The 284,447-nt window shown below is 52.8% G+C and overlaps 1 protein-coding gene and 1 long non-coding RNA gene across 3 annotated transcripts; both read left to right on the top strand.

The window, feature by feature from the left end:
- Positions 1-16,704: 16,704 nt before the first annotated feature.
- On the top strand, positions 16,705-18,354 carry LOC122898698. Of its 2 annotated transcripts, none has more exons than XR_006383028.1 (3): positions 16,705-16,928; positions 17,394-17,571; positions 18,335-18,354. It is a non-coding gene; the product is annotated as an uncharacterized LOC122898698 (long non-coding RNA). The 2 variants fall into 2 exon arrangements; XR_006383027.1 differs by lacking the exon at positions 18,335-18,354 and adding an exon at positions 18,105-18,255.
- A 55,501-nt stretch (positions 18,355-73,855) lies between these two features.
- TRABD2B (TraB domain containing 2B) lies at positions 73,856-277,406 on the top strand. Its single transcript, XM_044238186.1, has 7 exons — positions 73,856-73,957; positions 75,979-76,539; positions 239,313-239,459; positions 245,709-245,883; positions 260,160-260,250; positions 263,321-263,590; positions 271,924-277,406. The coding sequence occupies exons 1-7, from the start codon at positions 73,856-73,858 to the stop codon at positions 272,141-272,143; spliced, it is 1,566 nt and encodes a 521-aa protein (XP_044094121.1). The 3' UTR covers positions 272,144-277,406.
- Positions 277,407-284,447: the final 7,041 nt, after the last annotated feature.

The following is a 284,447-nucleotide window of genomic DNA, read 5'->3' as shown; positions in this document are numbered from 1 at the left end:
GGCTCCCACCGAGCAGAGAGCCCGATGCAGGGCTCGATCCCAGGACCCTGAGACCATGACCCGAGCCGAAGCAGAGGCTTTAACTCACTGAGCCACCCAGGCACCCCAGCTCCTCCTTTTCTTAAGCTTGCCTTTTCCTTGCTTCTCTACTTCTCACTTCTCTTCTACTTTCTGAAGCTGACTAGCACATAGCGAACCACAAAGAACCCCAGCTGGGGACTCAGAAGGCCTGGCCTAGGGGCCAGCTCCAGCTTCGTCCAGAACTTCTGGCCAGTCCTGGGCAAGTCTCTTCTCCTCCCTCAGCCCAACGGCTTCTCAACAGCAAAAACATCAAGCTGCATGCAGTTCTGAACTCCTTTTGTTCTATTCAACCGTGTGTCTCCGTGGCAACATCTTCTTCTATGAAAAATGCTTTGTACCCACAGGGATCGTACAGAGAACTTGGTTTTCTTCATCATCAGGCAACATTTACTGAGCACAGAGACACAGGTAACATGTCGGTCATTATAGCAGGTGCTGTGGATCATGAGTGACCAAACCAGAGGAAGTCCTTGCCTGCAAAGGGCTCACATTATAATGGGTCTAGAGAAAGATCCGATAGTAAACTCACTACCTCCCAATTGTGGACCATGGAAGAAAGGAGAGAATTCCTGTGTGCTGGACACTTCCTACTTGGGTTCAGGTCATTTTAGTTGGTCCTCACAATCACTTTGTGAACTAGGTATTATCATTCCCCCTTTAAAGGAAAGGGACACAAGACTAAGAGACATTCAGTAGCTTTTGGTCAACGTCTCCCAACGACAAACACCACCTTGCTGAGTGTCCTCTCCACACGAGCACATCCCTCGGTCGGTCCTGCTCCTGAGCTCTGAGGCCGGTGCACACCAGGAGAGTGAACCCCAGGGTCCCACTGCCTAGGACTGGTGCCCGAGAAGGTCGTCTAGCCTGGCTTGGGCTTCTTGGGGCATCCAGGCTTCGGACCCCAGCCACTCACTCTCTGGTCTACTCCCTCAGCTGGGAGAGCAGGGAGATTTGCAGCCATGTCCTGCCCTCCTGGCTCATAAGCCTATAAAGTAGCAGGCAGCCTCAAAGGTAGAAAAAAACAGGGACAGAACTCAAAAGTAAACACTGATGAAGATTAAAAATGACCAGTGAGTCTTGGGGATTTATGTCTCATAAAGTGAGATGGCCAAGGAGGCCAGACAGGGAGCAGACAGCCCTGACGCCTCTGCCTTGCGGATAATTTATTCCAGAAAGTAGAGGCCTCTTGTGCGACTCACACAGGCCAGGGTGGTTCTCTGGGTCCTCCCAGTCCACTGTCTGCGGGGCCCGCCTGTCAGGCTGAGTCAGTTTTGTTTTTACAGACCGAACCCACACGTTTGATACTTTTTCATTCCTTTTCACGTCTATGATGTTGTCTGAGGTTCATCTTACACTCCCGGTGAGGCTGACAGGACGGGGACCTTTATCCCCATCGGTCAGATGAGCAAATTGAAGCTGACAGAGGATGACTCATCCAGGGTCTTCCAGGGGCTCAGGACTCCGAACCGAGTCATTGTTGGTTGACGTGGCGGCCCCCATTGGATACACATTTCCTTTCCTTCTCATCCTCCTTCCCCAACGCCTCATCCACTCTCACGTAAACTGGCTCAGCCAACAAATTAATTGAAAGAACCTCTGTTGAGTAATAATCTGTGGCAAACACAGGGATGAGCAAGCTAAAAAGAGACACTAAAAACAACTTAGAACTTTTAAAATATGTGGTGTTAGTGGTAATAAAGGTCATGTTAATGAGTTATGACTCCAAAGTCATAGTCAGAAAACAAAAATAAATAATAAAATTAATAAATAAGCAAAACAAAAGCTTTGGAGAGAAGTCGGGAAGAAGGACTCGATGTCGGGTGAAGCACGAGAGAGCCTATCTGCCAGCATCTTCCAAGGCAATTGCCGGGGCATCAGAGAGCCTTTTGTCCTGGATGACTTCCCATCAGATGAGTTTGTGGGTACGAATGTGTTTCAAGATAAAAAGTAGCTGACAGTGACCCTGGACTTGATGCGAATGGCCTCGCTCACATTCTTGCCATCCCGATGATGGGCTAGCAAGCATTGTGCCGGCCCCCATCTGCTTCAGAGGCAAAGACTCAGCTTTCGTGGTACAGTGAAAAGAAGAACTCAGGTCTGGGGATCTGATCAACCCGGTTTTCAATCCTAACTAGCTGTAGAGTTTCTCAGCCTCTCTGAACCTGTTTTCTCCACCACTATATGGAGATAGCAATATCTACCTCAAAGTTTTGTTTAAAAAAAAAAAGTGGAAAGAGAATCTTAAAATTTAACCACGTTAGTTCGGCCTTCATGTGAGGCCCCAAGATAATGGATAACACATCCCCAAGTGAAACGCAAGACCACTGAGCGAGGGCTGCCAAAGGTGGTGTTGAAAACTGCTTTTGTGGTTCTTTGCTGACCACCCACCTCTAGCACATTAAAAGAAAAAAAAAAAAAAAAAAAGAGGTGGGAGAGTTCAAGAATGGAACCAGGGATTAGATAGGAGATTTCTGGAAAGAGCTGTAAGTACCTTGAGCAAGTTTGTCTACTCTTTCCCTTAACTTCGGCCTGGGAAAAGTGGTTTCCATGGGGGTAGTTCGAGAGTTTGTGTTTTCCTATCATCAGGGGAGACAGTGGATTGGACTCGGACTCCCACTGCTAAGTGTAAAGAGCAAAGGCTGGCTGACCAACTATTCTAACAGCAGAAGTCACGGGAGCTGGCTCTCCTGGGGCCATCCGCCTTCTCAGAGTGCATCAAACAGAGGATACAAAGCTGTTTCTCTGAACCCGATCTGGACCACATGAGAGGGAAAAAGTCCAGATCATTCTAGACCTTGTCAGAGGGCCCTGTAGAGAGAGTAGACACCTAAGCAGAAAGAGGCTGATGGTGTTGGCAGAGGCCGAGGGGCTGGCAAGGAGTCATAATCAGCCAGCTGGAACAGAAATGCATTTACCCACATCAAGGCATCGACTGTATGGGGGAGGGGGATGGATTTCCTCCAAAGAACCCACAAAAATGCCTCATGAGAAAACAAGCAAGGTTAAATGCCTGCCAGGCCCAGAGAGTATTGACCCTGATTTTTCAAGTCTGTAGTAGTCGAGTAAGAGCTTTCCTGTGCCCCTTCCCTTCTCTCCCTCCCTCTATCCCTGACAACGGACAGGTCAAATATCTGCAATGGTTACCAAGATGAAGAAGAAGTGATGTTCCAGGTAGAACAAGAAAAAAGAAACTGACCTCATTCTCACTGCTGGAGATTGGCCAGCCGCAGTTCCAGGTCCAAATGGGTGGTGAGAAAATCACTTCCTTTCAATGAAATTTGAAGTCAATTACTGAGCAGAAATGATGTTTTGTGAGTTAAAATAAATGGGAAATTTCTTATTACCCAAGAGAAAACAGGAGAGTAATGGATCTCATTCAAGTTTTCATCAAAAGGGGTGGATGAGAGTTAGCCCTGCAGGAGGGCTAGTGAAAGTCATTTCTTCGGTATACCCCATGAGTCTCACCTGTTCAAGGTCATACCTACAGGACATGACATATTGCATCCCTTGCACACAGCTAGACTTGAGTACACCTGGATTTGCTTCCACCATTTCTTTAGGCCTGGTTGATCAGCACAATGGGCAATGTTAATCAGCGAAGGTATCTTTAGCCAGCTACTGTGTATCTGACCTGTGTTTCCTATCTGACCCAGAAGCAGGAATAGGAAGAGAAGGTCCAGTCTTAAACCTTAGAGTTATCCCTTAAACCCCTTAGGGATATCCAGATGGGATGACAGAGACCCAGAGAGGGGCATTGGCTTTCCAAATCCATTGTAAAACTAGATGTGGAACCTGGTTCTGTTTCTTTCTTCTTTTATACCTGTACCATTCAGGCAGCCTCCTCCTAGAAATCTAAGACAAAGTGGAGTAAAGTGCTAGATTGGATAATTTGATGGTTTCTACCATTTATTGAGTACCTACTATGTATCAGATCCCTTATGAATGTTAATCCTGATTCTGACAATAACCCACCAAGGTAGGGCATCAGTAGCCTTTACACAGATGAGAAAACTGAGGTCCATGAGGTTAAGTGACTTGTCCATAGTCACATGATCATTAAGGAGTGGAACTGGAATTCAAATAAGTCAGTCTGACTTCAAAGTTAGTGGTTTTATTATACAACCTTACTGCCTCTCTTGAAGGCTGCCGGAATCAGAAAAGAGAAGGATCATCAGATCTATGGTCAGACTGGGTCCTCAGAGCCCCAAACAGGGCCCAAGCCATCCCACAGTGCCATCTTTATGGAAAAGAACCAGTCCAGACTGACCCAGAAACTCATCAACCATCCCAAAACCAAGACCATTGGCATAGGTTTACACTTTACCAGTTCTTTCCAAGAAACAAAAAGTAATGCAAATTTTTAAAAATTCATTAAGCAGGGGCCCTGGATGGCAAAGTTGGTTGGACACCTGACTCTTGGTTTTGGCTCGGGTCTGGTCTCAGGGTTGCGGGATTGAGCCCTGCAGTGGGCTCCATACTTGGCGTGCAGAGTCTGTTTGGGCTTCTTTCTCCCTCTCTGCTCCTCCCTCTCATGCTGTCTCTCTCTCTCCCCCGCCCCTTTCAAATAAATAAATAATTAATTTTTTTAAAAAAATCATAAAGCGGTGTGAATAATTTTTTAATTAGTTGGCAAATCATGTGCCTGAGGGTGCTTCATCCTCTGAAGTGGATATTAACTTTATTAACATTTATTTCTCTTGAAAGTTAAGTTGGTTCTTTGTGAAGGTGGGTGCGTGAGAGTGTGGTAAGTTTCATTTCATTTGCCAGGAATCTTGGCTGAGGTTTACAGAGAAAGTTACTTTCAGATTTTTCTTCTGACGGTGAACTTGGCCTCCCTCACTCCCTGGTGAAACCCAACTCTTTGGAGGCGGAAACAGGGAATAAAAAATAAAAAAATAAAAAAAATTAAAGAAATAAATTAGAGGGGGAAACAACTGCAGAATAAATAATCCTCTTAAAAGAGTCACTGGCAGACACAATGGAGAGGGTCCCAGACAGGGGTAGTGTGGTTCTGGTTGGGTGAGTCACGTACTTGTTGGCTTTCTGACCTTGCACAGATGGCCTACCCTCTCCCAGTCTCTTGTCTCCCTGGCTGTGACAAGGCGAGATAATCCCTGCTCTGAGGCCCCACTCGGGTTCGGGTGGGATATCATCTGATAAAGTGATTTGACTTTTCAAAGCACAGTCCACACTGAAAGCTATGGAGATCCCTGACACCTGGACTAAGGTCCTGGGGATCTATCCCTGGAGCCAACCTGACATCAGCAAGGGAAGCTTCAGGGTGGAAAAGGGTCTCTCTGAGCTGAATTCCAGAAAGGGCCCCTGAAGGAGAGCTATGGCGTGGGAATGTGGGTGGGAGTGAATGTGCTGTGTGTGTCTAACACAGGTCAACCTGCACCGGCGCCCCTCAGTGTGTACCTCTGATGGCTTGTATATACACGGGCGAATGTGAATTCCTGAAACAGTATTGGGGCAGATGGGAATATCTATTCATTCCGTAGGTGAGTTTTGAGGATTCAATAGGTGCTCTGTTCTAAGTACTGGGGATCCAAGTGAGAAACAAGATACACTAATTTCTGCATGGGGCCAAGAATGTGTATTAGCAAGTTTGAGTCCTTATGTATATGAGGGAGTATTCATGAGTATGTGAGGATGTGTGTGTGAACACACACATCCGTGTATATGAGGAAGTGTGCATTTGTGTGAGTCTGCTTATGAGTGGGAGTCTGTGTTTGTATGTGTGTGTGTGTGTGTGTGGTGGGAAAGAGAGAAAGAATTCTTGGCCACCCTAGAGGGTATCAAATTTTGTTAAAACACCAGAAGGCTTGAAAGGCCCTGTGATATCATCTCATCCATTCCTTGACGTCTAAGATAGAGAATCTGAGGCCCAGAGAAAGGAAGCAGTGTGTAGAAGGTCAGCCAGCAGCAAAACAAGTACCAGAATACACATCTGCTAACTCTGAGCGCAAGGGTCTTCCCCACTGAAGATGTGTGAAAATGCAAATGTAATTTAATCGAGGGGCTGTAGGGAAGAACCTGGGGGACTGAGCAGAAACATAGACCAGGCAGAGTATGGAGGGGAGGGATGGGTAAGGAGGCAGGTGTACCTGTCCATGTGAGGGGGATGAGGCCTGCTTTAGGGAGAGGCGAAGAAAGGAGAGAACAGACAGGAGGCTTGTGGCCTGGAATCAGTGGCCTTTGCACCCGTTAGGATGTGGAGGGTAGGTTTTCATTCTTTGGATGGTTTTCATCATGAGACACTTTCCCTTGAACCTGGAAACTGGCAGGAACCTGGGAGTTCATACAAGCATCTCATTAAAACCTCCCAACAGCCCCATGAAGTGGGCTTTTTTTTGTCCATGCTGACAATGACACAACTATGGCTCAGAATGGGGAGGTCACCGAAGAGTGAAATAGAGAACTCGCCTTGTTTTCCTAAGCCTGGTGTCCGATTTATCTGTCATAAGACTCTCTGGCTCTGTCACTCTTTCTAGATATTTCCTTCCCTTACCTCTATTCCCATTTCCTCAAATTGCTGACTGAAGTCAGGACACCAGAATCTGACTTCCACACTGCCAAACTTTCCTGAGATTCCCACTGCCAGCCCCTGTGGAGGCCCTGGGTGAAGATCAGAGCAGCCAGAACCTGAACACCCCACCCCCTCCTGAACTGGGAGTTCCCAAACTGGTCACTCTGATGGCTTGGGGCTATGCCAACTCCAACACTATCTTTGCCTTCCTCACCAGGTTGGTTGCCAAGACCCCAACGTGCCTTTGCTCAAGCTGATCCAATTTACTACACTGGAGCTGATTTCTCCTGACTTTCTGTTCTGAGTCTAACCTCACTCCACCCTAATCCCTGAAACTAATCCCTGGCCCCACTTGAGAGTGAAAATAGCCTTCTCCCCCAAGTGCACGGACATCGAGACACCACAGGTACTTCCTTCCTGACCAGAAATGCCGTCAGAGAACCCAGTAAGGGCCTGGTCTGCTGCTCTCATCAAGGTCCCCCCAGCATCCCCTCCAAAAACATAGCTGGAGAAAACACACCCAAGAAAGTTGTCCGGAAGTAACCAGTCGTCCAAATTATTTACTGTGCCCTGGAACATAGCCAGCTAGAGGCTGGTCATGCAGACACTGGGAAAATATTTATGTGGGTCCTGATGGATGCTTGGCCAGTGAAGACTGCCCACTGTCGTCTTTCTTTCTGCTGATAAGGCAAAGCTACACATGTCAGACAGCTCTTAGCAGGGCCTGGCGGCAGGGGTCTGGCATTGGATCCAAGTGAGGTTAATGCCTATACCCTAAGGACTTGCTTTCAGTCCTTTCTCTGCCACCAACTAGTTCATACCCTCCCTGGGCCTCAGCTTCTCCATCTGTAACATCATGGAGTAAACCAGATGACTCTAATGTCTCTGGGATCCCACAAGATTGCGACTCAGGAAGAATCAGATCTATTTTCCAGATCTGCCATCACGATGCCATTGGCTCATCACAGAGCTATTTTTCTTGGCATCCTGGAAACGTTCCTGAAATTCCAACATCCAAGAATTTCTCTTTCCACTGATCCAGTTTCTGCAACCATGTGGGAGAACTCCATCTGGAGGAGGAAGATCTGAGCTTAAAATAAAAGAGTAAAATGGAAGAGGGGAAATTGAGTTCAAGCGGTGTTTATCATGCATCCAATATTTGCAAAGCTTGATGAGGACAGAGATGTGCCCCCAGGTCCTGTTCTTTAAGTGAAGAGCTCACTATAAGGCAGTGGGGAGGGTGGTTCACAGACTCTTCTTTTCCGCAAATGGACCCTCATGTTTCTTCCTTCCCATAAACTTCAGTAGCTCTGTCTGCAACCCTCCCTCGCTGTGCAAATCTGTCATTGTCCGTGTTCATCATGGGCTCATTGCTTCGAGAAGTTTCAACCTCCTCAGCTCCCCTCTACCTTGTGGACAACCTGACCTCATGGGTCCTTCTCTATTTCAGAGTCTACAGCTACTCCCTTCAAAGATCTACTTGAGGTGATAAGATCATGGATATAGATGCAGGACAAAGGTTCAAGAGCCCCCAGGGTTTTTTAAACGCTGTCTCAACTCAGGGATTCCTGTGACTTCTCTGAGACGCTTGATTACATCTTAAGGCCTCCTGCGTACGTCAGTTTCCCTGGATGGGAAACTCAAGAGTAAAGGAGTGAAGAGCTCAGATGTGCCAAGCCAAGGGGGTGTCGAAGGTCAGTTTTCTGTGTGTGGGAGTCAGTTGGTGGGTGGAGAGAAGCAGGACAGGAAGCTAAGGAGGGGACAGTTGTACCACTTGAAGAGCCTCAGGTGCAAGGAAAGGAGGTCCTGACTTTGTATTTCAGGCCCCAGGGATATAACAGTTTTCAAGCAGAGAAGCAAACTGTTGTCATTGAAGATGACTCTGGGGACAAAGAATCCATCCCAGGTACAGGAGCTCCTAACGTCATCAACAATGATAATGGCCGCTTACATGTGATTATCATCTCTATAAATCTCAAAACAAAACTTCCAAGCAAACTGATTTATTCCTAACATCAGTCCTGTGAGTTAGCTGGCCTCATTCCACTTTCACAGAAGAGGAAAGCAAGGCCCAGTGTCACACAGACCTGTCCCCTCTGGGTCCAGGGCTGTTCATCACAACGCACATCTCCGGACACTCTGTCAGTGGTGAGCGTCTACACCGACCTTGGTTTTCTGCCCCAGGTGGGGGGTCTGGACTAGCTGCTCTCCGTGTTACCCAGCCTTGAGACTAGAAAATGCTGTGACCCAGAGGCAGGCCGGCTGCCTCGTGGGGCTGCCGAGCTGAGCCGTGGGTGGTCAGGAATGTTTCAGGACTTCCTGGGACCAGTGTTCCAGGTCGGAGTGTCTGGATTAATGATCCGTCTCCAGGCAGAGCCAGCCGAGGCTCCGACGCCAGGCACAAGGCATCGATTTAGACTTTGCACTTGGAGCTTGCTTTCATCTGGGGCTCTCCGGGTGGGCTGGGCCTAATAATTAACATTCTCTGAGCCCCACAACATGACTGTGCGGGAGAGAAAGGGTCTCTGAGCAGGTCCCCATCCGTGGTGGGAGTGGAGCATAGAGCACCTCCCCCCACTCCCCCCAACACGCCTAGGCGTGGCTGCTTGGCAGGGGACCATGTCTTCTAGCTAACACTTCAATACTACCTGAAGTTTGTACAGTAAGTGGCTTTGGTCTCATCTTTGGGCTTCACTACATACCTATGGCAAGTCACCACGTAGGGAAGTAGGACTAGGACCATGCACATAGGGAAACTGAGGCTCAGAGAAGGACACGGGATGGCCCAAGGGCAGAGGGATCAGGTTGAAAATTCAACCCTTTCGCCAGCAGTGGTTGGTACATACAGATGTTCAGATGCACTGGCATCTTCCCAGTGCAGGAGCCTGTCTCTTGCAGGGCTGTTTAGAGTTTCCTGGTACTTTGAGGTGACGGAAGGTAAGGGTGTGATAGGATTTTCTATTTTATAGGAGGAATCATTACAAAGGTGCTCTGTCATTCACTCATGCGTTGGTTTCGCCAGGACTTATTATATCCCTAAGATGTTTCAGCCTCTGTGTCAGGTGCTAAGGATAGCAGAAAATAGTCCGACACTTATAGCCTAGGAAAGGCGGGGTGGTGGAGAGTGTGGCAGGGGAGCTTATAGCCTAGGGTAAGGGCGCGGTGGAGAGTGTGGCATGGAGAGGTAGATATGCAAACTCTAAGTCCAGTGAGCTGCCATGGTGCTTTACTAGTAAATCTATTGGAGAGTATAGAGCATTTTGGCCCCCAGTTCCCAGGGAGGGCACGATTGGGTCTTTCCCAAACAGTGAAGCATCCGCAATAGTGGGATGTGATCAAAAAAGGCTTCAGAAGGAAAAAAAAAAACCCCAAAATGGAAACTTAAAAGAGGCTAGATGTTCATCAGGCAAATGGTGGGGGGTAGAAAGAGGGCATTGGATGGGATCATCCCAAGGAAAAGGAAAGAACTGACCCAGGCAAAGAGAGACAGAGAGGCATGGAGTCCCTTAGTCACTGAGAGCAATGGAGTTGGCCAAAGAATAGGCTTTGAGGAAGAGATCGTGGGAGGTGAGGTTGGAGAGATACATGAGGAATCCATCAGAAAGGCCTCCTGAGCCAACGAGAGGGCCTGAACTTTATCCTGAACGATTCAAGTAAGGAGGCAGTGTGGTCAGAACTGCATTTTTGAAGGCTCCTCCTGCTGCAGTGTTGAAGCTTTGCTGAAGGGAAGAGAGATTAAAGCAGACACATCTGGGAGGCAGAAGAGATGGTGGCCTGCTTTTATTGTTTCGTGGCCACTGAGGACACCAGAGACCTTTGTATGGTCTGGAAAAGCCTACGTCCAGAGAATTTTCCTACACACACACACAAAAAGGACTCCCCTTGGTTGTCAGCTTATACCCAAGTTCATAACTGTGGACCCATTCCAGGCTCCTCTGGTCTGAGAAGAAACCACAGCATTCTTCCCTCACTTCCTATAGGGTTCCCCGTACCACTTTACCCATTCTGCAGGTACACGTCTTCCCACAGCGGGTTCCCCACAGCCTCACCACGGCCACCAGCACACAGTGGCAAGGCTCCAAAGCTTCACATCCTCCGTTTCAAGCCTTAGATGATTCTGCCTTCTCTGGCCATTCCCATTCATTCAACATAAGGTCTGGGTTAATTGAGCATCTGTATGTACCAGGCGCTACTAGGCTCCATGGAGGGGGTCTCTGTTCTTCCTTACACGGGGTCCCTATGGTTAAATCCAGACTCCTTAGCCCAGCATTTTAGGGCCTTCTTAGGCTGACTCCGGCCAGCTTTCATGGCCTCATGTTTCCCCTCACTCCTCCCACACCCTGCATTTGCCACACTGACCGCCACTTGATGTTCCTTAAGTACCCGCTATTATTTTTTTCCAAATACGCATATATTTGGAATAGAAATATCTTCTTATTAAAATGCTGATCTCCACTCAGTCTAACTGAAATAACACCAAAGATGGAAAGTAGAAAGTAGAAATATGTCCCCTACCCTGAAAATCCCATTCTCCAGAGATGAACACTATTAATATTTGGGTAAATATTCCCCCAGATTCTTTAAAAAACTTACACGTCCTAGCATACCACCTTTTGCACTCTCTCCTGCCCTGTTCCCTTGTCTGAGAAGTTCTCTATGGTCCCACAGGAGAAGTAGGGGCCCAAGGCTTACAACAAACACAGCACTTGCCATCCTATATTGAAATCATCTGTTCGCATGGTGTCCCTCCATCAGACTATAATCCGAGACGACATCTATGAGCACGGAGTTGTGACTGTCTTGTTCTCTGCTGTATTCACAATTCCTTGCGCGTAGTAGGCCCTCACTAAGAATCTGTAGACTGCATGGTGGATGGATGGATGGATGGGCAGGTGGATAGTTGGAAGGACAGGTGAATTAACGACAGGTGGGAACCCCTATGACATGCTCTGCAGAATTAGGGGGAAGGATTGGCACTGAATAGTGAAAAGGACCCCAGCTGGGGGTTAAGAACTTGGATTCTGGCTCTAGCCCCGCCTTCTCCCGCTATGTAGCTTTACAGAAGTTCCTGCCTTCTCTTAAGCTTCAATTTCCCTACCTGGACCTGAATAGCGGAGCTGGGTAGCTCCCCAGAACCCTTCCCAACGGATGCTCCAGAATGCTCAGCTGGCCCTGGCCCAGCACTATTTCACACCTCTGTAATTACCCACCTGCATGCCTTTATTATAGAAATTGGAGGGGGGCGGGGCTCATTAAATAAAGGGCAAAAGGAAATTGCTGGCTTGCCGAAATGACATTGTTGGCGTTAACTAGATTAACTTCTGAAATGAAAAGCCCACAAAAGCAAAACCAAAACAGAGAAGGAGCCATGGCTTCCGCTGGGGGCTCCATGGTTCCCTGCTTCAGGCTGCCTGCCCCCCAGCCCAGGTCTCGCGATCCAGCCTTCCTGGTGAGGTCACGGGAGCCCCTTTCCTTGGTTCACACAGACTCCATCTCAGGGATGTCAGGAAAATGGCGCCAGCCACTGAGCCCCAGGGCGGGACTTTGGGTAACTCCTCTCAGGAGTTCTGTCTGTAGGAGTCAGGAGGGCAACTAGACCCTCGGCAGAGCATGAAAGCCAGTACAGGGAAGCCACTGGCAGAGGGGTCTGTAGTCAAAGGATCAGAGAAGCAATACGGGAGCTGAGGGGTACCCCAGGGAGAAAACACCAAGACAAGAAAAAGGAGGGCATCTTCAGTCAATCAAGGGCAGCCCCGCATGGCTGGAGCAGTGAGGGAGGGGATGACCCTGTTCCATTTAGCGATCTCCTCTGGTCACAATGAGACTTCTCATGATGTTGGGGGAGGAGGCCCTAGAGGCTGGGCAGGTGACGGATGTACAAAGCGCCCGTACCCAGTCAGGGATGCCAACATTCGAGAGCACCCGGTAGGCAGCACTGTGGGAAGCTGCTGCTGACCCCCGCACTGGTTCCAATGGGCTCTAAGACGAAAACAGAAAAAGAAAACAGGGACAAGAGGGTCCGATGGACCGGGACCGAAGCACTTTCTCGGCTCACAAAATTTACAGTCTCAGGAGAGGCAGGCAGACCCAGGGAGAGGAGGCAGGTGACCCCAGCCCTGCCTGCAGGGGAAGGAAAAGAAGAGCCCCGATGCCTGGTCTCAGAGGGAGACAGCCAGTTCTTGTAAACATCCCAGAGCACCCAAGAAAAGTCCTCTCCTCGGATAAGCCTGGAGTCCTCTCTACCTCCTTGCAGAGGGCAGCTGAAGCGAGTCCCAGCAGGGAGAAAGTGGGGCAGCAACACTACCTGGTGTGTGCTTCCTCCAAATCAAGTACTTTCCATGCGCTCCCTCTTTCATCCTCTAAGGAGCCTAGAGAGAGGAGTTTCTCTCTCTACTCATTCGACAAAGAAACTGAGGCCCACCCCAGCTCTCACAACTAGTGACTATCAGTGACTAGTGCACTGAGGTCGCTCCAAATCTCGGAGCTCTCTCCCCATGTGTCTCTGTTCTTCAGACCCTATCTTTGCCCCTAAGAAGCTTATTGCCCGGTTTTGCTGGGAATCCGGTGACATCCCACTCGTTTTCCCCTCTGGCTGCTGGGCATCAGGATAGTCAAATCAACAGTCCAATGATTATTTGAAACATGATTTGTTTTCCTAGCCGCCACCCCCAACGGGGGAGGGCATTTGTGCCATCCTATTTCCAAGGAGTGACATCTAATGACAGAATTCCAGGCACAGGACACAAGAGAGTCTTCCAGGCAGGAAGCCATCCCAGCACCTTTTGAACCTCATCCAGCTGCACAGCAGCCCACTTCTGGACCTGGAGGCTACCAGCACTCTCCTGGTCAGTCCTGGTCAGGATCACCTGAGGCCAGACTAGGTCACCGGGTATTAATCATTGCCAAAAGGGAAGTTAAACTGCAAGCCAGTTCATTAAAGATTAAGCTTCATCTCCGTAGCCCTGAGGGAAAGGGGGTTTGGGCGGAGAGTGAGGTCCTATTGTAGGAGGTCACCTCCCATGAAAGCCTTCCGAGTGAGCCTGTGGTGAGGAGCTGGGAAGCCTGGGTTCTAGTTTAGTTCTGCCCTCTGCTTGCTGCGGGACCTTGGGCACAGCACTTCCCCATTCTGAGCTCCCATTTCCTCCTTCAATACACAAGGAAAATTCTGTAGGTTTCCTTGTGATGCTGTAGCCTTAAGAATCGTTTATCCAGAGGGCACGGCTTGCATGGAGCACTGGGTGTGGTGAAAAAAATAATGAATACTGTTTTTCTGAAAATAAATAAATTGGGAAAAAAAAAAAAAGAATCGTTTATCCATGCTTGCTTTTTCTCAGTCTATGTTTGCTCTGTACCCCCAGGTTGTCCAGTGCAAGTTCACTTACTGTTCACAATATCTGTGGCCATGGAAAGCTGGCAGTAAATCACAACTCCACCAAGACCCAGAGTGCAGGGACTCCCATCTCTCTTCCTTGCTCCCACACTAGCCAGATTGCCTCTCTGGCCCCGGAAGATGCCCCCTTTGCTCTCTGGGAACTGGCCCAAGTTGTATCTGAAGGAAGCTCCTCTGAGCCTACTGCTCTACAAGAACAGAAATTCTCCATTTGGCTGATTTCTGGCACTTTCCTTTGGATCATCCCATCTCAATTGGATCACACAGGTCCTTCACAGACCTTGACCTAATACCAAAGCAATTCTACAATATAAAATGAGCAGTCAGAGAACAGAGACCTAATCATTTTGTACTCTCTGCAAAGCACAGTGCCGGTCAAGGGGCTCCAGCACTGACCGCGAAAGGAAATGGCACCGTACGTGTCCTGCTGTGAAGCCAGAGGTTTCTACGAAGGTGGGACATCTGAAAACTACTGTGGTAAATAAAGACAGGCTCTAAAATAGGAGGGTAATAAGATGAGGAAGGCTGTTGGGATGGGCCCCTATTTCTCTCCTCTGCTGGTTCACCAAGTTCCTTTTAAAACGAGACCGAGCACTTTTCTGCCTGTAGATGGCAGCACTGGTCCCCTTCACTCCACAAGGGGAACGGGGATTTCACTAGAGAACAAGTGCTTCTAAATTCAGAGTAGTGCAAAACAAGGACAAAACAAGAGGAAACAGCTTCAGAACAAATATCCTTGCACACTGAGAAGTGAGCACCTCTGGTGAATTCTCAGAATTTCCAAAACCTCACTTAAATTGTAAAATAGCCCCTTCATGATCTAACTGGACACCACAGATCACCAATAACTTTCTAGGGCACTTTTGCAGAGGGCATGAAACTGGGGGAAGGTTCCCCAGAAGTCCACGAGGGTCCATAGAACCCTGGGTGGGAGGACAGCGGCCGGCCAGCAGAGGGCCACAAATTGCCCCCTCTGCCAGTTGCCCGTGGGCCTGGAGTGGCTCAACTCTGGGGCTGCTTTCCCCGGACATTGCCCCAAACTCCTACGTGTCCAGGACTCATTACCTGCAGGGCAGGGCACTGCCAGTTACTGCTGCAGTAGGAACTCCTACCACCCTACTTTGCAGAGGGGAGACGGCGGATCCAAGGGGTTGCCTGCCCAGAATATTCAACCTCCACCCCCTTGTACAGACTGAAGGGAGTCGAAGATCGGTGTTTGGTGTCACGTGGCAGATGGCAGACAGGCAGGTGAGGACACGAGGCGCACCTTGGAGCGAGCTGCTTACAGAAGCTGTGTGACGATCGGGCCACTGACGAGTGTACCCCACCCTCTGAGAAGTCCTGGAGAGGGAGTCGGGATGGCCCCTTGAATCTGATGCCAGTTCTGCTCTCAGCGAGCTATGTGGCCTCAGGTCAGTCCTTTCACTTTTCAGAGCATCTGTACCCTTCCTCAAGCAGATGGCAAGGATCCAATGAGATAGTGGCAAGAAAAAAAAAAAGGCTTTTAAAAATATAAAAGCCCTCTTGGAGGTATTATTATTAATTATTATTATCATCCTCCTCCTCATCCTTCATGGTTATTAATGACCTGTTACCTGCTAGGGATCTGTCATCCAGGAATGTGGGTAAGCCCTCCTTGAATCTGTTTATATTCCCAGTCAGCAGCACCTCTTTGGCTCTTCACCCCCAGCCCCCAGCCCAGGGAGCTGCAGGCAGACTGCTCTGCCAGGGGGGCCTGGATTTGAATGGCCTGTCTCTGTCTCTTTTGTGGGGTCCCTGGCAGCCGATGGAATTCAGCGCAACAGAGCCTGGCTTCCTCCCCTGAACGCCATCTGCTCGCTCAGGTCTGTCAGGAATCTCAGGAGGAAGCAGAGGAAGGTATAGGTCTTGCCTTCCCAACCATCCTCCTCAAGCCCAGAAGCCCTGAGCAGGACCCTTCTTAAGTGCCTTGCTAGGGCTGAGAAAACAGGATCCAGACCCCAAAGCCCAGAGACCATCCAAGGACCAGGGTGCCACTTGCCCTCAAAGCCCATTTTCCTATGCACACCAGAGGCAAACTGTGGGACTCCTTTCTCAAAGACAATGCACAACCCAAAAACCTAAAGCAACCCCAGCCAACTTTGGTGCCTCTTCTGGAATGAGCTCTGCAGATTCCAAGCTGAATCAGACGTGGTGCACAGTCTGATAGTGAGGCTGAGGCATAAAACATCATCTCACAAGGCAGGTTTGCTGAAGCCTTGACTAGAGGATTCTAGAACAGCAAAAGTCAAGGGGCAGGCCTAGCTAGCTTTGCCTGGGACAATCAGGATAGGCTTAAAAAAAACAAGGGTCTTTGAGTTAGGTGCTAAGGGGTGGATAGGAATTTGCCTGATAGAGAAGGCAGTGAGCAAAAGGGGAGAATTTCTAGAGCAGGGAAAGCACGAACATGGGAACGGAAATGAGCTGGTCGGGGGACAGAGGAGTCCCCCTGGGTGAGAACTGTGCAGGTCTGCATGTCACCAAGCCTGACAGATGCCCTTATTTCCTGATCTTGAGGGAAAAAAGTCCTGCTGACAATTCAAGTTTGGGACCCATAGGAAAACAAACTCCCTGACTCCCCTTAAGGAAGGCCTCTGGATTTCTCAGTTTGTGAAGAACCCGGAAGAGCCTGGGCACCAATATATTCCCAGGCACAGGCCAGCATTGACTCTGTACTAACTGGGTCTTAGAACGTCTCAGCCGAGAAGGGCTTTCCAGACATGTGCTCCCTCCTTCCCTTAATACCCCTTTGCTGCTGGTAGGGAAACTGGGGAAAGAAGCCCCTTCCTCAAGAGTCAGGGGCGGGATGCGAGAGGAACCCAGGCCTCCTGCCCCTCCTCTCCTCTCTGCTCCCATAATGGGGTAGAGCTCACCCAATCCAGCTGGAGGAAAGCTCCAGACAAATTCAAGGTGATTGTAACAGTAGCATTTGCAGGCAAATTATACTCCATGAGCTAATTAGGAAGGGATTGGGGCCCTTAGCCTTAATTAATATCTAGTCCCTAACAACTTAATCCTGGGTGAGATCATAGTAGGGATTGCCCCTGAATGCCGAAATTCTTTCCTTCAACAAATCACCTATATAAATACATATATTTTAATAGCAGCAATTATAAAGTTCTCTGCCAACTTATGGGGCTGTTTAACATTCCTGGATCGAGGCCACCGTTTTTTTTTCTCCCGGTCTCCTCCCTCCCCACAACCAAAGCCTAATGAATAGTAACGCTTTTGTGGCTCGGGCTTTCCGTTTCACCAGTATCTCCTACCCAGTGGGTCTTCGCAGGGAGTTAATAAGCAGTCTGGGAGGACTGCCTGAGGAGGTCCCGAACCTAATGGTTAACTGCAAAGCCTAATCAGCATCTGCTTCCCACCCAGAGGCCCCCACAGCTACACGGTCCTGGTCCCTCCAGTAATGGATGGAAAATCAGCGATTTCCTGACAGTTAGCAACCAATTTTCCACCAATTAGAAGAGAGATGGTGGTCTCTGGAGGCAGCTGGATGGCGGCGTTGCACGGAACTGGAAGGAAGAGAGATGATCCTCAGAAGCACCAGGTAACCCAACCCTGGAACCAGAGCCCTCAGCCTCCCAGGTCAGCTGTGGCTCGTGTCCCGTGGGAGGCAGCTGCGGGGGGGGGGGGGGTGGCAGAGCCAGGGAGCTCTTCTCACTCCGTGCGCGATCCTCCTGCGCCCCTCCTGGACCAGCCGACGTGGGCTTCTCCGGCTGGGTCTCCCCTCCGTGCCCAGGACGGTGGAGAAGTTCCTCCAAGGCAATGGGTGTGGAGGCTTAATGACAGCAAACCCTCTGGAGTTGGACACTTGGGCCTCCAAATCCTACATCTGTCCCTTTTCAGTTGGGTGTGACCTTGGACAAAACTTCTAAATTCTCGGGGCCCCCATTTCCTCCTTTGTAAGATGGGGCTGGTCTGAGCACCTACCTGATAGGATCTGAGGACTAAAGAAAAAAATAAAATACTTTACCTCGCACACCAGGGTGCTCAGCACATGGCTGCTAGTATTAGTCTTATCACGATTTTCCTAACGAACGATGCTATTACTAATCTACGGGAATAACAAATGTGTGCCAGGCATGGAGCTCGGCCCCGTGAGGACCACCACGCTACATCTTTGGATGGGAGTTCGCTGGCCCTCCCCCTCCTCACCCCAGCCCCCGAGGGAAGCGCTGCAGTCCTCTCCTCTCCAGGCTGGTCTCTCATCCCTCCACCACCACCAACCTCCCCCCCCAATACCCAGAGCTAATGTGGTCTTTCCAAAGGATGGGTTTGACAGCGTCCATGTCACTGGCCACATTTTACAGCTCCGGTTCCCTCCCAGGCCTCACCTTTTCCTCCCTCAGCACTCCGGCCCCCGCTCCTTAGGGTCCTAAAACATAACGGCTCCACAAGGGCCCAGGCCTTCAGCATCCACCACTGCCCGAGTGCAGGCGAGGACTCCATGGCAGGAACAGCAAGCTCTTGTACACGGTAGGCGCACAGGACACGCGGCTCTCCTCTGCTCCCGGGCCACAGCTCAGGGACAAAAGGAGGTGAGTAAAGACCTTGCTGACAAGCTTTTGAGTCATGAAAGAGAGACAGTCACCCTCCATCATTTCAGCACTTATTAGACGGGATTGTACTCTCAATTCTTGGATAACTGGCCATTCTCCTCTGGGAATTGTAGCCGAATCAGAAATCAGCCATAGTCCCCCTCAAGGAGCTCAGTGCTGGGGCAGGGGAGAGGCAGTGACTGTTTTGTGAGCACCCCTGGGCTCTGGGCTCTGCTAGGAAGCTCTTGTGGACTGTCTTGCCTAGCACCTGGCGTCGGGCACGCATGTACCGTATCATACAGACTGAGACGCTTCTGGAAGTGAAAGGGGGCACCCTCGCCAGCAGCCGAGGTTGATGGGCACAATTTAAGGCCGTCACAGGCTCGCTGGCACAGAGGGATGGTCTGTCTCAAAGGCACGTGTCCTTAATTCAGGAATGAGGCAAGGAGGCTTCAAGAGGTTAAGGACTGGGCCCACATTTACATCGCTCTCAAGAGCAGGGATTCGAACCAGGCCCTCAGCTCCTATCACATGCATTGTGATATCCTCCTATCTCATTATCACAGATAATGAGATTCAAGGTGAAACAGAGTGTTTCCTAAGTGAGGAAGGGAGACATGGGTCTAGGCTTTAGCTGAACAGGGAAGAGGGGCTTCGGCAGGGGAAGGGCTGCCGGCCAAGAGAGGACTAGAGCTGGAGGCGGGTGGGCATTCCGAAGCAGATGGGGAAAGACGCGCGGGAGGGAACGTGGGATGAGGGAACAGGTGCAGGCAGAGAGGGAGGGAGGTGTTTGGAAAGGAGTAAGGAGCTGGAGTTGAGGCTGGGGTGGGGAAGCGGGAGCTACGTTAGGGTTGTGCCCACAGACCCTGGTGAGGATGATCACGGAGGAGGGAGAATGTCAGGAAGGAAGAAATAATGGGGAAGGAGGAATGGCGGCTTGGCCTCAGCCCCTGCCTCCTTCACACACCAGCTGCCCCCTCCTCGCTCATGGGACATGTTTGCCCCGAAGCCCACTATGTGCTTCAGATACCCGTCCTTTTCCAAACAAACCTTCCACCCACCTGCCTCTTCCAAAGCAGGCTTGAAAGCCCCGTACCTCAAGTCCTCATCAAGGGAGGAAAGTGGCTGCAGAGTTTCTTGCTGTCATGCCTTGGACTCCTGTCCTCTAAGTTCTCCAGATTTGGGCAAGATGGGGGTGGTGACCAGGTCATGGTCACTGGGCAGCGCTGGAGGTCAAACAGCATCCTCTTCTCTCAGGCTTTGCTTTTCTCAGATTCTCAGAGTCCATTCCTGCTTTCTACCACTGCCAGTCTTGCCCAGCTGAGCCTCTGGCTCTCCTTCCATAGAACCCAGCCACCCTGAGGCTGCTTTCCAGAAGTTCCTATGGGAGGAGGCAGGTGTTATAGTCCAGAGCTGCTGATTTGGCAACTCAAAGGGTCCCTGGATGTCGAACTCTGGAATTGAGAGGGAGCTTTCTCATCTCCATACTGGGAGTGACTCCAGATGCTGCTTCTGACCCACGGACTCAGGTCTGGGCAGGTAAGGGTCTTGCCTGTGGAGAAGAAGGCCCACACCCAAAAGGGCCAGGCTTGGAGAGCACCCAGGGGTGTCTCTGCCTCTGGCACCTCCTTCAGCCGCCCAGCCCACTCAGCCCGGTGTCCAGCTCTCCTCAAGCCTCCCAGACCCCTGCCCCATGGTCTGCCCAGCCCCATCCACTCAGCTCCTAGCTCAAAGCTTGCCGCAGGGTGGTGACCCTGCCCCAGTCTCATGCCTCAGAGCCCCAATCACTTTGTCATAGGGGTCATTCTACCAAATCTGATCCTGTCCCTCCGTAGCTTTCCATCACCAACAAGAGAAAATTCTGAGCATCTTCACAGAGAGCCCGCAGGGGCCCTCCAGATCCAGGCCCCACCTGCCACCCTCCAGTCCCCCACTGTCACCCATGAACCTTCATCCCACCCCTTATTCATTCATCAAATATGTGTCCAAGGCCTTCTTCATGCTAAGCCCTGGGCTGGCAGCTAAATCACCCCTCAAACGAGTCATACACCCAACTCCAACCTGTGTGTGTTGGGAGTGAGGGCTCCAGGGGAGTTCCCCAGAGCCCCAAACAATTCTCCAAAGCTGGCAGGGGGGGGGGAAGGGCTACAGCTCAACTTAATTTGACCCAATGGCCCCGGAAGCAGCATCCAATTCCACAGTTGAAGGGCTCAATCCCACAAGACTGCCTCCATTTCAGAGGCCGGTCCCAAGTTCAGATTGTTTCTGTCCTTCTGACTGACCCGCCAATGATCAGAGGCTCCCAGCACTCCATCCTTGGGTTGAACTGATGCGCTAGAGCGGCTCACGACACTCAGGAAGCCCATTTACTCACCAGATTACTGGTTTATTACAAAGGATATTAAATATTAAAGGCTACGAACCAACAGCCAGATGATGGCATATGTAGGGCGAGGTCTAGAACAGAGGAGCCCCTGTCCTCACGGACTTTGGGGCATAGCACGGTGGCACGTGGAAAAGCTCTGCTTCCCCAGCCTGGAAGCTCTCGGGAACCTACATTTTGGGTTTTTTTATGGAGGATTCATTTCACAGGAAGGATCGATTAATGATTCGCTGTTGGCAGTTGATTCAATCCGCCCCCCTCCTCCCCCTGGAAATCAAGGGGTGGGACTGAAAGGTCTAACCCTCTCTTCTCTGTTGGTGCGGGGGGGGGGGGGGAGCAGCCCCCCACCTTAGTGCAGTCCAAAAGTCAGCTCCTTAACATGAAGTGGGGTGTGGTAGGAAGGGGCTTGTTACGAATAACAAGACACCCATTCATTCTGATGGCTCTGAAGGGATTTCAGGAACTAAGGACAGGAGACCAAATGTTATGATAAAAGATGTTCACGGTGCTCTTATCATCCAGGAAATTCCAAGGGTTTTGAGAGCTGTGGATGAAGACCAAAATTGCAAGAGGAGTATCTTTTGGCCATCTGAAGGACCGGATACAGACTTCCTACATATCACAATATCGCGTTCACCGTTCCTCAACACTACACATTGCTGAGGCCTCCCCTCCCAGTCTCTCCTATCTGCCGTGCCCTGATCCTCCAGCACCCGGACCTGGAGGCCCCATCCTGTCCTCCTCGGGGCTCCTGCGAGGGCTTATCACTGTCTGTTGGGATGGTTCCTGAATTCAGCTGGAGCTCCCCAAGGAGAGGGGTCAATTTTGAGTCAGTCCTGTGCCTCTCACGGCGAAAGAAACTTGTCTCCCTTCCCAGTTCCTATTTTCTAGGGCCTATATTTTTTATGATTTCTTCTCCTACGCCACCGCCCCCTTGCCTGCTGCTAGGCCTTATGATGCCTGTGCGTGCCTTGGAAAAAAATGCTGCTTCTTCTAGCGAGACGCAGCTGCACACCAGGGTGCCTGTCTTGTGAGCGGAGGACCAGCTGGATCTTGGCCCCAGCTTGCCCCTTGGCCAGGCACCATGGTCCACAGCACACCCATAATGTCCTGTGCATTGTTCCCAACCCCCACCAAGATGCGGGTGGGTGTGTTCGGGAGAAATACCTTCAGCTCAGTCACACTAGCATCAAAAGCTCACGGGCGGGCTCTCCGCCAGCGGACTGCTTCCCCTAAAAAGAAATGAGAGTGGGAAAACTGACACAGTCATGGGAATTGGGGCTGGTCTGCAGGTGGAAGGCACATGAGTCAGGGACTTTCCAGTCCTAGCGGTCACTTCAGTGATGCTGGTCATGGACAGGCTAGGCTGGTCTCCCTTCCCAACCTCTGCACATCTGCACACAGAAGGGTACATGCACACACCTGTGCTCACTGCAGTAATCATTCATGGAAATGGGTTCCAGGAGATGAGCCTCAGAGAAGCTTGCCTGCCAGAGAGAGCGTGGTCTTCGACCAATACTCAAGGGTGACAGAAGTCCCACTGGACCCTACCGTGGTCAGAGGCACCAGGGGTTCCCTCTGGGACTTTCGTTGCTCAGACCAAGGCAGCGTATCCATGCCATGATGGAAAGCCTGGGTCTGGGAGAAAGCAGCACGGAGAAGAGCAGGTGCTGGGTAGACCTGGATGTCCCCAGCTTGCCCAAGCTCTCCGGGCTCTCATGGGATGAGGGAGCAGATACACTCTGGGGGCCCAGAGAGAACTAGGACCACCTGGGGCCAGACCTGTATTCAGCATGAACTTCCCTGGGCACCTGGGAGCCTCAGTTGGTTAAGAGTTGACCTCGACTCAGGTCATGATCTGAGGGTCCTGGGATCGAGTCCAGCATTGGGCTCCCTGCTCAGTGGGGCGTCTGCTTCTCCCTCTCCCCGCCGCTCATGCTCTCTCCCTCTCTCTCACTCGCTTTCTCTCTCAAATAAATACATAAAATCTTAAACAACAACAACAACAACTTCCCAGGAGCCAAATTTCAGAGGTAGAGACCCACCCTCATGGGGGTATGGGAGCAAAGTCTAGACAGCCAGTTGTGGGCTGACCTTTAAGACCTTAAGATGTGAGTATTATCTTGTTTCATAGTTCAGAATGCTGTGAATCAGACTCTACATTGCTAATTAGTATGATTCCAGTACTACCTTAAGGCATTTTTCCCCAGTCACCTGAGTGACTTTTTATTATGAGTGAGATTTTATTATTCCCTAAGTCTAGAACCTGAGAAACTTAGCTTTGTAAGATTACCTATGAGACAGCCATCTGTGTGGATTTTTCTTAAGGGTGTGTTAAGCACATGCGTTGTACTTAGACACTAGGTATAGTATCTTATTTAAGTCTCACAATGTTCCTACAAATTCTGTGCTATTATTATCCTATATTTTAGACCAGGAAACTGAGGCACAAGAGGTTAAGGGACCTTCCCAGCCTCACACACGTAGTCTATAGTGGTTCTACCATTGAAACTGAGAGTCCCTATTCTTAGCCACTGTCCCAGGCTGCCTTTTGTAAGGCATTCCTTTTGTAAAAAGAATATACGCAGGAGGACAGAAGTGCCTGGGCCGGCCGAGCCGAGTTACGGGTCCTTCTGAGATTGCTGCTCAGCCTGACTCCAGTGGCCCATCTGAGTCCCAGCCCTGGGGCTAGGGGAGCTGCGGCTCTCCTCCCCTCCCCACCTTTCCAAGGAGTGTTCCCTCCATGATCTCAGGTCTTGAATTCCCCAGGCAAAGCCAGCCACATTCTTCGGGCTGGGGTCCAAGTTTATTTAAGAAGAGGAAAATGTTATTATGGAAATTACAACAGCTTTACAAAACAGAGCGTCCCTGTATCAATCCAGGACCACAAGAATGCTCATCAACTTAATAGCTTCCTGTTGGGAGTCTTTCAAGCTCCGCCTGAAGCTGGCAGGCAGTGGGGCCCAGGAGGGAGTCCGTCCAAGCGTCCAAGCCGCTGGGGTGACGCTGCCCGCAGGATGAGTGGCAGAGCCCACGGAGGGAACCACACGGGACGCCTCCCTGTCTCCCTGTCTCCTCGCGCAACCCCCCGAGCAAGACATCAGCTTTAGTTTGCCCCTTCTCAGAACTGGAGCCGTGGTGTTGGTGTTGGTGGTGTGGTGGTGATGGTGTGTGCATGTGAGCGTGGACGTGTGTGTGTGCATGCGTGTGTGTGTGGTACCTGTATGTGTGTCTGCTGGCGAGGAGCAGAGAGAAGGCTGGGGCTCCTCCTCCCACCCACCCCATTCCATAACCTCAGCCTAACTCAAGTAGGAACACGGTTGCAGATCCAGTCCTCAGACCTTCTCCCCAGGCGCAGTGTGATGGTCTGGATCTCGGCTCCTGGTAAGGGGAGGGCTTTAAGAAAGGGACTGCTTTCTTTACCTCCTAAGGGTAAGGAAGGAGAAAGCTGGGCCTTAACTCTTTTTTTTAATGTGTGTGTGTGTGTGTGTGTGTGTGTTTTAAGGAAGAAAAGAAAACCATTAAAGTCAAATTCCTGGGGCTGGGAGCAGCCAGGAGTCTGGCGCGTGTCTCCTCCTGGATAATTATCTGGCATTTAGCACCCCTCTTCCCAGCACTTGTAATTAGCAGGGAAATTAAGGTGCTGTCATCCTACCTCCCAGTTTCTCTCTGTTATGCCCAGAGGCCTGGGCAGAGGCCCTGAGCAGGGAGGAGAGCATCAGTGTGGCAAGAACAACTGCAATTAGACAGCGGGAAGGACTCTCAGCTGAGAAGGGCCACTACGCAGGACAGCAGTGTGTCGGGGGGGGGGGTCCCCTGGGAAGCACTTGACCTCCAGCCACAGACATCTCTCCTGTCTCCAAATTCCTGGACCACGTGCACGCTGGAGCACGCCTCTCTCCGTGGGAGATGTCCTGGCTTGGATGAGCAGACTGTGCTCCAGTGGGGGCTCATTCACCAAAATCCTCACGGAGAGAGGCTTCTTCGGGGCCCTCCTCTGTGCTGAACTCTGAGCATAGAGCCAGACCCCCCCAGAACTGGAAGTGCTCCCCAGGGAAGAGGCAAGGCATCTGGCGAGTACAACCATAGCACAGGGTTGAAAGTGACAAGAGCTGAGGGAGAAGGGACCAGCTACATACTTTGGAAGGACCTAGTGAAAAATGAAAATTATTGGGTCATCTGGGTGGCTCAGTCGGTTAAGCACCTGCCATCAGCTCAGGTCATGATCCCGGGGCCAGGGAGGGATTAAGTCTGCTTCTCCCTCCGCTTCTCTCCTTCCCTCTACTCGTGCATGTGTGCTCTCTCTGACAAATAAAATCTTTTTAAAAATGAAAATCTTTGAAATTATAATTTAAAACCAGCACCAGCAGAGAATTAAACCAAGTATGTGGGGGGGGGGGCGCTAGGTGCTGCACCGGCTGGGTGCCCAGGGAGCTGGAGGGAGGGCAGTGGAGGTCTTGCCAACTGAAGAAAAACTCTCCGAGGAAGCAGTCTTTGAATTGGTCTGGTTCAAGGTCAGTATTGCTTAATATAATCAGTTTTGCTTATCTGGCCAGTTTTCTCATCCTCTAGGACCCCACTCTGCCCCCTCCTCCAGGAAGCCTTTCCTACTAACCCCAGGGTGTGTTAAGACCCTCTGAGACTTCCCCACCCCATCCAAGCCTCCGCTTCTCCAGACCACCTAGTTCATTCCATTACAGATGACCTGTTCATGAATCTGCCTCTCCCACCAGCACGGATTCCCTAAGGACAAGGTCTGCACCTTATTCCCATCTGCCTCCTCAGTGTGCTGTGGGAGGCCTGGACACGCACGACAGGTGCCCAAAGGTGATTGACTGAACAAAGGACTGAATGAATGAGCACACCCAGAGGGAGCAGCTTGGGCAAAGGCCTCCTTTGACTGCACTGCGGGAACATGAGGGTGAATCCTTACTGGTCAGGCTGAAGAGTTAAATTGGGATTCAATCAGGAAGGCCCTACGTGACGTCAAGGTCAGGGTGCTCTCTAGGAAGCTCCGAGCTCTTACAGAGTGGTCTGGCTGCTTTGCTTTGGATGATGTGGGGTAGGAGTGCGGAGGAGCAAGAAACTTGGCAGGCAGCGCCGTCAGAAAGCTGTAACCATGATCCATGCAAAAGGTTAGGGTGGCCGGGACCCGACAACAGCCAGGGAAATGGAGAGAGAGTGGAAGAGCTGGTGGGGAGCTTTGAAGCCCCAGCCACTCTGGTGGCAGCAACATCGGGTCACCAGGCAGCAATTCCAATTATTCGTGAAATCAGTCTCCGTCCATAGAGGCTCAGATAATACTCGTGCCCAGTAATGGATGGGGAGCTTAGAGAGAGGAGATAAGAGGGGCCCACAGCACGCGGTGAGCAGGTGGGGCTTTGCAGGCAGGGGAGGAGTCATTGGAGGTTATCAAAACATCCCTCAAATAGCAAAGGCTCCAAGGCTGTCTGCCCAGTGGTGAGCGTGGAGGGGCACAGCGGCTCACCCCGTGCTTGGGAGACCCAGGCCTAGTGGCCCTTGGATGTTTCCCCAGCAGCAGGGGTCAACAGAATAGTCCTGCTGACCTGAGATTCATACTGGAGGTCCGGTGCCTTCTGTTGAGAGGTGGGGAGCAAGGGGGAAGGGTGTGGAGCAGGTGGAGTCCCCTCTGAGGCCCTTTGTTCCCTGATTTTGGGCGATCCCAAGTCTATGAGTCACCACAGGGGCATTTCGTCTGTAGGATGAAGAAATGGATGGTCTGTTCTCCAGCACTGGACAGGTGGGTGGGGGACAGAGGGGCATTACCAACTTGTTCTGAGTTAGGCCAGGAAGGCTGTGTGCACGGCTGCCTCAAATCCCTCCACACACGCCGGGAAGGGACCCAGTGAGCATCCCCCCCTCTGAGACAGGAGTGGGAATGCAAGGGAGCCCGAGCTTTGCCCTGGGAAGAGAAAGAGAGAAAGAGACAGTGGGGCTTCCCAGAGCAGGGAGGGACGAGGAGGGAGAAGCTGTGACAACCAGATGAGCCATCAGAGGGGGAATGCAAGAGAACTGTAAAAATCAATAGCTTGGGGGCGCCTAGGTGGCTCAGTCATGAAGCGGCTGCCTTTGGCTCAGGTCATGATCTCAGGGTCCTGGGATCGAGCCCCGCATTGGGCTCCCTGCTCAGCGGGAGGCCCATTTCTCCCTCTCCCCCTCCCCCTACTTGTGCTGTCTGGTTTTTTTTCTCTCTCTCTCTCAAATAAATATTCTTAAAATCTTAAAAAAAAACAATCAATAACTGGTACTTACACGGCACTGGCCACTGTGCCAGGCACTTTCTTAGGAACTTCCTCAGAACTGACCTGTGCCGTCCTCACAACCGTCATTTTATAGAAGAGGAAACCAAGACTCCGAGCAGAAGTAAACTTTCCCAAAGTCGCAGAAGCTGGAGCAGGGCATGTGAACCCAGGAAGCCCGGCTCTAGTTTATCACTACCTTGAAATGGTGGCCCACTTAAAAAGGGCTTGCTACGTACCAGACTCCAACTTCCCTTGGCCCCTAGGAGAGGTTAGCACCCCCGTCCTACAGATGAAAAAGCTGAGGCTCCAAGAGGTGATCGTTTACGCTCCCATTTTGGGAAAGTGGCTGAGTGGGGACCTGAATCCATACATGTCTCAGGTTTTATCGGTCAGGGGTTGTGCGGGTGGACTCTTAGAAAGCAAGGGATGGGGCATCTCCAGGGAGGGCAGGATGACCCAAGGGGCCCAACCCTCCCACCTTCCCCAGACAGTGGGGTGGAGGCAGTGGGAGGTTGGCCTGAGAGGCCCCATCTGCCGACACTCAGGGCTGGGAGGAGATAGCACCTTTTATCTCTGCAGAGAGTTCAAGAGTTTACTCCCACCCCAGGCAGTGGGGAGTCTGATGCCCATTCTTGGAGGGCGTCCAATGACAGGACAGATGGGGAACACTTCCTTCCCTCTCCTCTAACACTCAATGCCCTCTACGCCCCACCAACATCAGAGGCCAGCACTCAGAAAGATGCTGGGTCTAGTGGAAAGTCTCCAGCTCTGAGCACGGGGTTGGGGACGGGGCAGTGGCCAGTGACAAGAACACAGGTCTGGAGCAGGGCACATTGGTGGTGTGGGGGTAGCCCTGGTTCCACCACCTTCTGACCGTGCGACATCAGTCATGATGCCCCCCCCCCAACTCCGAGGCTCAGTTTCCTCCTCTGAAAAGCTGAATGATCATTCCTATGTTGAGGGCTTGATTCAGGGTAAAACAGAACGATCATGAATTTTGGTCCCCTGGCTCACAGCCTGGCCCAGAGCTGGGGCTCTAGAATGACCTCTTTCTAGTATTACCACATGAATTTGACTTCGCCCAGTAAAATAAAGTCCGGTCCAGTGTCCCAAAGACAGAGAGAATGATCTCACCCCCCCCCTCAGGATTCTTCTGAGCTCCCCATCCCCTACAGGGGTGGGTACACCCTCAGCCTTGCATTCAGGGCTCCCTGGATCTGCTGGCAACCTGTCTCCAGGCTTCCTTTGCCACCTCCAGCCCTCTCCAGGTGACTCATTCTTTCTGAACAAAGCAGGCCCTATCTTTGTCTCCCAGCACATCCTTCAAGGCCCAGATCACCTGGTGTCTCCTCTCTGAAGCCGCCCCCAGATCCCTGCAGGAGGATGAATCACAACTCTGCTGTGCTCCCACAGTTCTGAGCTCATTCCACTCTGTGTCGTGTGTATCTGGCCCGCATCTGCCCCTCCCTACCCCCCAGCCGACTCTGAGCTCCTGTAGGGCAACAGAGGGGATCCCTGTCTTCTTGAAAAATGCCTGACACAGAGTTTGTTCTCAGTAAATGCTGTTTAGTTGAGTCATTAACTAATCAAATAGAATATTCTAGATTCAGAGATCTCCAAGCTAGCAGAGACTTAAAGGTCACCCAGTCCGGATGACTCATGTTCTAGATAAAGAGGCAGGGGCAGGGGGGAGGGGTTGCATGTGGGCTGTGGAAGGACAGGCCTGAGGTCGCACTGCAAGAGAAGGGAGGAGGCTTGAGAATGTGGTTCTCTACAGCACAATGAAGGCAAGTGTTAGTTTGTTCACAGCTGGAAAGACAAAGACCTATCAGTGGCTCCTGTTGCCCTCTGGATAACGTTCAGATACGTTTTTCTTACTCCCTAAGTCATTTCTAATGTGGTCCCAGCCAAGCTCTCTACCCTTACTTCCAGATGCTTCACACTCAGTGTATACTGTGCTACTCCAGGACCTGGGGCAGGTCCTTCTCTTGCTTCTGGTCTTGCTTTGTTCTTCTCTGTGCCTGGAACACACGCTCCTTTGCATGGGACACTCTTTGCTCCTTTGCCTGCAAATTCCTATATCCTCTCTACATCCCAATCCTCTCTACACTTACACCAAAATCCTTCTGGCGTAAGTGTAGAGAGCACCTCCTCTGAAAAGTCCCCTTTGTCCCCTCTACTTTCACCCCCTGTGATCCCCTCTGCGTCATAAGCCTGCAACTCTCTGTCTACATGTCTCTCTCCAGAGACTGACAGTCTTGTTCCCCCAGTGGCCAGCCCAAAGGAATAATGTATGAATGAGTGAGTGAATGAATGAATGAAGCACAAGGAGTTGAATGCTGGACCTCAGGCAGATGCGATTGATGTCAAATTAACTTCAGGACCTGTGGCAGGGGAAAGACACTGAGCTGAGAGAGGGGAGAAGGAAGGGTGGGCTTTAGGATAACCAGCAGAGGTGGGGCTGGGAGAATGTTCGCAGCTGAGGGGGTGGAGTTCCCCAGAACCCAGGGAAACAATGTCCACTTTATTGACCTGTGCCTTCTTTCTTTTTCTTTGGTCCAGTGACCTTTATTATTCATGGCAAACCTCTGAATCACTGAGGAAGCATCTGCGACAAAGCAAGTCCTGGAAACAACCAGTCAGCCCTGCAGCCCTAATGAGCCTTCACTGCCCTGTGTTCCCATCCTCCGGCTCTGTTCGCTGGACTAGAAGGGCACCTGGGCTTCGTGAAGGGGGAGGACAGCTGTGGTGGAAGGCACAGAATATGGAAAGGCCTGGAGGCCAGAGGGAGTGTAACTCCTTCGGGTGACACTAGAGACTTTGGGGAGACTTTGCTCCAAATGAGGAGCAGGAGCTGTGGTCGAAGACCTGGATTGCTGGGCTAAGGACCTCAGGCATTTAGCAGGAGTTCAGTCCCTCCACCCCACATGCTCGGCACTCTCCCTAACCAGTTCCCACCCAGACAGCTTACAGTCTGCAGGGTGTCGGGGTGGGGGACACTCGAGTTCAGTGTGAACAAAGGTCTGACAGCAGGGACCACAGCAGGGGCTCTAACCCCACACATCAGTCTGGAAAGACTTTCCTGGCAGTGGGTACTGAGCTGGAATTTGGACAGCAGATAGAACCCCCTTTTCTTCCTTTCTCTCTTTCTCTTTCCATTCCCTTCTTCCATCCTGTCTTTTTTTCCTCCCTCTCTCCCTCCTTCCTTCCTTTCTTCTTCCTTTCCTCTCTTCCTCCCTCCCTCCCTTCCTTCCTTCTTCCCTTCCTTCCCCAACCCATTCCCTTTCTTTCTTTATCCCAGTTTCCAAAGGCTTTATTGGCAAATAGATTATAGAAAAGAAAAGTTGATCCTACAGCTTCCGAGCCCATGGAATGAAGAGCTGTGTCAGGGGACACACCAAGTGGTGCCAGAGGGGACTGCTGCTCTGTCCCTCCGTTATTCATAGGATCTTGTGAAAAGCACAAGGCTTGGAGTCACGAGTTCTTTGGGCGTAAGTTGTAGGCTCATTTTTTATCTGCACTTTTTCCTGAATCACCTCTAAGAATGATGTTCTTCCAAAACAAATGCAGAAGTCCCCGTGAACGGCATCCAGCTTAGATGCCCCTGGGTTGGTGTCCCAGGCATCTGTCTGAGCACAGGCAGCCCTTCCCAGATCACAGCCACAACTGGCCCTACATTCATGTATTTCTCTAGCCCCAGACACAGTGGGCGGTCTTTCAGGGCTGCTTCAGGTGTTTTCGGAGGCCTAACGAACTTCGGGGCCACAGGGCAGAATCCTTCTGTTCCAAGTGCTTGATGACCTCACCCAGCAGGCTGTACTGCAGGCCCTCTGGCTTGGTGGCAATGGACATATTCTTGAAATTGGCCATGGCCCTAGAGGCTTGCTGGGGAGGGTGGTGTGTGCACCACCAGGCCAGAGCCAAAGGCTATTTCTTCCTTGTTCTCTGCTATGCCTCAGGGCCCAACACAAAGCCTGACATGTGGTAGTTGCCCGTGATATGTTTACTAATAAGTAAAGAGATCTTGGGAGACCTTAGATGGCAAAATTTGGAGACTATTTGGGCCAATCTCAATGAGAGTCAGAGAGAGCCATACTTTCCCAAATCTTCCCATGGAATCTGCTCAGCAAGAGGAAGACAGACAGAAGTGGGCTCCGTACCCTAATCCCATCCCCAGAGCAGAGATTTCCTCCGTGACACCAGGCAGCACAAAGACACAGACAGATGCTCCCCGTTCTTCCCCCTCCCCCAATATAGGGGTCCAGCGGCCTGCGCTCTGCCATCCTGGCTCTTCCCAGGCTGGGGAGGCCAGGCCCTGCCTGGCTGGGCCACGACAGCAGGATCTGAAAGCCAGCTCCACTTTCTCAACAAGGCAGAGGAGGGTCTGGGGTGCTCCTTCCCCCTCTGCTGCAGCCAGACGGAGCCCCAACTGGGCCTAGAGCCAGAGAGATAAGAAGATCCAGTCATTCTCAACTTGCCACAAACTTGACACTCAGTTCCAATTGCAGAAAAAACAAATCACCTTCCACTCTTGAGACACCAGAAAACCACAGTGGCTCAGAGCAATCAGGACCCTAAAAGAGCACTCAGTCTGACCTCCCTGCCCTGGGCTCTGCACCCATTATGCAAGTGGGGAAACTGAGGCACAGAGACAGGCAGGGAACTGACTGGTCTCACACTTAAAGTCAGTAAGAGAACTGAGGCTGAAAACTCAGGTCTCCTGCTTACTGGTTTCATACCCTTTCCAACCCCTACATTGAATAAATACCTAAGAATTCATATCCGTACCCGCAAGGAGCTTTTGGGATCTCACTCTGCTAGCATACCTCCTATGACATGGAGCTCAGCATCTCTGAGCAATTTAGATAGCACTCAGTGTTAGAAAGGACTTCTGTACCCATAGTCTGAACCTGACTCACTATCCTCTCGGACCTTGTCTGAGAACTCACAGGGCCTAGAGAGATTAACATGAAAGGAAAAAAAATAGAAAATGCTTTATTATTTGGAATTCTCTGAGAGAGAAGAAAGCAGACTAGCAACGCTCTTCCTGCAAGAAAAGCCTTGGCTTCTGGCAAGAAGGTGTTGGGCGTGGGGGGTACCTTTTAGACCCTGTTTTCCAGAAGACTGGAGAGGGGCACAGGTCAGGAGCTCAGAGTTTGGATGGTGGGGATTTAGTTCTATGGGGCAACTTGTAAAAGTGAGCAAACCTGGTAATCCTCCCCTGGGACACCCCCAAATCATTGCTAAGGTGACAAAATGTTGCAAAATTCCCAAGGCAATTACATTTTTCTAGAAAAGGGAGAAGGCAAAGTTTTGTGTGGGGGACTGATGTTTAGACATGGTGTGGAGGAGTTCGCCCTCTCATGAGGAGGGACAGAGAAGCCTGACAAACAACTGTGAGACAGCTGAACCGGCCGAGGTTAGATGAAGCTCTCTCCAATCTTTTAGAAGCATGGGAATCCCAAGGAGCAGATGGATAACGTACAAGGATTATCTGTGTCACTCATTCATCTCTTTATTCCTCCATTTGAAGGGTATTTAATGACTGCTCCCAATATGCCTTAGGCCCCAGAGAGGCTATTATGAACAGACCCAGACCTGGTACCTTGGATGCTCTGCCCTATATTTGTGGTTAATATCTCTTGTATGGGGGTCCCGCCTCCCCACAGAGTTTGCTGGAGCCTTTATCTGCCTCGTCTCCATCACATACCCTTCGCACTAAGCCCGTAGTGATCTATTAGAGGCTCGGTGGGGGAACAGGGTTTTATCAGCTACATTTGCTGCTTAGTCACTGAATCGGGTAAACACAGCAGTGGCTCAGTTCTCACGTGCTTCCCAGTCCCTGGTGCTGACTTAGGCAGACCTGGAGGCGCTGATAAACTTGAGGTCATCAACTCTCTCCCTCAGCCTCCAGACCAGGCTAAAACCTGGGCACGGTCAATGCGCGGGGGTAGGAAAGAGGAAGAACAGATGTCTGGGGGGCAGGAGACCTGGGTTGGAGCTGGATTCTGCCACTAGCCCGCTGTATGGTTAGCAACCGTTGGAAGTCCCATGGATAGCAATTGGAAAGCCCTCTTTCTCCTTGATCCTCTCAACAACCCATGAGTTAGGCATGGGGGAGTCTACTATCCCCATTTTACAGAGGAGGACACTGAGGCTCTGAGAAGTCAAGTGGCTTGCCCGAGGTCACGGAGCTGGTGAGTGGTGGCTCCAGAGTGTGAGGCCAGATCCTCTGGTCCCGGAGGCCTCCTTCTCTCCACTGCAGCAGCCTCTGTGTCGTGTCCCACTGACAGGAGCACCAGAGCTGAGCAGACTCATGAACTGGTGGCCCGAGCCTCCCAGCTCCCTCTGCCCCCCCTGCCGGCTCTTCTGTCCCCAGCACCACCGGCCCATGGCCAAGGGGAGAGCAAGGAGAGGGACTGAAGCTGGAAGGGTGAGTACTGGGGCCAGTCCTCCCTAATCCCCCATACCAGAGTCTCAGCTGCTGTCTGGTCTGCCTGAGAAACAGGCTCCCACCCAAAGTCGGCCCCCTGACAATCTGTCCATCATTCCCCTGGGTGAGCCCCTTCCCAGGCTCCCGTGGCCTCCAGGCCTGCTGGGACCCAAGCAAATGGGCCACGTGTAGCTGGGCTCTGACAGGGAAGAGAGGCAGCCCCTTGGAGGCCAACAACAGATGGATCCATGTCTGAGGAACTGGCCAGATCTGCTTCCTGCATTTTGGACAGATTCTCTGAGGCCTTTGTCCCAACCCCAAATTCTTCAAGCCCCTTTCCAAAGCTTTCTGGGTTTCACTGGGTTTAGGAGCTGTGACGTCTTGTCAGGCGAGTCTCCCTCCCCCAGCCTTCATCCTCACCTCAGCATGAATCAGGAGCTCATGGCCTCACCTCCGGGGCTGGGCTCCTTGGCTGGACATAGGAGGCCACCACACATCGTGCCTGTCACATCCTGTTGGCCCCCAAGCACCTGAAACCAGGAAGAGAGGAGGAAGGGAGTGAGACCCAGGCTGACAGGGTCAGGTCAGGCTGACGAGGCAAATCCATTGAGGAGGGTGGCTTTCCAAGCATAGGCTGCCCAGTTGAGCAGGGAGACCGTGGTGCTGGGCTTCTGAATAACAAGACATTCCCTCATGCTGCTTCTGTGGCAGACCTGTGCTGGGGCCTGGTCACACATAGGGATCGGATATGGTCCCGCTACCGAAGGGTTTTTCTAGACCGGTGGAGACAATGGTTCAGTAAACAAATAATAAAGAACTGGTGATAATGGCTTTGAGAGGGGCTGAGGGGAACCCAGCGTAGACAGAAGGTCTAAGGAGAGATAAGTTCTTTTTTTGGAAAGAGCTTGGACCCTGACCTCGGAGCTGAATTCCGGTGGCATCCCGCCATTGTTCACGGACTTCTCAAAGTCCCACTGCCCCATCTGTAACCGGGGTGACGTTATTACCCATCCTACAGCATTGTCCCAAGGACTGGGCAGTAAAGTGCTTCATAGGATGATGGCTTCTGGGGGGCCCGAATGGCCTTCTGAAAGAGGCAGTGCTTGGAGGACAAATGGAAGCTGTCCGACTAGTTGGTCAGGAAGCAGGAGGGTGTCCGACCACTAAGGAACATCAGCTGAGGACACTTGAGAGCAGGTACAGGCAATACATCCCCAGAAGCCTGGGCCCACTCTCTTCGTGGCGTTGTCCTTGTCTGTCCGCACCTGCTCTGAGGCTGTGAGTTGTTGGAGGGCCCGGGCCCACTTCACTTACTCCGGCATCCACAGCATTTGCTGCTAATGGCACTCAGAATACATACCAGAATAATCCATGAGTGGCTTTGCAAAGCAAAAAAAAAAAAAAAAAAAAAAAAAAAAAAAAAACAACAAGAGAAAAGTGACAGCAGGAGAAGAGCTGGAAGGGAACCGACAAGTTTAGGGCCCCCCTCCGCCTTCATGTGTCAGGCACTAGGCTGGTTACTCACGTGTACGGGCAGGTTAGTACCCCCCAAGACTGCCATGTATATTATTTCTTCATTGACAGATAAGGAGATGGAGGCTCACAAAGGCCCTGAGACTTGCTAGAGATAAGTCAGCTGAAAAGCCGCCCCACAAAACTCAAGGTCCCATTCATGGATCTGCCAGGCCCTTTTCAGCATGCTGGGCTCCTTCCAGTTGGCATAAGGAAATTTGGTCAGAGCCTCAAGACCCAGAGAGCAGCCTCTCCCCACCCATGCTCTACCCTCACCCCAGCTGTGCAAACAGACTCCAGCTGGGACATTCTAAGAAGGGTAAGGAGGAGGGTCTGGCAGGTCTGACAGGTCAGGGTGAGCTGGGCTTTCCTGAGAAGAGCTCCCAACCCAAGGTGGCCTAGAATACATGCTTCTGCAGGCTTGCTCAGGATGGGGGCTGAGAGCCTGGCCGGCTGCCTCCAGATGCTGTGATCTCAGCTGGCAGGACGACTCTAAAAATCACTCCAGGGCAATAGGATGCCTCCCTGGTCAGCCCTGCATGGCCTGGACTCGGTGCAAATTCACAGGTCTTGAAGCAAGCCCCAGGTGTTTGTGACATCAGCGGTCACGTGCCTCCCACTACTACCACCATCCCCCACCACTGGGAGCCATGCAAGGGACAGAAGGCACAGAAACCCCGCTGGCTTGCTCCCCCTGCCTGCTTAGCCCTTTCTCTTTATCCTCTTTGCTCCAGAGTCTTACCTTCCAAGCGCTCATTTCATTCACCCCTTCTCTCCCTCCAAGGCCCACGCAAGGCTAGAGGTTGTTATCCTAAGGGTCCTTCACCAGTTCTGTAGAAATCCTTGGCAGAGAGTGGGGGCTAAAAGGAAAGACCTCCCTGAAAAGAACACAGCACAGGATGCTCCCTGTCTGGCACCAAGGTCAGGGTCAGAGCTTTCCCACCTGCCATTGCAGAGGACAAGTTCCTGAGGTTGAGTGATTTTTTTTCTGAAGGACCAGATAATCCACTTGCAGGAGGACTTGGGGATGAAGATTGATTCATTCACACTAAGACAGACACAGGTGGCACCGACGCCCTCCGGTGACAGGCACATGGGCTTCCCACGCGCACTTGGCTCTCGGGCCCACACAGTCTCGTGCGAGCCACCCAGAGAGCTGGGGATGCACCCTGCCCCAGGGCTGACACCGGCAGAAAGGCAAGCAGAACCTGATCCCCAGATCCCTGCCACACCTCCCCAGAAGCTGCCTGCAAGCTCTTCCTTTTCAGATCAGGCTAGGAGTCTGGAAAGCAGTGTCTGCAGGAGGGAACCTCCCAGCCCAAAAAAGCCACACCCCATCCCTCCCCCGGGGTGAGGTGCCGGGAGGCAACCAAGCCACAGGGGACGCTGGAACCATGAAGATTTTATCAAACTTCCACAGACATTTGATGTTCACCTACGGTGTGCGAGAACCTCGGGATGGGAGATGGGGTGGCAGAGGGACCCCAGAGTCCGGTGTCAGAAAACATGGGCCTTGCCATTTCTTACTCCCATCATGCTAAATTTCAAGTGCGAACATCATTCGCTCACCAAGAGTGTGTCGGCCGTGTTCACAGGAGTTGTTTGATCTCATCCACTTCTCTATGTGAGAGATGTGAGAACGGGGATCCAGCAAACACACCGTCGGTCCGTGGTGCACACGGCGGCCCCCACTGGCTCACATGTAGAGCAGATTCAGAGCAGCACCCATCTCACAGGGTTGTTGGGAGGATGAATTGACCCATGGAAAATTCTTAGAATCATCCCCGGCACCAAGTAAGCAGTCAGTAGGTCCTTGTCATAAATTCTGTTCAATGGAACAGCAGAATCTAAATTCACATAACTCAAATCTCACCCCCCACACACTGCCATTCTGCTCTTGTTTCTCATTTTGTTGGTTTATACACACCTCCAACAACCAGCCCCTGGGTGTCAGCTGAACAGCAGGGGCACTGGGGAGTATGAGCAGCTTGAGGCGTGCTCTTCAAAGCCCCCCAAAACTGGCCCAATCTCCCTTCCTAGCCTCATGGTCTGCTCCTCTGCCCTCATGCTGAACAATAACTACTTCCCTGAGCTGACCCCAGGTTCTACTCCTTCTAGGCCTTTGTTCAGACTTCAGACCTTCCATCTCTGTTTCTACGGGGTCTGGAGTTCCAAGAGTGGTTGGTATCCAGGGATCCTTCTGCTGACGTAAATCTCAAGATCCATGTGAGATAAGAGAGATCCACTGACTTTCAAGTCAGAGCTATGACACCAAATCCCAGCTCTGCCACTTTGTCTGTGTGGCCTTGAATGAGTTACTTACCCTCCCTGAACCCAAGTGTTCTTACATGAGTAGTGTGTGGAACAATCCTCTCATGCATTGTATTACATAAAAGACTATAGAGAGCACGCTTTCCCTTCAAGTTTTCAATTCATACACACACAAACTACATAAAGAGATACAGTTTTCTCAATTTTTAATTTTTTCCATAGCTTTTCATGAACCTGTATGAACACTATCTTAACCATACTGAAATCCAATGTAAGGAGGCATGAATTTAACACCAACCAAGATACTTGATCATTTTGAATTTGGTCTCAAGGTGTCTCATGACATGCTCAGAGCATCTCAGACCCCAAAGGAGTGACGCCTGAACCGCATTGAGAATTTTGCTCGATCTTGTCTTTGGCATGTAGCCACAACCCCACCCCCCAATCTTTCAATGCCCATTCCCAAGTTGAATGACCACTGTGATGTCACAGCCTGCGTATTGTGAGCTCCTTGGCGAGGAGGCTGGGTCACTCCACAGGGTCCAAGGAATCATTCAATAAATCCTTGGATGGACCATTGTCCATTCCTGCCATCCATCCTTCCAGCCATGCAATCATCCACTCGTCAAGTGGGTCTTTTAGGACTTGGTCTTATGTAGGGAACTCCCCCTTCAAAGGTGAGAGCCTCCGCCTTCTGTGTCCTCTTGCATTCTTCCCTCTCTTGCGATCCTTCCAGCCAGGTCTGTCGCTCTCATGGGATCCGCTGCCTTCCGGATTTCGATCTCCAGTATAACTTCTTTCATTCCCACCCAAGCAGGGCCTCACACCTTCATGCAGGTGGAAGCTGGGGCTGGCACCTGGGAAGGAATAATGCCCGGCAGTCCACAGCTGGAGGCCTTTAAGGACATCTGGATGGACCATCAGTTGCTCTCTCAGCCTTTCAAGCCCCAGGGGGGCCAAATCTGAGCCTAGGCTGATAAGGAAGCTAGATTGTCATGTGCACATTTGGTGTGTGTGTTGCAGGGTGGGGGGAAGGTCGGGGGAGGCCAGATCTCACTTAGCCCAGAAAGCCCTTCTTATCTACAAGTCCTTTGAAGTGGGGGAGGTCCCAGGGACTGGAGGCCAGAGAGGAGCCTATTCTCCACACCCAAGTCCCCATCATTCCTCCACTGCAGAAGCTGGGCCTTGTCCTGGAGTAATTCTGGGACCTCAGAAGCTCACAAGTCCTTCACTCACTCAGCAAGCACTTCTGAGCTAGTGAGTGCCAGGCCCTGTGCTCACTGCTGAGGAGACTAAGAAGAATCAGACCCATATGCTTATTTGCAGCTACAAATGCTCTCAAATTGCTCCTCACCCAAGAAGGGATGCAGACATGGAAATAGAGACAGGGCCTGGGTTTGCTTATAATCTTCGGTCCTGCTTGGAATTTGGTGCCTCATTTGATGCCCCCACACCCCCTAAAATGTCCAAACAAGCAACAGGGCTTCAAGATACTGCTCACACACCCCTCGAGATGATGGAAACCATTCTCCCTTCCTTCTTCCCTTCCCGCACCCCAGCAGCCTGCTAGAACACGGGACCCTCTGGTCAGCGGATTATCTCTGAGAGCCTCCCTTGGAGCTGAAACAACGTACCCCAGGTGTTCTGCCCTCTTCCTAACTCTGCCGCCTGGAACTGCCAGAGCCCCTCAGGCTGCACCTGCCCCCAGGGCAACCCTGAAAAGAACTGGGGGCAATGACTGGTTTCCACAAAGCTTTCCTGAAGGCCTTTCCTGAAAGGCCACTCTAGCAGCTGTGAGCAGGAAGCATGTGCCCAGGACCCCGGGACCTCAGGAAAACCAGGTGAGACATGACTCACCTGAGTCAGGCAGCAGCCAGCTTGGGACCAACCAGAAGGCCACTGGACAGAGACTCACTGGGGAGTCCTGCGGAGCTTGGGAGAGAAGCGACTGCCTTAGAGAGTTGGCTCAATGGCACATCCTGGCTAATGAGGGAGTCTTAATCCCTCTCTTCTGGCTAGCATGGGAGATAAGACCAGCAAAACTGAGAAAACAGAGAACAGGAGCAGCTTTGAGCTCCCAGCCCCCAGCCCCATCCCCGCCCTGGCCAGATGTGCACCCCTTCCTTGTCTCTCCCTCCCTTGTATTCTCCCTTGTCTCTCCCTCCCTTGTATTCTCAAGTTGCTAGGGTCCCTGCCTTGGTAGCTGGAGGACAAGGGTGGCACCTGGGTCATCTCTGTTCCATCCCAGCCCCGCCCCTCCCCAGGCCTAGCTGAGGACCTGCACATGGCAAAGTCCCAGGAAACGTACACTGAGTAAAATGGACCCTGATTTATGTTGGTTGTAACTGGTGCAGACAGAAACTGTGTGTCTGAGGAATAAGGGTCAGCCAACTTTAGGGTCAGGAGACCCAAGCCTAAGCCCTGGCTCTGCCATTGACTTACTTTGCTCGAGAGTAACCTTGAGCAGGTCTTTTGTTTTTCCATGGGACTCACTTTCTCTCATCTAGGAGAACCACACATGACAATTCTGAGGGTTCCTAAGCCATAAAACGCCCCACAATGGTCCAGGCCCCCCCACCCTGCTCCATATTTATTTGGCACATGTTATGTCGGGGACATCTGAGAAGACCACCCTCTCCTTTCTCCCAGTTCACTTCCATGCCCCTCACCCCCAACAAGCTATTTCCTGGGAACCAAAGGAGGAATGTGTCCAACTGTAAGCTTGGCCAAATCAAGCCAAGTCACCTTTGCTATTTAAAACCTCTCTCTCTGCAGAAACAGTCTGTTGAAGCTGGGAGGAGAAGCAAATCCCTCCTCATTTAGGAGTCCACTTTGCGGTGGCTCTAAATTCCCGGGGATTAAGAGACCTCCAGCACCAGCTTCCCACTGCCCTTTTCTCTAAATTCTCCCCTGAGGCCATTAGGTCGATTGGAATGTTCAGCCCACCCCCTCAGTGGCCAGGCAGGATAAGCTCTCTCTCTGGGGACACTCTGCTGGCTGTCGTGTTTCCCAGAACTAATCCACGTTGACAATCTCTGGCCCAGGCATTTCTAAGAGGCCTGAGTGGTGCAGTACAGAAGTCCCGGGTCCTCCAGGGATCAGGAGTAGCCGGGAATGAAGGGGGTCAATGCTAGAGCCAACAGGATGGACGGTGGAGTCTGGTGCTGTGAGCTCTTGTGTCCCCAGCATAGTCAAGCCACAGCAGACCCTCAGGAGAATGTGTCCTGTACCCGCATTGTACAGACAAAAAACCGAGGCCCCCAGAAGGCATGGCACTTACCCAAAGTCACACCAACTGTTCCTGGGGTGTGGGGGAGGGGGGACACAAATCCAGGTCTCAGTTCTTCATTTATCCTTCAACCTTCTGTTTTGTTTTGTTTTTAAACTATCTCCCAAGCTCCAAGGCTCCCACTTGGGATGCTGAGATAAATGTGTATTCATTTAACAAACATGTATAGAAAACTGGCTACAGGCCAGCCATGGTTCCAAGCACTTTATCAATATGATCTCATTGAATCCTCCCTGGAAGTAGCTTTTATTATCTCCCATTTACAAAGAGGAAGGCTGGAAGTCCAGGAGATGAAGGAACTGTTTCCACGGTCACACAGCTAATGGGACAAATCTAGGTTTGAACCCAGTTCTGTCCTGTACTCCTTCCTCCACTTTGGGTTGCTATTTTGGAAGCAAGAGAAGCTTAATCTGGATACACGATGGTGTTGTCTGACTGGGATGCGGGCCACAGGCCAGAGGTCAGACAGGCAAGCTCTGAGGGCATCAGGGAGGCAGCCCAACACCAGGCCTGCCCCAGCCGCCTCCCCCCTGCCCAGTGTGGCCCTGACACCCACCTCCAGGGAACTCTGGCTGCTTTGTCTTCAACCTGAATTGTGCACCCTGCCCCCCAGCCCCCAGGTCATGGTTCGTGGCAGCAGCCCAGCCATCACCTGCACGGGCCCCTGCCAGTCAGGTGTGTGCCTCAGCCGTTCAGTCCAGGCTGCTGCTGTCGGGGTAGGGACTCCTGAGGATGGAAGAATGGAAGGCCTTGCCAGCCCCAGAGGTAACACGCACCAGCTGCTGCTGCAGCCCCCCGCCGCTTCTGCAAGATCACGCCAAGGGCAGCCTGCAGGTCATACGTCTAGACAGTCAGACTGAGAACGGGGCTCGGCATCTTGGTAGAAGTTTCCTGAATTCCTTCCACCTTCGGGAGTGGAAACTGAGCTAACCAGGAATTGGTTCTAATTATAGGGAAATAAGGAGAATTGAACAAGAACTCCTCAAGGTTGAAGTCTTCTGGAGAGTTTCTCCAGCAGTCTCCCTTTGTTCATCTGTCCAGCGAGAAACCCCAGAGCATGGCGTCTGGGCCAGCTCCTGGCTGGAATTGGGCACAGACAGGGTTAGCCTGGGGCCCTGCCCAGCAGGAGTGCCCATCTAGTGCAGCAGTAGCCAAGGAGCCAAGGAGCCCAGCCCACGACGGCATGGGTGCCATCAACAAGGAGGCTGGGGGGTGGAGGACGGCTGAGGGGCACAGGTGCACAGCCTGGAGGTCAGCACATGCTCCCGAGCAGAGTGGAGGTGGAGGTCCTCTTCCCCCGCCTTCTTCCCACACTGCAGGGCCCAGCTGAAACTCTACCTCTTCCTCCTGACTTCTTCAGACACGCTGATGGTCACTCACCGCTTATTCCTTCAACGGACATTGACCAAGAAGAGACCAATGAGCGTACTCGTGGAGTTAACGACTGCGTCCTTCTGCCACGAATCTTGGCACACATGTCCCCCAGCACACCATCTTAAGGGGCCTGTGCGTGTGTGGGTTTTCTTGCTCTGAAGCATTTCTTAAGTCTCTTCGAGCAGTAGTCAAGTATGATTGGGAACCTAGTCTCTGGAATCCAGCATTCACATTTGAATCTGGAATCTGTCCCTGTGTAATCTTAAGCAAGCTGCTTAGCCTCTTAGAGTGTCAGTTCCATTTGTCAAATTGGTACAACGATAGTTACTTGAGAAGGCTGTGTGGGTTAAATAAAGCAATCCATGTTAATTGCTTAGCCTAGCGCCTGGCTTGTTCGTGTTGTTATGAACAAGGACAGTCTCTACTGCTAATCCCAATGGCCCACGGCGTGTCAGACGGTCCCTGCATGGAGTATTTTATAAATGTCTGGTACTTGATTACCCTTTGGCAGGAAATGGGGGATAGATATGTGTGGTCTTTTTAAAAAAACATTTTCCTGTGGTGGTAAGATATACATAACCCGAAATTCGCGATCTTAACCATTTTTAAGGGCACAATTCCGTAGCATTAAGCACATTCGTGCTGTTGCATAACCATCTCCAGAACAGAAACTCTGCACCCGCTAAACAGTACCTCCTCTCTTTCCTTTCCCCCCAGCATGTGGTGACCGCCGTTCTAGTTTAGGTCTAAATTCGCCTGGTCTAGAGACCTCAGAGAGGTGCAATCACACTCAATTTGTCCTTTTGTGTCTGACTTACTCCACTTAGTGTTTTCAGGGTTCATCGTGTGGTAGGACATGTCAGAATCACGTTCCTTTTTAGGGCTGAATAACATCCCATTGTCTAGACAGATCACATTTCCTTTATCCATCCCGCCATTGATGGCTGCGTTGTTGTCTCTACTATGGCCATGGAAGGCGATAGCGCATCTAAGAGTTGCTCAGTGTATGTTTATTTTGGGGCTCCTGTGAGTAATGATACTCACAGTAATGATGCAGTAATAATACTGCATGAGCATTGGAGTCATTGAGCGTTTGAGTCCCTGCTTTCAGTTCTTTTGAGGGTATTCTGACAGGTGGACCCGATGGATCACAGAGAAGTTCTAATTTGGTTTTCTTGAGGAACCGCCATGCTGTTTTCCCCAGCGACAGCACCATTTTACATTCCCACCAGCCAGGTCGTACGGCCTTAAAGTAGGAGTTGAGAGGGTGTGATGGACTCCCAGGATGGCTGACACCCTCTGGGGAGACTTGTCCCAATGCAAGAGAAACTGAGTAGTGACAAAAGGGGGTGAGCCCAGAGGGAGTGCTGAGGGCCAGAAGAGGACTAAAGAACACCAAGAAGAAAGGGTGTAAGAGCCCAGAGCTTGGGGCCCCCCGAGCTGGGGAGGCTGCTGTGTGTGTTCACCATGCAGCCTGGGGGCAGAGTGGGTAGCCCCAGAGTCAGCGTGAAGTCGACTTGGGGAGACTAGATCCATCTCGAAGTCAGGAAGACTTCTGGGCTTTCAGAAAGCTTCTGAGCTTTCCAGCAATGTGAGTGGGGAACTCTGTGTCATGGGAGGTGTGCAAGGAGCCACTGGTGTCATTTTGAACGGAATGCTAAAGGGCTTTGGAGCTTGGACTGAATAGCCACAGTGATCCAGAAGAGCGGTGTGTTTTGAAAACTCTGTCATTCAAGGATGCTGCGTTCTTTGAATCCAGTGGCTAGATTCCATGGAGCCCATTTGCAGGCAATGACTCTATAACTTGCTATTCTCACACATCCGGGCGATTTCTGCCAGCTTCTCTGAGAACCTCTATTGGCACAAACGTCGCTCTGCCCCAGCAGGGGTGAACTTCATTTCCATTTGCCATGATATCAGGTGACACCGGACGTTCCTGTGGCTCCTGTCTACCTTTCGGATTGCAAGTTATACTGTGTGCGTGCACAAGAAGGCTACAGGGATTGGAATGGGAAATAGTGCAAAGGCGAGTGAGGAAAAGGGGTCTCTCGTCTGGCCTGTGAGGGCCTCCAGAGTCAGCTCCTCTCCCCTGCTCTAGGCATTCTCTCTCTTGCATGCTTCTCTCTTTCCAACCACTCAACTTATGCTTCTGGCCAGGCCTACCTCCTGGGATGCCAACTCTCTTTCTCTCCACCTACACAAACCCTACCATCTTTTTATGGCTTATCCAGGTTTCCCTTCCCATAAGGAGTTCGCAAAGATCTCCGTCTCCCATAGGCTTTGCAGTCGTTCATAGATGTCGTTTAAGGCAGTCGTTCATAGATGTTTATTACTGAAATCCCACTCGAAGCCTGAACTGTTCTCTACACTGGGGACATGTCCGTAAAAAGAAGTGACATCTTTGCTATCATTGAGCTTATACTGCAGCCGGAGACATGGAAACAAATACATAAAATCATTTGATACAGTCATGTTTGCTGCAGACACAATGAAACTGGGAGTCTTCTTTAGATAGAACAGTCAGGGAAGACCTCTCCAAGAAGAGATATTTGAGCCACAACCTGAATTTTGAGGATCTGGTGGGGTGGGGAGCCCCCTGGGACACACAAAGGCAGCAATCCCTGAATAAGCTTGGTCCTTTCAAGGAAAAAGAAAAAAGCCACTGTGGCTGGAACATGAAGAATGAGGCAGAATGGATAATGTGACAATAGAGAAAGAGGCAGGGGAGATGTTATAAGCCATGGTAAGTTTTGCAATGAGAAGCCATCTGAGGGTTTTAAGCACAGAAGTGATCTGATCTGATTTATGACATACAGAAGAACATCACCCTGGCTGCTGCATACAGAACGCTTCAAAGGAGGAAGAGATCAGAAGCAGGGAAACCAATTAGAAGCCTGCTAGAGCAAACCAGGCAAGAGATGGCTCGGACCAGTGCAATAGCAGTGCAGATGGTGAGGAGTCAGCTTGGAGATCTATTTTGAAGGTATACATTCCTGGGGATTGGGAGAAGGAAGACCCGGCAGAGAAGGTGACACTTCCCTGGGTTGTTGGGTTGTAGAGAAGGATGAGGAGTCTTCCAGAGAAGAGAAAAGAACATTCCAGAAAGGCTTTTTTGTTTTTTGTTTTGTTTTGTTTTAAGATTCAGAGGCAAAAAAGTGGATGATGCTTTCGGCACAATGGCCATGATTGGCATGGACTGATGAGTTTGCAGACGTAACAAGTGAGAAGTAGGTCAGAGAGCACAGAGGAGCATTATGGGAAGGACTTTGTCTCTATTATGGCAACACGGAGACCCTGAAGGTGCTAGCACATCTAAGAGTTGCTCAGTGTATGTTTATGGAAGGACCACCCATAGGAGCCCCAGGATTATCAAAGTGTGGAAAATACTTTTATGGGTATTTTATGGGACCCTGTATGGACCCTGTATGGGTATTTTATGGGACCCTGTAGAAACAGCCTGATGTGTAACAACTGGAGATTCTCCTCTCCCCATGCCATAGGAAACTTGCTGCCCAGGTTGAACTCTGATCTGGAACGCAGTTGGCATATGAACTCTTTGGGCATCCAGCTCCCTGGGGGACCGCATCTGGCCAGGGATCCCAACCAGACTTCACTGTCCTTATATAGCTCACCAGGCCATGCCCAGCCTTATTCACAGATAGAACAAACTTGGTCCCGTGTACCTGTTGTATTTCTACCAGCCAACACAAATAGAAGCTTCTGGACACTATTCTTCATGGCCATTTATCACTCACTCTTGCAAGATTTTTGAGAGGTACTGATATGTTTACTCTTGCCATGGCTCAGTCTCTAAGAAGCTGTTTGACTCTAAGCAAACATTTTGCTCTGGGCCTTAGTTTCCCCATTTGGAAAGTGAGAAGATTAGACTTAGTGACCAAAGGTGTTTGCCAGCTCTAGAACCCTCTGACTAGTTTACTTGGTTCCTTTTCCGCTCAGAACCCATCTGTGTGTCTGCTCGTCATGCAAGGGAACAGTGTTTGGACGGAGCCAGGCTCATGACCATTCTTGGACCCCAGGGCCAAGAGGCCCAGCTGGATTCCGCTGAAGGGTAAAGCAGAATCCTGTGAGGGTCTGGTGTGCCCTATGCTTTCAGGAAAGTGCTTGCAAGCCTGAATTCCAGCCCATATGCTGGAGCAAGCCATCCTCCCTTTGAAACCTAAAAAAGGCCGCAGGCGTGACTATTCACCTGTCACATGGTTTTCATAATTTCCCTGGCACCTTGGCTAGTCATTGAAGCAGGTTTCGGGGGGTGGCGAGGCAAGCCCCAGGTCTGACAAGGACGTGCGGACTGCAACTCATTTGGAGGAAGAAAATTGGAACCGAGATCTTACAGAGCACGCCCCTGGGAGAGTCTGGCCACAGGTGTGCGCTCATGAATATTTGGGGTCCCGCTGAAGTCTAGCTAGCTGGGTCGCAGCGTAGCGCGGGTTAAACAGATGACACCTGGGAGAATCGAGTCAGCCAGGACCTGTGAGTCCGGCCCAGGGTAGCATGAGGAAGGGCGAGGAAGAGAGGAGTTGGAAGGTGCAGAGCTCAGGACCGGTGGGGGGATGCCATGCTCGCGACATGTCTGTACAATCTCAAAAATTGTATGTCACCCCTTCTCTCGACAGAGATTATTACTATGTGTGCTGTGCTGGCTGCTAAGGGCCGAGTGTGGGACTCGGAACCAGTCCTTTCCTTCCAGGAAACACGGGTGCCCGCAAGAGGAGTGTTGTAATTCCCACTGAGGACGCTCAAGGGGAGGTAAGCGTGGTCTCGGGAGATGACCAGGGGAGGCTCTCTGGAGGTGGGGACGAGCCACACTAGGAAATCCACCAAGAGAAATCCACGGCTCTGTGGCACCAGTGGAGAGAGCTTGGACTTCGGACCAGATGGGCTTGGTTTCAAGCTGACTCTCTGAGCTTCTGTGTTCTTATGAGTGAAATGAGAAATAAAATTCTAGCTTTAAGGATCTTACAGAGTTGAAGTGAGTTGGTTAAATGAAATGAGCCTGGTTCGAAATAGGGTCTCTGGACATGGTTGATCGTGGGGCCGCCGGCAGGGGTGATGAAGAGTTTGGGGGCAGAATATCTGCTGGGCTGCTTCCTCCTCAGCCTGGACTGGGCTTGTCCCTGCCCACCCCTGAGGCCAGGGTTGCGTAGGTGGGGTGTGGCCCAGCACCCTAGGTCCTGGGGGCCGGTTTGACCTGAGCTTCCTGAGGGCCTTGCTAGAGCAGGCTTCTGTGAGCCCGGTGAATTTCCACAAGCCAGGAGGGCCCCCACTCTGAGGCTCATACCTCGGGAACTTGAGATGTTGGCCAAGTTCAAGCCGTGGGAGGGGAAGGCAAGTGCTGCGTCGGCTAGATTTGGTGGGGAAATGGGCCTCCAGGGTGGAAAAGGAAAATAAAGGAGTCCTGCTGTAGCTTGCTTGCAGAGAGGTAGTTCTCAAAGCCTCCCCCACAACCTTCTCCCTTGCCCCAGGCCTTTGCTGGAGAACACGTTTCAGAATCTAGCAAAGACCCTCTTCCTCCAGGAAGCCTGCTTGGATGGTCTGGTCACTTATGACCTCTCATGCCTCCAACCCTGTGTGTTTGAGTGTGGCTTTACGCTCATATGCAGCACACTCAGATTGTAAGCTTGCAACAGGAAAACCAATAGGGACAGAAGAAAATACACATTTACTGAGCCCCTACTGTGTACCTCACTTGGGCTGGAGTGCCTCTCCTATATCACCTCACTTAAGCCTTTTAAGAGTACCCAGAGGAAGGACCACTTTCTCTATTTTCACAGAGGAAGAGATAAAGGTTCCAAGGGGTATGAGCTCCAGAATTGAAGCCCAGGTCTGCTGGAATCTGAAGCTCAGCCAGCTCCTTTGTATAGAAGCCAGATCCTCTTTGGAAAAAGTATACATTCTGTGGTGAAATTAGTTTGGGAAATGATGCTTGTTAAGCATCCCTCCTGAATCTCCACAGCAGCATATTCAAGGCTCTGAGAAGTTCTGCAGAAAACTTACTTTGTTTAGCTCAGCACTCCCTGAATCACATTATAACTGCTAACAGCCTCCACAGCCCCTGGGCACACACTCTGGGGTACCCTATCTATAAGGCAAAGATGGCTAAAGTGGGAGTGCTCAGAAACAAGCTCTCTGAGGAACTTTAGGGGGGCTGTGAAGGCTGAAGAGGACATGAATGAGAGGAGGTTAGAGGAAGGGCGCAGGAAGTTGGAGGGAGCCCCAGGAGGGGTCTGGACAGGGTGGCAAACCGCCCCAGCTGAGACCCAGCATCCTAAGGACCTGAACTGTACTTTGACCCCAGAAGTCTGTCTATAAAGCCACCAAGCACAGTGACTCGAGTCACACTACGAGGCACTGCAGGCAGGAGGCTGTAGCTGAAGGAGTCTGTCTCAGTTGCCTGAGGAAATGCAAAACACAGCATGACATTAAAGTCATTAGACTTCAGTTGGAAGACTCTTTAGAAGATTCTGACCAGTTCCCCACAAGCCACAGGCATATTCCAGTGCCATGCTTTGCTCAGGTTCCCTCGTTCCCTCACTGAAGTGTCCTCCCCTCTGCACGGCTCCATCTCAACATCCACCACATAGCGCATCCGTCAGGACTTGGAGGACTCCACACTGTCTGCTCTTTCTGGAAGTGGGGAGTCCCGCTCCATTTCCCCTCCCGAAGGAACCCACCTGGAGGGCGATACGCTGTCAGGCCACCGCACTGTGACAAACGCTGTTGTGTCCCAGCGTTGACAGCCCAGATGGGAGACTTCTGGAAACTGTCAGATGAGGCAGGTGAAGGAAAGGGGTGATAGCACATTTATAGCCGGGAGTGGAATCAAAATCTTCGAGTAACATCTCACACTTGTTGTCTAAAGCGATGTCACTTGAAATGGGTCCCTGAACCAACAGCAACACTGCCACCTGGGAATGAGTTTTCTTGTAGGCAAGAAACCTCCCAGAACAACTGAGTCAGTATCCTGGGGCGGAGCGCCCCCCCCCCCCCAGAGAGTGTTAATAGGGCCTCCCGGTGATTCTGAAGCATGCTCAAGTTCAAAAACCACTGCCCTGCAATCATTCCCGTGCCAGTAACTGCTCCTTAGGAGGAACAATGTTCTCCTCCCCATTGCAGAAGGTGGCCCAGAGAGGACACTTGCTCCGTCCTAAGACACACAAGCGATGGGCTGCAGAGCTGGGGCCATCCGAGTTTCCCCGCAGTGGGGCGGAGAGTTGTGTGCCCACCGTCCTGAGCGAGCTGTTCATTCGCCTCGGCCCCAGAGAAAGCCTTAATTGGCTCATTAATAGCTGTGATTAGAGAGAATGGGGAAGGCTTTATCTTTGAAGTCCCCGGGCTCCGCCAGAAGCCCTTGTGCGAAGCTTGCTGTGGCTAATTAAAGCTGAGCTGTGTTTCCTGTCAAGGGCCCAGAGTGTTAATGGCTTCAAGCGAGAAAAATTAAGCTTCCATTTCCATTCAGGGGTAATGGATAGAAGCAGCCGAATGGAGATGAGAAGAGGCCTTTTAGAAGGGTAGGGCCCCCGGGCTGGAGGCAAAGCTCTAGATCTCTTCTGCAATAGGAGACCAAAGAGGTCCGGCTGGCTTTGGGGGGCTTTGGAGGGGTGGTCTCAGATTCCCACAGAGGCAAGCCTCAGCCTGGCATCAATCATTCTTAGTGTTTTCTGATGTTTGACCATTTCAGCTTCTTGGCCTCTGATTGCACCTGCTCAGGTGTGGGGATTGAAAGAGGTGAGGTGACAGTCCTTGTTGGTCTCAGGATTCTCATGGGTGGCGAAGGTTCTGGTCCCCTAAGTCATCTTCACTGCAGGTTCCTAGTGCTCTCACTACTACTACTAATTTCTTGGTCCCCTGCCCTCCGAGCCCTCACTCCAGGACAAGTAAGTGGTTTTACATGGGGTGGTGCAGAATGCTCTCAATGGTTTAACAGAAAATGCTCGAGGCATGGGGTACGTTAGTTTTGACCTGCGCAAGGGAACCTGTGTCTGAGCAAAGGATCAGACCCGGCTGCAACCAAATCAAAACCCCTTGTTTTTCACCATGGATATAACCAAACCTTCCTGACCCTTGAACTTCCTTTCTCAGCCAGGTCATTTCAAGCCAAAAGTGCTGTACCACCCTGACCTTCCACTTGGTGAGGGGACCTAGGAACTTAGATCTTTCCTTATCCTTCTCTTTGCCGCCGTCCTGCCACTATATTTCAGGGGAGGTGACTGAGGCCACGTCTTTCCTGAGGGCACACTATGGTGGGATTAGAGGGTCAAGGTAGACCCCAGCTGTGTGGGTGTCAGCGCAGAGATGATATCTCTGAACCAGACATCAAAACACGTGGTCTGAAAAAGGACCTGTTCACATTTGATTCGTCTCTGTCTCTGAAAAGTTTGATCAGAGCAATCAAACCATGGAAAGTTTGTGAGTACATGTAGCCTTGAGTGAGAAGACTATTATATAAACATGATCACAGGGGCGCCTGGGTGGCTCAGTTGGTTAAGCAGCTGTCTTCGGCTCAAGTCGTGATCCCAGCGTCCTGGGATCGAGTCCCACATCGGGCTCCTTGCTTGGCGGGGAGCCTGTTTCTCCCTCTGTCTCTGCTGCCACTCTGCCTGCCTGTGCGCTCTCTCTCTCAAATAAATAAATAAGATCTTAAAAAAAAAAAAACATGATCACAAAGGTCAGCCCCAAACTGGTCATTTCAGTTCAGATAAGACCCAGATTCTTGAAATAAGGGCTCTCTCAGGACCTGGGAGGTAAACTTGGTTCCACAGGAGCCCAGATTTATATTTGCAAGCAGTCAAAGGCTTTCCCTTCTTCAGGGCCTAAGTGAATGTCCCCTCTTCCTGGGAACAGCCCCCACTTTACCCTGCTCTCCCACCCCCTCGACTCCCTGCCACTCTCTCCGTAACAGTCAATTTCAAAGCTGAACGTGTGCCCATGCTCACCCCTCTCCAGTTTGAAGGGTCTCGAGAGCAGTCTGGGACGTCCCTGCTTGCCCAGGGCCCAGGCTGAGTTAACAGTCAATGAATGAATGAATGGCCATTCTGAGGGATGGGGAATGTTCTATTTCTTTGGCTAGAATTCATCTCTTGCTTCTGGCATCTCCCCAGGGCTTGTACCTTTCTCAAGCCGTTCAGCACAACATTGATTACTGTCGCCATTCTGTTCCTCCTCCTGGAGGTGGTAAGCAGGTCCAGGGCAGGGACAAGATCTGACTTGCCTCTTTATCCCCCACTCTGCACCCAGGAAACAGCGCCCAAGAGACCTAAGGAAGGTTTACCGAAAGAAGAAGGATCAAGAGAACGAAAACTTGAGTCCAGCAGAATTGCCTCAGAAATGGTCCTTGTCTTTCTAACCCAGGCTCCCTTCCCAGGCTGAGCTAACTGGACTGAGCCTAGAAAATGGGGCTGGGGCTGGCCAACGTGGAAGCCCTGGCAGGATGGAGGGGGTAGGACCATGGGACCACTGTCACCTACAACTCCTTCACACAGAAAGAGGGGGAGTGTCCCCAGCTTCCTGACCTGCTCAGCAGCTCCCCACTCACCTAGGTATGCTAGGTTCCTCAAGGTCTGTATGCCCTTGGCCTGGCCCTGGAGGTCGGCAGGGTAGAGAGGAAAAAAACACAGAAAAACCCTGGCTCCTTCGAGGACAATCGTGCCCACCTCCACGTGTCCCCCTGGCCCCTCCACTGTGTGAAACAAGGCGGTAATAACGATGCCACTTCCAGAGCGCAGTTGAGATCTGGAACACATTGGCCAATGAGATGGGCAGCACAAATGGTGAGGAGACGCCTTTTGGTGGCCCTTGCCCACAGTGGCTCCCAGAAAGCCTGAAAGTGTTTCTGTGGGTAGGGAGGAAAACAGACCAAATCGTGCTCTCCTCCTTCCTCACCTGGCTTTCTTCCTCTTCTTGCAGCCAATGGAAGCACTCAGTGCTCCAAAGAGAGAGGGCTCTACCCCTGGGCAGGGTGCGGCCAGACTTCCTCCGTGAGCCGGCCTCCCCCACACCATGCCCCCGGCTGGTGGACCCAGGACCACGTAGCAGGTGAGCCATCTCCACAGCCAACATTCAGAGGAGGGATCAACCCTGTGGAAAGGTGGGGACATAGAGACCAGGGAGATGCAAAAAAGCCATGTGCCCCCAGTTGGTCTCAGATGTCAAGGCTGCTCCAGATTTGAAACTCAGGACTTTCTGAGTCTGCATTTTGCCTTCCCCAAACCACAGACCTCCCTTTCCCCTCCCTCTCTGCACTTGCTCCGCTTCCTACCCTACCCACCCCCCAGGTGCTATTCAGTGACAGTCTGCTCAGTCACATGCCCACCTCCTCCACACATCCTTAAGCTGGGACAGCTAATTCTGTGATAGCTGGAATCAGGATGCTAGCATGAATTACAGTCTGCCACCTGTTGGAAAGAAGCGCATGAGGGGGGTCTCCCCCTCTAGACTGAGACCCTTGGGGCAACCAAACCTATATTCTATTTATCTCCATGCTCCTCTATACTACCCAGCCACACGGCCTTGTTCCAAGTGCTGTGCCAAAGAGGAGCACAGAGAAGATGATCCTACTCAAGGTCCTTTCTCTGGGCCCGTTTCTTCACAAGATGGTGGGACTAAATCAAAGGTTTAAAAAGGCCAGGGGATAAGCCCTACACAACCTGCCTGTCCCGACTGCCTCTCTGACCTCACCTCCTATATTTCAGCAGCACTGGCCTTATTTTCCCCTCAAGACGTCAGTCAGCTCTGCCACAGGACCTTTGCACATGCTGTTTTTACTTCTGGGAATGGTCTTCCCCCAGGCTTCCCCAGGGCTCTCTCCTCCACTCCCTCAGTTCTTCCATTCCCTGACCATGCTGTTGCAAACTGTGCCATCCCCCTCCCTCAGAATTCTGTCTCCCAATTCTGCTCTATTTTTCTCTGACACATGTATTGGCATCTTACATTTTCGAGCAATCTTAGGCTGTTAGCTAGCTACTTCAGAATTACTTAGGAAGCTGATTTAAAAGATTCCTGGCCCCCACCATGCCAGCTAAATCAGGATCGCAGGGGTAGGGACTGGTTATTTGTATCTTATGAAAGCTCTCGGGTGTCTCTGAGGCACAGTCAGGATTTAGGAACTGCTGTAAAATATCACTGGAACAAACTTAGGTCCCCCCTGAAGATGGGTCATCCTAGAAGTCCAAGCCTGAGCCTCACTAGACCCTTTTCCCCACCCCTCACTCCTTATCCTCCCCTCTAACCACACAGAACCAGCTGTTCTGTTCTCTGAGCAGAGCGCCCCTTTCATCTCTCTGTTCGGCTTTTATTCCCCCTTCCCTCTCCTCTGCTGTCCTCTCCTGTACTTTCAACTCACTCTCCAAGACACTGCTGATGCCATCTCCTCTGGGAACCCCGTCTGCCTCCTGGACCGCCTCCCACCACATCAAAGAGTCCGTAACTTCTGCGTCTGTACCCAGAAGACCTTGCACAAATCTTTGGTAGAGGATTGATGTCAATTTTTCAGATGCTTGTCCTTCTCCATAGATCATGACTCTGGATAAGGCGATGATTCCATGTGGTTCATCGATACTCCCAGGCCCCACATGGTACTTGGCACGTGGCTAGAGCTTCATCAGTGCCGAGGGTGGAATGAACATCATGAGGCACGCATGGGCGGGTATGTGTGTGCGTGCGTGCTTGGCAAGATCAGAGGTTTTAAGTTTGTAATTTGTTTTCAAACTGACCCAATATTTTCTGGTCACCTCAGTCCAGCTGACCATTGTTTGCAGCTCAAGTTTGCTTTTAGGACAGACCCTGGCAGGCAACCCCTTCCCTGCCTTGCTGCAAGTGACCCAGCTTCTCCGGGAAACTGCCCCTGCTAGAGTGCCTTGCTCTGTGGCTGGGACCATCCAAGCCTTCTGCTGTCAAGGTTCCAGACAGCAAAGCAGCCCCTGGGAGATCTTTTGTTCATGGGGAGGACCTTCTCTTGCCCCCCAAAGTCAGATGACAGATGCCCCATAGGCTATAATGGGATTTATCCCTGATGGTGCTCCAAGCAGAGAGGAAAAACAGCATCCCCCCCAACCCAAAGCACCAGGACCTCTCTATGATTGGTATGAACTCTCAGAGATCTTTGGGGACAGCCCCTTAGCCCCGTGGATGGGTGGTTGGATGAGAGGGTCTGCATGATCCAGACACTTGCTAGGGTCCCAGGGCCACCACGGGATTCAACCCCTTTCCGTGAGAGGTTCTTCCCCTGCCATCCACCTCTCACCCCTTCCCTGCTGGAGAATGGCTGGACTTCCTCTTAATGAGAGCCATGATTTATGTTGGCTGGGCCCAATTAACGCCAAGCTCTCTCGGGCCGCCAAGTGCCCCGCCGGCCAGCAGCTGAGGCCTGTCTGGCAGGACATATTTGGATGATGAAGCCATGCTGCGTGCTAAACTCGGCGCAGGAAAGAGCAGTTCAACTTGGATGCCCACCAAAGGCTGCCAGGCTTGGCTCCTGTCCATGCGTTGGGCAACAAGGCTGTCTGGCAGGGGATAAGGGCAGTGCTTCCCTGGCGGGAGGGGTGAGCTGGCCTGGGAGAGCACTGCTCCCAGGCAACATGCCTTCCCTGGGGCTTGGCGGAGCCCAGCAAGTAGAGGCCAGGGGCGGGGGACCCTGAGATGGGAGCCAGGGAATCTGTACTCAGACCCAGCCTCTCTAGTAACTCCTTCTTGGTGACCCTGGGCTCACTGTTTATCTTCCTCTCTGTGCCTCAACCTCTCCCCAGTACGGTGGGAAGGAATTCCTTGCCTGTCTCAGGAAGCACGTGAGGGACACAGAGAGATAGCAAAGCTAGTGCCCAACCCTTCCTGCCATGGTTTCCTCATCCATAAAATGGGACAAGCCTTGCACCTGCCTCACAGAACTTGCCGGTGGGAGGATTTGAACTCAGCGCCAGGGAACGAGGGTCCCATTGGTCATGATCTACCTCTCCTGTAATTACTATTGTCCCTACACTGTCGCCATTTCATCTACGATTCTCACTTTTCTAACATGTGTTCTTCACCTGGGTTAGTGTGAAAATCAAATTTGGAAGTGGAGGTCCTAAAGTCGCTTGTGTAAGTCTGTACAACTAAGAGCAGGTAAACTGGGGTTCAGAATTTAGGTCTGTCCGACCTCAAGTTCATGTTCCAGCTACAGTGCCGGGATCCACTCACCAACCATTGGCTTTCAGACCCTGCGATTAGTGGGGGGTGGGTGTGGGGCTTAGAGCTCGGCTGGAGTGATCAGGTAGGTGTGCCCACAGACAGACCACCCCCTGCCCCAGACCAGTCCTGCTGTGTGGATGGCAGCCCAAGCTGGAGGAGAGAAGACTAAGACAGAAAGCGAGGACCAGCGTGAGCTCCCAGGGACAGATGTGCAGGCCCGCGGAGACAGCCCCAGCCCCTGGCCTGGTCCTGGCTGCCTGTGTGCTGCCCAGGGCCACTTATCCCCCTTCTAAGACTGCCCTAAGTCATCCCTGCTGTACAGAGTCGAAGCTCAGACTGGGATTAAACCAAAAATCCGTTCTGTCACTGACTCTCTACAATACTTTGGGCAAGTGCTTTTAATGGGAGGGCCTCAGTGTCCCCTCTGGGAAATGGAAAGGCCTTGCAAACTGATTGGTGTGAGTTCCCATCTCACAAAAGGATTTTCTGTGCCTCTAAACCTGTGGGCAGTGGAGGAGCTGGCTCTTCTTAATTCTGTGCTTCATTCTGTTTCTTCAACATATCTTTAAAAAAACAAAGCAAACAGTCTCCCTTTCAACAATTCATGTCTCTGGGACACGGACCTGGAGATAAAGAACTCAAGTGCATGGCCAAGGAGCCCAGATACATCTGTAGCAATTCATGTCGGCTTGGAGGAGGGCAGCCCAAGACTCCAGCCAAGTGCAGGGAGCACGAGCGCCTGCAGCTCCCAGAGAAATCCTTTCGCTCCAGAAAGGGCAGCCAGCGGATGTCGCAGAGCTCAGAGGGACTTGAGAGACGTGTGGATCTTTAGGAAGAATAGTAATCCATCGGCAGGGGAAGTTATGGGTTGCTGGGTCCCAATCTGGCCTAGATAAATAAAAAGTTGCCCATGAAATGCCTTAAGGGTCTGTCCCAAGCCTGTCACCATCCGCACTATCCTCTTTCCTTCTGAGGCGCTAGGACCCAGGTCTCTTGGTTTACTCCAGTTTCACCACGCTCTCCCCCCACCCATAAGATGTCCCGTAGATGCTCCATCCGTGATGCTCGGGCCTTGCGGTCAGGGCCCCAAGCAGACTCTGTAAAGTCAGGGTTCTCCAGAGCCACTGCTGTTCTGAGTCGGTGGCAGGTGTCCACTTTGGCTAAACTCACGTCCTCTGCAGCCCACGGATTCCAGGAAGGATGGTCAGCTCAGATGGGATTCATCCCAGCCACACAGCCTCTGGGTGTGAGATTGTGGTGGAATGCACAAACATTCAGAACGGGGACATCAAGAGACACGCTCATCCAATCAACTTATAAATGAATACATGTCTGTTTATTAACCAGCAGATGGTGTCTTTCCAATCTCCCAACTGCTGGGCGTGGGGCGCCCAGAGGAGCTGAGACAGAAGGAGGAGGTATGCAAGAATGGAATGAACACTAGTTTACGAAAAAGCTAGTCATTGGATGGGGAGAAAAGGTCAGAGAAAGAAAACAAATTTAACCCTTGGTATTATCATAAAGAATTAAAACATGAAGATTTCCTAATTCCATAAAAATTTCCTACTTTCCTAAGCCAAATTTCACATTAACCACAGCCTCATCAGATAAGACTTATTATGCTCACTTTATAAATGGGGAAACTGAGGCAATGTGCAATAGAGTGACTTGCTCCAGTATCTTGTTAACAAAATCCTTAAAAGACAATATGCTTTTGAGATCACAGAAGGTCATCAATTTGACATTTTTTTCCAGTTTTATTCCAGAGGGAAGATGATGTAGAAATAATTCTAAAAGATTGATTTTGAATCATTAAACTTCCACTCAAAGTGTCTTCAAAGGAGATTAAAAACCTTTGTCATTTAAAACTAAACCTATGTCATCAAGATCAAAGTCTTTTGCACAGCAAAGGAAACAGTTAACAAAATCAAAAGACAACTGACAGAATGGGAGAAGATATTTGCAAACGACATATCAGATAAAGGACTAGTGTCCAAAATCTATAAAGAACTTAGCAAACTCAACACCCAAAGAAGAAATAATCCAATCAAGAAATGGGCAGAGGACATGAACAGACATTTCTGCAAAGAAGACATCCAGATGGCCAACAGATACATGAAAAAGTGCTCCACATCACTCGGCATCAGGGAAATACAAATCAAAACCACAATGAGATACCACCTCACACCAGTCAGAATGGCTAAAATCAACAAGTCAGGAAATGACAGATGCTGGCGAGGATGCGGAGAAAGGGGAACCCTCCTACACTGTTGGTGGGAATGCAAGCTGGTGCAACCACTCTGGAAAACAGCATGGAGGTTCCTCAAAATGTTGAAAATAGAACTGCCCTATGACCCAGCAATCACACTACTGGGTATTTACCCTAAAGATACAAACGTAGTGATCCGAAGGGGCATGTGCACCCTAATGTTTATAGCAGCAATGTCCACGATAGCCAAACTATGGAAAGAACCTAGATGTCCATCAACAGATGAATGGATAAAGAAGAGGTGGTATATATACACAATGGAATACTATGCAGCCATCAAAAGAAATGAAATCTTGCCATTTGCAACAACATGGATGGAACTAGAGCGTATCATGCTTAGTGAAATAAGTCAAGCGGAGAAAGACAACTATCATACGATCTCCCTGATATGAGGAAGTGGTGATGCAACATGGGGGCTTAAGTGAGTAGGAGAAGAATAAATGAAACAAGATGGGATTGGGAGGGAGACAAACCATAAGTGACTCTTAATCTCACAAAACAAACTGAGGGATGCTGGGGGGAGGGGGGTTGGGGGAAGGGGGGTGGGGTTATGGACATTGGGGAGGGTATGTGCTTTGGTGAGTGCTGTGAAGTGTGTAAACCTGGTGATTCACAGACCTGTACCCCTGGGGATAAAAATATATGTTTATAAAAAATAAAAAATTTAAAAAAAAATCTTAAAAAAAAAAAAAACCAAACCTATGGCCATTTTCCTCTGAAAATTGTCCTCTCTCTAATTTACTTTAAATGGCTCAGACCCCAGGTTCTATTCTTAGTCCTCCTCTTTTGTTATTTTATGCACTCTTTCTAAGTTGTCTCATTCACATGGCAGCTTGAAGTATATCTCTCAATTGTCCATTGCTACCATAGAGTCTTCTCTCAAGATTCATACCTGAACGTTCTGTGGGCATTTGGCCTGACTATTGTGACATCTTAAAACCAGACATGGCAGTTTCCCTTCCCCAGGGAGTACTGTGCTTTCTTTCACACTCCATCAGGGAAGGAAGGAAGGAAAGGAAGGAAGGAGAGAGGGAGGGAGAAGAGAAGGAACAAAGGAAAATGGATGGTGCTAGAAGAGTCCTGAAAGTTTGTCTAGTTCAGCCCTTTGTTCTAAAGATGAGCAAACTGGTTAGATAGAATCAGATCCGGGACTGGAAATCCTGGTTTCTTGACATCTGGTCAGGATCTCTGTAAGAGCAGAGACGCAGAGCACTGCGGAATGACGTAGGGAAGGCAAAGGGCCAGGGTGGAAGGCTGGGCCTTTGCTTTAGCAAATCTCTCTGCTTTAGCAACTCTTCACAATGTGTGGTCTTATTGATCTATTTACATGTGTCATGTCTGTCTTTGCAGTGTCAGCTCCATGAGACCAGAGCCTGTGTCATGACCACTACTACATCCTACATCCCTAGCACCCCACACAGGGCCTGCAGACAGAAGGCACTCATTAAATATGGGCACCATTCATAGTAACAACAACATAGAAAGTATCTAGGAATTACAACAAAAATACTATGGAGAAAGAGCATATAAAAGACTACTATATAAAAAGAATATAATACTAATATAAAACATAGAAGATGGGGGTGCCTGGGTGGCTCAGTGGGTTAAAGCCTCTGCCTTCGGCTCGGGTCATGATCTCAGGGTTCTGGGATCGAGCCCCGCCTTGCACTCTCTGCTCAGCAGGGAGCCTGCTTCCTTCTTTCTCTCTGCCTGCCTCTCTGCCTACTTGTGATCTCTGTCTGTCAAATAAATAAATAAAATCCTTAAAAAAAAAACATAGAAGATAATCTGAATTCATTGAGAGACATTCATGTTCACGGATAGGCTGACTTAATATTAAAAATGTGTCCCGGGGGTGCCTGGGTGGCTAGAGTGTTAAGCAACCCGACTGTTGATACCAGTTCAGGTCGTGATCTCAGAGTCGTGGGATCAAGCCCTGCGCTGGGCTTCATGCTCACCAGGGAGTCTGCTTGGGAGTCTTTCCTTCTGCCCCCTTCCCCTGCTCATGCTCAGTCTCTCTCTCTCTCTCTCTCACAAATAAATAGAAACCTTTAAAAAGATAAAATAATAAAATAATAAATAAGAAGGATTTCTTATCAATAAATGGCACCATGGAGAAGATAAATCAATAACAGGATAGAAGATATTCACAATGTTTAAAACTGACAAAAGATTAACATTTAGGGACACCAGAGTGGCTCATTTGGTTAAGTGGCTGCCCTCAAATCAGGTCATAATCTTATGGGTCTTGGGCTTGAGCCTTGAGTCAGGCTCCCAGCTCAGTGGAGAGTCTGTTTCTCCTTCTGCCTCTCCCCCTTCACACACTCTCTATCTCTCTCTTTCAAATAAATAAAATATTTTTTAAAAGATTAACATTTAGAAGATACAGGAAATTCCTGCAAATGAGCAAGAAAAGGAGAAAACTCAAAGGATATATATGAAATATTCAGAAATGGAACCTCCCCCCAAAACAAAAAAATATAGGGAGAGCTGCTTATAAGCATTAGTAATCAGAGAGATTTAAGCTAAACTATAATGACATATCATTTTCTATTATTTACACCAATAAAAAGAATAGAAGGCTGGATGGTGGCAGATTCACAGATACAGGATTCCCTAAGTCCCTTAGGCGGGCAGGATATGAAGTGGTAGAGCCATTCTGGAGGACATTCCCTATCATATAGTCAAATTAACTGTATGCACATTTTATAATTCAGCTATTGAGCTCCTGAGTATGCATCCCCCCAAACTTCATGCAGGTTTACAAGAGAATATGTATAAAGATGTTCATGGCGACATTATCTGTGGAGTCAGGGAGTTGGAGGCAACTTGGAAGACCATCAGTCAGAGTGAACAGGTATGATGTATGGGGTAGCACCATTGTGTATTACGTAGCAGTCAGAAGAAATAGAAATTGGTTGTAGAGTGTACTCTTTGGGGCCCAAAAGCAAAAAAGGAATCAGATTAATAACACAGTACCATTTATATGCATTAAAAATACATACATACAAAACAGCAACGTTTATTTTTAAGAACATATACAAATGAAAAATACACATTAAATTACCAATAACAAGAATGAAGAGGGAATATCATTACAGATCCATATGGTCATCTCACTAGATATATTAAAAAAAAAAGGTAAGGTTGTGGGAAATAAAAGCAATATACAAAATTCGGTTGTATTTTATATATGTGCAAAGCACAGTCATAAATTGAAAATTTTAAATTGTTTTTAATACTTTATCTACTTGTCAGAAAGAGAGTGAGAGAGTGAGCAAGCATAAGCAGAGGGAGCAGCAGGCAGAGGGAGAGGGAGAAGCAGGCTCCCTGCTGAGCAGGGAGCCCGTGCGTGCGGGACTTAATCCCAGGACCCTGGGATCATGACCTGAGCTGAAGGGAGACGCTTAACCAACTGAGCCCCCAGGTGTCCCCATAAATTGAAAATTTTAAAGTGCTATGTATAACAGCATTAAAAATTATAAAATACTTAGGGAAAATTATTATAAAAGATATATATGTTATACATGCTGAAAATCACAAAATATTGCCAGGGGAAGTTAAAGAAAATCTAAAAAAAGATAAGCCATGCTTATGAATCACAAGATTAAAAATGTAAATTCTCCCCTGATTGATCTGGAGATTCATTGCAGTTTCAGTCAGAAACTCAGCAGGATTTTGTGCAAAAATTGACAAACTGATTCTAAAATCTGTATGAAAATGCAAATGACTTAAGGTAGCCAAAGAAATTTGAAAATGAAGAACAAAGTTCGAAGACGTACACTGCCTAGCTGTTTAGCTAATTTTAAAGCTATAATAATAAAGGCAGTGTTGTGTTGCTGTAAATATATATATCAGTGGAACAAAATAGTCCAAATATAGGCCCACACACCAGCAACAAATGATTTTTTATAAAGATGCAAAGGCAATGCAGTACAGAAAGGATAATCTTTTTAACACATGAGACTGGGATGATAGTCATTTCCAAAGAAGAAGAAGGAAGAGGAGGAAGGGGGGGGAGGAGCTCTTGATCCTTACCTCACACTTCATACAAAATTCAACTGAAAATGGATTACTGAACCTAATTGTAAAACCTAAAACTATAAAACTTCTGGGAGAAAGCCAAGGAAAGAAAACCTTAGTGACCATGAGTTAGGCCAAGATCTTTAAAATAAGGCACAAAAAGCATGAGTTATTAAACAAAAAACCTGGATTTCTTAGAAGTTAAAAAAAAATTTGCTCTTCAGAAGGCATTCTTCAGAAAACGAAAATACAAGCCATGTCCTGGGAGAAAACATGAATTTGCAAAACTCTTGTTTGACAAAAGATTTGTGAACACAATATTGAGGAAGTTATCACAAGTCAGGAAAAAGTCTAACAGCCCAGGAGTATGTGTGCCAAAACTTCGAACAAAGGATTCACTCACTAAGAATGTCAAAGAAGTACAAGAAAGATGCAGCATCATTAGTCACTGGAGAAGTGCACATTAAAAACACAATGAGAGACCACTTCACACCCACAAGGATGACTGTAATCACAAAAATGGGACAGGTCAAGTGTTGGTGAGGGGTTGGAACAAATGGCATTCTCCCACCTCTTACATCTGTTAAATGCCCGACACAGTGGAAGTGCCCCCAATATGTTATCAATTAGCTGTAGCAGCCATTAGGAATATGAATGATGCACAAAGTTAAATGAAAAACACAGACACAAGCTCTACCCTCATGAGGCTTCTGTCTAGCCATATTCTCTCCCTCTAGATGTGACAGTCCTTTGAATTCACTGTCTTAATAATTCACTGTCTGAAGAACTGTTTTCCTAGTCCTGCTCTAATTAATGTTTTAGGTTATGGCTGGAAACAGTGATTACTTCAGCTGTGGGATGTCTCGAAGTCTGGAGGAAAAAGGCTCTAGAACGGTGAAGAAATGGTTGGCACTGATTCGGCTAGACCTCTAGCATGAGCTGCTGATTTGAGAGGAGAAGAAAGAAGTAGGACTGCTAGACAGTCTGGACAGATTAAGGGAAAAGCTCTGAGGCAGAAAATTCAGCTAAGCGGGGGCACTTCTGCCACTTGGAAGGCTGACTGGATTCAAAGGGCCATTGCTTCTCGACGGAGGCAGCCGTGGTATATTGAAAGAGCAGGTCTACAATCAGAACAGCTTAGCCGCTGGAAGATTCTGGACAAATCATTTCATCTCTCTTAGCCTCCAATCCCTGGGCACATAGATGACAGATGTACGACTTAGTAAATCAACGAATGAGACAACTGCAGAATGTTGGAACCAGCATGGGTTCTAGGAACAAGGAATCTTTTAAAACTGTTTTTAATTTAAAGTCAATCAGCCAAGGTATAGTACATCCTTAGTTTTTAATACAATATTCAATGATTCATTAGTGGAGCTTAACACCCAGTGCTCATCATACCATGTGCCCTCTTCAATGCCCATCACCACACAAGGAATCTTTAAAATGGTGATCAAGAGAGTAGACACAGGCAAAACCTTTTACATAAGGAAGGGAAGAAAGAACAATGAGACACAGAGTGACCTTGTCTCTGTGAATCTATAAATAGTGACCTTGTCTCTGTGAATCTATGACAAAGACAGTGGAGAAGACTTGCTCCATGGGATCCCGAGGGAGGGAACCAGTCCCTTGTGGATATAAGGTATGCTGATGTACACCTCAGACAGGTGGAGGCAGACTCGATTTACAGATGTTTCTAAATGTTAAGAGTTGCTTTAAAGTGGAGTTGGCTGCCTCAGAAGGAAGTGAGTTTCTTGTCGCTAAATGTCGTAAGTAGCCTCTGGGTAGGATTAATGAGAAGACGTAGCATGCATAACAGATGAGAAGGAGAGAATCCAACCCAAATTCTAAATTGAGAAAGATGGAGTTTCGAATTTGGATATGACGAGTTTAAGGAGAAAGCAGGGCATGCAAGTAGAGGAGAGAACATCTGTAACTGGGGATACACCTGGAACGTCATCATGAAAATGTCGAGAACTAAAGAAAGTCAACAGACTCCCCATTACTGGTTTGGGTAAGTAAAGGCCAAGTCATTCTAAATATTTGCAGAAGTGTGCTGGTGGGCGTCCCCCAAGCCACTGCCAGCTTGCACAGTGCCTGGCGGAGTCAAGCACAGAGGCAGGTCCTCGCCTCCGGCTGGATAGCACTGCCCACTCACGTCCTCAGCCGAGCGCCCTTGTGCGCAGTGTCCCCTGTTCCACTACTCGACGTGGGGGTTCTGGAGACCACCGTGCCATGGACACGCAAGACTTCTGCAGAAGGTGCCCATGTTGCGGATGACTCGTGCTCTTTTATGACTACTTTTTAAAATTTTATTTATTTATGACAGAGAGAGAGAGAGTGAGAGAGGGAACACCAGTGTGGGGAAGCTAGAGAGGGAGAAGCAGACTCCCTGCTGAGCAGGGGGCCCGATATGGGGCTCGATCCCAGGACAATGGAATCATGACCTGAATTGAAGGCAGAGGCTTAACCACCTGAGCCACCCAGGTGCCCCTATAACTATTTATTTACTTGAGAGAGAGAGAGCGAGAGCGAGTGCATTTGCAGAGGGGAGAGGGAGGAGACGCCGAGGGAGAGAGAGTGAGAAGTTCTTAAGAAATCTCCATGCCCGGCTCAGAGCCTGACCCAGGGCTCCATCTCACGACCCTGAGATCATGACCTGAGCCGACATCAAGAGTTAGACGCTCAGCCAAGTGAGCCACCCAGGTGCCCCTTATAAGTTTTTCAGAAGAGCGCCACAGTGTTTATCCTAGGACAGGACGTATCTTAGAGTCCTCGTCTTATCAGTATTATTAATAACAATCATAAAAGTAATATTCCCAGCTTCGACCGTACACCAAGTGCTCTCACGTCCATCAGCTGGATCCCCACGACAAAGCTGGGAGCCCCGCCTTGCTGTTGTTTTCCCTCCACAGATGAGGACAAGGAGATCTGGAGGGAGGAAGCTGGGAAGTTGTGAAGCTTTTTCTTATACAGCTTGTGTTTGGCAGTTACAAGCTCTTAGTCACTATAGAAATGCATACACTGGGGCGCCTGGGTGGCTCAGCAGGTTGAAGCCTCTGCCTTCGGCTCAGGTCCTGATCCCAGGACCTGGGATGGAGCCCTGAGCCCCACATGGGGCTCTCTGCTCAGCAGGGAGCCTGCTTCCTCCTCTCTCTCTGCCTGCCTCTCTGCCTACTTGTGATTTCTGTCAAATAAATAAATAAATAAATCTTTAAAAAAAAAAAAAAGAAAGAAAAGAAATGCATACATTAACTTGCATAAATCGCATGGGTCCTGCAAGCACCCAGATAAAAGGAGGAAGTTGAAAGACCCACATCACCCCTAGATGATGGTTGAACCACCAATTACCCCCCCGCTTAACCCTTTATACTTCATTTAGCTCTGCTTGAGTCCATCTGGACAACCTCTGTACTTGCTCTCTCCTGCCTCAGCCTGGCCCTCTCATTCTGGTGAATCCCAAACTTTGGCCCCTTTGGATAGCCTCCTGTTCTTAACTCCCTCCTATGAAGACACGCCGCACAAATGCTTCTACTCTGAATGACTGCATCCTCGGACCGGTCATGGGGGCCCCCTTCTTTGAGACTGTCGTATGCTAGCTGCCTTCCCTCATGTAAACAGCAGCTGAAATGTCCCACCAAGGATTAGCCTGTCCGCTGCCTTTGGATCTCAAGTGTCTTGCGCACTCTCTCGTGCCTCTCAAGGCTGTCTCCGGTAAAGCCCTCTCTCCCTGGGATCCCAAGTTCCTTCCTTCTGCCCATCCTTCCTATCAGCATATAAGCACCCTGTAGGACCCATGTTCTAAAAGGTCTCTCCATTGCCACCATGTTCTTATGCCACTCCATTACTTTAAGCCTTTTTCCCCACAGCCTGAGAAGGGTTGCCTGAACTAGCTGTTTCTGCTTCCTCTCCTCCCTCTGTTCTCAATCTATGGAGTTTTTGTCCCTAGCAATCCCCTGAAATGCCTCCCAGCGACCTCCCTGCGGTCAAATCTAATGGTCACTTCCCTGGTTTCTTTCACTGGGTATCCTGCCTTCTTGCCTTCTGGTGTTCTACTTCTGTTGCTTGGGGTGGAGGCTCGTCTCTCAAACTGGAAATGAGTAGGTCCTCTGGTGTTAGCCGCAGGCTTTCTCTGTCTTCTCTGTCTTTCAGGTGGGCCCTTTGCTTTAAATAGCTTTAAATAGCATCCCTGTGCAATGGAACCCAACCTTCCAGCCTGGACAGCTCTGCTGAGCCCCGCGCTCACATGTAGGCTGCTTCCCTAGCACCTCCAGGACCCCAGTGGGCAGCTCATACTTAACATGACCTAAAACTGGATTTTTGTCACCCCCACCCCCACTCACTCCCTCAGCCTTCCCCTCTCAGTAAATGCAGCCAGTCCCTCAGGACAAAAACCTCAGTGTTTCTTTTGATTCCTCTGGCCCCTTCATCCTCATGGTCTACCTGCCATCTGGCTCTAACTGTATGATCCAAATCTGCTCACTTTCCTCGTTCTCCTACCACCTCCTGGACCCCAAGCACTGCCCTAAAGCCCTTAGCAGGCTCCTGAGGCCCACACTACAGTCTGATCCATCTTCTAAAAATGCAAATCAGGTCATGTTACTCCTCTTTAAAACCCTCCTCTAGCTTCTCAGCAAACCTGGAATTCCAGCGCCTTCCTTTGACCCACATCTCTTTGTGATCTCTTAGGATTTTCTCCCTTGTGTCCTATGCATCCAGCTTTGCTGGATTTCTGTCTTGTCCCAAACACACCAAAGGTGGCTTTCTTCTTTCGGGGCTTTGCCCTCCACTGGGAATGCTCTTTCCACAGATCTTTTCCTGGCAAACTCTTCCTGGTTCACCGGACACTCTATGACTTCCATTGTCTCCACTGGTAATGATTACCACTCTATTATTTGTCTTCATTAACTAGGAAGTAAGGTCTGTGGGAGCAAAAACTCTACCTATCTGGTTGCCCAGTTCTTTAGTACCAGGCACGGATTAGACTCACCACACACATGCGATGCATGAAGGAATGAATGATTCCTCTCATGCCCTTTCACGAGTCACCATCGCTACCACATGCCAGGCACAGAAGTAGGCACCTGTGAGCGTGAGCTCCGTCAGGCACATGGCAGGCTCTGGAGTCACACTGCCTAGTTTCAGATCCTGGCTCCACTGATGACCGGCTGTGTGACTCTGGGCAGGTTTGGGGACCTCAGTTTCCTCATCTGTAAAATAAGGATAATAATAGTATCTTCCTCATCAATTTACTACAAACAAGTAAGAGGTAACACATTTAAATAAAGTGATAAGAACAGTGTTGGGTACACAGTACATTGTCAGTAAAAGTTTGTAAAGATGAGAACCTCCAGGGGCACCTGGGTGGCTCAGTGGGTTAAGCCTCTGCCTTTGGCTCAGGTCATGATTTCAGGGTCCTGGGATCGAGTCCCTCAGCGGGTTCTCTGCTCAGCAGGGAGCCTACTTCCCCCCCACCTGCCTCTCTGCCTACTTGTGATCTCTGTCTGTCAAATAAATTAAAAAAAAAAAAAAAAGATGAGAACCTCCAAACAGCAACTCTGTAAGGCAGGATTCCTCAATCTCAGTATGACTGGTATTCTTTGGGGGGAGAGTTCCTTGTTGTGGGAACTGCCCCACTCACGGCAGGATGCTTAACACCCAGGGCTTCTACCCACCAGAGGCCAGCAGCACCTTCCCAGTTATGATAACCAAAAATGTCTTTAGATATTGCCGAGCCTTTCCGTGGGGGCAAAAAGGGCAAAACCATTTTCTGTAGGGCTTATTCTTTAACTCCTATTGACAGATATGAGATTGGAAGTTGTCTGAGTTTAAATAAGTCGCCCAAAGTCTTACTACAACCTCTGTAGATGCAGGCGTCACCAGTACTCTCACCCCCAGAACTGCCCTAGTGCCCTTAGGGATACAAAGCAAAGCAACCAGAATTCACACTCCTGTCTTTCTGGTCCCACAGCACAGGGTCTTTTCTCCACGGCTTACCCTGTTGGAGGCCCGAGCCCCCTTCCCTCCCCCCAGCCGGCTCACACACTCACAGATCCGTGCTAATTACATAGCAATGTAAAACGTTATATGTGGTTTGTTATTTTATATCCAGGAACATGGCCTATAGCCTTCATTACATAAAGCAGCTGTGTGTATACTCGGGGTCTAAGTGCTACTTAGTGGTCAGCTCGATGGGGTATTTTGTTTCAGGCATCACATTTCTTTTCCCCCTTTCCATACTTCTTCTGAATCCTAAAAGGAGGGATGGAGCCTGGCACAGCTTGGCTAGAGTGAAAGTCTTCTAAAGGACAACTGTCCCATGTCCTAATGAGGTGAGAGACAGTCCAGGATGCGCTGTATGCGGTGTGAAGTGTCCCCCAGTGATTGTGCGTGTGTGTGTGTGTGTGTGTGTGTGTGTGTGATCAGAAGCCACACCCAATCAGCTCACGCTACCCATGCTACCTTTCCACCTGTGTCAGAAAGGAAGCAAGTGGTTTCATAGACAGAACTAGAGCGTCCAGGCCTCTGATCATCAACTGTGACTTGAATATGCCACGTATCCCCTCTGAGACTCTGTTTCCTAATCTTTAAAATGGGGTAAAAATATCTGTCTCACAGTGTTGCAGAGACCGTTAGATAAAAGGTCCTGCACAGAATTGGTCTACGACAACCCCTAGCTGCTTGTCCTTCTGCACCTGCAGATCGCCTCCTGCCACCAACTGTGCCGCCCAAGCCCGCGCTCCAGCCCACCTTCTTCTCCAGCCTGGATGTCCAATTCCCAGCCCCACAGCCGTCCCTGCGCTTTCTCTTTCCATCTGTTGAAATGCTATCTTTCCTTCATTGCCTAAGTCAAATCTCCACTACTCCTAGATGATGTCCTTGACATTCCAATTCTCTCTGATGTCTCCTGACTCTCACAATACCACAGCACTCACTTGGCACCTAAATGCATTGCAACTAGATGCCTGAGTATTTCCATCTTGTATCAAAACTGCAAGTAGCCAGAGGTCCGGACCATACTCCTTCATGCCTAGTACACTATATGGTACATGTGGGGACGCAATAAGCATTTGTGAATTAAGTCAGTGCAGAGCACTGGTGTGTCACTGATGCCTGCACACATCTCACCTAGAACCTGACATGGAGTCACTCTCAATTCATGCAGGGCAAGCTGGGAAGAATATATCCTCTGAATGGTAAGACGAAGGGCTTCCCACATTCATGCATGGCCCTTCTTGCTGCAGTCTTATTTCCAACCTTCCTTAGTGTTTCTGAAATGCTAAGTCTCCCCCCTCGTCATTCACAGATTCCCAAATATGTCAGACCCTTAAACTCCCATACCTCTGCACATGCTCTTTCTACTGTCTGAAATAACCTTCCCCTCCTCATCCTCCCCTTCCAAATCTCACTCAACCTTGAAGATCAACTTTATTTTTATTTATTTATTTGTTATCATCCATTATTTATTTATTTGTCATTATTCATTATTTATATCTTTATAAATATGTTACATATTTATATATAAATATATAATTAAATACATAAATTAAATACATTTTTATATATAAATATATATATATTTATTTGGTTTTCATTTATCTTACCTTCTTACAAAGAACTTTGCTGATTTCTTCTCTCTGAAGTCTGACTTTCTCAACAAAATTGCTCCCCTAACATATACACACACCCCATGTGTCTCCCAAATCACATGATTTGCATCTCTTATCTCCCTCCCTGGATGGCAAGTTCTGTGAGGACAACATGTGGGCTGATTCCTTCCTGTTCTCCACACCTCCCCTGAGCTGGACCACAGGTGGGGTTTTTTTTTTTTAAATTATTCTTTTTAAGTTGTTTTTGTTTTGCTTTGCTGTTTGTTTGTTTTATGAGGCTATCTTGTATAGAGACTACGGTCCATATCCTGCAATCCTGTGTCTACTTCCGCACTTCTATGAGGGAATGCCCTTTTCTGAATCATCTCAGTATCTGATATTTTCTAGTTCTTTCCATCCCTCTAGACTGTCTTCAGCACTGTTGATGCTGCAGGGTCCTGGAATCTGCTCTCCTTCCCCCACCCTCCCTGCTCCCAAAGCAGTCCTGTCTTTCAGTCATCAGCAGTTAACTTCCGGACAAGGAAGGCTGGGCTGAAGAAGCCAGAGCTCGGGGTGAGTGAGAGATGGGCACATCTGGAATAGGGGCTGAACTAGAAGTCAGGCCCGGCGGGGCCCATCTGAAAACACCAGTGGGGCCAGCAACCCAAGCAATGGCCAGCCAAGAGGGCAGCCATCGGGCCCAGAGCAAAGTGCCTCCTTTGGGTCAGCTGAACAGGGAGCCCCTCGTTTCCTTCCCTGAGGGATGCCCTTTGGCAGGACCCGGGGCTCCTGGATCTGCTTAAGAGGCAGATTTTGTTGGTTTAGTTACGCTACAAGGCTTCTGTGTCTGCCCGGGCTGTTACAGCCTACAGATTCCTGGTACCCATCTGATTGAACAACTTCATTAAACTGCAATAAAAGGAAAGTGGACCGGATGTGCACTGGAGAGGAGGCAGGTGGCTGAGTCTGGCGCCTGCTTCCTGAGCCCAGTGCCTTTCCCATCCTGCCTACAGGCCCCAGGGCAGGCAGTGGTCATGGAGTTCTGAACTCTAGTGTTGGACACAGAAGATTCTTAAGGGCTATTTTCTCCATGAGCCTGCTCATACCAGTGGCAGGGCAACCGAGGTTCAGTGAGGCCAGCCGAACTCTCTGAAGCTTCTCAGGGAGGCATTAGCAGAAGCAACAGTGGATCTCCAGGATTTTAGGACTGCTCATTGGGACTTATCTCACTCCACCAAGTGGGAGGAAAAAATTGTTAGAAAACACTAAGACCCTTGTTCTTGAGGAGCACCCTTTCCTGGAGCCCCAAACTTGTTTGTCCCTTGTTTTTTGGTAACAGCTTTATGGAAATATAATTCACATACCGTACAATTCGTTCATTTAAAGTGTATAATTCAACGGTTTGTAGTATGTCCACAGCGTTGTGCTAACTTCAGCATAATTAATTCTCGACGATTTTCATTATTCCCCAAAGCAACCCAGTACTTTTCACCCCAGGTCCCTCAAGTTCCCTGTTCCTCCTAATCCTACTAATCTACTTGCTGCCTCTATTATTCTCTGCCTCTGGACCTTTTATACGAGTAAATCATATCATTTTTGCCTTTTTGTGACTGGTTTCCTTTATTCGGTGTAACATTTTCAAAACTGATCTGCACAGAAGTGTGTATCAGTACTTCATTTCTTTTTCTGGACAAATAATATTCCAGCATGAGAATATATCACATTTTGTATGGCCACTCATCTATAGATGGACATTTGTGTTGTTTGTCCTGTCTAGTTATCTTCAACAATACTACTATTTTGTGTGGATGAATGTTTTCAACTCTCTTTCCAGCTAGGAATGGAAAAACCTGTTCATTCTTGCATCTTATTAACAATATCCCTAACAACGCTGGTGGAGATCCAAAGTATTGTGCACAGATTGACTTAGAAAAATAGGGCAGGAGGGGCCCCTGGGTGGCTCAGTCAGTTAAGCATCCATCTCTTGATTTCGGCTCAGGTCATGATCTCAGAGCTATGAGATTGAGTCCTGCATCAGACTCTGCACTGAGTGTGGAACCTGCTTAAGGTTCTATCTCTCCGCCCCTCCCCAGCTTAATCTCTCTCCTCTCTCTATCTCTCAAAAAAAAAAAAAAAAATATATATATATATATATATATATATATATATATTTATATTTATAAGGAAGCTGGATGGAGAAAGAGAGGAACAGAGAGGTTAACTCTTCTGGCTCTGGTCACACAGCCATAAGATAGGGCCATGAAGGAAGAAGTCATAGCTGGTACTCATGACAATTAGCCAATGAAACTTTTATAATTTTAGGGGAAAAAGCCTAGGAACATTTTAAAAATCACACACACATTCACAGGCCTCATTGCTTTAATTATATGGGTCCATTTTTAACTTGATCAGGTCCTTTGTTACCCTCTGTCTGCCTTGTGTCTTCTAACTCCCCATGTCACCCTCCCTCTCAGTGGAATGAACTCCTCCCCCCACCTCTCAACTGTTTTACCTCATCCTTACTAAGAGCAGCGGGAGCTCTGGAGCCTCGGGGAGCAGGGATTCTTTAAAGGACTTGTCTTTTGTCACAGCTGCAGTGCTCAGAGCTCTGTGTGTGGGACACATGGAGCCACACTATTCTCTCACACCATCCAGGCACTCTGGCCTGCTCTGCATCTGTCGCCAGATGTGTGCTCGCTGAGAATGAGGTGGGTCTGGATACCTAGTTGTTTGAACCATATGAAATTGCCAACATTAGTTATTTCTGATCTATAAAAACAACAATCTCATTGGTTCAACCTGCAAGTCTCTGGTATCACTGTCCTTCCCTTCCGTGTTCTGGTCCCCAGCATGGCCGGAAGACACAACTTCAGGTCCTGCCTCTGGCCTTCTGTTCCAAGGTCCCTCCCAGGAGTCTTCACTGAGCCTCCAAGCTGTGTTAGGAGACCTTCCTCTCTGTTTGTAATCTGCAGTGTACTTTTGTCTGTCCTGGCACTCATTGCCTGATTTTAACTGCCTCTTTGCATAACTGTCCCTGCCTTTCTCTCTAGGCTATGGGCTCCTGACAATTCTACCTAATCCCATACTTCAGTCTCTTTTGTCAGCATAGGAGGAATTAGTGAAGTTTCATTTAATAGCACTAAGCAAGGGTGCCTGTGACTCAGTTTCCCCACTTGCTGAAAATGGCCCAGAAGCCTGTGCCCTGCCCTTTGGTTATCTCTAAGCTTCATTCACTTCTCAGGAAGAGAAGGTTGGTTTTAAGAACTCTCTCAATTCCTGTGGTGTAAGGTTTGGGAGTATGAATCTTCCCAGTTCCCTGGCCATTTACAGGGATCCTGGGCAGGTCCAAGGAAGTTAATGAGACAAGACTGTTTAAATGGAGGGTGCCAAGGAGTTGTGAGGAAGACTGCTTTGTTGTTTTGTTTTAATTCAGCTAGAGTTTGCAGAGCACCTACTAAGCACATGCCAGTGTTAGCCAGGAGCAGTGTGATACAAAGTTGTAATTACCAGTTTCCCTGGTTTCCCTTTGAGTGCTGCCTTCCCCCCCAGTCTGGGAGTGCCTGCTCACTCCTGCTTCTTTCGCTGTTAACTCCCGCCAGGACCTGCGCATCAAATGCTTAGGGGATGCTGGTCCGCATCCCCGAATTCATCACCCAACCCTGTCCACGGAAAAGCCCACTGAAGTTGGCCGAGCGGAGCCTCGGCCCGGGCGCCCCCTGGTGGCCACGAACGGAAGCTACGGCTGGCGGGGAGCGGGCCAGGGGAAGGGGGAGCGGTGGGGGAGGAGGAGGCACGGGCAGGGGAGGAGAGGAAAAAGTTGCGCTGGGAAGTTTGGAAAGTGGGGAAGTGGCTGCTATGGGCTTCGCCTCCCTCCGCGCGTGTGTGAGGGAGCGAGCGAGGGAGCGAGAGAAGAGCGAGCGAGCGCCTGCCATGCCCATCAGACCCCGCCTCGCTGCGCCCGGGCGCGGAGCTCGCCCCGACTCCCTGCGGCCCGGCCCGGCCCGGCGCGGCCCGGCGCGGCCCCGGCCCCCCGCCCCCCGCGCCGGGTCCTCCCCTCCCCCCGCCCCGGCGGCCCCAGCCCCCCGCCCGGCCCGGCTCCGCGCCGCTCTCCCGCCCTCCTCCCTCCCTCCCTCCCGGCCGCGGAGCAGCATGGCGGAGCCCGGGCAGCGGCCGCGCGGCCGCCCGCCGCCCCTCTGAGCCCGGCTCTGGGGCAGCCGGGCGCCCCAGACCCGGCCCCCGCCCCGCCGCGCCCGCCGCAGCACTTGTCCCACCGCGCGCCCCCTGGAGCGCCGCGCACCCCTGGGACCCTTGCGCGCCAGGCTCCCCGCGTAACCCGGGACCCCGCGCGCCCTGGGAGCCCGGTACCGCCCCGGGACCCCGCGCGCCCCTGGACCGCGACGCAGCTCCGGGACGTCGGCGCGCTCTGGGACCCGCGCGCTCTCAGAACCCCGGACTCAGCCAACGGGGCTGCGCGCCTGGGGAGGGGCCCCGCCTCAGAGGGTCCCCCTCTTCCAGCAGACGGAGCCCCGCCCCAGAGGGACCCCCAGGTCCGGCAGGGACACCCAGCCCCGCCCCAGAGGGCTCCCAGCATCCCGTCGCTGGAGCCCCGCGTCCCGGAGGAACCTCCGTGCCCAGCTGGGGGCTCCCCGCCCCGCCGAGGGGGCGCCGCCCAGGAGGGTCCCCGCGCCCCGCGGGCCCCGGCAGGATGCACGCCGCCCTGGCGGGGCCGCTGCTCGCCGCCCTCCTCGCCACCGCCCGCGCCCGCCCGCAGCCCCCGGACGGAGGACAGTGCCGGCCGCCCGGATCGGTGAGCGAGCGCCTGCCCAGCCACTCTCCCGGCTGCCCAGCCACTCCAACCCGTGGGGACGAGGGCTGGGGGGTCCTGTCCCCGCACCCACCTCAGCCCACCCGCTCCATCTCCGCTCGCCGGGCGCTGCCTCGGACGCCTTTCCCCGGCTCCTGCCGCCCGGGCTCCAGCTCCGCGCCGGGAGCCGAGATGGGGCGCTCCCTCTCCAGCTCCTTCTCCACACGCTGACGCTCTCGGGCTCTCCTCGACTTTCGCTCCTGGTCCTGCTTGGACGTTTCCTCCCTCTACCCCTTTGACTTGCTTCTTTCTTACTTTATCCTGTCTTTACCCTTCTGCTTGCTCTCTGCCTACTTCTGACCCTGTTTCTACCATCCCTTGTCCTTTTCTGTTCTGACTTCCATCAGACCTTTCCTCTCCAATTTCCACTCTGTCCCTCTCACAGGCTTCCCTTTCCCCCGTTCCTCCCACTCTAACCTAAGGCAAACTTTCTCTCTGGTGCTGGTTCCCATCTCTCTCCCTCTCCAGTCCAGGGCCCAGCACCCAGTCTCCCAACTGCCCCCATTTCACTAAAAGGAGGAAGATTCCAGAGGAGAGGAAAAGGAAGTGCCAGGGCATGCTGGCCTAATATCTCCTTGGGAGCTGAGTAATTACTGGTTCTTCTAAATTTTCCTTCTCAACTACAGAATCCCCTGATTTCTCTCAGTCTCCCTCCCTCCAGGTGTAAATTGATGCATTGAAAATAACACTTATTTGGAGGCCAGGGAACAGGAAAAGGCTTTGTAGGGTCCTTGCTCACCGCTGGGTTAGCAGGGAGTTAGTTGACCTTGGGCAAGGTGCGCCTCCAGGGTCCTGATTTTTGCAGGAACTGGGAGGTCGGTGGCCAGCTGGGAGCTCGGGGCGAGTCTAGCTCCTGTATGCTAGGATTCACGATTTTTAGTTGTTAGTAAAATAAGGTAATGATCTCCCACCCACCTTGTCACACAGTTTTCATTTGTGCTGGAATCAGGCAGAAACATTTTATAGGTTGACCTCGGGCTGCAGGTGGTCAGTAGCCCATCCAGGGGCTTTTCTGGTTGGAAAATGACTTTGCCTGGGAGAAATGATAGTCTCTTTCTCGTGCGCTTTAAGTCCTGGTCCAGTGCTAGATCTGGAGAAAGGACCTCTGTGTCCATGCCCCTCCTCACCCCCCACAAACACTTCTCAGAGCTTCAGATCTTAGAAGATGACAGAGTTGGAGTTGAGGCCAGGAATAGAGTTTTAGGGGAGGAGTCCGAAGCCCCAGGGTATGTACATTTCTTGGGACTAAGTCCGAGTATTTAGCCTGCAGCTTTTAAAGTGCTTTCTCATCTGTGGTGGAGCCAAGTAGCATACACTCCAGGCCTTCCCTCTGACTAGAACGCCGGATCCGCCCCGGTGAATGGGAAGTAGCTGTTTAAATAGGTGTGCTATTTTTAATAGGTGTTCTGCTTTCAAAGTGCTCTTGGCATGTATCTTCTAATGGCTGGATTTAAAAGTTATATGACTTCCTCCCTTCTTGCCAGAGCAGGACTCTTGGTCCCCCTCTCCCCCACCCTCCACACGCAACACCACCGGGGAAGGTTTGGCTTGGCCGGGCACGAATGTTCTCAGGTGCTGCGGCGGTCCTTGGCCCTCACAGGGAAAGCTAATCGGAACGAGAGCTTCCTTTGGTGCGTGCCTCCTCTGTGCCTGGCGCTGCTCTTAGGGCTCACTAACGGGTGTTTTATCTTGTCACCTTCCCCTGAGGTGCTGCTCTCACCCCCATTTCACAGATGGGGAAACTGAGTCTGTGGGAAGAGGAACACTGTGCTTAAGATCATGCAGCTAAGACAGGGCAAAGGCGGCATTTGAATGTGGGTCTTTCTGCTTCCGAAGTCCTTGCTCTTGCCCTGAGCCCTCGTGGGCCTCTGCCTCCCCACCCACCCCTACCCACGTCTCCCTGGGCTACCCCAGGTTTCCTGCACTGCCTGCAGCCTCACTGCCTGCCTTCTCTCCCACTGCAGCAGAGGGAGCTGAACTCCTTCCTGTGGACGATCCGGCGCGACCCCCCGGCGTACCTTTTTGGCACCATCCACGTGCCCTACACGCGCGTGTGGGACTTCATCCCAGACAACTCCAAGGCAGCCTTTCAGGCCAGCGCTCGCGTCTACTTTGAGCTGGACCTGACCGACCCCTATACCATCTCGGCGCTGGCCAGCTGCCAGCTGCTCCCGCACGGCGAGAACCTGCAGGACGTGCTGCCGCGGGAGCTCTACTGGCGCCTGAAGCGCCACCTGGACTACGTGAAGCTGATGATGCCCTCGTGGATGACGCCGGCGCAGCGGGGCAAGGGGCTCTATGCCGACTACCTGTTCAACGCCATCGCGGGCAACTGGGAGCGCAAGAGACCCGTGTGGGTGATGCTCATGGTCAACTCGCTGACGGAGACGGACGTGCGCTCCCGCGGCGTGCCCGTGCTGGATCTCTACCTGGCCCAGCAGGCCGAGAGGATGAAGAAGAGCACCGGGGCCGTGGAGCGGGTGGAGGAGCAGTGCCACCCTCTTAATGGGCTCAACTTCTCCCAGGTAGGCGCTTGGCTGAACCGGGCAGCCCTGCTGTCCTTCTCTCCGATGGCCTTTCTCCTTCAGGCGCCTTCCTATGGGAGAGGCTCTTTCCTATGGGAGAGGCTCTTTCGGGTGGGGCGTCACCTCTCGGGCGCCTTGAGTGGCGGGTTGGGGGCAAGCTGGTATGTGCCAGAATTCGGGCTAAGAGTTGGGGTGTCTGCTTCTATCTCAACGTGCTACCTGTTGGGTTTAGGCACTCCCCACTTGCTGTGCTTGCCTGAGCGGAAAGAATTTTCCTGGGAGCATCAGAGTGAGGAAAACAAAAAGAGCAAAGCTGCAGGTTTGTGTCCAGCTTCCCCGAGGCCCCCGGGGTCTCAGGAGCAGGAGGCTGTCCTGAGGCGGTTCCGTGAGCCCGCCTGGGCAGCAGCGTGTATGGACAGAGGGTGCGCAGAGGGAGTCGTGGTTCCTGCAGCTTTGGGGGCAGGGGATGTGTCGTGGACCCGGTGCCCATCCAGGCAGGGGATGTGTCGTGGACCCGGTGCCCCATGACTCTGGCTGGCTGTTGAGGGTTAAGCACTGCTGAGTTGCGCACCCCATCCACCAGCCTGGGCCTGCTCTTGCATGGCTCTAGGCGACCCTCGGACTGCCTCCCTGGGCCTGGAGAAAGTCAACAAGGAGAGTTTTGGGGTTAATAATTTCAGAGCAGTGTGTTCACTTAAAGGTTGACAGTTCTGGTTTCTGGACCTCGAAAGTAGGGGCAGTGGGGGAAGGGAAGAGCTTTGGAGGTTTAAAGTCTCCGGCTGCCAGAGACCCGATCCAGCAAAATGTCATTAAAAGCCCCATCTCCGTGGGCAGAGGTCACTTGTAACTCACTGGCCCCAAACTCAGCTCGGAGACCCTGGGAACAATGAGTTCACATCTGTGCCTGGAGGACAGGCTGTCAATCTGGAGACGGGGGCTCCATGTCAGGGCTGGTGGCTCCGGCAAGGAGGCGCAAAAACAGGGCTTGGGCCAAGGAGCCGGGTGGGGTGCAGCCCCCAAGGCATGCTTCTCCGTTCAGGAGGCAGCCTCATAAGTTGGCCAGGCTAGAAACTACCACTGGGACCAGACCTGCTTGCCGCTCCCAGGATGTGGCAGACTCTTCCCCAGGGAAACAGTGGCAGAAACCGATCCCCCTTTGGAGATCTTCTGGCCTTTGTTTTTCCAGGGGAAATGCAATATTGTCCCCGGGGAGGTAAGAAGCCAGATTGATTTGCCGGCCAAATGAAAGGCGGGTTTGTCGGTTCTCCTGCTGGCTCTCCCATAATTGTGGAGTCCTTACCCAGAGGGCCCCAGTGGCAGGAATATTGGGGCAGTTAGTCACGCCCCGCAGGGTTCTGACTACGCCTGACTCCTTCTCCATGGGGGAAAATCCTGTGCATTCTCTGGCCCGGGCCCTGAAGCCTCTGCACATAGCGGCTTTCTCCCTCTGAAGTGACTTTTCTCTTGCCAGCCTCGGGAGCTGATATTATCTGTGTCGGGCTCCACAGTGCTCACCGCCCATCTCATTTTGGAGGCAGGTTTGTGGGAGGCCTCTCTGTTCAGAGACCTCACGTCTGGCCTCGATATCTTTTTTAGGCCGGGGAGGTGGGGCATCTGAGATCCCTGTCCGTACCCTCTTTGTACCAACCACAGAGGAATCGGAGGAGAGCTAGAGGGAGCCTAGAGAGCCCTCTGGTGCAAGAGCCCCTGGCTTTAATCTGTCTCTGTTAAAACAACAAAACTATCTTTCTTCGGTGTCTGGAAATGCTGCTGTTCAACCAAATGACGGCTTTGGTAGGTTGAAAACATTTGCTGGCAAGTGTGTGAAGTTACGTTTTAGGAAAAGTTCCCGAGAGCCATTTATCGGCCAGCAAGGAGCCCGCTGACAGTCTCCAAAGCCCATGTTTGAAGATCAAACGGACTCAAATCTCTGGTTTCAAAAATGCGCCCACCCCATCCACCAGCCTGGGCGCGCTGTTAAAATTGTTCTTGGGTCGAGCTCCTCAAGAGGGATGTAGGAAGCAAGCCCGGAACAAAAGAAAGCAGGACTCCTCTTGGTTCCCTAATCTGCACACCCTTCACCACCTGCCAGAGTGTCCGACCTCCGCCAATTTGTCCTGTTATCATTTTGGAGCGAGGTGCTGAAATCTCTCCTCCGTCCCCGTGGGCAGCTGCGGGCTGACTGGGAAGGGAGGGATTCCAGGGCTTGGGCGGATGGCCGTGTTAAGGGTCCTCAACCCCAAAGTCAGAAACGAGCAGCCTTCTCCGTAAAATTGTATGTGCGCGTGCACAGTTTGATATGAACATCTGTGATGCATTATTGTACCAAAATATCTGTTAAGTGCATCAGATTTTTATTTTTTCTTTCCTCTCAGCATTACTGTTATTGCAAAATATTTGGTGCGGGGAAACAATGAGAGAGGAAGGCGGGAAAAAGGAACCTTTAAAGAGAGAGACTTTTTGTTAAGAGCTAGGGTTTTAGTTTGAGTTTTAGTATTTCTCAAATTTTTATATTTTCTTCTAGGCAGAAATCGCACATGTTTCTTTTGCTAAGAGGAGAAAGAAAGCGTACATTTTAGGATTCCATGGGGAGGAGGAGCCCCTGAAAACGTGTCTGGTCTCTGATTTCAATATAAACCGAGAGGGCTGGGCCCAGCATGAACGTGGGTTTGCAGTGTGACCTTGGGCAAGTCAGTTCCCCTCTCTTGGCCTGGTTTTTCCTGCCTGTGAGATGAGATGCCAGGATTAGGTCATTATTGAGTCCCTTTCCAGGCCTGACATTCCACGGGACAGTTGGACTCCATTCCACCTGCCAGGCCCCCTGCACGCAGGAGGCAGCTGTTCAATTTTGGTGGATGCTGGCTCAGGTGAACATTCAGAAAGTCTGGACTACTTGCCCAAGGTCACGTGGCTGATGAGGAACAGAGCCCGTCTAGCTGGCCCTAAATGAAGCCTTCCTGCTTCCTGCTGCCCCGTGCCCACTCTGTATTTCCTGTCTTTCTCCAATTCTTCCTTCAGTCCTTCCTGCTGTTTCTTTCTCCCTTGTAGGGCTCAAGAGCCTAACATTTTACTTCTTGGAGCACTTCTACTTACAGAGAAAGTATTTTGTTTGGCTGTAGGGCTGGAGTGATGATGGTGAAGGCCCTGCTGTGTTAGACAGCTCACACAGCAGCTGAGAGACAGCAGACTTGCTTCTGGGTTTCAGTCCCTGCTCTGGCTCTAAAGCCAATGACTCAGGTATAACTTGGTGTTGCCATCTGTCAAATGGGGCAGGGGTGACCGGCCTTCCACAATCGAGAGGGCTTTGTGAGGCAATGAGAAGACACTGCTTGTGTGTAAAATGACTACTTCGATGTAGGTCCTGTGCTTGGGAAACAGTTAGGGCAGGGCTCCAGGATAGGGGAAGAGGAAGGTGCCAGGGGACGCCTCATCTCTGCCCTGTGGCACCTTCTCCATCAGCCATATCCATGCCCATCCTTTGTAGAGCAGAGCAACGCTGGAGTGGGGTGGTGGCAGCCCCTGCCCGTGGGGACCTGAGGATGCCTGAGCCTTGAGTCCAGATCTTGTGACAGTCTTGGGACCTGCAGATTTCAATCGGCTCTGTCGGCTGCCTCCCGAGACTGGCACTGCCTGCCACTAAGTAGCAGGGCTTATCAGGGGACGTCCTTCTCCCTCTAGGGGGCCTCAGTCCTCCCCCACCCGGAACAATGGACACACTGGATGAGAATGCCTCTAAGTCGGTACTTCTCCAGGCACAACATAGCAAGGACTCCACCATTCTGTACTTGGCTGTGTTGTAACAGACATGTGGACGTTACCCACCCGATGTGTATAAAGCCTGAGCCCTCAGGCATGGGGGCCAAGGGTGTCCAGAATGTTTGTAAAATTCTTCAGCCCCCTCACTAGAGAGTTAGAAACCACGAAACCATCATTGATTGAGCTCTGCCTCCACACAGGGCCCTGCGTTATACCTCATAAGTACACATTCTCTGGTGCTCATGGAGATGTGACAAGTCATATCATCATGTCTCTTTCACAGACAATAAATGGGGGCAGTGTTCACACAGCCAGGCTGGGGGACTCAGCATTCCAACTCAGGTGCGTCTGATGCTAGAGCCCAAGCTTTTTGGGCATCTGAAAGATGAGTTCATTTTTGTTTTTAGTAGTCAGATGACATTACCTGGTGATGTGTGTGTGTGTGTGTGTGTGTGTTGGAGTTGGGGGGAGATAATCATTTTTTTGCCAAAAATGAAATAAAATATGATAGAGATCATTGAAATGGGCCAAAATTGATTTTCTCCTTGACTTATAAATTGGATCTGAAGGTGATTCTAAAATAGAAGTTCCCAAAGACATTCTGCGCATGAGTTGCTTTCTTGGAAGGAGTCCCTAAGCTTTCCAAGGGACCACTGTGAATCTGTGCCCCTAACACTGGCTAAGTCAGCACGGTTGAACAAAGAAGAGTCTCCTTATAGTCAGAGTGCCTGTACTTATACCCTGAGGGGCCAGCACATGTTATTAGGTGCTCAACAAATACTTGGGGAAGGAAAGAATGAATGAATGAATGGTCAGATACCATGCGATGACCATCCTGCTTCCCTTCTGCCATCCTGCACTAAGGGATGAGTGAATGGAGAATGAATGGAGACTGTATAAGCCACAGTGGGGAACCTCCTCCTTGAACTTGAATAGCTCCATGCGTTCCTACGGGGACACAAAATGTCGACATCATCAAGTGGGTAGTGCACCTACAAAGCAGGCTCTAGCCCTCACCTCATTCCTCCCTTGCCTGTGACTTTGGGCTAGTCCTTTTCCCTCTCTGGGCCTCAGTTGCTCCCTCTGTTCCTCAAGGGGTTGGCTGGATAATTTCCAGGGTCAGCCCCATTCTGACTTCTCCAGCGCTAGTCTCTGGCCCCAGCATCTTCAAGGCCCGGGGCCACCCTGAGGTTTTGAGCCTGGGCGGGGCTGATCGTCTAATCTTCGGCAGGCCGCTGCTGATACCTAATTATCTGGAAGCCTGTTGGTTCCGGTGGGTGATCCTGCTGCCTCCCGCTGCCAGTCTGTGGAGCAGAGAGCCCAGCCTGCCGTGACACAGCCCCTGGACACCTGCCCAGCCTCGGAGCCTCTCCTTCCCTGGGGCTCCTTTCCCTCACTGGCTTCCTCACTCACTCAGCCAGAGTGCCTTCCTGCACTGGGCGGTGCAGTGCTGGGGGCAGACCTGGGAATGGCCTAGTCTTTAGCTGCAGAGAGTTCACTGTCTGCAGCCAGGGAGTGTCTGCAGCCAGGGAGAGTGGGGATCATTAGTCCCATTTTAAAGCCGTAGCAACTGAGGCATAGAGCACCTGTGTATTAGTCTCTCTTGCGTCCTGGTTCTCCACACCTCGCAAGGAGACTCTGTTCTTCCTTTCTCTTCCTATTGTATGTGCCCATATTTCAGAACATGTCTCTCATTTCCCATCCTGCAGGAGTGGCCATTCTCAAGTCCTCCCACACTCCCTGAGCCTCCACAGCAGCCACAGCAGCAATGACCCTGGTCCCTTGAGCCTGCAGCTCTGGTCCCTACTCAGGACCTCCTATCAGATCTCTGTGCCCTTCCAGGAATGAAGGGAACAGACACCTCCCTGAGGCTCCCAGGGTCATGCTGAGTTCTCTTCTCCCCAGAGGTCACCCCGGGGTGCGAGCCCCTCAGTCAGATTTGGATCAGAACAAGCTGGCCTAGTAACACCAGATCCTAGACCGAGAGACAAGGGCCCTCCAGCCTCACCTTTGCCCGGTGCTTCTGCAGCCCGTCCCACCTGCTGTCTCCTACTGGAGCTCTGTTGTTGGGAGTTGTTCAGCCAATGTGTGTCACATGGTATGGAAGTCCCTCTGGGGACCCCCTAGCACTGACCCCAGGCATGCGTAATCCCAGGTTCTTTGTGTGCACGGAGAGCGGTTTGCAGAGAATCCCTGCTGGCTCGGCAGGTTCTGTCCGCTCTCCTTGACCTGGGTAACTCACACTTGAACATGGAATATATTTTCCCAACATGTGGCAGGAGGAAAACAAATTTAGGAGCAGACACACAGGATGGCTTAGGTACCACCATCAAAGGAGAGCGAGGCCAGAAAGCCAGAGGTGACCAAGATGTCACGAAGTAGTCTAGTCTTGGGATCAGAAGCTCACAGCGTGAAGTCTTCCACACTTGCATACTCTCTGAATCATATTCCCCGGCCGCTCGGGGAATCTAAGAATGGTGAAATCTTAGAACATGAGGCTCAGAGGCATTTTTTGACTCGAAGAATCTTCACATCATGAAATCCTAGCCGCTGAGCTTTGAAGAATTTTCAGCTCATAGACACAGACTTCTAAAATCTTAAGAGTTGGAAGGGACCAGTCCTCAAGAATTCCAAGAAGCCCCATCGGCAAACACATTGATCTCCTTCCCACAACCCGCCAACCCGATCCCGGGCCACAGGGAGAAAGCGTGATCGGGGAAGCACTCTGTGACGGAGATAAAAATGGGAATGTGCCTTTGTTAATAGTTCCCATTTGGACATCTCTCAAAGCCAGGAAGAGGTCGCCTGGTAATGCAGCTTTCCAAGGGAGGAAGCTGAAGAATGCGAGGACAGCCATGGCCTGGCAGCGTTCTTCCCCCCTTGAGTTTGCTTCTAAGTAGTATCCACTTCACTCCCTTTTATCCCCCATCACTGGCTCTCTGTCCGCCTACTTAATCCACAGGCAGCTGGTGGCCCAGCCTTCAGTTGTGCTCAGCGGCTGCCAAGCTGTCTCGCCTAGCAGCTCCTTGAGATCACAGGCTTTTAAATCTACGCAGTATATCCGCTGGAACACAAAACTGTTGCCCCAAGCTTGGAAACACTGTTGCTTTGCTGAGCCCCCTCCCTCTCCAGGAATTTCCTCCCTTTCTCTTCTAATTCTGAATCTTGTGCGATTTCCAAGGCTCCGCTCAAAGCTGTGCCTCCTCCAAGAAGTCCTCCTGGAATGCTCCTAAATCTAATCTACTGTGGAAGACTCAGGCCGAAGCTTTCCCTGGTGACCCAGCCACGTACGTTCTGTGTTCTTTCCCTCTGTGGAATTTCTTCTTATGACATTTTATGATATTCTCTCCACACATATTTTACTTTGTAAGTATTACCGAGACAGTTTTTTCTTTCCTAATAGACTGCGATTCAACATCTAGCACCAGCTAAGCTCACAATTGATTACAAAATTAGACAGAATGTGCTCCTGTTCTAAAGTTGGGGCTTTGTGGTGTATTCTGTGGTTGGGGTGTTGGCAGCCCTGGATGCTAAGAAAGGGCCGCCTCTTGGCCTCTGTATTCACCGAAAGTCCTCAGACTTCCTACCTGAGACAGCAGAAGAGTTCAGTCCCATTGCTGGCCCATTTGTTCAGCACTTTGTGACATCCGTGGGCACTACTGGATTTCTCTCTCTCTCCATCCTAGAACACTTTGTTTTCTCTTCCTCATCTGTTACTTCCAAACAAAAGGCTCTCTCCCCCTTCCTCTTTACTATCCATAGCACACTTGAGCCTCTCCAGGCTCACTACTGTCCCACTTTATTTTCCGTTTAAAATGTTTTATTTTATCCCTTACTGGCTACTTGGATTTTGGGCCCGCGTGATGCTGACCTCTTCTAGTTCTTGTTCCCTCCCTCCCTGCCACACAGTCCTTGGTCATGCCTCTATGCACAGGCTTCTGCTGTTCCCTTTACCTGACAGCCCTTTCCAGTATTTATTGTTCGGCTGACTCAGACTCCTCTGAAGTGGTTAGGATTCCTAAGGGCAATCATTTTTAAAGCCTGGACTCTTCCAATGCCCCTTTATAGCCAGACTTTAATCCGTGGTCGCTAGATTGTATGCTGTGGGCAGACGCCACCTAATGCTAACTCAGCAGTTTGTGTTTAGATGGTATGATGTAATTGATTTTCAGCACTGTGGGACTTTTTCATTTATTTATTTATATCTTTTTAAAATTGAGGTATAATTAACATAACATTCAGGTATACAGCGTACTGATTCAATATTTGTATATATTGCAAAAAAGCATTGTGTTTTCGGAGGATCGATGGGTGTCTCAGTCTGCGGACTGCTAGAATAACAAAATCCCATAGACCCAGTGGCTCAAACAACAGAAATTTACTTTGCTGGAAGCTGGAAGTCTGAGATTGGGGTGGGAGAGGTGGACAGAGCAAGAGAGAGCGGGAGAGAGAGAGAGATGAGTTGAGTTGAAAGTGGGAAAGAGCATCCTGATGTCTCTCCTTATAAAGGCACTAAGCCTGTCACAAGGTCCCCACCTTCATGACCTCTTCTAAACTGATTTATGTCATAAACTCTCCATCTCCTAATACCATCACTCTGGGGGCTTGGGCTTCAACATATGAATTAGGGTGAGGAAGACACATTCAGACTGTATCAGTGGGTGAGTTGCACCGGGATCCCCCCGAATGCCTGAGTGCCCCTGAAAAAAGCCAGATCATAGGCCAGGCCCATGCAACCCAGAGCCCTGTGCCACCTTTGGGTGACAGCCTGGGACGACAGGACAGGTGCAGTGGCACCTGCTGGTGGGGTCTGTCCCTCCCCTGACTCGGAAAGGTGGGAGATTTCGGATCAGCATCTGACCACTTCCTCCTTCCCCTACAGGCAGGGCAAATAGCTCCCTTGCCCTGAGTCCTGAAACCTTGTTTGTCACCTTTTATTCTTGGGGTTCACTCTTCCCATCGAGTCAGGAAGAGCGGGGGAAGTGTTAAGATTTGCTTCTCATTGGCTCTTAAATCTTTTGTGTAAAGCGTCCTCCCTGCCTCCCTCATTCAGAGAAACATCCTGGTCTGCACTCTACCTTTAAAAACAAGACTTAGTCTTTATTTACATAGCAGGGGCACAGACTCCGCTCAGAACCCCCACTTCTGCAAAGCCTTGGCTGGGGACAGCCCCAGGCTCCTTCAGTGTCCAGGATCACTGAATTCCTTGGGAAACTGGGAGTTTCAGTAACCTTTGGAGTGTCAGTAGCCTCGGACTAAGTATATGACATTTCTGTGCCTCAGTCTTCTCCTCAGTCACCTTCATCCTGCCCTTGGAGGATTTCTTGCTTAGTGTAAAGCACTGTAGTACAGTACCAGATGCAAAACTCGCACTCAGGGAACACTAAGCTCACACTTACTGTTGGATTTTTAAATTAGCACGAGAAGTGCTTTGTAGCTCCCACTTTGTGCCAGACATTGGGATAAGTGCTGGACATCCAAACGTGATCAAGAACTATGTTGCTTTTTCCCGGAGCGGCTTCCTTTTGGAGTGGGGAGGAGGTTGAGGGAGGTCGCCGCCTGTAACCTGGTGTTGGGGGAACACTGTCCTGGGAAGATCTGGGAAGGCTTCCCGGAGGAAGCCTAGATGAGTTCGAGATCTTAAAGCGTAATAAAAGTTAGCAGGCCGGTGCTGCGGGGCGCTAGGCCCGGGAGACTGGCGGTGCCTACACCGGACGCTGGGGCGGGACCCGCCGTCCTGCTGTGTGGGCTGCGGCCAGGAGAGGCCGAAGGAAACCGCCGGCTTGGGGTCTGCCTTCCGCGGCCTGCCTTCCGCGGCCGCAGCCTGCCGCCCCTTGGGACCGAGCGCAGGATGGAGCCCGGCGGTCTGGGAGCTGGGTCCGCTTTGCCCCGGCCGCGCGGCCAGCTCTCTGGCCCTCGCGAGCTCCAGTGCAAGTTTCTTTAGAAGTGCGGCGCGCGGGAGGGGCCGCGGCGGGTGGCACGAGCCGCACCTCGGGGCGAGCCGCGCCCACCCGGGCCAGCGCTGCCCGTGAAGCCGCAGGGCAAAGTTAAAAGGCGTGATCCCCTTCCGCTTCTTCTGTTTCAAGGACTTACCTGCTTCCTCCCTATTAAGGTTATTTAAAGTTTCCTGGAGGGTATTACCTCCTGGGGACTTAATGCGCCTTCTAGGCCATTCGTCATTCAAGTCTCGGTCCCATTTTAAAGCCCTTTGAAAAGGAAGATGCGGGCAGAGAAAGCCTTTTGGAAATCTCTCTGGCTCAGCCTTGGTTCACAGGGTTTCCATTTCTTCAACTGCTCAGCCTTGAGTCTGAGAGGAGACAGAAGCGTACTTGGCAGAGGTAATTCCAATCATTTGCATCCCGCAATTTTCAGTCTTTGACTGGCTTTACCACTCTTCCTCCCCTCCCCCACGAGGACACCTACTAGGGCCTACCTCAGTTTCCTGCCCCTCCTTCCGTTTTTTTCAACTCCCAATGCTTCACTCCCCCAGCCTCCCCAGCTGGGTGGCTGGAAGCATCCGTTGGATTATGAGACATTTTCCAACACCAGACGCGCTAGTGGGGCTGCTGTTCCTCTGGAAGAGCCCTGGGCTTGTCGTGGGAAGGGTAAACTGAGACACTGCTGGACCTCAGTGGTAATAATACTTGGTCATTGTACTTGACCTTGACTGGGATGTTTAGTTGACCCAGCATGACACAAGTCCCATGCCGACGCCTGCTGGTAGTCTGGCAGGTGGTTTTCTATTATTCTGCTCCCATCCGTGTAGTTTTGTCAGGAGGGTGGTGAGAAAGGAATGCAGTGTTCTTGGTGGAGATCTTGCAGGTTTGAAGGGGCTCTGGGACCCTGGAGATGGGGGTGGCGAAAAGTCGTGAGGGGAAGCAAGGGGACTGTTAGTCAGAATTGCCAGGTTGGGAACATGCAGAGGGCAGGCAGAGAAGTGTTTCCATCCCTCCCTCTGTTCACTTGATTCTGCCTTTTCCTACCCAGCCCCCAAGAGAGCCATTGTTGCTTAGTGCCTGTCCTGTGCAAGGTCCCTGGTGTGTCACAGTAAATTCCTAAAACAGTCCTGAAAGGCAGCTATTATTTTCAGCGTTTTGAGGAAATTGAGGCTAAGTACTTTGTGCAAAATGGTGGAGCCGGGATTTGTGCTTAGATCTTCTGCTACATTCATAGAGAGACCGGACTGGAGTCGGAATTCCCACTGCACCACTCTGGCTGGAGGGCTGGGGTATGTTTTCACATCTGACAAAACGGGGTTCGCATAGTATTTCCCCCCTGGCGTGTTGTGAAGAGTAAATGAGGTAATGCCTACAAACCACCTCTCCGGAGCGCCTGGCACGCAGCTCGAGGTGCTGAATGCTAACCCTGCTGGTTGAAGTCATGGTCCTTGTAATGACTGTGATTGGCTCATGTTAACACGGTCTTGAGGTGAAACCCAGCCCGCAGGGAAGATGGTCCTTGATCCCCGAGGCTCTCAAGCCCTGAGCATCACCCAGAGCAGGGACGCGTATGCTTGGCTGACCTGATTGGAACCGTGGGGCCCGGCCACCCAGAGCGTGATCCTTTTTTGCTGACCATCTGTGGTGTATAATGTCCAACTGCGTCCTTTCTGGTTTGGCTTCCCTGTGATTTCCCACTGCTCCCTGGAGTAAGGACACACTAGACAGAGCGATTGAAAAATGTAGGCTGGAGACCCAGGCTCGGAGCCCAGCTCTGTCACGGGCTCGATCATGACCTGGGCAGATTCCCTATCTAAGGGTCCTTTCCCTCCACTGCAGAGTTCAGTTGAATGTTAACAGCAGCAACTCCGAGTGGTGGGGAGAATCGAGGGATAAAGCCTGGGAAGGACTTGATTAACCCCCGAGCACTCTGTGCTCTCAGTCGTTCTCGGTGTGCAGGTCTTTTTCCTCTTCTCTTTCTCCCCGAGAGAAACACAGGTTTCTCCTGCGATCCCACAGCGGGGGGTTCCTATGGTGCAAAGCAAAGAAGCAATCGTCGTTAATTTATATGGAAAAACTTGTGAGCATGCCCAGACCCAGAAAATAACTTCTCAAGCTTTCCTGATACTTAGCACACGTCTTGCTAACCGGTGCACACCCAAGATAAGGCACAGGTACTCCCAGGCACCTCCCGGAGCTGTGGCGGCTCAGCGCTGACATGCTGCGTGCGGTTCCCTGGGAGGAGCGCGGCGGGGTGGGCCTCTCGGTCTGCTGCTCCCAGCGCACTCGGCCCCTCTCTGATGGCTCGCTACCAAACAAATACTGCGTGCTACTTCCCCTTCTTGCCCCTTTTCCTAAAGGAAAACTCTTCAGATTGCTTCCGGTTGGTGGAAACAGGTAGTAATGTAGGTCTTCTGTAAAAGAGAAGTGGTGTAAAGCGAATTTTCCCGGAGCAAGGGATACCTGTACCCTGTTAATGCGTTGCTAATGGGTTTAGCTACTGCAAAACTGTTCGTCCATTCATCCCTGCCTTCACTGTTTGTCGGACAAGCGCTAGTGGGAGCGACGGCTGTGCCAAGCGCTGGTCCACGCTTTGGGGTTTGGCAATGACTGTGGGGGCTGGAGTGGAAGCCGTGCTTGAGGAGACTGGAGGGGAGAGGTGGCTCCCTGTAGGGGCCCTGGGGCTGGGCCTGAGGCTGTCACCTGCGCTGCCCCACCTCGTCCTCACTGCCGGGTCTCAGGCAGCTGTGGTTTCTCAGCCCCATTTTGTAGGGGAGAAGACGAAGCCATAGATGGATTAATGCGTTTACCCAAGGGGACACGGCCAGTGGATGGAGGATCTATAATTTAAACCAGAAGACTGGCAGCAGAGCCTGGACTTCCAATTTTCAGGCATCCGCTGAAAGGAACTGGAGTCTGGGGAGGGCAGGGAAAGGGCGCACTTCTTCCAGACCAGGGGTATAAGAGGTTGGGAGGGGCAGGGAGTTGAGACTTCTGAGGTTCCCTCCTGAGGAAGGCTGCAGCTCTGGTTAGAAGAGGGGGAGCAGGGCCATTGGCCAGGAACGAGGCTCTGCTGAGGACCGAGGGCAGAAGCTGGCCGTGGCTGGTGAGGGGATGGCAGGGCAGGCTGAGGGCCCAGACGAAGTGAAGGTTTCCAGTTGTAACATTGCTGCCCTGCCGAGCTCTCTAGTGTGGGTGCGGGAGCAGGAAATGGGACAGAGGGCCACCCCCAGCCCCTGGGCCTACAGAGTCCCTGTTATGTGTGTCAGGAGATGGACAGAATAGCAGCTCCTACCTGTGTGTCCTTGGTGAGCGCTGAGCCTGAGCCTCCACCCCCATGGTGGCTGGGCCTCTGCGGGGGCTCAGGAATTCTGGAAGTTCTACAGATGCTACCAAGGTGGAGGGGACTGTGTCCTTGCTGTCCAGGAACTGTCTTTGCTGGTGAAGATGTTCCATTGGTAGATGGTAGACGACCCCTCCTCATCAGTACCTGGCTTGGCTTTAGTATAATGCCACCTGTACTTGGTAGTAGAGGACAGATGGTGTTCCCAGGGTCAGGAGGGACAGCGTGTATGGGGCTGGCACTGGTGATACTGATCCCAGATGAGGAACTGTCCTTAGTCACATGTGGAGAATGTTTGCAGGGGCCATGGGAGACCAGGGGATTGGCCAGAGAGGCTCATGGGCCACACCGTGGAGCCTTCACCAACCTGTTAAGAAGTTTGGGCTCGATCCGGAGTGTGTTGGGGGGGCACTGTCCCCCACTCCGGTACTTTGCCATTCATTCATTCATCAGACCCAGGCCTGCCTGGAAATTCTCAAGCCCCTTGGCTTGAAGGAAGGAGGTGACGTAGGAGGGTCTTTCCTCTCATTGGATCCAGGATGTTCTCACCACTGAGCCAAAGGAGGACTCTCAGCTTCTGGAATAGGAAGGAACTTGGGGGTGTTTTCTTTCTCTCAGAACTAGATCCTACAAGTGTCTGGCAGCTGAATGAGACCAGCTGTAGTTCTGTATCACAGGGTCTTTTGTGGGGAAGTCGGAGTCTCTGACCTCCATTTCTAAAGTAGTTAACTGTGGGACAACAGGGCCCTGCATTTCATGCGACCCTTTTGATGGCTGACTTGGGGGATTCTACCTGTTCAGAATGGGAGTGGCGTGAGGCAGAGGCAGGTGGTTCCTGAATGTTCCTCAAGCCGAAGTGGGGGTCAGAGGGCTCTTCGGTCTAAAAATTGTCCTTAAGTGAGAGCACTGGGTTGGGAGTCCAGCAGGATGACGGGGGAAGCTCCCTCCCCTCGCAGACAGCCGTTAGCGGCCGTTAGCGGGTGTGAGTGAGCTTCCATAGACCATAAACCACACCCCTGCTGCCGCAGAGCCACTTTCTAAACTGGCTCTGACCTCACTGGGAAAGGGCATTTTTTATTTTATTGTCTTTTATATGTTTATGCAGACTGAAGTTCTTTGAGGGCAGGAGCCTCCTCTGACGAATCTGGGTTTGCCAAGGGCCTGGCTCCCAGTATCACGTAGGGATGCTGGGTGTCGCTGTAAAATTACCAGCTCTATCACACATCATCGCCTGAGTATCCGGGAGGAAAACAGAAAGTCCCTAACCGCACCCCACATTGTTCCCAGATTTCCAGATGTTTGGTTGCAGGAGGCGAAACATCTAGGCAGCGGCCTGCGTTTCCCACCGTGGCACCCAGGCATTTGGCTCTGCGTGGCCGTGGCCCCTGAGCGCCCTCACGCTCCGGCTGTCTCTGTGGGGCTGTGGTTTTGCACTGATCCCCCAGTCCCGCGGGGGCCCTCGGGGCTTCCACTGGGCCACCCCGTGGGTGGGAGCCGCTTCTCCTGGGGTCGGAGAGATCTTCCCAGCCCCCCTACCCCTCCATCCTCACACTTCCGTGTTTTTTCCAGGGCCCAGAACAGAGCTTCTGTTTGCTGGTCATTCCGTGATCCTCACACAATATAAATGAAAGCTGCTAAAACCCATAAATTCAAACCATGTGTGGGCACTGGGGAAGAGCAGGGGTGGCGGGGTGGCAGACGCCTGCCGTGTGAGGGGCCGTCGGCTCTGACGGCCCCCAAGCTGATTTGTATATGAGGGAAGTAAATATCCACAGTGGTAAACAGCCTTGGGTCTCTCATCATCGCAGAGATTTGAAGGCATTTAATAGGAACACACACTCTCCGCCTCTTATAAACAAAGTGAGATTCTCTGTGTGTGCTGACCTCAATTCGACATTTTTATCTTTGGGAGAGCGAGCCAGTCATTCTCGTTGGGAGACCACAGGCGGTCTGGGCCGCTGGGTTGAGTTCTTCATTCTGGTTTTGGCAGTTGCTCTGGCACTTCTGCTTTTCAGGAGCCACCTTTTCATCTCTCTTTGGCCTTAGAGCAAATGGGATGGGTGGCCGTTCTCACTCCTGTACAGTGAGGGACGTGAGCCCAGAGATATACATTGACTTGCCCAAGACCACACAGCAGATCTGCGCTGAGCCGGGACATCCCCCTTCTCGCCTGCTTTAGAACGTTCTAGCTCTCCAGCCTTCTTTCTGTGAGTGAGACTTCTGTTCTCTCTGACTTAGAATCCCAGAGACTTCTTCGTCAATCCCTCCATCACATCCTCTCTTTTCCAGGGTCTGCTGGAGAAGCCTGGCTTTCCGCTGGTTTTCTGTGCAGGCCCTTGTTGCGTTCAGGAAAGAGCCCAGGGAAGGGACCAGACAGTCATGGGTTTGGGGTTCTGGTCTCTGCCTATCAACTGTGTGGCTTCCAATAAGTACCTACCTTCTCTGAGCCCCTCAGTTTTCACATATGTAAAATGGGGATTGGAATACCTGCCTTCTTAGGATGGCCGTGGGAGTTGAATGGAGCTCCCCTGTGTGAGAGTGCCCAGCCTTCTGAGTGATGGTGACTCCCTTTACCCCACTTTCCTTCAGCTGTGGACGCTTCCAAATTGGCTCCTCATTGTGCCTTAAAAATGGATTAATCCTTACAGTTGCATGGAACTAAATACACCACGCACATGTACACAGCGCGTATGTGTCAAACTGGGGTAATCTGACTCACGTCGGTGCCTTGTCTCCATGTCACTTTCCTGGTTTTGATATTGTACTGTGGTCATGTAAGATGTCACCGTGGGGGGAAATTGGGTGAAGGGTACTCCTTCTGACAGCTGCATGTGAATCTCCAATTATCTCAAAATAAAAATAAGTTTAACTAAAAAATGAATTAACCTGCCCCACACCTTCATTCCCGCCCTCATTCTTTCCTGCCCGCTGCATGCCAGGTACTGCTCTTGGTGCCAGGCATGGATCAGTAAACACAGAAGGAAAAAAATTCCTGTCCCACCTCCCTTTGCTCAAATGAGGTCTCCCATGGCCACCTATTAAAAATTTCAAATCACTCCCTCAAACTCCCTGTCCTTCCCTGTCTTTTTCCTCCAATGGCACCTGTCACCAATTGGCATTCCATGTGTTTTACTTACTTATTTTCCTTTTGCCCTTCACCCGATCATTGGAATGTCGATCCTGTGAGAATGGAAATCTCTGTCTGTATGACTTGTATGTATCCTTAGCACCTAGAACGTGCCTGGCACCTAGTAGCTGGTCAGCTAGCTAATGTTTGGTGAATGACTGAGAGCGATGGACAAGGGGTTCAGGGGTGGGGTGAGTGCTGAAGGAAAGCACAGAGCAGGGAGAGAGGACCAGTGAGATGGTGGAGGAGGCATCATCTATTCTATTTAGTGTGGACTTTCAACAGACCTGGCAGACCTCCCTGTTGTAGGATGCGTAGGGTCCTGGTGTCTTATGTTGGGCCCCATCTTTAAAGATCTCTTCCTTTTAGCCATTCACCAGATGTTTCTTTGAGCCATTACTGTGTGCAGGACCCTCGAGAGCAGGTAGAAAAGGACATTGCCCAGGGAGGCTTACAGGTAGGTGGGAGAGATGGGACAGGACTGCAAACAGCCGGTGAAAAGGAAGGAGGAAGCCAAGTGTGAGAGCTAGGGGAGGGCGGAGGGAGGGCTTACTGTAACCCAGGCATTTCAGGAAGGAGGAGGTGTTGATTCCTGGCCTTCAAAGTCTGGGAGGATTTCAAAGTTTTCTCTGGTCCAGCTGGGCTCAGCTTAGTAACTTCCTCTTCCATGGCTCTCCTGGGGGAATGCCACAGCCCTCATCAGACCGCTCCCTGCAGGTGGACCTGGACATCCTGGCTCTGCTTATGCTATGATCCTGGCCCAGCATGCCCTCCATCCTTCATCCTGTCTATGTAAATCCTGTCTCTTCTTCCAGAGCTAGCCTGGCCCTTGCTGCAGGAAGGCCTCCTTGATTGCCCCAGCTCCCACACTTTGTCCTTGCTGAACATCTGCGCCATTTGTAGTCTGTACCATACAATTTGACCCTTTGGGAGAGAGTGTCATGTTGGGCCATCTTCACTGTGGGTGGCACATGAACCTCCAGCTCGGTTAGGAGCTCACTGCTAAGCCGGAACTGTGCTTGCGGCTGATTGACTTAAGAGCAGTGGGAAAATGTGATTCATCCTCTGAGAGGGCAGGATCTGTTATTTTTTTCATTGACCCCAACTTGCCTCATTTTGAACACTGCTAGTTCAGCGAGGGGAGGGCTGATGTCTGCCTTTATAATGTCTCAGGATATGCGGTTGACAAAGCAACGCTACGCACACAGTAGCACTGACCACTTACTAGACTTCAGGAGTTCCTCTCTTTTCTGACATCATTGCTGGAGTCTGGGCTCAGGGAATTCTTACAGTCACCTAACAAGTGTTTTTTAAAATTTTAGAGCAGTTTTGGATTTGCAGAATTATTGAGAAAATAGTACCCAGTTCGCCCTCTTACTGAGATCTAATATTAATATGGTGCATTTCTTTAAAAAAAATATATGGTACATTTCTCCTGATGAGTGCACCAATACTGATGCTTTCTTATGAACTAAAGTCCGGACTTCATGCAGATTTCCTCAGTGTTTCCCTAAGGTCCATTTTCTGTTCCAGGATCCCATCCAGGATACCATATTGCTGTCATCTTGGCTTTGACTTCTCTAGGCTATGAGAATTTCTCAGACTTCCCTTGTTTTTGATGACCTTGACATTGAGTATTAACCAGATATGTGTCCCTCAATTGGGACTTGTTTGGGTGTTTTCTTATTATTGGATGCTATGCATTCAAGGGAGGAAGACCAGAGATATCATATCAAGGGCACACACTATGAACCTGGCTCATCACTGTTGATACTGATCTTGACCACCTGGCTGAGCAGTGTTTGTCCAATTTCTCCACTATGAAGTTACTCTTCCCTCCCCGCCCCCATCTTTCCATACTGTACATGCTGGAAAGCAGTCACTATGAGCATCCCATGCCTAAGGAGGGGGGAGTTTTGCTCCCCCTCCAGTTGATGTGTTTTGAATGGTTGCTATGTGCTAGGTACTCTCACAGACGCTGAAAATAAAGTGGTGAAGGTGACAGAAAAGGTTCTTGTCCTACACGGAATTTTTGAGTGAGGATTTAATAATTAATAAATAAGTAAGTAAATTCAGAGTGTGATAAGGATATAAAGAACAGCAACAACAAAAAAGGCAATCAGTTAGGGAGAGACCACAGTGCAGGGGCAGAGGCAGGAAGCCGGAGTGGGGCAGCTGCTTTGTTTGCTTAGGCTCTGGGGAGAAGGTGCCTTTCTAGCTGAATCTCGAGGGTAAGGTACTGTACACCTGGGGCAAGCCCGTTTGGGGTAGAAGGAACAGCAGATGCCATGGCCCTGGGGTTCATTGAAGGAACAGATAGAATGTTGTGACCAGAGCGCTTTGTGCACAGGACGGCATCAAGAGGTAGAGCAGAGAGGAGGTGGAGTGAGACCTTCCAATTCCAGGAAGGTGGTTGGATTTCCTTCCAACAGCTGAAGCCATTGGTTTGAAGCAGGGGCGATCCTAATGGGCTCTCCTGGGTGCCAGAGCAGAGGAAGCTGGGGGACCGTGTGGGTGTGGCGGAGGGATAATGATGGCTTGGACCTGCTGGGGAACAAGGGAAGGTGGGTTTGGCTCACTTTTGAAGGTGGAACTTGCAAGGCATCTGGTGAGCTGCTGGTGGAGAGGAAAAACACCGGCACGCGCTTGCACATGTGGATCCATGCTAGTGCCCATACTGCAGTTAGGGGAGACTGGGGAAGGAGCGCTTTTCGGTGGTGAAAGTTTAGATCCTGCGAATTCATCAGAGAAGCTCTGCTCTGAGACTCTCTGGCGGGACCAGGGTAGGAGCACCTTCGGGCTATATCCTGCACTTGCAAGGACCCAAGCAGTAGTCTGTTGATTCAGACATTGCCCTTCTCAGAATTTACACTGTTGAATTAGGAGATGCTGATGCTGGACGGCCAGGGCAGGCAGTCTGGGTACAGGTCGAGGACCAGTTCCTGAGGGGCCTGGCTACCAGGCCCTGTGTTGGATGCCCTCATGCCTCTCCCAGCCCCCAGCCTCCAGGAGCCTAGCTTTTCCTGTCCCAGCTGCCGCCGAGTAAGCCTGGGTTGGCTGGTGTTGACTTACCTTTGCAGGAAAGGCAGTCAGTGAGTGTTTGATCAACACCAGCTACCATGCGATGCTGTCTTTGGTGTGGGCCACGGTCCCTGTGTGGGTGAGCAGGTAAGACATAAACGTAGTAAGGGGACAGAATGTGGGTGAAGAGGACAGAACAAGACATGTACAGTTGGCTTGCAGAGAGAATGCATGTGTCCCCAGTATACCTGGAGTCATCAGGGAGGACTCCCTGGAAGAGGTGGAAACAGAGCTGTGAAGGGCACCTGCTGGGCCATGTGGTCAAGGTTTCTGTTAAGGAATTGGAGGGAGAAAGGGTTGGAAAAGTCAAATTATGGCCTATCCCCCAGAACGGGGGCCATGAGGTACCACCAAAGCACACCCTCTAACAAAGTCGATATGCTACATCCTCAACTGTAACACTGAATCACTTCGGGAGGTCTCACCCTAGGGTGGGGGTGAAGGGGTGGTGGCGATGCAAAGAAAAGTCCAGATCGCTCTCATTAACTGCATTTTTCTTTCTGGCTTGGGGTGGGGGCTTTGGTGGAAATCTCGGTCTTTGAGGCTGTTTCCAGGAAATCGTGAGAGACTGACCTAGGAGATTCCTGAACCTTGGGCACCAGGAGGCTCCGGTCACCTGTGGTGGGCATGGTGCTGGGCTGGGCACTGTAGGAATGCAGGAAGAAGCCACCTGTTTTCCCACTGGGAGGTAGTGTGTATGAGGGCAGGGAGCTATGGCCAAGTAGGCCTACCTAGCCCACGGGGAATCTTAGCAAATTCTCATTGGTTGGAGGACCACATGGTAATTGTTTCAAGGATTTAGATGGGTGAGTGATCGCTTTCTGCAGGATTCACTAGCCGGGGCTTATGGGAGAAGTGGCGTTCTGTGTAGAAGTGGCGTTCTGTGTTCCCCATTATAACTGCACCCAAGGCCACCTGTGTCCCACTGTTTTCTTGTGTAAGGTTTCTTCCCCTTACTTTGTGGATAAGAGAGCTGGCATTGAGAGGGTGAGGAGGCTCATTCATAGTACCAGGGGAGCAGGGATGTAACTGATTGATTCCCCGTCTGACTCAGGGGCTCGCACGGTATTCCTACACACGGTAGGTTCTCAGTGCCCACGTACTGCATGAGTGCAATATTGGGAGAGGAAACTGTATTGGAGGTCCTCAGAAAGTCGGGTATGTAGCCCTGACCCAAACTCAGGCCTTCAATTTCCAAAGCCCGATCTCTTACCGCCTGTCCAGTTTCATTAGGCAGCAGTGGGGTGTTAATTTAGCTTACTGCTGAAAAAAATGTTCACTCCCCGGGCTCCGGTGATGGAGGGTTTGGCCTTGTGACTTGCTTTGGCTTCATGTTGGGGAGAGTGTACTCACTGGTTCCTGGACTTTGGGCTCCGTCATGTAGACGCGCTCTGGCCAGGGAGATGTTCATAGGTGTGAGGCGAGCACCCTCATGCCTCTGCCATCGTGCGGCTTTTGCCCCTCGGGCCTGGGGCCCAGAGTGAACACAGCAGCCCTGAGCCTCGGCCTTGACGGAGGGTCAAGCCCCAGCTTGAACCCAGCCATGTTCATCCTGATCACCGACTGACCCACAGTGAAAGTAAGTGCTTATTGACTTGAGCTGCAAAACCTTGGGGATGTAACCTTGTTACACAGCGGTAGTGGGTTGGTGCTGATGAGAAGGGCATCTCAGGCAGGGGCTGGCCCATAGGTCATGGAGGGAAAGAAGGACTGGTGGACCAGGGAAGAGGCTAGAGGTAGAGGGGTCAGCTCAGTGTCAGGAGGTCTTCAGGGTCAGTGTAAGGAATTTAAGCATTTCTCAGTAGGCAATGGGAGGTGCTGAAACTTGCTGAGTGCAGAGAGAGGAGACTCAGGCCAGCTGTAGAAGGGTGATTCGAAAATAAGCACAAAAGTGTTCAAATGGAGAGAAAAGGAGACCCAGGTCAATGGGTCTGTTGGAGTGGTGCTCTTCTTTGCTGCCTGCTGTATGCCAGAGCCTAGCACCGTGCCCCTTATGTAGTAAGGACTGAATAAATATTTGTGGAGGGAAGAGATATGTAATAAAATTGCCCAGGGGTTGGATAATGAGAACTTAAGACAGTAGAAGCCTCTGATAATTCAACCATGGACCCAGTTATTTGTTCACCAGTATTTGTTGAGGTCTTCCAGAGGATAAGTAGTTGAACTTGGGTCAAGACTGGACAGAATCTGAGGAGAGGCCTGTAGGAGCCTTCCCTGTACGTGTTGCAAGAGGGATCTGGCCAACCGGGAAGAAGGGATGGAATGAGGGTGTGGGAACAGTGGGGGAAGTGGAGTCAGGCATGGTGAAGGGGTAGCCTCAAGGGCAGGCCTGTGCCCCTATCTTGGTCATGAGGACATAGTGGGATGGGCGACATCACTGCTGGCTTGCCCTGGGACCTGGCAACTTTCGTTGCTTGTCCTGCTGAAATCCATGGCTGGTTCTGCAGAGACCAGGTTTGTGAATTCTGATTACATTTGGTCTTTGCTTCAAATGAGATCTGATCTTTTCAGGCTTTATGACCACGCCTTCGTTCATTCATCTGCCTGGGCCTGGCCCTAGGGCTAGGTACGGGGGAGAGGAGATGGCTGGAAGAAGTCCCTTCCTTAGAGGCTGGGGTAGATCAGTCACTCACCGATCCCTAGGGTATGACTTACACAAACTGTGGCTCCCTCCTGGCCCATTTTCTTTTCTGTGAAATGGGTGCTAGGAGGCCTGGGTTCAAATCCCAAGTCTGTGCCTGGCTGGCTGTGTGACCTTAAACAGGTCACTGTTGGACTGAGCCTCTGAAAGGTGGTGTGGTTCCATTCTTGCAAGGTGTGAAGATCTTGTGGATGCTACATATGACAGGCTGAGCAGGAGTGTCAGCGTACTAGAAAGTGCCCAAGGCGGGTTAAGGGGAAGACAAGCCTGTTCTGCTGCCTGCTGCACCCTGCCTGGGAGAGCAGATGTACCCAGGACCACGTATTTGCACCCCCCTCAGGTCGAGAGATGTCAGCCTCCCACCTGTGGATCGAAAGAAAGAAAAACTAACAAGCAAACAAAACCTCCAGGCTTCAGTGATAATAGTGGAGGTCAGGAATGGTAAGCAGAACCCATTTCCTATGTTAATGAGGAGTTAATGGTGGAGACTGCCTGATATCTTGGGGTCTGCATGATTCTGAGGCTCCATGGCCCTGGGACACAGGGCTGTGATGTGTTAATGACACCAGGAGAGAAACTGCAGATAGGACCTCTGCCAGGGGCTTGCCAGGGCCCTTGTCTTTCTTTTGACCACTCCCAGTGGCTTAGCCATCCATTCAGTTTATTGGTCATTCAACACGTGATTACTGATGCGTCTGCTGTCTATCGGGGAGCACCCTGGGTGCTGAAATTGCCCCTCCAAAACAAAACAGTGTTCAGGGCCCTTGCGCATCTTACATTCTAGTGGAAACAGATAGGCAGCCAAGAGTAAACATAGTAAGTAAATAAAATAGTGGACGGGAAGGTAAGGTGCACTATGAAGATGGAAGAACCCTGAAGCACCCATATCATGACCCCCAGCCATGGTCTCGGCCAGTGTACTTAGAGCAGCAGGTGACCCTGCGGGGTGGGGGGGTTGCTGGGAGGGCTTCTGCCCCTGGGGCTCGTACCTGCAGGAGCCACAGAGATGATTCCAAGGGATGTTGTCGAGGGGTGTGTGTATGTGTGTGGGTGTGGGTGTGTGTGTGTGCGTGCAGGCGCGCGCACACACATACACACACACATACACACACAGTGTGGTTCTGTTCCTGAGCCCAAGAGGGATGACTTTGGGCTACACATTGTTTGGCATTAGTTGTACTTCCCTAGCTGCCCAGGTAAGTAAGTTCTTGTTGCTTCCCTGCCACTCATGCCCAAGTCCTGGGCTTCTGGTAGCTGGCTTGAGGGTTTGGGGACTCCAGTGATGGAGGGATGGAAACCACAATTATTGTCATGGGAGCATCCTGCAATTTACCTCCCTGAGCCCTCTAGGAAAAGGGTCTACTGAGCAAATTAGAATTTAAAATAAATATTCATGAGGACAGGTGCATCTGGGTCATGAACATGGAGTTATCACAAGGCAGGGATGTTCTTTGTTTTGAATCAAATATTAACATGCTAATTTCAACAGTTCTTATCTCTCGGAGAGCAGGGAATGGAAGTGTGGGAACTAGGCAGTACTTTCCTGCCTCTTCCCAGTTACCATGGGAATCAGCCAACCAGGGCGGGGACCGTGCATGTGGTCATGAGGATCACTGGTCCTTGAAGACCACACTGCACACTGAGATAACACACCATGCCACCAACATCAGTTCAGAGTGAGCTCTCCCACCCAAAATGAGTTATCTAGATAATAAAATCGTAACCCTTAGATAGCACGATGTTAGCTGACATATTCACTGTGGATGGGAAGCTTTCAAAAGTATGTTTGTCACATACAAGAGCAGATTCTTCAGCTAGAGACTCGGGGTCCTCTCCAGTGGCCCCACCCATCACCTGATGGGGGGCATAGAGAAGATGAGCCCAGGCTGCTGTCTTTCCCTAGATTCTCCCGGTCTTGCTGACCATTTCTCCACCTGCCCCGTCAGAGTCAAGCCATATATTTTGACTTTTTACTGGATTCAGCCTCCTTTCAGCTTACTGGCTGCTTTTAATCTTTTGTGAGTGAGGAAGCTGGAGAATCAGATTTATTAAACATGAGTCCAAAGCTAAACTACATCATTTCAGAGGAGACTACTGAAGCATCCTCCTAGGAGTCAAGTGCATGAACGTGGTGTGGCACCAATTTTGTTGTTTGAACAGGCACTCCGGACATGGGAAGTTATTAGATAGGGGACTTCCGGGGACACAAAGTATCACCGTGTGTTGTGTGTACACACGTGTGCATGCGGGGAGTTGGGGGGAGGGTTGTAATTAGCCAATTTGGTTTCTGTAGGGCCCTCTCCTAGCACAAGGATCCAGTGTGTTCTTCATGGCCCTGATTAGTAGGTCAAAGCTTCCAGGAGGCTGATTTCAGCTCAGTAGGGAAGAATCTGCTAAGAGAGAAATCTGGTCTTAGAACAACTACCTTGGGGGGCCAGGAGTTCCTACTGCCAGAGCTGTTCTAACAAAGGCCAGGTTACTCCTCTGAGCACGTGGTTGAGGAGATTTAAACATCTGTCAAGTGACTGACCTGGTTTTTAAATTTTGAAAATTTTGTCAGCATTGTTGAAGTATAATCAGTGTGTACTAAATGGTCTATATTTGAAGGGGTAGCCTGAATGGTTTTTAAAATTTGTGTTTAAGGGGTGCCGGGGTGGCTCAGTCTGTTGAGCGTCTAACTCTTGATTTTGGCTCAGGTCATGATCTCAGGCTTGTGAGATCAAGCCCTGTGTCGGGCTCCGTGCTGGGCAGGGAGTCTGCTTAAGATTCTCTCTCTCTCTTTCTCTCTCTCTCTCTTGCCCCTGCCTTGAGGCCTGCCTCTCCCCCACCATCCCTTTAGAAAAATAAAGACAGAAAAAAGGAAATCTCTTCTTAAGATTGGGCAAGGCTAAGTTATCCAGATGTAAGTCCGCATAACTGTTCGGGTTAGCCACCGTTGTGGACGAATGTTTATGTCCTCCCTAAGTTTGTATATTGAATTCTCAGTCCCCAGTGTGATGGTATTTGGAGAATCGCCTTCGGGTGGTAAGACGGTTTAGATGAGGTCATGAAGGTAGAGCCCTCATGATGGGATTAGTGCCCTTGTAAGTGGAGAGAGCAGAGCTCTCTCTCTCTCTCTCTCCCTCTCTCTTCTCTCTCTCCCCCAATCTCTCCCTCCCTCTCCCTGAGACGTGAGGCCACGACATGGCCAGCACGTGGCCATCTGCAAGCCAGAAAGGAAGGCCTCACCAGAGCCCAACCATGCCTGCACACTGATCTCGAACCTCCAGCCTCTAGAACTGTGAGAAAACATACTTCTGTTGTTTTGGCCACCCGTCTATGATCTTTGGTTTCAGCAGCCCGAGCTCAGACAGTGACCTTCTTCCCAGGTGGGGTCCCATTACTGAGCTTTCGGTCATGTGTCCACCAGGCAGTCTGGGAGGCTCCGCCTTTTATCATCCTCACCGAAAGCTGAGGGTAGATGTGCTTCTCTCCGGCTCCTGAGGGGAGACCTTCGTCTTAAACAACTAAAAAACGGATGACATTTCATTTGCTGTCAGGTGGCAGCTTGGCAAGTCAGGTGCCTAGCTGTTTGGCCATCGAGGCTTACCAGCCTGGGCCGCTGTCTTCTAGAAGGCTCTGGTGTGTATGTGTATGTTGGGGAGCAGCTGCCTGGCTTCTCATGGCCTGGCCACAGCTTCCAGATGTCCCAAGGCACAGCTTTGCCACCTCCCTGCTGTTCATGGCTGACTCAAACCTTCAGACCCTGCACTGTTGTTCAAAAGGATTTACTAGGCCTCTCTGTAAAGCATGCCAAACAGTTCAAGTGACATGATTGCTTCATGTGACTGTGACGCTGAGCGTGGCTTGGACTTTTTGTTTGTGTTCATTCCCCGCTTTGTAAATAGTGAGGAGTGTCTGCCTGTAGAACCGTCTTCTTGGTGGGCTAGGGAGGGTAGAGAGAAGGGAATTCTTCCTTCCCTGCTCTGTTCTTCATGGTTCAGGGACTCCACCAAGTCCCCATATCCTTTTTGGAGTACTGCAGCTCTCTATGTGACCTCAAAGGCCCAGGTTTGGCAGTTAGGGGTGGGAGGGGCTCCCACTGACCCTAGCCAGCCCCGGATCTCATCGGGTCAAGAAGGCAGGTGGAACAGCATTTCCCCAGGTACTGAGGTAGAAAGATGGTGTGAAATCACATTTAGAGATTGGGTACCTTTACTAGAGGACCAGCTGAAACAGACCCCCTTCAAGGTCAATTTCTTTCTTGGGTTGGGGAGGGGGCAAGGCTGGGGCAGCCGTCCTCAGGACATGGGAGGGAGGGGGTGGTCAGATGTCAGATGTCATCCAGGTGAATCAGGGGCCATCTCGCTGGCCTTCCCTCTGCCCTGACATCTTCCACAGGAGTTTACTAGAATCTCTGGCCCCAAAGGGGATTTTGTTTGTGAGGAGGAGGATGCTTAAGTGAAAGTCTGGATCTGTAATTTGGTTCTGGACCCTGCCAGACATTCCAATCACTTTGGAATGTGGCAATGCAGACCCCAAATTCCCAGGAAAGTCAGACTTGGGTCCTCCTTGGCACCTTTTACACCCTTCCATTTGACAGGGCCATCTTGCCACCCCAGGGACGTGAAACCACAACCGAGACTTGACGATTGAGCTGAACCTATTTGATCAAGTTGTGGAAGAAAAATCAAAGGCTGTTGGGGAGGCATCATGTGCAGGGCGTCAAGCCCCTGAATGCATTTCTAAACAAAAACCACTCTTCCTTTGAAGACCAGCTCAGCGGGCTCAGTGCCCTGCATGGCGGGAGAGGTGCTAGAGAGTCAGGTAGAGCCCCTGGGGTGAGGGGAAGTGGTGTCCACTTGTGGAAGGGGCGGGGCCTCCTGGAGGTGGGGATAGGTGGCCAGTGTTGGGGTTCGTGGTCCTCCTGCCATAGGGGAGAGTCTGCAGGACGTGAACAGCCCCAGCCTGGGCCCCGCCTTCCGCAGCCGTGTAGAGGATTCTAGTTGAAATCCCAAGGCTGTTTGGCATGAAACAGACTAAAGAGATAGTATATTTATCGGAAGCAAAATGGCAAAGATAACGCCAGTGGCAAGTGATCCCCCTTCGGATGCATTGACGTCCGTGGCTCCAACGGTTACCTCTTGCCTGAGCAGAAGCCTGCACTGGCATTTTGACAGAATCACTGGGGCTAGGGATGCAGTGTGTTTGGTAGGGGAAGTATTTCAAAACATGGCCCTCCAACAGCCCATGGGTGGGAAGGTCTTTGCTCAGTAAAAAGTTTAGACACTGTGTTTCCAGCATTTCGGAATTCTTAACGAAGGTTGTGTCCTTCCCTCAACAACACCGTGGGTGATCTCTGCCAACTCTTCCCGCCCTAAAATTGCAGAGCGGCCCAAGCTTCAGGTCTGGAAAATGCCTAGCCGCAGCCACCACCCCCCCCCGCCCCTGAAGGGCCGCTGTGCCTTGGGCGCCCCCTGCGCGTGCTTAGGTAGTGACACTCTGTCCTGCGAGCGAAACACTCCTTTTTCATCTCTGCTAATTTCCAAATTGGCTCGTTAAATCTATACATTCCAGACACTTGGGCCAACATTCCAGGGAACCTTTCCACGGACACTCAGAGCAGGAGTACTTTTTAGTGAGATCTGTTTAAGCAGAGGGAATGAGAAAAAGAAAAGAAAATCTCCAGAACCAGTGCTCAATCTTCATCTTGCACAGGGAACCTGGGAGGGCAACCTTGCCTTTACCCAGGCCTATGTCTCTCTCAGGCTATCGCTTGTCCCGTTGGCTTCTCGCGGGGTCTCAGTCTGCCCAGCTTGGGGTCCAGCCCTAGTTCACTTCCTCACGTGGTCGCTGAACTCCCATTGCAGACTGCGGACGACGCATTGTTAACAAGCAACCGGCCAGAGTGAATCAGTGCAGGCACCTCCCGGATGTTCTCTTCTGCATAGTGCTGTTGGGGCACAAACGTGAACGTGCGTTTGAAACCTCAGAGCGCAGTGGCCACGGGAGGCGTCAGTCTTGCTGCCCGATGGGTACGTAACACACACACGTGAGCGGGGCACCGGGGAATTTTAGCAGGAAGGAACAACTGCACAAGAACTGGAAGCAAATAAATAAATAACCCAAGTGTTCAAAGGCCGTTTATCAGCTCAGTTTATCTCCACTGCTCAGTGCCAACTTTTTTTTTTCAACTTACCTTTTCCCTTCCTCTGACCTTCAGAGACTGGAGACTGATTGAAGTTCCTCTGGCCCTTCATGCCCTTGCTTAAAGCAACGCCTGGCTCTTTTTTCTCTGAAGTGCTTTGGTGGGGAGATCATCTTCCTTTCCCCCAGGAGGCAGCTCCAGGCTGTGGGGAGGCCGGAGAGATGGGTCCTGGCTCCCAGCATCCTGGTCTGTTTATCGCATGTCACCTGGGGCAGGGGGCAGTATGAGACATCCAGGTCTTGCCTGCTGTCTGCCACTGTCTACAACAGGCACATTTTGAACACTTAGTGGGTGCCAGGCCTCTGTAAGGTGGTCCCTGCTCTCGGGAGCCCGTTAACCCCTGCTTGGGAGAGCGCCCATCATATAAATGCAGACGCATGTTTCAGTCCGTGTATGTTCACTGCCCGGGATGGACACAACCAGGACCCAGCAGTGGCTGGCATATAACCAATACTTAATGAATGAATAGATACCAGAATTCGAAAAGTTCAGTTCCAAGGCCGAGGGAAAGCAGCAGCCAGGCTTGTCTTGTTACACAAGGAAAAAGGCGCCCACCTGCGTGGTGTGTCTTTGTGCGCCAGAAATAGATACCCGCTCATTGGAGCGCGTGCAGCCCTCCGGGTGGGAGCCCTTGAGCAGGAGTCCGACAGCATCGGTGTGTGCAGTGGCCCTGCTGGGTGGGATGGCGTGTGGGGAGAAACCGAGGGGTCAGGAGCACACGCTGACGCCGAGAGCTTAGGTTTGCAGGCTGATATCACCACGTGGTACCAGAGTTTCTGTCTGTAAAACGGAGGCAAATCAGTACCTACTTTAAAGAGTTGCTGTGTAGCCTAAATGAATCAGTATGTATAAAGCGTTCAGAACAGGGTGCCTGGTACAGAGTAAGTACTAATGAACTATTAGCTCTTTTTCATGTCATTATTACGGGGAGAAAAACAGGGGTCAGGATCTGAGGGCCCGGGGAAGCTGTTGGACAGCTCAGTTTCTGGAAAGGTGGAGGGGTGGGAGGAGGGGGAGCTGTAGTTAGACAGATTGTTCAGCGGGCTGTTGTCAGTTTGTGAGTTGATTTTCTAAGGCTGTAGATCTCTATAGCTCTCAGGTCTTATCTGATGGGGGGGGGTTCTGCAGCGGTAGAGGCAGGAGGTCATAGGTGAAATCAGGTGGCCAGCAGCCTCCTCCTAGTTCTGGTTCTGAGCAGCAAATACCTACCTCCCAGCCCACACACACCTCACTAAATTGCAGGGAGTGTAACAAACGGCACCCAGGAAACTGGCAAGATCCGGTAGGATGGGCAGTCTGGAGCCAGCCAGGTAGGCCAGGATCCCGTGATTTGTCTGAGTGCCCACTAAGGAAACAGAGGCAGAAACCTGGTACAGGTTGCCCAGTGATCCTGGCAGGCACAACTGAAATCAGGGGTGTGGCAGCCAGACCACATGCTCTGCTCCTGGCATTGCTGACCAGTGGACTCCAGGCCTGGCCCGAGGATCATGACAGCAGAGTCCACGGCACCCACCACCAAACAGGAGGCAAGTGGAGAAGAGGCCTGGAGACATCAGAGGCTAATGAGCTGAAGCGGAAGGCCGTCAGTTGAGATGACTCTGGGGACGGTCAGGACTTGCATGACTAGGGCCGAGGCATTCTGAGCAGAGGTAGCCAGTCCAATGAAGATGGAAGTGGGGTAAAGTGCGATGAGATCCAGAAATATGAATGAAGTCGTGCACCTGGGGAAGAAGCGTGGGATTAGACCTAGGCGTCGAGGCTGGAGGCGAGGGGTCTTTGGAAGCCAAGCTAGCAAGGAAGGGCCAGTGGGCGTGGTTTGAGCAGACTTCTGGTGAGGCCGAAGGTGGCCCAGAGTCTTTACTGTACAGGAGACACCGGGCCCGGGAAGGAGAGGCAGGGTTCTGTAAGGGTGGTGGAAGGAGCAAGAGCTCGGGGCTAGGGGATGACAAGAGGCAGCTGGAGCAGTTTGTGAAGGGCAAAGGTCGAGGTGGACACAGAGGAACAGCGAGAAAAGGAGAGAAGAGAGAAAGGTTGTGAAGGAGGAAGCCCTTCAGCCAGGGGCTGATGAGATACTGAAGACAAGTGGGGTGTGTGTGCCGGGGGGTGTTCAGGAGGCGAGGCTCCTGTGGGTAGAAATGAATTCCCCTTCCCTCCTGTAGGACTCGAGGCCAGTGTGGAGGGCCCCAACAGACAGACGGCAGGGCAGAGTGGCCCCTGGGAGCGGGGTCTGGGCTGGAGATAAAGATTCAGGAGTCACTGGGGCAGTGCTGCGAAGCCATGGACTGGGAGGAGAAGAGGCACAAAGAGAAGGAGAGGAGATAATGACAGAAGTGAGGACAGTGGCCATCCTCTGCCTCCATGGCCAAGCAGAAGGAGAGGAGAGGCTGCAGCCCCGGGAGGCCGGGTGACCATGGCCGTGCAGCTCCTGCCGTGCCCTGCCTGGACAGCTTCTGCAGCTTTGCCCAGGCTGGTGCCTCTGCTGAAATCCCTGCTTCCTGACACACACATGCACACACATGCCCAAGTGTGTACATGTGTGCTCACGTGCATAGTGCCACGGAACCCACGGGGCAGACAGGCACACCGCTTGGCGCTCAGCTAGTTTTTGGATCGTGGCCCCGAGCAGGGAGCTGGGACATGTACAGGCCTGGGAAAGCCCTTGTGGGGTGCTCAGCTGTGGCCTTCGAGCCTATAACCTATGGACGGTGGAGGGATGCACCCTGTGGTTGCAGCTGCCCGAACCACTCATTTCCAGCTGCCCTTATACCGACTGTCCGCCTTTCCCCTCGCCTGCCCTTTTCCCTGGCATCTCTTGTTTCTGCAGTCTTTTGAAGCTGTGGCCCAATTCCTGTAGCTTGAGGCACAGAGGAGGCCCTCTGAAAATGCTTCTTTCAATTCATCGTGGCCTCCTGTGAAGTGAGAGGTGTAGAGGAAGGGAGAACTGAGGAAGAGTGGAGCTCAGGGTGTCTGCTTCTCTGAAGTCTTTGGAACATGCACAAGGGAGGCTGAGCCGTTGACTAGAAAGCACACAGAAGTGAGAGGCAGGAGTCCTGGGCTGGGGTTTAGCCCCTACCCAGCCACCAACCCCAGGTTAGGTAAGAGAAGAAGCAGCTCACATTTTCTAAGTATCTTCTGAAGTCAAGCATGAAGCTTGCCACTTTCAGCAAACAGCATTGTATTTCATTAATCCACAGAGCAACCTGATTCATACACTGATTCATTATCTTTATCTTACTTAAGAGCATTGGGTGACATTCTAAGAGGCGAGGTGACTCGTTCAAGGTCTTAGAGCTGGCAGGTCACAGGTTACCCGATGGTGAGTTTCTTATTTGCCACCAAGACTGATTTCCACCGAAGTACAGAGCTACATTGGTATCTGATGCCTGGCCATCCCGTAGCCCCGTGAGCCACCGGAAGTGGAAGAGGTTTTCTCCTGTTGGAGAAGAGGCAAGAGCGAGCCTTTGGGAAGGTATGAAGCGGGAGGGAGTCCTGTGTCCTGTTGAGCCCTGCGATTCTAAGAGCAAAGGACCATGTGACTTGAATACACAGTGTTTAGGGCCAAGCTCTGTCTTGGATGCCTGGAAACATTTGACATGATGTCATGAAAAGCTATGAAAGTGTCTCTCCAAAGCTCCAAGGAAGGAATTGGGCTTTTGCACGTACGTATGTGTTCAATTTTCAGCTGTCCTGATTTCTCTCAAGCCGCTGGTTATTCCTCGGAGCTGGTCCAGGTCCCTCCGTGCTTCATCTGCACTGGGACAGGCCTGCATGCCTGCCTCCTCTCGGCCCATTTTTCTGGGCTCTTGGCGCCGGCCGCTATGGCGTTTTTCAATCACGCACTGTTAGGAGCTAAGAAAATTAAAACACAGCAAGCATTCCCCAACCCTGAGTGATAGCAGGGGGTTGCTGAGTGGACTGAGCTGTAAGCTGGGGTGCGGTGGAGGGTGGGTGGGTACATGCACCAGGCGGAGTCTCTCTTCTGTCACAGCAGAATGAGGCTGTCAGAGGAGACCCTGGCTTTCCTCATGGGATCGTAACAGGAAAGGGACAGAAGAGAAAGACGGGGCCTGACCTTGGGGAGGTCACCGTGTCCCCAGACAGGAGCCAGGGCATGTGGGAGAGCGGTTATATAAGCATAGCTGTAATTGGTCGTACTCATTAGGAGCTTGCAGATACCGAGAGTGAATGAGGGCACGGGTCCGGGAGCCCTGGGATGGCTCAGCTCTCTGCACAGAGCATCCCGCCTGTGAGGGGCTCTGTGGGAGAGACAGTGGGAGAGACAGGCATGCACATGTGAGTCTGGGGGTGGGCGGCAGCTGTGATCTAAGGCCATTAGTGTTGGGTGGAAGTCTAGAGGAGGAGGAGTTTAAATCACAGAGGAGAAGAAGAGAGAGAGAGTGTGACAGATATAGGGACTAGCGGCCAGTGGCTGTTACCAGTGGGAAGCAGCCTGGTGGGCTCCTTCTGGGAGCTGGGGGCTGAGTGTAGGCCTGCTTGCCTTCTGCCCCCTACCTAGGGGTGGCCAGAGGTCTTTGCCCAGGGTCTCAGTGGAGCCCAGCTGTCAGGATGAGCAGCAAAGGCTATAAGGAGGGCTAGAGGGCTGGTGGCAGGGGTGAGCTGGGAGGCTTCCCGGAGGAAGAGATATAACCATCTGGAACTTCACTGAAGGAGATCGTTTGGACAAGGAGGAAGGAAAGTAGGGCAGGAGCCCTGTGAGAGCGTAGAACCAGGGGCCCAGGGAGAATGTGACTTGGGGGTGGGGTGTGACTGAGGGGTACTTCACAGTGGCACGTGACACAATGTCTGGCACCTTCGATGAGTCTGTAGCTCATTCTCAGCGGGGCCATAAATGCCAGAGATTCCTCTCTCGGTCAAGGGAAGGCTCCTGCAGTAGGTGCGCTGCTGTCTGGGCGGGTCATTGAGGACGGTGAGAGTTCGAGTCAAGATGTCGGAAGACCTGGCTCCGATGGCCTCAGGTGTGTCCCTGACCACACCGTACCTCAATCCAGTGAGCTGGAAAACTAGGATATGGGGGGAGCCCTGGAATTCTGTGATTATCTTGCCTCATAACCTTGAGTGAGGCCCATCCCTTTTGGGACTCAGCTGCTTGCTTAGTCAAGTAGGGGCAACGAGGCACCCGTCAGTTCCCTGAGCCTTTGGTGCCGGCAGTCCCTCCAGAGCACACCTCCAGACAAACGTGAGGGCTTGGGAGACGCTGGGACCTTTTCTGACTTGGTGCCTCCCAGGAACTGCCAGCCTGCTCTCCAGAGCCAGGTCCCGGCTCTTCCTCTGATCCACGTCCCCACCCTTCCCTCTGCTGTCCTCTTGCATCTGAGGACAGCACCACCCGGCCAGCTCCACCCCGCATCTGGAGGGCCTTCCTTGGGCCGCTGGGCCAGGGCCTGCTGCCCTCTGCAGACGCACCCACGCGCCTGGCGGTGGCACGGCCGGCAGACCCCCCTGGCCCGCAGGCCTTCTCGCCCTGGGAGGATGGCGTCCGGTCTGCTCTGGGCCCAGGGTCCTGGCTCCAGCGCTCTGAGCCTACTGAGGTTTATTTATTTATCATTTGTTTGGGGTGAAATGGGAGAGAATCAGATCCAATGGGCTGTTTTAGCAGCAGTTGGTGAAAAGAAAGGCATGTCTGTTTCTCCTGAAAGAATCCCCCGCATTGTGGCCGTGGCCCCTTGGTTGGGTTTCGGCAGACAATGCCCTCCTTTCTCCCTGTGCCCGACGGCTCGCCCCCGCCTGCCCGCCCGCCTGTCTGCCCTCGGTCCAGTGGGCCTGCCACTGCCCGCTTGACTTGGCTGCTGGGAAGGAGATGCCTGAGGCCCTGACTGATCGGGCCCGTTTAGCCTGGCGTACCAGGCCCTGCAGGTCTTATGGGGCCGCCGCCACCCTGTGACCCCCCAGGCCACCCTATGTGGAGCCCTCGTCCACAGACTAGTGTTGAGCGCCCGCCCTGTGCCGGGCACTGTGCCCGCAGAGGTGCAGCCCTCCCCCTCCTGCAGTGAGGCTGACATCCAGGCCTCACCCCGGCTGCCTCCCGTCACCGCCCGCTGAGCTCTCGTGGCCATACTGCAAGTAGACACATGGAGATGCTAAGGTGGTGGGTGACGCGCCCAGCTCACACGGTGGGGTGTCAGTGGCTGAGATGTGGGGCTGTGTCTTTTCACCACTTTGGGGAGAGACAAAGATCAGTGGGTCAGGAGGAGCTGAGTGACCTCAGTGTGCCCTGTCTGCTTGTCTGCGCTCTCTCGTCCCACCCACCTTGTAACCTGGCCAGAGCCACTCCCTTCGCGCAGAAGAGAACCAAAGTCTCGCTTGGCCTCTGCGTGTTCACTGTGGGCCTCTTCAGCTTCACAGATACGTCCACTTTGCTTTCCCCTCTCTGGTCTTATTCCAGTTTTGCTGTTTCTTCTTCAGCTCCCCAAACTCATTTCTGTCTCAGGGCCTTTGCACTTACAGCTCATCTGCTTGGAACATTCTTCTCCAATGTTGGTGTAGCTGGCCCTTGACAGATGGGGGAGGGGTGTCATTCAGTTTAAATGGTTTCCTCTCACCCATACACCTCAACTTCTTACCTTTCTCTCCCTTTATTTATATCGTTTGTCACTTTATGAAACCATAGTAGTATTTCTATCTCTCCTGCTAGGAGGTAAGCTCTTGGCCTAGTCTATTCTAGGAGCTTGGTTAATATATATATGATTAGAATGAATGAACGACATCTGAAATGTTACACCTTCATTTTCAGGGACTTTTTCTCAGAATATTTATTGTTTTCTTTGGTAAGTTTCTGGGAACTTGAGGACATAGATCTGAAGAGCCATGGCCTAGACAGGTATAATGACAGCGTGGACCAGTCAGAAGAGGCCCTCAGGGTCGTGAAGGAAGTTATGTGGCCAGGCTTCAGGGTCAAACAGACTTAACTGTGGGACCTTGTACAATTTACTTAGCTCTTTGTGCTTCTGTTTTCTCACCTGTAAAATGGGAATAATAATGGCCTTGCCCTCAAAGATTGTTTTGAGGAGTAAATGACTTAATAAATAAAAAGTAGTTAGAATAATGCTTGGCCCATGATAATGTTAGTATTATCTATAATTACTGGTGTTATTTATTAGCTAATTTTATTAGCAGTAGGAGTGCAGTTATTATTCCAAGTCAGCTCCAACATGTATAGACCCTGAGCCCTTATGTTAGTCATGAGGATGTATGGAAAAAAATATACATCATGTGCTCAGTGAGGTTGTGGGAGCTGAAGACTGATGGACAGAAGAGAGAGACTCTGGGGGTGGGCTGGGGCCAGCAAGAGGAAGGGATTTACGGCCAGGGAAATGGGGAGTGTGTGTATAACCAAGAGAAAGGAACATCTTAGAAGTTTGAGGGAGGAATACAGAGATTAAAGTACCACAAAGAGGTAGGGGGAGGGGGAAAGAGCATCTTATTCTGCCACTTGGGAGGTCTTGGAACCTTCTGGAAGGGCGAGGAGTTTGTATTTCCCTTCACAACAAGCCAAATGCCCAGAAAAGGATTGGGGGCGAGGTCTTCGAAATGGGTTTCCTCTCCGTCATTCTCCTGAAAATCCAGATATGGTCCTGAGTTTTAAATCCAAGGATTGCAGAGAGGTAGGGCAGTCTGTGCACTTGGGGTCTAAATCTGAAGGTTGTCCTCTACACTCTGTCTCCTTGCCCTCTGGTCAAGGGCATTGGGAAGTGAAACATTAATGGCCCGAGAGAAGCCATTAACTGAATTTTCCCCCAGGTGCTCCATGTGGTACAGACTGTCTGGGGAGAGAGATTTAGACAATTAATTTTGGACTCAACCCTTTTTACCTTTTAGGATACCTTTTGCTTTGGGGTCTTTTGTTCCCATCTGCCCCCCCCCAAGGACATCCTCAGCACGCCGTCATCCAGAGAATGCCCCGAGGATAACAGCCCCTTGGCCCCAAGATGCCAAGAGCCCATCCCCACCATTTCGTAGAGTTTGACCCCAAAATTGCAGAGACCATGTCAGCAGCATTTCAGGACTCTCAGCCTCAAGACTGCAGGGACCGTGGTTCTCAAATTGAGAAGTTCGGTTGCCATGGTTTTTAGAGCCTGCGTTGCGAAGCCCGGCAGCCGCCCGAGGTACTTTCCTGACCTCTGACCCATTCTATCTGCTCTGCTCTCACCCTTGCCTTTCTGCCTGAGGAGTCCTGGACTAGGAATCAGGACTGGCCCTGGGACTTCTTTCTGGTGGGTTGAACAAATGAAGCTCCACCAAGCCGTTTACCTGGCTGAGCGTTGGTGTCCTCACCTAGACAATACCAGGCGACGGGACTTCAGAGGGTGCTTGGGGAGGATCGGGATGATAAAGTGCTGGGGAGGAAAGTGCTTTGCAGATGTGAGCTATTCATGTTTCAGTGCCTGTCAGCCCTGCTCAGCGTCAACATCGTGACACTGGAAAATCCAGCTACGTGCCCTGCTTGTCTTGGCTTTCATTCGCTCCGTGGGCCGTGTCCGCCCTTTGCTGTTTACCCAGATTTTTAACTCAATCCACTCCTCGGCATCTCCAGCCCTCTCGTCTGGTTTCACTGTTTCCAGGCTTTCCTGTGCACGTTCCAGGGGTGCCTGAGTCACGATCAGTCCCTCCTCTGCTTTCGCCCCCTGTGTTCATGCCTGTGTTATAGCACGCCACAAAGCTGCTTTGTATACAGGTCATATATGTATGTGTTAATTATGTTATTATGCTGACTACCTCCTGCCTCCATCACTTGTGGGTCTTTGGTGTCTGATAGCCTTGACTGCCCTTGGGCCACCCTGGTCTTTCTGAATGTCAATTTCCTGACTGTGAACCTGGGGAAAGTAACACATACTTCATAGAGCGTGGCCATTAGCAATGAACAGAATACTAGCCTTGCAGCATGTAAAGAAGCTCGCGTCACTTAGTAGGTGCTCATAAATACTAGGAGAAGTGGCAAAGTGGGAAGACCCTAAGGTCTGAAGCTAGGCTCAAGCCGCAACTGTGCCCCGTTAGAGTTGTGTGATATTAGGCAGGCTCCTTAACTCTCCCACACCTCAGCTTTCTCATCCTTAAAATCCTTAAACTGGCGTTAACAGGGACCGCAGCAAAGTTTAGTGCTAGTGTGAGTCAAATGCGTGGAAAAGAGCGGGTATTTAGTAAATGGCACCTGTTAGGGCCCCGCGTCACCTCCTTATGGGAGAAACCTAGTCTTATTCATCTCTGCGTGCCCTGTGTTGTGTACACTTGTTGTGCATAGCACTGCATAGTCTCTGAAATTAATTGAATCAGCAGAACTAATAACTCAGATGGAAGAGACCGCAAAGGGGGAAGAAAGGGGCCTCTAAGGCTTTGAGAGAACAGAGGAGGGAACTCATGCCAGCTAGCTTCCTGGCTTTATGAGGCCAGTGTCGCCCTGGTACCAAAACCAGATGAGGACATTACAAGAAAAAAAAACAAACAAACCATAGACCAGTATTCCTCATGTCATGAGTGTGGATCAAAATTCTCCTCCAAATATTAGCCAGTGAGGTCCAGGGATATATAATAAAAGGTTAATGTATCACAACAGAAAGGGGGTTATCCTGGGAAGGCAAGGCCGGCATAATGTTCAATAGTCAACCAGTGTTAACTTACCATCTCGATAGACTAAAGAAGAAAACCCGTATGATAATCTCAGTAGATGCAAAAAAAGCCTTTGACGGAACTTAACCTGTTCATGACAAAAACTCTGAGTAAACCAGGATAAGAAGGAACTTACTTGATCTCATAAAGGCCATCTATAAAAACCCTACGGTTAATATCAAATGTCATGGTGAAAATGGAATATTTTACCTACCATCAGGAACAAGGCAAATCACGTATCCGATAAAGGACTTATAGGCAGGATACATAAAGAACTCTCAAAACGCAATAAGAAAGTAAAGATGATCTTTTAAAAAATGAGCAAAATACCTTAACACTTCTCAAAAGAAGACACAAGAGTGGTAAATAAGCACGTGAAACGATGCTCAGCGTCTTTAGGGAGTTGGCAAATGCAGATTAGATCTGCAATGAGGGACTCCGCCGTACTTATTAGCATGGCTATGATGAAAACCGACAGTACCAAGTGTTGGCGTGTTTGCGGAGCAGCTACCGTTCTCTTGCGTTACTGCTGGGAATGCAAAGTGGTCTGGCCACTGTCGAGACAGTTTTGGAGTTTCTTATAAAGTTAAACATACACTCGCCACCCCCGAAAGTCCCACTTCTATGTGTTTATCCCAGTGAAGCCAAAAGCTGCGTTCACATGGAAACTGTACGCAGATGTCTGTAGGGGTTTTATCTGTAATAAGCCCACACTGGAAAAACCCAGATGTCCCTCAGCAGGGGGATGGGTACGCACACTGCGGCGGGCCCAACTGATGGGATCCTGCTCAGTGATGGGACGGGAAAGCTACGGAGGCAGACGGCACTGTGGATGGATCTCAGCGGCGTTATGCGGTGAGGGAAGCCGGGTGCCGGCTGTACGCTGTGTGGTTCATTTCTGTGGCATCCCGGAGAAAGGAACAACTAGAGAGACCGAAAACAGTAACAGCTGTTGGGGGGTGGCGATGGGCTGACTGCCGAGGGACACGGGCGAATTCTGTGGGGTGTTGGAACAGTTTTAGATCTCAATTTGGGTGGTTATATGACTGCACGTGATTAGCAAAACTCAGAACTATACCCTAAAAGGGTGCATTTTACTGCATGTCAAATATGTCTTCATAGGGAAAAGAAAAGAAAAAAAGCTCCAAGAGCAGGTTAGTAAAGTTTGAAGGCCATTAGAGAAGGGAAGTGGTTTACAGGAGGTTTCTTCCTCGCCCTGGAAGATGGCAACGACTTCCCTGTTGCCTTCCCTGTCCTCCCACCTTCCTGCCCCAGAGCGTCAAAACAGAAATGCTCCCCACTGCCTGAGCTGTGAGATCTGAATCCATCCCATGGCTCCCTAGACCCTCTGCCCTCTGCTCCCTGCCCGCCTGGCTTCCAGGCCCCTCCTCATTCAAGGAACGCAAGTGCTTTGCATTTGGTCCCCAGATCAGACTCAGTCCCAGGTCAGGGCCTTTGGGGGCTGTTCCCTATTCTGAGAATTGCAGCCCTCTTTCTTCTCTCTTCTCCACCTCCAGGTCTCCCTGCGATGCTCCCTCCTAGGGAGCCCTGGGACAGCGCTGCATCCCCTTCCTGCTCACTCTTCCCAGGTCAGTCTCCTTGTCACAGCTCTGACCGGTAGCCACCGCCTTGCGCTGCTCACATCGCCCTTGGTGGGGGAGGGGAAAGCCTGTCACCATGGAGTGCTGAGAAAGGCTTGTCCTCCGGGCCTCTGGCCGCCATGCCTTGGAGATCTGACCCTCCGAACCGAGTCTGTGCTCCTCCCCAGCAACCCCGGTTCCCGGAGCACAGCGTCTGTGCTGGGACCTCACGATGCCAGCCTAACCCACTCTGCGTGCTGTCTCTGTTGGGCCAGCTGAGACTTCCTCCAAGGGGCTTTGGTCTGCTGCTCTTCCTTCAGTCCTCCTTGCCTCCTCCATCCTCTCTCTTCACCATGAACAGCCTTTCCACGGCTTCTATGAAGAAGCTGCTCTGCCCCGCTCTCCCTTGATCTTTTGCAAGCGTCACTCCCAGTGAGTCGCTCACACGTCTGCCTCTGTCTTGGCTCCTGCTTCCAGAAGGACTTCTCATTGTTTATTCCATCCCCTGTTGGTCTTTACTTCTTCTACCACTGGCTCTTCATTCATTCATTCACTCAACAACGACTTTTCCAGGCCCGCCATTTTGCTGTGCCCAAACAGCTCAGTGCCACCGTCACTCTCTCCCCAGAGCACCCAGCTGGATCCCCCTTATCTGCCTTTGCCTCCTCCAGCACAACCACACACAGGAATTCCATGTGCCATGGCCTCTCTATTCCTGGACTCATACATCCCTGGGTCTTGAAATGCTATCTCTTACCCCCTAAGTAGCTTCCTCCTTCCAGGCCTTCCACAAATGAGTCCCAGGCAGTGGTACCAGGCCTCAGGGACTGCTTAGGACAGCTCACAGCATATGTCAAGGGTGCAGAAATCACTGATTGGTGTCTGAGTGACTCTCACGTGACTGTTGCCTGGGTTGATCAGAAGAGGTAATGCGTGTAAAACAGCAAGCATGCGGCCTGGCAGGCAGTGGGTTCACGGTAAATGCTTACGGCTGATTTCCAGTAAATTCCGCTCGATGTCATATCTCACAAGTTGGAGCTGATGTTTCCTTCTATTGTATTCTGTGGTTTGTTTTTTCCCTGATACATCTTTTACAGTTGGGAAAGAGAGAGCTGGTGAAAGCTTCTTTCTCAGTTCTTTCCTGAGACACAGGACACAAATGCACATGCCTCAGGCGGTGCCAGTCCATAGTCTGCGCTGGGCAGATGGTGGCAGTCTCTAGTCAGGGGACCGAAGGGCTGGTTCTGCTGGTGTCTCATCCTTTTGTGGGCCTCAGTGTCACCTGCCGTCGGTAGGAGAGAATCAGACTGATTCTCACAAGACTTATGGGACTCGGGTTCTGCAGTAAAGTCCAGAACCAATAGAAATGAGCTTGGGTTTGCTTTTTGCTTTGAAATTACTTGGGCTCTTTTTCCACTCCCACCTGGTTTGTCCATGAGGGCCGAGAATTCATCTCAATAAACACTTTATAATTTGGTATTAGTTACATTTTATAATTTACCTGTGAGGGGAACAGGGTGTCTTTCACTTGCATTTGAGGTTTCTGGCCAAAAGTGGGGGAAGCAAGTCAGTGTTGATCAAATGTTAGCTGTGTAGTGTCCTCGTGTAGGGAATTTGTGTGCATGTTCTTGCTGAACCTTCAGAACCCCATTCTGGGGAAGCTGATGTTATCCTTGGGTATTTGACTGGGAAACCAAGACTCAGAGAGCGGAAGGAGCTTTCCTAATGGCTCAGAATGACCAAATGATTGAATTTTGAGCCCACGGCTCCCTTGCTCCAAAGCCTCTGCTCTTCTTTTGAGGTAAAGGGCTCTTGCCTTCATGCTTTCAATAAAAGAAAACAAAAACCCAACAGGTAACTCTAAACTATTCTGAAATGACAACTCTGCAAGTACTTGGGGACAGAAAGTAAGAAGCATGTGCCCTTAAGGAGCCGAGTTTAAATCCTAGGTCTGTCCTTACTGGCCTTCTGGTCTTGGACAAGTTCCTCAACTTCTTCTGCTTCCATCTCTTCATCTGTGAAATGGGTACAATACTAGTAACTGTTTCTGAGGTTGTTGTAAGTTGTAACTAAGTTAGTATGCATAGAGAGCTTATAGTCCTGCCTGTCTGGTACCTGGTAAACGTTCCAGAAGTTTGGGGGATTATTATCAATGATGTTATTATTCTTGTTGTTGTGGCCATCGTGATCTAAGCCTGGGACTTGGCTGGTTTCCACAGGCTCTTCTGTTCTGGAGGGCGCTAGGTGGGTGGCGAGGGATGTCCTTCTGGGGGCTGTCATTGCGGCTGTCAGGCCACAGTCCCACCCATTTGACTCATGGAGAGGGACGGCATGGCGCCTGAGCCCTGCTTGGCCAGGGTGACCAGAGTTTCCTGGAATAACACTTAATGATTGCTGGAGCAGGACCCTGACAATGTATAAACACCCCAGCTGTGGAGACACTGTCTTCTCTGCTCTGGCCCCATCACCCCGCCCTACTCCTCCCAGCCCTGGCCTTGCTCTGTCTTAAGTGCTCAAGTGCTCTGGGATGATGAGCCCAGGAACCGCCCTGCTGCTTCTCCAGGGAAGCAAGACGGTGGGAGACAGGAGCAGGAATGGCATACCTGGGACTGTTGACATCCCCGGTGAGTCAGGGCAAAGGGGGCTAGAAGAGGTCATTTCAAACCAGTTCTCTAGCACCGGGTGTGCGTGGATCAGGCGAAACCAAGTCACTGAGTGCTCACTGACAGTGCTATCCTATTGACTAATGTCTGTTGAACACTTATGTACACTGGGCATTGTTCAAAGAACTTCACAAGTGCACATTCATTTAATCCTCACACTAAAACCCAGGGGGTAAGTGCTGTGATTATCCTGAGTTTGTAGACGAGGAAACTGGAGCACACAGAGAGGTGGAGTAACCTGCCCAGGGGTACACAGGTGATGTGCAATCCAAGCCGCCGGGCTGCAGAGCTGCCGCACCGAGAGAGGAAGGCAAGTTTATTGGCCCCCCTCTCAGGCTTGTTTCCTCCTCCAGGCAGCCCCGACAAGTAGGTGAGGACTATTAGCTGGGTCTATAAAGGGGAGGATCAGAGCTGTGAAGTGACATGGCCAGGTTCACACAGATAAGTCTATAGCCAGATTAAATCAGAACTCAGGTTTCCTGGCTCTATGTTCAGTTTTCCCGACATCCGGCTCTGTGTGTGTGTGTGTGTGTGTGTGTGTGTGCGCGCGCATGTATTTCTGTGTGCTCATAAGCACACGTGTGTCTGAGTGTGTGTGCAGGTGTGTGCATGCAGGAGAAAGTCGGGTGAGCTGGGGGAGGATAATGAGACACCTGAAGACAGAAGCTCAGAGATTCTAACCTGAAAACCCAGGGAAGCATCCCGGCTCTACCCCCAAGGTGCTGGGACCTTGGCTGGGTCCCTTCTGGTCTCCCCTGTCTCTGAGTTAGGACAAGGGATCGGCGAGGAGGGTCTCTGGCACTCTCTGCTGGTGAGGGGCTGTGGGGCGCAGGGAGGGGTTGGGCCCGGGGAGGTGCCCCAAGAACAAGATGTTTGGGACTGAATCAGACAGCCGGCAGTGGGTGAGTGTGGGCAGGGAGTGTCCTTCATACGCCCCGACTGCTCTTCTGGGCTGGGGTCCAGGAATAGCTGTGGTGAGAACTACATTTTTAAAGTGGGTCTTAATGTTTTTCACTGCTGGAAAATATGCCATTATGGGCATTTTTCCCCTGCAAATTCCTGGACTGCCATGCCCCCCAAGCTCCCCTCCCACACTGCTCACTTTCTTTTCTCTCTGACTGAAGCCTGTCTATTTTTATTCCCGCCCGCCGCCTCTGTCCCTTGATTGCACACAGAAGAGCCGACTCGGATCTCATCACCATCTGTGTCAGGAACATGTGACTCGGTGCACGGCTGGGCAGCGAGGTCCTGCCCAGGAGGCCAGGCTGGCTGATGGGAGCAGGGCACAGACACCGGACCTGGCACTGCCGCTCTTCAGTTCCCAAGAGGGATGCGTTATGACTGTCACCAAGGCTGAGAGCGGTGACATGGTGGTTGACATGTGGCCTCTGCATCAGATAGCTATGCTCTAGCTCAGTGCTTTCCGAGGCCTGCAAACCTGGGCAGGCTCCTCTAGCATTCTGTGCCTCAGTTTCCCCATGTATGAAAATCGAGATAATATTAGTCCATAGTAGCTCCCAATATATGCCATCATCCTTTTATTGGTTTTGAGGTACTCACGGTCTCACGGGGGCGGGGGGAAGGGTAACCACCTGGTACCCGGGAGACGAGGGCAATGGGATCTTGCTGCACTGGAGTCCTGTAGAGGGCTGGGTACCAGCGAGCATCTTTCATTACCCCTGGGGGCCCAGGAGATAATTTCCAAGCTTGGTCCTTGAAGAGTCAGCATTGAAAGGACAGAGAAGATGCCTCAGAGTGTTGCAAACAGAGAAGCAGAGAGTGTGAGCCGATTCAGCCCTGGAGAGCTCAGGGTGCCCAGGGCCAGGGAGAAGCCTGAGGCTAGTGGGGTGAAGGGGCATCAGGAATGGGGTGGGACCTCAGGCTGAAAAATGAGGTGGGGCCAGACAGAGATGAGCCTTCGGGGCAGTGCTTTTCCTGGGGACTCTGAGGCCCTGCAGGGTTTTTAACATTTCTTGGCTCTCGAAGGACCATTCTGGGTGCAGAGTGGAAGACGGACCGGAGAAAAGCAGCGGGATGCAGGAAAGTCAGGGAGGAGGCTGTGGAAAGATGCAGAAGAGGGGTCCTGAAGTCCTGGGCTGGAACAGGCCCGGGTACATAACATGTTCTGAGTACAAGCCGCAGTGAGACGCGGGGAGGAGGAGACAGACCTAACGGTGTGGCCCTGAGTCCGTTGGTTGTCCTCTGGGGACTTCAGTTTTTCCATCTGTGACAGTGTCATTGAAACAGTCTCGTGATTAACATCAGTGCTGGACTCCTGACCCACTTCCCACTAGTTGGGTGATTCTGAGGGAGTTACTTAACCTCTCAATGCCACTGCAATTTTTAGCCTTAAAAGGGGTTGACAGTAATCCGTGTCTGAAAGGCTTGTTAAAGGGATGAAAAAGAGATCCGGACAGAGCACAGTGCCTGGCACGTAGCAAGCCTACACAACCGTTCTCATTGCTGTTATTTACTGAGGGCTTATTTATTATTATTACTACCACTATTTTTTAAAATACTTTCTTACCGGGCCCCTGGGTGGCTCAGACAAGGGACCGTGTCTTTGGCTCAGGTCCTGATCTCAGGATCCTGGGATCGAGCCCCACAACAAGCTCCCTGCTCATTGGGGAGCCTGCTTCTCCCTCTCCCTCTGCTCCTCCCTCCCACTCATGCCCCCTCCCAACAAATAAATAAACAAAATTTTAAAAAAATTAAAATAAAATATTTTCTTACCATTCCGTGATCATGCAGTATTTATGTACATTCCCCTAGGAGCTGGTCCTGTCCATCCTTACCTCCTTGTCTCCCATGCCCTAGGCTGCTCCCTGAGAGCCTTCCCTTTGTTGTCATATTGGCTTTTATTGTGTTTCAACACCCAAAACTTTGAAAACTCTCTGCCATCAATCCTACCTTCCCACTCCAAATCCTGTTGAAAGTGGAACTGATGAATTAAAGTAATGAGAGAATCTTGGCGGGGACGGGGGTGGGGTGGGGGTGGGGATTTAGGATTTCAAGGCTCTTACAGTGTGATGTCTTTCCCTAAGCTGTTTCCTCCTCTTGATGTGCCGTGTGTGTGTGTGTCTGTCTGTCTGTCTGTCTCTTTCTCTCTCACACATGCACACACGTTCCAATGCACACACTCTCACTTTTCTATCTGTGGGATTGAGAACCTGTCAAAGTCAACCCCTTATCCCACTTCTTCCCAGAAGTGTGTGCACAGTCCCCACCCCACACTTCAGAAGTGTCATTGGCTTCATGTTTGAGTTGAACTGAAGCCAACCTAAGTCCCCTTTACTTTATGGTTGGGAATGCTGGATCCCACTGAAAGGATGGTGGTAGCCCCTTCTTCACTCCCTTCCCCAATTCCACTCCCAGAGAGCAGGATTCATGTGGGATTCCCCAGGCTGTCAGTAAGGGAAAGTCACAGGACACACTGTTTCTCAAGGCAGGAGGGAAAACTGTCTTTTCCCAATGGTTCCAGAAAGAAGGTGCACCAAAGCATGTGTATTCATGCACTCCACTACCTCCTACCTGCCGTTTATGCTCAGCCCAAGGTTCAAGACGGAAGGGACCATAGTTTTCAGACAAACAGATGGGAAGGAGAAAAGGTTAATGGACTGTTCCAGAGAGGGCTGGTGTTGGGACTAGAAGAGCCTGGAGGTTTTGTGATTCTTTAATTCTGAGCTCTCTCTTCTTTCTCCCTTGCCCCTCTCTGCTCTGACCTCCACCTGCTATGCCCTCTCTGTACACCTGTAGCCTGAACCCCGTCGTAGGCACAGCACCTCGAAGAAAGAAAAAGCCCATGAGTGGGCCGTGTGTCCTCTTTTGTTTGGCTTCTGGTCTTTTCCAGTCTTGAGTTCCCTTTTGCCTCACCTAATTTCCCTCAAGCTCCGCTCTGCGGGCCTGTGCCTGGGGCTTAGTGGCTACGATATGTAATTTAGGTCCCGTTTGCGGCTGGCGAAATATATAATGAGTGGTAGAGCTGGAGAATGGTAATCTTGTTGGAGACCGCTGTGGGATTGGGGTGGGAGCTGGGGGTTCCCGTTTCCTCTTGGAAGGGGAAATCTTGACAGATGTGCGCCCCCCCACCACGCCCCCGCCGCCCGCCACAGCCCCTCACCATGTCTGGGCTGGTCGTTTCCTCTCCCTGATGTCTAGGTTTGGGATGTTGCCCTCTGTCCTCAACTGCAGATGGCAAGAGCTTCGTTTAAGGACAGTTGGCACCAGCAAAGCCGGAGGCAGGACGATCAACCTTGAGAGGAGTTGCCTCTGGGTACACACCGCCCTAATCTCCATGAACCCTGCTCCCTTGTTGGGGATCTCAGTACTTCCACGTGCCGTGGGAAGCTTGTTTTTAAAAATTCTGTCCATGTTAGAAAAACGAAAGTGTAGGGCCCTGCCTCTAGCACCCTCTGAATTCCTTCCCTCTTCTGGGCCTGTTTCTTGGTCTGTAGTGAAGATGATCCCTGTGTATGGGCCAATACGTTGGAAGTGGTCTCCATGCACATATTCCTTAAGGCATTACGATAGGTACTAGTACCGTCCCCATTCTACAGATGAGAGAATTGAGGCACTGAGCGGTTAACTTGGCAATATCGCACAGCTCATAAATGGGAGAAGCAGAATTCCTGTGATAACGAGGGAGTGTGGTGGATTTTTTCAAGCTCCCCTCTGGGTCTAAACTATAACGACGACCTAATTTTTCCATGTTCTGATTTTTTTCACATGCTTTTTCTTTTGTCTGTGTGCTGTCCCGCAGTAACTGGAAACACACTTTCATGTAAGGTCTACCTATTCTTTTATACCCAGCTCTTCCATGAGCGCCCAGTAACTTCTCCAGTCCTAGTAAAAGTCCTCATTGGCATCTGGGTCCCCACATGTCCGTCTGTCCTTCCTCTCACACCTGCCAGGTCCTCCGTTCTCCTTTCCTCTTGTTTTCCCACTTCAGTGCACTGAGAGCTCATAGCTGAGAAAGGGGCAGGATCTTGGCCATCTCTCTGGCTCCGTCTGCCCCAGTGTAGGACTGGTATTGGGGTAGACTGTTGTTTGATCCACACTCTTTGTGAGTCTGTAAGTGATGAAGCATCTAGTTCATGATCTCAGCCCCAGGGCAGCCAGTCTTCTCTCTGATCTTGGTCTGCAAGAGCATCACACCCTCTGCCTGCAGCTGAGTCTGTCACTAGGAACGGCTTTCTCTTCCCTGATGTCACCAGAGGGAGAGGGAGAGATCTCATAATTCCTGAGCCCCTGGGCGGGGAGCGGGGGGGGGGGACCATCCTGCGTGGTTTCCCATATGTTCCCCTGGTTATTCCTCCTAACAGCCCTGCAAAGCAGCAGCTCTTAGCCCCATGTTTGCATTGGAGACTCCACGAAGGGAAGTCCCTGGTCCGGGATTCGACAGCTAACAGAGTGGCAGAATAGAATTTGAGCATAGAGCCGCCTGCCTCTAACGTCAGTGTTCTTTTCCTCTGTGACTTTATGTCCCAAATCCGAAATTACAGTACATGGTGGGACCTTCGGGATGCCTCTTCTGGGCATGAGAGATCATTTAGGACATAATGGTTTAGATACTTACATATTGGGATTTCTAGGCCATCCCAGTGACATAAGTGGCTGTGGGAGAGGGTATTTGAAATTAGGACTAACCCAGAAAACACTGGTCTTTCAGTCCCTGCAGAGATGTGGCATTTTTCTCTGCAGTCACATATTGCTCGCTCTTGAAGCACGTGCCCCCTGATTTTTCAAGTGTACTTAAATATGCCGCCAGTCATGGACGACCGCCCTCATTGTCTGCCCGCTCTGTACAGGGCGTCATTCGTCCATGAAGTGCATCAGTGGTCAGGTCCCGAGCACCCACCTTTTGTGAGGTAGGACCTGCCCCTGTCCCCCGCCTGCCCACAGGAATCCTCTTCCCTCGAGGTGCCGTGCAGTGCCGAGGTGTGCCAGCAGCTGCCCCGAGCTTGACATGTCGTGTGCGAATCTTCAGGATTCCCGTCTAACACCATTGTTAGACAGTTCCTTGTTCTTGGGTGAGTCATTGAACCCCGCTAAGCTTTTGCTCCCTCTATCAAATGTGGGTAAGGACCGTCTCTCTCGCACAGGGACGGGGTGAGGCATAGACAAGATAATGTACATTGTGCACATAGCATATGCTCTGGCAAGAAGCAGAGAGGGCTTGTAGGGAGCTAGGGTCACTGACTACCTGCTGGGGAGGCCTGTGGCAGGAGGTGACAGTAAAACTGCCTCCTGGAGGGGGCGGGGGAGTGGGGCAGGAAGAGGGAAAAGGGCATTGGCAGGTTTGGCCTGCGTTCTCCAGGGTTCTCCAGGGGCCCGGTTCCCTAGGAGCTGTATCTTCTGCTGCTTCTGACTCAGACTCTGCGTTCTGTTTTGAGAGTGGGGAGCAGGCTCCTCTGAGTCCCACCTCAAAGGCTCTCCAGTGGGCAGGAGGTGCCTGCTGGGGATGCTTACTGGAACTCCGGGCCACCAGAATCCTCCTCTGAGTCCTATGTCTGGCTCCGAACATCCCCCACCCCCACCCACCTTGGAAATGTGGCCGATGACGAAACGGAGACATCAGTCCCGTTTGTGGCTCCATCAACTTTGGAAGCAGATCATGGGAATTTTCTGAATCTGGGCCCCCAGCCAGAAGGCATTTATAATCAGACATGGGGCAATCATTAGAGCAGAAACAATAAATTACAACAGCACCAGAGAACTCCCCAAAGCTGCTCACGCGAGCGGGAATCCAAGGAGCAGGAGGCAAGAGGAGCAGGAGGCAGCCGGGGGCCCTCCCACCCTCGGTCTGTGACCCCAGACCGCCGTGGCCAGAGGGCTGCAGCAGAGCCGCCTGGCTCGTGTGCGCTGCAGGGACCGCTGGAGGGGACAGGGGAGTGGGGAGGGGTCTTCCTCTGAAGCTGCCTCAGGGCCAGGCCATGGAGAGGGTGTGAGGTCAGCCTGCTTAGCTGGGAATCAGACCTGACGTGCAGTTTGCAAGCAGAGGGACTGTGGCATGTCACTGCCTCTCTGCAAGACTTGGTTTCCTCATCTGTGAAGTGAGAATAATAGTATTTCCCATCTTCTGGGTTGGCTGTGAAGATGAACCTGTTTAACAGAGGGCAAGGCCTGGCACATACCAAGTGCTTCACCATGGCAGTCCTGCCCAGCCCCTGCCTTCTGCGCTCTGCCTGTGCTCTGCCATCCATGACCATTTTAATTAAAACTCAGCTGCGTCCTTTTCTCAGCTGCCCCAGTGCCACACACAGACGTTGGGTGTTTGCTGTACGCAACGGCATGGGTACTGAACATTCGCACCGTCAGGTTGCCCCCAGGTCCATCTGCTCCGTCGGAAAACCTTGGGCGTTTATAGTCGTTGGGGTGGACCCTGGGGTCACGAAGATATTGAAGCCGTGCTGTCCCTCAAGGAGCTCTCAGTCTGCCAACAGAGAGGGGCAAGCAGTGTGAGCAATGCCCGGTTGCTAGGCCCAGAGGCAGGGCACCGAGAAAAGCCTAAAGGGAATTGGGAGAAGTTTCTCTGGAGGGAGAGCACCTGAGCTGATAAAGGAGGTAAGGTGGAGAATGATGTTCCAGGTAGCGTAGCCGAGGGGATGGCAAAGTTGTTCAGAAAGTTGTTCAAATCTGAACAACTAACGTGTGAGACCTCCAGTAGCTCATGACTTCGCAAAGCATGGAGTGCCAAGTGTGACTGACAGGCGACGGGCCTCCTCTAGGAGGGTCCTATTTGCCGAGGAGGCTGCAGACAGGGCTCAACACTCCTGGTCTAACTGCCCTACTCCTCCTTCCCCCGCTGGTGCTGAACCACAGAGCTCAGATCCAGAGAGGTTTGTCGTACGATCCAGGCCTGAATGGCTAGAACCATCCATCCTCTGAGCGAGTCACTTGGCAGCCGGCAGCACGTGTTATCCTTCCAACAACCCTCATGAGGGTGAGGAAGCAGTGAGTTGCCCAAAGTTGACCTGCCAGTGGGAGTCCTTGCTTTGGTGCTGGTTCCCCTGCATTTTCCTCCTACAGAAATCATGGGGATCCTCATCTGTCCCGATTATATTGCACCCCAGCTTTGTAAGCTTTCTGTGGCATCTTCGATTCACGCTTAGGATGAAGTACAAAGCCTTCTCCGTGCTCTGTACGGCCTCCTGCGATCCGACCCTGCTGGATTTCACCACATTTCCCACCTCTGTTTGCCTGCCTTCTGCCCTCCAGCCTCTGTGGCGGAGGCTCTATGGCTGCTTTGCTCTTCCTGGAAAGAAAGAGCCAGCTGATCTCCTTCCCAGTCCGGGACCCTTGTGCTTACAGTCCCCTGCCTGGCATTTTCTTTCCCTGGATCATTCCATGGCTGGCTTCCTCCTTTGTTAAGACCTCTAATCAAATATTACATTTCCAGAGAGGCACACCCTTGCAAAGTAACACCCCTTTCTCTCTCTATCCCTTTACTCTGCTTTCTTTTCTCTCCTGATGCTTGTCTCTGCTTGACCATTGGGCTCTCTATTGCCATATAGCAAACCATCCTAGACTTAGTGGCTCAACAGTCCTTTTATTAGGCTCGTAATCTGTAAGTCAGCGGGGCGAGTGTGGGGGCAAGAAACACCTGGGCTATTGTACTCCAGGTACCATCCTTTGAGGTCATCCCTGGGTGTTCAGTGGGCAACAGGGCTGGCGTGGGGAATTCGGGGAGGCCCACTCCAGAAGGCAGGTGCGGTGGAAGAGTGGGTTGAGTTGGGGCGCTCACCTGCTCCACGGAGTCTCAGGGGCTCTCTGCGTGGTGTCATCAGAAGTGCTTCTCATGGGCTGGCTCTGGACTCCAGGAGCGAGCCTTCTAGCAGACAGGAGGTGGGGCTGCCAGTGTTCTGGAGCCCTGGGCCGGGAAACAGTCAGAGCAGTGCCTCGGCTGAGTCTCAGAGTAGCAGAGTAGCCCCAGAACCTGCCAAGATTCCAGGAGAGGGGCTGGAGACCTCACATGCTTGTGGGGAGGCATGGCAAAGATTTTGTGGCCACCCCCTCAGTTCGCAGAGTCTGTTTGCTCTTCTGTGTCCCGCGAAATTCATCAGAATGCGGGCTTCGTGAAGACTGAGACCTTTCTCGTTTACCTTCTTCCTTAACCCTCGCCCTTAAAACAGCACCTGGCATGTAGGAGGGATCAGAGCAGGCGATGAATGAATAAAGAACGAACGCATGGTTATGTGTAGAACAAGCCACTCATCTTGTGTAAGTTTTGTTTTATTATTTGAAAATATCTAGATGATTTTTCTTCCTTGGCTTTTTTTGTGTGGAGTCTCAGAGTGTTCTAGAGTAGGGAGAACTTTAGAAAACCTCCATCTCAGCCCCCTGAAGGAATGGCCAGACCTTCCTCTTCCTCCACACCTCCTGCCCAGCCACACCTACCTTATGTTTCCTCCCCTCGGACAGGCCTGCTGCCAAGACCTTGGGGGACACCAGAGTCCACAGATGTGGGCTCTGGTCCCAGCTCTGCTTACAAACTTCTGGGGGACCCTGGGTCAGTCCCTTTTCCTCTCTGGGCCTCACTTTTCTTATCTATAAAGTGAAAGACTTGGTGTTCTGACCCCTTAGGGCTCTGAAGATACCAGCCTCTAAGTGCGGGGACAGAAAAGATTTGTGGGACTGGAAGCGTGAAGATGTTTTTGGGGGCAATAATGATTCTGGGAGGGGGACCAAGGGACAGATGGACGTTAGTCTGCATCTGTATGCTCCCAGTCTGCAGGCAGAGATTTGTGTGTCTCCTGTCACACAGCCGGTTTCAAGTCTCCTCCAACAGCCCCTGAGGAGCAAAGTGGGGACGAGGAGGGTGGACCAAGCAGGCCTGGTTACCCGTGGCTCTCTTCTCTTTCCCATCCCCCAAATTGCCAGGGGCTTGCTCACTTTCTTTCTTTCTTTCTTCCTTTCTATCTGCGTCAGGGTGTGGAACCAGGGAGCCGCTGGAGTCAGCCAGGAGCCAGGCCCTGATCCAAAGGGATCAAGGTGCAGATACCCAGAAAAATCCCACCGCCCCTCAGGAAGGGGCCGCGCACTTTGCTCCTGCCTGCCCTAATCTCTGGAGCTCAAACTTTGTCAGAGCCAACAGTTCCCTCATAAATCACCTAGCCTCCTGGTCTTTCTCTTCTTGGGTGTCTTCTGCCAGATACCAAAAGGCATTCAGAAAATTGAACACTAACTTCAGCTGACCGTGGCTCAGGGGCCACCTTCGGGGAGGAAAGAGGGGGAGGTCTCAGTGATTTGGAGGGACCTGGAAGGGTCTGCAGTTCAGCCTCTACTCCACACCTGAGCACCTACCTGGCCGGGTTCTAGGGAACCAGGGACGAGGGACTGTCTGTCCCATGAGCACTGCAGTGTCAAAGAATCCATGCATATGTGGATGGATGGAGCTGGGGGCAGTGGGGAGTGAAGTCTATGCAATAACCAGCTGTTTTCATTCTGGGGTCGGTGCAGGGGATCCTGGGAGAGGGCTGTTGGCTCAAGGAAGCTGGAGGACGAGAAACCTACAGGTAAAAAGCAGCAGGAAGAATGTACAGGTAGAGGAAACAATATATGCAAAATCCCAGGGGCAAAAAAATGAGTGTCAGGGGCGCCTGGGTGGCTCAGTGGGTTAAGCCGCTGCCTTCTGCTCGGGTCATGATCTCAGGGTCCTTGGATCGAGTCCCGCATCGGGCTCTCTGCTCAGCAGGGAGCCTTCTTCCTCCTCTCTCTCTCTCTCTGCCTGCCTCTCTGCCTACTTGTGATCTCTCTCTGTCAAATAAATAAATAAAATCTTAAAAAAAAAAAAAATGAGTGTCAGGGAAGATTCCCTGGAAAAGAAAGGACCCAGGCTGAGTCTGAAAGGGAGGCCTGGGGAGAGGGCATTCCAGCCAGAAGGATCAAAGTGGGCGAGGGTGCAGGTGCGTGAAACACCACAGGTGTGTGTGTGTGTGTGTGTGTGTGTGTGTGTGTATGGGGAGCGGAGTGGGACAAGGACAGAAAGAGCATGCTGTTTAGGGTTGGCAAGCCAATGGCAAAGGCAGCTGGCTGGACAGGGAGCCCTGGAGGGGAGGAGACAGGTGAGCGACTGGTGGTGTTGTGTAGATGGGGCCCAGCCCTGGCTGCTCAGGGTACCCAGAGTACCACCGTTAGAGCGTTGCCACAGGATCCTAACCCTGGCCAGCCAGCCTCTGCGAGTGCCCCTCTGTGGCAGCCCCTGGGCCGGGTCCTGGGCACTTAGAGCTGAAGGCCGGCCCCTGGGAGTGCAGTCCATTGAGACTGGGGCAGCTTTACGGAGTGGAAGGCAGAGGGTGACACTGGCATCTTCAGTGGGATTTGAGAGGACAGGAGGGAGACCGGACCTTCACGTCCCTTTGGCAGCATGGCCCCAGGGTCTGCCCGGGGCTGGGGTCTGGGCTGATGTGCTGAGCCAGTGGGAAGGGGTCCTGGCTCTGAGCTTACAGATTGGGGGAGGAGCCTGAGACGCACCCAGGCAAGGACAGTGCTCTTCACGAAAGGGTAGGATGAGGGGCTCGCACTGGGCAGGGGTTGGGTGGGGGGCTTGGAAATAGCTGGGATTCAAGCAAACAGTGAGGGTGCCTGGGTGAGTTAAGGGAGACACCTGGGACTCAGAGCGTAAGGAAAGTCACCCTGTCGGGTCAGTAGCTGAGAGCCAGGACCTCTGTAAAACTTACAATCCCAGTACCTCGCTTGCCTTATCCTCGTCCAGCCCTACAGGAAGAAATTCCGGTCTTAACCAAAACACAGCTGGAGATGTAGAGGTTGGGGAGGAATTCGATGAAGAGGAAAGAGCATTCTTGGCCAAGGGAACAGCATATGCAAGGGCTCTGAGGCAACAGGGGCCCACCCTCAGAGAACTACGGGTCATCTCCTCTAGCCAGGGAGGTTCAAAATGTGAGGCTGACAGGTGGACGGGGGCTTGTAAGTTCTATTAGAGCACTTACGGTTTTATTGGGAGCATCAGTCTGGCAGGGGGGATGGGTATGGACTTCCTGGAGTCGATGATGTTTCGGCTGGGCCCTGAAGGGTGTGTAGAATCCAGGCACATGAAGATGGGGAAGCGAGAATGGCCGAGCTCAGTGTGAGGGCCCGAGGGCCTGTGTGGTCACACATACAACACGGGGACAGTGTGTGCCGTGTGCCGGGCACTGCTCGAGAACGAGGAGGCACCTGTTCGTGGATCGGCTTCCTGCTAGAGGATTTGACCGGGAAGTTTTCAGAGTGGTCTAAGGTGATCTAAACTTGAAATTGAAGGCCGTCTTTAGCTTTAAGAGCCTGTTGGCCCTGCCTCATCTTTCCCCCTCATCTCAGTCCAGGGAGTGTGCCTGTTTTGTTGAAGTAGAGCGACAAAGCAGTGTAGTGTTCTCACAGATTCACACACGGGGGTCACAAGGTATGGAATTCGGAGGCAGTGGAGTGTAGGAAGGACATGACCGTGACCTCTAGTCATGAGGCACTCTCCCTGATATATCATCTCATTTTAATCCTCACCGTAATCATGGAAGGAAGCTATTGGACCCATTTGACAGAAGGCAAAGGTAAAGCTCAGAGAGCTGAGCTTTCTCCCCGGTCCCAGGGCATACTGTGGCAGAGTCAGGGTTTGAAGCCAACCTGCCTGTAATCCTCCCTTTACACCACATGGCCGCTATGGTCCATGTCCACCAGTTATTAACTGTGTGCCCTGCAAGTGACTCAGCCCCACTGAGCCTCAGTTTCTTGACCCGGAACAGGAGTGTTGGCCTCCATGGACTAGAAGAAGGCATTGCAAACTTTACTGTGCCCATGAAGTGCTTGGCGGTCTTGTTCAAATGCACGTTCTAATTCAGAAGGGCTGGGAGGGGGCCCAGGGGTCAGCACTTCTGGCAAAGCTCTCAGGTGGTGATGATGCCTCTGGTCCACGGACCGCACTGGGAGCACCAGGGCTGCTGGGTCATCACTCAAGTTCTCACCTATCCACGGAGACTGACTCTTGCTCAGGAGAGGAGTGGAGGCACTTCTCAATCCAGGATCATTCAAGACACCTCTTTCCATTTTGTTCAGCTTCCAGGAAGAGGTCAGGGCGAGGAGGCTGTCTCCCCCCTTCTAGAAGAACCAGAGGCTCCGAGGGTACAGGGCTTGCCCACTCCCAGCAGTGCCTGGCCAGTGTTCTTTCCTTTACTCCCCAAGTGTCTATGGGAGGTAGGGCATTCTCCCTTGGGCAACCTCTTCTTCTTGGGCTCTGAGGGTCCACATCTTCAACAGGCATCTCCCATTCTGGATGGTCCCACAATTCCCTAACGGGTTGGTCCATTCTAGCCAAGCAGCGGCATCCTCTGTGGCTGCTGGGGTGTCAGCCCGCTCCTTTCCTGCAGCCCATGTGGCATGAGGGGGGTAGGGGCTCCCTGGAAGGAGAAGCCCAGGAGGAGGAGTTGGCTTACAGCTGGCAAGCCTGTCGTCTTGCCCACAGCCGCTCTGTGAGAAAATGCCTCGCTCATGATCTCGGAATAGCTTTAGGCTTGAGGACCTGGAAGGAAGAAGGCACCGGAAGAGTGAATGTTTGCGGATGGATTTACAGGCCTCGTATTTACCTGCATTGTCAGGGAGACGAGGCTGCAGGACTGAGTCACCCTGAGCGGGAAGGCCGCACCTGGCGCCTCTGGCGGGCTGAGCCCACATGCACGGGGCCTCCTCAGGCCCACTCAGTGGCTGCCCTTGCCTGAGCTCGTGCTATACCCCCCTGCCGTGCTCCATCTTGGTCCTTCTAGGGCCTCCAAGGCCCTTCCAGGGGGCTTTCCCACCCACCTCCATCTTTCCTTTCTGTGACCTGGCCTGCAGCCAACAGCACGTGCCAACACAGCACCTTGTGTAGATACATGGACAGCAAGAATTCGTTTGTGGGTAGATTTTGGAACCTCAGAACTAGCCATTACCCTCCAACTGCATTTCACCGCTCGGTATACAGTCAGCACTTAGAAAAGGCTGTTGGCATGGCCTCTCAGAAGGAGGGGGGCCGGAGGAGGGAGGGAACAGGACGGAACGCTTTGCACCAGCCTGCAGGGTGGCGCACCCCCAGAGAAGTCACCTTGGCTTCCTTCCTTTGTAAAAATGTTTGGAAGCTGTACCCCACCCACCGCCCTCCCAGTCTCCCCAATCCCTCTGTACACAGGGCCCTTGGTGGCAGCGGCTGTGTCTCCTGGCTGGAATAGAACCTACCACCCACCTCTGAGCATAGCCGGTAGCCTCTTAGCACAGTGCCAGGGTCTTGGGCAGTCTGGGTGGTCTTCCAGGGGAAAGGGGACTGAAGGACAGGCTGGCCTATCCTGCTGCCTGGACCAGCAGTCCTGCTAAGCAGGAGAGACCTGGTAGATCAAGCAGGGTAGAGGCACGAGAATTCCTCCTGGGAGCCAGAGCCCCCAGGTGGTCCTTGCTCCTTTCCAGAGGTGGAAACACCTCTTCCCTGCAGGGTGGAATTGCAGAGGGAAGGCAGACGCATTGTTGGCTCCTGCTGCCATGGGGTGTGGGGTGGCACACCCCCGGGGGGTATCCCAGGCCTTTTTCTCTGTGACATGGTGAGCAGCTGATAGGGCAGAGACCCACCTTCCTCTTTGGCCCCCCAATAGTGCACCCTGCTGGCGGGCTTGTAGACTTTGGGGACACATGCTTCTCCTCCCCATAAAAAAGAATACGCCCATCAGATAACTTGATCCAAAAGCTAAACAAAATAATGCCAGTGGCTTAGCACATGCTTGCATGCAGTAAGTACTCAAAGAAATATTAACTCTATCTCTTGCACCCCCAGAAAAGACTTTATTCTGTAGAATAAATCATATGATTCCAAGGTTTTCTGTGTCCCCAAGATCTCATCGAAACCAAAGCAAGCCATGAGGCCCCAGATTCCTCTGTGCGACGTACAGTGGAGGGGAGAGTGGTCATAATCTCTGTGGGATGCGTTCAGGGTGGGTGAGGTGGCAGAGTCGTATGAACTAGAACTTGGTATGTTCTCAGCTGTCCCCACGTGTTAGCGGCTGCGGCGACCAGTTCTCGAGTCTCATGAAGGGAAATGTTAACCAGGATTATTCTGCATATAAAATACGACCGCTCTTCTTTCAAGGCCCTGTTCTTTCTCATCCCTTTTCCAATTTAATTTCCCGGTGGTTTTTCAGTTCTGTTCTGTTTAAAAAGGAGAGAAGACTCCTTGAGGCAGGACTGGAGTGTTCCAGTCCTATCCTCACGCGCTGTGAGGAGGCCAGGGGATGGGATGGGGTGGTTTTGAGGGAAAGTAAAAGGAAGGAATTAGAGGTAGGACCAGTAACAACTAGAATCACGAGAGGTTTCTGGCCTATTTTATGATGTAGAGAAGCTGAAATTTCTGGACTGGGTTTCAGAGGCATGGTCTGTGTGTTGGAAACATCGGGAGAAGGTACAGTTACTTGCTGGCTGCATGACTTCTTGGGAATCAGAGAATCAAAGTCACTTGGGGTCACAACCGGACGCTTGACTGTGGCCCCAAAATGAGCCCGAGTCCTACACTGGCAGAAATTTGCCATTTTCCCAACTGCGGTCCTCAGCCACCCTGGGCCCATGGCTGACACAGGGTAAGGATGGTCCCTTGCACCCTTCCCACCGCCAGGAAGGGGAGCACCGGTCTGGTCCTTGCCACCACCCAGGAGAACCCCCTCTTGTTGAAAGAAGCAGCTGGGTATGCAGAGCAGGGGAAGGAGGTCCTGAGTTTATGTATTCCAGACGTGGTCACTTCTGTTCCTCTTTCTGGCTAAGTGCAGGCAGAATTACTCTTTGGAAATGTCACACCATTCGTCCAGCAGCTTATGTCAGGCTTCAAGAGCACTTACTTCGGCTGGGTGTCAAGTAGGAGAAGGTGGGGACTAGGTAGAGGATGGAAGGGATGGGGGCTCTGTCCTGGTGGATGGGTTCATCTTTTACCAGTGGACGTACCCGATTGGTATCTTTCTTGTTCTCAGAGAAAGCGGGGTTTGGCTTGAGCTCCTAAGCGGACCGTGTCCCAGGGCAGGAGTCCGCATTCTGATTAATGGATGTTAGCTGCAGTGAAGAGAGCACTGCTATGTGGTCTTTTACTTTGGTCCCATATCACAGTCACTGTGGGGAGTGAGTAGACAGGGAAAACATCACTGAGACCCCTTTCACCTGGGGGAACCCAGCCAGAGCTGCAGGGGAGGCCACCGTGTACTCAGTGACACATTCATAATTTCACCTTGGATCCTCAGACCCCAGGCTCTGCAGCTGCCCCTCTGAGTGGGAGTCTGAGGACCAAGTAGAGCTCAGAAGATTCTAGACCATAAATTCCAGGCACGATTTGCATTAGTCGGGTTTCTCTAGAGAAACAGAACCCTCTTGGTATTTCTCTAGAAACAGAACCCACCAGGTTCTTTCTCTCTGGGGAAACACATGCACACATGTATGTCTATAGAGAGTAAGGGACAGAGATCTATTTTAAGGACTTGGCTCGCATGAATGTGGAAGTGCCAGTCCAAAATCTATAGCTTAGGCTGGCAGCTGGAGAGCCAGGGAAGCGTTGCATTTTGAGTCTGAAGGCAATCTTCTGGGAGAATTCCTTCTCCATCCAGAGAGGTCAGTCTTTTTTTTACTATTAAGGCCTTCAACTGACTGGACACGGCCCACCCACATTATGGAGGGTAATCTGCTTTATTCAAAGTCTACTAATTTAAAGGTTAATGTCTTCTAAAAATACCTTCACAGAAATAAAATAATGTTTGACCAAATATCTAGGTACCCAACCAAAATTAATACCCGAAGTTTACCAGCTCACCATCTCACATCTGAAGAGCCAGTAATAATGGAAAAAAACTTTCTCAGCCATCCTTCCCCACGATACTCTAACAGCTTTGTGGAATAGTTGCGAATGGCAAGGATTAATCAGTTCATCCTGTATATGTGCTGCCGAAGCGAGCACTCAGTTCATCCTGTAAATACACTACACTGAATCCTGACTTTGCACCAGGCACTGGTTAGGCCCATCAAGTCACCCCCCAGTTCTTTCCCTCTTGAGAATCCAGTGGAAAAGACAGACACTGAATGATAATTACCTGAATATGTCCTATTTAGTGTCCAGGGTGATGAGTCCCACAGAGCACAAGTAGGACAAGGTGTGAGAGGATGACTGGAATGGGACCTGGCCTAGGGTCAGGGTTGATTGGGGCTTCTCTGAGGTGGTAACGTTCAAGCTGAGCTCAGAAAGGACAAGCAAGTAGGTCAGGGGAAGGTGGAAGAGGAGAGGGTTTGGGGTCAAGGGGCCATGCATGTGAAGGTAGGAAAGGATTTGGCACATTTGAGACTTGGAGGGAAGCTGGCAGTGTCCACAGGTTGTGCACTGTGCAAGTGAGGGAGAACCTGTCTGAGGCTGGAGAGGAAGGCAGAGCGTCCACCCCTAAGCTTTCTAGGCCCATTCGGGATCTTTAACTGTACCCTAAAGGCATAGAACCCCTGCAAGCTTTGAGGCAAGGGAGTCACATGAGCAGATGTCTCTTTTGGGCAAGTTGCCATCAGTGGACTGCAGAGAGTGGACGGGAAGGAAGCAGAGATGTGGGAACCTTAGGAGGTGATTGCAGATTTCCAGTAAGGAGACTGTGGGGGGCCTTGAGCTGTGGAAGTGCCACAGGGATGGATAGCAAAGAAAACATTTGAGGAGCATCTCAGAGGCAGAACCAGCAGAACCCCATGGTTATCTGGACCTGGAAGTTGAGGACAAGGGAGGAATCAAAAATGCATGCAGCTGCCTCCCATTAATAAAGTAGGGCACCGAGAGGCCCAGAGAGACATGGCATTTTGCCTGAGTTTACCCCGCCAGTGATGTGGGAAGCTGGGATGCAGTCCCTACCTGCTGAACCACACCTCTGGCACATTTCTGCCTGGTGGTCTTTAATTCAGCTGGTTCTGCATGGTGCTAATACAGCTAAAGCTTAGACTCCAGGTAGTGGTCCGTCTTGTCCATTCTGAGTGCTTGACCACCGGCTCCAGCCCTGCATCCAAGGACTGAATGATTGCTGCCTGAGCCCCAACCAGGCCCTGACCCTGGTTACCCACACAGTCCTGCTCTTGGCCTCTGGTGGCATCCCGCCCATGGCCTCTTGGTTCTGCCACCCTCCACCTGGGTAGCGAGTGGCGCCTCTGTGCCCGGTGCTAGGCTAGGCACTGAGCCCCAGCTGTCCAGGCGGTTGAGGAGAGGGTGTAGTGCTGTGGGGTGCTGGGGGCCTGCAGCAGCACAGGCAGCAGAAAGGCTGTGGCTTTGCAGATGGATGACCCCACCTCTGCCCACCATTCTTCTGTGTAGCCATGGGCAGCTTATCTGGCTTCTCTGAGCATGTTTTCTTACTGCCAGCCAGGGAATCCTAGGACCTATGTTTTCGTTGAGGTATGGCTTAGAGAATTTTTTTGTACAGAATCTAGCATAGATTTGTTACTCCATAAATAACAGCCTGTTAACTTTTCTTTGCACTCGTTAATTGAATAGCTACTATGTACCTGGATGTGGGGGCCTTTACTGGGTCCTGGGGGTAAGAGGTAACAACCAGAGCCTCCTGGCCTTGTCAGAATTTCTAGTACACTCCCATGCACGGAGACGTGCTTTGCAAATAAAAGGAGCCCAGGAGGGTTGCAGAGACAGTGGCTTCCCCTGAGCCCTACACCATCCATTTTTTGGGAGCATCTTTGCAACATACAACAAAAATCCAGGTCGTTTTAAAATGGAGTGGAGACGCTGCTGCAGAGTGGGTGGAGAGAGGCATCAGTCTGGGCCTCTGGAGGGGGACAGTGACTCTGTTTCCTGTCTTGTGACGAATGCTGGGCACACCACAGTCTGGACAGTCCTTGGAAGCCTGGGGGGTGCAGGGGAGAGTCAGGAAGGGCAGAGGAAGCTTCTGTTCAGCCTGCTGGATGCACCAAGGACCTGCCTTCCAATACTGCCGGCCCCGTGGCATGTGGCATCTTCAGAGGTCATCAGCTGCAGCCCAGAAACACCTCCCCTTCTGGAAATTCACAGGTCAGCCTGACGCAACCGTTGGTTCACCCTGACCCGGCATACCTGGGGAGTCTGGAGTCGGGGAGAGATACCCACTGGGGGAGATGTTTCACAAGCCCAGATGAAATGCCGAGGTCCAGCTGGAGAGACGCTGGGTGAATGCGGCCGGCGGGGCGTGGTGCGGTGTTTGGAGCATGCCCACCTCGAAGGCAGGGATTGGTTCCTCTGATAGAATGGGTAGTCACCATAGTCAGGGTGTTGGGGTTGTGCAGTGGAAGGAACCCTGTACTTGGAGTCCAAGAGGGTGGATCGAGGTTCCGGATGCGTCTCTGACTCTGTGAGGTTGGGAAAGTCCCCCATCTCCCACCCACCTCCACCCAGCTGGGCCCTCAGAACATCAGAGAGACCAAGTGATGCCTAAGAGGTCCCCCAGACCTCCCACCATGTCATTCATTCGTTTAGTCATTCGTTCCAAAGCACCTGGTACACACAGTCCTGTGCTCAGACACCTGGACAGGGACAGGCACCCTCGGGAGCTGGGCACAGGCCATGGTGTGTGGCTACCATTCTGTTTCTCTCTGCTTCGACTATAAGAGTCTTCGTTACCTCTGGAAACCAGACTCAAGAAGACCACAGGTTACCCTCTTCAGAGCCATCCTAAGGAATGCTTTTCAGTTTCCCAAGGAGCTTCCAAAGAGGCAGCAGGCAGGCAGGTGGGGAAGCTCCTGGAGCAGTCACCCCCCGCTTGCCCTCAGACCACCTTCCATAGGCAACAATCTTTTCGGATGAAAACACTTGGACTCAGAAGCACGTGGCCTAGACCCTGCATCCTTCTGAGGACAAGGGAGGCCAGGGTTTTACCCTGTAGCACTCTTGCCCTCTGATTTGCTGGCAGTTAGTGCTGGGGGCTCCCAGAGGACTAGGTGGGCTTGCTAGAACTGTCTGGTCTGGTCCAGTCCTCTCCTTTTACAGATAGGGAGACCAAGGCCCACGGAGAGGCATGGATCTCCCCCAGGTCACCTGGCAGGCACCCGCTGAGCTGACCAGCCGTTTAGCTGCTTTCTCCAGCTTCCCCGGGAGGGATTTAAGGACACACCCATGGCCTCGGCTTCCTGCAGGAGGACGGCGGCCTCAGGAAGCCCGCAGGAAAAGTCACCGTTTGGCTTACCAGATGTTTTTGGAGCTCCCTATGGCAGAGAGATTTCTGTGTCTTTGAAGAGCTCGCTACGGGCAGGGCCAAGCGCATGCTGGTCACTCATTCTCTCAGGCAGCCAGCCACACACTCCTTCATTCGCCCTTTCATTCTCTTGTCCGTCTCTTTATTTGCCTCAGTTTTTCACTCGCTCCTTTAATCATTGATTCACTGGCCCTTTTACTTGTCTATGGATCCATTCATTTAACAAGCCAATGCACAGCCCTGAGCCCGTGCTCACTGGGGAGACCGATCATGACGGTGGGCAGCCTGGAGGCCGGCACGGGCTCAGGGCGAGTGGGCTGGAAGGAGACCCCCAGCGGAGGTGGCAGCCAAGCTGACTTCTGAGGATGAGCACAAGTTCTCCTGGTGAGAGAGGAGGAAGGACCGTCCCTTGGCTCCTAATGAGGTTCTCCGGAGCCGCTGGACCTGCACTGCCCAACCCCCTCTGCCCCTCAGCCTGGGCAGAAGGAAGCACAGTGCAAGCTGCAGCCCAGCCCCAGCTCGAGCTGTCCACCTCTGGCCTTGACTCTGTGGCTGTGGTCACTGGTTTTCCCCAGGCTGTGTGGGGGTGCCCGGCTGGGCGTGAACAGCTTCGCCTTCTTTCTTTCCAGCTACATCTTGGCTTGCGGCCAGCCTTCCAGATGATTATCTGGGGTACATATTTCCACGTGGCCTCCTCTACTACTGCTCGTCTGCCTCAGAGGAAAGGAAGGAAAGGAGAGTGGGAGGGAGGATTAGTAAAGTCAACAAAAAATGTCTTTATCTGGTATGATAGCCGTGAAGGCCATGGTGTTTGGATTCAGACCTGGATTCAGATTCTGCTCCTCCGCTCACCAGCTGTAAGACCGTGGATGGCTCTCTCTGAACTTGTTTCCCTCTCTAAATGGGACTAATAGCATCTAACTGGCAGATCAATTGCATTGTTTAAAGCCCATTCAAACACACGGTAGGTTCCCAAAATATGGTGGCAAAAGTGTTACTATGCATCCACTTGCTGCCCGGCTGTGCAGCCCTTCCAGTGTGTTGGATCGCTTGCGAGATGTGGGGCTCCACACAGATGAAGCAGTCACAGCCCAGCTGTGAGACCGACAGGTTCTGCCCTCCTTATGCATCCTGCTAGAGCCTGGGTCTGAGGTCTACTCAGGGTACTCTGAGGAGCCATGGAGGGCTCTGGAAAGAAGGCAACATCCTAACCAGGCCTTGAAAGCCAAATACTTAGGCTTTTCCCCGAGTCCACATAGCATCTTGCAGGGGAGTGTTTGGGATGGGTCCTCTGTGAGGGACCCCTGACCCTGTGGCTTCTGGATGCAGCCCGCGCCGCCCCCCCCCCCGCCCCCGCTCTGCCCTGCAGGAGCTCTGGGTCGGGGGGTGATCTTGGTCAAATTTCTGAGCTTCTTGGAGTCTGTTTCATCCTCTGTAAATGGGAAAATAATACCCCCTTCATAAAACAGTTTTAAGTGCAAACATTAAAGTGTGCCAGTGCATGAACCAGTGCCTGAGACATAGTAGGAGCTTTCAAGATGTGACTGGTCATCTTATCACAGCTGCAGTAGGGGTGGGGGGGCTAGGGGAGAGGAGGCTTGGAAAGGGGGATAGAGAGAAGACAAAAGGGAAGTGGGCTTGACTAGGGCGGAAGGGAGGGTGTTAAAGACAGAGGCCGAGCCTGCCCTACTGCCCCTTCCTCTTCTAGTCTTGAGCCTACTATCTCCCCCGCACTCTTTTCTCCAGCCCCATGCAATTTCTTGCCACCCCCCGCCCAAGTTCTGTTCCACTTCTGTTCCCTCAGCTCTTGCTCCTCCCCCATGTGTCAGATGTTACAGTCTCTTTCCACCTGGACCTTGGCCTTCAGGACTCTGAAGGTGCCCCCTCCTTCTGAAAGCCCTCCTGGAGGGACCCTGTCCCTAGTAGCGAACCCCTCCCTCCCTGCACGCCCCCTCCTTGCCCCTCTTTCACATGTGTAAGTGACGACCTTCCGTGTGTTCCCTTCGCTGTCCCCTCACTATATAGACCGTGAGCGCCTGGAGGCTGAGGGCCTGCGGGGGACTCAGCTTTGGGTCCCGAGCTTTTGCAGGTTGAATGAACGAATGAGCGAAGGCAATGACGGCGAGGGGGAGGCTGGAGCAGGCGAGGCTTCGTTCAGGGCCTGTCCTCAGCAGTTTTCGTCCTCCCCTATTGCTTCCTGAGCTCCCCCCACAAACCTGTAGCCGCTCTGCTCCCAAGGGGCTGGGGAGGGGCCGGGGTGCTGGCCGCCCTGCGCCAGGGATGCAGCGTTTGTCTTCAGGGCTGTCTGCGGCCTCCTCAGCAACTCCAGGTCCTTGCAGACCTGCAGAAACAACTTTCCCCTCTCACCCAGCAGCCCCCCCCCCCACCCAAAACAAACACAGCCGCTGCCAGAGAGCCACAAGGGCTCACAATGAGAAACAGGTGTCTCCCAGAGACCTATCAGCCCAGGCTGTGCAGCAGCTTGGGGTCACCGCCTGGGGGCAGGGGAGGGGTGTGGGCATGGCAGTGCTCACCCGTTTAGCCGGAGGGCCCAGCACGGGGTGCAGCAGCCCCCTCCCTCCCACCCTGGTCACAGGAGGCTGTGACTAACAGGAACATCCCCTCCCAGCCCAGAGGAGCCAGGGCACACAGGTTCCAGCTGGGCCCTTGCTGGGTACAGTGGGGGGGGGGGTACAGTTAGACCTGGACAAAGGCCTGGCCCTCATGCCCACCCATTGTCTCAGACTTCTGCTTCACCCCAGGGAGTCAAAGAGCACGAGTGTCCTTATCACCTGGCTTTAATCCCCTCTTAGCCCCTTATAAGCTCCGTGAGCCCCAGCAGCTGCTTTTGCCTCTTGGAGTCTTACTTTACCCACCCGTGAAATGGGTCTATAACGACACCCTCCACCGGTGGTGGGCCGGGACTCAGGGTGGTAGCTTACACATGCATGTGTCTAAATGACCCCAGCGCAGGGCCTGGGCTGTAATACAGGTTTATTAAAAGTCAGCCCTCATGTCTCTGGCCCGGGATCCATCACTAAGGGACTGTCTGAAATTGGGCAAGGTGTTTTCACCTGTCCCGGGTGAATCTGTAAGCTCCATCTGTCCCCTGACCTCCTGAGGCCCAGTCCCAGGGATCTGTGTCTCCCACATGGGTCCGCCCACCTGTTGCACCTCCCAGCTTCTGTGTGATGTTCCTCTGCCTGGAATGCCTTTCCCCAGTTGTCTCACTCCTTTCAGTCACAAGACGTGCTTCCTGAGCGCTTACTATGCACGAGGCATTGTTCTGAGCCCTTGGAATACATAAGTGAAACAGCCTTATCTTCTCCTGCTCCCAGGAGTCCCTGTTCCCCGCCACGTCTGCCTTGTGCCACTTATCTCACGGTACTGAGGTGGGCTGTTCACACATCTGTGCTCCCCGTGATTAAGCTCCTGGAGGGCAGGGACCACATCTAACCAGGTCTCGACCCACAGCACCAGGCACAGAGGGTGGATTCACTGCGGAACCCCAGTATCCGTCTGGGATCCGAGTGGGCTTGGGGCCCAGTCAGAGCCTGCGGGCTGAACCAGTGAAGGGGGCCTGGCAAGCTCGGCTCCCCTGCAGTTCCTGCTGGAAGGGTAACTCCATCTCAGTTACCCCCCCAACCCCCGTGGCTAGTTTCAGATTCTGCTGGCTCAGCCCCCTCAGGGGTGCCAGTGCACCCGGCGCTTTCCATCTGCGGAGGGGGCCGCGGGGTCCAGACACCCTGGAAGGTTTGGCCGTGGCGGGAGAGAGGCCGGTGGGTGCTGGAGTGGTCTTCTGTGTTTGTATTGGAAGCAGGCTCCTTGCATGCCAGCGCTCGCCCCTGATTTCAATTATCCAATTGCACACTGCTGCTAAAATTGCCCTTGGGCAAATGAGCTGGCTCCAGGCCCCTTCCTTCATTAATTCCGACAGTCCGTCATGTTGCGCCCACGGAGGCCCACTCTCCTCCCGAGGCCGGCTCAGTGGACTCTGTCCAGGTCACCGGGACAGGAACCTGAGAGAAGGAGCTGAGGGGAGGAAATGTCCCAAGAAAAACACTGGTGATGGGGAGGGGCTTCAGATTAGAGCCTTTCCTCCTCCTGACGCCCTGGGGTCTGCATCACGTGTATTCTCGGATTCTGGTTCTTGGAGGGCTGGGCCAGGAGTCAAGGTGACGGGGAAAGGCACTTGTGAAAGGCATCTGTGACAGTTGGCCCAGCCATGAAGATGGAATGAGGGACACTTTGCCTGTGTGAGCGCACAGTAGGTTCTTTCCTCTCCTTTCCCAGTTCCTTTAGTTACTTGTTTATTGCTCTTCCTGGTCTTTCAATCAGAAAGGACGTGGTCTTTCAATCAGAAAGGATGTGTCTGCTCTTCTGAAGTCAGGTGATGGGGCAGCAGGACAGACGGGAGGGGAGGGAGCAGAGAAGTGGGAATCCGGGACTATGCCAGATACCTTGATAGGGGCGCATGGTCGCCAGCTGCCCACCACCTGATGTGTTCCCATCCTGCCTCTGTGCTGGGACCTCAGGAGACAAAAACAGACACGTATCATGTCACTGGTGAAAGTCAAGTAGGGAAGGGTAGACCCCTGATCTAAGGAGGAAGGGCAGAGTAGATGCTAGGGAAGCTACCCGCTGCTCTGCCAGAGCCCGGGACTATGCCAGATACCTTGATAGGGGCGCATGGTCGCCAGCTGCCCACCACCTGATGTGTTCCCATCCTGCCTCTGTGCTGGGACCTCAGGAGACAAAAACAGACACGTATCATGTCACTGGTGAAAGTCAAGTAGGGAAGGGTAGACCCCTGATCTAAGGAGGAAGGGCAGAGTAGATGCTAGGGAAGCTACCCGCTGCTCTGCCAGAGCCCAGGGTTCTTACTGGGTGTCTCTGTCTACCATCTAAAGTAGTTTCATTTAGGTCACTCCCAAGTGTCCCTCTTTTGGTGGGACAGTCACTGGAAACCCATCTTGGCTCTTGCAGCTGGAGAAAAGGCTGTGCCCTCCTCATCGCTTGTGGGTGCTCAGGAGACAGTGGGTCTGTGTCTGGAGGAGGAGGTGGGAATGGAGCAGAGGAGCCGCAGGGGCAGCCTGGAGAAGAGATGTGGGGAGGACTGAACCGCTTTCCCGGAAAGCCTGTAGGGCTGGCCTGGTGCAGAGGGAAAGAGGGGCTCCCAGAAGAGGCTGCTGGACCTAGTGGGGAAGAACTGAAGATCACAGCCAAGAGCTGCCAGCCTCTCGGGGATCAGTCAGCTCCTGCACGGTGGGCAGCGGCCAGGTCTCTGCTGGGACAGCTGGGTTAGGGATGCTGCCTGGTCAGCTGTGCTCTTCCCAGCTTTGTGGCCCCAGACAGGTCATCTCCTTCTGAGCCCTGGTCCTCTCTGCTGCCCCATGGGGAGAGTACTGACTAGGGAGTATGACGGGCAAGACCTCCCCACCTCCCCCAGACACCCATGCCTGGAAGGAGGTATTTCCCCTGTCACACAGGCCTGGGCACAGAGGGGCTGCCTTGGAGGCTGTTGGTCCAAGGGACAGGATGAGGCCAAGTGTCCCATCTCCCCAGCCTTGCACTGCCCTGTCAGCCCTCCCAGTGCCTGGTAAATAGCCACCCCCCCCCCACCAACCGTGAGTTGGAACTCCAAGGCTCCAGGAAATGTTGTTACAAATTGTTTTTCCACCAGAGCACATACTGGATTTTCCATGGCACCTCCAGCACATTTTCGGGAAATCCCAGGTGGTGGGGATTCGGGCTGAGACCCTTCAGAAAGGCCAAGGCCCCAGCGAACCAAAAGACGGCTGGGTTTTATTTAATCATAAGTGCATATATGTCTCAACCTTTGAATACTGGAAAGGAAAGGGAAAAGAAAAAAAAAAAAAAGCCCGGCAAACCAAAAAAACACACACATCGCTTTGCTGTGGAGGGTAATTACTCTGAATTCAGTTAAACCAACTTACTCTAGCTAACTAGATTAGTTTACATCTTGTGGTAGAAAAAGAAATACAAATTACTTAGATTGCAATAAACCATGTTTTTCTAACTAAATAGATTAGTTTATATCTTGTGGCAAGAAACAAGAAGGAGAACGGCTCAGAAATGCCTCTTGCTCACTCCTGGCCACTCACTCATGCAAAGAAGCGTGTTTTCTGCGTGACCTCTAGCCCCGGAGCCCTATGTCTGCCTCCGCCCCCGCCTCCGAGACTTGCAAAGAATTGAGACTGGGGAAAAGAAAACAAAGCCACCTCCAGCCCGGTCACGGTGATGAGGGGACCTGACTGTGTTCTGGTGTCGCCCTGTCCACCCAGATCGCAGTTGCTTCGGGGAACGTGGGCTTGCTGACTGCCCACTACATGCGGGCCAGAGGGCGAGGCACTGGGGAACAGGCCAGCTCCGTGCCGTGAGACCCACATAGCCACGCTTGGCTCATTCGGTTGCTCCGCTGTCTCCGTTTTAAAATTCTTAAGAATTTAGGAACGTGGGGTTCCACGCTTGTGCTCTGCACTGGGCCCTGTAGATCATGCCCTGGGTCCCGGAGGAGAGACAAGGGATAGAGGAGGCCAGAGCCTGCCCTCCCAGGAGCGCGTAGCCTTGTAGGGGACATGTCGTGTGTGGTTAGGATTTGTCAAAAGGATCTTTGCCTATACAGAATTGACAGTGCATTGTCTTAAGGGATTCCAGAAATGTCAGTGATTTGACGGGTCTCCAGCCTTTTCTCCCCAGTAAGAACAGAAGACACTTGTTCCTACATGTCTCTGTCTTTCTCTACTAAGATTGCCTGGGAGAGTCAAGTGTAATGGGTACCAGCAGTTTCTAAGGAGACTTGTCGAGCTACGTGGCTCTCCCAGGGCTGTCTGAGGGCTTCTACAAGGGTCGCTGCATGGAGAAAATTCATTCTAACCATCAGAACGCAGCCCATGTGTTATGCCCCATTAAGGTATCCCCTATGATGCATTGTCTTACTGTGTCATTTCAATGAGTTTATAAAGGGTGGAGTGGCTTTAGGGGATGCAGCTCAGTCTTCTCCCACAGAAAAGTCCTAGCTGGGTGGTGCCTGCCCCGAGAAGGGCACAGCCTCTTACTTCTCTGCTGAATGAGGCACCGCTTTCTCTCCAGGAGGGCTGGCCACTGCTGCGCGGGTGCTCCAGGCCTGGGCAAGGAGAGGGGCCGACGTGGACTTGGACCCCTCAGTGCTGTCACATCCCATCAGCCACAGTTGGGAACCCTGACCATGGCACCGCAGGGGAGGTGGGGACCGGGCTCTCTCCTGGGCCACCGCGTGCCGTGTGAGGTATAGGCAAGTACGTGTGTCTCCGTTATTTGAACGAGGCTGTAGGCTCAGGGGAACAATGACTTGGCCCAGGTCGTGCAGCCTGTAGGTCTGGGCATTTTCACGCTGGTTTACTGCTCCAGGGGTGTGGGCTCCTGGAAGCAGTCTCCTGGACTCCAGGGAGGCTGTGAGAGGGTACGTCACCCCTGGATGGTTCCACTGCAAGGCCCTGTAGCTGAGGGTTATGGACTCATTCTTGTACCCACTGAGGGACGGGATATTCACTACTTTGCCTTGCCAGCCTAGAACCTTGTTGGCTATTAATTACTGCCATTTCAGTTCAGCAAATAATAACCAGACGGTCCTGGACAAACAGAACTATGGGGCTGATTGGCAGGGCCCCTGATCTGGGCTGGGGCATCAGGAAAGGCCTCCTAAGGACGTCACTCTTTGGGAAGTCAGTGTTGAAGGATGAATTTGAGTTATTTCCTAGCCCTGCGACTTTGGGCAGGTTATTTAACCTCTCCAAACCTCACTTTCCTCATCTGAAAAATGGACATAGTGAAGTCTCTACTTCATACAGCTAAAGTGAGAACTCTAACATCTCTGTAGGTATTTCGTAGATGTCTGTTGTTGGTGAGAGCACACCCCACAGAAGATCTGGCAGGGAAAAAAGTGAAATGAGGAACAGAGCGCAGGCCACTCACGAGGCTAGACAGGAAGATAGGGAGTGGGGGCAGCAGGAGACAAGGAGAAGGGTTAGGAAGCTCTCCCCCTCATCAGCCCCTCTCTGCTGGCCTCGATCTGTGTCCCGTAACTGGGTCTGCTCCCCCTACCCAGATGGGGAAACTGACAGGCTTGTGTGTGGCTGAGCTGGTTCCTTGTGAGCTCAGGCTGGGGCTAAGGCCAGAGAGGCTTACTGGTGAGCCTGGCACATGGGAAGGAGGGAGAAAGGGACAGAGGAGGTAGGTAGAGCCTGAAAATGGGAGAGCAGGAGAGGCCAGGAAGGGGAGAGTAGGAGCCAGGAAAGACTGAGCCCTCAGCTTTTGTAACGGGACAGCAACAAGCCTACAAGTAGGTTATATGAGCCCCATTTGCAGATGAAGAAACTGAGGCTCCAAGGACTTTGTGACTGACTTAGTTCACCCAGTTAGTGATTTGATTGCAAAGCTTTCTCTCTCTCATTTTCTTCTCTTAAAGAGAAAAAGCCTCAAAAAAAAAAAAAAAGAATAAAGAAAAGAAAAGAAAAAGCCTCACACGGACTGGTATGTATTATTATAGAGTATGTAATCTTTATAAAAGGCATAGACAAAAATTATAAAATTCCACCATCTGGTGGGATAACCGCCGTTAACATTTGATGACTATCCGTCCTGACATTTCCCCCATCGATGTCTCTCTCAATATACATGCATGGAGAGGAATACGTATTTATGAAAATGGGACCATTGCTCTGCACACTGTCCTTTATTCCGCTCACCGTGTATCACAAACATCTTCCCACCGCAGTGAAAATATACCCATGCTATCGTTTCTAGTGGTTACAGAACACATTTAGACCATCAGAATTTCCATGGGCACACAGGAGAGAACACAGCAAGATGATTTTTTCATGAGAAAGGAAAAGAAATCCAGAAACTTTGGAGTAAAAAGGCCAAAACGAGCCAGCCTTTCTTTCCTTCTTCCACACACACCCAAGTACCATTCACCTGAGTTTACCTTAGGGGTTGGCCCTAAGCCATCCTGCCTCCACTGAATCTTTCGATCACCTAACTTTATGACTAGAAGGAACAGAAAGCACATTTCTTTAAATCATGTTTCCCTTTTCCCTTCCCACAGAAGGGAAAAAAGTCAAACAAAACATTGTGAAGGTTTTCCTGCCAACTTGCTTTCTGAAATAAGGACTCTTCCCTCTGCATTTCTCCCGGCGTCCGGGAGCCTGGGCCCCTCGTCCTTCAGATGGATAATCGAGAGTAAGCATGGATGCACCTTGGGCACTAGCTTCTCCCTCCATGACGTGGCATGGTAGAAAAAGCACCAGACCCAAAAATCAGACAAATGAGGTTCAAATCCTGGCTTTCCCCCATATTTCCAGCATGACCTCAAGTCCTGGTTCGTGCCTGAGCCTCAGTTTCCTAGTTATTAAGTGGAAGGGATACAGGGAATGTGAATGGTGGTTGGTGGGGGTATATGGCCCAGAAGAGAATGGTACTCAACCAATCATTTTTGAAACTCTATTAGTTTCTACTCTCAGAGAATTTTCTTTAAGAGGTGGGCCCACCTGTTTCTTGGTTAAATATCCCCTTTATTCAGTAACTGAAGAGAGCACCGAAGTCAGAATCCAGTGACCAAAAGACTCCCTTGTAAAAAGCCGTGTTCGTGGCCCAGTCCAATGAATGAATGAATCCCCATCGTGAAAGAAATTGTTTCCGATACGCATGAGAATGTATTGGCCAAAGCAGCTTGGGCCTGCTGCCCCAGCTGCCGGAGGTGATGGCACCGCTGCCTGAATTGCCACACTCTTGCCCTTGGAACCTGTGTGCAATTGGAGCCAGACTCCTCCCAGCAGCAGCGGCCAGGACTCACATGGGCTGCTTGGCACATGTCAGCAGGAGGCCTCCAAGCGAACTGCGAAGGACAGGCCCCAATTGTCTGTAGAAGGGGCTGGAACTGGGCAAGAACTGTGTGTTCCTCGGGCACATGGTGCCTGTTGCCAGAGGGCACCGACAGCACAGGGGAGTGGCCCTCCGCCAAGCTCTTGGTTACCCTCAAGAGCCAGTCCAAGGGACCTGTGTTTTCTTTGCTGCGTTATTAAGCTGTCTTTTGCTTTTAAGGTTCCCAGACCTGTCATAATACAGACCATCGTAGCCAGGATGCCGGGCCCCCGTTCCTTTGAACTGCAGGAACGGCGCGCAGAAATCCCGCTTTCCCTGCGGGGCGGTTGACAGCCGGCTGACAGTCCCCAGCCAGGCTGCTCCCACGAGGGGTTCAGCCATGCGGGTCCAGGTGTGGGCAGTCGGTCTTGTCCCCGTGGGGAGGCTGATGGAGCCCTGCCACCTTCACACGTTACTGGGGGAGCGTAGAGCTGTGAGCAGGGGAGGAAGGGCAAATGTAAGACGGCAATCAGAACTCCTGGGTTCTTGGAAGGTCTCAGCCCATCACAAAGGGCTTGGAGCTCGGCACCCCGGGGAGCCTGGCTGAATCCAGCTCTACCGAGTCCTCACTGCTGACCTTCAGCACGTTCCTTCCCTTCACTGAGCTTCAGGAAAATAAGGGTGTCCTCACAGGGTTTGCTGTCAAGATGACATGATCATGCGTTTCCTCGATGGGGAGCCCCGTGCCCCGTCTGCGGCTTGCAGCACATCGGCGGCGCTGTTACTGTTCATTGCACTGGGCACTTGCAGGGCTGGCAGCCAGGAAACCGGGCTCTTGATCCCAGCTCTGCCGCGGGCCTGTGGTGTGACTTCAGGCAGGTCTGTGCCCCTCTCTGAGTGGTCCTTAACTTGCTTCTCAGTCCGGAAATGGAGAGATGGTAGCAGTGCTGTGAAGGCCTCCAAGCCCGGGGGTAAGGCCTGGGTCTAAGAGTGGCAGGTACAAGGGGATGGGGGTCAGTAAGATTCCAGGTAGGATCAGTAGACAGGTCTTGCCCAAAATTAAAGCCTCTGCTTTGGTACCTCTTCTCTTTCCCTCTGAAACTGGGTTAGTGTTGTGAACACGAAAGGAGACTGCTCCTAAGTGTGTGTGCTATGTGCCCCCACACCAGAACACATGCCAGGGAGACCAGGGCCTGGGCAGGCAGTGGACAAGGCACAAGATACAGTGGAGGGAGAGGAGAGGGGGAGAGGGACATGCAGAGAAAGAAGCAGAGAAAGGTGAGCATTTATACGGAACCTCAGAGCTGGAGGCATGCGGGGTCAGCCCTAAAGAATGTGAAAGGATGCATTTCCCATCTGACGTGGAAGGGCAGCCAGAGGAGGCCAGGGCAATGGGTGGCTAGGGGAGCTGTGTCGATGCTGGGTGCTAATTTATTTCCGATGTCTGGGGTGGGGAGGTGGCAGTGCTGACTCTCCAGAGAACTCCGGCTAGAAGCAGGCCCGTGGAGTGCTGAGTTGGGGGGAATCTTCAGACCCCTCTCTTCTCAGACATCTGGCTAGCACCTCCTTCCTTCCCTGTTCCCCGCTGCCAAGGGCCTGGCCAGGCCTGCTTCTCTGGGAAATTGGTTCTCATTGCTCCTCCCACCGAAGTTTTCCCCAGGACTTGGATCCTTGAAGAAAACCAAGGAATGGCGGTTGAACTTGGCAACCGTTTATGGAGAACCTAGTACCCTCCAGGCATGAGCTGAGCACTTATACATGTGTTGCCTCTTAATTTGATCTTTCAGGCTCCTCTTGCCTCGGGAATGTCTGATCGGCACTTTCTATTTCTCCTTAGGTCCCCAGTGTTTTGTGCCCCTTCTCCCCTCGACCTTGACCGTGAGCATCTCCAGGGCAGGCTCAGCCTTTGAGCTGAGTGTCCTCTAAGACCCAGGCTCCAGCTTCAGCATGTTGACTTGATTCTGTTGAATGAAATCTAGGGACACCCGGGGGGCTCAGTCAGTTACGCGTCTGACACTTGGTTTCAGCTCAGGTCATGATATCAGGGTTGTGAAATCGAGCCTTACGTCTTCTAGGCTCAGAATCTGCTTGAGATTCTTTTCCCTTCCCTCTCCCTCCCCCCACACCTCTGTCTGCACCCTCTTGCTCTTTTTCTTCCTAAAATAAATGAATAAATAAATTCTTAAACGAATTAAATTGAATTAATCTGCAGGAGGTTTACTGAATTCAGTTTCTTTGATTTGGAGCATTAGGAGTCAGCTTTGTTGGGAGAGGGGAGTGGAGGAGATTATATTTTGAAGCAGAGTACATAACATATGGAGGGCAATGCTGACCTCGAAGGGAAGGCGGCATTCATGGTGGGGTCCCTGACACGGAGGGAAGTGCAATGAGGAGCGATCTGGGGTATTCTTGGCAGAGGGGAGGGAAGGGATGTGTGGTGGGAGGGAGCCCTTCCCTGCGTTGGGACTGGGCTTGGCTTTCTAGGACACTCCTCCCTCGTGTGTCAGGCTACACTGGAGGAGTGAGGGGACTGCGTGGTCTCCTCCTAGGGAGCACATGGCCACACTAGGCAGAGGGAGAGTCTCGGACCCCGGGCAGTTGGTTAGATCACCTTTCATAGGACAGCACTTTCCGGTTCCACGGCCATAACGCCATTTCCTGCAGGGATTGGAGATTTGCTCCAGTAAGAGTTTTCCTGGGAAAGGACTCACAGGATAGATGTCTTCATCCACAGAATAAAATGTGAGCTCCTCTGCCTGGTGTCCCCAAATATGGACCCTGCTGACCAGTCTACCATCCCTGCCTCCTGCCTCCTTCCCTCCCCCTTGCTGCTTCCTCCACACCCGTGCTTCCCCCATCCTAGCCTTTGGTCACCCTGTTCTCATCTCTTTTAGTGGCCTCCCTGATCCTGACTCATTACCACATCCTTCCCATCCATCCTTAAGGTCAGGCTCAGATCCCTCCTCTTCCAGGAAGCCTTCCCTCATCTCCTTGCTGCAAACATCAGCCTCCCTTCAGTACTCTGTTTCGGCTTCTCTGTATGCCTCATGCTATTTTATGTTCAAGTTAGGTTTTGGGGGAAGGTATTCATCATTCTCCTTCCCCCAAAGTGAACTCTTGAGGAGCTCTGAGGCCCTGAGGGCATGCTCAGGGACTGCAGGTAAGGGAGAGCCACTAACTCAAGGAGGCAGACAGATCCCATAACCTGGCCTGGTGCAGCCTCTGACACAGCAGGGGTTAATCAGGGGTACATGTGATCAATAAATATTTACTGGGTGTTAAGTGTTTAGCCTAATGCAGGATTTAACAACCATTCTCATTTATGGTAATGGGAGGCATGTGCGACCCTGGGGGTTTGGGAAGGGAGTTCCCTCCACCTGCCTTCAGACCAGTTTCAGACCCCCACCCCCGTCAGACTCCAACTGCCCTGCGGAGGTGGAGTTTCAGCTTCTAATTCTTTTCTTGGGTTCTCAAGTCCTGACTCCACCCCAGGCAGATCCCAACCCTCACAGAATCCTCACCTTATTTCTGTGCCTGGCTCTGCACAGGGCACTGGGGACACCGAGGTGAGACAGACACAGCTCCCTTCCACAAGGAGCCCCTCATTTCTCATCTCTGCCCTGAGAAATAATGCCAGTCCTTTTCCTTCCACTGCAGTTCACAACTGAGTCAGAAGACTTTGGGATCACTGGAGAGAAAGAGAGGCACAGCTAGATTTCTGAGGAAGGACAGGGCATGGGGGTGTGTAGAGGCCCCAGGTGTGGGTGTGCAGTAGCCCAGGTGTAGGTGTGCAGAATCCCTGGGTGTAGGTGTGCAGAATCCCTGGGTGTATGTGTGCAGGGGCCCCAGGTGTAGGTGTGTAGCAGCCCCGTGTGTAGGTGTGCAGAATCCCCGGGTGTAGGTGTGCAGGGTCCCCAGGTGTAGGTGTGCAGAACCCTCAGGTGATTTGATGCACGCCCTCAGAGCATACCGTCCAACAGACATCACAGGGCTAGAAAGCGGAGACTGACCACTGGGCAGCAATGGAGTAGGGGCTGGACTGGAAGAAGCCTGGGGCTGTGGGAGACAGGTGGGGCATCTCTAAGATGAGAGAGGAAGGCTTCTCTCAGGAGGTAATCTCCAGCTACATTGTGAAACCAGCCCAAGAGGCGGGAAATGACATTTGAGGCAAAGGGAATGCTATATACCAAGGCCCAGAGACATGAAAAAAATCTGGCATGTGGAAGAGAATAAGGCGTTTGTGACTAGATCTGGGCTTTCCATGGTGTAGCCACGAGCCACATGTACTTTTTAAATTTAAATGGGTTAAAATTTAATTGGTTAAGATTAAACAGAATTAAAATTCAATTCCTCAGTTACCCTAGCCACATTTCAAGGGCATAAAAGCCCCGTGTGGCTAGTGGCCCAACTGTATTACAGAATTTCCATCACCCAAGGAGACTGGAGTGTCCAGCACTGACCCAGGGTACAGATTGGCTGGGGGTCATCAGGGAAGAGCCAGCAGGGTCCCTGGGATCAGACTGCAAAGGGTCTTGAGTGATGTGTGGACTCTGGATCCCCTTCCTGTTGGGGGGAGGGTGTCGGCTCTTCCCTGGACCTCCACTGATTCCAACAGGGAGGCTTCTCATTTATTCCTGAATTGCTTTATGAACTCCTATTCCGTGTCCCACCTCCCTGGTTACAAAAGAGGTGTATACTGAGAACCTGGCCTCTGGAGAGGGCTCAGAGCCTTCCCCAGTAATGTCAAGGCTGAGAGGTTACAAGGGTCCTGTGAGAAAGCATCAAGCGCAGCCCCTGTCCATCACCCTGCCCGGCCAGTACACTCCGTGAAGCCTGAGCAGGACCAGTATCAGACGACGCAGCCCGTGGAGGCTCGAAGTCGTGCAGTCATTCAGGAAAAACAAATACCGGACGACCATGGTGACACGTGGAATGCAGGCTGTGTTGGGGCAGTGGGAGGGGTGGAGGCCAGCAGGACGAGGGGGCTTAGCATGGGAGAGGGGCTGCCTCTTCTTGGGCTGCCGTCTGCCTACTTGCCTAGGGTCAGTTTCTCCTTCTTCCATGCCCAGTTCCAGGGTCACCTCCTCCACGATACCTCCCCTGGTTGGTCAAGGAGCCTTCCAGATTTCACAGGACACTAGTCCCGCAGACTGCAGCTCTGTCCAGCTCCGTAACTAGACCTGGGTTCCATAAGGGCCAGACGTGACTTGTTAACTGTGCTCTTCCCTGGCCTGATCCGTGTTTCCCCTCTCTTCCCCATGTGCCTCCGTTGTTATCCCTCTGCATCCAACTACCTGTTTGTATCTCCATCTCCACCGTTAGACTGTGAACTCCCTGAGCACAGGGGCTGTGTTGTTCAGCTCCCACATACCCGAATGAATGAGTGAAGGCGGGAGGATGGAGGCTGTTCTGTCCACCCTGCCTACAGGCAGAGGACTTGTGGGTGGATAGAACAAGGAAGAGTTGTGGGATATGAAGGAAGGCCGAACAGGTGGCACGGCCCCGGGTCCCCACTGCCAAGCCACAGGATCTTCTACCCTGCAGTGTGACCTGAGCGGACTCCCCCGAGAGCGGACACTCTGTCTTGCTTCTCCTGGGCTCCCTCCTCCCTTGCTGATTGACTGCTGCAGAGAAGATAATGGCAGATCCCTTTATTCACTGGGCCGGCTTCTAGGCAGAAGGGTTTGCTCCAAGTGCCACTTGGTGACTCGTGCAAATTGTTCCTGACAGCCCCACAGAAGGCCAGGCCATCTGCCTCGCCCTTTCGCCGGGCGGAAAGGCCTGGAAGGAGAGATATTAGGTTTCCACTTCAGTCAATACTTTGATGTTCAAAGCTGTTTAATATTCATTAAACCAGTCCTTCAGTTGTAATTGCGGTCATTACCCTCCCTTTTATGATCGTCTGTAAATGTTATGGGACAGACGGGCACAGCTATCCTAATGATGGAGGGTTTTGATGATGGATAAAAGGTTGAATAGGACCCCCCCTTCAGTCTGTCTCCTCACTCTTCGGGGCTCGCTCCCACCCCTTTCTGCATCTTTCGCTCTTAAAAGATGGTGTTTGGGCTGAGGGAGCAGGATGGCTCCAGCGGGGTCATGGTTAGTTAATTTTACAGAGACAGACCGGCGGTCCTGCAGTCTTGGACTGAACCTAAACTCCCCTGCACACCTGGGCCCAGCCTCAGGTCAGGCCCTGAGCGCTAACCCCAGCCCCAGTCTCGGCCTTGACCCTCGCCATGTTCTGAGCATTGAGAGAGGGCAACTAGGTGATCAGAACAGGTTTGGACCTTGGAGATATGGGTGCTTTTGCAGAGGGGTGGGGCCTCCTCTGGGGACATTCCCAGGCTCTGCCACTTTCTGGCTGCATGGTTTGGACAGCGGCTGTGCCCCTGCAGCATTCAAGTAGAGTCATTGGGAAGACCCCGCTCACCAGAAGGTGTGCAGCCCAGCTCAGCCAATGCCCCTTCTCGGTGCTCCCACCAGCCGCTTGAATTCTCACGAGAGCAGGCTGGTCCTCTGCTAGGAGCCCTAAGCCTGCTGGGAGGGAGGCACTGTGGGCTGGCCGGCTCCTGTCACATGAGGGGCTGGGTACTTTCTCCTGCCTCCCTACTCTTCGGTTCCAACAGTCCCCTCAGGCACCCTCTTGTGAGCTTCCCAAGGCCATAGGTTGCAACCTCTGGTAAGCAGCCCCCAAGACAGGTTTGTGTGCCCAGTATTTATTAAGGATCCACAACTCTGTCTGGAAAAGGGGTCGGAGAGGAAGCAAATCAGGTGGAGGAAATGGAGGTCTGCGCCCAGCTCCAGGTCTCCACGTCCAGCATGGTCACATCACGTAAGTCCCAACAAGCAAGGGAGAGCTTGCCAGTGGATAAGCAGATGATCAGAGCTCTCCTCTGCAGCAGCAAAAGGATAAATGAAGGTGGGGAAGGCAGTGAAGACCTGCTCCTGAGTGAATGAGCAAGCAATTAAAGAAATCTGCAGCTGAGTAGAATGGATCCCCAGTCCCTTATGTGTCTCAGAATTCAGTATTCTTTGGGTTTTAGATACGCACATCCATTGCTCTTTAACACCGCACTGGGGCCAGGAACAGCGCCCATAATCACATCAATCGTTGGGCTGCAAAACATGATATTTACAAGAAGTGGGCTAGACCAAGACTCTGTATAGCCTTGTGTAGGCTCAGGTCAGGTTATCAAAGACCAGTGATTCTTCAGAGCTTTTTGGATTCTGAAACTGCCAATAAGGGAGTGAGGGCCAAGGTTCTTTCTGGCTTCATAAATTCCCTTAAGGATGTGGAGCTTCTATCAGACTCTGACTGCGCTGCCCATGCCTCCCTGGCTCCCTTCAGTGCCCGAGCTGGGCCTCAGCTCCCTGGGTCCCTCCTTCTGCTGCGTGTTTCTTTCTCTGATCCAGAGCCAACCGCAGCCACACTGAGGTCAGTGAGATGGGAGGCTCAGATCGGGTCTAATCACCCATCTTAGTATTCTAATAGCACCTGCTAAGCGAGAGGTTAGAGAGTTCTAGCAGGAGGGAGAGCCCGAGCATCCTGGACACAGGAATTGCAGCGGCCACCTCCTGGGACGGGGGAGGTTGTGCCTGTTTTTCCCGACTGTTAGGGCTGGGGTGGTGGTTGGGGTTCCAGCACTGTCATAGCCCCAACAGACAAATTGCCTCTTCCACACGCCCTCTAGTCCATTTGTCCGAGCTAGGGGCTGCGTGCTTTTCTACAGTGGTTCCTTCTTTCCCTCGTGGGCTCATTCATTCATTCAACAAACAATGTTCTAAGCATGTACTGTGCACCAACGTGACTGGTATGGTTGTTTGTGGTATGATTATTCCATAAGTTGGGCAGTATGGACACTGAAGGAAAACCCTTTTAGGATAAGAATAAATACCATTTTTTTTCTCGTATCAGATTAATATCTAAACTTGTGTTTGTGTAGGATATTGTGGTTTGCAAGGCATTTTTTCAAGTGTTATTTAATCCTTCCCCACAACCCTGTGAAGCAGATCGGGGCAGGTGTTGTCTGTGGGAAAAGCAGTGGATACAGGATACAATATAGTGGATCCACCTTGCCTAGAAGAAGAAGAGTGATTTCTTCCTCAGGTGCAATTTGCTGTTTACCAAAACTTGCATCAAAAACCTTCCGTCTCAGGGCACCTGGCTGGCTTAGTCATTAAGTGTCTGCCTGCAGCTCAGGATTCTCCCAGGGTCCTGGGAAGGAGCCCTGCATTGGGCTACCTGTTCTGTGGGAAGCCTGCTTCTCCCTCCCCAACTCCCCCTGCTTATGTTCCCTCTCTCATGCTTGCACACACACACACACACACACACTCTCTCTCTCTCTCTCTCTCTCTCTCTGTCAAATAAATAAATAAAATCTTAAAAAAACAAAAAAACCCTTCTGTCTCCACAGCCTCCCTCTGGGGGCCTTCCACCTGGGGAAGAGTCTATTCTCTGGACACACTTTGGAGTCTCCCTGCTTCCTGGCTTGGTGAGCTCCCCATCATCCACCAAGGGCCGTCCTGCAGGTTCCTTCTCTATGATGGTTTAAGAAATAGCTGTCCAGTGGCCTACAAGGCCCAAAATGTGCAACTGGACGAGCTCTCTGTCCAGCTGTCTGATCATTACCCTCCTTAGCCCCACCCCACCCTACAGCCGCTCCTTGCACTCTCTGGCCACAGGGCATTTGCACTGGCTGATCCCCAGGCCTCGACTGTGTTACCCTCACAAAGGGGCATGGCCAACTCCCCCGTCTCTCAAATGTCTCCCTAAAGAGTACTGTATTGACACTGCAGCCTTAGTGCTCCAATCCCCTGCTCCTGCTCACTTTCCCCCTTTTTCCACAGTACCTCCCCCAGCCACCACCCAAATGGGGTACATATGATTGACTTGTTATGTCCTTTGTTTACTGTCTGCCTCACCCCCGACACAATGGACTATAAGATCCAGGAGAGCAGGGATTTGGGTCTGTTGTATGCTGACAATCCCACCCTCTAGAACAGTGTTTGGCACACAGTACTGGCTCAGTATGTAGTGGTGGAATTAATCTTGGATACCTTCTCCGATGCCTGAGAAACTTTACTGGGTGTCTTCTTCCTCTGTCTGTGATTTTATGTATGTGTGCATATATAAAATAATCATTTATATTGATTTTTATATATATATTTAAATTTTCTCTTCAGCCTTTGTAATTACGAGCTCCAGGCTGGGAGCTCTGGGAGGGAGATGAGTTCCATGTCTCAGCTTATGTAAAAATCCTGCTATGCGGCAGAGCCTAAGGAAAGAAAACCAGTGTGGAGTGCCGCCTGCGTGCGTCACTGTTACTGGCACTCTCTTGTTTAACCATGAGGACAAATCTTTTGAATTCGTTGCCATGATCCCCACCTTCCAGCTGGGGAAACTAATGGCAAGGAAGGTGGAATTTCTTGCCTAAGAAGACTCAGTACTGGGCACCAGACTCAGAACCCAGGTCTATCTGAATCTAGAACCACAGGGTCCAGGCTGCGAGGACAGCCCCTGAGAGAGGGCAAGCCCAGCCCATGCCCCGGACACAGACAGGCCGGCTAGCCCAGGCTGCCCAAGCTGTCCTGATCCCTGCGGACCCCACTGTGGGCCGTGGTGCCCACTCTTGTTAGGGCATCCTCGGGAAGCAGGTGCTGGGATCTGAGACCTCTTCCACCCACACCTCCCTGCTGGGGTCCCTGCTTGCATCCCAGGGGGTGCTGAGGCGGTGTAGACCATGACATTAGGAAGCGGGTGAGAACAGTGTTGGCCTGCCCCATCCACGGGAGAGGGCCGTCCTGCCTGCTGGAGCCTCACAGCCCATTCTGTGCCTCCCCAAACCCGCCCTCCTGTCTGTAACCCCAGAGCCCCGAGCTCCCCATCCTTGCTTTCCTCTGGGCCCTAGGCCAAGCCTTCACCGGCTTCTCTCTGCCAGCTTGTGAATGTCCCTTTGTGCAGCAGCCCTGACGCAAGGTCCTTCCTGGGGAGGTGTTATTTTAATATATTAAGGGCAGTCATTTTATTTCATAAAGATAGCTTGTTTGGAGGGGCTGGCGGTGGCCCGGAAGAGGTGGCACTTGACAGTTGCAGGGACAGCCTGTGGTTCGGGGCTGGAGATCACTGTGTGTGCCTCTGTAACCTTGTGTTCGGCTCTGGGGTGAGTCCTGGTGCCTGGGGTCCAAGTACCAGGTAGCTTTTCCCACCCAGTGATGGAGAACATGGGCAAGCCCAAGGGAAAGGCAAACACTGGTACAATGAGGCAGAGCTGGAAGGTGGGGGGAGCACAGGCTCTTTCCAGCTCTGTCCCTGCCGCACCTCCCCCCCAACAGAGGGCCCTGAGGATGTCTCTGCCCTCTGGGTCCCCATCAGGAGAGAGGATGACCCTAGGGCCACTGTTATGCCAAGAGACTTTTACTCCAGCATCCCCAGGGAGGTATGCTGAAAATAAATGAGGAGTGAACACCACTCTGGGCCCTGCAGCCAGGCTGGGGTGATGGACGGGGTGACAAAGTCTGAGCAAGGTTGGTTCCAGGACACCTCTGGTTTGCTGCCGAGCAAAACACCTGGCCCTTGAGGCCATGAGACATAGAAGCAGCCTAACCAGCTCCTATCCTCAACAAGGAGCCTTTCTCTGACTGTGGTGGGAGGAGGCAGTGGGGTCCAGGGCCCGGCAGTCCCAAGGCACCCCCTGCCAGGCAGCGGGGTTGTTGAACTTGGAAATGTACATGCTTCCTTCTGCTCAGCAGAGCAATCCACAGCTCACTGCAGCGCTCACAGAGGGTGGCCAGGCATGGCCTGTGCCATACGGGAACTTCAGCGAGAAGCGGTTATCAGGCTGGGCCCCTGAGCTGGGGGTGGGGGAGTGGACCACATGAGACCCTCCATTCTCCTTGAGCTCATCCTCTGTGCGTGGGTGTGGGGCTCAGGCTGTGATGAGGACTGACTCCTGAAACCCAATTGTCCCTTCGCTGGGAATTCCCTGGAGAGTGTCGAGTCCACATCCTTGAGGTGGGACAGGGGCTACTGTAGCTGATTGTGTCCAGAGGGATCCTTGAGTACCTGTCAGCCCTTCGGAGACGTACTTGTAGGTGTCTGTTCAGAACAGACCGTTTAGTGGCTCTACCCTTCCCCAGTCACAGTTCTTCACCATTCAGCCACCTGAGATCACATCCTACCTGGCTGCTTGAGTCATTATCTCGGGGTCTGTTTGGGGGGCTTGCGGGGAAGCCAAAGGAATGTAGACCAGACCTCCGTCGACATGGCTTACATGGTCTCCTCTTAGCGGGTCCTGAGAAAAACCTGTCCACCGACTAGAAAGATGTGCTTCTTTTTCTAACTCCCCACATCCCTCCTGCCCGTCCGGGAGAAGCTGGCTGAGGTGGTGGCCGGCATGCCTTAGTGCTCCCTCTGCATGCCCGCAGTGCTCCTCGGTCCCATGTCACCCGCAAAGGCAGCAGGACACTGTCGTTCAGATATTCCCAGTGCCCCCTCCCCCCAGCCTTAGTCCCAGAGGAGGGAACTTCCCGCATCCCACAGGCACTGTGCTGTGTTGGTAGAGCCAGGGGGTCCCAGCTTCCCGTGACAGGGAGCGGCCCTTCGCCCTGGTGTTGTCAGTTATGTCAAATACTACTAATAATAAGAGCTGCTAACACGCGCGAGGCTCTTTGTAGCTCATGAGAAAGTGCTTCCCATGCATTTCAGTTCGTCTTTACAGCAGCCCTGAGAGCCTGTGTTACAGATGCTGAAATTCAGACTCAGAGGTACGAAGTGACCCAGGCAGGAACACGCAGCTGGCAGATGGTAGGGCTGGATCTGGAACCAGGCCCTCTGACCCCAGCGTCCTGTTATGCAGTAATAGGCCTCTGGTCCAGATGGCCTTTGAAGTATACACAGGCTGTCCCATTTAGGGTGGATGTGAATGGGAAGGATCATTCTTATCACTGTTATTGGCTAGCCCTCCGCTCCTTGAGGCAGGATGAGCAAGGATCATCATTGCTCCCGTTTTTCAGATGGGCCCATTGAGTCCCAAAGAGGGGAAGTCACTCCCAATATCTCACACTGAATGTATGGTGGAGGTGGGATTCAAGGTCAAGATCCTGGCTGGAGCCCTGCCTCCTCTGCTGGAGATGTGACAGAGACCCCTCCTGTCCTGCCCCTCTGTGGTCCCATGAGTCCTGGCATTTGTAGAGACCGGTCAGATGCTCAGAAAAATCCTTGGAGCAAAACTGTAAGAACCAGCCAGCCTAGTCCCCAAACTCCTTGACCTCAAGACTTTTCCCGGCGCAGTTTGTCCCTAGAGCTCCTCCCCGGCCTGTGAAGTTTGCCAGGTGATGTGGCTTCATCCTGTCCCAGAGACTATGTGACATGCTCTTCATGGAATCCACTAATTGTGCTCAAGATTCCTTCTGTGCCTGCTGCCAGGACCACCCCAGAGATCACAGAACCACAAGTCCTCACGCTGCCAGGACGCAGCCCCCTCGGCTCACAGATGGGAAAAATAAGGCCGAGTTGCAGCCCGAGGGCCCAGGCTGCCGACCCTCCACCATTCTGCTGTGCCACGACCAGCACGGGACCTCCCCGGGCTAGGGGAGGAATGGAGGCGGGGGTGGGAGCCCGGGAACGGCAAGGTGGGAAGGCAAGGTGGGCTGCAGTCACAGGCATTTCTGATGTCCCAGCTGCCCACTGCCGTGCTCTGCTGAGTCGGAGAAAGGGAATATAGAGGGAAGAAGGGAAAGCTAGGCTTCTGGAAGTGAATGGGCCCACGGGACTGGCCACTGGGGCTCTGCACTTGCTGTCCCTTCTGCCTGGAAGCCTCGTTCCGCCGACAGTCTTCCTGACCACTGTGTTTCCAGAGGCTTGGCCCGTCACCTCCTGTTCCCTTGTCCCACTCTATTCTTAGTGGCACTCGTTGCTTCTGGGTATCACATAGCTCGGGGCTGATGTGCTTGTTGTCTGTCCCGGGACGTAAGCGCTGTGAGGACGGGGGAGATCTGTCGCCTTCCGTGCTCAAGAATGGCCAGCACGGGAGCACGTCCTGTGTGGCAGGTGCTGTTCAAAGAACTTCATCTGACTGATTCGTTTAATTCTCTTAAACCAGTGGGGTATGGACCAATAGGGCTCCATTATGCAGATATGGAAACTGAGGGCCAGAGAAGTTATATAACTTGCCCCAGATCACAGGTCTAAGCAGGATGTGACTCCAGCAGCTTGACCTTCAATTCTAGAATCTCTAGTGTTCTTGCTACGTGTGTCCACATAGCTTCACCCTGTAGTGCTTGTCGCTGTATCCCCCGCACATAACACGGTGCCCCACACGTACTGAGGACTCACCAGCATTATGTGAACTCTCGAAGACAAGAAAGAGTAGGAGTGAGTGAATGGTTAGTGAATATAGGCCCAGAATATAAGCAGGTTCAAGGAAAAGCATAATTAATTCTCAGAGAGTGGGTCCACAGCATGTTATTTGGGATGGCTGGGGTCTGGACAGGAGAGACCTGTCCTCAACTATGAAGACAGTGCCGTGCCCAGAGGATCATGGTCTCTCCGAAATCCCTTTCTGGAACCCATCACGCAAGCCAGGATCCTGGGTCAGCCCTCCCCTCATCTAAGAACAACCCCTGCTCACGGATCCAGGCCATTCACACACTGCTGGGCCCCCCGCCCTGTCATAGGGGACTTTCTCATAGCTTTTCCCCTTTGTTTCCCTGGGACAACCCTGGAAGGGAGCAACAGGCCATTTATTCAACAACTACGTAGTCCGTGGCTTCTTGGCCTAGCGTACGTGGTGACAGATGAAACCCGAGTGCACCCCTCGGGGACCTTACAGTCAGGCTGACGACACACGATTGGGCAATTCAAACATAGGCAAGATGTGGTAGGAGCAGGGGGTGCAAGGGAACCTACGCCAGTCTGGGGGGCTCCCTGGGGGGTGCATATGACCCAGGCTTTCCTGAGTAGCCGACAACCAGGAAAGTCATGTCAGTGTGGCTGTTACCTGTCCAGCGTCACGCGTCTGGGAAGCGATGGAGTGAGGGTGTCCCCTCCAGGCTGACTGCCATATGCTGGGAGGCAAAGACACTGGTAAAGCCCTCTGTCCCTGGTAAAACCAGGAGCTGGGATGAGGAGGACGACCCCGAGAAACAATCCAGACGTTTGAAAATCATATATATAATCAACTGAATCAAGTTGAGAAACAGAAAATGATAAAGAGGGCAGTAAGTGTATCCACTCGGCTTGGTAACGCTGGGGGGTGAGGTGGGCCCACTGGCTGCGGAGCCATCTGGCCTGAGGCCACCGAAGACATCCCACATGGGGGTCTGCGGCCCCCTTCCTCCACTGACCTCCCAGGGCCTTCTGCCATCGGCACATTTTATGTGAGTCCATGGTGAGCATAAATCAGTCCCCAGCACTTTACCTCTTTTCCCTTTCCTATTCCTCTAGATGCCCTCATAAAATTTTAAAAGCTTTGCATGTCAGACTGCACTTCCCAGGGTCCTAAAATGGGAGACCCTGTTCCCACAGAGGTTCCCCCGCGAAGGACCCGGCAGCCTGCCTTCCCCCCCTCGAGAGCTTCTTTCTTCCTCCCCAGCCAGGCCTCCTCCTGCGGTTAGCACCTCCCGGCGGCCCTCCTTTAGCACTGATAAATCTTGTGGCCCTTACCCTCCTCAGCCTATCTGCACGCCTTCCTTCCAGAACGTCCTGCTTCGCGGGACACTCTATCTGTCTCCTTTGCTGGTTTCTGCTCAATTCCCTGCCTCTGAACTTCGGAGGGTCCTGGGGCTCAGTCCTCAGCTCTTCCCGCTCTTGTCCCATTCTGTTCTGCACCCAGCGGGGACTGCGCTTCTGTCTTCAGAACAAACTTCCCCTTCATACGGGCTCCTTGGACTCATAAACTGCCTGTCGGATAGACTCTCCCCTGGGTGGCGTGCACACACCCCTCAGACTTAACTTGATACCGGATGGGTAGTTCTCCCTGCCACCGCATCCCACAAGCTCCTCCCCTCAGCAGGGGCGGCTCCCTCCATCCTCCTGGTTGTTCAGGCTGGAAGTCCTAGGGTCCTCTCGAATGCTCCCTTTCTGTCTTGTCCTGCACCTACAGTCGACCAGCACTGTCACATTTTGAATATGTCCAGGACTCCCCTGCTTCTCACTACCTCTCCCACTTGGTGCTGGGGCTCAAGCCTCCACCACGGTCCAGGTAGTATGTAGTCTCCTAAATGTCCCCTCCTGTTGCCCTTCGCCCAACCTTAGAGCCTCCACTTCACACAGCAGCCAGAATAACCCATCCTAACATTGCATGTGGCCATCTCCCACTTCTTTGTTCAAAATTTTCCATGGCCTCCCAATTTGACACCACACTTGATCTTAGCCAAAAGTCGGAGAAACAATCCAGTTTTACTCCAAAAAGAGGCCATAACCTCCCTGTGGCCTGAGAGCTTCTGCCTTATCTAACCCCCACTATCTCATCTCCTAGTACTGACTTCCTCCCTCCATCTCTCTACCCACACTGGTCCCTCTCATCCTTGAACACGCAAAGCATATTCCTGCCTCGGGATGTTTACACGTGCCTTTCCCTCTGCCCAGATCCCATTTTCCTCAGCTGGTCCCATGACTTCCACCTCATTTAACCCAAGCTTCTGTTCAAATATCACCTGCTCCGAGAAGCCCTTCCTACCTACATAGCAGGCCCCATTATGGTCTGATCTCTATACCCTGCCTTATAGAATAATGCTAGTATAGTGTAATATAGAAGAACCCTAGTACCTTTTACTACCGAAAATGTTTATCTTCGGTTCTTCCACCAAAGTGTCAACTCCAAGAGAACTGGGACTTGGTTTTGCTGCTTCCTATGTGACCAGCACCCCAGCGTGGTCCCTGGCACGTGTTCATAGCTAATGCTCCTATAGCATCACTGTGTGCATGGAGAACTATTCTAAATGCTTGTGATAATAATTAATTTAAAGCTCATAACGAATCTCTAATCTAGGTACTATTATTATCCCCACTTTGCAGTTGAAGAAACAGAGGCAGAGAGTGAGAAAATTGCCCCCTGTCCTACAGAGCCAGGCCTGGGACTAAGCAGTGGCTTCTAACCACTTCGCCCTATGCCTCTGACCCAGAAATATCTGTTGGATGACAGAAATCTGCCCACGGAGCATCTGTTGTGTACCAGACTCTCAGAATATTGAGGGCAGCCATGGAAGTGTCCCTAGGTAGACACCCACTTCCTGGAACAAAGATTTTGAGGTTCTTGGCAGACCGTAGCCTTTTAAAGCTGGCTACAGCCATTTTGTTCTCCAGGGTCCCCAGCAGGGAATATTGATTTCCCCAGTGAATAGTGACGGAACAGATCTGAGAGTGTTAACGGACACTCCCTTCACCTGCTTGCACTGTGGGTTGTGGACCGCGGGGAGGGCCACGGCCATGTGGGGTGTCCTGGGAGAGCAGGCTGTGCGGGGCCGGGTCAGAGAAAGGAGGTCAGTGGGACTCATGCCCAGCGACCATCTCTCCGTCACCTCCTCTGCCACCAGCCTATCAGGGGTTCCACTCGTAGTGTAATGACCACCTCCACGACCACAGCTATCACCCTCGCGCCGTGCTGGCCGGCACCGCCACCCACGGCTGCCCTGCCCGCTGCCACCACCAGTTCTGGGGCTCTCCCTGCCCTGACCCCTTCCTATCCCCCATGCTTCCCGGCCCAGCCCGCCAGCTGCGGTGCTGCCCTGACTTCTGACTCTGTCCCCCAACCCTGCGGCAGTTACTCCGGCCGCTAGGAGCCCCAGCGTCTGATGGTATCGTGACCACCTGCCGCTGGCAGCTGGCTGTCGCTGAGGGTCACGGATGGCAGTCCTGCAGCTCACCGGCACTGTGCTGTGAAGGCGCTGTGAAGGCGGTGGCGGCTTGGTGAGGTGGGCCGGGCGTCTGGTCCTGACCAGGAGGAGACTCCAGCAGAGCCGGGCAGAGGCTCAGACAGTGTCGCCCAGAGAGTAAAAGGCTCAGACAGCAGTAAGAGGGAACCGGTGAATTTACAGAGGGCCTCTTCCGGAGCAGACCCTGCGCTGGGCACGTGGGGAACTTTTAGCCCAGTTAATAACTTTAAGACATGAACGTCGTCTCCCCGTTTTTTGAGGCTCAGAGGGTAAGGGTGATGGTGGAGGTTGCCCGGCTGGTCGGTGTCAAGGCACTGCCTGACTCAAGAGTCCGGACGTCTGGGGTGGGGGATAGTGCGTCCGCGTGGAAGCATCTCTGGTCCAGGATTCCGGAGACTTTGCTGGTTTTCCTCCCACCTAACCATCGTCACCAATTCTCAGCGACTGTGGATATTTGACCTCAGGGCGAAGCCTCTCTGGGTCTTAGGGCCAGGCTTGTGAGCAGCGTCGAGTTCCACCGACCGGAATCCGTCACTTGGCCTTTCCCACCTTCGAGGGAGGCTGGAGAGGCAGTCTAGCTGGGTGCTGGGGAGAAGAGGACAGGGGTCAGGAGGACAGGTGGTAGTCTCTGCCACACCCCATTCTGAGGTGGTCAAGAGCAATTTCGTTAAAGAAGTGCCATTGTGGAGGGGATCAGAGGATCAGGGCCAGCTTCTCCCCCAGGCAGCACCCAGCCCTGGTGGGAGAGCAGCCCCAAAGGGCGCAGTGCCTGCAGATGAGAACTGGGCCGTCAGCCCCACAGTGGGGGCTTCCAGGCGGAAGGGTGCCTTGCTCTCCGCTGTCTGAGGAGGGCGTGCTACAGAGCTCTCTCTGGAGAGAGCCCAGAATCCAGACGATCCTCCCCAAGGGTTTTAAGGCTCCTTTGCCACTAGAAGGGGCCTTCCATACCCGTCAGACTAAAGATTTTAACCCGAGATTTAAAAGGACCAGAGATCAAAAGCAGATGCTCCTGGAAGACACTTCGGCCTGCCTAGCCGTCTGGGGACATGGCTACGGAGGAGAAGACAATTCATCACGGAACCCTGCAAGCCCCCATTCAATAATAAACAGATGTATTATGGGGGGAAAAGAAAGGGATGGGTGTCAGCCCCTTGATTCATTTGTCTCCCTCTCAAAATCACCTCCATCCTGGGCTCCGGAGGGCAGGCGCGGGGGCTTTGAAGCGGAGACATCATGTCAGGGAAATGGAAACATTTCACGTTGTAAATCCTCAGGGTTGTCAAAGAAATCCTAATGAGAGAGGAAGCTGCTGGGGGTGGTGGGGAGCACCCAGGACTGGTTTGAGGGGAGGGGCCTAAAGGCAATTCTGGGAGACAGGAACCGGGCTCCTTCTCTCCTGACTGATCCTTTCAGCGCCGTTCTCCAACCTTGAGAAAAAGCAGACCCATGTCCCCAGGGTGTCCCCGCCTTCAGGATTACCACTGGGACCCAGTGCCCTTGGCAAGATCCACATGCTATGCTCAGGTTAGGGCAGTTTTATTGGCTTTATCATATAATCCGCACCCCCCGCCCCAGGCTTTCACAACTTTCACTTATGGTGAAGAATCCAAAAACACTTGGACAAGTCATAGATTTAAGTGTGATGACCTCCCAAGAGGTGTTGTCTCTATTTACGGGAAACTGAGTCATGACTCCCAAGCCCCACCCCACTCAGAGCCACAGGTGAAGGCTTTAGTCAGAATAAGAACACCCTTGCTGACTGAGAGAGCTGGTAAAATGTCAAGGTTAAGATCTGGGGCCCTGGGATCCATTAGTCTTGTGTGTGGAATCCCACTTATACGACTTAGAGGTATGTGACCTGGGGAAAGCCACTTACCTTCTCTGAGCCTCAGTTTCCATATTGCAAAATGGCAATAGGAGTAAGAGGAATGGCTGCCCACCCCTAATGCTGGGAGTTAATATGAGTAATAATGTGCTTGGCCTGTTCAGCAAACCATTCCCATCATTTCTTCCAGATCTGCCCCCAAGGTAGACCCACACTAGGGTATAGATTATTAGCCCACTTTACATTTTATGGAACTGAAGCTTAGAGAAGGGAAAAACTTACCCATGTTCACACAGGGACCTAGAAGCCAGCCCTTCCAACCACCACTCGGGGCTTCTCCTCCCTACCCCACTCCCACTTCCGTGGTCTCAGAACTTGACCAGGTATGATGGATGATGGCCTTCAAGTGCAAGTGCAGAAGGCTGGAGGTGGGGGACGGATTAGGAGTCTGTTAAGGATGTAGAGACCCAGACCAAGGCAGTGGCCTTGGGGAATGTAGAGGAGAAGAAACAATCTGAACAACTATTTAGAAGGTAAAATCCCCACTTGACCATTAATGGCTAATTCACCACAATTTGTCTCTGGCCCCGAGCACATGGCCTGGCAGTGAGTAAGCAAATAATACATTTTCTTTTAATTGTTGTTGAAATGGGAGAGTGAATGAATGGGTGAATGAATGAATGGATGGATGGATAATTCAAAGAGGCAGAGGGAGGACTCACAGATGATTTCCAGGTGTCTGGCTTGGCGTAGTCACTGAAATAGGGAGCACAGGGAAAAAGAACAAAATTTGAAGAATGATTTACAATAGAATCAGATAACTTTTAAACTCCTTTTGTGTGCAAGGTCCAGAGGCTATAAATTCAATCCTGTCCAATCAAGCGGACTTGCCTTAACACCACTAGGTGTCCAGCATGAGGAGAGGTGGAGAAGGACAAGAAGCAAACTGTCCATTGTCCCCATTCTTGTGGGATGCCCAGGACTTCAGGGGTTAAGTGGACCCATGGTGCAGAGCAGTGCTCATGCCTCTGTGGTGGGCAGATAGCAAGTGGAGCTTAGTGGAGGGGAGCTCCCTGGAGGTTGGTCAGTCAACAAGGGCTTCCTGGAGGAGGCAGGACTCGAACTGCTGGGTTAAATGATGAACTGAATTTGGGGGAGGCTGGAGCACATGAGGGCAAAGGTCTGGACCTGAGGATGGGTTCTGGGCATGAAAGAAGTCCTTTGTATTTATCCCAGCATCTCTGACATCCAGGAGAGGACTTGGCATTGAGCAGGCAATAATGAACTTCAAAGTTTCTTTAATTCACTCGTATATTCTTGACCAGTAGCAACAAAACAGTGATTCTCTTCGGCCATATGCCTGAAAGTTGAAGGCATTCCAGACCCATAAATATTATTTCCAAAACCAACTGGTGCATGAAACTAGACTTTGATTAAATATTACAACCAGCATTTGGTAATGGAGCATGAGACTGTCATTTATCAGCAAGAAATGTGGACATAATAATTCATTAAGCCCCTTTGAGCTCTCTCTGAACTGAGCACTTGGGACAGAGGGGTCCTAGAGAGGTTATGTTTTGTTTTGGCTGTTTGTGGAACTCATTTCCAAACTGCTCCTGAAAACTGTTAGCTTCCCAGGAGACCCCAGGCTGCCATCCTCTGAGTGTCCCGGCGACTGAGCCACATGGTGGGCCTCTATTCTTCATCACAGATTTCCAGCCTTCCCCCTTCAAGCCAATGATATGAGGGTAGAGTGCATGTGGAAGCTTCCCCAGCTGCATTAAACCCCTGTCCCCTCCTGCAGTCAGAGGACCTGTTCTTAGAAGGACTCATTGTCCATTCAGTAGTACTTCATAGTTATTAAGTGGTCACTGCTGTAATGGGCACTGGGGAGACTATAGAGAACAAAAGAAACACAGTCCCTGCCTGCAACAGATCTACTGCCCCAAAGGGGTCTGCAAGTTAGTAGACAGTACACAGTGATCCAAAAAGGAAGAGTAGAAGGCACCAAGATGTCACCTAGCCCGGGATGGGAGTCAGGGAGAGCTTCCTGGAGGAGGTGAATGCTAATCTGAGTCCCAAAGGATGTGTGGGAACTGGCTAAATGATGGGGACAGAGAAGAGTGTTTTCGGTGCAGGGAATAGGACGTGACATCTCTGGAGTTGAGGGAAAACATGGCACCTTTGAATGACTGAAAAAAAATTTAGTAGAGTGAAGCAAGAGCCAAGACTGAAGAGATGAGCTGGGCCTACTTCCATGAAATCCTTGAACCTTAATCTGTTTGGGGGTTTGACTGGCTGGGGAGATCAGGGTCCTGCTGTGATTAGGTTTGTGGCTGAAGAAGATGACCTCGGCTGCTATGTGGAGAGTGGGCAGTAAGGACTGGACTGGTCACCATCAGCGTGTTGGCGTGAACCAGATGCCTTCCCCACCATGACTCTGGGGACCACCAGCAGGTGCATGGGCTGTGGGAGCTTACAGTCAGGATACCTAGGGCTTGCTTCTGGAACTCTGAGTAGCTTCAAACCATAAAAGCTGATTTCCGACCCATACTGTGTGACTCGCAAATCAGCCGCGGGCCTCAGAGCGGCTACTGTGTAGAAAGAATATGGAGAGAGAGGGGCACCTTGGGTGGCTCAGTTAAGCTTCTGCCTTCAACTCAGGTCATGATCCTGGGGTCTGGAGACTGAGCTCCCACATCAGGCTCTGTGATCAGTGGGGAGCCTGCTTCTCCCTCTGCCTCTGCTCTTCCACCTCACCATGCTGTCTTTCTCTCTCTCTCAAATAAATAAAATCTTAAAAAAAAAAAAAAAAAAAAAAAGAACATGGAGAGAAAATGAGGACAGGCCAATATCTTACTGTTTTTAAAGTCTCCACCTGGAAGTGACACACATTCTTTCTATTCACATTTCATTGTCCAAAGCAATGGCCACTTCCGTTTTCAAAAAGGCTAGGGAAGTGCTACCATCCTCAGGAAGCCTGGAGAACCAGACTGCTCATGGATGGCCCTAATGACAAATCCTGTATGGCTGTCTCATTACATAACCACCACAAGCATTGGTCTGCTGCTTTTAGAGTTTATTTCCATGTACCTGGTTACGTTCCATCCTCCCACCAGCCCTGAGGCACAGGCACAGTCCTCCCTTCTGAGCCAGGCTCCATGTCCTAAAATCGCCACAGAGAAAGAATTACTGTTTCAGAAATGTCCGAGCTTCTGGGAGATGGGCTGAGTGTGGACCTCCCAAATGCTTTGTGCGTATTTGTTACTTTCCCTAAAATGAGCAATAAAAGCAGCTTGCTAAATAAAGAGAAAGCTGATGGCGTTGACGCATCTCAGTGAGACACCGCGGAGAGCGAGCCATGGGTTTGCACGGGTCCCCCCGTGGAGGTGGTTGGGGCATCCACCTCCCTGTAGTTGGAACAGAAGGACTGTGAATGTGTTTTGCTCTGGTGTGGATGCTGCTTGTGCCCTGGGGCATTTTATATTTTCTGGGTCTAGTTAACCAACCAGATGTCCTGATTTTGTGACGCAGCTGAGGACTTCAAGCGCCCGGTCCCTCCAGGTCTTCAGAGTGGCCCCAAGCCACCTCGCTGTTCGGCTCCCAGGCCACAGGCCATGCTTCTACCACTGAGTGTCCTCCACTCCATCTCGTTCTCTCAGTTTCCCTGTCCTCCTTCCTAGCCCCTAGTGACATCTCCATCTTGTTGCCCGTAGGTCTGAGCATCTGTGGAATTAAAGTTCTCCAGATGACTGAAAATGAGCAGGAACATGGAGGGTACAGTTCTCACAGTTTGAGAACCGAGCCCCAGGTGGGGTGACACCCCAACTCTGCTGCCTGCCTGGTGGGCGTGGCCTCTCACCAGGTAGTTGACATCCCTGACCCTCCATGGGGTCCTCCAGGGCCTGGGACATGGAGACAGAGCAGGGAGGCATGCAGTGGGTCTTGGGCGAGGAGAGGCATTGAAGGCACGTGACCTTTTTTTTTTTTTTTTTTAAGATTTTATTTATTTATTTGACGGAGATCACCGGGAGGCAGAAAGGGAGGTGGAGGAGGGGAGCAGGCTCCCCACTGAACAGAGAGCCTGATGCGGAGCTCGATCCCAGGACCCTGGGATCATGACCTGAGCCGAAGGCAGAGGTTTTAACCCGCTGAGCCACCCAGGCACCCCACGTGTCGTGGGTGATGGTTGGCACACATCAGCCTGAATGGACACATGCCCACTTCGGGACGGTGAATTGCCCTAGGTCATTCTGTGAGCACGAGGTCCAGCATCTTTTTCTCTAAGACTCTCCTCCCAATCCCCGGGTCCCTGACTTCCTCTAGGGAACCTTCTGCTGATAGCTCCCTCCGCTTCGGCACTCCCATCCCAGTGCCTCCTTCTTCACTCCCACTTTCCTCACTCCTCGAAAGAGAGATTCTCCTGCACCTACCCACTACGGCTGTTTCCTCACAACCGGATAGGGGGTCTGCCTCTCCACTGTCCTGACACTCTCAGTACTTGAGTGCTCGCGGAGTTTGTCCCTGGGGAAACCGCACCGGGCCCCTCATGTAGGTGTCCCTGTGTTACACACACGCAGACGCCCTGTGTGCCCTGTTCAAGCCTGAACCAAACACCGGACAGGCCTGCACTTTGAAAGCTCGGCCCCTGTGCTGGGTGGCGGGGAGGGCTCGCTGAGGACAGATGGCACCCCCACCACTAGCCCCCCCTTTGCAGGGGTCCAGGCTGGAGCTGGTGAGCCGGCAGCCAGAGCAGATGCCACAAGGTAAAGACAGGCAACAGGTGGAGACTGACTCCGGGGGCAGGGCCTGGGAAGACTGGATGGCAGAATTGGGGCAACAGGCTCTGCAGGCGCCCCAGCACACATGTGCGATCACCACGGTGACGTTCCTGTGCAGCGGCAGCCGCAGGAGGTGGGGGGTGGGTGCGCGGCGGGACGTGCTTGTGCCTTTGGAACCTGGTGTTTGCTGGTGTTTACACAGGGAGTGGAATTAATTAAATGCCGCAGGGCCTCCTTGGTCGCTGAAAATAACCCAGCCAGGCCCCCAGCAGCGCGCCGCCTGCCTGCCTGCTTGCTGCGGTGGGGCGGCGGCGGGCTTCCTCCCGGCCTCCCAGGGCAGGAGGCACACGGCTCCCACGACGGGGATTAGTGTGGTCGCCACTCTCTCCCCGCAGGCAGCGTGTCAGAGCCAGATGTTCTCGGAGCCAGGTCGGCTCACCGCTTGCAGATGCACAGCGCAGGAGAAGAGCTTGGGTCCATCAGGACATATAGTTAGACAAGGGCACGTGGGGCCTCCGTGGCACAGCTTGGCTAGGTACAAATAAGCCTGGCCCGGGTGCCATGCAGGACCTGGACGCATGGCCACACACCCAGACTCACAGGGACACGCTCGGATAGGCTTTCAGACACGGTGCCTCAGTCTGCTCCTGGATCTGCCTTCTGCGGGAAGTGTGACCTCAGATTTCTTTTCCTTCCCTTCCCATTTGCCTTGTCTAGCCCATCACCCACCTCCACGTGCCCTTTCTTTCTGATGTTATTATAGGGGGTGGGGCTAGGTGGGAAGGAGAATAGATAACACTTCTTGAACCACTTGTTTCTCTTTGCTTCCTTTCTTTTCTTTGTTTAAGTGGACTCCATGCCCAGTGTGGAGTGCAATGCAGGGCTTGGACTCAAGACCCTGAGATCAAAACCTGAGCTGAGATCGACAGTCAGATGCTTGACCGACTGAGCCAGCCAGGCACCCCACTCTTTCTTCCCTTTTAACTGAAATATCATTGATATATAAAATTATGTAAGTTTAAGGTGTAATGTGTTGGTTGATGTATTTATATATTACAGTATGATTATTACCTGAGCTAGTTAACAATTCAGATCTAGTCTCGCAGTGCCTTTGAACTATAATCGCTATGCTGTGGACCTCTTTGTCTACTAGTTCCAAGTTTGTAACCTTAAACAACATTTCTCCAATTCCCCTTCCTCTCCCCTCTCACCCCTGATGATGATCCTTCTACTCTCTGATTTCTATGAGTTTGGCTTTTTAAAAGATTTTACATATAAGGAATGTCATACAGTATTTGTATTTCTCTGTCTGACTTCTCTCTCTTAGATTCGTGTCTTAACCTTCTTCTGCCTTTGTTTCCTCAGCTGGAAAGTGGGATGACAGTAGTCCCTGTCTCTTGGTGTCATTATGAAGATACAAATGAGAAAGTGGTCATGACATTTTTAGCAGAGTTCTTGATGCTGAGAACTCTATGAACATTAGCTGATATTAACCTCTCTTAATGTCCTCACCAGGCATGAACTCACCTGAGAAAACGGGACATTCAAATATATTCAGATACACAAAGACACACATGGACCAAATGACACGGGGGAACGCACAGAGACCACAAATCCATACGCATTGGGGCTCACAAACAAACCTGTGCAGACCTCGCACACACGGCCCCTTCTCCCACTACCACCATCACCAAGCCAAGCTGATTGCAGGCATATGACCAGACCATGCAGAGCTGAGGCAAACCAGAGGCATTCTTGGCCAAGGAGGCACATACTGTGCGGTGTGGTTTGTAGCCACTAAAGCACACAGATTCTTCTGTAGGACAGGGACCTAACAAGCCAAGAACCAGTCTCCCCACCCTAAAATTAATGACCTTCCATGCCCTGCTTCTGCCTCCCTCTCCCCGTCGTTGTACCCTTATACTGCTCCAAAAGGTCCCCAAAACAATGCTGCTTGAGTTCTAAATGATTGAGAAATGAAAGGAGATGATGGCAGATGAAGGCCCAGTGCAGTTGGGGCTCATAACATATTACAAAAGGGGAAGAGGCCATCTGACTGGATCCCAGAATGGGCAGGCTTAACAACGCAGTTCCAGACAGTGCTGGGAGAGGACAGGCACCTCACATGGAAAGGTCTGTCCAGGTAAGACTTGGGGCCTGGAGGGCAGAGAACATGCCACATGCTGGGTCCCCCCCACCCCCGCCCCGCGCCATCACCTTCCAGCCCTCCCTGAAGTCAAAACAGATGTTGCTCCCTGCCCTGTCTTCCCGTGGCCCCAGTTCTGACCACGTAGCAGTGATTTACGCAGAGTCACAACATGACCTCAACGCAGCAACTGAAAACAACACGGATTATTTCCCAATCCCTGTGTAATGATTGTTTTCCAATTTAAAAAGTACAAATAAGAACCTGCAGGGGACGCCTAGGTGGCTCGGTTGGTTGGACGACTGCCTTCGGCTCAGGTCATGATCCCGGAGTCCTGGGATCGAGTCCCGCATCAGGCTCCCAGCTCCATGGGGAGTCTGCTTCTCCCTCTGACCTTCACCTCGCTCCTGCTCTTTCTCACTGTCTCTCTCTCTCAAATAAATAAATAAATAAAATCTTAAAAAAAAAAAAAAAGAACCTGCAGTTCAGGGGTGCCTGGCTGGCTCAGCTGGGAGAGCAAATGACTCTCGATTTGGGGATTGGACGTTTGAGCCCCACCCTGGGTGTAGAGATTCCTTGAAAGCAATAAACTTAAAAAAATAAATTAAAAAAAACCAATGAAGAAAAACCTTCCTCCGAGAGGAATTTCGTCATGGATAGATTGGTTGATGGATTTCTTCGTTTCTTCAAGGAGCTCCCTGTCTCTAGAGAGTTCAGGGAGGGGAATGGGGAGAGACAGCAGATGAAAAGTAGACATATTCATATCTGAAATGGGAGGGAGAAAGCGCAGCTGGATGTTAGCCTGTGGGGGTGGCCTACCCCTGGTGTTCTACCCACATCCCGGTCACAGCTGTACCACCCCATGCCACGCCCGCCTTCTAGACCTCGGGGCCGGCCCCCCACTCTGCTGCCTCTGGACCTTGTTGGGCTCCTTGAGAAGAAGAGTTCTAGGTAGCGCGTGGCTTGGCCATCTCTCTTTAAATCTATTTACAAAATATACACTTATTGGAGAAATAGGAAAGTGCAAATATAAATTTCTAGCATTTTTTTTTTCATCATAATCCTTATTCTGCACCACATTGTCGTCACTGGTCGATGCTTGTTAGACTTTTGTTTTTGTTTCATTTGTAAATAATGTGCTAAACAATTAGGAACCTGCCACTGAATCCAAGAACAAAATATTACTGGTAACTCACATCTACCCATGTTATTCCCTTCTGTCGTGGCTCCTGGCATCCGAGAGATGACTCTGTCTTAAATTTTGTTATTTCTCACTCATTTAATTTCTAAAAATACATCTGGGTCATCTAGTTGCTATTTATTGTTTGAATCTGTGTTTAAACTCCCTCACAAAGGGAACGATGCTGTGCATGTGTTTCTCAGACTTGCTTTTATATTCAGTGATGTGACCCTGATTTCTGTCCCATCACTGCCCACGTCCCGCCTTCTTCCTAGCTCCGGGGCGCTGCATCACGGACTGTGTGATAATGATTGTCTCCTTCTATCCCACTCGCTTCGCACACTTCGCAGACATGTTCCCAGCAGCGGTATGATATTTTATTTATGGAAGGCTATATCTTTTTATCACTTCCCTGTTAACTGACTTCTGGATTACCTATAATTTCTGCATGTCTTCCAGGCTTTTCTCCTAGAGGCCCTTGTGAGCTGCCAAAGTGCTGGTTCAGAAACTGTGCACATTTTTAAGGGTTATGAGAGGGATGGCAAAATAACGTCCAGAAAATTTCTGTGAATCCCTGATTCCCCAAGGATTGCCATCTCAGAGCATCATCATTTATTAGAAATGGGGAGGGGGGGAACAGGTGGGCAGACGACACATGCATCTGTCTCTTTCAAAGGGCCCACGGCCGTTGTCACTCAAAACTGGATGTGCCTTGAGCATGGAGTGTAGACCCAGGGACCGCCGCCCCCTGCCCTGCCACCTTCACCCTCCCTCAGCCTCTTTGGCCTTCTGTGAGTTCTTGCAGCATGCTGAGCTCAGTCCCCACCAATGGCCTTCCCAGGAGGTCTCCTCCACTAGGAGTCCCACCCCGCCTGCGCCGCACTGCTGGGAGCTGAGTTCTTCTGGTCCTTTGCTTGAAATCCACCACCCAGGAGTACTTTTCAGATGTCTGATTCAGCGCCTTTTGCCCGTGCCAATATTACTGTCTGTCTCTGATTAGATCCGTTTGTGATACTCAGCACAATTTGTAACCCATATTTATTTATCTCCCTCCCCCACCTGCCTGTAAACTTAATGTGAACAGAGGCCACGTGTGATTCATCCACCACTACATCCACTTGGTTCCTGGCGCACAGTTAGAACTCAAATCACACTTGTTAGGGGAGGAACGATCGATGGAGGGATGAATGGACGGGTAACCTAGCATGTAGCACCGTGTGGGACACCGCGAGTCCGTGTCGGTCTGGGGTGTTTCTGGGGAGCTGGACTGCAGCGTCCTGCTGCATGAACTTGTGGCCCCGTCTGCAGAAGGTTTGAATGCCAGAGACACAGGGCTTTCTCCACCCTCGTCCCACTACACACGCCGCTTCCGTGCACTTAGCCCGTCTCCCACACAGAGACCCCTTGAGCCGCTGACTGAATGACTACGTGCTCCAGGAATGGGGTGGGCTGGCCAAGCCAGAGTCTGTGCCCTGACCAGGAGTCAGGAATAGTTCTGGCTCCTAGGTCGCCTGGGCTGGGGTTGCCCTTGCTGGATCTCTGCCCTGTGCTCTCAGACTCATGGCAATTCTCATTGCACGGTTCTGCGTTAGGGTTCACCAGGCTCCCTGTGAGTCATTTTATTTGCTTTTTCCAGCAGCTCTAAGTTCTCAGGACTGTTCTGCTCAGTGGTCAGGGCTGTTCTACCCAGTTGAGGCAGCTGGCTTCAAGGTTACACAGCTACTAAGTGACAAGACCAGGCTTGTCCAAACACGGACTCTTCATTAGTGTTACAGTGGGAGTAGTAGAGTGGATGGACTCTGATCCTGCTGACCTCTTGGAGGTGGGGGCCCCTACTGGGCTGGGGGGACACCATTTCCTTGCCGTGTGCCCTCAGTCTTGGTTCTCGGTTGTGGAAAAGCATATCCCTCTGTTTTGGATTTGATGTGTGACGTTATTCTTTCACACGTTCATTTCATCACTATATACTGAGTGCCTGTGCGGTGCAGAGCAGGGGAGGCCACCGAGCAACACCAATGTGAGTGGGCATGAGTATGGAGAGAGGCCAGCACCGCAGCCAGAGCTGCTCTGGTTTGTGACTGGGTTCTGATCTCAGCAGGGGAGCAAGAGCAGAACTGTCAGGGGCTTGGGACATTGAGGGATTAGAGTGACCTCCCCAGGGACAGAATCTGTCACCTTATTCTTAGCTAAAGGTTGATGGGTTGGTGGCAACTAAGCAGTAAGCTTTAGGCTTTAAGGGTAACGTATTCAGAGTGGTGTGTGTGTGTGTGTGTGTGCGCGCACGCGCGCACACGCATGCGTGTCAGAGAGAAAGAAAGAGAAGTGGGGGGAGTATTAAACGCTCCCTGCTCTCATCGTAATAGCGAAATATCAGGCTTGCCGTAGACTCGGGAAGAAGTCTCAGCAGAGTGCTAACGCGCCTTTAACAACATGGAGCAGAGTGTGTTTCCTATCGGGGGGAGAAGGGGGCTGACCTCCTTTTAACACCTAAGGCTCAGCACCCCCCAGAGACACATTCCCAGCCTCTCAGGCTGCACCCATGAGCCCACAGCACTGACCTTCGCTGGGCGTGCAGAGCCCTGGATGACGGCACTAAATCCGGCTCCAAAACCCCATCAGGACTTGAAAGCTACTGTGTGCCGCTGTGGGTAGCACGGCTCCTGGGTTCAGAAGCAGGGAGTGAGGAGTCCAGATGAACCACTGCTCCCCTCGAGACCTCAGTCTTATCTCCACAATGGAAGAGTGAGGAGGATTAAGCCATTTTCTCTCCAGGGTCCCTTCCAGCTTCGGTTTTTAATAGCCAGCAATGGGGCGCCTTGGTGGCTCAGTGGGTTAATAGCCAGCGATGTCCGTGTGGCCATGACCTCTCAATACCCCAGGTGTATAACTCGCCTTTTATTCTTTCTACAATAAACTCTAAGGAGCTCTGTTTACTCTGTGGGGGAGAAGAGAGGTTAGGGACAGCACTTTTATTCCCATTTTGTGGTGGGGAAAACTGAGATTCTGCCCTAGACCAAGAGGCTCCTTGAATAGCAGCAGGGCTTGGTGCGGGGCCTCCCACCCATCCCTGGGCTCCACGCTCAGGCAAGCTGCTTGAATGACAATCTAAAGCATCCAGAAGGCAAGCACCAGCTGTGAGAATCCGTGGTTTTGTCTCACCCCAGCCCAGCGTTAAGCCTGCATGAGGTTTCTTATTCAAGCGCATACCAATTTGTGAATGGCCTATCCCCCTTCCACCTCGGGGACTGCTGGTAAATTCCTTTTGTCTTTTAAAGTCCAACCCACAAGTCCGCTTCCTCTGACCTCCTTTGGCTCAATGAATTGCCCCCTCATTACCCACTTTGCCAATCGATCGGGCATCCAGCCCCAGCCCCACCCCCTCCCCACTCCCAGGGCACTAGACCCGGCTCTGTACGCCAGTTCCCCGTTTTCCAAGTTGTGGACACTCCCCTGACATCCGCTGGGCTGCAGTCTTCTTTCTCCGTGATGAGGTCACAGCCTGGCTGTGACCCTCTCTGCTCTGAGTCCTGGGACTGGGACAGGAAGTTTTCCCGTCACTTTCCCCTTGGCGTTAGCATCCTCTTGTCGCCCGTGTTCTAATGTAGAAACTCAGTGCTTCATCTTAAGAAGGAAAAAAAAAAAAAAAAAAAAAGACAAACTTGATGTAGAGTCAAAATGGGGCGCAGGCACGCTGCTGGAATTCTGCCCCTTGCAGGTCTGACCTAGTGACAGCCTGCCAAGCAGCCTTCCAGTCCCCGGGGCCTCGTAGCTGGTTGGTGTGGCATTTGCCAGGCCACACTGGGCCTTGGAGGCCTGATATGGTTTGAAATGTGTTCAGACCTTTGTAATTTTCTGCTTCTAGTGGGAAATCGGTTGTATGGTCTAGACAGGAAAATCTGGGGGTATAGACACGTCTGGAAGATGATGCTATGTTCTGAATCACAGCCAGCACTCCACTTCCCTCGTCCTGGCCCTGGGGGTTTTGCCCCGTAGTATAGTCCCCTCTCCCCAGCCATGTGCTCATGGCTACCCCTACCCCTTTTGGCTATGAAGGGCATGTGCTTGGAACTCTCTAGACAATGAGCCAGAAATGGAGGAATCCACCCAGTAAATCTGCTGAAGAGTAGCAAACCAAGACCGAGTGACTGGTAGCAACATGGCAGGTGCTTTGGGAAAGCCCTTTAGTGGCATTTGGGCAAACCGCATACCTTCCTCTTCCCTATCCTGGGTGCTGCGCTCAAACACGGAAGGCATCGTGGTGCGGCAGGTGCAGGAGCCCCAACGACTCCCCATGTCCGGGCTGGATGTCTCAGACCCCCAATCCTGCACCCCTCACCCCGACCTTCTTTCCTCCAGTATTCAAGCTTCTCAAGGGTTTGTCTGTGCCCTGAGTGAGCCAGCCTCTCCTCAAATCTCATCTTTTCCTTTGCGATAAAGACAGTGGCTTCTAAGGATCTGTTTTCATGGGACCTCTGTGACACAATGAAGAGGCAGAGGCACCAAGAGGTCAAGTAACTTGCTAATCACCAACCAGTAAGTGAATCTAGGCAGGCAGCTTGCCTACTGAGTCAGATATTAACACCAGGCCGAATGGCTTTAAGAATCATCTTAGCAGACCCTTCAGTCCTCCGACTCTCTCCCTTTCCTTATCCCTTCACCTTACCCTCTTTACAACTCCCTCCCCCCCTCACCCGAGCCATACTGACTCCCACCACCACCATCTCTGCTCAGCTGCCTCCTGGAGCCCATATAGGGAGCAGAAGCCAGTACCTGCACTGGGAATCAGGATCCTTGGAATTCTAGCTCTGGCTGTCCCTGTTCCTAGTGGGGCCTTGGAGCCTGTCATATCTCTTCAACCATCCATTCCTTCCTGCATTATTCTTTCCAAATATCCCTGGGTGGCAGGGATGGTGGCAGACAGTGGGGTTTTTGAGTCCAGTGCAGCAGCCTGGTCAAGGTCATCTAAAACCCTAACAGCCTGAGTCACGTCCTGGAAGGGGAGTGGAAAGCCATCCAAGAGACCAGACACAGGTCCAGAGCGACTGAAGCCAGATGGCACACAGCGAAATCGACACGAGCCTATGGAGGCAGGGTTCCCCCAGAGGCTATGGGAACCACAGTGCTGTGACTCCCTGTGGGTTATTCTGTCCTGGTGGTGAGGATAGCATCAGGGTGCACTGGGCTTACACACCCGGGTGTCACAAGTATAACTCGCAGCTGAACACAGAGCTGCCTTGCTTCCCAGGACCCCACAGTCCCATGGGTCACGCACGTAGACACTTGTCCCCCACAAGGGGCAGATGAGGAATGATTCATATCCCAGATATCCCTGAAAGCATAGCCGTGCGCGGAGGCATAGGCACCTGTGGGCACCCTCGTCCCTCCCCCACCTCAGAGAGGCCCCTGATCACCACAGACACCATTTTGCCTTTGAACCAAGATCCACACCTTGCTGTGCTGAGAGCTAATGACTTCCAGGGGGCTAGGAGGAAGGGAATGAACAAGGAAAAGAAGGAGCACAGAGTGGAGGTCTGAGGCCCCCGGACCCTCCGTGCAGGCCCTGCCACTGACCTGCTTGGGTCTTTGGGCAGCTTCCACGTCTGTGGGCCTCATGTTCCTCCTCTGTGAAGCAGCGAGCAAAGGGACAGGACCGGCCCCCTCTGACCCATCTTCCCACCGGCCCTGGCCTTCTCCCCTCCCAGCGTCTGATCAGCCTGTGTGAGTCGGGTGAAAGGCCCTCAGCGGCAAGAGGCCAGCAGCCTCATTCTCTTCCCTTGTCACACCAAGGTGAGGCGAGGGGGTGGGGGGTGCTCTTTCCCCTTCTTTTTTGTAAACAACAATGTAATTTTCTTGAAGGTGAATGTATTTCCTTGCTGACTGTAAGCCATCTTGCCTGTTATCAGATTTCAAATCCCATCCAGGTCTGGTCCTGGTTAGAGCAGGCAGAGTGCATAGGGGAGGGTCTTGGAGAGACCCTTCTGGTGGACAGGTTTGCGGGGGGGGGGGCTCCCTGGGTCCTTCAGAGTTCACCGCTCCTGCCCCCTGTCTGGCTTCAGCTCTAGTAACTCTGCCCCTTGCTACTGGGCATCCTTGAGCAAGCGGCTGTGCCTCAGGTCACTCAACTGTATGATGAAAACGCAAGCACCTGCCTGGTCCCCTGCTGGTGAGGATTAAGAGCTAGCACATGAAAAGCATGGAGAATCTTGTCCAGCCTTGGAGAGCGACGTACAGAGCTTGTGAGTGTGGCTCTCACGGGCACTGTTGTTCTGGCGGGAGGGTGCTTTAATCCTAAGGGACCTGTCCATGCTGGCCTGGCCCTGGGCTAGTCAGGGCCTACCCCGCTTCCACCTGCGCCCTCCCTGCCTCCACGCCCTGCTTGTCTCAGGTGCCCAGAAATCCCAACTCCTCCGTCAAGATCCAGTTCGGGCTGACCCGTCCTCTCTGCTCCACGGGGTGGACAGGCTGACCACGCACTGAGAGAGCTTCCTGCTGCACTCAGAGCCCGCTTGGTGTCTGTCGTGCCGTCTGGGCTCTCCTCCTTGGTCTCTGTGTCTCTGACATAAGCACAAGGCCTAGGGCAGGGGATGCAAGCAACGTTAGTTCCTTTCCTCCCGTGTGTGCTGGGAGTCAGGAGGGGGACATGCTCACTAGAGGTCCCTGTGCACAGTGGTGGTGAACAGGGTGGAGGGACAGGTAGGAGTGGGTGCCCAGGAATTGTTCATATTGAGCATGGGGAGGGTGGAGGTGGGAAACTGAGGCAGATGGCAGGGTGAGGTCGTGGCACTTGATTGCTTATGAAAGCGCGTCATAAATGAGATGCTGGTGCAGAATTCCCTTCCGCGTGCCCGTCGTCACCTGCCTGAATCACCCCATAGCTTCTGTCCTCGCCCATCAGGCTGCTATCACAAGCTACCACAGACCCGGGGAAGCTTACAGACAACAGAAATGACTTCTCACAGCTCTGGGGCAGGCCGTTGAAGATTGCCTGCTGATTCCATGAAGGGTGAGGGCCTGCTTTCTGGTTCTTAGCACGGCTGCCTTCTGGCCTTGTCCTCAAGCAGTGGAAGGGACAGGGATGCTCCCTGGAGTCTCTTTTATAAGGACACTAACCCCATTCATGAGAGCTCCACCTCCAAATACCATCACACTGGGGGTTCATTTTTAACGTTTGTATCTGGGGGAGGGATGCAAACATTCCATCTCTACAGTTTCTGTCTCCTGATAGGACCCTGACTCATAGACCAGGGCCTCCTGTATCCTACTGGTCTGATGGGCTGGAGCTAAAGAAAACCACCCCCTCGCCGGCCCTGCTCTCCTTCCCTAGAACAGCCTCTGGGACCCTGCTCTGGTTACCTCTGTGGCCTTCAAGTGCTCTGGTTTGCCTTGACTTCTCAAACCGTATGTGACGGGGAAGGGAATGGATGCCATGTGTTTCTGATTCAGCTCCCTCGTGTTCAAAGGCAATGTGATTCTGAGCTATATCTGATGGCCTTTGAACCTTTGAAATATGTTCTTCAAGCCTTCTTTTCCTGCGCTCTCTGCCTTCTCTTTGACAAAGAGGAAGCAGCCATGTCCAAGAATTGGTCAACTGGACAGACTTGGCAGAACTGTCCCCACTGCCCCTTATGGGATCACTGACCCTGGGAGGCTGTGGAGCCCCAGGATGAAGACCAGTGTGAACCAACACAGCGTAGGTCCCACCTGCAGACGATGGTGGCAGGCCTCTGCTTACACGGAGGAACACACCTGTTCTGGCAGACTGTCCTAGGAGTTAGGACATCTTCACTCTCCAGCGCGTGACAGGCCAATGGCTCAGAATCAGAAAATATTTTTTTTGTTATTTTATGTTCAACAAGTCTTGAGAGTTTTCCCTGTCTTTCCCCTGCTTATCCTAGCAGTAGCTGCCCCTTGATTTAATAAACATTTACCAAGAATCAACTACATTCTAGGCAATGGAAACATGAATAGGTATAAAACAGCTCCCATCTTTTAGAAATGGACACTGTAAGAGATGATTCCATGGCGTGGGACTGTTTGGGGTAAACGCAGATAGGGACTGAGCTTGCTTGGGGGAAGGAGAGAAGGAGGGAAGACGAAGGGGGATCCATTGGGGAATCTTGCAAGAGGCATCGAGCTTTCCCCTGGCTATTGTGGGATGCTCATGGGCAGAGTCTAGAGCGAGGTCCCAGGAAGTTAGAATGGTTGGGGTTAGGAGTTCCCGGGTTACCCTCAAGTAAAGAAGGACATCTTGGTTTTTATAAAAATGACCAGGGATGACTGCCCAGCTGGGGAAGGTGAGGCCTCATGGTTCCAAATCCGCATCTGCTTCGAGGATGATCACAGCTGAGCGGAATGATGGCCCCCGACTTGGGCATGCTTTCGAGTTTACATTCCATGATCTCAGTTCCTCTTCCCTCTGTTCTTCCTGCCTTCATTCAGAAATGTATCTGAGCACTAGCCTCGTGTCAGGTGCTATGCAACCCTGGGAAGGGGAATGAGCAAGGTCAGCAGGCTTTGGCTTCGTAAAGTGTCAGGTTCAGGAATTCATGTTGTTTTAAACTGAAGAGTGACACTATCCCTCTCAATACCAAATGCCAAGAGGGCTTGGGGACTGCTGGGTTTCTCTACATTGACATTTTCCATAAAATGGTTCCAGTCCCCATTTCATATTAGGAAGGAATTCCAGAGCAAGGAATAGGGAGATGGTTTTTTTTTGCCATTTCACCTCCTACCCCCTTCCGATAAAAACATTTCCTCTTCCTGCCCTTGGGATACTAATGGTAGTCCAAACCCCATCGAAGGTCTCCAAAATTGGGGCCTCCCAAGTATTTTGCCCCAATAAAGCATCACTTTCAATGGTTCATCTCCAAAAGTTTTGTTATTGATTCCAGCCACATTTTGCAACACTCTTGTTGGTTGTTCTAATTCAAAAACAGAACATTTCATGTTGGCTCTTTTTTTTTTTTTTAACCCATTTCTTATTGTTTCCCACATATTTCCAGTGAATGAAGAGATTTGTTAGTGCATCTTTTTTTGGGGGGGGGGTGGTTCATGAAGGACAAAAGTTAAACATCCTGTTCTGACTGCAGAGAAATGTGAAGGTTTCTGGAATCCATTAAAACCCAAAATGTCACAGGAAAGTTATTCCGCAGCCTGCAGAAACACAATTTTACACTTCTGATGTCCGTTGAGCATGTTTGCCTATCCTTGGAAAGGATCACCATTTTCTTTCTTCACTCTCTCTGTCCTTCCCTCCTTCCTTCCAGAAAAATGGAAAGAAGCCAATGTATCTCACGCTAAGTACTTTACAAACATTATCTTATTTAATCCCCCCAGCAGCCCCTTCTGCAGCTCAGACAAGCTGATGAACTTGACCCAGGTCGCCCAACCAGGAAGCTCCAGAGGCAACCTTCACCTTGTTGCACCCTCATCTCCCTGCTCCCTCTCTCTGGACCCCTTGTAGAGTCACACCGGGATTCTCCACCGAGTGTCTCGCCCCCCCACCCCCAGCTCCATAGGAAAAGATGTCGGTGCAGAAGCCTGCACAGGGGTGCGAGCCAGAAAAGGACTGACATGTTCGCCCTCCCTCTCGGCATAAGGCCACGTTTCCCCATTTGTCAGCGGATGTGCCACTGCAGACGTTACAGCCAAGAATGATTTCAGAGCATCTGGGTCCACAGTCCAGGGCAGCTCTGCAAATGCAGTTGTCATTACACATTTTACTTCCTCGCCGGAGACGGGCAGGTGGCTCTGACGTCTGACTGTATAGCCGAGTGTGAGGAGAGCTCTCACCAGCTGGCACGGCATGGATTGGCTGTGACAGGGCCTGAGAAGGAGGGTCTAGCTGGCTGCAGCTTTGCAGTCAGATCTGGGTCTTTGAAATCCACTAATAGCCTGTGCCTGGACGCTGAGGCCCCCTGGGCCTTCCAGCCTGCCTTCATTTGGGCGCTTGTTAGGAAGTCAGGGACTAACAGGCCTGGACGGGAAGGGTGGGGTGGAGAGGGGTCCACTGAATTGCATCACAGACACAGCCAAATTCTAAAGTGTAGGAGGAACACAGCCAAGGGGCCTCCTGGCTTCTCCTTCACCCTCGTCCCAGCACGTGCCTTGGGAATTTTCCAGGACTCTCCTGGACTTGGAAGGGTTTGGAAGGTCTTCTGCTGGTGATAGCGGGGTTGGCAAACAGGAGGGCCTGTCCTGGCTGGGCCGCTCACCATTTTGGAAGCCTCAAAGGAACTGAGCTGACGTCCTTCTTCCAGAGCATGGCCGCTGTCCTTGAGAAACAGGCGGGATGGGCTCTCTCTTTGCATCATAGGAGCCATTAAGGAGGTTGGGTGTGGAGAAACAGTCAAGGCTCCCAAAGTCAAATTATATCTCTTGAGCCTTCTCTGATTCCCTAGGGATTCAAGGCCCCCTTTGGGGACTTTCACAGAAATTTGTTCTCTCTGCTCCTGACGATGACGAGATGGCTGGCCTACACCCACCCCCAGGGTCTGTGCCTTCTAGGCAATGGAGCACTGATGTTAGAAACTAGGTCTGAAGAGCACAGCTCTTTCTCTGAGGTTTTTTATGTCAAGGCTGACCTTCTACCACACTGGTGGTTCCCAAGCACATGGATAAGGCTCACCATCTGTTTGCACACAGAGCTGGGCTCAGGGTCCAGGCAAATGAGTTTCTTGATCTGCGATGATGATTAGCCATCATTGTAATAATAATACATACGGTGCCAGGCCCTTTCCAGAAGAGGAAACTGAAGGACAGGGGAATGAGGAAACCCGCCCAGGGGACAGGTCGCCATGGAAAGTTGAGACTTAGCCTTAGCCCACGGGATTTCACATCTGCTGTACGCAGAGCAGAGCCCTCCCCACCCCACTCCACCCCCAAAACTCCTGCCTCTCTCTCTGGTCTACATGTTAAACTCAGAGCATCGGTCTGGCTAGAGGTGCCACTGCTGTTCGTGGGCAGCAACAGGAGCCCAGGGAGCAAGGCCGGAAACCAACTGGCCCAGATTCACTCCTTTGCAAAGGAGAAAAGGAGGCTCAGAGAGAGGCTGGGAACTAAAGATGCCAGAAGACCAGTGCCTCCTCTTCTGAATTTCCACAACAGCATGTCATGGACTCTGTGAGACACTGCCCATGCCAGGAAGTTGACTTCTTTTCTGTCAAGGTGAACCAAGGTGTAAAAAAAAATCCCACCAAACAATGAGAGCTTCGGTGAAACTTTGTCATGAGTGTCAATGAGCTGAGTCAACAAAGTTAGCCCCTGACCGGCCGTCTACCAGTGTTGGGTGGAAGGTCAGTAGCTATCAGCTCGCACTGCAAGGAAGCGGGCCTTTAGGTCAGTCTATAGAAAGAGAGTGGCAGTGGTAGGCCAGGCAGTGGAGGGAACCAGCAAGGAGGAAGCTGGACCTTTTCCCCACTCTTGGTTTCCTGGTCCCCGCTGCAAGCCCCGGGGATGCCCACTTGGCGAGGAGGCCTGGGATGGAGTGTGATGCTGAGGGCAGGAGTGTTGCTCACTAGAGGTGAAAAGGGAGTAGATGGCTAGACCGTATGCCCAGACTCCCTGCACCCTCCTTCCCACCAGCAGTCAGGCCTTCCTACAGATCCAGCCTGTACCCCATGATCTAAGAGCAGTGGAGGCCAAGGCCAGGCAGCCAGCCTTGGAGATGGGATGCCTGGGGCAGAGGGCAGTCAGGGCCTTGCACACCCAGCCTGGGGTTCAAGAATGGCTATTTGACAGGAAAGGGAAGACCTGGAGGCTGCTGGGGAAACCGAGGCTCACGTGTTTGCCCAGTCCTGTGCACTATAAGGTGTTTTCTATCCCTGACTTCTGCCAACTCAATGCCAGTAGCATACCCTCCCCCATTTATGACAACTAAAAACACCCCCAGACATGGCTGAATGTCCCCTGGGTAGGGGAGCACAGCATTGTCCCCAGGTTGAGAACTACTGCTGTAGATAATCAAAGAACTTCAGCCTAGAAGGGAATGTTGAGGTCCCCTTGGCCAGACCAGCTAGAACCTGGTTCTGCCAGAACCAGCAAACATCTCCAGGCCTGGTCTTCTTGTAGCACAGGAGGGTCGAAAGAGATGCTCACAAGGCTAACATTCCGTTGGCCGATGACCACCGCATTTCACTAAAAGATCTTGGGGCCCAGAAGGGAGAAGGGGCCAGCTGTCAGTCAGCGATCCAGGGAGGAGCTCTTCTCTGTGTCACCGTAACCAAGATCCGGCCGCTGGCACAGTGTCCCACACAAACTCAAACCCCCGGCTAGCCTGTGCAGCGTTGTGTCTGGGTGCCCAGCGCTGTGCCTGGAGGCGCGAGTTGGCCAGAGGGAGGAGCAGACAGTGCTGTTCCAGCAGGTTCCATTCACGTGGGTCTCCAGGCTGGCTTCATGGGACGGGAAGCTTGTGCAGCTGTGCTGGTCTGGAGGGACTTGTGGGTCTCAGCAGAAAAGAATTCTTGGAGAAAGGAGACTTAAGCTGAACCTTTGCGAAATGGTGGGGGTGGGGGCATTAAGGAGAGGGGAAGAGCAAGAACAAAGGCACAAAGCAGCAATCTGAGTGCACTCAGATCACCCCGCATTTAGCCTTCTAGTGGATGGCAGCCACCACACACCAAGGACCAGGGCCTGTCTTGCTCAGCTTCACGGCCCCAGCATCGGGCCCGTGCTCCCGGGGGTGCAGTCCTAGCAGGCAGATCACATCTTCATTTCCCGCGCTGCCTGCTGTGTTGCCCTCCCTGAGCTGCAGTCGCCCTGTAGGCTGGGTCATCGGGAGGAGCTGCCCGGCGTGGGGAGTGAGCATACCACCCAAGTGGTAAGCGCCCAGACAGTTAGCGGGCAGGGGCTGGAAGGTGCGGAGGACTTCCCCCTCAAGGGGACAGCTGGGCTGAGTCTTGTCGCATCTGCAGGGTTGGAGATGGTGGGGAGTGTGCCACTCTCAGCCAGGTGGTGTGATCCCTGCTTCTCCCACCAACGTGGGCAGCAGGTAAGGCAGGCCCCTGCCGGGGTGATGGCTGCGTGCCTTCTGGTGCATGCAGAAGCCTCCTGTGACCCCAGGGCCAGGCCAGAAAGGGGCCGCTGCAGAAGGACTTCTGAATTCCACGGCCAGAGCTTTACAAGTCAAAACCAAGACAGGTAGTGCCTCAGGGTACATGAGCCTGTTGTCAGGCACAGTTGCTGGGAAGAGGTATCAAGGGCAGGTAGGAGGTAGAACTGAGCTCTGGGGCTGCTGCTGGAGGCAGGGCCTGGGGTCTGCCTGGGGTTCACGTGGGTCAACTGGGCCAGAAGGGCCCCTGGTTAGCCACATGCATTTCTCAGCCACGTGTGGCTGGCGCTGGGTAACCACGGACCACAGCCCTGGCAGTGGGCTGGGCTTCCAGACGTGGGAGGGGAAGGAGCGGGCAGGAGGAGGTGAAGGAGGATGGGTCCACAAAGCTGGGGTCTGCTGGAACGAAGTGCAGTGGCAGCCTCGGGACAGGCGGCCCCGTGTCTCCAGAAAATGGGGTGCTCCCAACAAGAGCCCCTTGTGCTCCTCACCAAGCTGAGCGGAGGCCGGTGCCCGCTTGGTGGCAACGACTGCCTCCTCACAGGCTGCAGGAACCGCGTGTGAGTAGATGTGTGTGCACAGTTAGGGAGACTAGCTTGGGCTGCCTCTGGTTCAGAGAGCAGCCAAGGCCACCGCCCTAACCGAACCACGATGGTCCCCGCACCCAGTCAAGAGCTCCCCTCCCCACTGGGCCCACGCACCCCTCCGCCCCACACCAGGCCAGCCTCCCGAAGCCCTTCCTGGGGCTGTGTGCTGGCCCAGCCTCTCCGGAGGGCAAAGGCAAGCCCTTCCTGCCGGGCCAGCTTCCAGAAGAGGCTACGGCACTTGCGGTCCACCAGTTCAGGATGAGGCAGAGGGAAGACATCAAGGGTTTCAGAGGCAGGGCATTTCCGTTTGGGGATCTCTGCGTGCACGAACTCTTGACTCCAGCGGTCGCTTTCCTCTGCTCTCGGGCTAGCCTGCGTTGTCTGACCCTGGGGATAATAAATCTAGCTTTGCAGGCTATTTGGAGTATTAAATGAGATATAAAGTGGTGGGCAGAGTGCCTCGCACACAGAAAACCATTAGTGGTAGTTACCATTTCTGCAGCTTTCACCGTGTGACAGGAGCCATGCTGAGAGAACTTGGGGACAGGGAACGAGCCACTCGGGACGGGACAGGATCCCAGAAGGGTTCTCTCCCTCCCTCCCTCCTTCCTTCATTCGTGCTTGGAGGCCTTCCCTGCACACAGCCAGTGCCAGGTGGGTCCTGGAACACTGACGTGGGTCTGACCTGATGTCCCAGGAGGTCACCTGAAAGGGAAGACAGGTGAGTAGTCAGGCCTCGGGCAGAGTGCCAGGAGGAATTTGGAGGCTACCGAGAGCAGGTACTGAGAAGGGGTCCTTAAGCTTTCCCGACGAGGGGTGGACGGCCCTGCGCATAGAAACAGGAGTTGGAGGATTCCAGATGGGTACAAGGGTGCTCTGGCCGTGAGCCACCTGCCTGAGCCAGACACGGGAGGAGTCTACAGGCTGAGAAGATGAGCGGTCAGGCAGCACCCTGTGGGAGCAGCTTCGGGAAGGAAACAGGCTCGGGGCACAAACAGGTCACAGATGAGGGAGCCCCTACTAAGGGCCCGGGTCTGAGAGGAGAGGCTACTTCACATGGCTTGCACCAAGACCGATCCCCTAGCTGCAGAAGGTGCCTTTCTGATGGTCCAGTCCAAGCCCAAAAGCCACTGATAAGAAGGCAGTCCCGCCAGCCGGCTGTCGAAACTTTGCCAGAATGTCCCAAACTCTCCTGTTCAGGCGCCGTCTCCCGTCTGGGAGAACTCTGAGGGACAGCCCCTCCTGAACAGCAACAGCCAAGAACCTCTGGTTCTTTCCACTTTTCCTTCTCCTTTCCAGGCTCCCGGCGCCCCGCCCTCTCGGTGCCTGCGGGGGCCCAGGCCTCATCATTTATCAAGATAAAATCCATCAAAGTCTCTGGGAAGGAGGAGGATAAAATGAGTTTGTGGGGGTAATAAATCTCCTTTACCATAGGTGGTGAGCAAGGAATTCACCCCAGACTGTGCTCTTGAAAAACGGGAGGGTGCGTGCAGACAGTGTGCACCCAGGCATGGGGGTGGGTGTGCGGGGGCTGTGAGGCGGTCCCGGCATCGCCCCGAACCAGAACATTGCGACACGGCCAGGAAGACCCCGGGCCTGCTCCAAACTGCCTTCCCGCGATCAAGGGAGATGGTTCTGGAAGCCCGAACTTCCTCTAAACCCGAGAACTAGTTGCACTCGTCCACTTAGCCCCTCAACATTCACGCTCAACACTTCATTTTCTTGTGCATTCATCACTATTATTTCCCGAGCGAGCACCTACTGGGAGCTAAGCACCCAGCCTGTATCGATGGCAGAGTGGGGAGCCTGAGTCCACAGGGAGCATGGTGGGAGGTGGGGGGGGCAGAAAGACCAGAGGAGCAGGGGTGGGGAGCACTGCACAGCCCCCACAGAGTGGACTGCTGGGTCCACGCGGAGCACGGGCAGGGGTCCTACAGATCCTCTCTCTGTCCCCAGCGGAGGATGCCTCAGCCCCTGCTTACAAGAGAAGGAGACATCAGTCTGCCTTAGCACCGCTCACCCAGGCCAAACAGCATTTCAGGGGCCTTTCTGTGTGAGCCCAGCCTCGTGCTCAGAGAGTGGCTTGTCCATCCTCCAGGGAAAGTGGCTTCTCTTCTCCCATCTCTCTTCTTCTTCTGTTTAGTGGAAACAGCCCAGGCAGGGGGCTGGGGAGATGTCCATCCAGTGAAGCGGTAAAGTGTCCTATATTCGTGGGGTGGAGCACACGGAACATGCAGATTGAATGACCTGCATGTGTCCACACGGGTCGATCTCACACAACATTGGGCTCACGAGGCAAATCGTGGAACAATATACACAGTGTTCTACCGCTGATGCAAACTGAGAAACAGAACAATATTCCATATTGTGTATATACACATATGCTTGTAACAAAAGAATAAAAGTGCAGACAAAAAGGGTACAGCCCAACCTCAGAAGGGATCACCTCTGGAGGGGAAGAGAGGTGAGTGAGGCAAGAGAGGAGGGGGAGGGGGAAAGGGGACTTCTGATGCTACAATTTTTTTTTTAAATTACTTGTTTATTTGACAGACAGAGATCACAATTAGGCAGAGAGGCAGGCAGAGAGAGAGGGGGAAGCAGGCTCCCTGCTGAGCAGAGAGCCCGATGCAGGGCTCTATCCAAGGACCCTGAGCCGAAGGCAGAGGCTTAACCCACTGAGCCACCTAGGCACCCCCTGATGCTACAATTTTATTTCTTTTTAAAAAATAGGTAATACAAATGCAGTAGAAGATCAATGTGTGTTAAATTTCAGTGGTACATACATAGGTATTTGTTAGATTTCTGTTTTGTTTTGTTTTGTTTTCTGTTGGCTTGAAATATTTCATTTTCAATAAAGATGTTTAAACAAAACCCAGACAGTCTGACTGGAAGACCCACACGAACAACATGTCTGAGGGCCTCTGAGTTCCAGCCGTCTGCGAGGTGCCCTTTTGAACCTTTTTTTAAGAAGCAAATCTTCCCACGATTCCAAGAACAGGCTTAGTACCCTCATATCGCAAATGAGGAAACTGGCCCAGAGGTTGCAAACAACTTGCCCGATGTCACACAGCTCTTTGGTGGAAAATCTGAGCTTTAGACTCCGGAGCCCGTAACCCCAGGCCGTGCTCTCTCCTTTACTTACACCACCTACACAAGCTGCCTCTCTTCCTGAAATATTACTGACTCAAACACCCAACAAAATGAAAACCACCAGCTCAGGCATCAGAAGTTAGAGTCTGACCTTGAATCTTGCATCTGCAACCAACTTGCTGTGACCTTTGGTGAGCTCCTCCCCTCCCCCAAGCTTTACCCACCCTTAGGGCAAATGGCAAAGTGGTGCGGCCTTCCCCTCTGGGCCTCACGTGCCCTTGTCACATCATACTTTCTAACCTGCTTATGGTGCGTAACACTCGGCTGAGACCCTCACTGTCACAACATACAGGACTGTGGCTTTTTCCAGGGGATTAGCAAAGCGAATCAATTTCATTGCCTGATGGAACATCTCTGCTCCGCTCATATCTTGATATGCGTGTGTGCTCAAAGGAAGGCACTCTTAGTTTACACTCCCAAGGCCTGGTCCCCAGAATTTCCTTCCCTGATCAGAATGGAACTAGACTGTCTGCAGTGGAGAGACCAGAATGGGACAGGAGTGGTGAACGTCTCAGGGGAGACTGAGAGCAGGCGAGGCATCCAGAAACCTCCCTGTGGCCCCTTCCTATTCTCTGGACTGTTGTGTGACCCGTCCTGCCAGTTCTGGGGTTATAGGCATTGTGCTGAGGATTTGAAATACATTTTCCTAGTGTCACACTCAAGAGCCCACCTCTGTTTTACAGAGGCTGGGAAATTTAAGGGACTGGCCACAAATAACATGGCTCGTAAGCGGAAGAGTTGAAAATCATGCCTTCCTGACCCCAAAAAGCTCTGTTCATAATCCTCACATCATATTATCGTGGTGGAGGTGGGGGGGGGGCAGGGAGTGCACCGGTTCCCAGTGAGGCCAAGCTCATGAAGGTCTCTGTAAGCCCTCCGAGTTGCTAGGTGTGGTCCTGCAGGTGTGGGAGCCATGGCAGGGCAGAAGTGTGATCCTCTTTGTGGTTTAGAAAGTGGACTGCTGTCGCAGCCTGGCAGGAAGTTGCTACCATATCCAAGCAGGATAAGCTTGGGTGAGTCTAGGGCCAATCACAATTGAAAAGATAGGCTTTTAGGCTATTTGGAGCTTAATAAATATTGGATGGATGGATGGATGGATGGATGGACAGACAGACGGGTGGGGGTTTCTGAAAGAAGAGAAAAGGAATCAAAGATGACTCCCCAAATAGCCCATATTAATTAGCATGGCCTGCAAGCAGGCCCTAAGCTAGGCACCCTGACATCCTTTAAGATTCCTTCTTGCATGACTTCCCTGGTTTTAAACTACGAGGAAAAGTAAGAGGTCAGACACTATAGGAAATCCCTCTGGAGTTATCCCCAACCCTGGGGCTCGAGTCTAGTTACCACCCTCCCGTGGGGACCTGTGGGGCCCAGGGTGCATTGGAAGGAGATGCTGGGCAGTGGGAGACAGGGCTGTCCAAACACAGATGCCGCTGGAGGTGGGGCACAATATGTACAAGCAAATATTGACCCTGCCCCTTTGCCCAAACCAGGCCCCTCGAGACAATGCCAGGGCGCATCGATGGCTCTGGGCCCTAGGCTGCGGGCCGAGGAATGCGGACTGCACAGCAATCTGTGTACTCATCCCCCGGAGCTTGACATTCCCCGGCTCGACCACCCTCTGTGAGTGGCCCTGGGACCAAGTACCAGCCAAGCCCCCCATTCGGGGTGTTTGTACAGGGGCTGCTCTGCTTAGCCAACACTCATTAGAAAAGGCTTTTCTCTCCTAGTCGTGTTTCCAGGGTTGGCGGAGGGGGAGCCTTTCTACCCACTGCCCTTTACCTGCCTGACTTGGTTCTGGCTGCCTTTGGGAGGAGCTCTTAAATGTCACAGAGAACATGAGAACCCAGCAGGCCTCTGGAGAGGTATCCGTCACCATCACCCTATCATTTTAGAGATGACCAAGAAAAATACACTGGGAGTCGCTCTGTTTGGAGGCAAGGTCTTTGTTAAGAGCTTTCTTTCTTTTTTCTTTTTTTTAAATTATTTTTTATTATGTTATGTTAGAAAAGGAAATGTTGAAAAAGAAAAGCAAAGCTGGGGCCATCATATTAAGAACTTTTGAGTCAGACCCCCAGAAAAGTAATGTTGGACAAGTTACTCTACCTCACCATCCCCCCCACACCTGCCCCACCCCCACCCAACTTCATGGTAGAGACAATAGCAGTGCTACGTCCTCTAAGACTGAGAGACCTAACAGTGCCTGGCACACAGTGGTGCCCAAGAAGCAGAAACGGGTTGACTCAATGGGAGCTAGGGGCCGTTGCGGTATGCTGGAGAATTCGCTGATTCCACCCTGAGCTGCAGTTCCTGGAGAGTTCGGGCTGCCCTGTCCAGCAGTGGTGGCTGCAGGGATGGTTCCGATCCTTAACACTGAGTGGACACATCAGGCCTGTTTCTGGCTCTCTCCAGCTCGCATCATTCAAAGGGGATCGTGAAAATGGATCCCGCGATAGTGGGCGGGGAGGAGGGGGGAAACCTAAACTCTATTCCATTATGGTCAGTTCAGTTACTTTGGCTTGAAATTCCAGTCTTCAATAGCAATAAAATGACCTGAAAATCCTTATGAGTGGGGCTCTTCAGGCCTCCCTAAGCAACTCTGCCCTGATCACTTTCCTCCCTCCTCTGTGCTAGGCCACAGTCTGGGTCTGGCTCTAGTTCCAGAGCCCCTGAGATTTCTCGGGAGCTCAGCCGTGCCAGGGGCCACCATTGCGGCTTGTGGGTATTTGGGTTTGGGGTTATTTTTTGGACAGTTTCTTTCTGTTTTGCTTTCTCAGCTCAGCCCTTAGCAAAGACCTCTGAAATGGCTCTTGACATCTTCCCCTGCTTTGATTTGTGTTGTCATCTAAAGACGCCTTTGTTATTTCAAGGACCTACTATGTGAATCATGTTGAGTAAAAGCACAGATTCTGGAGCCACAAGGCATGGGTTCAGATTCCACCTCTGGCACATTTATTGGAGTTCTCTTGGAGCAATCACATGATTTTTCAGCTTCCTCATCAATAAAATGGAAATGCTACCAGCAAGGTCAGTGGAAGGATTTAGAAGTGATGCAGGGGGAGTAATCTGCTCATGTCTAGTACGTAGTAAGTCAACGACTGTGAGATGCACACGTACACACTCATCTCATTTCATTTTCATCATGGCCTTGTGGAGTTGGGATCATCACTCCCATAATAGTTGGGGATACTGAGTTTCATCACTTGAGCTCACTTACCTGGCAGGTGACTGAGAGGGACCTGAAGAGAAGCCTCCACTTCTAGAAAATTATCTGATCTTCCTTCAGCTCAAGTGTAACTCAAAAGAAGACCTAGATTTCTTGCTGAGCATAATGTCACAACTCTCTCTCTCTCTCTCTCCTCCCTGTCTCTCCCCCGCCCCACCCCAATCTATGACTCAACTCGGCAAACCCTGAGTGAAGGATCTGAGTATAATTACATTGTTTGGAGACCTGCACCCACAAGTTGGGGAAGTGGACTTGGCAGAGGGAGCACAGTGGGCTGGGATACTTGGGAATGATGTAGGACACGTGCCTCAGAATCATCCACCTGTGAGTCAATGGAGGTGAGGTATTAATACTCCTGTTCTTGTCCACAGTTGGTCTGGAGGGCAGTACTCGTCCCTAGCCCCAGCCTGCTCAGGCCGAGTGGGATCCCATGGTTCGAGAAGGCCTCAGGCGAAAAAACGCAGGTGGTGGCCATTGAAAGTTGGCTGGCAGTGTTTGAGGGAGGGGATATGGGTGGAGCAGGGGTGGTGCGGAGGAAGTATCCTGGACATCCGTCTGTCACTGCGCACACAATTCCGGACTGGGGTCGTCTGTTTCCTGCTCTCCTCTCCGGCTCTGTAGGGCAGGTCTCATTTGTCACAACACGGGGCTCATAGATACATTGAATGGACAATTCTAGATTCTTAGACTGCTTCTCTTTCAGGGCAGAGAGAAGCCTTTGGGTCAGTTTGGCCCACCTTCCATATGCTGTGTGGGTCCTTTCCTCAACCGCTAGCGGCAACCTCCCTACTTCTCTTGGCAAACGCAGCACTGCCAGGGACAGCCCGTCCCCTTTTGAGACAGCTCTGACTGTGAGAAATGACCTCGTCACCGTCATCTGCGTCCACTGATTCTGTGTCCGGGCTTGTCCCTACCTCGGGTGACAGGGCCTAGGCCGGCCTTTGGGAGAAGTCTGCAGCATCCTCTGGGGACCTGTGGCTGGTGGAGGACTCCCTCGGAAGCCACCATGCTTATGCTATCGCCTCATGACACAATTGTCTATGTCCAGCTGCCTCCTTGCTAAGGGTGGGAAATAGATTTTCTTCCGTATAAATAAGTAGCTCAAAGACCCAAGGAAGGGGAATTTGATCTGGGGTGAATGCCTTAGTTTTGCAATTCTCCTGGGGGTCTGTGGGCCAGCGCTGGCTGGGTCTGTAGCTTCTGGAAGGAACAGGCCTGTGAAACCATAGGTTGTGCCAAATGTCCCATCAGGGGATTCTGCTTTTGGCTACAAGGGGTGGGGACCGAGCAAGAAAGTGGTTGTGTAACCCCGGGTGCTGATCGCAGCTGTACCAAAGGCAAAAGCACTTGGTGGAGGCCAAGTTTGCCTTCAGAGGCTGGCACACCCTGTGCTCCCTCCCCTCCTCCTGCTCCCCAAGCAGCCCCATCCATCCCCTCACCCAGCAAACCACCCTCGGAAGCTTGCACGTGTTTCAGCAAGACAGCACAGACTCACAACACCCCCGCCGCCTGCCAGACCGGGGGCCTGGCGATGGAGATACCAAGGTGAAGATGCAATTCCTGTCGTCTCAGAATTCTGGCTCTCCAGGGCTTTGAGAGGTGCCTGCTTGTCAGGAGGGAAGAATCAGAACCAGGAATGAGACACTTGGATTCAAGTCTCGTCTTGGTAAATCTCGGGCAAACCACTGTCTCAGTCAGCTCAGGCTGCAGTAACAAGTGTCACTGACAGTGCCGGGGGTGTGGGGGGGTTTGGCAACACACATTCATTCTGCACAGTTCTGGAGGCTGGGAGTCTGAGGACAGGGAGCCAGCAGGGCTGGCCTCCTCCAGGGCATCTCTCATAGCTCACAGATGGCCGCCCTCTTGCTCCCTCTGGGCGGAAGGCCCGTGGCCTGTGTCTCCTAATCTCTTCGTGCGAGGACACCATTCAGACTGCCCTAGAGCCCTCCTTTCAGTTTTATTACTCTTTTCAAGCTTTGTCTCCAAATACAGTCGCATCCCGAGGTATGGGGTTAGAGCTTCAGTGTATGAAGTTGAAGAATTGGTTGTACAGCAGGCCATAGCAGTCCCCCAGCTGCTGTGCTCCTCAAATTTCTTATCGGTCGCCCGGCCAGAAGGCTGCCGTGGAGCCCAGATCAGGGAATGCCCGCCAAACCTGGAACCGCCACCCAGGTGTGAAGGGTTGCTAACTGCGGGCCCATAGGGACCAAGGCAGTTGGGGCATTTCAGGAAGCTGTGGCCATACGGGAGATATTTGGGGGCTTGTGCCTGTCTCAGAAGACAGACAAGCTCTCCGTTCCCTTTTCTCCTGGGGAACATGGCCAAGAAGGGCCAAGAGCTAGGCCCGTGGGCCAGGCTGTGCCTGGTGTGATTTATCCTCGTTCTCTGCTGCAGAGGGGCTGTGGGCCACTGGGATCACGCTGTTGGGGGGGAAGGGGCTGTGCAGGTGGCCTGGGCTCACTTTCCCTGCCCCTCGAGGTCACTCTGCCTGCATTCCAGGAATACTTGTGGGCCCTCAGTTTCCTCATTTGTGTCATGGGCAAGGAGAGGGTTTAACCTAGAGGATTTCTGAGTTGTGCAAGTCCAGGGACTGAGCGCAGCCTGGAACAAAGGCAAAACCGCGGGCCAGGAGCCAGCTTTACTTTCAGGGGCCAAGCTTGGCTGACTGGGCTCTGGTATTATGACCGTGACTCTAGATTCTCGGATTCTCTAAGGGCCTGTGACCAGGGTCCAGTCCTGCCCACTTGGAACAGCCTGAGCTCTGACCCTGGTCACAGCCTGAGTACGGGCCCTGGTTAGAGGCTGAATCCTGAGCCCTGCCCTGGTCACAGAGCAGAATGTGGAATGTGGATGGCTTCGGGCATGCCACCCCCATCACAGGAATCACACCTAAAATCTGGGGTCCTATGTGGATCCCCTTCTCTTCAGCACTCCATATCCCATGAAGGGAGTGATTCATTTAACATTTTGGGTTGGGGCCCTTGTCAGAGAAAAGAGAGCCCCCACCCTCCGTGCCCCACTGTGTTTGATCTGAAGGCTGGGGGCCTGGAGCAAGGCGGGGAAGCGGCACTGAAGCCTGGAGACATAGGCTGCGGGGAGGATTTTCTCCCAAGCTCCAGGGCCCTCAGGTAGCTGGAATTTATGGTGTCAGCCCCGCCCCATGTCATTAATAAAGAAAAATTAGCCCTCTCTGGGTGAGGGCATTTTTCACTAGAGTCTGAGGGCTGTAATGAGGCGCTATCAAAGCCCCAACGTGCCATATGAATTTTATATGCCCTGTTTCCTACAAGTTCTGAACAGCTCGGCCGATTTATAAGGTAATGATTTTTCCATCCATAATTTCTTTCGTATGATTTTTGTAATGTAGATATTTCCCCCTCCTGGCTGGGCTGTGCACAGCGTGGTCGAGTAGATTAAGGCAAGGCAGGGAGGGAGAACTTTCTTCTGGAGCCCAGACCAGTGTGCAAGGGCCACCCAGAGCCACAGTGGGTGTGAGGGAATTCCACATTCTGTCCCGCTTCGGGAGCTGACGCCCAGCAGCCACCTTGGGCAAATGACTTCCTCCCCCTGGGCCTTCGTTTCCCCATCTTTCCAGCGAGAGGGCACTATTTAGATCCATCTACAGAATAATGCCCAGAACAATTCGTTTCATAGGAACCTACACTTACTTTGTGCCTAAGTACGCTCTGTTGGGCACTGTGCTGGGCATGACAGGCATGAGGATGAATTAAATACAGGGTGTCCTCCATGAGAGCTGTATGAAAGAGGTTGCATGTTTTGAGAATATAGACATGACCGGTCCTTTCAGGGGGCAGCCGGGAAGGCTTCATGGGGGAGGTGCTTACAAAGAGCACCATGAAGGAGAAATCATTTTGCCTGGCCAGGAAGGACCCGTTTCCGACTTTGTCAGTTGAGGTGGTGTCCCCTTCAACCCCATCTGGGTCCTTGGCAGTGGGCCCAGCTTCCCTGAGTGCAAGACCACCTTCAAGGTCCCACAAGACACTCCAGAGGAGCTGGCTCCAGGAAAAGCCCTTTCCTCTCTCCCTTCCAAGGCCAACGCCTCCTCTCCAGATGCTCCAGTGGGGAGCGGGTGGGAGCAGAAACACCTGGGAGGAGCCTCTGCAGACTCATCAATCTGCCCCTCTCTAGCCTTTGATGTGGACACTCCTATCTCCCTAGGATCACTGCCCGGGGAGGTAGCTATTGAACCGAGGGTCAGAGGGCACCCAGCCCTCATTTTTGAGTGAGCGTGTGCTTTAACCTCACCTGGCCTGCATTATGTTAAGCCAGAACGTCTTACGAGATGTGACTCACTCCTGGTCTAGGCGGGCATGGCAGTCCCACACAGTCAACCACGTAGCCGCAGCTCAGCAGTGGTCTGAGCTGTTAAAAACACGGGGAGTGCTCCAGACGCCTGGCCTGTAGGACTTCATGCGCCCACAATGGGATTATTTTCTTTTGTTCCCTGCATTAATCAAATGTGCGGGTGTCCCTGAGACCCAGCCCCCATATAGGTCACGAGCCTCCCTCCCTGTCTCGCTCATCTCCTGGCCACCTCTAGAGGTAGGGGTGGTTGCCAGTGCTTTTCCCAGGAATGGAGACCAGGCCCGGAGCAGTTGCCTGCCTGGCTGTGGACGGGGGAGGGGGGACAGTTTGGAGAAATGGGATCAGAACCCGGGCCTTCCGATTCCTACAAAGGCACACATCCTTTCTGCTGGGCCAGCTCCATCTCGCAGCCCAGGTGCAAGCCCAGCACCCACCCCCCCACCCATCCCCAGCATGTGAGCTGGACTCGAGGCAGTTGGGCAAACGTCAGCAAACCCAGGGGAGAGCGGGATGGAAATGATGATGGTGCAGCTTTTGGCATGCCTCTCTCCCACTTCTCAGAAGTTGGTACGTTTGCCTTGGAAAGAAAAGCCACTTCAACTTTCCTGTAATAAAGTTTTCTAATTAACTGGAGGGGGAAGCACGCTGAATGTATTAACCACATCTTAGCTATATGTTGGTTCTTTTTTTTTTAAAGCCCTTGCATCAAGAGGTTTTAGGAGTCTTTGCACAACAGCTGTTAAAAGTATTGCCAGAAAGCCAGACATGGGACATTCGTAGTGCCTGGTCTGTCACCCCAAACCCCCTTTGCAAATGCGTAAGGACAAAGGCACCCCTCCATCCCTGATGTGCCCAGAATGCAGGTCAGCCTGGGAGGAGGGAGGCCCAACTGTGTGAGTCTGGGAGGAAGGTCAGCATCCACTAAGCACCTACTAAGCATCCACTAATTACCAAGCACTAAGCACTAAGTCAGGCATGATTCTGGGGACTTGAAGTTCAATAGAACATGTTCATTTCCCTGGAGAAGCCCACAGTTTCATGGGAGCTATGCACGTTAAGAGGAAATTCCTCAGATTATAAAAATATATTCCTCACTACAAAAGAAAATAACAATTTTTCAGCAGGCACACCACCCCAAGCCATATATAAGTATTCAAGAGTATACTCATATACTCTATATCCTAAACCCCTAAAGACAGACTTTAAACTCCCACTCAGACAATGAATTGGCTGCATGACTCCTGGAAGAAGATAGTACTTTGTTCTTAGTATTATTATTATTGATTATTTTCATTGCTATTAGTAGTAGGCACTAGAGTCAGACTTCCTTGCTCCATATCTCAGCTCCACCATTTACTAGCTGGGTGATCATGGGCAAGTTTACTTTACTTCTCTGTGCATCAGCCTCCCAATAGGAAAAAAGAGGACAATAGAGCCTTTATTGTGGATCATTTAGCAGAGATCATGCCTATAAAGGGTTTAATCCAGTGCCAGATGCTTGATAAGAACAAAACAATCGCCCACTGTCATTGTTGCTCCCCTAATATTAAAGAAGAGGAAGTTGTGAATTAGGGAAGTAAACTATGTGAGGGTAAGGTTAGACCAGAGACTGAAATCCTGACTAAGGTGCCAGACTGCTGTCAGCCACCAGCACACTGACGGACTGGGCACTTTCTCTGACCCACGGTGGAAACGCCATCGTGGTGGGAAGAGAGCCTTGCTTGCAGGAGAAAGGGGCAGGCCAAGGTGCTGGAACACAGTGGGCAAAACTGATTGTAAGCATGCACCTGGGCAGTGCCTGGAGATGGACGGATGGGGACCGAGCTGCTGAGCAGATGCCTGTGCAAGATGGGTCCTCATCCGCGCCTCTGCCCAGCTCATAAGGTGCCCCCTTATGAGAGATCTGACCCCCGGGGGAAAGATCTGAGCAGGTGCACTTCATGCGTACTCAAAGAGAATTCTTGCATTCTGTGGTCTCAGAATGCTGAGGGTCTTTGATCCCAAGTGTTTGAGTCAAGGGGTCTAAGCTGCTATGATGAGTATCCCAGTGTAGAATACAGTTAAGCCCCTGGACCTTTGCACATGCTGCTTCTACCACCTGGAATTCCTTTATCCTCAAATCCTGCCTGTTGAAATCTCATCCTTATAGGCCTTGTAGGAACAGATGTTCCAGAACCCATCATGCCCTCCTCAGGGATCACATTGCAGGAGGCTTCAGTCTCTTAGGAAGTACTTAGTTCATCCTGCCACAGCCTCAGAACAGACTTTCCACCCGTCTTTTCCGTCTGCCTGGAGGGCAGGGACAAACCTCAGCACGCCGGGGTTCTAAGCGCTCAGCATGGGGCCAGGCCCAGTGGATGCTTGTCCTGCTGACGCGGATTTGAGTTGGAAGGTTGGGCAGTGTCTGGGCAGTGGGAGAAACATGTCACGATGGTGTGAGCAGAGGACACAAAAGATGGACTTCTCCCACCTCCCGCCCGGGCCACCAGCCAGCCCTGGACAGGTCCCAGGTCCTGTGGCCCTTGTCTAAGACAAGAGACACCCTCCCATCTCACCCCTGGGCGGACGAAGGCATGCACAACTCCTGTGGGCTCTGGGAGAAAGAGGCCCATTCAAAGGGGAGCCTATAAAACCTCTTAGTTCACACTCAGAGGCTTAGATCACCCTTAAAAGTGTGGTCAGCACAGTGTTCCTGCTCGGCAGCTGCAGGGACGGCGACATGATTTACCTGCATCATTAACTGTTCGCTGCACCCAAACTCTAAGCAAACACAGTGCACTTGGCTGAAATGACCTGCTTCCGAGCTCCCGCTTTTTCTGGAGGGGTTCAAAGGCATTCCAGGAGTGAGGGCTGAGGTCGGCTTCTATCGGGGCTTTCTTCCACAGCTTATGGGCCTGGGGCTGGGAGCCCGTCAGAGGGATTCAACAACCCTGGCCATTCCATTTCCAGAAAGACCCATTCTGAGTTAGTGTTTCAGGGGCAGACGGTCAATGATCTTGTGCTGGGTTCCCTCTGCTTTTCAGGTCCCGCACATCCCTCATCTGTCGTCTCCTGTGAGACCATCTTATTTTCAGGGGTTTCTGATGAAGCTGTTAATTTCTTCTCAGAAAAAGTTTGCGAGAATTTACGGCCCCCCTCTCTCTGCCTCCTGACTGGTGGTCCTTCACAACGGCCCAGATGGCTTCTCCTCTTGTCCCTAGCCCTAAGCACCAGGAACTGAGGGGCTCCATCCTCAAACATCTCCCTCCTCCCTCATGTTCCGAGTCATCTCCCAGATGTCTGTCTCCACCCTGGACTTCCCTCCTGAATCCCAGAGCAGCGGGTTTGGTCCTATCCTGACATCTCCGTCTGCTTGTCTAGCGGGCGCCTCAAAATGAGCAAACCCAGAACCAGACCCAGAGTCTTCCCTACACCTGAACTTGCTCCTCCCATGTTCTTCCCGGACTCAGGCAATAGAGCCTCCATCCAGCAGGTGCTCCGGTCCTGGCAAGTGGCCTCCCGCCCCGTTCCTCCTTCCCCCTCATAGCCTACCTCCACCGGGTCAGCTTGTCCCACCGGCTCTACCTCCATGTCAGATCCAGAGCTTCGCCGTCCTCCTCCACCTGCCTGGCCCCAAACCTGCCACCACGCCCCGCCATCGCTGAGGTGGCCTCGCTCCCAGGCTCCCGCCTTCTGCCTTTGTCCCTTTGCATGCCGTGCTCCACACAGCAGCCAAAGTCAGCTTCTCGACGGCAAGTCAGGTCTCACCAGCCCCGGCTTAAAGCCCTCTGTGGCCTCCTCCTCACTCTGAGGAAAAGCCAGCATCCTCGTGATGGCCTGAGATCCTGTGTCGCTCCACATCCTTACCCCGTTAGCATGCTGAGCTCATCTGGTACCTTCTCCTCCCTCACCCACTTCGTGCCACGAAGCTGCTCTGGCCTCCTTGCCGTTCCCCAGCCACGCCAGCCTTGCTCCTGCCTCCAGTGTTCTCCAGGAACCCCCCATGGCTGCTCTCCAACTGGTTTGTGCTCAGTCCGCTCCTTTGTGTTCCCTAACCACACTAAATAAAATAATACCCCGCCTGCACCCTTCTGATCTCCCTTATCCTGCCTCGTGTTTCTCCATAGTGGTTATCGCCACCCAGCATGCAAATACATTTACTTGTCAAGTCCTGTCTCTTCCACTAGAACGTAATCTCAACATGTCAAAGAGTTTGTTTTGTTCGCTGCTGTACCCTTGGAATCTAAAACCATTTCTGAATGGAGCAGACACGTGCGTATGAATGAATCATCCAGTTAACCATTGGGTAAGGGTTGTAGAGGCAGAAAAGGGAGCTCAGAGGAGTAAACCAGTCGGGTGGATGCAACTAGCACATGGCCGTGGCGGGAGCTCAGTCCAACTCGGTTGCCATGTCCCGTCACAGAAAGTGCTTTTTCTTTCCTAGGGTTGGGTCTTCTGAACCATGTCACTTGGAAGCTTTACCAAGGCCTGCTGCTGGGGGAGGAAGGGAAGACATCAGTAGGACCAGCCCTCTCCCTCTGGGAGGTCCTAGCCCTGACAGGGGGACCAGGCAGAGTGAGAAATCGAAGCAGGAGGTTGGGAGATGCTTTGTGGAGGGCGGCTCCCGCAGCCCCTCGATGTGTGATGCCCTGAGACAGAGCTTCTTGAGAACTGAGCCAAATCATGACCCCAAGCCCTCAGGTGGTCACACAAGGTCAGGAATAAGCAGAACTCTTTCCTCTCATCCCAGTGTGCCCATTGCGTCTAGAGGGAAAAGGTTTGGAAAGGGAATCTAGTATCAAAAAGCTGCTTTGTTCCAGGCGCTTTCTAGAAGCTTTGTGTTTAAATTTTCACAACCCACTTGGTTACCAAGATCACAAGGCAGAAGAGAAATGGGGCAGGCCGTGCAGGGTCTGTCCAGAAAGACCAGCTCAGCTCAGGCCCTTGGCTCTGGGGAACCTCTTCCCAACCCACACTGAGGTCGTGGCCCCTGACCTGTGCCTCCCGTGGCCCCTCTGTCCACTTTTCCCTCTGGGCTGTGCACTCCTTTGGACAGGGTGCTCAGAGGCAGCTCCAGCTGCCCTCCACCCGTGTGCGGCCCTGGGCAAGCCGCAGGCAGTCCGAGAGACAGAGACGGAGGGAATGAATGAGCGTGTGGAGACTCGGCTGTTTGTGTGACTCGGGCAAATTACCCACTGGGTAGGTGACTGTTCCAGGACTCAGCCCGGGAATTTCTGCAGTGTCCCTTCGCACGGGGGCCTGGTCCTGTTGCTGCAGCATCTGGCTTGTGCACGTTGGACTGGGCCTGCCTTAGGAGTGGAGACAGGTAGAGCAGACCGCTGTGGGGGTCCAGCAAGAGAGCCCCCACAGCCCGCCTGTCAAACCCAATAGGGTCTTTCTATTATCATGGGGGACTGGCAACCCATGGTCCAGCAGGCCTAGGAAGGCTTTCTGAATTTGGGAGGATGGGATGGGGAGGTGCTCTATAACCACAGAGCTAGAGGAAGAACCCCATCCTTAACACTGGAACGCTGGTCTTTTCTCTGCTTCCTAATCGCAGAGAAATGTCATTGAGCCCTAAGTTGATTCCTCCTCCCTGGGCCCTGATTCAGGCAGAAGCTCAGGACTGCCAACAGGGAGTTTGGAGCTCGTAACTCAACTGTGGGCAGGGCCTGGGGGGCCTGATTCCAATTAAAGATGTCAAATGTATTTATGGATTATGCAATCAACAGGTATGCTGCAGCCTCGATGGCCGACCAGGCCACCCTGGAGATAGGCCTGTAATTAATTAATCCCAGTGGGCCTGCCAAATTCTGTCTCAAACATGACAGCTCCGGGGGATTTGGGGGACCAAGTCTGGGGCCTGCTTTAGACCCTGCCTTGCTTCAGGGAGGGCTGAGGAGCTGGGCTACAGCGTATGTCTGAGCAGAGGGAAAAAAGAAATATGTGTGACTCGGGGGATCTGGGTTTGAATCACGGCTCCACCACTTACTGGCTTGACTGATGTGACCTCAAACCCATTACTGAAATTCTCAGAGCCTAGTCTCTGCTTCTGAAAAAGGGCAGCCCCGATGTGAGCCTGCTTACCTTTCTCACTTCCAACATTGTCGCGCCCATAGACGGACAGACAAAGCAGCCACTCATCATAGGGAATAATTGCTATGGACAGCCCATGCCCATCCTAAAATGTCTCTGAGCCTTACTTTACTCATCTGTGAAGTGGACTTGCCACCCAGCCCTCTGCTCTTCCCAGCTGACAGAGAATCAAACAAGATTCTCAACAGACGTGGGCTCTGGTCTGGTTCTCCGCAGCACACCAGGGCCCAGAACTGAATGTAAGGAGGGAAGTCCCTCCAGGAACTCACCGTCCATGGGTGGCGGGGAGATGCCCACACCTACCAGGATTTATAGGAACGGGTGGCCATGATGCAACGAGCTCGGCCGTGGCTGGAGTGCCAGGCACTGCACTGCCCGCTGCCCGCTGCCCATGGTCGGCTTGGCACCCTCACCCTCACCGGGCAGACGGGCCTCCACCAGCAGCCTGCCATCTCAGACAGGTCAGTGGTGTGGCAGATGGCAAGCACAGGGTCCTCCACTTCCACTCCATACCACGTCGTGTGGCTGGCCGTTGTCATAATGGCGACGGGGGAGGGGGTATGGCCACTGCTGGTGTGGCCAGGTCACCAAGTGCTTCATGTAGGAGCTGGGCCTGATCCAGAGCTGTTGGGTTTACTCCTTAGTTCTTCTCTCTTCCCTTCCGCTCTGAGGTGTGACTGGCATCTGATGAAACTCCCTCCGTGTGCAGGCTGGAGCATGGCTTTTAGGGATCCAGTGAGCAGGTGGATGGGCCGGGCCAGGCGGAGGACAGTGAGGTGAGAGGCAGGGGAAATGCTGTGGGTTTGGGGTAGAGAAGGCCATGTTATCCGGGGATACGTAGGAGGCTTGCTTGGCCTGACGAGGAGACCGGTTAGGTGAGTGAGTGCAGGTGTGCACCTGTGTTGGTGTGGGCATGTGTTATGTGTGTGTGTGTGTGTGTGTGTGTGTGTGTGTGTGTGTGTGAATGCATGAGTGGGACTGTGTGGTGGGGAACAAGGGGGCAGGACTAAAGGAGAAGCCGGACGCCTAGCACGTGAAGTAGAGGATGGCCCAGAGGAAGGCTGACCCCGTGAGTCCCCTACAGCCCCAGCACTAGGTCATGGTTGTGTCTGCAGAGCCTGTGCATTAGGCAGCGGGCTCTTGTTCAGGAATGCAGTGTATCATGGGCTGGTGGGCTCTTGGGGAGCACCTACTACGTTGTGTAGCACGTCCTCTCGTAAGAATGCTTTGCATTCGTGATCCTCCTTAAACCCCGCTCTGCGGGCCCGAAGCCCGGGGTGGCCTACTCATGGTTTGTGCTTTTGGCCAGCACCCCTGCCACAGGAGAGAGAATCGAGGGCCGATAGAAGCTGGCCAGGCTGCAGGCTATGTGCACGTCCAGCTCTAGCCCCTGATTTGTTACCCATTTCCTCTTAGGAGTACTTGTGTGTCAACCTTGACCCTCTGCTGGAGGACCTTAGTCCTGTCTCCTTCCCATTCCCGTGGTCAGGGCCCTGATGCACTAGATCTGTTGCCTGGTTCTTCGTTAGCCCCTTGTCCTCCCAGGCCCAGTAGCCATCCTGTCGCTCCAGGTGACAGTCCATCCCTGCCAGCACCCGCAGCTCACCATCTACCCTGCACCCCTTTAACAGTGCTGCCAGAGGTGCCTGGGGGAGCTCAGCCAGTTAAACATCTGCCTTCAGCTTGGGTCATCATCCCAGCATCCTGGGATCAAGCCCCACATTGGGCTCTCTGCTCAACAGGAAGCCTGCTTCTTTTTCTCCCTCTGAACCACCCCTGGCCCTGTCCTGCCCTGCTCCTGCTCTCTCTCACTATCTCTGTCACTGTCTCTGTCTCTCTCTCTCTCTCTCAAATAAATAAAATCTTCAAAAAAAATAGTGCCACCAAAGGGATTTCATCTTCCCCAGGGGATGACTTGGGGATGACTCTCTAAACCTATCAGTTGTAACGGACCCTGACTTTCTAAAGCATTGCTCAACAGCCCTGTGCTACGGGAGGAGAGGACACGGGAGATCCAGAGACGTGAATGAAATTCCCAAGGACACCCAGTGAGCTGCAGGCACTCAGCACCCCCAGAGAGCCAGCAAGACCCCCAGAGATGATCTGTGGCCCCGTTGCTTCAACCCCCTCCAGAGATAGGATGCTCACCCCTTCTTGGAGAGCCCATCCTAATGCTGGATGCTTCCCTCAGGGGCCTCAGCCTTTCTCATCCATGCCCCATCATCCAAGCAAGCAAGGCAACTGACACTCTCTCTGCTAGAACCTCTCCAGAACTTCTAGGCAGATTGCCCTGGCTCCAAATCCAGCCATGGACGTCTGAGAAGCAAAGCCTGTGTCCCCAGCAGGGTGGGGAGGGATTACAGTGGCCAAGTCTGACTGCAAACAAATTGCACCCTCTCCTTTTCTCCCATGCTGCTTTCCCCTGGTGTCACTTTCACTGAAGCTGATTGTTTTCCTGAAATTCAACCCCACATTATGACTTACCCCTAAGTTAAGCAAAGGCCGGGGCTCTGAACCCTCCTGGGCAAATGTTCCACCTTAAGGGGCAAAGTACATTCTGGTTAAGAACGTGACATCTCCCCTTAGACTGCTTGAATGCTAGTCCTGGCTCCACTCTCATTCTGTGCCTTTAGCACATTTAATCTCTCTGTGCCTCGGTTTCCTCATGGGATCAAGTAGGGGCTGGAATAGTATGTGGTTTGTATTGAGCAATGTAGTTCTTACTTCCCTGCTCATGGCCCTGCTCTGAGTCTTGGGAAGTAATCACCCTCTGGATTGTTTTCAGTCATCACCCTTAGACCTTTCAGAGGAACACTTAAGCCATGGAAGATCTGTTCCCCAGAAGCCCAGTTAGCTTCTCTCCAGGTTCTGCAGAGGCCTGATGGTCCAGGTGATACAGTCAACTTGGAAATGGGTCCAAGGCTCTGGGCTTGGCTTTAGTCATGAAGAGGTTCTTGGGAATTTGTGCAAGAGCAGTGACAGGGAAGGAAGACACAGTGGTCTGGGCAGGACAGGAGAGTGGACACCTCTTGGAAGATTGACTGTGAAGGTAGGTGGTGCAGGGTTGAAGGAGACTGTGGTGGTCCCTTTAAGAGACTTTTAAATGGGCCTGCTCACCCTTGAATCCCAAACATCTTTCAGGGCCAGGAACCCATTCTTAGCAAGATGTCTAATGTGGGAAAAACGCAAATCCGCCCCGTCTTGGTGCTGAGGTTATGACATTTCCTGCTAAGGAGTCTGCTGTCCTGCCAAGCCTGGCCATGGCCTCCCAGAGCCCAGCAGGGGACAGAGATGGATCCCACCATCAACTTTCTAATTCCAGCCCTGGCCTCGTGAGCCCCAGGCCTTTCCCCTGTGGTGTGAGCTTTCACAGGATCGTAGCCTTCCCTGGGATGAAAAAGACATAGCAAACTTCAGTTGAGTTTAACAAACACTCCATCTAGTGGACAGCTACACTATACTAGGCCCCAGGGACCCAGATATGATTAAAGGGACATCCCGGCCCTTGGGTATAATCGCTAGAATAATCACCAGCATTTATCAGATACTTACTGTATGTCAGGCACTCTGCTGAATAGGGAAAATACATATGGCTCCATTTAATTCCATATAGACTGTTATTTTCCCACTGTACAGAAGAAGAAGTTGAGGCTCCGAGAAGCTGAATAATTTGCCCAAGGTCACACACATAAGAAGGCTGAGGAGCAAGATTCACAACCAGGCTTCCGGTGTGCCCTCTGTTCCCTTCAGCATGCATTTGACAATATACAGCCATTTGACTGATGGGGAAACGAAGACACAAAATGGGAAGTAGCTTGCCTAACTAAGGTCATGTAGGGATGAAATGACCACTCTGTCATATGAACCCAGGTCTGGGACTACTTGCATTTGAGTTATTTTCTCAGTTATTTCACAGGGGATTATAATTAACATCTTAATTTATAACAGTCTAGTTCAGATTAATTCCAATTTATCATAACAGCATATAACACTTTGTTTCTATATAGCTTCTTTCCTTTCTCTCCTTCCTTTGTGCTATTTTGCCTTAAAAATTATATCTTTAGGTATTATAAACCCCATCAATATGGATTTATAATTGTCACTTTATGAAGTTGCCTTTTAAATCAGCTAGTAGAAAAAAGAGTTGCAAACAAAAAGCAATCATTTATATTGTCTTACATTTACCTATAAAGTTACCTTTACTGTTTTTCTTGATTTCTTCAGGTTACTGTCTAATGTCCTTTTGATTCAGGCTGAAAGACTGCCTTCAGTATTTCCTGTAAGCAAGCTCAGCTGACAACATATGCCCTTAGTTTTTGTTTAGCTGAGAAGGGCTTAATCTCTTTGTTTTTTGGTAGGATAGTTTTGCTGGATATGGAATTCTTCATTGACATTCCTTTTTTTTTTTTTTTAGTACATTGATAATGTCAGCCAACTGCCTCCTGGCTTCCATCATTTCTGATGAGAAATCAGCTATTAATCTTATTAAGAAACATGATGAGTCATTTCTCACTGCATTTAAGGCTTTCTCTTTAACTTTGGTTTTTAACAGTTTGATTAGGATATATCTATGTGTATAATCTCTTTGACTTGATCCTACTTAGAATTCATTGAGCTTCTTGGATGTATAGATTAACAATTTCCATCAAATTTGGGAAGTTTTCACCTATTTTTTAATGTTTGTTTTGCCTCTTTCTTTGTCTCCTCTCCATCTGGAACTCCCTTTATCCATATGTTGATACACTTGATGGTGTCCTCAAGTCTCTGTTCACATGTCTTTATTCTTTTTTCTTTTTGTTCCTCATACCGTCTAATCTCAGTTGACCTATCTTTGAGTTCACAGATGCTTTCTTCTCCCTGCTTGGATCTACTGTTGAGCCATTCTGGTGAATTTTTCATTTCATTTATTATACTTTTCAACTGTGTAAGATGTGATTGTTCCTTATTTCTTAATAATTTCAGCCTATTAATAGTCTGTATTTAGTGAGACATCATTTCCATACTTTAGTTCCTTAGACATGACCTCTTTAATTCTTTGGACATATTTAAAGTCTTTGTCTAATAAGTACAACTTCTGGACTCCCTTAGAGACATTTTCTACTGATTGCTTATTTCCCTGTTTATGGCAGTAGTTTCTTGTTTCCATGCATGGCTTATAATTTTTTGTTGAAAACTGGGCATTTAGTATATGTGCTGCCGAAGCGAGCACGAAAACTGGGCATTTAAAATAATATAATATGACAACTCTGGAAATCAGATTCTCCTGCCTCTTCAGGGCATGTTGTTGCTATTTGTTAATATTTCTCTTTGCTTAGTGACTTTTCTAAAGCAATTTAGTAAAGTGCATATTCTTTATCATGTGTGGCCACTGAAGTTTCTTCTCAGTCACATTAATGGTCAGCTAATGAGCTCCTGTTTGCCCTGTTATCCACTGCCTCAGACTGCTTTGATGGTAAACTATTGCCTCTGATTGTTTTCAACAAATCTGTCGCACAAGTCTGTTAGCACTAGGCAAGCTCCAAGGGCAGCTCAAATACAGACAGATAACACTGGAGTGGGATTTTCCAGGTAATCACCAGGCAGGTTAAGGGGTAACTTCTCTAGGAATGAGACTCTAAAGGAGTTCTGACATGATTTTGCACCTCCCAGTGGCTTCCAGGCTGCTGATCTTCACTGTGATTGCAGGTGCTGGTTTTCCAGGCTACCCTGGAGGAGTGTAGGGTATGAGAATCGGACAAGTTAAAAATGCCACAAAATTTTCTATTTTTACTGAAATTCAGCTGGTTTTTTTGAATAAATTCTCCCTGGATTGCTGCAAGACTTTGACTAACTTCCAGAGTTCAAAAAAAAGGTTGATTCTAACTAGTTTTTCCCAGTGTTCTTATTGCTTTTTTTGAAAAGAGAACTTTTTGGAAGTCCTTACTTCACCACATTGCTCAGGGATGTCCAAATCCTTGCATTTTTGCCTGGAGTCAGGATACATGGGCAAGAAAAGGAAAGTTGGGTGTAGGAGAACACAGAAGGCGATATCCTGAGGGTTTACTAAAAGCCAAAAGACATGGTTATAATAATAAGGGTCATAGGTTTCCTAGGGAGGGAATGATCAAGATAGATTGAGGTATAGGTCAATGTTCCTGGAGCAGGTGAGATCCTGGGTTGCCATGACTGCCAAGAGGGAAGGTGCCTTCACTCATCCTGGCACCTTCTTCCACTTAACAATCTCTCATGCAAGTGGTCATTCACTGGACCTCTGACTAGACTCTTTTTATTCGAACTCCACCAAATGCCACTGCTCCAACTGGGAGACTTGTTTTTAGTTTTAAAATTTCAACCTCTGTTCTAGGCTGCACCTTTTGACCTACTCAGCCAGATGGGATCTGAGCCTTTACCTTAAAACCTAGCACCGTCTTCTCCTCATGGCTGATGTGTCCTTTCCTCTGCTGACCTGAGCTCAGGACCAGGTAAATCGCCATGTCCGAACCTCTCTGCCACCAACTCCCACAGTGCCTGGAATTCCACCATCATCACTAAATTGTTGCCTTGTCCAGTCATCTGTATTTAATAAATTCTGATTTCCTGAAATGCAAGTTTCAAGGGGTTACTAGCCTGGAAGTCACACCTGGTGGATTCTGCCACTTACCATATGTATGCTCTAAGAATACGATTTATAAGTTCCTAATTTCTAGACCTGTAAAGTGAGGGGGAATGTCTATAAGAAGCCTTTGAAACTCAGGACCCAGGACTGTGACAGCTGGGTGGGGGTCATTTCTTCAAGGAGTCATAGTCTTCCCAGCTTTGCAAAGCAGGCTTTGGTGGCTCTCTGGGCTTCCAGGAGCTCAAGTGCCTCCTTCTGTCCCCTACAAATAACCACATAGTGCCTGTCTGAAGCTGTGTCTCCCCAGCCACACTGAATATAACAAGGGCGAGAACCTCCCAGATTCATATCCATGTCCCCAGCACCCAGCACCAGAGCTTCAATATAGCAGGTGCTCACGTAACGCTGGTCTCCACTATAAAGTCCTTGGGACTTGCTAGAGTTTCCTGATGGTCTCACCACAAGCTGTTAACACGCCCGCTTAATATATGTGCAGAAGATGATGAGAGGGAGAGAGGGAAGGAAGGATTTATAGCCCTTTAAAAAAGCTTACAAATGTTTTCACACTTCTTAGTCATTCACTAACAAATATTTATTAAGCATTGTGCCTATAAAAGCACCCCGCAAAGAGGATTGCTGTTGTTATCCCCATTTTGCAGGATAGGAAACCAAGGTTCTGAGAGATGATGGGCCTCCTCTGGGATCACAGTATATGTTAGTCTGACTGGTCCCAAGACCTGGGGATCCCCATCGCTGCTCCCACCTTCCACCTCCAGCGAGCCTGACTCACTCCACCCCAGGACAGGTGGACACTGATGATCCTAAAACGTGGGTTTCAGAGGGCACGAGGGCCTAGAACAGCACCTGACGCATAGTAGGTGTTCAAACAATATTGGGCCAATGGGAGGAAGGAATCTTCTAAAATGCAGGTAAAGGATGAGTGATGCCAGCCTCCAGAGAGGCCTGGCATGAGGGGAAAGAGCCACGGGTCCTCAAGACCTCGGGGAGCCAGGCATGTTGCCAACTCTGCTCACTTCATCCCATAGCAGCTCTGTGGGGTGGGAACGATCGCAAGAGCCACAGGGCAGGAAGCGACTGGCCCGGTCACCCAGCCAGCGGCACGGCCAGCTAAGGATCAAACTCAGGTCTGCACAGTGCCGGAGTCAGGTTCTCTCCATCCCCCAGCAGGCTGACTGTTGAAGCTGGAAATATTCTGAGGGCCGCCTAATCTAGTCTCCTCGATTTATAGAGAGAGGGAAGCGATTGCCCCGACACAGCAGTCCAGCCGCCAAGCTGCCATTCTTGGCACTCAGAAGTTGCCCCGAGCACACACTCTGTGAGCCTGAAACCCGCAGCCAGCTCCCTGGGAGATGACAAACGTCTCCAGAACCCAGAGGTGAGCGCACACACCCAGCTCCACACAAAGACGGTCCGTGCTGCGCCTGCCGCAGCCAAGGAGCCCCAGGCTCCTCTGAGTGTATTTTAAATCCATTCTGACTCCCCAGAAAGTCTGTTTTTGTTATTCACACTGACCTTTTAAACTCCACGCAGTCCTGCATTTTTCCCGAGGCCTCGGTAGGACCTATTAATAATTCTGCTCTCCCACCAAGGCTCTGGGCTACAGCCTGCTCTCTCCTGTGCTGTAAAAGCCAGTCCTCCCCCACCCCCCAACTGCAGGCGAGTTCGCCCTCCTCTGCAGACAAGAGAGGGGGAAACCCAGCTCCCCACACCCCTGCCCTACGGAGAGGAGGTCACACGTGCGGCCGCCGCCTCTGCTCTTCAAAGGTGAGGACAGGTGGTCTGGCCTCCACCAAGGACAGGATCAGGGCACTCGATGGCAGGGGGAATGTGGCTGAGTCGGCCCCCTGCCTCCAGCCGCTTTCTCCGCTCTCTGAGCAAACATCTCTGCAAATAAATCTCCTCTTTCTGCCTTTCTCTCTCTGCTGGGTTACTGCTTCAATTTCATTAAAGACTCTGGAAACATTCTTCAGGCTCGGCCGAGATATATAATACGGAGAACAGAGATTTGCTTCATAACCCACAAACTATTAAAAATATTAGTGTCCCCCAGAGAGTCTCTCTTAAAGATTCCTTCTCCCTCTCTGCCTCCCTCTCCCCCTGGCGCACGGTGCCAACAATAATGCAGGCGGGCTGGTCTGAGCCGTTTCCTTGAAAGAAAATAAAGAAGAGATAAGGCCTTGGAGAAACCTCTCTTTGTGCCTGAATAATATCCGTCATCCTATATGTCCAGCTAGAGCTTTGTACTCGTCAAAGCCCCTTTCACCACCGTTATCTTGTCTGATCCTCAAAGACACACAAAGTGGGGTCATGTCCTTTATGTTGGGGGGGGGGAAACTGAGGCTCTAGAGAGGGGAGGTGATTTTGCTTTGAGGCAGAGCTGGATCTAGAACCCAGCTTATTCTGGTTCCCAGCCTGGAGGGTTTTTCTCATTCCAGGGAGTGTGTGAGGCTGCTTCATTTCTCAGTAGCAAAGCCTCTGCCTCGTGTATGAAACCACAGAGCTCCCTCCAGCCTGACTATCTACCCGGCATCTAGTATTTGATGTTAATACAGGTGTGTTCATCTTGACAGGCATGCTGAGGGCATCCTCTGGGCCAGGCTGGCCCTTGGGGCTGAGAACAAGGCCAAGAGTGAATGAGGGGGCCACACTGCTGCTCTCTGGGGGGCCCCATCCAGTGAGAAGGCCATCTGAGGGCAGGGCAGTGAGACCCCAGAAGGACCATTCAGAGGGCCCTGAGCACAAGAGGCAGAACCTGGGCCAGGCAGGAGAAGGCTTAGGAGTGACGCTCTGCTGGGATTTCCTACGATGGACAGAAGTCAGACAGAGGGGTTGGAAGAAAGAAGCAAGTTCAAGGCCCAGAGGCCAGAGATGTTTCGGAAGAGCAATGGAGGCATAACCAGCAGTGATCAAAGATTAGTAGGGAGAAGCCAGGGGCCCTGAAGCTTGGTGACAACTTGGCTTTGTTCCTAAGAATGATGAGGTGCAGCGAAGGACATTTTGCTGTCCGTGGTTTTTTCGGGGGTATCTTAAGGGCCATGTGTGAATTTACCCGTGGAATGTTCACTGAAAGTGCCCGGTACTTGCGCTCTGACTTGGATCTCAGTCAGAGATTCTGATGGAGAATGGAGCAAAGGGGACAGGGACAAGGGCCAGAGAGACAGCCTGGACAGGGGAGTGGGGGCAAAAGAAGGGTGGGGGCAAAGAAGAGTAAGTTGAGGATTTGGGGGGTTAGGCTTAGGGATTCAGGGCGGAGGGTAACCGCGACAGAGAGTCCAACCTGACCCCAGGGCCAGGGCAGCTACTCCTCCAGGTGGATTTGGGTTAAGAGCCCCGTGTGACTGCTGAGGAAACTGAGTCCTAGAGGAGTGACATGCTAGCTTCCCCTGCAAGTCACTGTGGGGCAAGAGCAGAGCCTCAGCTCCCCAGTCCTCAAGCAGCAGCTCCCGAGTTCCTCCGGCCCCTCCTACCCCCAGCTGGACCCTTCCCCCGGGAGGGCTTGAGTGACTTCAGGGCTCTTACAGGAAAAGCCAGAGGCTTCTCCTCCAGGCCAAATAGGGCCCTCTGGGCAGCCTCTGAGGTCTGAGAAGCCAACACATTCCTTGGGTCTTGCCCTGTGGGATATTTAAAATTAGCTTCTTACAAGAATTTGAGAAGCCAAGTCCAGCCCCTCCTGATGTCCAAGCCTAAGAGACAAGGCTGGAACAGGACTTCTCTGGGCAACCTTGAACTAGTCATTCACCTCTCTAGGCCTCAAAGATGACCCTCCCTGTCCCCATTAGGCAGCAGATGAGAGCATCATCTTGTGACCACAGCCCCCACTCTTGTCCTGTCCATAGCGTGTCACCCAGCCAGACACACAGGAGGCCCACACAGGACGGAGGCAGCCTGTTGTAGCCAAGGGACTGATAACAAAGGTCTGGCCCTGCCTCTGCTACCTGCTCACAGGGAGACTACTCTGGGCTGCACCAGTCATGTGAATGGCTACAACTCCCAGATCTTTTAAGGACCCCACTTGCCAAGATATGGGTTCTTGATGTCTCGACTCACTTTGTCATTGGGTTAAAGTCAGCCCATCTAGACTAGGAAAGACAGCAGGGCACTTCTGGGAGAGGCCTGGGTTGGAGAGCTCTGTGCCACCTCCTGGCTAGGAGCCTCTTAGAAAGAGGCCCCAGTGGAGGGGGCTTGCTCCTCTGGCCTGGGCAAGATTGGCCGCAGAATGGGGCCCTTTGCTGAGTGTTCTTTCTTTATTATTTCTTCTGTGAACCAAAGCTATATATATGTCCCCTCAAAGGCTTCAGAAGCTGCTGGCCTAGCGGCTTTAGTGCCTTTTCCACTCCCAGTAAGCCCTGGTACAGCAGAAGAGGGAGGGAGAGGCCAGGAGGGACAGTGACTCATCACTACCCATCACACCTTCCTGTACTCCCCCTTCCTCTATGTGGGAGGCCAAATTGCAGATTAAGAGGGATTTTCACTTCAGGGGCTGTGAAAGGAGGGACATTTGGAAGACTCTAGAATCCTTGGAATTAGCCATCAAGGGGAAAGCCCCCATGGTGGTGGAGCCTAGAGTGTGGGAACTGAGCCTTGGAGGGGAAGGAGGGAACATCTTTTGCTGGAGCACCTGCTGTGCATGGCCTTGTGCTGAGTTGTAAGCCTGTGAGGAAGGGAACATGAGGAAATTGAGGCATGGCCTGGAGTCCCTGCTCTGAGGTCAAAGTGCCTGTCTGACCCTGCTGGGACTCTCACCTCCTTAAGCCACAGTATCCCAACTCTCTTGTCCAAGCCTTGCCGTGGCACATTTGATGTGGCTGTGCCACCCCGGGGGTAATGCCCCAGCAGGAGTAAACCATGTAGTCACATCCCTCCTATTAAAGAAGCGGAGGGGGGGGCCTCCCTGGGGGCCAAAGTCCTGGTGGTTGTCCCCCTGCTGGGGCCTCGGCTCCCATTCTGAGCAGGGATAAGTGGCTGTTGGGATGATTTTCCCCTAAGAGGGCCCTTCTCGATATCCTCTCTGTTCTCGCCAGGCTCTGAGAGGCCTTGAGAACCCACAAGAGGACAAGTCAGGGGCCTCAGGAATCAGAGGAGAGGGAGCTGCCTCTTTCAGGCTCTGGATGCTCCAGGAGCTTGCTTGGCCGTCTCTGCCCTGATGCATCTTAGCAACTGAAGGGCCGCACGTGCACGGCAGAGGCCAAGGCACTCACCACAGGCCATGTAGACAGACGAGGTGATGCAGGCATTCAAATGCAGAGGGTCTGTCTCTAATGTGCCTCTTGGTTTGAGAACTCAAGCAGCCGGCCTGCTCTATTCACATTTCCGGAGTTCTGCACTAGTGGGCTGGGGAGGCCCTGCCTGCCTCCTCCATCACGTGCCTCCCGATTCTCAGAGGCCTGAGTCCGGCTTTGGGGAGCCTGCTGGGATAGGTGGTGTTAAAGGGGGCAGGGAAGCCTGGGCGGCACCCTGCGCAGCTCTGGCAAGGGCCCTCATCCTCCCCATCCTGCAGACACACACCCACCTGTCAGGTGTGGCGTGGAGCTTGGACCCATTGACAGAGCAGGATGCTGAGGCCCCACACTTTCCCCTTGCTCGCAAAGGGACCACCATCATGTGAGGTCACTACAGAAGGGACTCCGGAGCCCTCCCTACTACTCCCTGAACTCCATCTTGTATAGAATGTCTTCCCGGAAGCATCCCATCACCCAAGACAGTGCCTCTCAGCTCTGAACATCATGGTGCCTTCTAACTCAACAGGAACATCTCAGACCTTCTTTTACCTATTCGAAGGAGATATGTATTTTGAAATTATGTATGTAAAATACATGAGTATGAATTCATATTTTATAGTAAATGAGATATGTATCATGAGTTCAGCCGCACCCAAAAGCAATGGCAAAATTACAAATGTCCATTCATCTAGGAACATGGGTATTGATCCTTCACCCACAGTTAAGTCTGCAGACCCGGCTCCCGCCTACCCTTCTGCCCTGACCCATGTGATAGATGAGAGCCCACCACAGGCCACATCAAGCCAGTTGGCCTGTTTGACTTTCAGGATACACACGACCTTCCCCCCAACCCCCAGCAAGCCAGATACCCCCCCTACCCCACTAAGAATCGCTGCTGGTGGGTCACCAAGTATTTACAGAACAGCCAGCACCTGCGAGGCACAGAGCGTTCATTGATGAGCACACTCTCTCTTCTGTCCTCTCTTCTGCTGGAGCCTTCTACGTCTCCCCATCGGACAGACAAGGAATCCACGACCCAGCAGGGGTGGAGATTCGCCCAGTGCCACATAGAAAGTCAGCAGTGGAGGCCGAATGTAAATCTGGCTCTGACTCACAGCCCCAGACCCCACCTGCTGTCACAGCCTCTGAGGGTCGGCTTCCTCTGAAGGGGTGGCGCTCCATCCTGGGAACTCGGCAGCTCCTTGCTGCTTGGTGCCCACCTGGAGGGTCCCCCCGAGCCCACAGGAAGGCTTCGCACAGGGCTGAGGGGGTAGGTGCCTCCCTCGAGGATAGTGGCGATCCCTGCAATGAGAGACTGGCTGCTCAGTCCAGGTGGGCATCTGTCAGGTGGAGGAGAGCAGGAGGGGCTTCCAGGCAAAGGGCATAGCTCGGGCAAAAGTGTGGCGGTGTGAAAGAGAATGTCGTCTGGGGGACTCGTGAGTAGTCAGTTGACTTTTCTGAACCATAATCGGGGAGAGCAGGAGAGGGATCTAAAGAAAAGGGTAAAGGGGCAGTGGGGAGCCACAGTAGGCTTTGGAGCAGAGCACTGTGGTCAGTTTTGCTGTGGGAAGGTCATTCCCAAGGTAGCCCTGTGATAGACTTTGGCTTTCTTCCTCTGAGCCTCACTTTCTGCTCTTCTTAGATGTCTACTTTGACAATGAATGAGAACTGAGATTAGGAAGTGCTTTGGAAACCACCAGTAGGGTCATCCTTTATTCCCGCCCATGTGCCTGCCCCATCCACGGCCCGCTCTGTAACCGGAGGGAAGAGCCGGGCCCCGGGACTCCCTCCTGAGGGTGATGGTCGTTGCTAGAGCCCCTGAAATCCCACACGCAAGTGGCTTCCCAGCAGGCATTTGGAACTGGAAACCTGGGGCTGCGGCTGGGCTTGGCTGCGGCCTTGTGAAAACCTGGAGGGTAGGCCTGTGCGGGGCCCCTGCAGCCTTGACACCGTGCTCCCGGGTAGAGCCGCCGCTCCCCGGGCTGGGCTCCAGGCCTCTCTCCCACTGGCCCGCTGTCAGGCTGCGGCCAGGCCTCCTCTCCCCTCCCAGGGCTACAGCCCCCTACTCCCTCCTCATCTGCAGACACACACTGCCCTTCTGCAGAGCCAGGCCTGCCTCCTGAGGAGCGAGCTGCCCCGAAGCCCTGGGCCTCGGCGAGCTCCCCGAGCTCCCCGTCACCAGGGCTCTGCAAGCAGAGGCAGAGAGACCAGGAGGAGCCCGCCTCCGCTGCCTCGCCCCTCCCCGCCAAAGCCTCCAGCCTCAGGCAGTGACCCTGGCGTGACCTTGCTGGGGCAGCAAGGCCCTCATTCTCACTTGGACGTGAAGTCAGAGGTTGGGATTTTCAGTGCCTTTGCTCCAAGAATGTGCTGACGCTACACCAGCGTGACGGGCTGTGTGCCGTGGGCTTCCCCCAGGCACCCCTGCATCCCGAACTTCTGCCTTCCCGGCTGGGAAAACCACCACGTCCCGGGGGGACGCAAGAGCAATAGCCGGATTTACGTCACACCCATGGCTTGGCCAGGCCAGCCATGTCTGTCATCCGACTCCCTCAAAGTCTCTCCAGCGTCATGACGCCTCAGTCACTGTTCCCTCAGGGAGGAGGAGTCCACCGCAGGGGTGAGGGGTCTTCAAGGATCCCCAGGAGGGCTGGAGCCCTGCCCCAGGCTCTGAATTCACAGCTGTCCCCAGGCCCTGTGCCCTAGGCGCTGACTTTACCAGACTGTCTGCTGAGACACCGACCGCACAGTCCCCTGGGGACATCATCAGGGGTTCTTGTCTGCCACCAGACACCCCTGATTCCTCACGTGGCCTGACACCAGCTTCGGGAAATGAGGCCTGCTCCAGGGCAACCCAGGGCAGGGTGGCATTGGCTCCAGGACCCAAGGGTGGCCCCCAGAGTGGCGCTCTCTCTGGGCCTAAGCCTTCTCCAGCAAGACCACCTGGATGGGGGCGGGTAAGTGTCGCTCGCAGGCGTGTTCTTGTCATGGACTTTCTGACCCTCCGGGGCTGGAACAGAACTGTGAAGTCATCTTGGAGAAGGGTCATGCCACAAACAGTGGTCACAGCGCTGTGTGCCCCTCCACACCTCCGTGCCTCAACTTTCTCATCTTTAAAATGGTGGCAATACCGGCAGGTACCTCTGGGGGTGTTAAGGGGATCAGAAGAGTTTAAAAAATGAGATTATAGTGTGTATGTTATCTCTGGCTCTTACAGCAACCTTGTGAGAAAACGGTCCCTGTCTTGTGGATGAGGAAATGCCCTGGCGAGATCAGGGGACCGGCCCAAGTCGCTGCATGAGTGGGTTTCGAGTCCACAGCTAAGTTTAGGTCTGCACCACCCCCTCCCTGCCTGTGCCTGGGGGCTCGGTGGGGCTACACCGAAACCTGCCTCTGGGAGCCCAAGAGAGCTGATACGGGCCCTGCTCTTCCCACCAGAACCTCAGAATGGGCAGCAGCCTGGTTTCTGGGATTCAGAGAGAGAGGGGTGGGTCCCCCCCACACACACACCCAGTGAGCCTGCTGTGTGGGGGAGAAAGAGAGCCCAGAGCAACTCGTAATAGATGGTTGTGCCTAGTGGGGTGCAGGATCCCCACTAGGGGGGAGAGAGATTGTGTGAGACTCTGTGTGTGTGTGATGGGAAGGGCCATGTATGTGTGTATGAAACTACGCATGTGACTTTGTGTGTGTGACTGTGTGTGTGACCGTAACCACGTGTGTGACCATGTGCGCACACACAGCCTGCATCCGTCCAGGTGTTGTCCGTACATGAGACGGCACAGGATATCAGTGATGTGACCTGGAGTAGAACGTGCATGTGTGTGTGCATCTGCCTGCGAAGGTCACATCACCCCAGGGCTCAGGACTGGACGGGAGCTTCGTTACACTTTCTGGTGGGCTGCAAGCCAATCAGCGGGGCCGCATTGATCTAGACAGTGGTGGATGCTGGGTGACCTTGGGCAGGCCTCTACCCCTATCTGAGCTTTGTCTGTCAAGGGAGTTGGACCCGGCGGTATGTAAGCCCGTCTCCCTGGGCACCAGCACCTTGCTGTGGAAAAGGTGGAGGCTCAGGGTCACTGGACTTGTGCAGAAGGACTTGGAAATGGTCATGGGTCATGGACATGCCACCAGGCACATCCAGTCATTCCTGTGAGATAGTTACTGAGTAGATTTCCTGTGCTGGGGCTGAAGCAACATTAGTGAATACGACACATATCCCAGCCCATAGGGAGTACCTTACCATCTAGCGGGAGGAGATGTAATAAATCAGCAATTAGCATTGTGTGCTGGAAGGTGTCTCTGGTCTGTTTCTTGGAGAACAGCAGCTCTGTGTGCTTCCCCCTCTGCTTCCTCAGAACCCAGCCACCACTTGGCTTACAATGTGGCGAGGAACCCTTGATCTGAATGACTGATGCAGGGTCTGGAGCAGCAGCCTTGAACTTGGGATCAGAGGGCCTTGTCCCCCTCATTCCTGGGGAGGGGGAATCCTTCCCGGTACCCCCCTTGCAGGGAATGCCAGCCCCTCTGGCCCTGGCGTGCATGACATACCCAGGGGGGACAGACCCCACTGTGTTGATTGCCCAGCACGGCGTCCACACCAGACCCAGAACTCCCTCTGCTGCCAAATTCCAGGGCTGGAAATAATGAGGCAAATTGTCCCTCACCGCTGATTGACTTTCAAGTCGCTCTGCTAAACTGGGTGCTCTTGAAGTTTTAGCAAGTCTCCCGAGGACCCCAGGCAGCTTCAGTTTCAGCCTTGTAAAGAACCGTTAAGATCCAATCAAAATAAATAAAATCAGATCCAGGAAAGCTATGTGTTTGTGACTGCAGACGAAACACTCAGGATATTCATGCTGAAGCCCAGCACCCCGCTTTTCGCAGGGATTCCTTACACCAGACTGGCGCGGCCCCGTGATCTCAGCAGCATGTGCTCTCCGAGGCCTGGGGCCCTTGCGAGCCTCTTGCCCCAGTGCGATGGGAGAGGGGAGTGCAAGGCTGGAGCGCAGACGGTGGGACTCACAGGATAGTCCCACGGGCCGGGCTGCCTGGCAGCTCGGGGGACTCTGGCCCTGAACGCCTGCAGTGGCATAAACATCAGGGAAGCAGTGGCCTCGAAACCTGTGGCACAACCACGGAATCAGAAATTCCCAATCATAGGATGCCAAGTCCTCGAGTGGGAGTGACGCCCCATGGACTAGCAGGTCCTCAGGCGTCGGAACTACAGAGAGGCAAGTCAGGGGAATTAAATCCCAGCTCGGAGAATCCCCATGTAGCCCAAAGGACCTCCTTCTGAATGCTCTCAGCCCACCCCACCTTGCTGTTCGGGACACCCCGGGAAGCAAATAATGGCACCGGCAGTGTTCTCCCCTTTCCTCCCCCTGCTGAGGGGGCTGCTTCCTGCTCAGCCAACCACCCCCTCACTGGTTCCACATACATCCCCCCAACCCCCAGCCTTAATGACACCCTCTATTCGATACTTCAGCTGGAATTTTTTGATCAAACCCTGGAAAGAAAAATCCGGTGCAATGCCAGGAAGCCCGTCTCCACTCCTCAAGTTCAGGGAAATTTGCAGGGGAGCCACTGAGGCCTTCCCACAGGGAGATGCGTGTGCCCCGGAAATCAGTGTGAGCAGCACCCTCCCCCAGGGAGGAAAAGCTGGTCCCCAGCAAGAGAGGAAATCACTCAGGGTCACTCCAGGGAAGCGGTCAGAGGTGGCTTTGGAAGTCAGGCCTTGGTCCCCACTCCCACTCTCGGGCCGCCTGATCCTTCCAAGGGCTGTATTCATCCTTGACTAGGTGGCGGCCTGTTTCCAGTCCCCAGGCTGCACCCGGTCTGAGCCAGGGGCTCAGATGGGGCCTGCCTCCATCCTGCTGGTGCCAGGCCGTGCTTGCAGGCAGGCCGGCCCAGGGCCGAAGTCGTCCAGCCCAGGCTGCGCTGCCCCCCACACTTGGCGTGCTGAAAGGCCCCCTTGTGCGGCCGCCGAGCCTCCCTGCCGCAGCGCACAGCCCTGTTCTCTTACCTCATAAACGGCTAATTTGTTACATATTTTCTGACGCTGTAAATGGGAGAACAAAGACCTTTTCTCTCTCATATTTTCATTCAATTATGTTTGTGGGGGAACCTGATCCCCTTCAAAGGGGGGCCGGGGAGCTGAGGGAAGCCTCCCAGGCTTGCTGACCTCCCGGGCCTGCTCCCGGGCCCAGACCCCCAGGACCAGCTGCTTGCTGCTCCACGGGGAAGGAGGTGAGGGGCCCCCTTGGTGTCCCGTGAAGGGACTGGGCCCTCATCTTCAGCATGGATGCCAGTCTCAGGAGCAGGCTGGTGTCTCCAGCAGGAGACGAAGCTTCAAGGAGGCAGGCATTAGGACTCTAGAAGGAAGGCCCTCTCCACGTTCATGGTCTGGGATGGCCCAGGCCTGCAGGTGAGGGATGAACTCCCAGCTACTGTAATAGCCCCTCTCTCTGTACCTGTGACATGTCCCGCATGTCCCGCATATTGGTTCTTCCTAATTCTGGAACCAGGGAGCAAGGAAGATGTGGCCCCTGGGGGCTCCTGGAGGGCTGGCTGCCCAAGGGTATCTTTCTGACTACTGGCACCCCAGTGTCTCTGTCTTTCCCTCCCTTTTGTGGGTAACTGAGAGTGGCAAGTCCCAGAGTAGGTCCCGGAGGTTTTAGGAGGAGCAAAGTAGATCTGTTTCCCTTCATCCTGTCTACACAGCAGTGGACTGTAGACCAGACTGTGGCTAAAACGGCCAAACTGTCTTGATTGGTCTACTACTTCCTTGCTGTGTGATCTCAGGCAAGTCACTGAGCCACTCTGTGCCTCCTTTGCCTCATCTGTAAAATTAGGATCAAAATTCTAAGTACTTCACAGGGTTGTTGGGGGCTTTAGTGAAATAATATTTGAGAAGAGTTTTGTGCAGTGTCTGGCATGGAACAAATGACTAGCCTGTGATAGTAAAATTGTTATTGGGATAAGCAGACATTAAACAAATGATTACATCCATAGATGAAGGAAGAATACAGGGTAGGAAAGCTGCGTGGGGCTCCCTGAGCTGATTGGGGCATCACGGAAGTTTTCAGAAGGTAACGAAGGCTTGAACCATTATCTGAAATATAAGGAGGAATTAATGAAGCAAAAGAAAGGGTGATGAAAAGGGCATGCTTGGCAGAAGGACCTGTATGGGCAAAGGCCCTGAAGTGGGAAAGAAATAGCATGTTCCAAAAAATCAGTAAAGGCAACATGTTGACAACACAGAGCAAAGAGGACAGGAAGTGAGATGAATCAAAGGAACACGCATGGCCTCCGCCAAGCAGAGCTAAAAGTCCTGGTTGAAGAAGTCAGTTGTTATTCCTAGAGCAGAGCAGAGCCATGAAGTATTTAAGCCTGGGAGTGCTATGGTCTCATTTATGTTTTTATGGTTTTTTGTGTTTTGTTTTGTTTTTAAGTTTGCACCCACACACACCATCACTTTTCCCTGTTAGGCCGAGAACCAGTGGGTCCAGCATCAGGTCAGGGATGCTCAGGGTATAGTAGTATGCAGCCCACATCCTTGTCCTCAAGGCCCAGGATCACCCCGAGCAGCACTCTCCCACAGCAAGGAGAAATAATAGTAAAAGGGAATGTGTAGAGAGAGAAGACACACCCATGTCAGGGCCAGGTCTAAGCCTGGACCGTGGAGAATGATTGATGGAACTGCTTGGTATCAGGAAGTGGGGAGTGGAAATCATGCTCCTTTCAGTGTTCCCAAAGACTGCTGTCCAGCTCCTGGCCCAGAGGGGATGTCTGTTACATGTGCAAATGTCAGTCTGTGGTTAGGCCTCTTCATGGCGGGGATAATGCACAGGGAAGACTTTACACCCTGTCCTGAATCTGTCTTCTATCCATCCATCATCTATCAATCAATCAATCATCTACCTTCTATGTACCTATCTTTATCTCCACCTGCAACTCTCTCCTTCACACATGTGTACACATACATTCTTATACAGCTCCTGTTCACTTAGAGTCCCAGACACCCCAAGACAGAAAGAAACTCTGGACTGCTGCTCACCTTTCCAAGTTCACAAAAGAAGAAGGCAGACACAGGCTGCAGCTGAAAAGAGGCCTCCTTGGAGGAGGTGTGCTTACAGGCAGGGCCGGACAGACGTGTGGGTGTGCATGAGTGGGGACCAACAAGGAGTCCTGCCCTCCATATGGTGGGGCCCAGGTGGCAGTTCCGGGAGAGGCAGTGGAGTGCAGAATTGGGCCTGGGACCCCATGAGAAGGCTGCCAGCAGGGAGCTAGGTAAGAGGCTGGAACACTTCTCCTTCTGACCACAGTGAATCCTGGAGGCAGACTGGCCCAGCGCTCATGGGGGTCTTTCTCTGTTCCCACAGGCCCATAATCCACCTGCCCTCCCAGGTCAGAGGGGCGTAGAAGGAAACTTGGGTAGCACTGAGTGCTTCCTGTCTACAGAGTAAGCAGCCCTTTGCTCCCCTAGAATGTGTCTGCCTTCTCTGTATTCTTTTCCCAAGACCCAAGGCTCAGATTTCAATTTCTCATTCTTTTGCCTCAGGTCTAAAAACATTTTCCTTTTCTGCAAAGGGGGGAAAGCAGGGAGGAGGGGGCAGAGGAGACCTGAGCTGCCCAAGTAAAACAGACAGATGCCTCACTCCTGCCTTAGTCTGCATCCCCTACTTGCTGTGTGACCTTGGGCACCTTCCTGCCCTCTCTGGGCTTCAACATCCCCTCCATAGAGTGAAGAGCTTCTGCAAGATCCAAGACCCCTCCCTCGCCTGACCTTTTCAACTTTCCCATCCTGCTGCCGGGATGTGTCACCTTTGAATAGGTGAAAGGCAGGAGACATTGGGACTGCATTTTAGTTTTGTCCATGAGGCCAAGTTTTGTGTCGCTGTCTCCTTTGATGTACACTAACAAGAGGGTCCATCCCCTGGGGCTGTCAAGGCCATCAGCCCCATGCCAGCTCCTGAAGAAACCCCTGCCAGCAGTCTACTTTCTTTCCTGCCATTCTTAACCAGCACCTTCTCTGTCCAGCTGCTCCCCTGAATGAGGCTTAAGCCTTCCTGAAGTAGAGGAGGGCTGGTCCCCAAAATTTGGAGCAGGGGAGGAGGGCAGCAGTGGGCAAGGAAAGACACTCAGAGCCCTGAGTTGGAGGGTTCTAAACCATCTAGACCAGGAAGGAATTGGAATCTGAGCCCACATTTACTTCCTCCATGCACCCCCAGAACCCCAGGGCCAGGTGGGGACTCCTCACCTCTCCTGGACCAGAGAGGGCCACGACTGTCTCCTGCCTGCAGTTCATGCTTCTCCTATCCTTTCTCCATGAAGCAGCTCCACGAAACAGCTTCTCAGTGGAAAGCCTGGCTAGTCACTCCCTGTTTGATCACTTCTGGGCCTTCTTGCCTTTCCTTGGGTGAAGCCTGAGCTCCACATTCCTCCTCCGCACCCACTCCAGCTCACAGGGTCATCCACACATTTCCCCCAAGTGGCCAGCTTCCCTGGGCCTTTGCATGGACATCAACACCACCTGGAGTTCCTTTTCTTTCTCTTCCACATGACAAAGGCACGCTCCCACAGACATGCCATAGACACCACTGCAGATCGGATTGCCTCCTCCGAATCCCGGATGTGGTCCTCCCCCAGCAGGATGAGTCCCTCCTGCTGCGGCTCCCTCCACCCCAAGTTCATCCTCCTGCCCAGTTTTCACACGGTGTGTTAACATCTTGTTGCAAGGCTTCCTTGGGCACCTCCTTCCTTGCTCCACTCCGCCTCTGACCTTGAGCTCTTTGACAATAGAAATGGTACTGATTTGGTTCTATGGCCTCAGTAGCTGACGCACAGCCTGGCAGTAATCCACACTGGAGGAGTGAATGAGAACCCAGTCCACACATGCAGGCTTCTGCCCCTTCTCAGAACAGCCCTGCTGCTGCTTAGAGGAACAGAAGTGTCTTAAAATGCCCTAAGGAAGGATGATAATGTTTACAATGTTTTTAGGGAGCTAGTTCACTAGCCAGGGAGGACAAATCCTATTCTCCCCACTTACAGATGGGTGAACTAAGGCTCAGAAAGGAGAAAGGCCTGTCCCACCTTCTCGTAGCAAGGTATCACCAGAAAAGCCAGAGTAGGAACTTCACGCAGCCTGCACAGAGCAGGACCCACATTTGAACCTGGGCCAGAGCCCTGCCCATCCTGCTGCTAGACACACTACTCCATCCCTGAAGCAGTTGGTAGCCTGTGGTGTAGCCAACAAGCCATCAGCAGGGAGCCCTCCCAGGGCCAGCCCTCGCCTCTGGTCCCAGGTCCCCCGGAGGTGCCCATTCTGGTGCCGTCCTCCCTGGCGGCTGCCGGGAACCCAGAGTGGAGGTCCTCACGCTGCTGGAGGGCCTGTGAGACCACCCCCTCCTACCGCCTGTACATCAGTAATTGCCGTGTGGTCAGACCAGAAGGAATTAGACAAGCCCTCAAGGAATTTCATACTGATTTTGCAAATGAAAATGGAGCTTTGCCTTTTGAAGTCTAGGCAGCTGTGTCAGCAGGCAGGTCTGAGACAGCAGGGACAAGGAAAGCTACAGCTTTCAACCTGTGGATCAGCCGCTTCATAGTAATGATGATGGTGGGGGCCGCCGTGGTCACCTCTGACTGACCGCCCGCCGTGCACACCGTTGTCCCTGTGTGGGGGTCAGTCTGCGCATCTGGGGTCCCCACCATGTCAGCCTAAGAGCTGATGATCCTGCCGAGAAGGGCCAAGGGGCCAAATCCTCCAGCTAGTGGAGTGTAGAGCTCGTAGGCTGACATGGAAGGCCCTCCATCCCGGACCCTCTCCAGGCCTAACTCCGGACACAGGCGCTTGAAGAACAGCATGCACTTCCGGGCCCCTTGACCTTGAATGCGCTTCCCTCCCAGCGCCACCCGTCCTGCACAGCCCAGCCTGAAGCTACTTCCTTCACCAATACCCAGGCTGCCTCACAGACCCCCCTCCCAAAGGCCCTGTTTTTTCCTTTTATCATGAACTTAGCACCCCATCTTAGAACTGCCTGTTTGTCTGTCCATCTCCTCCACTGCCTGGATGTTCCTCAGCTTTATGCATGAGACTAGGTTGGCCTAGATAATTCTCTGGGTCTTTCTGATCCATTTTGCTCTTTTTATTCAATTTATTTGAATAAATCAATTTATTTATTTATTTATTCAATTTATATCAGATGTGGTGACTGGGGAGCAAAGACGTTTCGTGGCAGAGCATGGACCGCGGGGCAGGGGGTACTGGGTGCGCTCAGCCCGGCAGAGCTGAGACACTTGTCACATCGACCTGCTGATGGGGGAGCATGGAGGTCACTTACTTTCCTGAGTTTGATTTCCCTGCCGGTAAAAGGGGGTGGCTCACCGGGACCTCACACAGCTCTTGGGAAGAATAAACAAGCTTCCATATGCAAAGTGCCTAGAACCATAGACTGTTTAAATCGTGTGGTAGTGGGGTAGCACTGTCCTAAAGTGTTATGCTCACAGAACCTGACTCCCAGAGCGGAGAGGTGCCCCCACACTCTTGTGTTTCAGAGGGGACCCCAAGGGACCTGGAGAGTGTGTCCTGGAATTGATCTGGGTCAGAGCCAGCAGCACCAGAATCTGGGTCTCCAGCCTGCCTCGAGCTTATCTGTGCCTCAATCTGAAAGCCAGAGGACCCCTTTGCCCTCCAACAGGACAGACCCCATGTCAGCTCCCTTCCTGGAGACCCCCAAGAAAGGCCTGTCCCTTCCCCCATACCCAGCCTATCAACCTCCCTACCAAGCAGAACGCTAATCTCCTCGTGTGGGTGGCTCCGGATTTATGAGCATTTCCTGGCATGACTTGAAGGACAGAAGAGGAACGCTGGGATCTTTAAGGGTGGTCTTTGGGTGGAGAAGCTAGGCGTTAGGAGAAAAGAAGGGAAGAAAGCTAGGGTGACTCAGCCTCTGCTGCCCGCCCAGGAAAGCTGCTCGCCCAGCCCACACTGCAGTGCGGAGGGAGGATGTGGCCGGCACCACCGGGGTCCGGCCGGTGGGCGTTCACGGAGCCGGACCGGCTGCACTGGAAGCCAAGTCCAAGGTTCTTTGGGTTGTGGCTGGGGTTTGGGATGGGGATGGCAAGGAGAAGCGAGGAGCTGCTCACTTGCTCCCTCTTCAGGAGGAAGACAAAGCTACCTTCATCTTCCCTCTGATCTTACTTATTCCTGTCCCCCTGGATTCCAGATCAGAAGGGTTACCACAGCATTCCTCTGCTCAGACTGCAGGCCTTCCCGTCTCACTCAGGGGGAGCCAAAGGCTTTCAAGGCCCACAGGCCTTAAGGGATGTGTTCCTCTCTGCCCACCTCGCCCTACCTCCATCTATGTTCTGGAAATCCCTTTTCCTCTCCAGATGGACCCTCTGTTCTCCCCTCTCAGAGCCCAGAGCTGCTGGGACATTGCCTGGCCTCATTTGTCCTGATGTCAGTGGGGAGCGCTGGCAGGAGGGGAAGAGAGCTGGGACAGTTCGTGCCCCCTCCTTCCTCTCTGTCCTGCTAGGCCAGGGAGGGGTAGCTGTGCTGTCCCCTGACGTTCAGGTCCATCACCGCTCCCCCCTTTCCCCTTAAGGCTTGGGGCAGGAAAGCTTCCACCGCTGCTACTCCTCAGTGCCCCACCAACCCCTCTGCACCTCTATCAATGTTCCGTCGTTCAAAGTACTTTAGTTACCCTTGCAGTTGAACTTACTTCATTGGAACTCGCTTCATGGACCGTGCACCATCGGTTTTCCATTGGGTCCTGCCTGAGACAGACCTCACTACCTGCTCCCCCTCGCTCACTCCTCTCCAGTCACACTGGCCTCCTTCCTGCCTGTCACATCCAGCAGGCCTGCCTCTGCCCCAGGGCCTTTACACTTGCTTCCTCTGCCCCATACCAGTCTTCTCTCTGTGTCCACAGAACCACCTCCCTCAGCTCCTTCTCCTTCAGATCTGCAACATCACTTCTCTTGTACCTTTACTGGGCATTACTCCCAAAATGTCAACCCCCAGCACACACACACACACACACACCCCTCCTGTGCTCCTTGCCTTGTTTCCTTCTCAGCCACTATCACTCTCTAATGGACATCTTTTGCTCGTTTTGTTTTTGTTTATTGTCAGCTTCCTCCCACTAGAGGGAATGTTGTGTTTACTGCTATACCTCCAGAGCCTAGAAGAGCATCTGATCATTTCTCAGTACATACTTCCTTGATGCATGTGTGAATTGGTCTTCTGCATGGGTGGGTAAACCAAGGCCCAGGGAAGGCAAATGACTTGCCTAGACTCAGACAGACATGAGATCTCTGGTCCTCCCTGCCAAGCCAGAGCCAGTGCCTGGCTCCAGGAAACCTTGTGTTTATTTGGATGCCTGCTGCTCGGTAGCCCAGTGTCCGGAGACAGGATTCTGTCCCGGGGGCTCAGGGGACTCAGAATACTGAGCAGGAAGCAGGGAAGTTGTCGGCACTGCTTTGGTGCCGTCAGTGAGGCAAGGAGAATAAACAAATAAACCTCAACCAGAACCCGGTGGGCTCTATCCTTTGAGGAACGCTCTCCCGGGCTGGAGAAATCTTCCCATGGGCGGATCAGCCCTGCGCGCCAACCCCAGGCACTGACAGACTGATGGAGGCCCAAGGCCCCCGGGACTCAGCTTTCCTGGCTCTGGGCCCGGGACAGTACTGGGTCCGGGTAGGGACCTACTGGGGTTCTAGGATGACTAACTTGCTCCACTTTTTATTCATTCACTCTACAAGTATTTCTGAAGCATTTACTATGTGTCAGGCTCTGTGCTCTCTGCTGCAGAAACAGCTGTGACCAAGTCAGACGATTTGCCTGCCCTTGGCACATCAGCAGGGGGCAGGGAGAACAAGCATGAAACAGTCGTGAAGCTGGGGGAGGGCAAAGTGTCCGAGCCGTGCTGGGTGCTCTGGGAACTTGCCCAGCCCCTGGCACAGGAAGGCCTTCTGAGGAAGGAGCCCTATAGCCAAGTGGCAGGCAGGCGTGAATCGATGGGTGGAAAGGTGGTTTCAGGCAGAACAGAGCAAGGGGACGGCCCTGAGGCAGGGGAGAACTCGGCATGACAAATGAGAATCTGTCAGGCCAGGGCGGAGAGCCGTAGCACAGGAAAGCCCTCCAGAAGGCGGGCTACCTTGGCAATCATGACCTCTCTCCTCTCCTCGTGTCAGCTCTGACCAGGCTCGTGGCTAATGTTCTAGCACCCCTCCTTCTTCTCAGCTGACCCCCACTCAGACGCTGGGCCTCCCACACTGGTCTCTGTTTGACTCTTCATGTCGATTCTTCCTACCAACAACTGAGTGGAGGTAGCTCGGCAGGTCAGGCCCAGGGGTAGCCGAAAGAACTCAGTACCTGTCAGCTGGACCTGAATTGGAATCCCAGTTCCAGTCCATCAACTTGAGACCCTGTGCAGGAGACTCACCATCCTCAAGGCCTGTTTCCTCAAATGTCATGTGGCAATAACAATCCATTCCCTGAAAAGATTATGATAAGGGATGGTTTCCTAGCATCCTTACAATGGCCCATGGAACATGGCCTCCTAACCAGTTCTGACACCATCTCCCATCACTGTCCTCCTTCTTTACTCAGCTCCCGCCACCCTGGCTTCTGCTGCTTCTCACAGTTGCACAGGGCCTTTGCACCTACTATCTCCCTTACCTTACCAACCCCTGCCCCCTTTCTTGCTTTGGTTTCTCCCCGTAACACATACTGTATCTGTCAGGGTTTTCCAGGGCAATAGTACCCCAAGTTGGATGGATAGATGGATGGGTGGGTGGTTGGATGGGTGGATTGGGTGAATAGATTTCTTTTAAGGAATTGGCTTACATATTGTGGAGGCTGGCAAGTCCAAAGTCTATAGGGTAGACTGGCAGGCTGGAGGCCAGGGGAAAACTGATGCTGTAATTTTAGTCCAAAGACAGTGTGTGGGCAGAATTCTCTTCAACAAAAGAGGTTGGCCTCTTTCTATGAAGGCCTTCCACTTATTGGATGAGACCCACCCTCATCTAATTATTCTGGAACCTAATCTGCTTTTTTCAAAGTCTACTGATTTACATGTCAGTCACTTCTAAAAAGTCTCCTCACAGAAACTTCTAGAATAATGTTTGACTATCTGGGTACCATGGCCTAGTCAAGTTGACAAATAAAATTAACCATCATAAGTGCATCCTTTGTTAACTTGGCACTCACAAACATCCCTTTAAACCATACTTCATTTCCAAATAAAGAAAAATAACATGGGGCACCTGGGTGGCTCATTGGATTGGGCCTTTGCCTTTGGCTCAGGTCATGATCTCAGGGTCCTGGGGTCGAGCCCCGCATCAGGCTCTCTGCTCCACGGGGAGCCTGCTTCCCTCTCTCTCTCTGCCTGCCTCTCTGCCTACTAGTGATCCCTCTATCAAAGAAATACATAAAATCTTAAAAAAAAAAAAAAACAATAATGGGTCCTAATTCCACCTAACATGATACAGCGATCCTGCGTGCAACCAGAATGCGCTTCCCAGGATGAGGAGTCAAAGCCTTTGGGTAATGCGTACTCTTCTCCTTGAAACATTGTAACTTAAATATGACTATATAAAGTTAAGAATACTTAAATACTACAATACAAAGTCAGTATGTCTTATGCTACATGCCTGGGGCAGAAAAAAAGAAAAAGGAGAGAGAAGAAAATATTTTATACACATACAAAGATTCTTAAAATAAGGAAGAAACACTCTTGAACTTTTGCTTTTGATTCTGTCTTTTGCTTCAGTCGCTGGTCCTGTGCTCATAAGCTGCTATTTATAACTTCCTCTGCTCCCACCACACTCCTTTCATCCCTTTACCTTTTGCAGGCACCTCAGCTGCTTGTGGTTCACAGCGGGTGGGGTGACCCAGACCTTCATTACCGAAGGATCCGGACCATTAGGAGTCCTGACTGCCTGAATTGCGTTGTTGCGGTTTCGCATGACGTGGGTTAATCGCAGGGTGTGGTGATACTAGGAGGCGCCCTGAGGGATCCCGTGTGTGCCAGACAGGCTCTTCTCTCCCTCCCTGTGGGGCAGCCGTCCATTTCCCCTGCTGGTCAGGATCCGTCATGCCGGCTAGCACAGTGACGCCCGTCTTTACCTGTTGATTGGGAGGCTTGATGAGCTCAGAGTGGCCGGAGGCAGTCTCGGGCCCCAGTTCAATGGAGTCATTGTTGTGTGCATCTGACGGGCCAGACCCTAATACTTTACTGATCACTTTGTTTATTCTCTGTTTGCTCCAACAGGTAAGCTCAATGAGAGCAGGATTGGGGTCTGTTCTGTCGCTAACTAAATCCCCAGCATCTAGAACAGTGTCTGGCACATGGCAGGTGCTCAGTAAGCGTTGCTGAGGGGGTTGGGGCCTGTGCTGTGACTTCCCTGTGCTTTGGGGTGAGAGGTACTCATCATCCACCTCAGAACCCCAGCCTGAGAGCCAGGCCTGTCCCAAGGAGCCCTGGGTTGCAGCACGTCCTCTGGCAGAGGGCGTCTCGCTGTCTGTCCTCACACTGATGGTGCTGGGCCAGCAAGTGAACACAAGGCTTAGGTGTTCACCATCTCAGCCCATTCAGGACTGTTTACTAGACTAATCTGGAACAATAAACCTGTCCCCACCCTCCTGGCGCCTGTCTCACTCCATCCTAGGCCTGTGTTTGAAAACGTGTTTAAATTCCGGGCCTACACTCAGCAGACGGCACGGGCCAGCCCCGGTAAGGGGGGCAGCCCTGGGATGCTCAGGTCCTCCCGGTGGCTGGGCCTCCACTTGCGGTCATCCAGGGGGAGCAAAGTGGCTCTAGCCTCTACCCAGTGTTTGTTATTCCATGTCAAAGCTTTATCATAAACATTATCCTAGAGTGGGCCACAGCGGCTTTGACGAGGAGGGTTTGTTATTCTAAAGTGGCCCGGGGCACAAAGCATGGAGGCCCAGGAGACTGTGAGCTGCGCCAGGCTTGGGAATTCAGGGTGAGTGGGAGGGAGGCAGAAATTAGGGCGAGGGTCTTCCGTGCCTGTGCATGGGGCTTCAGGGGCCTCACTTACCACCCTCTACTGTCACGGTCAGTTGGGATATCTGCCTCTGAAATGAGCTCCATAGAGGTGGAGACCATGCCCAGTTCATCCACCAGCCCCAGATCCCTGCAGAGAATCCACAAAAAGTAACTGTTTGTTGAATGAATGAAGAAGTGCCACTTCCCTGTATCTGTCGGAAGCACCAAGAATGCTCATGAAGAAGCACATATTCTCTTGAAGTTCCAGTCATAGGAACCTGTTCTGGAGCCAGACAGATATCATTCAAAGCCCAGCTCTGCCCCATGCAAGCCATGTGGCCTTGGGCCCCTCTGCTTCTTTGGTTTCCCATCTATGAATCAGGACATGCACTTTGCTAGCTGTCCCCTAGGGAGAGCAGAGGGAGGCCCCAGTGGGCAGTGGGCTGATAGGAGGATGGATTCAAGGGCTGACCTGCCCAAGCCCAAGTGCATGTCCCATCCCTCTCCAGTTCTGTCACGTTGGTGAGTACTGTCTTTGCTCTGGGGTTGGGGTTTTTTAATCTATTAATTGGAGCTAATACTAGACTTACCTTAAAGTTGCTGTAAACTTTAAATAAATTAACATGAGCTTAGAAGATACCTGACCCAGAGTAAGTGCTCCATAAACATGAGGACCCTAGTAATGAACCCATGAGGACCTCTTCACGAGTTGCAAAGGATGACTAGGAGGTGGGAGGTGGGGGGGCAGAGCATATGATTTGATCACAGTCAGGTCTCAGACAGTCAACAGTCCACCTCCCAAAATAGTTCCCAAACCTCTGCTCTCCAGCCATGACCACTGAACAAAGAGGCAGGCTCCCTGCCCTTACCAAGCTCTCAGTCTACACAGGCAGGGAATGGGGACTCACCTGAGACGGACACTTTTTATGGGATAAGTGCCAAGACTGGGGAAGGAGGTGGGGAGGGTCTGTGGAAGGCACCAAACTTTGCCAGAATGATCAGTGTGAGTTTCTGTCCAAGCCCCACCACACTGGGAATGTCTTAAATGATCTGCTCTCAGTTTTCTGTAACATGCTAATAATAAATACTCTGTTGCTATTGTGGGCTATTTCACAAGACTGCAAAAGGAAGACAGGTGTGGTAACGTATGTGGGATGAACTTGGGCCATGCCAGTGAACATCCTGAAATCCATCCCCAATCTGTGGCACCACAAAGGGTCCTGGCCTGGGCGTCATGCTTGGCTTTGAGTCTGCTCTGCCCCTAGCTTCCCTGTGTGGGCTTGGGTGAACTCTCTCTTGACCACTTCGGCCCCCTGTCTCCTTTCTTCTTCTCTATGATGAGGGCACAGGATGAGATCGTGGTTCTCAAACTGGGCTCCAGGAGACCCATGGGTTCCACGAAAAAGCCAGGGGAGCCTCTGTTGCAGGAGGGCATTGAGCCTCTAGGACCTCAGGCTCTAGTTGTCTCCTCACATCAATTGGGAAAAGTTCCACTTTTATCTGCTCCACATAGTGAGTTCCAAGTAAGTTTCCTTTGGAAAACAGTAACAATAAAAAAGGATTCTATGGCCAAAAAAAAAGGTTTAAAAAACCGCTGGAGCGGATGACCTACACAGGCCCTTCCAGCTCCAATCTGGGAAGGTTCAAGTCTATTTTCTTCCAAGTTTTATTTACCAAGCATTCCTCCAGCTCTCACTCCACGCCAGGACTGTTCTTAGCACCCTATAGACGGTAACGTGCTTAACTCGTTGGAACACATCCACACTCCACGAAAACCACGGGACTGTGGAAATGACTCCATGGGTCTAGGGAGGCCCAGGGAAGCCATTTCCCCTCCAGTTAAGGCTTCTGGGGACCTGAATGGATGACCTCACCCCAGGCAGGTGTGCCCCGGGGTGGGGTGTGGTTGCAGGAGCCCATGGATCCCAGCCTCGCAGGGAAGTGGAGCCTTCTAGCCTGACATGGATGCTTTCATGCAAGGCCTGTTAGGTGTGGAAGGAAGTGCCTGTTGCCTTAGTGACGTGCACAGCAACATCGCTGCCTCCTGCAATGGGTCCCAGCCACCAGGCTGCCATTGACACCCTGCACCAGGTGGCCGCACATTGAATGTCAGGGCGCACAGCAGAGCCTGGGGAAGGCCCGGAGGTGGGGTCTGACCTCGTCCCCAGCCAGCTCATGATGGGGAGCAACCTGGGCAGCTGCACGCCAGTGCTCTCCGGCTCTCTGCCTGCCAGAATCAGAAGCGGGAGGGTGCAGGTGGATGGGATCTCTCCAACACGCTTGGCCCTGTTGCCCACATCAGTACGTTGTGTACCTTATTACATGAGCTTTTCTGGTCAGATCGTGTGTTCTGGAAGGAGGTGGCTGATGTCCCTGGTGGGAGCTCCTGCCCTGTGGTAGCAGCAGCCCCCAACTGCAGACAGAGCGCCAGAGTTCCAAGATCTTGTCTGAGGGGCTTACTGAGTAACCTCGAAATAGGAAGCTACGGACCACAGCAGGGGGCACTAGGTGGCACTAAGGTGCTAGGGAAAGGATGGAGCGACATCCTCTCGTTAACCGGCCCTGTGCTGAGAGCTGCAGACACAAAACGAGTAGGGCATAAGTCCTGTCTTCAAGAAGCTCAGAGCCTAGTGGGAGAGCCAGGGAGCTGAACGGCAGGCACCACCTCATGTTCGCGCCGGGTTGGGGGACAGAAGCATGGCGGATCGCTTGTCCATCGTCGCAGCGGGCTGGGCAGCTCTGGCACTGGGCGTCTGCTCAGGTGTCCGGACCCAGTGGCAGGCGGGCCCTGCTGGGCTCAGCTGGCCCTACTCGCGTCGTCCGGGAGCCGGCTATCTGTCGGCTGGACTGAAATGGCCTCAGTGGGACGACTGAGGCAGTTGGGCTCTGCCTATTCCTCCGTGGGCTGGCATGGGCTGCTGTCAGAGCTGTGGAGCTGCAAGAGACAGCAGCAGCCACTGATGCTTTCCAGGCCTCTGTGTGTCCTGGTTGCTTATATCCAGAGTCCAGCGTCACAATGTTAGAATGGGAGGGAGCCAAAGAGCTCCGTGGCCAAAGGCATGAATATGCAGACAGGTTAAGGTCCGGAGCCACTGTTGTGTCCGTCTGCCACGCAAGGAGACTGCGGGGGGGGGGGGGGGGCCCTCCGGGAGGTGCCTGACTCAGCCCCCAGGCGGTCAGAGACGCTTTCCTGAGAAGACATTTGAGCAGAGCCTGGAAGGCCAAGTCTGGATTTGCAAGTGGAGAGCAGAGGCAGGAGGCTGTTGTGCACAGACAACAGCATATAAGACGCCATGAGACACGAGAGTGCTGAGTAGCTGGGTGTTTGGAAACAAGTGGGCTGAGTAGGAAGCAAGGTCCTCGACCACAGCAGGGTCTGGGGCACTGCCTGGCAGGCTCTGCTGAGAAGCTAGGCCTTTACTCTGAGGGCAGGAGGCCCCTGTGAAAGATTTGAAGGAAAAAAAAAAAGAGAGTGGGGGAGAGACAATCAGATTTGTGCTTTCAAAAAGTGACTGTGGCAGATGACTATGGGATGGGGGGAGGGGAGGGGTCTCTAGGGAGGGGGCAGATTGCACTGGGCCCAGCAGGAGATGCTGGGGACTGAACTGGTGAGGTGACAGGCCGTGGACTGTGGTCCGAGGTGGCAAACAGATAATGGGCAAACAGCATGCTCGAGGCCTGAGGACCGGAGGACCAGCTGGGACTGGGCAACAGCAAGGACAGACAGCTTGAGACGACCTCCAGACCTTCTGCCCAGGAACTGCAGCAGCTTTTCCCTACACCTGTGCTAAAGAACCCAGATCGTGGTTACATTTCTCCCCTTTTTGGCCAGAGGGGTCTGGGATACATCGTCACGTGAAGGTAGTTCCAGTCCCTTCCTCAGTTTCCCCATCTAAAATGGGACATTTGAGATCGTCTCTTGGAGCCTTCTTGGGCAGGCTGTGTTCCATCAGAACGTGGTCCTCATGGCAGAAGCAGTCAGACCCCTAATGTCGTTCCTAGGAAGCCTCTGAAAACTACACATCCTGGGCTCCCCCTCAGAGATGCCAGTTCCGGGCATGGGGACTGGGCAGCAGATATCTTTGTCTGGTGCTCTGCGTGATCCTGACGCCAGGCCAGTCTAGCTAGACCGCAGCTGTGTCCCCAGGGCTCCGTATAGCGGCCCAGAGCTCAAGGAGCTTCAGTGCCAGCTTGGGTCAGATTCAGAGAAGCCTGGCTCCTTCTAGGCCTTTGCCTAGAATGGGGATGACTTCTGGAAGAAGTGGCCTTTGGGTGGATCCCTGACATCTAAGTGGGTTTCCTGTTTGTTTTGCTCATGTGTTTGTCTTGCGTTGTTTGCCCGCCCTTGATTACCCCATTAGTCTGTGCTCATTCTAGAACTTTCCTAAGCACTAGAATAAGAAAAATCTAGTTGAAAGACAAACTCACCCATCATCCCTAACCCCAGACACAGCTAGGTTCTCATTTTGCCCCATCAGTAGGTAAGAGGCTGACAGCCAGAGCAGAAGCTGGGACCTGTGTGGGCAAAGGGCTGGGGATGAGAACAGGCTGAACATGTCCAGAGGCCCGGGGAAGAGTTTAGGCTGCACCTGGCCAGTGCCAGGCCTCACACACCTTTCCTGTTTCAGGGCCTGTTGCCCCAGAGTCCAAAGCAAGGAGGGCTGGGCCTGGAGGTATCGGGGCCCCTGGCCTGATCTAGAATGAAAGCCCTTATTCTTCTGTCTTTCTTCTGTGCAGGTGCTGTTTGCCCTGAACCAGACTCTGCTGCAGCATGAGAGCGTGCGGGCGGGGAGCCTGCAGGCGCCCTACACCACAGAGGACCTCATCAAACACTACAACTGTGGGGATCTCAATGCTGTCATCTTCAACCACGACACATCCCAGGTGACGCTCCCCTCCTCCCACCCAGATAGCCTTTAGGTCCCCAGTTCCGAAGGCCTGGCCCATATGAACCCATTTAGCATGTATTAGATACCTACTATGTGCCAGGTGCAGGCAATCGTCTCTCTGCCATGATAAACAGGACCGTTGGGTGGGTATTCCATTTTACAGATGGGGACACTGAGGCTCAAAGAAGCAAAGAGACTTGCCCAAGCCCACACGCCCCTTAACTGTCGAGTTTGCAAGTTACCAAGTGCAGCGCTCAAGTCTGGCTTGTGCGGTAGAAGCTTAGCCTGGTAAGAGCGGGGAGGCCTCTGAGAAGTTCATTTCAGCATCCGGTGAAATTAGAGGCCTGGGGAAGCAAGTTCACTGTGAGCACTTGGGCTGGAGTCCAGCTGGAGGCGTTCTGCCTTGAGTCAAGTCCTAGAGGAGAGATTACCTACAAGCGGGGGCAGAGTGTGAGAAGCACCCCGCGAGGCTGAGCGCGACCTCACCGGGCATCCACACCACCCTCAGGACTCAAGGCCTTCTGTGTCCTGCCCTCTGCTGACCTTGTCCCAGCCCAGGCATCCCAGCCTGTAGACCTTGTTCCACGGACCAGTGCCCCATGCCACCCGCCCGCTGAGGCCCCTGAGCCTCTGTTCAGGCTCCTCCTTCCTCCTTTCCTCCTGCTGGGCCATGGTCCATTGTTACTTCCTCCAAGAAGCCCTCCCTGACCCCTGGATGGGGTTAGCAATTCTCCCGGGCCCCTAGAGGCCCCCTGTGCCTTCTGTCTTGGTGCTTGCTTAACCACTCTTTCAAGAGCAGTTCCTTGCTAGAGACAGTGCAGTGACTCCCCAGTTTTCTCCGTGTAAAAGCCAGAGTCTCTGTAATGACCTGTGTGGGCCCCAGGGCTTCCCCCACCCCCATGCCCTCGGCTCTCCCCTTACACACCGCTCAAGCTCTGTGGGCCTTCGGGCTCTTCCGTGGGCCCCCTTGCCATCCTTCACATTTCCCTTTCCCCAAGTGTCACCCTGGCTCATCCCCCCATCTGAACTCAGACACCATCATCTCAGGAAGGTGGGCCCCAACTCCCTGATCTAGAATTGCCGCCTGGCCCCCGCTCCCACACTCTCAGCCTCTTTACTATGCTCCACTCCCCCTCCAAGGTCTTTGTTGTCTTCTCATCAACTTACATATTTTGATTCACTGATAAGTGATTATTTATTGTTTGTTTCCCCACTCCAGTGTAAGCTCCCTGAGGCCAGGGATTTGCATCTGTTTGGTCCACCAGTATATTCTCCTTCACTAGGCCAGTGCCTGGCACAGGGCAGGACTCCGCAAATAGCTGCTGAATGAATGAATGAAATCGTTTATAAATACCAGGCCCAGTGCTATGAAAAGGAATATGGGGCGGTAGGGGACAGGGCAGCCAGAGAGAGCCACCCTCGTAGGGTGGGCAGGAGAGAAGAGGACATTCCATATGACTCCCAAGCGTGATCCTTGCTCCAAGGGAGGGTAGAGGGCGCCCCTGGAGCCTGCGGCAGGAGCAAGAGTTTAGATGGACTCAGGGTAAGAAGGAAGGATGCCTGCAAGGTGGGAGGTCAGGGAAGAACCTAACTTGGCCACGGGGAGGAGGTAAAGGAATGTTTCAACAGAGGCAAGACAGACCAGGAGCAGGGGTGTGAGTTTGGGCTGGAGGTGTAGCAGGGGACGGGGCCGAGAGGTTCTGTGTGCGCATGCCACCCTCTAGAGCCAGAGCTTCCTGAAGCAAGGGTGTGCCGCGCTTCCCTTGTCCCAAGGCCCAGTGCAGGGGCTGGCGCAGAGTGAGTGCCAGCGAACGGCTGTCCCGGAGAGCAAAGGTGGGTGTGTGTCATGCTCCATGCAGTGGAGACAGTGAAAGGAAGGTTGCAGGGAGCCTGCAGAGGAGGCTCAGGACTCTGAGAGCTCTGATTCCGACCTTCGTGTCCAAGAGCCCTGTGCCAGAGCCCCGCCCTGTGTCATTTGCCAGGAGGGAGGCTGGCGAGTTCGTGGCTGCGGGGACCTGGTCAGCACTCGGGATGGCCTGAGCATGAAGTAGCTGGGCTGGGGGCAGGGGTGAGGGCGACAGGGCCCCGCTGCAGCCGTGGCTGACATGGAGCTGAGAGAGGGAAGAGTGGGGTGACCTCAGGAGATAGCAAGCTCAGATTTACTTTGAGCCTGTGTCCAGAACCACTGATTTGTCTCTGACAGGTGAACTGCATTGGGGGTCCCCTGGCAGTGCCTGTCCTTGAAACAGGACAAGGGGTGCCGTTGGACTGGTCACTCAGGTTAGCATAGCAAACTGGGCGGCTCTCCCCCGGACCTCTGGGTACACAGGCAGAGTCTAGCCCCCAAGGGAGGGACTAGGCAGCCCTGCCCCCAGACACAGAAAAGCCTAGAGTTAGGGCAGCCAGGCTAAATCCAGGGCCACGTGCTGATGGAAAAGGGGTCCGGGTGACATGGGGCTGCCTCTGTTGCGGAAAGCCCCAAAAGCTGTGGGGAGCTGAGGACACACAGTCTGTAGGGGACCAGTCACCACCTGTAGGTAGGGAGGAAGTGGTGTTGGAGCGAGGCTTGAGAATGGAGTCTACCAGGCGGGGCCGAAGGGAGGGGCTGGCTGCCTGACTGGGTGGGGGGGGGGGAGTGGAGGGTCCTGAGGAACCATCTGCAGAGCAGGGGGCAGATCGTAGGGGACAGGGGGTGAAAATGCCTGCTGAGGGGCAGAAGCCCTGTAGTTCAAGTGGGAGAGGGATGTGGTCGGAAGGATGTCGCCAGCCACCGTGCAGACGATGGTCCAATGGTCTCTAGAGGCTGGGGCAGGATGGGGGCAGGGCCCAGGGTGGGGGACAGGCGTGGCTGCTTCTAATCTTGATCTCCCTTGCCTCCCCACCCCACCTTCTCACCTCTGGAAACGGCTCATGCCCCAACCATCCACAGCTCCCAGGTCATTTGCACCATCGATGCCCCACAACCACAGAGTGGCACAAAGGAAGCCTGTCTGGGCCCCCAGCCTGTGTTAGGTGGCAAGCAGCCATACACTCATCACTTTGGAGAGTGAAAGGTCAAATACAATTAAGGGTCAGAATAATTACCAGGCATGGGGAATCTACCTTAGCCATGAAACCGGATCATCCTGGACCAAACCGGACACACGGTTATCCAGGAGGTGCCTCTTCCCCGCGCCCACACCCCTCTCAAAGCATGGATCCCACGGTGACTCCCTCGCTGGGCAGTGAGCCTCTTCCAGGGAAACAGATCCCACCTGAGGGTGCTCTGGGACCCCTAGCCTGACACACGGCTAGACCCATGGAAGTTCGTGGAAGGTGTCTGTTGGATGGATGGACTGAAGAGAAGGGATGAGGCCCTTGAGGTCAGTGACGTCAGTAGACCCGAGCCCTTGACCACCACACCTGACCCTGTTCTGGTTGTGGGCCAGGGGAGCCTACACTGGAGTTCCTCCCCACGGCCCCACCCCAGCCCTGCCTGGCCTGTCCATCTCATCCTCCCACCTCGGACTCATGACTCTAGGAGACCCCAGGGACCTGACATGTCCTTTTCAAAATTCTATGGTGTATCCTGCACTTAAACGTGTCACGGGAGATTTAAGGCTCCTGACAAGTCTAATGACATCATTAATTTGTTTCCCTCCCAGCCTGGGCACAAACCCAAGTCCCATCCTTGGCATGGAGCCAGAGCCCATCAGCATGAAACATGCAGAGAATGTCAGCCAGCTGCCGGGCAGTCCCAGAAACCCCAGTGGCTAGCCTGACTCCGTCATGGCTTTGACATTGAACTTTCTGGTTCTTGTCCTTGTGCAATTTTTTTAGCTCCCTAAGGAATGAATGGAGATTCATCTTTTCACAAATGCACATTCATGGTCAGGAAGCAGAGGAGGAAGAGCCTCTGCCGGGACCCTTGGCAGAAGGGAAGGAAAGCAGGATGCTTCCTTCATGGCTCTCTGATGATTCTGAAGGCTTCTATTTGTCATCTCTATCTCTACCCCCTGCCCAAGGCCACCCTTCACTGTAGCCTCTGCCATCATAGGGGGGAAAATGATGAAGCCAGCTCCATCCCCCAGGCTCGTTGTACAAAGCTGACATTCAGTCAAGACTTTCTTTGTGCTCTGCACTGTGCTAATAAGCACTTTCCAAAACTGAGCTTATTTAATTCCTACAACAACATAGATTACTCCCATGTTACCAATTTGGACACGGAGTCTCAGACAGCACAAGTAACTTGCTAGCTCTAGAGAGGCAACCCAACTGGTAAGCGGTGAAAGAAGGATCCTATCCCAAGTTGCCCTGGCTGTCTGACTCCAGGACTTGCCTTCATCACCACCTACTGCCTCTCGGCTCGTTCCTTCGGGCATTCATTCACTGATGGAACAAATGTTTATTTTCTGGTGCAATATCATCCCACATTCTCTCTCATACCTGAGGAACAGAAAGGGCCCTGCTTCCGGAAATAACCCTTCTGAGCCACAACTCCTCCCCCATTCAGGAGCCTTTCCTGGAGCTGCATCACGTCCAAATGTGGCCTGCTTTGTCAAGGCTGCCAATCATCCCTTCCATTATTGGCGGAAGGGGTAAGAAGAGTGCTATTCCTTCATTTATCCATTTGCCCAGCACCAACTCTGACGGGGTACCAATCTCTGATTGAGTACTGGCAGGGCTGCTGCATACAGCTGTGCAGGTTGTGCACTGAGTAAGTTTAGGTTTCATCAGTCCTATCATGGCCTTGTCTTCCCAGAACAGTGAATCAGGCCCTTATGGCAGAGAAGCCCCTCACCTCCCACTCTGGGGAGCACCCTGGTGCTTGGCCAGTAGATATCAGAGACAGATGTCCAGGCCCTATCCAAATCCCTGAAGCTTCAGCCTCTGCTGACGTCTCCATTTTCCTCAGAAGGAGTGTTGACAACTTGTCAGTGGCTCTAAAAGCCATGTGGCCGGGCCTCATGACCCTTGGGACCTAATCCCTACAGGTCTTTAGTCTCGTCCTGCCAGACTATCCACCTAGCTAGCCCATCAGGCAGCGAGGCCTTGTGTTCTGTGCATTAGCCTGAGTTGATGAAGAGAGAAATGGAAGAGGAGACTCCAGATGGAAGACATCCTGTGCACTAGAGCTTGGAAGGTGAAATGACAGTGAAGGGTTATGGGAAATAGAGAGGATGTTCTGACCCATGCCTCATCTCTTCCATGGCCTATGGCTTCTTCTCAGACTCCACCGACCACTGGAGGCCACAGTGCTGGGACACCTGGACCTGACCTCTAAGACAGGAAGACAAAATGCTGGGAATGGAGGAATCTAGGAGGAGGCAACACAGTGAGGAGCGACAGCATGACTTAATGTTCAAGGTTCCAGAAATGTTTCTGGGCACCTACTGTGTATCAGGCACTGGAGGCCCAGGAGTGACAAGAGCCCTGTCCCTAGACTCAAAGAGCTCTCTGCCTAGTTCAGTAACATGTCAGTGACACTTGCCCCCGGCCACAGAACTGGGTGTGGACAGTGGGTGCAGAGCTGATAAATGTGGAAAGTTCCAAGCCTGGTTGTGGAATAAACCATCATTTGGGGAGGCAGCTGTGGTCCTGGATTTGACGTTTTTAAGAAGGGATGGAGGGATTTGGTTCTGCCCTGGGAATTTGTGGAGCTGGAGATGGAGAGATGGTAGTGGCCAACCAGGGCTCAGACACTGGGGAAAATGCAGGCTGCGACCTCTCCTGTCATCTCTGTGGGCCGGGCTAAACCTAGCCCATGATAGCACCCACCATCTCACCTAATCCCCATCTTACGCATGAGGAAACTAGAGCTCAGAAGAGTTAAGTAACTTGGCCAAAGTCACACAGCGTCAGAACCAGGCCTGAATCCAGGTCAGTGCAATCCTGTACCCTGTGACCTTTCTGCTAAGTTGACCTCCCCACCTACCCACTGGCCCGAATTCCTTGCACACCAGGCTGGGTGCTGAAGGGAGGACAGTGAAGGAGCCAAGAGTCATTTGGCCTCCTGGGCCCTCTGCATTCTGGAAGTGGAGGGTCACCAAGGCAGAGAGAGACACAGGAGTCATACCTCCTTGTGCTGCCACCTCACCAACCGTGTGACTTTGCACACGTCTCTGGATCTTTCCATTCTCACTTTCTTCATTTGTATAGTCCATTCCAGGGCCCATTTAAGAAATGTAAGTGCCCTGCTCTGCTGGGCTATGTGCCTCTGCCGTGCCCCGGGAGAACTGAGGGCATTTCTGTCTTGCCTTTGCAGCTGCCCAGCTTCATCAACACCACCCTCCCGCCACATGAGCAGGTGACAGCCCAGGAGATCGACAGCTACTTCCGCCACGAGCTCATCTACAAGAGGAACGAGAGGATGGGAAAGAGGGTCATGGCACTTCTGCAGGAGAATGAAGATAAGATCTGCTTCTTCGCCTTCGGAGCAGGTGTGGGCCCGAGTGGGGGAGGAATGATTTGCAGAGTCTGTAAGGGCTGGGAGATGTTGTAGACTGTTTCCTGACCTCTCCTTCCTGAGGGAAAGTGTGGAAGTTCAGAATGGAGCAGAAGAAGCCACATAGCCCACTCCTCCTGTGTCTAGCCAAGGGTTCTTTCTAATAGGCCTCGTGGGCAAGAAGGGTGACCCTGCCAGGGCCAGGACAGCTTCTGGGGCCCCTTCGTGGCCATAAGAAGGCAGCGAGGTGGGCGTGGACCTTCCTCACTACGGATTATGTGGGGGCATGTTCCATGCCAATACAGGTCTCATGTATGAGAGCCCATCCTGCAGAGCCAGGGCCAAGCCTGGGAGCGCCACGGGGCCCAATGGAGAGAGGCGGGCCCCAGCACCCCATGGCCCGGCTCCACGGCCTGGTCCAGCCCCCTCTGGGTTGTGAGACCTTGGCACAATACCATCAAGGGCACAAGCCCCTCCTCTATGAGTGGGCAGTGATAGCAATGACTATGTGATGAACTAAAAATCTCTATCCTGTGGAAGAGTTACAAAGATTAGTGGTAATGTTTCAGTAACCTAGTAGCAAGAACTCAGAATGGCAGCTGGCTTCACCATCACCGCCAGCATCAGGACAGGTAATAGACCCTTCATCATCCCACCATGGGCCATGAGCTTGATGCTTCTCCTGGGGGCTCTGGCCTCTCTGTGCAAAGGGAAGTACAAGGCTTGCTGCTCCCCCGACCCTGTCTCCCCTTCCCTCCTCTCCCTCAATCCTTCCTTGCTTGTAGCTATCTCTCGTGATGACAGCAATGTCTATGATGGGGCCAGTGGATGGCATTTGCCTCCTTTATCAGTCAGCTTTGGCTCCAGAGCCACAGGATAGAAACGTCTGTCTTGCTTACATGGGCGCAAACCGCCTCCTGCTGCGTGACAGTGGGGGGGGTGGCACCATGTCTGGGGGAAGGGGGTGGTGAGCCCTCACGGCTGCTGCCTCTCCGCCCTCCTCCCCTGGCCCCTGGCCTGTGCTGCACCTGCCCACTCCGGCCATGCGTCCCTGTAGCCCTGGTCGGTCCCAATTCTGCCATGGGAGGTCTGCCTCCCCGGCCCCACCATTCAACTCGGTACACATCAAGGGGAGAGCCAGGGTCCTCTGACTGTGCCTGTGCTCCCTCTCTGTGGTCCTCAGCATGGGGGAGTCTTGTGGGACAGTGTCTGTGAGGCATACCTGCAACTGGACAGAACCAGTCCCGGCTCATGGTGGAGCACGACCATGACCTGTTGTGGCCTGTGGCCGGTCCCTTCCCCTCTGACAGCCTTAGTGAACTCATCTGAACAGAAGGATTCAAAAGCACAGGGGCCATTGGTGATTCCAAGAGCTATCTGAACAGTTTTCAGAGAAGAGAGGGGTTCCTATAGGGGTGTCTAAAGAAGCCAGCTGGAGCAAGACCTTGACTGACCACTTGGAGAGGGGAAGGCTACCCTCTAGGTGCAGGATACCTACTGGGGACCTGGCATGAGCCAGGACAGCTTTGGGGATTAGGAGGGGAGTAAGTGCACCCCAACACACCCTGTCACCATCCAGCTGCCCTCTAGTCCTCCCTCCGTGGGCATCTGGGCTGTGCTCCTGCTCGGAATGGTCCTCCACTGACTAAAAAGGGGAGCCATTCTGAGCCCAGCCAGCCTTTTGGCTTCTCTCTAGGCATAGGAAGGGCCCGCTGATGAGCCTGATCCCTGAGGGAAGCCAGCATTCCACATGGCCCACCCGAGTGGTAGAACCTCCTGCCCCATCTCTCCCACGGCCCAAGACCAGACCTACCCAGGGTCTGAGCCTGGCCCTTCCCTGTGAGTGAGGGAACAGAGAAGGCTTGGAGATGAAAATCACAGCAATGCGGGCAGTCTTGGGCACTAGCCTGCTTCTGAAACCCAAGTCCACAGAGACACAAATGTGCCCTCAAGCACTCGGCCAGCACGCAGCCACCATGCCCATGTCCAGTTTGTTCCCCATTTCTGCAAACCAGCTGGCCCCTGGATGGTCCTGTGGACAGGCCACCAAAAAGACTCACATCCATCCACTCTTTCCATCCCCATCGCCACTGTCCCGGGCCAAGCCTCCATCAGCTCCAGGCTCCTGGCTCCAGCTCCACCTTCACCGCCTCCAGGCTGCTCCCCGCCTAGCAGAGCCAGCGGCTGCTGCTGGCTTTGGCTCCCACCCTGCCTTGAGCTCCTGGAGGGCTCCCACCACGTGATCACTCTGGGGTTTCAGTAGCATATAACAGGTCTCAAGCTTGATGAGCGTGTAAAAGAATGAATGAGGGAAGGAATGAGCACATGAATGAACGTTGACCAGATCCTTCCCTCCTGGTCTCATCTGGGCCCAGTGGACACGAGAGCTGTAAAGTCAGGCTCTCAGAGGCCTGCTGTCCAAGGATAAGCCCAGAACCACGTGCAGATCTTGCTGGCAGCTGCCCCCTGGAGGCTCAGCCCGTCCTGAGACAATGGTCTGAGAATTTGAAGGCTGGAGGCAGCCTCCAAGCTCAAGCCTGCCCACCTTGTCAGAGCCCCAGACCGACGGAGGGCGCTTCAGGCCAAGATCTGGGTGAACCTCACAGCAAGTCAGGGAGAGAGCCAGGACTGGACCCTGGGCCCAGGAGCTGTGCTCCAGGAGCTCTGTTCTCATGTGCAGTCAGGGAGCCCGCTGTACAGACCTGTATTGGCATGGAACATGCCCCCACATAATCCGTAGTGAGGAAGGTCCACGCCCACCTCGCTGCCTTCTTATGGCCATAACTCCCAAGCCCCACACCCTAGGGCAAGCCTGACTGCCGAGCAGGCTGGGTCCCAGCGCTCAGGCAGCGTGCACCTGCAGATGGCCGGCAGACACAGCCCATCTGCTCTACATGCTCCTGTCTGGGCACCTCTGCGGTCCCATCTCAGGCCTTCCTCAGCCCACCTCTGCTCCAGAATCCCCTCCTGGAAGCCCCCAGCGCAGACTGGGGTCTCCAGAGCAGATGGCGGTCAGCCACCCCCTCTCCCTTCTGCTCCAGAGACATTCGGTACAAAGAGTAAGAGGTTTGGTGTGGGGAGGCTTGGGGGTCAAGGGGGGCTCTGCCATTGTAGACACCAGGAAAGCCATTTCCTCTCTAAGGGCCTCAGTCTCTCAAGTGCAAAATGGGGATAATACACCTGCCTCATCAGACTGTGCTAAATATGTTCACTTTAGATCACAGGGTTAACATTCTCTACAGCAGTTTGGGGGAGGGGGTCTTTATAATAAAAACTCCTACTGTGTGCCAGCCCCCCTGCAGGCTCTGACGTTATATTACCTTTGTGATCACAATAACACTATGAGATGGGCCTTATCATACTCGTTTTGCAAATGAAAACTAAGTCCTGGAGAGGAAGAATGGCTTCCTCCAGGCCATGCACGCAGACCTTCAACTTGAACCCTGGCTTCTAGGGTCCCAGTCCCAGCCGTTTCAGAAATGTGGGCAGTTTTGTAGGAAGGGTATCCTTGTATCTGGCCCACTCCACAGAAGAGTGGTCTTCTTGGTGTCGGTGATGTTTCTGTAGCAAGGTACCATCTGACTCTTGGAGAGCTTCTTCAGTGGCAACTGGGGTGTGAACGTGTGTGACAATTCTGACCAGGCCTGGGTGACATCTAGGGGCCCAGACGGAAGCCCTGCCTCTCCAGGAGGTGTCTGTGGTCAGTGTGGAAACCCAGATGTTCTAGAATGACCTAAGCCACTGCCATCGGGAGGAATGCCAGCCCAGGGGGAGAGAAGGCCTGATTCTCGACTATCAGGCTCAAGGTCAAGCTGAACCTGCTGGGCCCCCACAGATCTCATGCAGGTTCTTAGATTTCTTGGGTTTCTTCTACTCTATAAATAACTTTGAAAAAATAGGTACTAGGTGGTAACTTTTTATTAACTATATTTATTCAATTTACAGGCTTAGGTGGTAAGTTTTTATTAACTATATTTATTCAATTTACAAGCTTATCTAATCTAAGATGATCTTCTTTCTACCATGTTGGAAGTTGAACATCTTTTGCTTTAAAAAACAAAACAAAACAAAATGTTGGTGATACAAGGCAAAGGGAGCTCTCAGAGCCTTTACTTGACAAAGTAGTACCAGAAAAAGCTGGTAACTATATTGTTTCCCTACACACCCTGCTTTTCTTACAGTGGGGCAGAATGGAGCATGTCTGAAACATGATGTAAAGAATGCCATAGGAGCGTTGAGGCTGCTCAGTGAGGAAAATTACTAACCCGGGCTTCTGAGACGGCAGGAAGGGTGGAATCAGAGCTCAGGTAGAGGGTCTGGCCCTGGGTAGAGAAGGGCATTTCCTCACCTGTAATTGAAGGAGGGAGGAGGCCAGCAGATGGGTGATTTGCTAGTGGAAAAGTCACCTGATGGCTTTCTAATCAGAGCTCCTCTCTAGAGAGGGTAAAGGCATCTGCAGAGAAAGAGGCAGCAAGGGGAAGGTTCTTGGTTTAAAGAGAGAGCATTGGGCCTAAATGCAAGTGAGACTGGCTATAAGGAGTGGCATGGACAGGAAGTTAAACAGACCAAATCGCCCAGAATCAAGTTCATTCCCTTTAGTCACACGGTACCTCCTGGGCCCCGGGCCCCAGAAGGATAGGAAGGTCTCAGTCCCAAGCAATAAAAGAAGATTACAATGTTGTCCCTAGCACCAGGGAACTGGGCCTTCTCGAGATCTGTTAATTTATCAGCTAATCCTGGAACCTGGAATGGATCGAGTAACAGGAGCTGGCAGAGCTGGGCTGGAGCTACAGACCAGACTCAAAGGTGGACCAGAAAACCACTAGAGCCCACTCATCTCAAACTCTGAAGCCAGTGCTTACCGTACATTCCAGAGCCCTGAAGGGCTGTAATCTGAATATGGTTCTACCTGCTGGCCTTCCGAAGCCCTCTGACACCCCACATCCTCTCATCCTAGCCTTCTCACGTTCTAGTAGAGTTTGCCTCAGTCACTCCTGGATTCGTGGGAGGGTTTTGGAGCTAAGAGCTTCCAGCCCATGGAGAGTGCTCCCTGAGGGCTGTGGCCACCTGCCCCCACGAGCAGCGGAAGTCCCCTCGGCAGAAAGCATGCTCAGGCAGGCGGTGGGAGCGGCAGAGACTTTGGTGCTGCGGCTGCTGCCCGAGTGCCCGCCCGCCCGGCCCCCGCCAGCCTCTCTCTCTCTCCGCAGCCCAAGCACCACAAGCCCACACTCAGCGGCAGGCTGAGGGGCCAGAACACAGAAGCCGAGGGGTGGTGCAGGCCCCAGCGTGAGAGCAGGGCTGGAAGCCCGGCGTCCCGGAACACCCGTCATATCTTTCTTGTAAAGAACAGCGGCCGCAGCTCCCTACAAAGGGGCACGATCCTGACTGAAGGACATTCATAGGACCTTTATGTTCTCCATTCCCCTTGGAGGGAGACAGGATGGTATTTATCATCCCATTGGGCAGACAGGTAAATCGAGGTACAGATGGGAAGTGAGAGACACAGACCTGGAGTGAACTGATGGTCACGCTGATAGGCCATTCCTATCGATGGCCAGTCCCCGCCCTGCCCAGAAAAGATCCAGCTGCTGCTTGGCTGTCTGTGCTGCAGACTGTGCCCCGCTCCTCTCCTGCCTGGCCTTTCCACCAACTCCTCTCTAGGCTCCCACAGCCCTGTAGGATTTCCTTATCACAGCCTGGCTTGTGCCGAGCTCCTTTGTCATCTCCCAGTCTAGGAGGGAAGGTAAGACAGAGAAGGCTTCCCAGAGGAGGTAAGAACCAGTTAAAATTTTCCTGATGCTGGTCCAGCTGCATCATCCCCACAGTCCTCAGGACAATATCCACAGCCGCCTCCCTCCCGCCGGGGTTCTCCACTCGGCAGCCTCAGGAACAGAACTCATGGCTGAGTACAGAAGAACAGCCATGTCCCCCTGGAGGGCCCTCCTTCACCTTGGAAATGAGGGACGCTGCAAACAGGCAGCACACACCCAGCCGTTTTCTCCTCACGCAGGGGCACGCCCATGGCCTGCCACACTCCCCACACTGGAACATGAGGCCACAGCATCCGGAAGTGTTTCAGAATTTCCAACGGCTCTTCAAAGGGCGCTGCTCCCCACCACGCTCACATCTGGCAGCTGGCACGCCTGCTCCGGGCTGTGATCCTTGGCCAGAGTCACCCTTCCTGTTTCAGCCCAGAGCAGCCAGCCAGGCAGAGAAACATCCATCTGCTAGCTCGTCCCTCATGGGAGCCACCTCTGCCCTCTGGGATGGGGGAGAGGAAGGAATGGAGGACGCATGCCCCAGGCTGGATCTGTCAGGGAGCCGGGATTCATGGAACATTGGCCATGGGCTCGGCACTCTTGCGGGACCGCATAGGGAAGGCAGAAGAAGAAAGTGGCCCCCTTTAAGAGCACGGGCTTTGGAGCCAGACTGCCTGACCTAGAAGCCTAGCGCTTCTCCTTAGAGGAAGTGGCCCGGGCAGACCAGGTGCTTCACTTCCTGACATCAGATTTCTCCTCCCAAAAATGAGCCTGAGAGTCAGGGGTCTGGTCCTTGGACTGCTCAGTGCCTGGGGCAGTGCCGTCTCTGGATAAATGGGAGCCCTCGGTGTTATTAATGCTTCTGCGTCCTGGTTCCTCAGAGCCCATAGTCCCCCAAGGATAGGACTCCCCTGACCCAGGAGAGAGCAGGGCCATCCAGGGAGAAGGAGGAGGCAGAGGAGGCAGCCATCTCCATCCTCCAAGGACTCAGATGAACAGGGCGCAGAGACCCCTAAAGCCGGCTCAGCTCCAGTCAACGGTGAGGCTCAGGAGCAGGTTGGCCAGCAGGGAGCTCTCCTGGGTCCCGGCTGCTACCTTGGCCACAGTGAGTCCCAGACTGGGCACCACCCCCTGCAGCCACAGAACCCCTCACAGGCTCTGTCTCCGGGGCTCTCCCCCAGGGCCTCACCGTGACCTCAAACAGCTCTGCATAGTGTTTGCTTGGGTCTAGAGTGGTGTCAGACCCCAGGAGGAAAGGCCGCCTTGTCTGACCCATTCAGGACCCCTAGGGCCTGGCACGTGCCTGACATGTAGGAGGTCCCTGAAAGGGCTTGTGGCTCCAGGCCCTCAGGGTAAAAACCTCCAGCACTTATGCCCTCACGGATAGGGTGGGGTACATGGAGGAGACTTCCTCACATCTAAATAGGGTTAATTGAAAGACGATCTGCTCCAAAGAGAATGAAAAAGCTCAAACCCTGGGGATTTTAGAAGAACCAAGAGGATTGGTGTGGAGGGATGGGCCTGGTGGGGGATGCGGGGCGTGCTTCTACAAGGACAGACACAACTGGGGGAGGTCGTGAATGGGACCCCAAACCGGGCGATTGTCAGACAGGTGTCAGAGGCCCAGAAGCAGCTTCAGCCCTAGAGGGAGGCTACGCTGTGCCAGGGAGCCCCTGCCTCAGCAGCTGCCCCCAGAAGTGCCCTTTAAACAGACGCACTCCAAGCCATGAACGGGCTCAGGCCAAACCCAGTTCTGCTGCCTTCTCTCTGTGTGATGCTGGGCAAGTTCTGCTGGCCTCAGAAACATCACAATGAGGTCAAGCGACACTATAAATCAAAGTGTCCAGTTCTGCCTGAGTTCTGGAGAGACGGGAGGTGGGGTTGTTTTTCTTGGTATTTGTATCCATCCTCCCATTATTTAACAGCAGAGCTAAGCTGACCAGCTGAAGGCTCAGGGCTCTTTGTTTCTGACGTCCTGGGTTCTGGCAGCTTCCAGAGAAGAGCAGATGATAAAGGGGGCAGAATCGGGTTCCACCTGGATTTGCCCAGCTCCCCAGAGGGTATCTGAACCCCCTCTGAGCAGGCCTGACAAGCACTCAGTGACTCTCTACTTACATACCTCCAGGGATGGGGCCCTCACTCCCACACAGAGCTGGACAGTTGTCTGAGAGAGTGTTTTATGGGCCCCGCTGAAACCTGGCCCCTTAGTCTTGTGCTGCCATGATCCAGAATCCCATAGCTTGCCCCACTTTCCTGACCCTCACCGTGCCCCACCATCCCCTTTCACTTCACATTCCAACAACCTGGAACCCTGGGTAGTGAGCTGCACAGCCATGCTCTTCTTCCGTTTGTGCCCACAGAAGTGCTAAGTACCGTCGTGAAGGCCCTTCCTTCAGCCCCATAGCCCCTGGCGGGGCTCCCTCACTGCAGGGCTCTCCCTGCCACATAAGGCTGTGCATGCCTGTCCCCCGAGCCCCGCCCTGGACTGCGATCTCCTCTGGGGTGGGGACCATGTGTCTCAGCTCCGGGACAAGACTGGGTGCAGGGGACACATCATCTCAGTCCTTCCTGAGCTAAAAACGCCCCCGCCCTGCCCTGGCTGGCCCAGCAGGAGAAAGGAAACCCAATTCTGCCAGTTTCCCAGGCAGACCTTCCTTGGGAGATCAGAAGCCCCAGGATACCCCCAGTTGTCCGTCCATCCCCAGGTCCCTCCATCCAGCCCTTCTGTCACACTTCCGCAGGAAAACAAACACCTCCGTCACTTGGCATCCGGCTGGCTAATCCTGGCAGTTGGATTAGCATTTGAAAGTTTCCCTTGCATTAATTTCAGACAGAACATAAATATGAGCTTGGGATCCCTCTTCCAGGAGGAGAAAACTGGAAACCCAGCGTGCTCACTGGAGAGAAAACATGTGTGCTGGCCGAGGGGAGCCTATGTTACTTTGGAGCCATTGTGGGAACATCTGGTTCTCCCCCTCTGCACGCCCCCCCAACACTATCTTGAAATTACCCTGTTAATTGGCCCGTTCTTCTTGCTGAGCTTTTCTCTCCAATCTGGTGAACTCTGAAAGGACACACATTGCTGACAGTTCCCGGCCCCCCAAATGCGAACTCGGAATCCTTCGCAGAAGCTAAGACCTCAGAGCAAATGTACTAGAACGTGCAGTGAACTAGGACATGGCTGGATAGAAGTCAGAGCTTGGCATTTTACCAGTTGTGTGATCTAGGGCAAGTCCTTTCCTCTCTCTGAGCTCTAGTTTCCACATCTATAAGCGGTGGGGTACCTCAAAAGGTTGCCACAAGGCTGAAATGAAATGACGTTCGAGAAGCACCCAGGAGACTCACCGAGTAGGAGTTTGTGCTTAGGTTATCCAGTGATGGACTTCTAGAGCTGGAAAGACCCAGGAGACCATGGAAGGCAACGGAGGCACAGAGAGGGGAAGGAAACTGCCTGAGGTCACACAGCCCTTTAGCTGCGGAGCCAGGTTTTCTGTCCTAACCCCACAACAGGGTTTTTTGCTCTGCTCTACCATGCCTTCCCATGTCGGGAGGCTACCAGGCTGGAGCCAGCTGAGTGAGGGGTAGAGACTAGATCCAGCCTCTGTTCTGTTTGCTGAGCTTGGTGCCCTGGCACAGGCCTGCTTATACCTGGAAGAAGGGGAGTCTTTTCTCTGCACTAAAATATGATGGGGCTGTGCCCACTGGGAGCAGGACGCCTTCCCTGTTTCTATATGAATGTCCTCTAAGTGGTACTCTGACTTGTGGGGTCCAGGAGACAATCACCAAATGAGCCCCACCATTTGTAAGACCTATGATCCTTCTGCCCCACAACCATGTATGTCTCCTCCTGGCTACAGGGGTCCCTCCTCCAGGAAGCTTTCCGTGATATCCTCGGGAGATGAGTCTCTCCACCGCCGTGCCCTGTGTTTTCATTTCTGGGTTCTTTTTCTCTTCTCTCTTTTCCTCTCTATCTCTGTCTCTTTATATCTCTGCCCTGTTTTTGTCTTTTTCTATCTCTTGCTTTCCATTTCAGTGTCTATCCTTTTCTCTCTCTCCCTCCCACTGTCTCTAAGTCTCTTACAGCCTGTCTCCCAGCCCCTCTCTCCCCCTCTCATCTGTCTGTCTTCTCTCTGTTTCCTTGTGTCCTGGCACTCTCTCCCTCTCCTGGGAGACACTCCTGGGAGTGTCTCTTTTCTCTCTCAGCCCCTCTGTTGTCTCCTCTCCCCTAGTCTCTGTCTCTGTCGTTCTGTCGCTCTGTGTGCCCCACCCCTCACTGTCCTGCCTCCCTTCCCTCCTCTCCTCGTCCATGTAGCCTCAGCAGATGAAATGGAACCGACCTTCCTGCAGAGAGCTGGCCAGGAAACAGCTGTCAGTACTGGAAGGAGCAGCTGAGCAGTGGCCAGGAGACCCCAGGAGCCTGGGCAAGCCCGCAGGCTAAGCCTCAACATTGGGGCCCCTTTGGAAACTTTCCACACCTTCCCTGCAGGTTTCAGGATGGGCGTGGTGATGTTTTCGGGATTTGTGACCTTGGAGGCAAGCCTAGGCCCTGTCTGCCAGCCTCCGGGGACAGCACGCACCAAGCCCTGATTCGGGCTGGTGTGAGCTCCTGGGATTGGTGGAATCTGCGGGAGCATCACCAAGAGGCGGGGCAGGGGCTACAAGGGAGGGGGATCTGTGAGTTCAGGTCTCCTGGGGATAAGATGAGATCAGGGCAAGGATATGGAGTAACAGGTTTTGTCATTCATTCATTCATTCAACAAACATTCATGAAGCCACCACTGTATGCCAGACTTGGGCTTAGCCCTGAGGCCAAGGATGAGTCAGATGTGGCTCCTTCCCTCGAAAAACTCAGTCTCCCCTCAAATGGCTTGTTGAGAATGCATTCTGATGGGCATCTCTGGGGGTGGGGTGGGTGGGAAGATCATTCCTGCTGCAGAGAGAGAGCAAGGAAGGCCATTCTGCAGTGACTCAGGCAGAAGCTGATGGGGACCTGAGCTGAGCTGGCCAAGCATGGATAGGAGAGAGAAATCAGAGGGCCTCTGGTCACTCATTGGGTGAGGAGGGCGAGGAAAAGTCAAGCCAGAGCCCATCTGAGTTGGATAACAGAGCTCAGTTGAGACACATCCCAGGAGGGGAGGGTGAGCTAGGTTTTGTAGGCTGTGGAGGCTGTCAGGTACAGACGTCCGATAGGCTGCGGGACAGACAGGTCTGGGTGAGGACAGTAGTTCCAGAGTGGTCCACACTGCATGGTGATTGACACCATCATGTGGATGATTTGTCCACAGATTGTGGGGAAGCAGAAGGCTATGGACATGATTCCTGGGGCCCCCACATTTACTGAACAGGAGAAGGGGGACACGGGGCAGTGACAGGGCTACAAAGAGAAGCAGGACAGCACCATGTCGTGGGGTCCTATGAAGCCAAACCCAGAGAGGGAAGGGCTGGGGCCGCACTGGGAGCACAGGCTCAGGAATGGGTGGCTGGTGTGTGTTATCCTGGGGCAGGGATTCACAGGGAGGGCGCCCCCTGGAGCTGTGCAGGAGCTGCCTCTTGTAGGGGGCAGGCAATGGGAGACTCTGGTCTCTCTGCCTTGCAGGGAAGGAAGTGAAGGCAGGCGTGGCTTAGAGAAGTAAAGATGGGATTTGCAAAAATCATTGCTGATGGCTTCCAACTAGTTTCTCAAAGTATCTGGAGTCTTCTGTTCAGGCAGGGTCTGGAGCTGCTGAGGCTGAGGACATGGATGGGGCACTGACTGGACCCCGAAACGCTGTCAGGCAGCTCTCGGGATCCAGCTGGAGCTCTGTACGGCTTGGGCCTTTCCGAGCACCACCTCCCTCAGCATCAGGAATGCTCCTCTTGGAGTGGGTAGCACAGCTTGGTAAATATTCACCACGGCTCCTATGCAGCTGGAGGCAGCCTGCTCTTGAAATCCTCTGGGCGGACCACTGCTGGGCCTGGAGGCCCTCGCCTTTAAAGGGTCTCCATGGAGGCATGGAAGGAATGGCCTTTGCTGCCGGGAGTAAATTCCAAGAACTGTTGGCAGGGAGCTCCTACAACCCATTTGCCAAAGGCCACCATGCCCAGACTCCCTTCCAGCTCCGTCACACTCGGGGACCAGGCAACAGTGGGCAGGACTCTGTGCTCCCCACACCAAGGACTAGCTTAGCTCATCACTCAAGAGTGCACGCTGGGCTTCTCCAAAGAACTGTCACTCCTCCTGCCTCATCAGGACCTCACCAGCCCCCGAAGGGATGCATGGCCATTTGACACTCAGGAAAACGGGCTAGGGGCAAGGAAGCCACTTGGCTCAGGAGACGCATAGCCATGGCTAGGAGATTGGGTCTCTGTCCTTAACAGGACTGGGTTAAGCCCAGGGTCCTGGGAGGGTCTGCTCATGTCTGTGTTGTCTGCGTGTCTTCTACACTCGGCTTCTCGAATGAACCTCAGTTATCCCCTAACCTTCCACGTACTATTTCCCCTGTCGGGAACACCCCCTCACCCTATGCCCAACTCTCGTCCTCACCTGGCTAATTCTTATCCCACCCTTCAGCTATCACTGCCTCCTCCAGGAAGTCTTCCCTGACTTGAGGTTGTGCTTCCCTCAGCATAGTACTTAGCCCCAGTCAAAAGACCTTGATTCTGAGACCAAGTGCCTGGAACAGGCCCCTGTCTCTTCACCACTGACTAGCACTAGAGATCCACTGGCTCAGTGCATGTCAGATTAATGAACTGAATCAGTAAAGAAAGGGGAGGAGGGGGAATACATTTTGGTCGGGTTCTCCGGGGTCAAACAAAAGCTTTCCCTAGAGAGTCTGAGAGCCAGGGGAGCCCATGGATCCCTCCCTTGTACAGAGATGTTAAGAGCTTTTGCGCATAATGGATTTGCCTGAGGTCTCAGAGGAGGTGAGGCGGGTCCTGGACTAGACGCCAGGTCTCTCATTCCCAGACCAGTGGTCTCTCGCAGTGATCCCAAGGTGGACTTCAGGAACAGGGGTGGGCCAGTGCAAGAGAGCAGAAGCCGGCCCAGAGGTGTGCAGGGGGGCAGCGGAGGGGGTAGGCTCCACCCTCCGTCCACCGCTCTGCCTCACCCCCTCTGTGCCGGATTCTCTCCGGTCCCGCCCAGCTTGTCCACTGTCTGCTCTCTTCAGACCTCCCCGGGGCTGTCAGCGCGCTGACCTTCCTGCTTCCCACCTGTCACCACCTGTCACAGGCGATTAGACTAATGGCACAGGGATTTCCCCCCAGGTTCTGGGCTGAATGGGGAGCTGAGGGGAACGTGCCGCCCATGGGAGTGGGGCCGCAGGGCAGGCACACGGGCTAGGAAGCAACAAGGGGTCACTGCCACTCTGCCCACATCTAACAGGTGGGGAGATCGAGGCCCAGGTAGGACGAGGGGCTGGCCAGGGTGCTGACTCCCATCACTTAGCCTTCTGAGGACCCTTCCTCACCGGAACCTGGGAGAACCTTGGCTGTTGCCAGACTTCATGCCCGCGTCCTGCTGAAGGAGACCATTTTCTGGGCTCATCTGGGGCTGTGTCTCTCTGCATTCTGAGCCACCAGCAACAGGGCTGGCCTCAGAGCAAGTGCACCATAAACGTTTGTTGAATGAATGCTTAATGGATTGGGGTGAGGATACCAGCACCCCACCACCACCAGGAGCCACCTCGGCAGTGTTCGGCTCCCGCTTTAGACCCCTTTTGTGCCCCCGCTGCTGTCTGCTGGACCTGCAGCCATTGCAACCATGCGTTGCTCTCTCCTTCCCCAGAATCTGACACCTGGTGAGTTTTCTGGGCCACTCAGGGCCTGGATTGCAATGTGTGGTTCACAGAGGCTGGATAGAAGGTGAATGAATGAATCCACGAAGGTCTCTACCCTGTGGAGCGTTGTGGGGAGACAGACATGAACACAGAGAACCCACTCCCGTGCTAAGGAATGGGTCCTCAAACTGTTGGTGGAACTCACGAAGAAGAGCCACAGACCTGTTGAGGGCCGGAGGGCTTCTTGGAGGAGGTTTCTCCAAGCTGGGCCTTGCATGACCCCTTTCGGCCGCTCATTTCTGTTGCTTGTCTTACATGGGCTGAATTCACTTTACTTTTCTGGTATAAAACTGTGTGGCGGCCACAGCTGGTGCTTGGGTCCTGTGCACGGAGACTGTTGCAGGTCATTACCATCTGAGTCTGGGGTCAGCCTCAGGGTACGAGGCACAGCGAGGCCACTTGAAACACTTGTGACCTTTGCCACAACGCCAACCACTGTTCCAGCTGTCCTCCCACTATCCCAGCAGGGAATGCTACCATCATTCCCTTTACAGAGGGGAGCCCACGGAAACTGGGGCCCGGGGACATATGACGGGTAAGGGCAGAGCCAGGATTTGGACCCATGCCAAGGTGGCACCGGGACAACATCCAGACACACTGTGCTGTCTTGGGTATAGGTGGTCCCTGGCCTAAGGGGTCCCCAGTGGCTGGTGACTTGGCATGTGGCTGAGTCCACTCTGACTCTTGTGTTCTAGGTCATTTCCTGGGAAACAACACAGTCATCGATGTCCTTCGGCAGGCAGGGCTGGAAGTGGAGCACACACCGGCAGGGCAGACCATCCACAGGTGAGAAACTCAGGCATCTGCGGGGTATGGGCCTGGCAGGCCTGCTGCCGCCACCACGAAGCCCACCGAAGCCTGTGGAGCATGGCTGGGCTGCATCCTGTCCTCCTGTTTGGCTTGCGGGGCAAGTTGTGAAGAAGCCTCGTAGGGACCCACTGTGACTGGGCAGCCAGGAGTGCAGGGGCTGGGCTGGAGGTGAGGGGACTGGGAAGGAAGCTGCCATGCTATCTTGGCAGCCTGGGAGGTGAGGTTGGGGGATACGGCAGTGGGAATGGGAGGAACGTTAGATCCTGAGAGATGCTCAAGACTTAGAGCCTGGTTGGGGTGGGGTGGGGGAAGGACTCTGCAGGACACCTGGGGTGCTGCCTCGAGTACCGGGGGATGCCCAGCCCCACCCACACCTGTTCCTCACCTTCCTCTGACCACACCTCTTGGCTGTGCCCCCCTACCTGTGACTTTTCCATCAGGACATACCTTCTCCACTCAAATAGCCATCACTGGGCATCTGAGGGGTTCCTGTCCCTACCCTAGGTTGGGGGTCCCCTGGGCCCACTTGTGGTCCACAGTGCCAGGGCAGGCATGACAGGGTGTCAGCCCACACTGGGCAGCTCTGGGGGAGGCAATGACAGCATCCTCAAACTTGGGAATTCCCTGCAGCCTGTGCCCCAATCGTATTGCCGGAACCTTCCTCACTAGACAACAAAGGCGACCACAGTGCAGTTTCAACCCCTGTCTCTGACGTGACATGAGCCAGGGTCAGAAAGAAGCTTGAAAAATCATAGCAAACATTTATCGATGGTTCACTGTACACCAGGCTCTCAGCGTTTCTAGCTCATTCAATCCTCTCAAAAGCTCAATGAGTTAGGAACTAGAGTATCCCCTCCTTAAAAGTGAGGAACTGGAGGCCCAGAGAGGTGAAGTCACTTGCAGAGGGATACACAGCTCATGGTAATGGCAGTCTGGCTCTAGACCCTCCCTAAACTCCTAACCACTCCCTGTCCCCTCTCTGGGGACTGGAGGTGGGCTGGGGGCAGGGGTGCTCAGGAATGACTGAGGCTTTGCTCCTTGCTCTGCAGAAATGAGGCTTGGACCCCTAGCCCCCCAGAGCTTTGAGCCTCTGGTCTCCTAGCTCTGGGCCAATGCTCACCGCTGTCTCCATGGCACTTCTAGAGGACCTTAAAAACTCCCTCGTATTGGACTCCTTCCTCCTCTGATCACCTGAGTCAAGCTCATGACACTGTTCTTCCTGAACATTTGAGTGCAGCACAAAGCGGTCTGCCCTGGGCCAGCGCAGGGGTGTGCTCGAGGAGCGAGGGACCCAAGGCAGCCTTGGGGACAAGGCATTCCGCACGCTCCCCTTCACAGCCCCAAGGACTTCATCCGAGGCTCATTGTGTCTGTCCAGGCCAGGCAGGGTGGGCAGACAGGCCGGGGAGGCTGCCTCTGCTCCTATTCATCTCAGAGCCCAGGCATTAGAGGAAGCCCCACCCCCACCCCGCCTCTCCCGCCTGCCTGCCTGGCCCTGCTCCGAGAGCTCTCAGGCTGAGCCTCCAGCACACGCTGAAATCCTGCGGGTGGGGTGAGGGGCCGGGATGCTGAGGAGGCCCCAACAATAAAAGCCATCATCGGCCACAGGTGCTTCCTGGATCCATCTTTTTGTCCTCCTGTTTTGAATTATCTGCCTAGCAGCTGCAGCATCTCCTGAACCCTGGGAATCTGGGCTTGCCGTGGGGGCTGGGGACAGACAGGCTGAGCCGATGGCCTTCTCTCCTTCAAGGAGGGAGAAGCCCTTCACCCCATCGTGCTTGCGGGACTGGAGGAAGAGGACAGGCTGTGTGCCGCCTCAGGTGTCACTGGGCCTTTCTAGTTCCCCACGCCACGTCCGGCCTCCTGCCAGGGCCTGATGTCCTCCAGAGGAAGTCCATTCGGGCCCCAGAGAGGAACGAATAAAAGGGAGAGGAGCAGACGATGTTCCCGGGCTGAGAGACCTGTGTAGGTAGCGCTGTATGGAATGGGAATTCCACGACCACACGTCTAATCAGTGTTTCAGTGCCCACTACAGCCAAGTCCCTTTGCCGGCAGGCCAGGTGTAAAGAAATGCTTGTTAGGGGTCGGGCACTGTGTTAGGACCTCAGCTCATTCATCCGTGCGACAAGCTTAGGAAGTAAGTGGGAATAGGACTACTCCCATCTCGCGGCTCTCCGCTGCTCCTCGGCCTCACAACCTGTACACTGCAGAGCAGGATGTGAACCCGCGTCTGTGTGACCTCTAGCTGGAGCTCTAACTTGCTGAACACTGTCCTGCCTCCCCGGAAGGTGTTCAGGAAGTAGATGATGAATGCACGGATGGGGGGCTGGATGAACGACACCAGCAACCATGTTAGTATTTAATAATACTTAACGACTCATGTTCATTACTAAAGCATTTCAGCTATTAACTACGGGCCAGTCACTGTTCTAAGGGCTTTGCCCGGGTTCACTTATGAAATCCGCATGATGTCCCGCAGAAGCGTGGGCTGTGGCATCCTCGTTTTGCAGAGCAGGAGAACGAGGCACAGCGCGGTTAGTCACTTGCCCCAAGACCCTCAGCCTGACTTTGTGGAATGACAGACCCTGACGAAGGTCAGATATGCCTCCCCCCCCCCCCAGAGACCTGCCCACGGCTCACCCCTCCCCTCCCAAGAGTCTGGGCTCAAACATCACCAGGCAGTGGCCAGATCCTCCTGCATGCCAAGCGCCCTCCACCTCCATGCTCCCTCTCCTGCCCCCCTCAGGGGCTCTCACCATCTGCCGTCCTCACTGTCCATCTTCCGCTTCGAAGTGCGAGCTCAGAATGGACAGGAACCCAGTTTGGACTGTTCTTGCCCAATCCCTAAAAGAGTGCCCAGCGTCTGGAGTCCCTCAATGAAAGGAGTCAGAGCTCCATCTCCCAACACCAGATACTCTCGCTGGGTGCAGCAGGGGCACCCAGCTTCTTCTCCTGTGGTGACAGCCTTCCCACTGGGTGCCATTCCCTGTTGCGCATGAGCGACATGGTCCCACATGTGCACCTCACGTGCTCTTGCCTGTTTCCAGCCCCGCTGCCCGGAGCCCTGAGCCCCCACCCGAGAGGACCTCGGCGAGTCCGGCCCCAGCCACCCCTGCCGCCGCTGTCCCTGCAGCCCCCTCCGCAACCCCCACCGTCCCGCCTGAGGAGGAGGACCCGGCCCTGTCCCCACACCTCCTGCTCCCCGACAGCCTCAGCCAGCTGGAGGAGTTTGGGCGGCAGAAGAAGTGGCACAAGAGGCAGAACAAGCAGCAGAGGCCACGGCAGTTCAATGACCTGTGGGTTCGCCTTGAGGACAGGTGAGCAGGGACGGGGCGGGCCGTCCGGGGCTGGCCACCTCTCCTGCCGGCCTCACACACACACACCCCTGCCCCAGGGCCACAGCCCCTCTCCTCCCTGGGTGCTGCTCAGAGGAAGTGGGCCAGGTGGGCACTTGAGCGGAAACTTCTGGGGAGAGCTTGACACTCCCTGACCCCTGTTCACAAAGCCTCCTACTGTTCATCCAGCAGGGCCTACAGAGCATGCTTACATCTGATTTTTCATTTTTAGTCGCAAAATGAGAGGAAGTACAATTTTCTCCATTTTAAAGATGAGGAAACAGAAATCTAAGGTGCATTGGCCAAAAGTCTGCTTTGCCTTTAGCTTCCCTGGATGCAGCTGGGGTGCAAAACAGGCTCTGTTTGTCCCACGGGCCACACGGTGACACTAGGAGAGAACAACGCAGCCTGGCTCCATGGAAAGGTTGTGAGCTCCCTGTCCCTGGAAGATCTGAGTGGCCAGCACCCAGTGGGACCCCTTGCAGAGGGTCCCACTCTGCAAGAAAGAGATGGCAGGGGCTGACCACTGCCCTTATGGCTGTGGGTTCCATCTCGGGAGAGGATGGCATTCATGGTGCACGGCCGTGAGCATGGGCAGGTGCAGAGATCATCCTACTATGCTAGTAGTACCTGCCTGTCCCCTGCCTGCGTGCCCCTGCTGCCCCGTGCCACCCTCCCAGCCTGTCATCGCAGCTCCTGCTGAAAGCAGGATGCCACCTCCCAACTTCTGCCTGCAGGCTCAAAACAGTCTCCCTAGCTTCCGCATTGGGGTGGGAGTCTGTGTGTGTGGTGAACAGTGTCACCAGACACCACGCGGGATGCCCCAGGGAGTGACTGTCAGTGAAGGTCAGAGTCCTCTCCACTGCAGTAACCAACCCTGGCCCTTGTGCCCCATCAGTAGGCCCTTGGAGACTCGGAGTCTTCCCTGAGCCCTAAAGACCATCATCTGGGATTTCCTCTGCACCCCCAGAAAGAGTCATCCAGGGTACCTGCAAACAAACCTATGTCCAGGCCCCCGTGGCCCTCCTAATCTGACCCTGCACCGCACGGGCCTGGGGAGCTGGATGCTGTGTCTGCCCTCGGGCTGAAGTTGCACTCGGGAGACTTCTCCACAGCTTTGGGGAATGTGGACCTAGTTCTGCATTTACAGGCTGGGGGAAAAGGGGTCTGTCCAGGGTCACACAAGCCATCAGGGACTGCCTCCAGCCCTGTCAACTTCATGGTCCTCCTGCAGCCAGGTGTCTGAGTCCATGACAAAAGGATGACACAGTCCAGTCTGCTCTTCTCAAGTCTGAGAGGTGTGCTATTCTACAAAGACTTCCAGCAACTAGGAGTGGAGCCCACTGCTCCTTTGAGCTTTGGTTTCAGAGCATCTGACTTGGGTTACTGGGAAATGTGCGGCGCCCCGGCCAGCCTGCCCGCCCCCCACCCCCGCCCTGCCAGGGACAGAGGCACCGCTGTAGCTGTATTAGCTGTGACATATTTGGCTCACATGCCCCGCGTGGGCTGCCCCCTCCGACCTGGGAGCAGCTGTCAGAGGGCCTCTTCCTCAGTGCGGGGCAGGGCCTGCCGCCTGCCAGGAGGTTTGGGGCCGGTGGAGGCACAGGCGGCCCACGGATAGCTCCCATCGGGAGGGGGACTTGGGGCCCTCATCAGCCTGCTGGGGCAATCAAGAGACCCAGTCCAGGGTGGGCGTGGCCCATGAGGTGATGGGGACCGGCTGTTAGCTCCAGCAGCGGACCCCCAACTCTAACCACTTCTGAAAGGTAAATTTCAGCAAACGGCTCCAAACGGTTTCCTTTTCACAACACGTAGCTCTGAAACACAGAGCCTGGTTTCAGGAGAAGAAAATAGCTTTTCTTTGGCAAGAGGGAACCCTTTCTCCAACCTAACAGGTAAATTGTGGTTGAATAGCTTTCTTCCATCTGGTGGGGCTGGAGAGGAAAGTTTCCATGGATGGGCACCCTGTTTGGGTTCTCGATGCTTCTCAAGGAAACAGGCCTTGAGTTCCTTGAGAGGCCTAGGTGGGGCACCCTTCTGTCACTCCCAGGGGACTCACCCCACCTGCCCAGGGTTTCCAAATTTCCACTCCTCTGAGAGGGAACAAAGGCAAGCTCTCCCAAGGGGGAACCTGAGGCACATCTGTAGCCCCTCTAACAAAATCATTATCCTTGGAGCTGTAACTCCATCCCAGGTTTTCTCATTTTCCTTCCCCCACATCCATCCCCTCTCCCACACTTCCCCCCCCCGCCCCCCCAGAAGCACCCCCTGCCCAAGCACACTGCCCCCAGCAGCCTGAGATTCTTTGGTGCTCCCTGCCATGGCCAGGCCAGCTTCCTCCTTCCTGCACAGCCTGGACGCAGAGCCGTGGCCTCCCCTCTGGCCTGGGGCTGCCGCTCCTGCGGGCCTTGTCCTTGCCAGGCTGCATGCCGCCCCTCAGCGGGCTGTGCCCGGCCCTCCTCCTGCCCTCGTTCTTGCTTTTCTCTCTGCCAGGGGTGGGCACGAGGGGACATTGGCTGAGCTCCAATGGCAGACTCGTGCCCCGGGTCCTGCCAGGAGTCTGGGGAGTAAGCTTTGTTTCAGAAACAAGGAGACTGAGGCCCAGCAAAGTCAGGTAACGTGTCCAAGACCACACAGCGAGTGGGCTGTGAAGTCAGAGCTCACACCCAGGTCTGCCTGACGCTAAAGGTCACATTTGCCCATGGCCATGCAAATGCCCCTCCCACACTCGCCTGGCAAGCATCTCCTCCATCCACACTGGCTGTGTCCCTTCTCTCCTCCCCGGCATCCCGCAGCCCCTGAAGGCGCCCCCCGTCTCAGCACAGTCACACACGGGCTGCAGTCCCTCACTGGGGTTTAAAGGCCTTGGGGGCCCTGGGCACCAGGTCCAGGTTGGACTTCTCCGGCTGCCAGGGGCCTCATGGGGGGTTTGTGGACCCTCCTCTCGGCCCTCATTCCCTGAGACGGAAACACCGTGGAGGAGGTTTAGAGAAGCAGCAGCCCTTGGCAGGGTGATTTAGGAGGACCCGTGGAAAGGCCCAGGCGTGTGTCCGCAGACGGCTGTGAAGTGGTGGTACAGAACTCTCAGGGAGCCACCACATCGGAGGGCCAGGAGGGTGGCGGCCTGGCAGGGCGCATTCCCAAGCTGGCTGTGTGCGATATGGGGTTTGTGACAATCCTCAGTCTCTCCTTCTGTGCAGGTAGGGCCTTGACCGTCTCCAAAGGTCAGGCCAGTTCTGCTGCTTTCCCCCTCCACAGCTGTGCTATGTGTGCATGCGATGAGGGTAGAGGGTTGGATAAACAAGGGGGCAGAGTGCGGGTCCGTCAAAACAAACAGTCATGAGGAGGCAGCTCCTTCTAAGTGCTGGGCGTGGCTGGAAGCAAGGCACAGGTAGGCCTCAATGTGGACAGACCCAGAGGGCTTGTGAGTGTACCATACTGGAGACACACACACACACACGTATCATTGTCCTTCTGGGCCTCAGTTTCCCTGAGGTTTGAGCAGGTGTCCAGGGCCCCCTCGATGGGGAGAAGACACTGTTCCACCTCCTAGGCCCCTGAGAGAGCCGTGCCCACCTCCGCCTGACCTGCCCATCCTGCCCCAGGCTCCCCAGCTCCAGTTTCTCCCAGCAAAGCCAGACCTTCTCCTGAGATGGTCTTGCATGGTCGACGTCTTTGTGTGAGGCCAGAATGCTGTGAGATCGCAGGTAGAAGATACCCCGTGAGAAACGGGAAACAGGATCTCCATGAACAACAGCACAGACAAATGCGAGCAGAATGGGCTTCAGAGTCCAGCCCTTCCTGGGGCTTGCTTTGAGGGTTAGAAAACAAACAACAGGATGCTATGAAGTGGTAAGCTGGCGCCAGGCCACCTGTGATGCTCAGTGACCGTGGTCTCCAGCACTGCGGGTGGGACTCTCGGGCTGGCCTCAGATGCCACTCTCCTCGCCCCAGCAGGAGCTGCTCTGGGGCCCTGAGCTCGGCTTCTGCTACAAGCCTTCAGTGAGCCTCTGGGTGGGTTCTGCTCCTGCCGCTTAGCAGGAGCACACTGGGCACACGCCGGTTACCCAGCCCCACGTTGGTAGGCACAAGAGCAGGTGGGGACAAGAGCAGGAGAAGTCTCAGGTCACGGCCAGCTCCCAACACGGTGTGGCTGAAGAAGCCCTGGCGCCCCGCAGTGCTCCTGTGCCTGCGAAGGAATCAGACAGCCGGGGCCATGGGGAGGATGAGGCCATTCCTTGCAGAGAAGGCCGTGAAGCCAAAGGCATGGAGGTGGGCACAGGCCTTGGACATCAGGGCATCGAGCTGCAGGGATACCTGTTGCCACAGATCTCCACCGGCCTCTGACCCACTTGGCTCGAAGAGGCAGAGGCCAGACGATACTGACAGCGGGGTCTCCTCCAGCCAGACCACATCAAGGGCTGTACCCGTGGGCAGCAGGACCACCAGTCACCCGGACCGCAAGCCCCCTCTCTACTCTGTGTCCCTGGAAGCCTCCAAGAAGGTCGCCCGGGGCATAGCCAGTAGCCCTTTGCATTGGGAGGAAAGTCACCACCTGCGGAGACCCCCAGCACCCGTCCCAGATGCTCTTGGAGACCCTCTAGGTGCAGGGGTCCAGGAAGCCCCCTGGAGGGGCCTCCACGGGCAGACGGCTGACACTGTCTCGAGCAGCAGCCCTCCTCTGTGCTTTACACCTCAAGCTTCTGCCTAAGCTCTCCCTTCTGGCTTCTACTACTAGAAAACATTTTTTAAATGCATGGGTCTGTTCCTGCTCCTTCATTGCACACATAGGGAAACTGAGACCTAGATGACAGGACTTGCCCCAAGTCACCCAGCAGACGGGGACATATGGCATTCTTGAACAGGGCTTCAGCATTCCATCCAAGCAGTGGGGCCCTTCCCCATGCGAGGGGCCCAGTCGGCTCGGAGCAGACTCAGCTCGTTGGTGCCAGCCGTCTGCGGAGCCTGGGAGCCCTCAGTGTTTGGTTTGGCTTCGAGGCCCCTTTGCCATGAGACAGTTTTCCCCTGCATGGGCCTGGGAGCTTGGAGTGGGGGGAGGGGGGTCTGGACTAGGAGACTGAGCTTTGTGAGCAGAGTGGGCTGGGGAGGTGGGGGTATTTGGAGGGGCTTTCCACCCCCCACCCCATTTCCCTGGGACCCTTTCCAAGCAATAAACCCCCCCGCTTAGGCTCCAAGGGGGAGTGTGCATCTTTGCTTTTCAAAGTGTGAAAGCAAATGCCTTTGGGCGCCTTGCGAGACATAATTTTCCTAACTCCTACTTATCTTCCTTCTGATGGCGGGGCTGGCTGCAGCCCGCTGCCTGGGCCCCTGCTCCGGGCACTGCAGGTGGCACAAAGCCTCTCCTCTTGAGGCCGGGCCTCCTAGCCTCCTGGCTGCTCAGGCTGAAAGCACAGGGCAGCCCCTTTGGAAGGGACCGTCGTGGACCCTTTGTGTAGTGTGTGGAGCTTTTCTTATTAGAAGAGAAAGGAAGAGAAGGGGCTCAGGTAGTGGCATGGGCTCAGGCATGACCTTCCCAGGGCCAGCCCTCTCTCCACACACGGGTTTTCCAGGTCTCAGCAGGAAGCAGCACGCCGACCTGTGTGCCCTCCACTGGGTGCGCCTCCATATCCCGATCCCCTGCAGGCTGTCTTGTCAACCTGGAAATGGGGATAATGAGGTGACACGGGTACAGCATCGCAGTGTCTATGGGCTCCTAGGAAGCGCTTCGTAAACGGAGGAGGCTGCTCACGGGGACTGACACACACGAACGTACGATGCTAAAGAGCCAAGCCGTGTCATGTGTCCAGCGTGCCGGGCACTGCTCGGGGCCCTTCCCGAGCGGGAGCCCATCCAAGCACCTCTGTAGACATAGGTACCTGTGTGCGACACGGCAGCAACAGTGAGACCCATGCGAGGTATTGTGGGGACGTTGAACCAGGCCTTCATAGGTGGGTGGGACAAGGCAGCAGGACAGTCAGGGTGACTGGACACGGTGGCACGTGCTGGCGGATGGCAGGATAGGTGAGGTCGGCTGGTCCCCAACTGTGTGAGAGGTCTCGGAGTCCTGCCAGCGGATACAGGGTGAGCCATCCTCTGCCAAGCGCTGTGGGTCATCGTGGGCAGTCAGAGCCACCTGGTCTGCCTGCTTCTGTTCCACAGGCACACTCCCTCCTCTCCTCCTAGCTATTCTCGAAGTTTCTAAAGACAGAGCAGCACAGTTCATGACCACTGTAGATGCCAGGTGGAGAAGAACTTCATGTGAGGGTGCGGCAGGTTCTCGTGACTGGAGCACGACCAGGAGTAGAGAATGAGGGACAGGCCAGGAGCGAGGACCTTCTTTTTTTTTTTTTTTTTTTTTTTTTTGTTTAAGATTTTTATTTATTTATTTGACAGAGAGAGACCACAAGTGGGCAGAGAGGCAGGCAGAGAGAGAGAGAGGAGGAAGCAGGCTCCCCGCCGAGCAGAGAGTCCGATGCGGGACTCGATTCCAGGACCCTGAGATCATGACCTGAGCCGAAGGCAGCGGCTTAACCCACTGAGCCACCCAGGCGCCCAGCGAGGACCTTCTTGACTGAGGGCATCTGGACACCTACTTCCTGAGCAGAGGCCCCAGCCTGCTTGGAGGCAGGGGCATGCATGGTGACCCCAGGCTGAGCCAGGCTGTGTGAGAGGCAACTGGCCTGGGTGGCTGTGGGGCCGGAGCTTGGTGGTGATGATGACAGAGTTCAGAGTGGTTATGGCCGATCACTGGGATCTTGTGTCTGGCACATGGAAGTGCAGGCCAAGGTAGAGCGGGGGACAATCTGAGGGCCCAGCGAGTGAACAGCCTCCTGGGGAGGGGCAGTAAGCACCGGAAAACAGGGCCGCGTCCCACACGGAGGAGGCTACCCACACCACAGATACCCAGGGAGGGGCAAGTTTCCTGCCTGTGCCTCAGCTGCTAGCAAGCACCTTCTGTGTGCCTGGTTCAGATCCCAGCCTCCTTGTGAGTCCTGGAGCAAGTTTACTTAACCTCTTGGTACCTCAGTTTCTTCCTAAGTAAAAGGGGAAAAAGAGTCAGATCTGCCTTATAGCGTGGCCATAAGGATTAGGGGTTGATGTGTACTAGGTGCTGGCTCAGAGCTGCCACAGGCTGGGTTAAGTACTTCTCTGGCCACTAGGGGCACCCTCAGTCAGATGCAAGGTAGACTGTCTTCAGGCTGACTGCTGTGTCACCTCTTCAGGAGGCCTTCCTGGCCCTGCCCTGGACAGGAGCCCATCTGTGTGCCCCTTACCCAGTTTCCCCTCCCTCCTTTGCACGTCTGCTGTGATGGGACTTGTCAGGTCCTCTCTCGCATCTCCATCTGCCTCCCCTACCCAGGGATCCATGAGAGCAGGTGGGGTCCAGCGCCCCTGAACGCCAACTCTCTTCATCCTGGAGCCTTCTACGCCTGTGGCCTCTCTGGGTTGTACACTGACTTTGTCTGCCCTTGTCCTCTCTCTTCCTCTGTCCCTGCCCCTCTCTTTGTTGATGATGTGCTATCTCTCTCTTTCCAGAGCTTGAGCCATTTACCCACCCCACCTGGCCCCTGTCCTACCCTGCACTTCCCCATGTCACTGGGCGCTGTCCTCAGCCAGCAGGCTCGTTCTGCACTCAATCTACTTATTTCTCTGTCTCTCCCTCCTTCATTCTCCCGTTCATAGGTTTTCTTGAGCCAACAATCTCACCCATTCCCTCCAAAACTGGATTCTATTTTTATGAGTTCATGAAGGATCACAGCTTTCCCTCAACCTCCCTGGGCTTATGTAGAGGGTGGCTGACCCAGGATCCTGCCCAGGCAATTGCTTTCTCCTGGGACCCAGTGCCATTTAGCCTCTCTGATCTCTGGCCCTCTCGTCTGGGGAAAGGGGATGAAGAGACCCACTGTGAAGGTTGGTTTTGAGGCCGGAGAGACCCTCAGTAACTGGTAGATGTTATCAGGAGGGCAGGAGATGGTGGGGTTGTCTGTGTGGTTGATTTCCTGTCTATTTCGGGCTGGGCAGGGACAGTGGCAGGAGAGCGCCTGCGCACACAGGCCTGGAGGCTGACTCCCCCCAGCGTGACTCCAGACCCAGCCCCTCTGTGGCACTTCAGTTCTTTCTACCCTGGGATCTGTATCGAGTGGTCATGCTTGGGGCTTTCAGCTTCAGGAGCTCACTTTCCCTGCCCAGCCCCATCTCCTCCGTGTTATAAGAAAGTAGATTCCCTAAAGTCGCCTCTGAACCCCAGGCCAGAGCCCAGGACGAGGCTACTGAGTGGTCGTTCCGGGGTTCTCCCACTTTCTCTCTCCCTCCAGCACTGCCGCCTCACCGCCCCCGCCACCCCTGCAGCCCACACACAGCCCTGGGACCGTGGGGCCAGCCTTGCAGCTCTCAGAGCGGCTTCAGCAGCGGGAAGAGCCGGGCCCCACCAGCAGCTCAGCGCCCTGCCGCCCCCAGCCCACCCTGGGCCTCCTCCCCGCCATTGTGGCCGGCATTGCAGCCCCCCTCCTGCGGCACCGCCTTGGGCCCTCCTGACCTTGGCCACCAGTGCAGAGAAGCCAGAGAAACCACAGGAGGGTGTGTGGCCACCACCCCCCCACTGCCCCTGCCACCACCTCGGGGGTGCCTGACACCTCACGGGCAGTCCAGACGGGATCCGTTAGAACACTAGAGCTTTATTGTACCCGAGTTACATCTTCTTTTTTGTAGAAGGATCTTAATTTCCCATAGTGCTATGGGGCTCTTTTGTAAAATATGTGTCCATATTAAAAAAGAAAAATGTATTTATTCTTACCGATAAAACTATTTTTATGTGGCCTATGTTAACCCTTTAAGTAGCCCCAGCACCAACCCAGGAGGTGAACCCAGGCTGCCAAAAGTTCTGCAACCTCAGGCAGACCATGGCCTTGAACTGGCTTGCTCCTAGGCCCGCAGAAGCCTCCGCGGTCTGGGTTTGGCTTCTCCCACCATGGGGACCTCAGAGAGAGGGGCAGGCAGACAGGCTTATTAGCTTTTGAAGCTGGATCTGGGAGCCAGAGATGTGAACGCTGACGACTTCCCTTCCATGGCTGCGTGCTAGGGTGGGAAGGTACTTTAGGAAAGAATGCTGCTATTTTGAAAACCCTGAGTGTCTGTGAACTGGCCTTCCAGAGCTCTCGGTAAGTGTTTGGACCAAAGCATGGGGGTGAGGGAGGGATGGTGGTGCCGAGGGGGGGCCATCCCCCAGCCCTCTGTGACTAATGGTTAAGTTGAGATCCAAAGAGAGGAAGGTGGTTGCCCAAGGTCATGCAGAAGTGGGAGAGCCCGGGTGTGAGTCCAGACTCCTCTGTTCTGGTTTCATTAGTCTTCTTTGAGCCTGGCTTGTAGAAGAGCCTGTTGAAGTCACAGCCAAACTGAGTGAGCTGGGTCCAAGGCAGGTGTGGGCACGAAGGGCCATTTTAGGGACAGAGGCTCTAGGAGTCGCACAGTAATAATAATCCTAATGAAAGCCACCCTTTGTCCCGAGCCTGCAGCACAGCAGGCATTTTGCACACTCACTTTGTCACTGATTCTCATGCCAGTTCTATGAGATGTGATTGTCCCCATTTCACAGATGAGGAAACTGAGCCCCCCCCCAAATGGATAAACTGACTTGCCCAAGGTCACCTGGCTGGGACATGACCCCAGATCAGTATGATTCCGAAGCAATGCTCGTCCCCTGGACCGTATTTTGCCATGTTCTTTCTGCACAGGGAAGCTCCAAGGAAAGGAGATCGTCCCCAGATGGGCCAGCACAAGCCCCTTGTCCCAGCCCAAGAGACCCCTTGGCCACAGTCACTCATGTTAGCCCCTCTAAATGAGGGGCTCTGGCAACAGCTTGTGCACAAGCTTGTGTCCCATGCCCCAACTCGTCTTATTTTGGAGCTAGTGAGAGGCTTTCCTACCAAATCAGAGGCTGGCAGGTGGGAGAATCTGGGCGGGCAGGCAGGCAATTGAGACTTAGGGAGACTGACCTCATTCCTCTGCCTCCAGTGTGGTAGCTGAGAAAGCAAAGGACCCAGGTTGCATTCCTCCTTGCCCTAAATCCTCATTGGACTGGAGGCTCACCAGTTACAGAGGTCTGGAACCCAAGAGCAGAAAGGGCCCCTCGTTTGGCAGATAAGAACATTAAAAGTAATCATGAGGCCCAGAGAAGGGAGACACTTCCCCAAGACTGCACAGCTGGGTGGGTCTGCTGACTCCCAGCCCAGTGCTCCACAGCATCACCACATCATGGACTTCCCTGGAAGACCTGGCATTGGCTGATTAGACCCAGTGTCGTTGTTTCCCTCCCGGCAGCTGTCTTCCTTTTGAGACAGAATTCGGGGCAGCTCTGGATGGCTAGAGGTCCCATGAGCATCTTGGCCAGCAGTGAGCTTCTTTTCATCTTGGCCCCGGATGGGCATGTTTGAGCTTGAGACCTGGCAGGAGCCCTGAGATCTGCTCAGAGGGTCCAGCCAGCCCCATGGGCATCACGTTGTAAACTGAACTTGACCCCATGCCCTCAACTGGCTGGAGTCCATTTATCTTTGGCCTCGAACTGGCTGGAGTCCATTTATCTTTGGCAGAGCTGTGATTTCCTATTTCTGAGCGGGAAGGGGCTTCACTGACTTCCAGTGCAGGCTCAGAAGGCCTGTCAGACATCAAACAGACGGTGCGGAGCACTTGGCCGATGAAATAAGTGTCAAGGAATTGGAAGCACGCAGGCCAGATCTCCCTCAGTTCAGGGCAGAGTGTGGCATGAGATGCACTCAGACGAAGCTTGAGGTGAATTAAAGAGGAAGGCTTTGGGTGAACAGTCCACGTTCCCGACTGCGTGCCCAGATCTGTGCCGGGCACGAGGCCAAAGAGGTAAACCAATGAGCCATGGGACTGCCGAGCCTGTGCGTTGCCAGGCCTCATCTGTGCACCTTTCCTGGCCCGGAGGAACCCCTTGTCATCGACATGAAATAAGCAACCCAGTCGTAGGTTCCTAGAAGGAACTTTAGAGGTTGTCCTACCCAGGCCCCTGACCACAGACAGATTCAGCCCTCGTCTTCCCCAGATCTGTCCTCTGGGGAGCTTGGGAAATTCCAGACGTTCCCTCCAGCAAGCGCTGTTTAAAGAAAGTGTTTAAAGAAAGATGGATGGCGGCAGATGGGTGGGCTGGCTGGTTAGGTAGGCCTGCGCCGGCGGGACAGCCAGAGCCAATGTTGATCAGACGTCTGCAGCCTGAGCTTATGGGTCCCAGCGGCCCACCCACTGGCCAGGCTGGGAAACGAACCGAGCTTACGTCCCAGAAGACCTGAGGCACGTCCGGGGAAATCTCTGCGGCTGGGTCACTGAATTCTCTCATCCCAAGCCAGGGAACCACCATACCGTCCGTAGCTACTTAAACATTTTGGATGATCTATCCACCACTGCTGACATTTTTCCCAGCATATTCTATGTGCCTGACCTCATAAAAAGTCCCTGTTGCTCCGAGAGCCCCATGTCCTTTTCTTACGGCTTTCATGGTTGACCTTCATGTGGTGGAGAAGATGGAAGGACTAAGAGCCAGCAGGCTAAGTGACATTCCCGAGGTCAGAGGTGGCCCTTGGTCCCCCCTCTCAGGAAAACTGACCGAATGCCCCAGGGGCATTCTGGAAGCTGCCAGCATGACCACATCTTCCTAGTCTGTTCCGACACACCAGTAGCAGAGTGAAGGCAGGGAGAATGGAGATGTTAGGTTGCAGGGAGCTGCAAAGGGCCACCACGGGCCCCTCCAGCTGAGATGCAAAGACCCAGAGTGGATGAAGCACGGGAACTTGCACCAGCTGGCGAGCTGATTTTTCTCATACGAAATACTCCGCCATCTATTGCCATGCCCTAGCTATGTCGGGGCAAGCCTTGGGGCTCGGGACCCCTAGTTCCACCTTCCCAGTCTCCAGCCTGGTGCCCTCGTCACAATGGATCCCAAAGAACGGTCCTCCACCAAAAGGAGCATTTATGAAAACCACATGAAGGACACGGAAGGCTCCGCTGGGAACTGCAGCTCTGATCGTGTCCCGTGCGGCAAGAACGAACCAGGGCTGGGGATGTTCCAGTGACTGTGGAGTAAGAGCAGGAGTCCTCGGCCTGGCCTTCCCCACCCTCCATGATCAGGCCCTGCTGACTTTGCCAGCCACATCACCCAGCTCTCCTACTCTGTGCCCAGCCAGACTAAATCCTATTTGTCTTTTCTCAAATAGATGGCATGTGTCACACGTGCCACTCCCTGGGCCTGGAAACTCCCTTCTCTTTCCACAAGTCCTCATTTTTGAGGACTGACTCAGATAGCACTTCCTCCAGGAAGCCCCTGTGATTCTTTTTTGCTTTTTTAGCATCTATCCCAACACCCACTGATAAGTGTGGAGACTGTAATTGCGTATCTGCTCTCCTAAGGGATCACGACCTCCTTAATGGCAGGGGTCACATAAATTCATCTTTGGATCCTCATCTGACACAAAGATGGCCCTCACAGATGTGTAGGGAGGGAAGGAGGAAGGAAGGAATGTAGAGAGGAAAGGAGAGACAAAGACCTCAGCTCTGGCAATGGAATTATGTCTACATAGCCAAAGCTGTCCCCTGCAGGTGGTGAGTTTGCTGTCAGCAGAGGTGTGAGCAGAGCAGTAGGCCCACCGGCTGAAGATGTGGTGTGAGAGCTAAAGTCTTGGCAAGGGACAGGTGTGGATGACATCGAGGGTCCCTTTTGGCTCTGTAATACTCAGGTTTTTTGAAGATTGTTATTTTTCCAAAAATTCATCTAAGCAGCCAAAAACATCACCCGGGCCGGCCATCTAAACCAGTAGGGTTCAGGAATCCATCCAGCCTCACACCCCCGTTCTTCAAGAGCCCAGCCAGGCCTGATGTAAATTGGCAGGTTTGCCTACTACCCTGAGGCAGGGGGCTTCTAGGTGGTGGGTGGAGGGCTGGACTGGAACCCAAGGCCCCTGACCCCCAGCCTGGAGCTCCTTCCCTCCCTGCCCCCGCCTATGGGGTACCGAAGAGAGGGGTCATGAGGACTGATCAACCCCCTACCTGGTCCTTTCCTGGGAGTATGGGTACAGCCTCAGATCTCCCCATCCTTTCTCCAAATATTGGCTCTTCCTCTCCAGAGGTACTCTGGACACTCTTTCACCTTGCTGGGTGACCTTGGGCAAGCCCCTGCTCTGTTCTGAGCCTCCATTTCCTCATCTGTTAAATGGAGACCTTGTTTCCCACCCAGGCCATTCTGGGGGCTGGAGGAATGCTGTGTGCCATCTCAGGGCTCCATGACGGTGAGGCAGCACCCCTCCTTGGACTCCGTGCTCGGCTTTCCTCCCTGGCCCTGCAGACTGCCCTGGGGTCAGGAGCACGTGGCAGGCAGGGCACCGTGATGGAGTGGCATGCCTTCAGGTTTGCTCCCTCCCAGACCTGCTGCAGGGAAAGTGGGCTTTGCACAGGACTTGAGTCTAAGACAGTTCCAGGGAGGCTCTGAGACATCTTGGGCCCCATGGGCTGGGGCAGCAGAGGCAGCTGGAGCTCCTGCCCCATTTCTGGGCTTCAGAGAGATTCCAGAGTGTCCCCCAGCTGACTCTCATTATGTGACACAGCTTCAGATCATAATGTATTTGAAAGATATTGGTGATATTGTCCTTCTAACCACCTCTTCCCTTCACCTCTGTGAATTATCATGAAGAGTCCTTTAAGAATATAGAAGACAAAGAAAGATGCTATTAATGTTATTTTGCCAAAAATATTTTTGTAGCATAATATATTAATAAAAGACATTATGAATTCAGTGGGACAGCGTCTTTGTGTGCTGATGGCTCCCTCTCCCCTCTCCAGGGAACACTGGGGGAAATCACTTTGCTGGGAGGTCCAAGGCTGGATGCAGTGGTATGGAGGAACTGGAATGGGCCCATTTTCCATGCAAAAGCTTGGGCAGATTTGGGAGGCAGAAGCTTAGGCAGGAGTCCAGTGACTGGAGAGGCCTCACATCAAGTGGGATCCAGACATCCCTGGCCAGCCAGAATGAGCTAGAATCTGGGGTTCACCCTCATGGCTTCCTTTCTCTCCCTCACTCACCAAGACCAGCCAATTCCTCCACTCCTCCCCCAACAATTGCTGCACCCCAAGCCAGCCCTCCTCACCCTCCTCTGAACCATGGCCACCTGCAGCTGTGCCCCTCAGTCCTCTCCCCTTCCCATCCCCACGGCCAAAGCAAGGTCCATAAACCACCAAAATGACCACGTATCACCCCTGCTTTTAAATCTCACCAATACATCCCCACTAATCCCAGCACAAAGGTCAAGGTCACACAAAACTCTCTGCAACCTGGCCCCTTTCAACCAAGAAGTATCTCCAGTATGAAGTTCACACTTTTCCAATTCCTCTCCTCCTGTTCAGCACTCCCATTACTGCCTGCCTCAGCACTTCCTGAACGCACCCTACCCTTCAGGGCCCGTGTCTCTGCACTTGCTTCCCCCAACCCCAGCAGTGACCATCTGTCCGCCCCTCCATCCCTTGCTGACACCTGACTCTGCAGACCTCCTACATGGACTGCATGACACAGCCCCGGTGGCGGCCGCTCCACCAAGCCTGAGCTCCTAAGCTGAGCTCACCCCTCATCCCCTCCGGTCCCACAGAACCCCTTTCCTTGCACACCAGTGTTGTGCTGACATGCTCTGCACATGGCTGCCCTTCCCCTCACGTTCCTGGGCCAGGACCATGGCTGGTCTGCTCTCATTTGTCAGCCCCAAGCATGGGATTTGACATCTTGCGGGGCACTGGTGGAGTCAAGGAGGAAGGCGAGCAAGAAGAGCGGGAAGGGAAGACTAAAGATAAAAAGTCTGTCTCTCTCATAACGTTTGCCATCGTTCAAGAGCCGGTGGGCTGAGGTCTCTACCCGCCGCTCCAGCTTCAAGCTCCCCAGAGGAAGACAGCCCCCCAGGGATCTGAGAGGAGGCGGGTCGCTGAGGGGTGGGGAGGAGGAAAGGCCTCCCTGGGTTCTGAAACTACAGAGACTTCAGCACCAGCAACGTGTTGGCCATGGTCCACAAGTTCTTGCCGCCTCCTACCGAGACTGATGCGGGCCGTCCATGGTGGGCCCGCCCCAGGATACCGGTGAGAACGCGGTCGGGCCCGCATGGAGTGAGCATTTAGGATGCGCCAACAATGTTCTGAGCCTTTACAAGCCGGAACCACCTCATTCTCACGGCTCCTCTTCCCTCTCTCCATTTTCCAGACAAAGTAACTGACACGCACACAGGTTAACTTGACCACAGTCATGAGTGGTAAATGCTAGAGCAGGGATGGAAAGCCAAGTAGCCAAGCTCCAAGAGTACGCTCTTGACTTTCACCTGAATGTGCGAGCACATGTGGGCTGCGGCCTGTGAGGAAGGCAAGGAGGGGTCTGCATGCCCGTGCCACACGCCAGGGAGTCTCGGTCAGGACCCATCCGAGGCCCAGAGCAATCAGCCTCTTTCACGTCATGGAGCCTGCCCAGACCTCTGTCCCACCCACTGGACTCCAAATGGGGGTGCAGGAAGAGGCCTGGCCTGCCCCCTACCCCGCACCACCACAATGGTCTGTGGGGCGGACATCCATGGTCTGAGACCTCCTACTGGGGCCTGTGAGCCCTGTGTTCTCTGTCCCTCACACACCCGCTGTTTTCAAGCAGAGAAGCTCCTGGCATCGACCTTTCCAGAAGCTCAGTGAGAGAGTGAGCCCTTGCCCTTCCTTGGGAGATAGTCTTCAGTTGAAGTGCTCCCTGGAGAAGCTGTGGCCGGGAACAGCAGCTCTGACACAGTGGATTGGGTGACTGAGGGGACAACCGGGAGGTACGTGTTTGTACCTAGAACACTCAAGTGTCTGCAGTTCCTAACCTGGGAGCCCCGGCCCTCTCTCCTTCCCAGACAGACCCAGTCCCTGGCTCTGAGCTAGCTCCCCAACAGTGCTTTACTGGAGAGAAACCGGAGGCCCTGTCTGATACGTGATCATGAGGTTCCCACTCTCTGTAGGGCTGCCCTGGACAGGAGGCTTCTCTGTGCAGATACAAAGCTCAGAGCTGAGCCCACAGGGAAAGAGTTTCCAGCTCCCAGGAGCTGCCCCTAGAGGCCCATACAGCCCATCCCTGGACCCCACCCAGAGCCAGGTGACACTGCCAGGGAGGTAGTAAGTTCTCTGATATGGGAGGAGTGCGATGACGTAACTCAGTTAGCGGAGACCCCCACCACAGGTTAGAGGCTGGCCAACAGGCCACCTCCAGCCTCCCTCTGCCTCTGTCTTTGTTGCTTTCTCATACCCCTGTGCCTGTACTCCTCCTCTGTCTTTCTGTTCTTTGATGTCCTCCTTCCCACCCCCGAACATCCACAGCCCTGAACTTCCCACCACCCAACCTTACAGAAACACCCTCTGCCAGTGTGCCCCTCCCCCTCTCTGGACCTCAGGGTCCTTATGTGTATGACAGGAGAAGCGGCTTGTGTTCTCTAATTCCCTCTGAAGAGAAGCAACATCTTTGGAAGGCTGCCTCCAAGGGAGCCTGAGGTAAGGAAAGCCACCTGCTCCCTCCTCACAGGAGGTGGGGAGAAGGTAGTCCTTATGATCAGGGGAGGAGTTTTGTCATTTTGTTCCTGAAAGCCCGGGCCAGAGAAAGAAGGAATCAAGAGAAGGAAGGAAGAGAGGTGAGGGGCTAGAGAGGTGGCAAGGCACTGAGGGAGGTGGGAACAAGTCCTCCTCTGTGGAGAGAAAACCTGCGGACGATGGTCATCTTCCTGGCTGCTGTGCGGACCCAACTCCGCCCGCTTTGCCCATCTCCAGTAACTTCCCCACTGCTGGTTAAGATCCGGGACAGGGAGAAGCCCAGCTGGTGCTGATTCTCATGGCCAGGTTGACCCGGTGTGAAGCAGATGAGGCAAGGTCAACAACAGGGAGCTAGAAGCCAAGAGGAGAGAAAGTGCACGCGCGCGCACACACACGTACACACACACCCACACACAGCAGGGGGACCCCCCAGGGAATCCACGAACCGCCCCCAGGAAGCCTTGGACCTCAGTCCCACAGCTGAAGGCCGGGACCATCCTAATCGGGTATGCTGGACCAGGAGTGCTTGGGCAGCATCTGGGTCCCAGGCAGACCTGCCAGGCTGGGGCAGCCAGGGGTCATGGGGTTCAGGGGCTCTGGGGCTCCCTGAGCCTGCCGGAAGAGACTGGCCCCCACACCACTAGCTTTCAGAGCTGCTGCCGCTGGGAGAGGACCCTGACCGGCTGCCCGGGGCCTGGCCCGGCACTGTGACAGCACCGGAAAAAGAGATTCGTTTCAGAAAAATAGTCCTAAAGCCCTACAACATATCAGTTCCGGACTGACAAAACAGTTCTTGTGTTTTCTTTTTTCATATTTTCCATTTCTTCCTCCCCAACCAGTCACAAGAAAAGAATGATAATATTTTTGACCTGGAGACACAAGCCACCAGGCCAGCACTGGAAGGACAGTTCTTACTTCTCCCCCACCTGTCTCCCCGAGACTCTGGAAGGGTGGAAGGGGCCGAGCGTGGTGATGACAAAAAGTAGGGGAAGGGGTGCAGGAGAAGCCAGGGAAAGATAAAGAACAACACACAGAATGATGGAGTGGGGATCCAGAGAAGGGGCCGGGGTTGGGGGTGCAGAGAGAGAGCCAGACAGATGGCTCTGGAGAGAGATAACGGGGAGAAGGAAGGAGGAGTAGGAGAGAAGGTCAAGGCAGAGGGTCAAGCCCAGTTCCCCCAGAGAGAGAACACAGCAGGGTCTCCAAAGAACGTGGGGCCTGGGGTGGGTGGGAGGCCAGATGTATGCACCTCTAGGGCAGCCCCTGGGAGCAAGCAGTCTACTCCTCCCAGGGAAACCTGAAAACACAGATGGCTTCCAGGGCCTGCCTGGCTCCCCCGACTCAGGAGAATAGCCTCTCGCTCTTCATTCCTGGTCCCTCTCTGCACAAAGGTGGTGCAGGCTTGGCCAGGGCCGTGGGCTTGTCATCAGGGGTCTGTGGCCTGGCCCCAGGCATTGCCCTCCCTTCCCTCAGAGTCTTTCCCCTCATCTCTTTAATGGGGTTAATAAAAATATTTCTGGCACAGCTTGCAATGGAGTTTCAGTGAGATAGTGCAGGCAAAAATGCTTTGCAAAGCAAGGCCCCGCACTGAGGTTGGCTGTTACTGCCACCCCTGCAGGCAGTGGGGACCAACACAAAAGTTGGGGGCCTGCAAACCCTTTGCCATGGAGGGGAGCAGGGTTCCAGGTGGCCAATGGGGACTATATGGCCAGAGCGGTAAGCAAGGGCAGGGCTGGACCACCGCTGTGCTCATCTAGAAATTGGTACAGTATCCGGGAGACAACGGGAGCCACCGAGTCAGCTGTGTGATGCTGAGCAGGTGACTGGAGTTCTCCGTCGTGCAGTCACCTTAGGATTAAATGAGCTAACTCAGGCAGGGCGCTGAGGGGCACGTCTGCAACACGGAAGTCAGAGCAGCCCAGCATCATAATACTCGGTAGATGGGTGACCTGGCAAATGAGCCCGCCTGCTCTGTGAAGTGTCAGGGGTCGGTGGGTCCTGGACAAGGGCAAGATAGGAAGAGCAGGAGGGAAGCTGACTCTCTGGAGCTGATTTTCACGCTGTAGTCTGTGCCCAAGACAGGTCCCGGGTCTGAGTTCTTAGGGGGGGAGGTGCTGGGGGAGGGGCGAGTGGAGGAGACATACCTGTTGTCACAGGGATCTAAACAGTGCATCCTAGGGGGCCCAGCTGACTTTGGACCTAGAGGATGCAGGGAAGTTTGCAGCAGGAGGCTGGGGTCAGGTGTGGGGGACTGTCACACGCTGGCTGAGGCACCGGACTTTGCCCTTTCAAAGTCCCTTTGGCAGCAGGGAGCCCTGGCAGCTTTAGAACAAAGTGGCATGAAGTACTGTAAAAGCCAGGTACACTGGACCCAATATCTCTTCGCCCCACTGAGTCTCAGTTTTCCCATGAGCGAAATGGGAGAGACAACCCTGATCCCACAGAGTTACCATGAGGAGCTAGTATATATCAGTACAAGAAGGGATGTTATAAAATATTTGTAATAACATGGGACATTGGACCTGAAAGTGTTAATAGAACCTGCTGTGTATTTCTTTTCTTTTGAAAAGTGGAAAGTCCTGAGACACTGTCCTGGGTCCTGGTACCAGTACCAGCTCCTCTGCACCTGAAGTCCTTTTACCTTATTTTCTACTCTGGCCATTTTCTGCATGATTTTCAAAAAAACAAAAAACAAAAAACAAAAAACCCTTTCGAGGGTTAGGGATGGTCAGTGATGCATTGCAAAGAGCAACAGGCCTGGGCCCAAGACTCTCTGGCTACTTACTGGTCGCCTGTGGTTGGGCATGTCACCTAACCCTCATTCTCACTTGTCTCCTCTGGGAAATGGGAATGGAAGTAACTTACTTGGTAGCTTGTCATGGTGACTGAGACCACGGGCCAGAAGAGCTTCTTCTCTGCAAAGCAACATCAGTGCACATTTTTACAGTTGTTGAAAGAGGAAAGCCCAGAATGTCCACACAATCTTCACTCGGGGCCCCCAAGTGGTGGAAGCGGAAGATTCTGGCTAAGTTAAGCCCCAAAGTGGGTTCCTGTTCCGCTCTGCCATGGATTCCATCGTCACACAAGGCCAATGACACCCCCTTTCCGAAGTTCAATTTTCCCACTTGAAAAAAGCAGAACTTGGAGCAGACAATCTTTAAAGAATCTTCTGTCTCTCACAGGCTGGAACGTCGAAAACTGCCTCCAACCACCAACCTCTTAACTCCGTTCCCAGGCTTTGAAACACCCACTCAGAAATGCTGGTTTGAGCCATATGCTAAGGCTCAGAGCCTTGTGGCTGCTGTTCACAGCTTGTAGCCCAGCGGCCTGACTTGTAAGAGGGCCCCTGACTTCTCCAGGGTGGCAGGAGCTCCAGCTCCATGGTGATCAAATCCAAAATGCACAGTAAGGGCTTCCAAGTCCAAGTTTCGCTACAGATTCCTGGCCTCCCTCAGCCCCACATCCTTAAGACCACCTCCCTGTGGCGCCTGGTGGCTCAGCCGGTGAAGCAGCTAGCTGCCTTTGGCTCAGGTCATGACCCCAGGGTCCTGGGATCGAGTCCCCTGTTGGGCTCCCTGCTCACGGTGGGGGTCTGCTTCTTCCTCTCCCTTCCCCTCACCCATCCTCTCTTTCTCTCTCTCAAATAAATAGATAAAATCTTTTAAAAACACAAAAACCAAAAACACACCTCCTAGCGAATAGTCTCCGTCCTGCCCCAGAAGCCTCATCTGCCTCTCAAGAAACACATTCAAGCAGAGCAGCCATGGCAGTGTGAGATGTAGGCAGGGTGGGTGAGAAGGAGTCCCCAGGGAGGATTTTCCCAGAGAGAAGACTACAGACCACGGAGGCCATGTACGTGTCAGGCAAGGAGGGCGTGGGGATGTGCTGGAGGGCACGTCTGGGCCAGGTGAAGGCCATCAGCGAGGAGGTAGTCTTAGGGGACGTGGGACTGAGGAAAGTCAGGGGCCTGGAGCACTATTTGGAAGTCCCTACTGTGAATTTTGGATTTGATCAACAACTGTCAGTAAAAGTCTTTTCTTCCAGAAGATGGAAAAAATTTTGTCTCTCTGGGATACTGAGGCTCGCGAGGAATGCAGGGTGTGTAGCTGGGCCAGAGAATTCAGGAGGCATAGAGGGCTGAGCCAACTCTCACAGCGGGCTTGGGCCCGGCAGCCAGGGCAGGAAAGAGAAACAAACACAGGCCGCTGGACCCAGAGCAGGCACGAAGCCCCCGCAGAAGGCGCCCTGCACGTCCATG

Source organism: Neovison vison, chromosome 2 (genome assembly GCF_020171115.1).
Source record: "Neovison vison isolate M4711 chromosome 2, ASM_NN_V1, whole genome shotgun sequence".
NCBI lineage: Eukaryota > Metazoa > Chordata > Mammalia > Carnivora > Mustelidae > Neogale > Neogale vison.
This window is presented reverse-complemented; position numbering and strand designations above follow the sequence as displayed.

Coding starts and splice junctions, on each gene's coding strand:
- TRABD2B (XM_044238186.1), top strand. CDS start 73,856: ATGCACGCCGCCCTGGCGGGGCCGCTGCTCGCCGCCCTCCTCGCCACC. Junction 76,540..239,312: donor ATGGGCTCAACTTCTCCCAG/GTAGGCGCTTGG, acceptor TCTTCTGTGCAG/GTGCTGTTTGCCCTGAACCA. Junction 260,251..263,320: donor GCAGGGCAGACCATCCACAG/GTGAGAAACTCA, acceptor GCCTGTTTCCAG/CCCCGCTGCCCGGAGCCCTG.